The sequence below is a fragment of the Ruditapes philippinarum genome, unplaced genomic scaffold (genome assembly GCF_026571515.1).
Source record: "Ruditapes philippinarum isolate M1 unplaced genomic scaffold, ASM2657151v2 ctg683_1_1_1_1, whole genome shotgun sequence".
Classification (NCBI taxonomy): Eukaryota; Metazoa; Mollusca; class Bivalvia; order Venerida; family Veneridae; genus Ruditapes; species Ruditapes philippinarum.
In genome coordinates, this window is record NW_026861864.1 from 80,761 (window position 1) to 301,568 (window position 220,808).

The window sequence follows — 220,808 nt, forward strand, 5'->3', positions numbered from 1 at the left end:
AGTCATTACGCACATGTAAGTTATAACATGTAAATTATTACTTACAATTTTTTGAATTTTCTTTAAGTCTACATTGACCTCAAGTTTGACTTTCTTGAAATAGTTTTGCTAACCTTGAGGCATACAGCTTTAAGATTTATTGTCCAAACGGCATTTATTATGATATTGGTGACGTTTTCCATTTGAGATTGTATGGTATAAATTGAAAGACACAAGGATGGATGCCTAATTTACCTTTTAACAAAAGAACCGTCACAAGTTTGAAGACATTGTCTATATTTTTGACGAAAGAGAAAAGAAACATGTCCAAAATACAGGCTTCATATTTTTCAAAATAAGTTTGCCACTGTCTCGCCTCGACTATTTTAGTTAAGGACGTTGATTTCAAACCACTTGTCCATAATCGCTGTGGACCAGAAACTTTGGATTCTTTCACGTGAGGAAGGTTAACAGCAAGGACACGGAAAGTCGGTGGTTCTACTCAGATGCCCGCTCGTGCCTGAAATAAATGCACAGAGTGACACCTGGGGTCCTCCACCAGTAAAGCTTGAAAGTCGCCATATAAGACAGAACTGATTTTAAGTAATATCTTGAGTGTTTTAACCTAATATGGGTATGCTGAAGACGATGAGGTGGATACCAAGAAAATCAAATTGACCTTGACATTCAAAAGATCAATTCAAAATGGCCGCTTAAAAATACTAAAATAGGTCATTAAAACTATGATACAATATGATGCAATTAATTATTCTTGTCAATATCAAATGACTATTCAATATGATCAGATTTTAATGAGATTGGCCACCAAATATAGCGATTATAAGCATAATGGCTCAATAAACAGTATATACAGTACTGTTTTACTAGCAAAAACACTTTTAATGTTTTGTTTACTTGACTTATATTTAACAATAAACTTAGTTTTATAAATATTACCAAAGAATAAATATTTCGTAATAACAAATTACTGTTTCGTAATTACGAAATAATATTTCGTAATAACGAATTAATATTTCGTAATTACGAAATGATATTTCATAATAACAAATCAATATTTCTTAATTAAGAATTTATATTTCGTTACAAACGAAATAATATTTCTAATTGGGAATTATTATCTCGTAAAAACGAATTCAATTCAGGGAGAAAATGTGGAAAATGTCACTTCAGGTGTTCCGTAATTTTCAACATTATTTGTAGCTATGATTTTTTAAGTTGTTCATTTTGTTTTCATAAATTTTGCACTTATTATGGTAATTATGGTTTAAAATGAATAATTATTTTGAAATGTCAAAAAATGTCATTTCAATGCCATAAACACAACACAAACCGACCCCCCCCCCAAAAAAAAAACAAAACAAAAAAAAACAGGTCTTAAAAAAGCATCAGTAGGAATCGAACACATCAGTCAATCACTTAACCGGCTGTGCTACTGCGGAAGTAACGATGACGATATCATTTTTAGCAGATATGACTTAAAATATATAAATAAGAATTTTTTTTTTATTTCATGCTTTTCAGTGGATTAATGATTTATCCGTGAAAATTATATTTGATAATTTCACAGTGAAAATTATAATTTCAAACTTTTCAATGACAAAACTACTTTCTTAAGATTTTCCCCATGTGGTACCTCAATTTTATTTTTTTGCTGACAATTTTGACAATGTCAGACTGTTTAGAGAAAAGCAAAGCCGAAATTGATAAATAAATCAAATGTAAAAAGTAGTAAAAAGAAGAAAACTTACTTCTATTCATCCAAATTACCAATCAGCAAATATCGTCACTTAATTTTTTTGTTTCATTTTAACAGTCTGAAAAATACATTTCTTCCACATGCAAAACTGCTCTTGATGACATTTGGGCATATTTAAGTTTCCGACGAGCAATAACTGCCGTATGCTTTATGAAAACTTGAAAAGCAATGACAGCCATCAACCCGAAGAATAAGTAAACAACTCAGCGTTCGTAAGGCAGCCTTTCAACAATTCCAAGTTTCCAATTCCAGTTTCCTAGCCACTTTTTAAATGTTTACACATCTGTCAACACTTATTTATTGTCTGTCACACTCCTCAAATAAGTTTTCTTTCTATTAAAAAGGTGTATGACTAACAAATCCAAATGATATCCCTCTGCATCAAACACAATTATTTTCCTCCCGTGAAATACACAACTTTTAAAAATGGCGGCCGCTTACATTTACCAGAGCAAGGTCTAATAAAAATTCACAGTAAGTAACAGAAATATGGATGGATGGTTGGACTTTTTCTCCTACTAAAATTGTTGTTTTTATTATTAAAATAAGCGATCATTCATATTTTTTAATAAAATGAATAATATCATCGCCATTTAACGTTGATTGTCGAACTTATTTTTCAGCCCAAGACTTCTTGTATTTTATAATAAAATTGGACTAATACATGTACATAATAGAGGCTACAATGGGGAAAAGAGATTTTAATATTAAAGTTATTATCAAGGAAATTTTGTTTTAACTTATTTTTGAGCATAAAATAAAAAGAATTTGTTTGTGTCTTGTGTCAGATGTAATTTTATTTCATCTCGTGAACTTTAAAAACAGTATTCTCACTCGTGGCCACGCCACTCGTGGATATACTGTTTTTAAAGCCCACTCGATGAAATAAAATTTCATCTTACACACAAACAAACAAATGTCCTCTATATACTCCATATTAATTCTCGTAAACATTACCAACGAAATCAAATTCAATTAGTGCTGTAATGTATTCATAATTGACAAAATAAGCAATGAGACTGTGTATACAAACAAATGAATTATTGTTGTTCCACAACATGCAAAAGCGGGATTAAGTATGCGCAAAATCAACACAAAATCTTTTTTCAAGGCGATGGATAATCGATAATATTAAAAAGTCATCTTAAACTTTAAAGTGTATACTTATCACATTCTTAACAAAAATACAGAAAACAACCAATGTTTACCATCTTGTTTAAAAATAAGTGACTATTTAATTTGTAATTTAAAGTTAAAGTTAAAAACACCAACAACAACAATAACAACACCATATTTTCATTGAGTCATAAAATGTCTGAAACTGGGAGATTGCTACGTGTGCTTGCTATACCATGGCAGCTCTCGAAAATTTTGGAATCCAGTCTCGATTTTAAGAAAATCTACAAGAAGATTATCACATCATTCGATATACATTAAAATTCCGGGTACCCTCCAATAAATTTCCAGGATATCTTAAAGTAACAGCAAAGTTATCTATAAAAATATAACTTGTAAAAAATGGAGTACTATTTTCTTTGATCATATATAAAAGTCACGTGGGTTGGCTACATAGAAGAGGGGTTGAAATATAATTGTAATACACCCTTTGTTAGCCATTGAAATAGTATTTTATGTATAAAGCATTTTCAAAAACGGTTATTATTCAGAGCGGGCGCTATGGTGCAGTGGTAACACTGTCTGCCTACAAGTCAAGGGGTCGTGAGTTCGATCCCCCGCTACTCCACTGAACGAATAAATGACTACAAGACTGACAAAACCAGGACATTGACACAGAGTGACGGCAGCGATAGAAACAAGACGAAGACCTTAACCGAACAGGAAACAAGTACCGAAAGTACAAGACCGAAGACGACGACAGATTACAGAAGGAAGAACGGAGAAAAGAACTGACAACAAGCGAACATAGAAGTCGACCGATAACAGAAGAACGGATACAGGGACCGATGACAAAAGAACAGACAACAAGCGGACAATGACAGGAACCGATAACAGTAGCACTGACAACAAGCGAACAGAGATGAGAACCGATAACAGCATAACAGGACAGGGACCGCTAACAGAAGAACTGGCAACAAGACAACGGAGACGAGGATTGATAACAGAAAAATAGAGACGAGGACTGATAACAGAATAACATAGACGAGAACTGATGACAGAAGAATGGAGATGGGGATCGATAACAGAGACGAGAACCGATGACAGGAGAATTAACAACAAGAAAATGGAGGACCAGGACTGATTACAGAAGAAAAGACACGAGTACGATTACAGTAGAACGGAGAAGAACGAAGAGGATATCCGATAACATACAGGGACCGATAACAGAAGCAATGACAACAAGACAACGGAGACGAGGATTGATAATATAATAACATAGACGAGGACTGATGACAGAAAAATCAAGACGGGGATCGATAACAGAGACGGGACCTGATATTCAGAAGAATTGACAACAACAAAACGGACACCAGGACTGATTACAGAAGAATAGACACGAGAACGGATAACAGAAGAACGGAAAAGAACAGGACCGATAACAGAATAACAGAGACGAGAACCGATAACAGAACACCTAATAACAAAAGAACTGATACCAGGACCGATTACAGAAGAACGAAAATCACGACCAATAACAGAAGAACTGACGCAGAGAAATGCGACGAAAACCGATAACAGAAAAACGAACACCAAAACCCAAGAGTGCCTTTTTTGTATGCACGCGTTTTAACCCCCTCACAACGCACGCTGTGCAAATATAAGTACGCATCTGAGTGCCAGATAAAATACATGAAAGCTCTATATCATGCAGATAGGGCAGGAAAGAGTGTAATGTTCGCTGCGTAAATGCCTTAAAATTTTCAGTACTATCTTTAATATTACTTCTATATTACTATCATATTGGCCTATAGAAAAATGTCTGACATCATGGGTTTTTCAGCCATATTGGATTGTTTTTTGTTTTTTTTTTAATTCTGTTTTGGTGTCTAATTGTCTAATTTGTTTTTACCTAAACATGCTTTGTGACAAATTTCAGGCTTTTCCTTTCCTTAAAAGTTTTATTTGAAATATCATCCATTTATGATAAAGAAATTTGGCGGCCATTTTAGTGGTCATTTTAAATGGCCATTTCAATGGTCAAGATCAAGTTTTTTAATTTGGTATCCACCTTTATCGGATTCAGCATACCTTAAATAGGTAAAATACACCAAGATACCACTTGTACTACAAAATGCCTCTAGCATCTTATAGGGAGCCAAATTCTCAAAAAATTCAAGCGCCATCAATAGTTCTGACGAGTAGTATAACAAACTCAACACAAGATGTAATATTATTTCTTTTTATTCATAACATATATATAAATACTAAGGTAAACATGTAAATTACGCCTCAGAATATAGAAATTTACTTCTGTAGAAATATAGTAGTGTAATAACAAACTTAAATCGTAAACCATCGGGTCTTTCCGTAAACATCGTATATGAGACTATTGCGAGGAGATCAGATTGAAAGGTTCGAGCTATTCGCCTAAAGAAAACAGCGCTCAGTGTCAAATAATTTGTGATAAAGGAGACAAAAGGAACATTTAAGCATTTTGACTTCCATACAAATTACTTAATAACTAAAACTGTACTTATTGTAAAAACGAAAAAGCTGATTCAGCAGTATGACCAATGGATTTATTTTGAAACTGTAACAATGTACATAAATAATGTTTTGAAAAATAATGATAACGACATTTTAGATTTACAGTGTATAAAACTTTATGTCTGTTGCCAAAATTGTTAATTGAATTTTGAAAAGAAATAATTTCAAAATACCCATATGAAAAAAAGTTGTTTGTATCTTTCATTAAGAGGGGCGCATGCATTTTTACTGTCAAAAACTCTTTTCCAATAGATATATCTTTACACCCTTTAATAGGTCATATACATATTATACATGTTTAAATAACCGTATCCTTCTCTGTATTATTTGTGTACTGTTTTGTATAAAACGGACAATAAAATAGGATTGCTTAACTAAAACCTACACATTAACTAAAATATCTTATAATTTATAACTAACACAAAAATCATCATAACTTTGACTTGAACCTGGATGATTCCTGGCTAAGTATGGTTTTGACTATTTCGGTAGCTTCAATGGCAGTGCCCCAACTCAGTGCCACCCCGTTAGCACCGTGTCCGTAATTATGCACAACCTGCAAAACCATATAGTTTTGTGAAAAAATAGTTTCTTATCATGCTTTATTTCTCGCTTAATTATTATTTATTTATAGAGAATCACCACCTGAAATAATATTCAGGTGGCTTACTGCCTTTGAGAGGAAATAAATGTACACTTTCAATTTGGATTATGTGAAAAATGATAGTTAGGCTATCAAATGAAAGTATTGAAAGCAAAAACAAAAAACGGGTTATTATCGGTAAGTAAACCCACGGTGATAGCCTGAGGGACTGCAGTAAAGCTCATGAACACAACTCTCGGTGCTTATGGAATCCCTAACGCTATAGTATGTGCGTCTGGTACTTTTAGTTTAAAAAAAAACCTCCCCGAAAATTATCTAAGCCTTCATAACAGAACAGAGAACAACAAAAAAGAAAGAAAAAAGGAAGAACTGTAATTGTGTATGCAATCTATGTTAGACCCAACCTTTAACTGTTTTCCATTGCATGATAGATCTTCTACTTCCAACCTAATAAATGCCCTGTGTGGTCTCAGTCCAACCCATTTGTTTATAACCTCAGAATTCTGGAAATATATGTCATCATTGTTTGAAATTAACTAAATATTTCAGTCATAAATGGCATTTGAATTTTGAGAAACGAAATCTGAAATACATATATAATCCATCGCCCATGCATAAAAAATATATTACGGTATTTGATGATCAGCTAGACAAATCAGTGTTGACTTGTCAGTTCCTTACTAAGTAAAACCAAGCACGAATAAAATGTTTAATTATCCGTTCATTTAATACAGACGCCACAAAATGTGCAGACGAGATTGTAGTAGGCTTGTGTAAGAAAAAATAGCAACAGAAATATTAAATTAGAATACTTTGAGCCCGGGAAGAAGATTAACACATCTTGATTTTACGTCATCAAACCATTCCCAACCGCCAGATGTTTCATACTGGTCTTTTTGGCGCGTGCCCCCTAGTACAACATTGTCCTGTCTGCAAATATTGTTGCAAAGAAAAATATTATAAAAATTATGTATAAAAAAACAATAAAAAAAACAACAAATGGTGGTTTATATACCATCATGCTTGTTTGTTTACTAACAACTACAGTAATTAACTTTGAATGCAACGTATATTGTAAAAGAAACAATAGTTTCGTTCCTCTAATCAACAAAATGAAAACATTACATGACGTTTTCATGAACTCTATTTCTGCGTGCTTGTGTAGCATCATCTTTAACACGGAGCTCGAGATGGTAAGATTGTGTAGAATCATGTTTTAGATGTACCTCTAAATATACTTGATCAAACAGACTCACCCTGGGTAAATGTAACTGGAAGCATCATCCCAAACATAAAAATGCTTGACCCATGGTGCTGCAACCTGTATATACAATTTTTGAAATATAACTTAATAATTATGTTCTAGTAACAAATCATTCTCAAACACATAAATATATCCTCAGTCAGTATATAGTTATTGCTACGATTAAGAAATTTGAAATGCAAAAACTTGAAAATCACGAAAATACGACGACCAAAATGCGAAAACTCAAAAATACGATGGTGAAGATGCGAAATCATGATGACGAAAACTCGATAATTGTCGACTAGAAGTATTTATTTGTTTGTTTGTATTTTGTTTGTTGCTTTTTTATGTAAATGATTTGAAATTTTAAGAAACAAAACTTACCCTGATCAAATGTCCTCTTACAGGAAACACTTTTTTATCATTCAAGAGAGTCGACGAGCCAAAACCGGTACAGTTCACAAGCAGAGAACATTTTCCTGCAAACTATAAAAAGTTGATATTTACTTCAATTTTTGATAATGTTTACATCCACTGCACGATATACCGGTTCATTCTGATTGAATAGTTAATTAATTGGTGTATTGTTTAAAAGATAATAGAAGATATATGTGAGCAAACAACTCAAAAACATTGAATATGAGACTGTGTCAGCTTATGAGATCATTAAAAGAAAATTATGATCTTTTTTTCCCCGTCAAAATAAGGATCTTTTGATATACATTTTGTACTTACTTCAAGTATCTCGTTGACTTTCCTCTTTTCTATGCGACCACCTCTCGAAACAAACCTATAATATCGTTAAAAATGCTTTCTTTGTTGTCCTTAACGATCTAACATTATCTACAGGTGTACTTTCAACATGATAATACATAGTATTCTCTAACCTTACAAATATATGTTTTTACCTTCTTCTAACAACTAGTATACAAAACTGGGGTTTCTTAATCATATAATGAAATATCAAGAAGACCAGCATTGTTTACTCAACTGATAAATATAATAAATATATACTGAAAAGAACACAAACCTTTTTGTTAACCAAGGCAAGTATCTTCTGCATTCAATCATCAAACTTGTATATTTCCACCCAAAACTTTATAACAGAAATAAATTGTTTAAAAATATAACACAAAACATCAAGCCTGTAGTAATAAAATGATATTAACAATTTTATAACATGATTAATATATTGTTTAATACATTTAAGCAGTTACATTGAGAATCGTTCTTGGAACATCAACAAGAATGGCTTAATAAACTGATACATAATATGTTATTAATTTGGAGTGAAGCAGAAAAAAACGTACAGTCAAACCTGGGTTAATGACCATCTCTGAATAAAGAAAACCCTGCAAATAAAGACTACTTTTTTTATAAAATGAAGTAACCTCCAAATAAAGACAACTTGTCTATAAAGGCCAGTATCTGTCTCTTCCCTGGAAGACCTTTGTTCACAGGTTTGACTGTATCTGGGTAATTTACGGTTACTAGGAAATTAAATAAATATATAGATCTAATTGGATAATTATATTACCTAAAATTTCCAGGCAGATCGGCAAGCTCTTTTTCTGTCAATTCAGTGATACCGTAGTGAAATCTTGGGGGCTAAATAAACAATGTTGTCATATTGACTGTACCAAATTTTATTAATTTACAGATGATACCTTGGTCTTTATTGCACAAAACGCCATCAACTCTTTTAAAATTATTATGATTAATGATAACTATAAATTTTCTTACAACAAACATGCACCTGTTAGTATCGGTGCATCAATCGGAGCACCTTGTTTATTATTCAAAATAACCTCGCACTTTAAGTAGTTCCAGCACGTGGTTATAGATGTAGAGAAAAACACAAGGTGGAATCTTTGTTAAAACATAACGAATGTACAATATATATTTGACATCCAAGTTCGGTAAAATAATGATTAAACATATGTCTTACAAACATAATCAATTTAAAAATACTCGCTGATGTACAATTAAAACCAAATCCAAAATAATGTTATCAGGACTGGTACGTACACTTCCGGTTTCTGCAACCGTCGAAATCAGTATCCGGAGTTTGACGGAAAGGGTCGAAAAGATACGAAAGTCGGTTTGTATTCAATGATACGTGACTTACAATCATTATACAATTATTTTAGTTATATGAACTTTACTGATATTTTATTGTTATTGGAATGTAAAACGGACAATTAGATATCTATGATACTGTGCTATTAAAACTACACAATCGTAACTGAAAATGGTTGCCTGTATATTTTGTTAAAATTTTATTTTATTAATCAGAATAATTGAAATGTCGATCAACACTTGTATGTTCCTTGTAAAAATTCATGTACGTAATTAATACTAGAAAAAAACTTTACAAAAGGTTCTTGTCTGCAAGTTAATAAAACCATTGAAGCAAAGATGTTGCTAAACTCACATTTGAGCCTTTGTTTGCAAAATGGTAGCCTGATAGACGTATAACGCCTGTTTCACTGGGATCATCCTCTACATTCAATGTGTGATACCATTTAAATGAATCCTGACACCATGTCCTTAAAGAAGACAAGAAATAATTAATACCAATCAGAATGCCAGTAGACATTAAGTGTGGCTACATTGATGAAATACAATAACTAGTAAACTACTTGTGTTATTACATTGATAAAAGACTATAACCAGTTAACTACTTGTGTGGTTACATTGATAAAAGACTATAACCAGTTAACTACTTGTGTGGTTACATTGATAAAAGACTATAACCTGTAAACTACTTGTGTGGTTACATTGATAAAAGACTATAACCAGTAAACTACTTGTGTGGTTACATTGATAAAAGACTATAACCAGTTAACTACTTGTGTGGCTACATTGATAAAAGACTATAACCAGTAAACTACTTGTGTGGTTACATTGATAACATACATAAAACCAGTAATATTAATTTTGTGATTACACTGATGTTGCACAACATATGAAGTCAGTATTTTTAGTATGATAACAGGAAAATGGTAAGCTATTGATAGGTCTATACTTATCACATACAGAAAGTCAGTTAGGTGTGATTACATTGATAACAGACAGTAAGTCAGAAAACTGGGGCGTCAAGTCGCAGACATGAAGTCACTTAACTTGAAGCAACTTCACTGATAAAAATCAGGAAACCTATAAGTGCGACTATATTTCTAAAATTATTTGTGTTATTACACTGAAAACAGACATGAAACCAGTAAGCTATAGTTGTGATTACATTGATAACAGACTCGAAATCACTTACATGTAACTATTTGTGTGATAACACGTTGATAACATAGAGAAGTCAGTTAGCTAGCTGTTGCTACGACCACATTGATCACAGACAGACAGCCAGTAAACTACGGGTACTGCATGGATCACAGAAGGCAGTTTACTACAGGTGCAACTTCATTGATCACAGACAAAATGCCAGTAAACTGCATGTGCGACTATATTTATCACAGACAGAAAACCAGTTAACTAAGTTTGCGACTACTTTAATTGCAGGTGCAATTTCATTGATCACAGACAGAATGCCAGTCAACTACAGGTGCGACTATATTGATCACATATATAAAACCAGTGCGACTGCATTGATTACAGACATAAAGCAGGTTTACTACAGGTGCGACTGCATTGATCACAGGCAGAAAGCCAGTTAACTACGTATGCAAATACTTTAATTACAGACAGAAAGTCAGTTAACTACATGTGCAACTTTATTGATCACAGACAGAAAGCCAGTAAACTACAGGTGCGACTATAATAATCACAGACAGAAAACCAGTTTACTACGTGCGCGACTACATTGATCACAGACAAAAAGCCAGTTAGCTACATGCGCAACTTCACTGATCACAGACAGAATGCCAGTAAACTACAGGTAAGACTATATTTATCACAGACAGAAAGCCAGTTAACAACGTATGCAAATACTTTAATTACAGACAGAAAGCTAGTTTACTACATGTTCAACTTTATTGATCACAGACAGAAAGCCAGTAAACTACAGGTGCGACTACAAAATGCGACTACAATGATCACAGACAGAACACCAGTTTACTACGTGCGCGACTACATTGATCACAGACAAAAAGCCAGTTAGCTACAGGCGCAACTTCACTGATCACAGACAGAATGCCAGTAAACTACAGGTAAGACTGCAAAATGCGACTACAATGATCACAGACAGAACACCAGTTTACTACGTGCGCGACTATATTGATCACAGACAAAAAGCTAGTTAACTACAGGCGCAACTTCACTTCAAATAATCACAGCAAGAATGCCAGAAAACTACTGTTTCGGTTACATTGATCACAAACACGAAATTTGTACGACTATATTCATGATATTCAGAAAGCCAGTAAACTTCAGGTGCGACTACATTAATCACAGTCAGAAAGCCAATAAACTACAGGTGCAACATCATTGATCACAGACAGAAAGTCAGTAAACTACAAGTGCGACTTCATTGATCACAGCCAGTAAGCCAAAAAAACTTCAGTTTTGACTACATTGATCACCGACACGAAATTTGTACGACTACATTGATCAAAGTCAGAAAGCCAGCAAACTTCAGGTGCAACGTTATTGATCACATACAGAATAACAGTAAACAACAAGTGCGACTACATTGATCACAGACAGTAAGGTGCAACTTCATTAACCACAGCCAGAATGCCAGAAAACTACTGTTTCGACTACATTGATCACAAACACGAAATTTGTACAACTATATTCATGATAATCAGAAAGCCAGTAAACTTCAGGTGCGACTACATAAATCACAGTCAGAAAGCCAATAAACTACAGGTGCAACGTCATTGATCACAGACAGAAAGTCAGTAAACTACAAGTGCGACTACATTGATCACAACCAGTAAGCCAAAAAAACTTCTGTTTCGACTACATTGATCACCGACACGAAATTTGTACGACTACACTTATCACAGACGGAAAGCCAGTTAACTACATGTGCGACTATATTGATCACAGACAAAAAGCCAGTTAACTACAGGTGCAACTTCATTGATCACAGACAGAAAGCCAGAAAACCACTGTTTGGACTACATTGATCACAGACAGGAAATGTGTACGACTACATGTATATTTATCACAGTTAGAATGCCAGAAAAAATATTTGTGCGGCTATATTGATTACAGATAGAAAGTAAGTTACTAGTAAGTATTGGTGCGAATTATCACATGCAGAAAGTCAGTTATCTTAAATGCGCGACTGAACTGATTTAAACAGTCAATTGGTTATATCATATGTATACCAATGAACAGGTTTATTGTATGTTTATGCTGTATAAACGCTTGAAACTTGAAAACTTGGTCAACTATTGTAAATAATTATCACAAGTGGAAAACCGGTAGCGTAGAACATGACTATATTTATATGAAACAATGAATCCGTACACTAGCAAAACCAGGACATTAAATTAACTTCGCTACTTATTTTTCCCCAATTTGTTTGAACGACGTTAACTTCAAGTCCATTAAAGCAAATTGACATGTTTCCTGTGCGAGCACCGCATGACAATGAGATAACATACCATTAATGTGCAGCTATGAAGTCCGGTTTTTTTTGTTGGTTTCGCGATAACCGTCATGTAGCCGACACTTGTTGGCTTGTTTTCCGTCCTAGCGATACTTCAGAAGACACCAAGAAACTAACATTAATTTAGCAGCCACAACAGGACCATGTTGCACTAAGCAGTTTTATGAAATGAGCCGTGTCATGACAAACCCAACATAATGGGTTTGCGACCAGCATGGATCCAGACCAGCCTGCGCATCCGCGCAGTCTGATCAGGATCCATGCTGTTCGCTATCAGTTTCTCTACTTGTAATAGGGTTGGTAAGCGAAAGGCGTGGATCCTGATCAGACTGCGCGGATGCGCAGGCTGGTCTGGATCCATCCTGGTCGCAAAGTCATTATGTTGGTTTTGTCGTGACGCGGCTCAAATGTCTTCGTCGCTATTTCGAACAAAGTGCTCAACATAATACTAGTAATATAATAAATATTGTTTTAGATTTATTGGGGTTGATTATTTAAGATACACTTTGGGGTCAGACAGTGACCCCCTCTTGTTCAGCATTAGCTTATTCTCAGTTACTTTTAGCATATAATCCCAAGTGGGCTCAAAATTGGTTTCATTCAATTTCCACGCGAATTAAAAAATCATGTTTATAATCAATTCCCTGGGATTTTTACTTCAATATTAAGATATATGTTAAAATGATAAATGTTCTTTTTTATTGGCGAGGCCCAAGCGTATGTGCCCCTTACTGCATCTAACCCTTTAACCGGTATGTATTTGAGACATAATCGATTGATCAATATGAGAATCAGTGTTGTCAATAACAACAACAACATAAAATACAATACATGCCTTTCTTCTAAATAATAAATTTTAAATCTACGTGTGTCACTGAAATAAAATAAATGTTTAATTAAGCTACTTGTAACTTGCTTATATGCATTTTAAGATATAAAATAGAACGTGTACAGGCTGTGTAAACTATACTAAAGTACCTGTATTGTTGTAAACATTTCACCGGTGTTTTCTCCACAGACGGTCGGAATATTCCTGCCGCTCCGTCGCTCGTTGTATCTTTAGTGAACTTGTCGGCGATTAATGTCACTTTTCTATCAGGTAACACATCCTGAATTCTTACTGCCGTTGATAAACCGACCACTCCAGCACCAAGTACAACTATATCATACATTATATCACTGATCTGATCATCTCAACTTAACAATTATTTTAAGTATGTATATGAATACTACGTATGTTTAAGTATCATAATGAACTTATTATAATATATAGCTTATCAGTACATGGAGAAAAAGAAGTTCAAGGCTGGCGAGTTCACGCATATACAAGTATAGAATCCTAAATTACCGCGGTTGTTATTTTCGCGATTGATTTTCCTATAGCTAAAAGCATAAATAGTTGATAAAAACGTCAGCAAATGCTTATCTAAACAAGAGCTACCACCGGGCGCGGGTAACGCTCGACTTATAACAAATAAACGGTTTAAAATGATTTTAATAAATATCTCGTCGCATATCGACAATCCGCAACATATTTTGCAAAGATGACAGATCGTGCAGTTCTCACAGATGTTGCAGACAAAAACGATATTGTATTATCTGAATCAGTTGAGTTCAGATAGTAGGTAACAGCTATGTATAGATTTATGCAATTTATTTCATCCCTGGCTAAATCTTGAATCAACTGTCATCTTACATACCATCGCCAATGAACCAGTACCAGTTTCACGTAGAAAGAGCGTTTACAACAACTTTTGCGCGCAGCGTCAAAATATCTTACTTCTGACAGTGACACCGTATCTTTCTGTCGTACAAAATGGATGTCAAGCCTGCAGACGAGCAGAAAGATAAAGATAGTTTTCCCCAAAACAAGGTAAAATATGTCAGTTCATTTGAAGTTTATTTCTCTTTACTACATGCAAAATGTATGGTGGCTGATTTCTGCCAGTTCGTATCTTCGCCCCTCAAAAGTCACGATAATATGCTCACTTATCGTGTCTCCCCCTTCGACTTTTGAGGGCGCCGATACGAAGACACGATGTATTTTAGGCGAAATAACGATATTTTAATAGCCGAAGACACGAGATTTTTTTCTGCAAAATTATCGTGCTGGCGGGTAGAAATCTTTCCATTTCGCAATTTGAGAAGAGGACACGGCGACACGACAAATATAGGGCGCCGATACAAAGATTGTCTACGCCAGTGAGGATTTTATCGTGTCTTCGCCTTCGCCTTTTTAGGGGCGACGACACGAAAACACGAAATGGCAGAAATTAGCCACCATAAAAATGCTTCACTAAGTACAGTTGGGGCATAGTGAGAATAATATTGCTTTGATTACGAAATATAACGCCTTTCTAGTGCGTTCAGCTCACATGACTGATCAAAATACAATATAAATATGTATAGAATCAATATTGTAGTACCACTTTAATAATAACCTGTTTTTGTATATTTGGACACCGCATTATTCATCCTTGAAATAACCGCATTTTTCTGTTGTTTTCGTTTATTTCAGTAACGTCGGTCGAAGAAAGTTGGGTTTATGCGTTTAAAAAAATTGAAGAAAAAATTAAACGTACAGATCGACTTACTAATATATTGAGACCATTGCACCTATCTAACTGGTACTTAAGACATAGATTGACATAGCATCATCGCAAATAAACCAGTTCCGTCATCTTGCAAAATCGCAAAGGAGCCAGTTCTGTTAGTTATGCATTTGCGCACATTTTTAGGGTATGGTTTTAACTTTCATTTTTTAAATATTTTTTTGTGAATTCTTTTATTATAACTTTTGAAAGTAGGCGCCAGACCTCCCTCTTGAATCTAGGGCAATGGACCAACGGTAGAGGTCTGGCGCCTCGGCGAGAAAAGTTCGTCACGTGAGTTTCAATTATCTCTTTTATAAACCTGTAATTAATCTAATGTTTTTCACAATTGAAAGTTAAACTTATAACAGAAATGTATTTGATTTCTTTGCACTTATTGAACAGATTGAATAGTATTTCTAATTTTATTCTACATGTATTTGAAATTCTAAATTCCATTTGCCTTATGTTGAACACAATTTCGGCTCATTTAGTCAATTTTCACCCTAATTATCGACTTCACTTTAACTCAGTCTGTTGAAAGCGAATCTGTGTAAAACTTATGTTCAAAAATCCAGTTAGTTGAAAAACATCTAAAAACAATGAAATGAAAAATGCCTTTTCCTGAATTCGAACCAGGGTCTCCACACTCACAGAGCGATGAATAGTATGCTTTTAAAACACCCGTATTTGTCAAAAATATTGATGTAATAATAAAAGGAATAGCAAATTCAAGCTGTAATTGTACACATAAGCAAATTAAAAAACAAAACAAAAAACAAAAAAAAAACACAAAACAATTTAAAAAACCGCACACATATGTACGCAAAGTATCGACAGTACACCGCTGATTTCAATTAATTAAAATAAGTGGCAGCTCTTCCAATAATCGAAAAGAAGATTTTTTTATGAACGACAAAAAGTTATCGATATGTTTCAATTTAAAACGCCAGATTTATTCACTGCACATAAATAGATCGATATGTTAATTTAAAATGCACGTATTGACACTGATGATCGTATATGTGTTATGTGTTATGGCAATGAACTGTATGAGACATACATATATATGTTTATAAATAAACGTCTTCTACATAGTAAAAAGATAATGATTTTGCATACGCATGACTCGCATGTTTTACAGTAAAACTCAAGTATTGTAACTGTCTATTCTCCAGAAAAGAAAAGGAAGGTAATTATATATTATTAAAACGAGGTTAGTGGGTGAAAATTTAACACCGAACATGTTGATGTAAAATGACTTTCAGTTCAATTAGACGTGAAGATGTTAAAATAGAATGCATTTATTTTTAAATGTTCGGTCTCTGTTAATATATTCATAGACACTGTCCTAAAAAAGGCCAAGGCAACCAACAGTACACAATTAAAATCCAAATTGACGATGTATACAAGTATATGCATAATTATAAATTCTGAATCCAAAAAAAAAATATAATCAACACCCATGCACCGCCTGATACTCACGGTTGATAAACATGTAAGCAAATAAATATAAATGATTAATGTTAACGGTTCGATCGTGGGTTTCCGACCTTGCAGTTCAAGAAGCGGTTATACAGAATAATGTAGTTAATAAAGTGGTAATACCATTTACCAATGATATTGCTGTGTGAGAACAACAACAACAAAAACAACAAGAGCTGTCTGTAGGACAGCACGCTCGACTATTCTTAGTGCTTGATTGTAAAAGAGTCTAAATAATGTAAAAAATTTCTAAGTTAACAAAAGGGTCAACTTTTTCCATGTTACAGTTATAGGAGAGAGTCCTATTATAAAAGAAGTGTATAAAATTTCAACTTGTTTCAAAGTCAGGTGTCAATGGAATTTGAAAATATCTGAGTAGTTATGTGGCATGCAAACTTGAAAGTGAATTTTAAGTCGAATAAGGAAAAAAATCCGTTTGCTTGATAGAGTTACCTTCTCCTGTCTTCAGGTTTGGGGCATGATGGTGAACAAGTGTTTCAAAGTTTCAATGGACTTTGAATGTCAATGGACTTTGAAAATATTTGAGGTGGTACACAAACTTTAACATAAATTCTAAGTCGAAAAAGGGGCAAAATTCTGTCAAAATGCTTGATAGAGTTACCTTCTCCTGTCTACAGGTTGGGGGTATGATCTTGAACAAGTGTGCAAAGTTTCAAAGCCATATGTCAATGGACTTAGAAAATATTTGATGTGTTACAAAAACTTTAACATAAGTGGTTACACCGGAAAAAGACTTTCACTAACGTCATGTAAGTCACTGATTTACTTATCAAACAGAGCGTTTTCGTTAAAAATAGAAGACAAATACACAAAATGAGATATTAATGACATATTCCGTTCAACTTTAAAATTTATGACATCTCAGTATTACATCATCAACAGTGAATGTCCGACTTGGATACCAAACATTTTAAGATTAGTTTTGATGGGTCAGTGATATATTCTATAACACCCTCACGCCCTTGAAGTGTGGAGACGAAGAAACTTGCCATCACACCCTGAACAAATTGACGATATATGTCAAGTCTTGTGTTGTTTGTCGTCTTACAGAAGTGGGTCACGTGACAACCTTTAATAGATTATAATCAAGAAATAATATATTTCAAAAGTTATTTTATCGCTAAGTTAAGTCACTGTTTGGAGTTCGAATGTCAGGAATTATTTTACAAGTACTATCTGTCCCTGTATCTTCAATAGGGAAAATGCACATAAGCGTCCTGGTGCCAATTTAAAATGTTCTATAAAATTGATAACTCCTACTTAGGACTTTGTAACTCCTACGTAGGAGATAAAAAGCCTAATTAAGAGTTTATAACTCCTACGTAGGAGTTTTTAACTCCTACGTAGGACTTTTTAACTCCTACGTAGGACTTTTAAACTCCTACGTTATAAGTCCTACGTAGGAGATAAAATAGCCTAATTAGGAGTTTGTAACTCCTACGTAGGACTTTATAATTCCTTCGTAGAAGAGCGCTTAAAAAATCCTGCGTAGGAGTTACAAAGTCCTAATTAGACTTTTTTTTATCTCCTACGAAGGAGTTACAAACTCCTACGTAGTACAAACTCCTAATTAGGCTTTTATATCTCCTACGCAGGAGTTTATCATTTTTTTAGAACATGTTAATTTGGCACCAGAACGCTTTCGTAAAAATGCGAGTGGTGTTAGAATAAATATTAATTAGTCAATTATTTAATCAATCAATAACAAAATACACTGTTAACTAAGATAACAACACTTTTTAAAAGTACTGAGTAATGTGTCCATACATTTTCAAGCAACAAAGCTTATCAAATGTTTAAACACACCACCTTGTTCTCCAAAGAAACGTGTTTCACAAAAGTCGGAAATTCAGTAACGACATCTCCCTTAAAATATCTTATTTTCGAAGCTTTAAAGAAAACTAAAACTATACATGTAAAGTAAAAGATTTACAGAAAAAATATAGCATGAACAATAATTGACATAATACATGTATTACATAACAAATAACTGACAATTATCTGAAATTGGTGAAATTGAAAATCAGAATTCATTGACATTATAAGATATACCAAAGACAGTTACCTTCCCAGCCAAGCGGATCCAATATGTCACAATGACCAAAATCCTGGGAAAAAATTATCAAGAAAATAAGATATGTTTTAACTGCAAATTTAAATTTATTTTATAAAAGATAGAATGAGTTTTCATGTTACAAGTACTTTGCAAAGCATTATTAATTCATCCATTTACCTAAACATCTTCTTAGCCAAAGTTTAATATTATAGGCATTTTGCAAAGCCATCGCCTGAAATATGTCTTTGAGTGTAGAGAGAGAAGAAAATATAGAAATATTATATTCAGACATGCTGCGTAATGTTTCATGCGTAATACATTAATTACTATTAATGGCAACACCACTGTACATAACTATTCAGTAGAGAAGATAATATTCTAGGAAAAATAATCTATATTTTAACACTAACATACCGCTGCTTCTATGGCAATTCTGGGACATTTCCACTGTTCATAAAACTGTTCGAAATCATATCCTTTAATATTACAAGGTGGGAAACCCTCCTCGGCCAGTTGTGTACCATACATTAGACCGGGTATTGTATAGTTTACAGGTTGTCGGATTATCTGACTGTATGGCTCCAGGAATGCCGTGGACTGTGAAATAATACATTTCATTATTTACAATTTTATTTACATTGAATTTGTAAAACTGAGTAAGTCAGCAAGTTATCTTGGACAAAGGGAGCCGGCACAGTGTTTGGGAAGCATATAAAATACTTATTTGAACACCTGAACACACTAGAATAAAAGTTCTTACCATTACATATTGTATAGTCTATATGATATTTAATGATAAGATTTTTTTCTAGTGTTTTCAAGTGTTCAAATAAGTATTTTATATGCTAGCCAAATACTGTGCCGGCTCCCTATGACATTGGAGGACTACGAAAAATATTAATAGAAACGATTTGCACTCGAATTTAATCACAAACTATAATGTCAATTATTTTACATGATAATGAAGTACGTGAAAGTGATGACATCACAGAAATACTAGAAAATCATTGGATCATTTAGAATGTGTTTCCAGGACACATCTTAATCCTTGCTCTTTCAATACAGACTTAATTAGTGCGGACGCCACGATACACTACCAAGAAGAAAAATTAAATTCATTTGAAAACTTAAATTATACGAAATCTGTAAAATGACAAAATATTTACTAACTATAAACGGATATTTCTCCGTTTCGATCATACGAATGGAAACATCACATCCGGCTGAATGGCACATCAGACCAACGTAGTCCCATCGTGGTACAGACACAGTTTTATTGTCCATATATTTCATTAACTAAACATTGGTAAATAAACAAGAAAATATATAAATAAATAATAATAATAATAATAATAATAATAATAATATAATAATATATAAATAATAAGTTTACGACTTTACAATTTTCGAATCGATGGTGAAATAAGCCAAACGAGAATACATCTGATAAGCAAAAGTTTGTTTGTTCATTTTGTTGTTTATTTTTTCCTTTTTTGATTGGTTTTTACGTCGTACCAACACAGAACCACCGAACAGAACCCTCAAGAATTCAAGATAAAGAAATTCATTCCAGTAACTGTTGTTACGGTAGCTTTAGCTATTTTTTAATGGAGTCTCTCCGGCTGTATAAATTATATACATGTACTTTTATTGCAAAAATGTTTCATTTGTGAAATATTCTTTTACACTGATATAAAAATAATAATAATGATTAAAAGGTCTTACAAATTCAATTTCTTTGAAGTACTTGTCAATGTCTTGACCAACAGTCGGATTCAATCGTAATCCACGGTGCATCAGTGGGTAATCATAGTCCACGCCAAACACGAAGAAGCCATGTGACGCTAGTTTGGTGAGAAATATACTGTAGAACTCGGCGGGGACAAGTGTGTTTAGGCCACCGAGGAAATATATCACTGCGTAGTCGCCAACTTCCAGTGGGAAATATACTTAAAAACATAGTATATTGTCATTACAGCAAAGTCAACATCATACAAACACTTGGCTAAAAGAGTGTGTGAAAATATAACTTCGAACGTTTCCGATAATTAATTTCTTTCTTTTTTGTGAGGGGGAGTACGTGTAGTTGTCAAAAGTTTCAGCAGCAATTATCGGACTATAAAATAATGAAAAAACGTTAGACAATCTTTAAAAATCAACTGAAAACTGGACCAAAGAGGTGTGTCTTTCGGCCTACTGTTTATCAAACTTATTCTTGTAATATTTGTTTTGTTTTTCATATCAAATTCTACTGTTTTTTTTTTTGGTTTTTTTTTTAATTTTTTTGCATCACAACGTGAATCTTATTTTTATACAGATAAAAAGTCTTACCTTTCACATGTTTAGGGCTGGCATCCACTGTAATAGATACTGTCAACTCCCCAACTTTCAGTGGACCATCATTGTACGGAATACCTTGGTCAACATAGAGCGCTAAACCTGTCGCAATATTGAGAAAGAGATTTTTCAGCTTCGTTAATGATATTTCATATATTGAATTACTATTATACAAAAATATGTCAGTTTAAAGAGAACTTTAAACGTAAACATAAAGCTTTGAATATACATTTGAATGAAGGGTTCACTTCTAAAAATAACGGCCGTTCCTTTGTGAACCCTTCATTCAAATGTCCATATTGCACATGGCAATCAATAAGATTTAACTTAAATTTTAAGATTTTAAATTTCAAATAGACTTGCAACGTTAATTAAGCTATATATAGGTAGCTGTTAAACATTTTCTAAATTTAACGATGATGATTTTCATTAACAAAAATAGACAGACTTAATGTAGACTTACCGCAAGTCACCAGACTTAGAAAAAATAATATGTCCTTCATTTCTTTAATGTTTTTAAAATTGTATTTGTATTTCAAATCTTTGTATCAAAATCTGTTGTTATAAAATCGGTAAAGTTTGTTTATCGTCTGAAGATAAATTGAGTAGTTATATTTACTCTAGATATAATTCTCGTCGTCGTTCATTTATCAACAAATGAATATCATTTTGTTTAAGCAGTTGTAGCTTACAGACTGTTACAGTGCATATAGACGTAAGACAATTTCTATTAGGCCACTTAATCTCTTACCACGCTCAATATCTTATACGAACGTGTCCATTTTTCAATCTGGACACGACTATGCATCGTATATAGGGAAATTTTCATATGTAATGACTGAATGATGAACTGTGTCGACCATGGTCAGACAGCAATGTACCGGAATTATGACCAACTCCTCAGTCTTAATATTTTGACCCCCCGATCAACGTATTATGACCTCCCCACACGGAAAAAAAATGACCCTCGTGAAGAATAAAGACCCCTCTGGACCTCTGCTCTGGCATATTAAAAAGCTATTAGTTCTTTGCGAAAGTGGAGACTCTCGTACATGTAAAAATTTTGACAGCATGGGTGGCTAAACTGTTCTCCGGTGAATTTAAAGTGGCTTACAGCCATGATCCCGAGGTTAAACTACCACCACCACCTTGAAGTGGTTGTAAATATGTTACATGTACGGTTAATGATTAGGCTTGCAAATCTGTACAGTCTTACCCGTTTCAGCAGTGTCGGCTGCTTAAGTTTAACCTACTTTTTTCTTGCAGTCCATGACATTACCTTTTCTATTGCAAGTAGGATAAGTCATTTAAGAAATTAAATGCCGAATTTGGCAAAAAACGCCCCCAGGCAATATTTGCAAACAAAGTGTGAAAAATATCTTTCACATTTAATGCATATAAAACGTTTTTGAAACGTTCATGTTTTGCAGAAATTAAACAATTCCCATATTGACATAAAATGAAAAGTAGAAAAAAACTTTAAAGTCAAGATTTTCCTTGAAATTACATATGATCTTCTTGAAATTTCATAGCGAACTGAAAAGGACGAAAACTGATACCCGCTTAGTTTGCATAACTATTTTTGTATATATACCAATTCAAGACACAAACAGGAAAACGCATATTTTTAAAGTCAGACCTTTGATAAAAGGGCGGACAGCTATTTGTCCCTTTCTCGTATGAGAAGGGGAATCATGTGATGCGTGTATGTGGTCGCACGGTCACTTTCCTTCCAACATGTCCTCGATGCGTGTATGTGGTCGCACGGTCGAAAATCTCTAAAAACATGACGTTTTTCGTATTGTTTCGAACCGACTAAACTTACTCTTCAATATTTTCAATTTTTGTAGTTTGGGGGTTCAGGAATTCTTTCTTTTTTTCTACGGAAGCGTCCTTAATTTTCTACATAAAAACTCGTAATAAGGACTTCTTTACTTTTAATTAGGAGTAATAAACGCTTAATTAGTACTTTGTTACTTCTAAACAGAAGAAAAACCTTATTAGATCTTTATGACTCCCAGTTGCAACTTATTAGGCTTTTTAACTTTTAATTAGGAGAAATCAGCCTAATTACGACCTTGTAACTCTGATAATTAGTTAGTACTTTCATGCACTAATTAGGAGCTAAGAAATAAAATCATACTTAAATCTCTCCAACTGCTCAATAGGCTTTTAATTAGGATTTTGTTTCTACTGACTACTCATAAGTGTATAAATTCTCCTAATACGGCATTTTAAACTTCATTGACAGTTACAAATTAAATTTTTTTTAAAGAAAATAGCACATAATCAGAAGTTTGTAAATTCCTTAATAGGAAAAAGAAACTCGTTATCATGGGTTTGTAAGTCCTAAGTAGGATTTCTAACTCCTAAATTTTGAAAGGCTATTAAAAGTTAAGAAGCCTCCATAACATAGACAAGTTGTCATATGGTAGTAACACCGACACTGTAAAAGCCATATGGCGACTTTCCAGCTTTGCAGGTAGAGGAAGGTAACAGGTGCCCCTTGTAGCATTACTTAAGGCACAAACATGCACGTTAGTAGAACCACCAACATAGTTGGAAAGCTAGCTTTGATTGGGCCTTTTCATAGACAGTATGCCCTCTAGCACCGGCTTATACAGAATACAACATTTAAACATGGACATGGTGAAATTTGGAATTTTGAAACATCCGCAGATGTGTTTATAATGGTTATCGTGGAAACCTTCAATGTGACACATTAGTGCCCTTTCATGAGAAGTGACGTATCGTCAACAAGTATTAGAATACGTGAGAACTAAATAAAATGGAATTTTGAAAAGGGATCAGAGGCTTTAGATAAGCTGTCAAAAGAACAATTTAAAAATCAGACCACATATCCGTTTGGTGATTATACAGTTCTCAAGTAAGGAATACTGGAACCACTTTAGTTAAAAAAACTAAAAAGAAGGAACTCAAAGTGCCACACACGCACGCACGCACACACGCACTGAATGTCGTGTTAGATTATCTCCAATGATCTGAATATCTCTGATTGTAAAATACTTTTTTGGATTCCAGCACTTTTAAGTGTTGAAAATTGTGTACCGCTCAAGCCGGTGCTAGGGGGCATGAGGGATGTTGCACTTTTTTTCATTATCCTTTATGTACACACTCAATCAAACCGAGTCATGTAATTTTGTTGTGAATTATGCTTCCAAGGGACCACCCTCTTTCCAGATCTCCATGGCATAAGAAAGCGGTATTCACAAAGACACCAACGTTGTATTGTGTGCGGCAGAAAATCTTTAAAAAAATGTACTTGACGTTGACCCGCTAATGACGTTGTTCATAAAAACGTACAGACATTGTGCCATGTACGGATATCATGTAATGTGTTGGTTATTCGAGTAAAATTCACAGGACTTGTTTATTTGTTTTCGCTGTTCTCAAATATGTCTTTTGATAGTCCAGCACATTTGGTAAAAATTTCCTCTTCACCCGCACATATTTTATTGAACCATACGCATATATCTCCAGGCGAATATGTTGGTGTAACATCATTTCCTCCAAAATGTAAAATAATCCATCAGCTTCAGAATAAAGGTCTGCATCCATTTGATCTGTTCTTATGTGACCCTTACCAAGGACTTTAACATTTCTTGTTATACACATTATATTTGTATTTTTGCAGAACTTCATTAGCTTGTTCATGAAAGAGCAAAATAAAGTTACGCAGACAAGAAACAACGAATCAAATCTAAGGTCCTTTTCTTTTTTTTTTTTTTTTTTTTTTTTGCCGGAGCACATCTTACAATGCATGTGGCGTTAAGGATTTCTTTGCTTAATCGTTTGTTTTTGTTAGACATGAGCTTGTAAATACAAAACTTCATAGTACATGTATTCAATAAAGAGAATAATTCAATGTAGCTTGAAATACGTTTTTTTTAAAAATATTTGTGGAGCTGTTTCAAGAGAGTGAAAACAAAATTCGATCAATTCAACGATTTAAATCTTTATTACATATAATAAAAACTGTGATAAAAACTTACATTCATACATCATTCGGATATAAAAAAAAACATTTTGCACCCTTGCTGGACAAAATTATATCAAAATACAAAATGTATATATATGTACACGTTTACACATAACGACATCTAATAATACTGACTTAAGTGTAAATAAATGAACGTATTGCAAGGTTGCACGAGTTATCACAATTGTTATCACATAGTTATCACATAATAACATTTATATGTATTGATAGGATAATATAGAAACTTTTGTCACATCACTCATGTTATCTCCAGGTCATACATTCATCAATATCTTGTTTACATAAGGCAAATTCATCGCGTTCCGTTCCTGATTTATTTTGAGAAAACGTCTGCTTAACATGATTTGTGTTGCTCTGATTAGAGCACCTAACTTTATAAGATACACGGAAAGACTATTAAAAGACAGTTTCTAAGATAATTATGATGAATGTATGACCAGAATGGACAAAGCCAAACATCTTGACGTCACAGATATGAAATTGTAACGTCAAAACTTTATTTTGCTGGGACGTCAAAAAGAAGCCAATAACTTTTTAAAGCATTACTCGTTTTCGCGTGATCTTTAAAAAATATGGTTCTGAAGAAAAGATATATGAACGTTTTCAGTTATTGTGTCTGATTTTGTTGTTGTTGTTTTTTCTTGTTTCATCTTTATTGCTTTCTTCGATGCTCTGCAGAAGATATTTAAATCTTGTTGTTTCTTGAAAACAGTCTACAAAGAACGACGGCACTTGGCATTGTCCATTTCACACTTGCAACAACTAGTAACATATAAGCACAATAAATATAAAATTATAGATAATCTAAATAGAGTTTATATTAGGAAATAGCCTCTGATGGCCAGTTTAGCTGGCGCACGAGACCACCCTTTGGATTAGCATATCTTCCATATTTATCCAGCGCGTGCTCTCTGTGTGATGACCGCCAGCCGATATTTTGTGCAGTAGTTTTCGGATATGGTCTAGGAGACGGATCAACTTTGATATACTTTTCTATTGGTGTAACAGGATGGGCTTCCATCGGTTCCACATCTTTGTGTCGTTTTTCTTTTTTTGGCATATCGTCTTTTACTAACTGTAAGGCAAGAAATGTAAACTATACAAAACAGAAAACGCACAGCATATTACTTTTATAATTGTTTAGCAAACATATCTATATGTACATCTACTTCAATAAAATTCAATGATGAAAAATTGTACAATATGATATGTGCTTCACTGATGATTTCTTTTTCCTAGCAAACAGTGTTTCGCCAAAACATTAAAACTTTCAAGCAATTAATATTTATATTCAAAGAAATTTCAGCTTTTTACTTTGGGGGCGGGGGTAGGTTGCGCCAATTAAGAAGAGGTCGTATGGCGACTTTCCAAGACCTCGGGTGCCATTACATGCACGAGCGGGGCCTGAGTAGAACTACTGGCATTCCGTAAGCTAGCTGGATAGCTTTCTCACAAGAAAGAAGCCAAAGTCCCTAGCGGATTCAAACCTGCAGCGGTGAGGGCCAAGTGGTTTGAAGTCAACGACCCTAAATCAATCGGCCATGGGCATCCCGTATTCTAATGATAAATGCAATATTTATCTGGTTCTGTACATATTTGTTTGTTTCAATAAGTTTTATTAGTTTACACAAAGCATTGTAAATGAACAAATTATTGAAGGACCCTTAACCTGCGATTTTGCTGAAACAGAACTTTAGCCACATGTGTTTGGTTCTAAGTAGAGTCATTTTTTTTCTTCACATGATTGATTTTTGTCAATATTTATGATGTTTGGATGATTTAAGGGTTTGGGTTGTAGAGGGGGAACAAGGGTATAATGCAAGTCACGCCGAACACCTGTAATTTCAGTTTTAAGGAATTTAAACGATAAAAGGCTTATAACTTCTGGCAAGGGCTATAATAAATAAACTTTCGAACTTTCTAGACTTGATTTTCCCCTCAAGAGACAATTTTTTTGATAATTGGCAGCTTTAATTATTTATCATAGATAAATGTATTTAAGTTCTAGCATTTCAGTATGTGAACTTACGTCCTCGTATTTGGTGGTCAGGAAATTCCAGTTGTCTGGCCAGTACTTAGCTGCCGTTTCTTCCAGCTTAACATGGTCTTTCCTGGAATAGTGTAGATCGTATAATATACATTAGTTTTGTCATACAAACGCTTATATGATATATCATGAAAGAAAAAAAAGTTAATATAATCCGTTTTGAAAAAAAAATCATATTTCAACATCTATAATAATACACACATTTATTATAATAGATGTATAGGTTGTATTATTATAGATTTTGAAATATGATTTTTTTCTTCCAAAACGGCTTATATTTAAGGTTTTTGATATATATGATCAGTACATGTGCTTGCGGATTGACAAATATGTATTTTATTTGATTTTAAAGGCGTTTTGAGCTCCCAAAACCCCAGTGTCGTTGGGAATATATAAACTTAAACATATAGAAGGATATTTTATTATTGAAAACATTCTTTAAAACGGAAAGTGAATCCATCTGCTAGCTATTTATCGGCTTGGCTCATTTGTTTATTTCAACTGACCTGTTTAATTAACTAGATATCAAATGTTGTTGACCTTTCATTATTTTATGCATATTATATGTCTGAATTATGTTTTACATCTTTTTTAACATAATATATCAATTGATATAATCCTTAGAGTGATGAAGCGTTTCTTCTGATTATTTTTACAATAATAGAATCTCCGAACACACATTTCAAATGAAAACGCTTTTCTTAATACAAATACATAGGAATGTTTGAACTTTAAAAAGTCAGACAAGAAGTTGATTGTAATACATGTTTGTACATTAATTTCACTTCAAAATTATTCATGGAAAAATCTAAAAATTAGAATTTAGAATTGGAAATTAGAAAAAAAGTGATAATGCAAAACTGCTATAAATTAGGTAAACTGGTACTGTCTATTAGGTTTAAAACGATGTTTGAGAAAAGTTATTCACCAATATCGTATTTTACATTGGATTATTTTTTATTTGCAAGTATCAAGGTTATAAAAATAGCTACACATAAATTCTTTCATTTTTTTTTCATTTTTTTAAAGAATAGCATACACATGCATGAAATTATTGAAATATCTTTTGATAAACTTACGATAGAAATATGTAACCCTAAATATTGTGTTAGTGAGATTCCTGATACGAAAAGTAAATTACAAATACTGCTGCTATAAATGTTGGGGGTATGTTTACCTATACACATAGATAGTGGCCCAAATAAATATTAGACATCTATAAATCTCATAAATAATCCCCGTAAATTATCAGATTATAAATGGTTCTAATCCATATTGTAAATTGCGAACGAGTGGCTAGATAAACACACAGCCTTTTCAACGGAATTAATGTTTAAACTGACTGATACCCCCCCCCCCCTTCTTTATATAGCCGCAATAGCAGGATTATCCTAAACGAAAAACATTTCCCCAGTCGTCTGCTAATCTATTGACAACTATAATGTGTTAAGAACGAATCGTTTTAAATGCTTATCGAAATAATTCAAATGAAAGTTTTATGAACCGTTCATTGTACAATTGTTATGAATTAATGTCAGTATTTGACTATATGACCACTTGACCGTTGTGTTATGCAACGAGTGACGTTTGCAACGATGCCTTATTGCATTTTAAATTCAGGTTTTCAAATTTATCTTAAATTTGAATAATATATATGTTGTCTAAAGAGAGCTTCAGAGTAAATGATTAATGGTCTACATTTTCGGTCATTTTCTCTAAGTAATAATCATAAATGCACGAAACTTCTAACTGACTTTCTTCCCCTCTGAACAAATCTACTTTAGCGTACGCAACTTTGCGTTGTTTTATTAAGTTGGTTCATGTTGGGTACTTTTAGATTCCATGTTAATATACAGCATACATGTAAAAATGGCAAACTACAGGAATGGATGTCATTTGAACAGATTTTGGCATTACTAAGTCAATCGAAAATAATGCGACAAAATTATTAATTTGAGTTCTACCGCGTCCACACGCGTATGACGTGATTGTCCTCCCTAAACTTTATTTTTCCGAATAGTTATTAAAAATTCATGGTAGGGAAGAGAAATATAATGCTATGCATAGAAGTTAACTTGATTAACAATAGGTCTATATATAGCATGAATATAAAATTGGCATTATAAGAGAGGGACACATCAATAATGGTTTGTTTACCGGATTGATTTCGTATATCTGTCTTCCCAGTCTCGCACTAAACATTTCACTACGATCAATGTTTTAAACAAACATACAGTATGATTCTCGATGTATAGAGACATGTATATATAGTAGTTTCTAAGTTCATGGGCCAGTTGCTAAATAAATTAATGATATCTCTTGGTTCGATTATTTTTCCTGTTTCCAATGATTTGGTCACCCACTAATTTGCTTGATATAAAAAAACTAGTTTTTTTTTCATTAAAATATTTATCCTTCTGTTCATTTTAATTTCCTAATACATATAAAATAGTAGTTTCATTCATGTTTAAGGTAAACAATAAAACACCAGAAACTAAAACAACAACAGAATTAACGTTAGTTTTATACTTAAGGCCCAATATGCTCCAAAATAAGATAAACTTTTATTTCTCAAAACTTTTATGTATAATAATTGTTGTCTAAAAGTTATCACTGGCCATTTAGATTAGCCATTCTTTGCTTCTTTTACATTTTAGAATTTAGCATAGTTATGCTGATTAAGATTTTTTTTGGCAGCCAAAATACCACTTTGTTAACATTTTGCTACTTTTATGAGAAGTTATTTTACATTTGTTAATACTTTTTTCAAGTGATAAACATCTAACATGCTTAAAATGTATTACTTAAACAGTATAAAACACGTACATATTTGCCCTGTCTCAAAAAGAAACAAACATTCACATGTGAACCTTAATGTGCCTTTAATGCATTAAAGACATCGATTAAGAAATTAAGATACTAACCAAATTTGATCCTGTGCCACAAAGTTGCACTTCGAAGCTGCGTTAGAAGGAGCTGCGCCCCCTTTCCCAGCTGCCGCCATTTTGTTCCGAATTTAATCCAAAAGTTGTGTCAGAATATTCTTTAAACACATTCAATATTTAAAACCAATCCTTTGTTCAAAAACTGTTTTTCAATGTGTAAGATTTATGTTTACGTAACTTCCTCCAATAAAATAAAAGAAGAGTTTGTTGAACGCGACAAACGCCCCGTACCTAGCAACGCGTACTTCACAATAGCAAATACTTATACTTTACGACAACACACTTTCCATTTCCAATTAGGTATGTACGCATAAATTGGTATTGAAGTATTTTACTACCCGTGGTTAAGGTTAAGTCATACATTTAAAGTCCCAAGTTTTTGTTTGTAATGTATAGTTTGTATACATTAATCGATAACCGATATTAAAATCTTATTGTCCAAAAATCAAATGTTTTGCACACTTAAAGCAAAACTAAGCGTATTATTTTAAATGCTATCTATGTTTCTGTATAGATTACGGCCATTCATTTCAAACAATATACATTATAGTTAAATTAAAAAAGATTGTTTCTAAATCCTTGCCAATTTTGGTTGGTAATGAAGCAAAGGTTATTGTCAAGGAGTGTTGAAACAAACTTAATATTATGATATATTCCTGATAAGCATTTGTCATTAAATTTTGCCAACGATTGTCAATTGAATTTATTTTCCATTCTCCGCTGTTTAAAATCTTCTGTTTTATCAAGCTTAAGTTAAATGCAATAGTGGTTTCAAGCGCGCGCAGCTCCCCCTTTTTTACATTTGCACATAAATAATTATAATAGGTTTATTTCAAACAAGTATACACATTTACAATTTACAAATGAAATAAAACAACACATGAAATGGATGAAAATGATGATGAGGATGACGATGATGATGATGATGATGATAATGATAATGATAATAATAATAATAATAATGATATCTTTTTAAAAAGGTAACACATGGAAATATACCGTCATAAAAAGCGTCGTGGCCTTCTAAACATTTCAGTATTTTTCATAATACTTACTTTGTAGTTATTCTTTTCCCTCCCTTACATTATTGGGACTGTTTTACCTAGCACACAGAATAAATCATTTGATACAATTTGGCAACAGGTGACAACGTAGGAGAAAGGTAAAAGAGAATTTATTTCATGCATGGTACAAAGATGTGGCAACGTGCGGGATATATACTTATATGAGAAATTTTTTGTTACACTGGCGCGTAGGGATAAAGAAGGAGAAATTATTTGATACAATGTGGCAACGTGCAGGATATATACTAATATGAGAAATTATTGAAACACTGGCGACATGGGGATATAAAGGAGAAATTATTTGATACAATGTGGCAACATGGGGATACAGAAAGGAGCAAGTATCTGATACAATGTGGCAACATGGGGATACAAAAGGAGCAAGTATCTGATACAATGTGGCAAAATGGGGATACAAAAAGGAGCAAGTATCTAATACAATGTGGGAACATTGGGATACAAAAAGGAGCAAGTATCTGATACAATGTGGCAACATGGGGATACAAAAAGGAGCAAGTATCTCATACAATGTGGCAACATGGGGATACAAAAAGGAGCAAGTATCTGATACAATGTGGCAACATGGGGATACAAAAAGGAGCAAGTATCTCATACAATGTGGCAACATGGGGATACAAAAAGGAGCAAGTATCTGATACAATGTGGCAACATGGGGATACAAAAAGGAGCAAGTATCTGATACAATCTGGCAACATTGGGATAAGAAAAGGAGCAAGTATCTGATACAATGTGGCAACATTGGGATACAAAAAGGAACAAGTATCTGATACAATGTGGCAACATGGAGATACAAAAAGGAGCAAGTTTCTGATATAATATGGCAACAATGGGATACAAAAAGGAGCAAGTATCTCATGCAATATGACAACAACGGAATACAAAAAGGAGCAAGTATCTGATACAATGTGGCAATATATGGATGCAAAAAAGGAGCAAGTATCTGATACAATGTGACAACATCGGGATACAAAAGGAACAAATATCTGATACAATGTGGCAAAATGGGGATACAAAAAATGAGCAAGTATCTGATACAATGTGGCAACATTGGGATACAAAAAGGAGCAAGTATCTCATACAATCTGGTAACATTAGGATACAAAAAGGAGCAAGTATCTGATACAATGTGGCAACATGGGGATACAAAAAGGAGCAAGTATCTCATACAATCTGGCAACATTAGAATACAAAAAGGAGCAAGTATCTGATACAATGTGGCAACATGGGGATACTAATAGAAGACATTTTTTGATACAATGATGCCGATATATATATTCAGGAACCATTATTTTGCTGCAATGCAGAAATTATTTGATACAAACCTTATTAAGTTTAAGATATAGATCATAATGTATAACATATGTATATTTATCATATACTCAGCTGTAAAAATAGTATTGCATGGCCGTGACGTCATTTGCGAAATACAAACGTAAAGACACGCTAAATGTTAGCGTTACACTATAAGCGTGTCAATGAAAAAAGTACTAGTATGTGGTAAATAAAATATGATAATTCGTTATATAACTCATTCAATAAATTCAGTTTAAACTATATAACATTCATTCAATATCCTATATATATTTGACATTCAAAGGAATACAAAGTATATTTCAGTATCATTATGATGTATGTATGTCTGACTGACTGTCTGTGCGTGCGTGCGAGAGTACGGACCCCGGACACGTCACCAGTCATGCGAGTATACTCATGTGCTTAAAGGATTTATTTTGAAGCACAAAATGGTGATAATTTACCCCCATGCAATTTCCTCAGAGTACTAGCCAAAGATATGAATTTTGAGCCAAAAATAGATTATGTGTCGACGGTCAGTGAGAACCAAAATATACACTAATTAATCTGAGATAATAGCCCTTCAAAGGTTTGTTAAGCCAACTAGGTCCTATCTTTCAAGCTGTCACACTCTGTGATATGGGCTCACCGTAGCACACTTTCCTCGTCGTCTCTGCTTACTCTGTAGAGCCACTCCCCTCGACTTTAGTCAGGTCATCGGCAGCTGAGTCGTAGGTTGCGGTTGTTGCTTAACTCCTCAGCGACGAAGGAGTAGTTTGGTATCCGGGGCCTGCTCTCTATATAAAACAACAGCACTCGGATCTTACCTTGGTGATGAGTAGTCTGTGATGAATCAGACAAGCTCCAAATATTTTGCCGAAGAGAGAAGTACTTATATCTAATTACATTGTAGTTTGTTTTGTTTTTTTCGTTTTTTGTTGTTGTTTTTTTCATAAAAACAAACAAATTTATTGTAAATAATTGCACAAATAGTATAGTTATATACTTTTCCGCGAGTAATATTATACGCAAAATTGCGATAATTTCCTATTGTGCGCCACTTGCAATATTTCTTGCTGTGTAAATATATTAAGCGCAGAATTAAGAATTAAGCGCAGCTGTGCAACTTCTATATGCTTAATATTCTGTGCCTTAGCAAGAAACGTTAACATTTTGCTGTTACTAGAACGGGCACAGTGTACTCGTGGCAACAACGTCTAACTACAAAGTCAAAGGCTGCGAGTTCCATACCTATCAGATACCGGGAGATGGTTTGCACATCAATGGCACATTCATCCATGAAAGACAGATCAGGGCTACATCAAAATGACAAATGGTTCAACGAGACAAGCAAAGAACACTTATAGATCTAAATGTTATTATTCAAGACAAAAAAGGAAATTTGTCATCCATTAGTTTAATTTTTTTAAACTTTAAATTAGAATAGAATGTTATATATTATAATATATTATACAAGGTAGTATATTAGATTAGAATATTTTGATTGTGAATGTATGTTTATGAGCAAATGAATACAAAATCACAGCGATTCTTCAAAAGATTGTTCACAAATGTACATTTACTAATGTTGGCTTTTTTTTTTGTTTGTTAAACATATTGATAAATTAAAGGTTAGAATATATTATTCATCACATTTTGTTTTCAATAATATTTATAGATAATAGTCTATTTTGTTTACAAAAAAAACCCAAAAACTATATACATGTATAAAAGATTGGATCACTCGTAAACAAAATTACATGAAAACTGCAGACTCGGTTTGGATGAGTTCGTATATGAGGGATAATGAATCAGCAACAGCCCCCATGCCCCCTATAGCACCGGCTTGAGCGGTACTCAATTTTCAACGCTTATAAGTGCTGAAATTAATGAGTGAATCAAGAGACTGGAATCAACTTTTATTATTATAGGGGGGGGGGGGATAAAAAAATCAGAAAAAGCTTGGAACATATGGTGAAAATTGATATTCATGGATATTTTACATCTTAAAGATTATGTAGAAACAACGTCATACATGGGAAATTACTAAGCGAAGATGATATCCATTACAGACCTTACTTACTAAAGTTGTGGCCAACAGAATGGGCGATCGTATTTATATTCAATTATAGTTATAGATAATAGTTTCTAGAGTATATTTTGTTTACGAAAGAGTGATCCCTCCCTGGAAGCATTAATCACAACAAAATTATATGAAAATTGCAGATTGTGTTTGATTGAGTCTGTCTATTCGGGATAATGACGCCAATAGTGCAATAAGTCATTACCTGTCAATTGAAATCGAAACATTTTGCAAACTATTGCTTATTTATAAACTATATAGAATAGTCTTTAAATAGTATCAATACATTCAATTATTCTATTGGATATGTGTCAGGTATTAGTCCGGAAAGAGTTATTCTTACATAAATTCTAATGCCCAAGAAAAGATGTTAAGGGGCAACCTTACACTTCTGAAAAGGTATAGTAGATTGAAATATTGATCATACGCCATTAACCTGACTGTGTCCCTTTGACGTCTTTCATATCTCCATGTTTAATCCAGGTGTTCTCATGCCTGTGCCATTTGTCAGTGTCTCTAACAGATGGTATTGGTTTGTGTTGGTAGTTTTCACTCCGGATCACGGCAGTAAGCCGCATTGAATTTTCTAGAGTACAGTTCATCCACCGCGCATCGTTACTGCAGGCTGTCAAGCAGTTTACCAGTACCATTAAATTTTGCCTTCATTTTCGCAAGGAACTGAAACTTCTGTGTATATACATACCAAAGAAGAGGTAAAGTGCGAATGACCGTAGAAAAGATTTCATGTTCAATCACAACGAAAGTGACCTGCACCGTCCGGGGAATCGAAACCGTGTTGCCTCTCCTTAACAGACTATTGATCCCTACAGTTTTGGGAATCGCATCATCTCGGTCTTTTCCGTCAAAATAAAAGCCGCTGGCTCCCGGTTGGTGATCCGGCAAAAAGGGAATGCTTTGGCTGTTTGTATAAAATACGTTTAAGCGATTACAATGAAGATCCTCGTAGTATGTCATATCTTTAAAAAATTCCCATAAAACTCTAAAAAAGCTATTTTTATATTATCTGTAACGGAAAAAAAGCGTGACATTGCTATGAATATGAAAACAATAAAACGCTATTGAGAATGTCTCCAGAAGAATCGCAAAAAAAAATGGTCAAAAAGTTGTTGAAATGGCTGATCAAAACTGATAATGTCATCATGTACCTCTTTCCTTCTTTTATGGAACAAGATCATTGCCTTTAAACAGGCTACAATGACTTACAAATTAAAAATAAAGAGTGTATATATATAAAAAAGGAGACTATGTGATATAAATGGTTGTTATTAAATCTCTGTGCGAATTTAATTGGTGCAAGAGTAAAGAGTAAACTCCTATGTCCCATAATCCGTAGATTGTGGGCTCGAATACCGCTAGAAGTATGATTCTGGTGCGATCACTGGTAAAGACATTTGACGTGTAATAACTTATTGTGTTTGGCTCCCCAACAATGACGTGGCATTAAATAACATGGTAAGAAAAAAACTATAAATTGCAAAAGACAATAATGTTCATTTATCGGAAATTAAAATTCTTTGCTAAATTGGATCAAAGCAATCAAGAAATATAGGTTTAATATGAGTACTGTAATAATCACCTTTAGGATATGTTGAATGGCTTTTCAATCTGTCTTTTGACAGCTAGTCTATGATATGCAGCGTTCTCCTTTTACGATTTAGTGTCACCCATTGATTTCACGTTCATGACACGAGCATTCTATTACTTGGGGACCATACGCCGCTTTTCATGGAATGGCACGAAGGTGTCATGTTGAAGGTTCCATGATAACCGCAGTATTAATACATTTGCATATGTTTCTTCATTCAAAATTATACCATTTTCATATCTTTAGAAATATTGAATTCTTATAAAGCCGGTGCTAGGGGGCGTGGACGGTACATAGCTTGCACTTTTCAGAAATATCCATGAATATGTTTATTAACATTTTTCAATTTTGCTGTCTTAGTCGTTTTCTAGGAATTCTATTATTTCTATTTGATAAGTTATAAACAGGACTTGGTATTAAAAGACATTATTTTCATTCAAAATGATGAACAATCTGGACAAAACATGCACCAAAACATGACAACGTCAGAGCTTGTGGGATGTACGTAGAATGTCCATCGCTTCAGGTAAGATTATTTTAATTGCCTCATGAGAAAAATAAAGAAATGGCAAGGTTGTCTGACTTGTTCCCTATTTATAATTTATTTGATTTGAAGCTTCTTCCCGATTATTAATAGTGTCTTTTGATGAGCTTTTCAGACATAAAGTGTAACTATATTGTTCAGTAAAGAATTACCGTTATTCGTTTTCTTAGAAGATGAAAAGCGTTTCTATAATGTTAACTTTTGACGATATTCTTGTATAGTGCTCTTGCATACAGAGAACTTTAATTAAGTGTTTTCTGTAACCATACCATACCATGATTGCCGTTCTTTAATTACAATTATGAAATAGATCTATTTTCACCAAAACTAAGATTGTTTTTAACTAAAGGGAAGTAATTCAAATAAGCACATACTCAATTTTCAAACAGAGTTTTTCATCTTGATTGTGTATGATATCGCTCGCAAAAAAGCAATTAATTTATGTGGGAACTACGTTTAATAATTTTGCTGACAATATAAGCAGACGCACACTATCATAATATGATGATGGATGATAAAGTAAATAAAGTAAAAACTGCTTGATATAAAATTAAAAAACTATAAATCATAGGCAGATCCATTCTCAATGCTAGATAGTAGTGCACTTTGGTGTGCTAAAAAAGAGAAATATATTGTAGAAATTAAAAAAGAGGATAAAATCCAAACAAAATCTGCACTTTAGTGTCCTAATTAGTTGTATCACGGATTTATATGTAATTAATTAAGATCCGTGGTTATATATACGTATTACAACTGACACCTTTGATAGTTTAATTAAGTTTAAAACAATCAATTTTTTTTAATTCAATAAAGTAGATCTATACTGATTTTTCTGTGATATTTCAATTTAATTCATGTATCTGTGGTTAACGACTTCCATTTTCTTAATTTGGGAAATGAATCCTTTTACTTGTATATACATGTAGCCTTATGCCAAGAGACAGCCCTAGATGATATAATTATAAATGTTCATGGAGGACTAGATACGTATTATTAAACATAAAAATATCATAATAGATCTAAATATATTTCGATTTATTTTCTTAGAAATTATTAAATATGTATCTATATTAGAGTTTACTAGGGAATTAACGCTGAATATATATAAGAAATGGAGATTCTATTAACGTCATCAACATAGATAGATTTACTAAAATTTATCAATTGATCTATTTAATAGATTTTAGAGATCTTTTCATTTTTTTTTAAACAAAAATAATTAATTTATGCGCATATGATTTGAGCAAAAGGGCTGGCAGCGTAATTTTCATTGATGGTTCTTAGAGTGTCTGATTGGTCCCTGGCGTACGCCTTCCCTGCCCTGAAGACCTAGTGACATGTTGGCCTACTTCCAATTTTCCCAACTTTTTCCAGGTGCCAACACAGGACACGATATTCATCAATAAATAGAAGAAAAGATGATATTGTCAATATTAACTTATAAATCAAAACCGCCATCAAATTAAAACAAAAATGCAGTCAGGACGTTTATCAACTAACTTAAAATTAAAACGCACGAACTGTTTTGAGATTGCGCAAAACGCAGTTCTTCACTCGCAGACACACGTGCGCAGTGAGACGTCTGCGCATATGCACAGTGATGAGGATAATGCACTTAGAGTGAGCTACTGTCAATGTCAATGAATTTCATGACAGAAAACAAGCAATTTGAGGCTCCATGCGATACCAAATTGGACGTGGAGTGGCTCATTTTGCGTCGACATGCTTGTTTGTTTTGGACTATTTGGTAATTTTGATAAAACTTTTAAATTGATGTTCAGTTCGTTCAATTTTTACCACTTCCGGTTTACAAAAATAACTTCCTGTTTGAGTTGCAGATATTTTTTTTGCGAGTTTTTACAAGAATTTATCTATATTTGCAGGATTATTGCTGTACAACACAGTGGTAGCCAACGGTAAGTTATATTTTTGGTTGTTTCCATGTACTGTCATGTTACAGAAGTGCGAATAACAAGAGCCGGTCTGTTAAATAGGTCAAGAGGTCAGTAGCTACAGACACTGACAGTCGTTTAATGTAAAGTATGCGGACTTGCTCTTGGTTAAACATTATTATTGTTGATTATCATAAGTTGGATTTACTCTGAAAATGCATTTATTTTGGATACTGCAAATCAGGTTTGTGTTTCAGTTTCATACAATACAAACGTGACAATGTCAGAATTTTGGAATTCCATGGTCTGTTGATTAGATCATTACAACTGTTCAATGTAATGTTAATATGTGCATATTATGCTAGGAAAATCTTCATGAAACACGGTGACATCAATAAGTATTATTTGCTCTTCAATGCATGAGAATGCTAAAGCAAATTGAAACTTAAAAGATTTGATATCAAATAAAGGAAAAGATATGCAAATATGCATTTCTCCATCTGTTGTGTGTAAATGTATGAGTTGCTGCATATACTCTTCATCTTATTGCAGGTCAAGCATATTTGCAAGAAAGTGACTCTGAATAAATTTTTAAAAGATTAAGTCTTTTGATGTTAAATCCAAGTACATCTATTCATTTAGCCATTTGTAGCACTACAAAGTAGTAGTTAACATTCTGATGTGCATGTTAATCATTATTGTACATGTATTATTGTCTTGTACTGGTACATGATATAGTACTATTTGTTATTACTACTTCTGCAGTGCTGTAGATAAGCATCATTTTATTGTTTTTAATGAATTGATTTTACAATAAATATTTGAAATGTGTCAAACAATGTCAAATTCATAATACTGAAAATGAATTACATAATATGATCAAGTTTTCACCGGTATTTGTAGTTGCAATATTCAACAAGGCAAAAAATACACTGTTGAAATGTTTCTGCAGCAATAACAAAAGGATGTTGAATGAAAACACACATTGCACTAATTAATGAAAACATTTTCTCTTGCATTTAGTCCCCCTTTTTCACCTATAGATGGCGTTTGCACAAAATTTGTAGGATCTTATTGCAACAGCAAGTGATCTTGTTCTTTACCAAGAAACAGTTCCAAAATAAGTTTTCATTTTACTTCAAGGATCAAGTAATTTATCTTAAATGTTTTATGTAAATGTTATTGTTAACCTTTATTAGTGTTGATATGATTTTTTTTAAGTGTTGTTCAATTGACATCAGTGTATATTTTTTGAAACACATACTTTTAACATGTTCAGAAGAAATTACTTAAATCATTTCAGGAATGTTAAATCATGATATTTCTTTCTGGTGTAGTGTCGGAGCAAATAGCTTTTTAAAACTGCAATCACGAGTTTACAACATATGTTCCACAAGACACTTTTTTCACTTTCTGACATTTTAAATTGAATTGCATTTGATTCTTTGTCAAGTTGATTTAATGTAAGAGAAGGTTGCTGACAGACTATATTATCATATTGCATTGTAACAATAACCTACAAAGAACACATGTAATTTTCTAAGATAAATTATTTATGTTTTAAAATTTTAGTATCATACCCAGACTAAAACATTGACAAAATAGTTGCATAAAAAAAAATTAATGCTACTGCCTTTGTCTATAGAAATTTATTGCCTGATACTGTGTAAATGTCACTTAACTTGAATTGAGATTTTATTGAAAGTACATGTAAGAGCTCAGTTGAATTGGAGGTTGTTTATTTCAATTTATCTTTGCTGGAAAATCTTAATCAAGATAAGTGTTACATTTAAATGTATACATGTAACATTTATTTGATAAAAAGCAGCTTTTACTGGACTTAGAGGGGAGGAGGTAGGCCAAGCTTAAGACAGAGGTCACCTGGGTGGTCACCTGGGTTAAACCTTAACATAGATTGAACAGGGCCTCCATCAAGTTCCAAAATTTGGAAGTCATAGACTGAAAATGTCTGACATTGGAAGTCACATTATATAGATAAAGAAGAAAAAGCATTATATTTTGCAAGTCACAAGCCAAAATTAGAAGTTAATGACTCGGTAACTTCCACTTATGGAAGCCCCTGTAGAGGGATTCCAACTGAGAGAGGTTGGAGTCATTGCGTAACAATACTTTATCAAATATATTTAGACTGGAGATACTTATTTATAACCGGGGTTTTGATAAAGAGAGCATACAACTAGCTGATTAATCCTTATTTATGCAATTGAAGTATTTGCAAGATTTAAGTAACGTCTTTGTTGTTGTTTTTTCTACCCCTATAAATTCAAGATTTTATTACCTGCTGTGAAGTTGGTGATAACATTCATTTTAACATTTTATCTTGCTTGAACAAACTATCAACAGATTTTGTGTGACTAGACAGTTACGTAAATAGTTGCTATCTTTCCTCACTGTGTAAATGCTACCTTGTAAATTATTTGTATATATCAGTTTAAAATGTTTGTACGCGGGTAGCTGTACACTTATGATTAAAATCTGTTACTTGATATATCTTTTTCACCATTATGCATTTTATGCAAAATATGATTTTTTTTTTCTCTCTCTCCAAAAATGGAAATAATTTTACTCTGTCAAAGTGTTAATACTGCTGGGCTCTTAAGCTGAGCGTATATCGCATTTTAGTCTCGGATATTCCTTAAAATGTAAACCTCTGATTTATTGTAATTATTTCTCGGAGAACGTCTAGACACTGGGATTGTGAATGTGCTTTTTTGCTGAAGAGCAATATATCTAACTATTATCCATACATTAAAGCTTAATATTTTATTTGTGGAAAGCGATAGAACATCAATTTTATCACTTGCAGAGGTGAGACAATACATACGGATTAGTCTGGTGATTTCAGGGAAGATTTCTCCAGGCTTAAAAAAAAAATTAAATTTTTTCTTTCTCCCCTTTAAAGGTGCTTTTTTTTCTTTTCTATATAATTTGCTAATGGAAGGAATTGGAAATCCTTTATGATAAGAAATTCTTTGAAACTCATTGTTGGTTAACTGTTATGGACCAAAATTTTCTAATTGTAACATATTAAAATGCTTCATAGAATATAAAAAAAACATGTATGCTTAGTATACATTGACTTATATAAAATATTTTGACTACCAACAGATTATGTGACTGCTTTTTGATAAAACAAGTATGATCTGACTCTAATGTACAACAAATAGCTAATGAATGCTAGCTAGGGGTATGTATATAGGGTTTTAACCCTGTCGGGCAAATCTTTGTTTCCTTCAGCAAGAAACATTACACTCATTGCTCAGTACTGATTGGTTGCAGGTACGGATTCCAAAGTGTGTCTATAAGCTTATAGCTCCCTATATATTTGGAATAAAAAGCAGAGGTTTGTCATGTTTATAACTAAGAACTAGCTGAGTGTGTATTTGAGCAGAGCTAGATGGATAGGGTTCCAATATTAAATGATGGGTATGATAAGACTGACCAGTAATAACCGCTGCTTTAAATTTTGTTTAAATCTGCATTGAAAAGCCCAGTAAAAGGGATTGAATTAGATTTTGCTAGTTGAATGTTTATTTTTTTTTCATTTTGATTTATCAGAAAACAAAAGTTTGACAGTCAAAGAAAAAAAGAGACTGACCAAATCTGCTTTACATAATTTTTCCATATAAATAGATTAACATTCTGTTGCGAGAAATGGGTATCATGAGAATAATTCACAATCAGTTTGTACAAATACAGAATTCGAATTTATCTTTAGATCGTTGGTTAGGTAAACAGTGGCCTGTGTGCTGACAATATGTTATGTTAACGAGTGTTTTTATTTTTTTTTTCATGTTTATGTAACTTTGCAGCACGATGCAGATATTTATTTTATATGTTGTTAAAGTGCAGGAAATTTTGCCGTCTGGTGTGTGGATCGATGAGTGAGTGGCATATTTGTGGTTATATAAGCTGTACACCTTGCCAGACACATTAACAGCGAGTACACGCAAGGCAACATTCCAAAAAAAAAAAAATGATGTTCTTTTTTATCCGAAATTGGGTTCTGTCCCAAAAAAGATCGATATATAAATATATATAAATCAAATTGCTATGAGATACATAAATAGATCTGTATATATAAATAGATCAGGTTGTTTGAAATGGGACTTTCAGTGGTAAAAGACAGTGAATGTTTTGTTGTGCTTTTTGTATGAAACTGTGTTTGATTTATATGATAAATATATATTAAGGCCAATATGCATGGAAAATCTAAACTTTTTAAAATGGATCTGACATTTTTATTGCATCTTGCAGTGATTTTAGGTTCGAAACAATTTTTGTGCTCCCACTATGAGGGGTGTCATTTAGATTTGCCTATATAGGTCCGTGTGTCCATTTGTCTGTCTGTCTGTCCATTCTCGTATTGTGTCGCATCTAAAAGTGTGTGAGCTAGAGTCGACAAAATTTAAAGAAATATTGATCAGCATCAGTTGTGCACTTGGGATTTTGCTTGGGATAAATTCTGTTCTATCAGAGTTATTGCCCTTGACTTAATAAAGTTGGCAATTTTCAATTTGTGTCGAATGTATCCCAAAAAAGTTTGACCTGGAGTCAGGTAGATTGACAAAACATGGGAGTGGGGGGGGGGGGGGGGGGGGGGGGGGGGGGGGGGGGGCGGGCAACCGTGTGCTATGGACACATTTTTAGCTCACCTGTCACAGGGTGAGCTTTTGTGATCGCTTTTCGTCCGGCGTCCGGCCGTCGTCCGTAAACTTTTACTTTAAATGACATCTCCTCATAAACCACTAAGCCAATCTTATCCAAATTGGCCCTGCCCCGGGGGTCATTGATTTTCCTTATATGTATATAGCAACAACTAAAAAAATCTTCCTTGAAAAAACTCAAATAGCTAGAGTTTAGATATTAAGCATGAAGCATCTTCTAGTGAGTGTCTACAAAGTTTGTTCAAATAAAAGCCCTGGGGTCAAAATTGGCCCCGCTCGGGGACATTGATTTTCCTTATATGTGTATAGCAAAAACTTCAAAATCTTCTTTGAAAAAACCCGAATAGCTAGAGTTTAGATATTAAGCATGAAACATTTTCTAGTAAGTGTCTACAAAGATTGTTCAAATAAAAGCCCTGGGGTCAAAACTGGCCCTGCCCCAGGGGTGTCAGTGTTTTTAACTATATGTGTAAAGAAAAAACTTTAAAAATCTTTTAAAAAACCCAACGAGCTAGACCTTAGATGTTTAGCATGAAACATCGTCTAATGGGTGTCTACCAAGTTTGTTCAAATAAAAGCCCTGGGGTCAAATTTGGCACCGCCCCGGGGGTCATTGATTTTCCTTATATGTGTATAGCAAAAACTTAAAAAATCTTGGGATGGCACCTCGGGTCTTACTCCTCAAAAAAACTGAAATACTCTGGTGCCCGTTGGTGCCTGAAATAATGCACAGAATGGCACCTGGGGTCTTACTCCTCAATAAAGCTGAAATACTCTGGTGCCCGTTGGTGCCTGAAATAATGCACGGAATGGCACCTGGGGTCTTACTCCACCAATAAAGCTGAAATACTCTGGTGCCCGTTGGTGCCTGAAATAATGCATGGGATGGCACCTCCGGTCTTACTCCTCAATAAAGCTGAAATACTCTGGTGCCCGTTGGTGCCTGTAATAATGCACGGAATGGCACCTGGGGTCTTACTCCACCAATAAAGCTGAAATACTCTGGTGCCGTTGGTGCCTGAAATAATGCATGGGATGGCACCTCGGGTCTTACTCCTCAATAAAACTGAAATACTCTGGTGCCCGTTGGTGCCTGAAATAATGTACGGAATGGCACCTGGGGTCTTACTCCTCAATAAAGCTGGAATACTCTGGTGCCCGTTGGTGCCTGAAATAATGCACGGAATGGCACCTGGGGTCTTACTCCACCAATAAAGCTGAAATACTCTGGTGCCCGTTGGTGCCTGAAATAATGCATGGAATGGCACCTGGGGTCTTACTCCTCAATAAAGCTGGAATACTCTGGTGCCCGTTGGTGCCTGAAATAATGTACGGAATAGCACCTGAGCTCTTCCTCCACTAGGAAAGTCTATTGATCTCCCATTGAGACCGCAGCATATTATTAAAGATTGCACTTGTCTTGTGTTATTATTTGCTGATTAGGGAATGTTGACTGTTTAATGAATAAGAATTAAGTTGTCTGATATAAGACAAGAGGCTTATGAGGTGAATATTCTATTGGATATTATATTAATAATAATATAGTATTAAGATTTATCATAAAAGTAGAGCAAACAGCAGTCCTTGTTCAAATAGCTGGGAGGTCTATAAAAGTCTGGTAATTAGGTGCATTTTATTGTCCTACCAATTAAATCATCTTTAATTATATCACCTTTTGAAATCAAAATATAAACTTGTCGAGACCAGTTCTAGGTCTAGATGGAGTAGAACAACTCCTAATTGCTTAAATTTAGAGTTACAACCCTTATACAAATGTATGTGTTAAACTTAAACATTAAATAATATCCTTAAAATGTTATGTGTTCAATTTTATTGTGAAATAATATTTTAACATATTTCTGCCCATTTTAGCTTGACTTTTCCAAAGTAAAATTTCTAGTTTCTGCAACAGTCATCTTTCCAATCCCCAGTGCCATTGCCATCCAGAAAATTCATATTTTGTATTTCTTAATGGATTGTAGATATATAATTATAAACAATGGAAAAAAATGCCAGAACAAGTTCGAAAAGTAAATTGAAAAGCAACAACAAAAAACTGAGATTAACTAAGTTTTAATATATTGCTGACCACTCTCTATCATCATCAGAACAACATAAAAATTGATATAATTATATACATTGTATGTATTTGAATATAAGATAGGTTACTGTAGGCTTTGGTGAGGGAAAACAGTCCTATGTTTTGACTGATTTAACCATTTTTATGAGGTCTTATCTTAGTTACATTTTGCATTGTACTCGTGCATTTGTTGTTTACAGTTTTAATGTTGGATTAAAATGCATTATCTGCATGTATGGTTAGGTTTCTGGTAAGTTTTTTTGCTAAATATAAAGCTTTGTCTAGACAGTATATAACCACTTCAAAGTAAACTGCCGTAGACATGCAAGCATGCATTTACTAATGAAAAGTTAGTTTTATGTATATAAAACTAGCAATAAATTATACACATTTAGTCTCTTTATCAGTGTGATCACTCTACTGTGGACAGAATTTTGTAATAAGACAAGTTCAGGGAATATAACTAAATAATGAATGACAGTGTTTCAGTAAGGTTTTATATTATGTAACAGTTTTGATTGTAAACAGTACTGTTGTTCAGTTTTCCAATTAGAAGGTTGTATACAGTCAAACCTATGTTACAGACCACCTCTGAATAAAGATCACCCTGTAAGTAAAGACTTCTCTGAGCAGATAATAGTAACCCCCAAATAAAGACCTCTTGTCTATAAAGGCCATCAGTTTCAGGCTATATATTGGGCTGTCTTCAATGTACAGAATAATTCATGTATGTGATAAGAAACACACCAAAGTTTTTAATCTTAAAATTGAAAGAAATCATGATATTTGGAACTTTCCCTGATTGTGAATGAGTGGCACATGGACAGAATCATTGGTAATAAACACCAGATGAAACAACAGGAATAGGGAGGGCTATTGTGCTCATTCAGGCATCAGTATCCCAATTTTGGTAAGCATAATAGGTTCTTATTTAAGAGCATATTAAGAGGTCACTGTCAAAGGCCCATAGATTTTGACAGAATTATGGCCCTTTTTGAACTAAAAAATTCTACATTATCAAGACATTATCACTGAGAATAGTCGAGCACACTGTCCTACTGAAAGCTCTTGTTTGAATTGCAGTTAAGATGCTCTTTAATATGACTGTATAAGTTAGCATTTTTTTTTACAGAAATATGTTCTTCCAAACGTGTCAAAGAACACAGGCATTCAGCATATATTTTATGCTGGATAGTAATTTTGATCAAAGGGTGATTATTTTATGATAATTTGACCATAATTGGCATGGCAAATGTGCCTAATGCCTGTGTTTAAGAATAGTAGTAATGTTCCATTGTGTAGTAATGATCTCTTTGTATGCTTGGCTCTCCAAACTGTGACATATTATGTACCTGTATTTCAACAGTACTGTTTTAAAAATCCATAAGAGACTATCACTTACCCAATATGGATTTACTAGCCAGGAATCAGAGCGTGATAATGGAATGGCAGACAGCACGGGTGAAAAATCTATGGCATTAATGAGTGAAACCTTTATGACATGGTTATGAAATTCAATAAAGTCTGGCGAACCAACCTACATATTATTTACTTGATATGGAATACATCATAAAATGTAACGAGATGGCATGTTTTGATATTTCTTACTTGTTTTACTGGGACAAACTTGGTCAAATTTTTTTTATGTTAGAAACTGTTATAGGCCATTTATCCATTCTTAACTTTTTCTCTATATATCCTATCTAAATCTTGTTTTAATATAACAAACAGAGGTACAAGCCTTTAAAGTGCATCTTTTAATGCTATGAAATGTGTGTGGGAAGGTCTGAAATCAGGAGCATTTCATGTCCGCTCTGTAACTTTTAAACAGATGAAAAGTTTTTGAAATAATGTTGCACAAATGACTACCACTATGAGATGATGTGCAGAGCACAACAAACAGGTCGCTACCCCAAAGGTCAAGGTTACCCGTAAAGGTCAAATGTAAAAAAATTCAGCATTTATTTTGTGTCCGGTACATACTTTTAAAGGTACTTATGATTGCCCTAATGGGATAATGCTCATAGCTAAAAAGAAAAAGTTTATTCCTTCTTCCAAGTCAAGGTCAAGTTCATTCTTAAAGGTTGGTCAAAGGTTAAGAATTGAACTGCAATAGCTGTTCTTTAGACTGCCTTGTTTGTTTAAAATTGTGTACATGTAATTACTTAACAACCCCTTTACCAAACATGTGTTATAAGATGGACTTTTAGATTGTTATTGTTTTAGATAGAACAAAAACATTTGCAAGTTGAATGTTGACTGGGCTTTGTCTTCCATTTAAAGTTGTATCTTGGACAGAGGAGCATAATGAAATATTGAAGTTCAATGGTATAGGTCAATACAAGGCTTGTTCATTTCCATAAATCTATGAAATAGGTTTAATATACTTATATATAATTATGTCTGACAGTCAAAGTCCTGAAGTTCATCAACATTTACTGGTACAGCTCAGGATTGGCTGAAGGGAGATGCAAGTAAAGCCAAGCGTATTATATGCTCTCTCAGCTTTAGAACTTTATTTGAAAATAATACTCAATGAACAAAGATCTTAGGACCAAAGGATCTGTATTTAGATATATATATGAGCTGCGTCACGACAAAACCAACATAGTGTGTTTGCGACCAGCATACTGTAACCCAATTTATATTCGCGAATACAAATTTTCGCGTTTTGCCGAGGTCGGACATATTCGCGAATATTAATTTCCGCGTTTTATTGATTTCCGAAAAAAAAAATTCGCGGATTGGAAAGTCCGATGGGGCCGTAAAATCCATTAGCCGACTATTAATCTTCAATAATTGAGGTCATTATTGCTGTCATAAATGGGATTAACAATACGCTAGTCTTATATTGTATTGGTAAGTGAATTGTGATCACAATTCAGCAAAACATTTTATCTATATATGTACATGTACATTCTTCATTTCTAAACATGTCGTTAAAAGGGTGGTTGATAAAAAATAAACCCTCAGAATGCAGTGGTAACTGGACTATGGAATACAGTTTATCTAGAAAAGTCTTTAAGAAATTCAATTTAAGCGTTTCATAAAAAAATACCTTCTCCAATCAGGGATCGAACCAACAACGAGAAAATTATGTTATATGAGTCCGCAATCAACTGAGCTATACGGGCTGTTAAGTTTATCGGGTAAAAATCGATACTAGTATGAAACCATTTTGTATTTCACTGTTTGTAATTATGTACACCCTATCCGTTTTGTGATGCTCAATAGGTTTATACCACCTTTGTCTTAACAATTCACTCAAACAATTATTTTATAGGATCCAGAAAACAATAGCCTTTTGTGATGCTCGATAGTTTTCCCACTTTTGTCATACGATTTATTCAAACATTTATTTTATAGGGTCCAAACAGGTCGAGATCACTGGACTTGAGGACAAAATTCGAATATATCCGGTCAAGTAGCTTTGCATGAACAATGTCTAACATAAAAATTTCTCTCCAATTTATTCGCGAAATCGTGCGGACTTATTCGCGCAAACAAATATTCGCGCTTCGTGGCCATCCGCAAATAAAGCGAATATTAATTGGTCGCGAATATTTGTTGGGTTACAGTAGATCCAGACCAGCCTGCGCATCCGCGCAGTCTGACCAGGATCCATGCTGTTCGCTTACCAACTCTATTACAAGTAGAGAAACTGATAGCGAACAGCATGGATCCTGATCAGACTGCGTGGTTGTGGCTCATATTTTTTTTTATCTTTGATCAAGCTGTAATTTAATCTTTGCCACTTAGTATAGAGCCAGGCCAGTCTGTAAATTGGTGCAGTCTGACCAGACAATTATTAGATATTATTGATGGTGACCTTATTTCTGTATTTTGTTAAAACCCCTTATTATTCAAATGGACTTTTCCATATTCAAAGTGGGGCAAGTCCATTTTACAAAATTGGCATGTTTACAGTTGTAAGATGTTCATAAAGGGAAAAGCAAACTTAATAAAAGCCTGTCAAAGGTTAAAGCTGACTCATTCACCAGGAGACTCCAGCACAAATTATGTAATCGTGTAAAAATTGCAGTTATACAATTATATAGATCTCTATGATGAACAACAGTGAAATGCCAGTCTCTTTGAAAAAAATGGATGATGATTTTCAATTTCATGTTCAAAGTAAAGGATGGATCATTTGAGGCATGTCTGGCTTTCTAATTGTCTGTTTGATACCAGTAAAATCAAGAGAAGATTCGATGTTTGATAGCTACGAAAATGGAAACAAAAGCATGTTTAGGCTGCCTGTCTGCAAGTACAGTCTGCAAGAACAGAGGAAAATATTGATAGGGAGATATAAACTGTGTGTGTACTGCACTGAGGTCTCGCTTGATTGTAGCACTAAGGGGATATCCAGTTGATTAATCAGCTATTTGATGAATATTATGAATTATGAATCTGGTCATGTCAAATAGAATTGCCTAGCAATGATTGTTCCAGATGAGTTCAAAATGATTCTAAGAATAGCCCCCTTTTATATATATTCTTTTACCCCATGTATATTTAAAGCGAAAATTTTATTATCATTATGATTCATATATTTGATGTCAATTTTTATTTGGTTACAAATTATATCCCTTTTAAAGTAGCAAAACAACATTTCCTTCAATTATATATTTACTTTGAAGTATTCTTCACAATTTAAGAAATTTAATTATCTTCAGCTTGAAGTATAATATAGTTTACAAAAAGAGGCTCATACACAATGTAGGGTTTTGCTTGAAGTTAAAAGAAGAAAAGATTTTTGTTTTATTATACCCCCGCACAACAAAGTTGTAAGGGGGTTATTTTATTATACCCCCGCACAACAAAGTTGTAAGGGGGTTATACTGGAATCAGCTTGTCCGTCTGGCTGTCCGGCCGTCCGTCGGTTTTTTCTTGTCCGACCAATAACTTAAGATTCCTTTGATCCACAGTCTTCATATTATGCATGGAGATTAGTCATGATTAATAGATGACCCCTATTGATTTTGAGGTCACCAGGTCAAAGGTCAAGGTCACAGGGGCCTTGACTTCAAAAAGCTTGTCCGCCCAATAACTAAAGATGCCTTTGACCTACAGTCTTCATATTTGGCATGGAGGTTAGTCATGATTAGTAGATGACCCCTATTGATTTTGAGGTCACCAGGTCAAAGGTCAAGGTCACAGGGGCCTTGACTTCAAAAAGCTTGTCCGCCCAATAACTTAAGATTGCTTTGACCCATAGTCTTCATATTTGACATTGAGGTTAGTCATGATTAGTAGATGACCCCTATTGACTTTGAGGTCAAAGGTCAAGGTCACAGGGGCTTTGACTTTAAAAAGCTTGTCCACCCAATAACTTAAGATTCCTTTGACCCACAGTCTTCATATTTGGTATGGAGGTTAGTCATGATTAGTAGATGACCCCTATTGACTTTGAGGTCACCAGGTCAAAGGTCAAGGTCACAGGGGCCTTGACTTCAAAAAGCTTGTCCGCCCAATAACTTAAGATGCCTTTGACCTACAGTCTTCATATTTGGCATGGAGGTTAGTCATGATTAGTAGATGACCCCTATTGATTTTGAGGTCACCAGGTCAAAGGTCAAGGTCACAGGGGCCTTGACTTCAAAAAGCTTGTCCGCCCAATAAATTTAGATTCCTTTGACCCACAGTCTTCATATTTGGCATGGAGGTTAGTCATGATTAGTAGATGACCCCTATTGATTTTGAGGTCACCAGGTCAAAGGTCACAGGGGCCTTGACTATAAAAAGCATGTCTGCCCATTAACTTAAGATTCCTTTGACCCACAGTCTTCATATTTGGCATGGAGGTTAGTCATGATTAGTAGATGACCCCTTTTGATTTTGAGGTCACTGGATCAAAGGTCAAGGTCACAGGGACTTTGATTTCAAAAAGTTTGTCTGCCCAATCAATTAAGATTCCTTTGACCCACAGTCTTCATATTTGACATGGAGGTTAGTCATGATTAATAGGTGACCCCTATTGAATTTTAGGTCACTGGGTCAAAGGTCAAGGTCACAGGAGCCTTGACTAAAAAAGTTTGTCCACCCATTAACTTAAAAAACCTTTGACCCACAGTCACCGCCTCCGTGGTCGAGGGGTTAGAGTCGATGACTTCTAATCCAGTTACCTCTCTGGCGTGGGTTCGATCCCCGGGAGATGCTTTGGTAGTTTAGCGCGGAGGAAGGTATTCTAGTACTGGTGTAACTCTCCAGGAACGATGGTTAGGAAACTACCCGCCTATATGACTGAAATACTGTTGGGAAAAGGCGTAAAATGAAACAAACAAACAAACAAACAGTCATTGTATTTGGCATAGATGTTGATCATGACCATAAGGTGACCCCTATTGATTTTGAGGTCACTGGGTCAAAGGTCAAGGTCACAGGGACCTTGACAAAAAAAGCTTTTCCCCTCAATTGCTTAAGAATGCTTGTCTGCAGTGTATTGTTTTTGACATTTTCACATTTGAAGCATGTAGAATACATAACTTAGCAATGCACTGGCTTAGTGTAGAATAACACGGTGTTCAATAACTGTAGGAACTATACTGTTCAATAACTGTAAGAACACAGTGTAGATTACGTGGGTGGCTGAGAGAGAACACGTTAATACGGGTGTTCACTTCAACTTATCACCAAATTACAAAGACACTACGACACAGTCGTAATGGGCAGCTTCACTAAGTTTGGGCAACAAAAAGATGCAATTCACGCGCTATATTTTCCACTTTTATTCCAGAAACAACACATAGTCTAAGGAGTATATAGTGTATCATAACGTATATAGCGTATATAGCGTATATAGCGTAGATAGCGGTTATCTGAAAGTTAAACAGTTATACTTTCATTAATAACAAACAAAACAACATACAAAGAATTCATACATACTTACAAATAAACAAGTCACATATATAATTCATCCTTAACAAATACTGTGGGAATCCTGCTGCTAGTAATGTTAACAAATTTATTAATTGATAGAATTACAGATTATTTACTTTTACATCAAAATTTTAACTAGGATACAGTTTTATCTATCTTAACATAAAATTGTTAATGTATTTACCTTAACAATAATAAATGTAATTATTTTAGAACAAAAATTATTTAAACAATAATTTTCCCGAACGAAGGCAAATAAAAAACAAAAATAAACTTACTGAACAATGGTATCTGTGCCCGAAACTTAATAAATAGAAATTCACAAGATTTGTACTTCACATTCCGAAATCTTATTTTCAACTGCGCCTTGGAAAGGCGGCAAATCTTGCATTTGCATATAATTATTATTTCTAGGGACAGTTTTGACCAACCAAAATGCAGGAAGCGCCCTCTAAGAAAATAAAAGTAAAATTTGATTTTCTAAATATGGGGATCATTAATTACTAGGGAACGCTTAGTCTTGGCAGGGACCAGAGCGCACTAAAATAACACTGCGCTGGACAGTTGGCATGATTTATTGAAATCAAAACAATTATCTAAACATTTTAAACCGGTCTCTGATAATTAAAACCAGCACCAACATTCGGAGTCTGGAACACTTAGTAACCTCAGATTTGACAGGGAGGTTGTCCTTGAGCTTTAAATGGCCACTGTTGATTCTGACAAAGTGGTATGCGGGGGTATTCACGCCATGATAGTGGCAGTTCTAGTTTTATACTAATTTATATTAGTTTGATTGCGTTGGAAGCTATAAGGTTATTGAAACATTCTCAGTTCCGTTCCTGGAACCAACAGTACTAAGCAATGAGAGTAAATTTCTTGCTTACAAAAACAAAGACTCGTCTTTGACGAGGTTTGAACCCAAGAGGCCAGCAATCCTATGATTGCTTGTCCGACGTGTTAACCACACAGTCACCCTGACAAACTTGTAAGTTGTAACTAAGTGACTTGTAACTCACAATAATTCAAAGAACTCAAGGGAGAGGTATTGTACTTGTGAAGTGTAGGTTTCAACATCACAGGTGTCACTTTCGCACCTCAGTTAAGTTTTTGTGTCTCTCCAAAACTATTGAAGGGCATTGGTTGAAACTTCTCAGTCTTGTTCTCTTGCGATTATCAAGGTCACAAGTCCCATAGCTGTGAGTTACCTATTTACAGAGTTATGCACCTTTTATCAAGCACTGAGATCTTAAAGCCAGCTATTGTTTTGTAATTTGAAAATAAAATCCCTTAAACTTTAAATGGACTGTTGCAAATTCAAATTAAGGACAAGTTAGCAGGTTAAGAGCTAAATAATGTATAAATTCTTCTCTGGCTATGTATTTGGAACTTACCATTCTTATACTTTTTCAGTTGCCATGTCACGAACTGCATGTTGATATATTAAACTCTTATGTTGCTTACATGTGACCAGAGTAAATAAAATGTTGTTCTGTTCTGATTAATAATTTTGAAAAGGATTTCAGTATCAGAACAAGGGTTAAGAGATTTGTTAGACTGCAGGGGCTGAACGTACAGGTTGAAAAATTAGACGGGTCATTACAGTCAGCTTGGGTATCTCTCGGCTTTCTTCGTTGGTGCGTTTAATAGAAGAGCTAGGGTATGTGATGATAATAGTACACCTGGGGCATTGCACTTATTCATATTCCCATCATGCAGTTAATTAGAATAATTGCTAATGTTGTCTGAGTGCAGTGTAAGCTGCCATAATTATATCTATACTTAATGACTCTTACGTTATAGTTGAACCTGTCATGGTTCATGGTCTATATCAGTTCTGTAGGGTTACCCAGCTCTTTTAAGGTTTTATACATTCTCAAATTTATATATATATTCATATATTTATTTATTAGAATTCAGTCATTTGTGTACATTGTACTTATTAGACTGAGTATCTGACTATAACAGCAAAACCTGTTTTAAAAGACACTTTTTCTAACTTATTATTTCATCTCATTAATATTACAAAATAAGAACACCTGCTAAGTTAGTAAAGACCTTTCCCTTGTCTTTTAAATTGGTTTAGGTTAACCTGCTTATTTTAACTCGGGGAATTTTAGGCTTAAAAGTTACAAATTGCTTTTAATAAGGACAATGAGATTAATTTTCAAAGTAAATTTATGAAAGTTTGCACTGCAGTGAAATCAAAGTGAAAAGCACATGATGGACTAAATGCAGGACTTCATTAGGAAAGAATTAGTTAAAGATACATTGGACAGGCAAGAAGGAAATTATCTTGTCTGCAGGTTCTCAATGTCCTTAGTATTTCTCTTTTTTGTTAATTTCCTGGAATTGATTTTACAGGTTTTAATGGTGTCCTTTAATTGTTTTGTGAAGAACACTATTAGAATCTGCATTTTCAATTATTACCTGACATGTGAAATGCAGATGAATGAGGATTTTGATACAACTTGCAGACTGGCATGGGAGTGGCCCAAGCGATTATATTTCACATTTAAGAGGTGCATAATTCTGCAGAATTGTCAAATTGCAAAAATGTCTCTGAGGCATTGTTAATTAAATGTCTGGCTTAGTGGAAAAAGTGTTTAAGTTGCTTGTTAGTTAGGACTGTGAGTGAAAGGGAAAAGACAGACAGAAAGGGGTGAAAAAGAAGGCAGGCAGAAAAGGGTGTAAGAGAAGGATAACAAGAAGGGGTCTGAGATGGAAGGAAGACAGAAAGGGGTGAAAGAGAGAAGGAAGACAGAAAGGGGTGAAATACAAGAAAGACAAGAAGGGGTCTGAGAGGGAGGGAGACAGAAAGGTGTGAAAGACAAGGAAGACAGAAAGTGTGAAAGACAAGGAAGACAAGAAGGGATCTGAGAGGGAAGGAAGACAGAAAGGGGTGAAAGAGAGAAGGCAGACAGAAAAGGGTGAAAGACAAGGAAAACAGGAAGGGGTCTGAGAGGGAAGACAGAAGGGTGTGAGATAAGAGAGGAAAATAGAAAGGGGTGACAGAGAAGGAAGACAAATGGGATAGAGAAATGGAAGAGAGAAAGGTATGTGACAGAAAAGGAAGACAGAAAGTGTTAAGAGAAGAGAGACAGAAGGATGACAGAATGGGGCATGAGAGAAGGGAGACAAAAAGGGTAAGAGACAAAAAAGGGTGTGAGATGAGAGTTGGAAGATAAAAAGGGGTGACAGACAAAGAAAACAAGGCAGACAGGAAGGGATGAAATATAAGGAAGACAGGAAGGGGTCTGAGAGGGAAGACAGAAGGGTGTGAGATGAGAGTGGGAAGATAGAAAGGGGTGAGATGAAAAGGAAGGCAGAAAGGGGTGTGAGAGAAAATGAAGACAGATATGGGTAAGTGAGACAGACGGAATACAGAAAGGGGTAAAAGAGAGAGAGAGAGTTGGAGGGACAGAAAAGGGGGGGGGGGAGAAGAAAACTTAACTGGAAGAGGTGATAGTATAAAGGAACATTATGTACTGACCACCTAAATTGTAATTGTGATAGACATACTAATAAAATGATATATGTGTTTGCTGCAAGAATATTAATAATATGAAAACTGGCTGAGTGGTAAAAGTAGTTATGAATAGCTGGCCGCTCTGGTAATAAAGATGATGATGTCGCAATAAACAAGTTAAAAATAACTGAATAAAGATGATGATGTCGCAATAAACAAGTTAAAAATAACTGAAATATATAACGCCAAATAGCACAAAATAATTGCAATGGCTGCTGTAAATAAAAATTTGATATACATTGTATATAATTATGCTTGCATATAACAACATATAATCATGATTACTGCACCAGAAACTCTCTTTTTTAAAAACAACAACAAATATCTGGTTTGTATCAAGAAAATAGAACAAGTGTCAAAAGAAATTTATTTTGAAAAAATTATTCAACTAAATGATAAATAGTAGTATTTAGTGTCTTTAAAAAATATCTTGTTGCCTTGACAACAAAGTGTTAGAAAGTCTGGCTGATTTGGCAACAGCTTATAAAGTTTATATCAAAAAGATTAGATTCAAAATTTGAGAAAATTTAAAACCATATAAATTTTATTTAATGAAACATAGATATGTAACTGTTGACATACACTGGTTAGAGGAAATAATATATCACAATTGTAGAGTAAAATCTTGTCATTTTATTCACAGGGCCTGAAAACAAATAGTAATTGATATACAAATTTGTAAAAATTTGGTATGTTGAAATTTTGAGAAACCACTTTTATGATTGAATTATTTCTTTTTAGACTTATTAATTACATCTTGTTTGATTGAATTAAGGGTGAACTTCCATTTTTCTGTTATCTAAGCTCCACTTTCCATAGAAAAATAGTAGACAAATTAATTTTCATGACCCTTTCACTGGCATTGGGGTTTAGTAACCTTTTCATTAAGATCCATTTTCTCAGAAACTATCTCAAACTTGGTATACATGTTCAATTTGAAAATGTGATACCATTTCTATAAAGGGCAGATCATCCTTAAATTAATATAAGAAAAGTTATATTGGTTGTTTTGTTGAGATAGAATCAGACATTCATTGATATAATAAAAATGTATTTGTAAGGGGGTAATTAAACCTGAATGTTATTTTGCTTAATAAATTCCCTTTATTGGCCTAGGATGTTTCTCTTTTCTCAAAAACTATGGACAATAATCGGTCAGCGCTTGAAATACCTAGTCACTATCAAGGGCAAGTAAGTCTGCCAAGCACTTTTGCAGAATAATGACCCCTTTCTACCCTGGAATTATTTTACTATCCAGCGGTGAATAAAGTGGAGTGTGCAGTCTTGTTTTTAGCTTAAATTGTAATTGCATAGAATGGTTACATATGAAAATTGACACAATGTTACATTTAGACCAAAATTGATAAAATGTTCCATTTTGGCCAAAATTGATAAAAGTATTGGTCAATCAACATTGATCCCTAGCCTCTAGAGATTGTGTTCTTTGGCAGTGAAATAAGAATTGTAAATAGACATTTTTCCCTTGTTTCAAGATGTTTGAGTTATGTGACCACAAACAAATGTTTATTTGTGACTGGTCTTAAACAAATGTTGTTGTTTTTTTGTGTTTTTTTATTTCATTAGGGTGATGTTTTTTTTAACTGTTAAATATGTCCTCAATCATAATAAAAAGTTCATGTAAACTCAAATTTCTGGCAACCTTGTTAAGTAATTGCTGATAGTATAATAATCTAATAATAAAATGAAAAATATATAATTATGTATTTGTAAAATATTGAATACAATAATAAATAATTCCTTGTAAAATAAAAAAGTTATATAGCTGTAAACTGTAAGTGTTGAAATTACGATTTCATAATAGTCAGTTTTAGCGCGTCTGTTTTGAAGAAAAAGTCGAGCGATTATGATTGCTGTGGCATCAGCGTTGTTGTTGTGCAAAACTTTAAAGTAGCCCATTATTCAAACATTTCAAAAGCTTGGAATACTTGCTAACCATGACAAGTTGTCAAACAAAGGAGCATAATTCTTAAAGAAATATTTTTGAAGTTATGCCCCTTTCTAACTTAGTATTTTTAACAGACTCGTTAACACTGCATCTGGTGCTCTTGGTTTTCTTTGCATATGGCATTATTGTGAATTTATGGACAAAGTTTGATGTACAACATTCTTATAGAAAATCTCTATTTTTTACAACATAATGTGCTTGAATTGATTCTTATAATGTTTCTAGAGTGGCAAAGAGTGTGAAGCCAGATTGGCTATGCAGGGACCTCTGAACTTATCCCTGAGCTGTTCTGTCAAGCATCAGGCTGATAATTAGGGCCTAATCAATTAATAAATGAGACAATGAAATATTCTTTGAGCTATACTAAAATTTTTTATTGAATTGTCTACATGGAGATTCCACTAGTCCTGCATTCTGAAAATATTTTACAATGCCTGCATGCATTACTAGATTACATAACATCAGATCAGTACTGTCATAATCATTTTAATATACAAAGCTTACTGAAGCACCTGTGAGAGATGTTTGCAAGAATGTAACCTCCTGATTGATTATTTTTTTACTATCTTAATGTTTTTACTTTGTAATCTTTTATAAATTTATATATTTAATATTGTTTTCACAATTTTCAAGTCTTATTAGAGCTATATGTAGCAAATTCTGTATAATTATATACACTGATATTTTCCACATCAAAAGTTTCATTCTGCAACTCAGGTGGATTGTTATGGAATTGCAATTAAATTAATTGAATTGTTTCCTTTTCCATTTTTTCACAAATTGCATAATATTTCATAGATCAAAATAATGAAAATCTTGAAGTATTCTACAAAGTGCATTATTTTAATAATATTGTATTGTAAGTGATGATTTAAACGATAGAATGTTTTGTTTTTTTTGTTGTTGAAAATTTGAAGCAGGAATAAGCTGTTAGTACAGAGAAAGTGTATACCAGGTATTGCGAGAGTCTATCTCTGCAGGTAAGGTCTGGCCTGGAAATTTCAAGATTCCAGGCATTCCAATACTTTACACACACCACATTTATATATTATGTAGTCACATTCACTGCTTACTATAATGAAAATATTAAGAAATATATGCATCAGTTTTTGTTGTTTTTTTTTTTTTGTACTCTTGAAATAATGACAAAACCGGATTCATGTCTCTGCTCTATTGTGTAAGACATCCTTTGACTGTTATTATGGATTATCTTTCTTTTTAATCGAAATGAAATCGCTGTTTATGTTAGATAAAAATTATGCCCAATCATTATCAAGCGTGTTTTATAATTTTTCAAGATTTTCCTGAGCTTTAATTATGTAATTAGAAGGTATGACTCAGTTGATAGGTGTCTAAGTGTGTGGGCCTCGCTAAAATGTTTCTTTTTTGTATCGACCGAGTAAGCGGAGAGAATAGAACATTTTTGTATGTCTTCTGTTGATACTTAGAAATGTTTGAACCGAAGTTTGATTAACAGAATGACCAATACATTTTGTATATGTCTTCTGTTGATATTAGAAATGTTGACCCAAGTTTGATTAACAGAATGACCAATACATTTTGTATATGTCTTCTGTTGATATTAGAAATGTTGACCCAAGTTTGATTAACAGAATGACCAATACATTTTGTATATGTCTTTTCTGTTGATTATTTATGAAATGTGACGCGCAAGTTTTGATTAAGCAGCAATGGACCAATACATTTGTGTATAAATGTCTTCTGTTGATATTAGAAATGTTGACCCAAGTTTGATTAACAGAATGACCAATACATTTTGTATATGTCTTCTGTTGATATTAGAAATGTTGATAAGAGTCATGATAAAAATTTTATGCTCTGGGATCAGCCGATGAATTAATTGTTATTGCACTTGATCAGTAGCTGTATGATCCTCAGATGGTCCCTATCCAATTAATGTGGTTGTTCCATGTCTGAAGCCACTGGACTCTGCAGCAAGGAAAGAAATACCTGTAAATAACAGTCTTAACCTGGGCTCACCAAACTTTGTTGGTAGCCAGTTTCTTTCAAATTACTCAATTGAGTTCTTGCAAATAAATATGGTCAACATGCGACCTGAGAGGTCTAGACTGGCCATGAGTTTAGGTTTGAGTCGCGCCATGGCAAAACGCAACAGAGGCTAGCTTTGCAGAACCCGATGCGTGGATCTCAAGGAACCAGTATGGACTGCAGGTTGCCATTGCAGTCTGATCAGGGAGTCTCACATTGCTTTTGTTCGTTATCAGTATTCTCTACTTGTGTTATAGGTTTGGTAAGCCAACAGCATGAATCCTGATCAGCTTCGCGGGAGCGCAGGCTGGTCTGGATCCATGCTGGTCGCAAACGCACTATCTTGGTTTTGTCATGGCGCGGCTTAATTTTAGACTTAAAGTTTGTGAACTACCTAACCATTTTTGGGTTTATGTTAAAACAATAGGTTTAAAGAAATCCTGACAATAAACAATGTCTTTTGACTCAAATTCTATTGTACACTAATCAATTTCACACATAGTCATGGGATGCAAGTTACTAAGGCAACTCAAAGTCTATGGTGCACTTTGTAAATATAACAGTATGCAGATACATTGTTTTGGACATAATTGAGGAAATCAAAATGACAGTATGCAGTTTCTTTAGGACATACATGTGACAATTAGCTGGTGTTGTAATGATATATTGGGTAGACAGATACAGAAAATGCATCACATTTTGGAGCAAGTACTTTTTTACTAGTGACTATGTGTGAGTATCACCTCATGAGGTTGATTTATAGTGTGTTGAAGTGTGCTGTATGATTGTACACAAACCTAAATGATGCTTCTATACAAACCATATTATTGAATAGATGAAGAAATAGCTATCTAAGTGAACACTGTTTTTCATAAAGTAATATTTCTCATAGTAAACTGAAAAAAGAAAAAAAAACACACATAGCCACACCAAAAAAAAAACAAACACAAAGTTTAAGCATACTGAATGGTACAAAATATTTAAATTAGGTTAATCATGGCTCAAAACTGACAAATTTTGTAACATATTAAACCACTTTAATTGAATTTTTTATATCTCCAATATTTATAATTATATTAGTTTACATAGATTTCATTGTAGATGAACATTGATTGGGATTTAATCGGTTAAAATTTTACACACAGGATTAATTCAATAAACCTTTCGGCCTTTGTTCTTTTTTTTCTTGTTAATGGGAAATATATATATATATATCTATATCTACCATTGGAATACATTTTTTAGTTAATTATATTATGACTGGTGATATGTTTACAAAATACGTTGAATCCTTTTTGTATAGCTGATATGTTATACAGTCTAGACTGAAAAGCTTTCATTGATCAAATATTGTCCCAAGATGCATCATCAAGATTTTCACTCATTATATTGCATGGAGAAACCATGTTCTGGTTAATCTCATGAAATCACTAAACCACTGTCTAGACTGTAGAGTATCTGGCTGAAGGTTCAGAAATATATTTTGGTTATTGATCTGGCAGGAAATGTGATGAGCCCCATGCTGTATTCAGCCATGCATTAAAAGTTATAGTGTTTTCCCAAGAATGTGTGACCCCATGTGCTTGCTACATGTGTATTGCTTAAAAAAAATACCGTAGTTTTCCTTTTCTAATGTATAATGTTAAGAAATAATATATGAAAATCTTTGCTTAATGAGTCAATGCAAATAAATATTTAAAAAAGAATATTTTGCATCATATTGTGGGATTCTGAAGTTTGTGATAGCATGTCTTATGTGTTGTCAGAAATTCCATGAATCATGCCACTGGGGTGGGCCTAGGGGTCATAGAGAGGATTTCAGTCAGGAGCCATGACCAACAGGTACTTAACCCAAAGGGAGGTCTGCAGTCAGGAGCCATGTCAGACTAACATGTACTTAACCCAAATAGAGGTCTTTAGTCAGGAGCCATGTCAAATCAACATGTACTTAACCCAAATGGAGGTCTTTAGTCAGGAGCCATGTCAAATCAACATGTACTTAACCCAAAGGGAGGTCTTTAGTCAGGAGCCATGTCAAATCAACATGTACTTAACCCAAAGGGAGGTCTTTAGTCAGGAGCCATGTCAGACCAACATGTACTTAACCCAAAAGGAGGTCATGTCAGACCAACTCATACTTAACCCCAAGATAGGTCTTCAACTTACCAAAGGGAGGTCTTATAGTCAGGATCAATGTCATACCAACACAGACCACCATGTACTCAACCCTAAAGGAGGTCTGCAGTCAGGAGCCTTGTCAGACCAACATGTACTTAACCCAAAGGGAGGTCTTTCAGTCAGGAGACCTTGACCAAACATCCACTTTACCTAATTTAGGGAGCAATGGTCAAAAATCTGCTTATCCAAAAGTAGGTCTTCATTCTGAAGTCATTACCAAATTGTTCTTAACTCTAAATAGAGGTATATAGGTTAGCAAGCAGTGGCCATTTTTGTCCCTTACCCAAAGAGAGGTCTTTAGTCTGGTGCCAAGACCAACATCTACTTAACCCAATGGGAGATCTTTAGTCAGGAACCATGACCATTATGTACCTGTACTTAACCCAAAGAAAAGTGTTCAGTCAGAAGCCATGGCCATTATGTATAACACAAAGAGAGGTATTTAGTCTGGAGCCATGACCAACATCTGCTTAACCCAACAAGAGATCTTCATTATGTACTTAACCCAAATAAAGGACTTCAGTCAGGAGCCATGACCATTATGTACTTAACCAAAGAAAGGTCTTTCAGTCAGGAGCCATGGACAATTATATATAACACAAAGAGAGGCTTATTGAGTCTGGAGCCAATGACCAACATCTGCTTAACCCAACAAGAGATCTTCATTAACCTTATTAAACCAGAAAGGTCTTCAGTGAGGAGCAATGGCCATTATCAAGTGAATTCAAAGGAAGGCCTTCAATCAGGCAACCATTACAAAACTAAATTAACTGAAAGAGATTTCTTTAGTTAGGAGCCCATGACCAACATGTAGCTTAAAAGGAAGGTCTTCAGTTCTAGAGCCATGACAAACATAGTAGGGAGCAATAACCAAAGTCTAGCCCAAATATGCTTATAAATGGCCTTAGGCCCAGGGGTCATAAACAAGATTCAGTCAGAAGCAATGACCAAAGTATTCTTAAGCCAAAGGAAGGTCACCAGTTTGGAGCCATGACCAACATTTACTTAACACAAAGTCGGGAGGTCTTCAGTCTGGAGTCATGACGCAACATGTACTTAAGCCAAAAGGTGGGAGCAATGGCCAATCTCTTTCTTAACAAAAGGGAGGTCTTCAGGCAGGAGCCATGATATACATCTACAAAACCCATAGGGACGTTTTGCAGTCAGAAGCGACCAAAACCTTCATGTTCCAAAGGGAGATCTTCAGTCAGGATCAATGACCAACATCTACTTAACACAAAGGGTGTGTCTGGAGTCATGACCAACATCTACTTAACCCAAAGAGAGATTTTCAGTCAGGAGCAAACTTGACCTTCACTCTTAATGACCTTGACCTTCAGGTACAATTTTTTAATTTTGCTTGAAATTTGCTAAAAGTGGCTATTACTTTATGATTGGATTGTCTTCATACTTGGACATGACAATCCTTTGGACAAGACCTTCCAAGTAGACCAAAGTCATGGTCAAATGTTGAATTTTGTTTGAATTTTGTTAAAAGTGGCTATAACTTTGTTATTTATGAATGGATTGCCTTCATACTTGGATACAACAATCTTTTGGAATCGACCTTTAAGTACACTAAATTGATAATGTCCTTCGCTCATCAATGACCTTGACTTTGAAAGGTCAAATTATTGAATTTTGCTATAATTGATCAGATCTTTGTTATTTATAAATGGATTGTCTTCATATAACTTGAGCACAATATATCTTAAGGTCAAATTGATATTAAAGAAGACCATACTTAATTTGACCTTGACTCATAAAATGACATTGAACCTTGAAGATCAGAGTTTTTGCTATAATTGGCTATAACTTTGTAAGTTATGAATGCATTGTCTTCATACTTTAGCATAACAATCCTTGATTTATAGCAAGACAGTCTAAGGCTCAGTATAGCAGACTTATTGATGCATTATGGGGACTGTTTTAAAACTGAGAACGTGTAATAATCTTTTCTATCATAAATTTATGTTTAAGGCATCATTTTGGAGTTGCCTTTGCAAATAAATTATATGTATTAAACTCATGCATCATTTATTAATTTTTACTTTATAACTTGTTATCATTTAAGTTGATTTGGTTTTAAAATAGCCTTGAAGATGACAAACAGTTTATTTCTTTATCATCTGAACTAAAAGAGTTATTTGTGCACACTATTTCTTTTTCAGTCATCCCCCCATTCTCTCCCCCTCCCCCCACCCGACTGAACTAAATGTCAGAAAAAAACCCAACTAAACAGCATTAACTTCATAATCCACCTGAATATTTTAGGCATTCAAAATACTTGAATCAAAATCAATAAACAAGTGTATATATTAAACAACAGCACAGTTTCCAGGCATTTCTACATGGTAGTCAGAAGTTTTAAAGTAGTGTCTGACATTCAGAATACTTCCAAACATTATAATGTATCAAATATGTAAAAACTTCTGTCAACAATGTTCCAGACATGGCAGCGTCTGTTGAAAAAAAGAGTTTATTTTGTTGAAGTTGGTAAAATTTGGTCCTATGTAATCACATTTACTGTTTTATGATATAAATGTCTAGCTCAGGAATTTGGGTAAATTTGACTAGATAATTATGTTATTTTTGTTTACATTGATATTTTTATTGAATTTTCCTCATCTGAATCTATATCAAGAGGGACTTATGAAATCAGTTTTAGTAAGTCTTAACATCATAATGTATATATATATATATATGTTAATTAAGAGATGGAAAGTTATATGGACCATGTTGCGCGACTACATTGTTGAATTTGTATAGTTAATCTTGTAAAGTATTACGCTATGAAATTTTAAAAAACACATATAAAAGATCAGGAGTAAAATCTCTTTGGGCTCAAGAAAGGACAGCAAGAACGTACCTGATATGGTGGAGACAATCTAAGAGGCTTCTTAATTTTCATCTATTCGTGTGGATAATCTTGTGGTTTCAGTGATAACTGGTTGTGTGCTTGTCTGTACTATTCCAGGGGTACCCGAAATTTCAGCCTTAACTGATTGGCCTTGCTACTAAGAGAGTAAATTTTGACGTTGTCTAGTGGGCACATAAAAGGTGGGTTAGTTCTTGAGTTTTCAGGTTCATTTTACGCAGCCTGGCTTCCTTTGCAACAAAATACGAAAGCTATTTCGCCAGTAAGTGAGACCCATATAGCCAGTCATGCCAGCTGGGATTAAAGAATATCTCATTAATTATTATTGGATATACAGACTAATATATAGGATAAATTACCATTTTCAAATCTAAAAGATTGAGTAAAGACTTCAGTATAAGCTTTTTAAAGATTTTAAGGGGGACTATTATGGGTGGATATCAAAATACAAGTGCTCAGGGTTAAGTGCAGGCTTCATGAAAGTTTGAAATAATAAAAAGATAAATGAATTTATCCAAATTTTTTTATATCCAAGTAGGTTTAGAGTGTAAGTCTATAATGGTAAGGTGAGACAGAGTTCACACATGCCACATTTTGTAATGTACACAAGTCCTAGTAAATATTTATATTGTCCCAATAGCTATATCTGATTCAAATAATTGACCTGGCCATTACCGTCTTATGTCTAGTCAACTGTCTGTCTGACCAGTCATTTATCAATGAACACCGTTGTCATTGAAAGATATTCGAATGATTAACCGGAAAATAGTGTTAATTCAAAATAAAATGTCAATTATCTATGTTATTTACTTGTGTGACCTTGAGCCAACTTTATCATCCGTTGATAGTGTCTTAGTAAACTCCCCTTGATTAGTTGCCTCAAAGGTGAAGTAAATGAGTATTCATTCAAGTCTTAATAAATCGTCATTCATTTTTCGCAGTGTTTAAAGCCTATATGTTTTTAAAAAACTTTGAGAGGCTTTTGATAGAAAATAAACATCCAGAAGTTTTTGTTGGTGTTGGCTTTTTGTGGAGTGGGGATGTTGAGGAATTTTTTTTCTAAAAACAGAATATGGTCTAATGATTAATATAACAAGAATATGACGGTTGTCTGTATGTAATGTTTTGTCATGATTCATAATTGGGATGAGCTTATCAAATCATTGCTTTAATTTTAACAAAGATAACAAAATGTTACCAAGAACAGTGTGAAAAGAATGCACTGATAACCAAATGACAAAGACAATTAACAATGGTTGCTTTGACCTGGTTTTTGGATAAAATTTCACAAAAAATTCATTGTGTTTTTCATTTTTATTATCAAAGTTTTATGATAGTAAAGTGTAGTACGCAGTCCTTTTGTTAAGCAAAGGAGCTATAACAATCTTGATTGAATGGTCCTGTTTCTCGCGAAATGCAGGAAATCTCCTTTGTGCATGTGGGCTCTTAGCTATATGATATTAGATTAGCAAAACAGGTAGTGGGGTGAATATTTATGAAAATGCAAGAAATACTTAAATGATGGGCCATTTGTGCCAATAAATTGCAATGATACATTCTTCATTGAATGGACTCTAACGCTGGACTGAGCTTTGGGCTTGCCACATTGGTACGCCAATAACGCCTTGTCTCGATGTAATAACTCAAAGTACGTTGACTAATATGCTATTGGTTGTGTCGCTATAATAACATTGCGCTCTTGGTTTTAATCAGATTCAGTTTTTGTTATATAATGGTTCTTTTATATAATTAATATCAATTACAATACCCTAAATGTTAGACGGTAATAGTAAAGTCAATGTCTTAAAAACTGATTCGTAATTCGGTCAAAATTATTGAAAATCCGTAAAATTTATGTTACCCTCGTGTTAAGACAGAGAAAATAGATAAGAATTAAACCGCTATTAAATAATTGACCCGCAATAACTGATACATATTATTTAGGACTATACTATTGAATAGTATATTTGTATAATTCCCAAGATAGTTAATAAAGTTTCTAATAGCGCTTTTCTTCTGTAGCAATCCAGTCTGGTCTGATAGATTGGTCTTCAGTTACGGCTGGAACAATGCTTTTTTATTAAGTTTGTTCCATGTCTGTAAAGGAATTGGCTGCAGTTATAATTGGCAATGAGTCATTCCGAGGGAAAGAAGAAAAAAACCTATAGCAGGCCGCTTATGGTAAAGCCAGTGATCTATGTGTGTGTATAGTATGCATTCTGTCTTCACAAATGATGGGCATCTAAGATATAGAGAGGAGACAGTGTTTCTCTAGAAATTGAGAGAAAGATAAATTTGCAAAATATACAAACCGCCCTTTCTATTCTGCAAGATTCGAAAAATGCAAAAAAGGCTTTTTTTTTTTTATACAAAAAAAGTTCTTTTTTTAGAGGTGGTCCCTGGAAACAATCTGTTGTCCACAGAAGTTGTTGTTATAAGAAAAAAAGTAGACACAGTCCTTATTGCATTGTTGAATTGGTTTGTTATGTTTACAAAGTTTTCCCTCAATTTTTTTCTGGTGCCTGCTTCAGGATTAAGCTCAAAGTGTAAAGGGCAAAGGTTTGAGCTAGAAGATAATTGTCTGGATAAGACTAGAGTTAAATCATTTATATCTTTGAGACAACATGCTGACCCTAATTTTTAGGTGCCTAAGTTTTAAGTTGAAGGGTTACACAGTTTTGAATACCACCAAGTGTGTGTCAACTTTCTAACTTCTTCAATTATTGGTTCATAATGTTTCCATGTAAAAATTATTATAACTCGACAGGCAGTAACATTGCAGAACTCCAGTTCTAAGTCAAGGTCACATTTAAAAGTCGCAAAAGGTTTTGCGCCAGTAATCCATAAAGTATCAACACTTGACACAAGTTGACAGATATTCATTATATTGTAGTCAAATACTTTATTTGTTGAGATGATGTGCATAGTTAGGGTGTTTCAGACAGGCACCCAACAGGTCAAGGTCACAGTTTTCTAGTAAGCAATTTTGTTTAAACTCTATACGAGCTGAACTGCTTGGGAGATTTTGGTTTTGGTTTGTTAGTTGTTTTATGAAGCGTTTTTACTACGCTCGCAAGCAACTGGGCCGACAATGAGCCCGGGGCGGTACCTATTTAGGTCGGAGTCGCTTTTTGTCCTGGAAATGATGAAGACAGTATTTCAATTAAAAACAAATTTATTAAGTCCAAAGTATCGCATAAGAATGATGCATGCATTATAACAAATGTTGTAAACATATAATAATTTTAACACGAAAGTTTATAATGCATATCAATTAATACATAATGATAATGTCAAGTTACATGTATCTTATATCATGTTAACAGATTGGTACTTATTTAAAATAATACAAGGCAAAATGGGGAATTAAGCTTTGCATATGAGAGGTACCATTTATATGAAAAGTACTATAGATTAACATAAAAATAGATTTCTATAGTTACTTAAAAATTGATTGAAACATTTCTTTTAATATTTACTTGAACAATTTAGCAAAGTGAGTCTTTGTTTTAAATACTAAATAGCTTAGCCCTAAGCTTTCCTATTTTATTATTTTTAAAGAAACTCACATTATTACTTTTAAAACAAGTAAATATTTTATGAAACAAAATGACTTATAACATCTCTGTTATACAATTTTACAAAAATCAAGATAGAGTACAATTTCACAAAAATGTAAGAATAAGATATATTTCCTACATAAAAATGTCATTACTTGATCAAAAAATAAAGTTTTGATTATTGCTTCAAATAGTTTTACATTTATCATTTATAAGTACAAAGAAAATTACATTATAACAATAAAAAATATATTATGTTGTACATACCTGGAAATGACGAAGACAGTATTTCAATTAAAAACAAATTTATTAAGTCCAAAGTATCGCATAAGAATGATACTTTTGCTCAAAAATTTCCTTATTTTAAAACTTGTCTTCAATTCTGGTATAACATACGATTGGTTCTTTCGGAACCCGGTTTTTGATGATTGGTCCAGCAATAAAGATTGTCACAAAGTTGAAGAGTGGGAGGTGCCATTTGAACTGAGAAATCTCTCAGCTTTGGTGTTTTTCTAGTAATTTCATGTTAATGCTAAACAAGGTGATAACCTATCAGCTTATTAAAAGCCAACAAGTTAACACAATGACAAACATCCTTTACAGAACAAAAGGTGCTAATGGAAGCCATTTGCCAAAAATAACAATTGCAAATGTTTAAAATTCCAAAAATTTATAATTAAATACCACCAAATAACAGTTTTTGGAACAAAGTTCATAATAGAAAAATAAAACTGAAATATTTAAAATCTATGTTTAAAGACAAAAATTTTGATATTTATTTTAACTATTTAAGTTAAAATTTAACAAAATGTACTTTTAAAACATTTTACCTATTTACTTTATATGATTATAATTATGATGTATTACATAATTTTATATAAGAAAAAAGGCACATCATAATAATTCCTCCCAACTTCTTTAACTTTGGACCCCAAAGTTATTTTTATAAAAAGTCACATCATATTACAATAGTAAAAAATTATTTTTTTTTACAATTACAACAATTGAAAAAAAAACACAAGAAACATATTCAACATATATACAAAATTGTGCACAAAAGTATTTTAACTTTGCAAAGTGTCTTTTTTGTTTTCGATAGGGACAAATGTCAACCTTTGGTTATATAATTATAGAGAAAAATTTTTCTCTATTTTCTATTGTTGTTGATTTTATTATTTCAACATATAAATGCAATTAAGTCTGATTTTGGTGGTAGGAATCACCATGCTTCACACAACTTTAAGGGTCATAAATGCTGCATATACTGGAGACAGGTACCCACTATAATGTTTGTTATTAAAATAACTATACAGAAAACTAGTCAAAAGTTGTACAACTACACTGCTCAAAAATTGTTTTGTTCTTTTAGTTAAAGCATTAACCATATTTTGCAAGAACATAATATTGTCAATGTGCAGTTTTAAACAAGGTTTTGTTAAATTACCTATAGAATTTATAAGAACACTTCCACATTGACTAATGAACAAAATCTGGCAAGTGGTACAAGTTTAAGACTAGGTTTTAGGTAGTACTTAAGTGAGGTTCAAGCTCCAATTGCTGTTGTGAGAGCACATGTGATATTATGGTATGTTATTTTGGTGGCAAGATTCAAGTAGAGGAATATTGATATATTCTGTAATCATGTGTGACCTATAATTCTGTAATTATTTGAGAATAAATTCATATATAGTTTGAGGAGGGCGTTGGAGAAATGGGCACAACACAAAAGACAGGCAAAATGAATCAAGAACGCTTTCAACATGAATTTGTCTTAAAAACAAAAAAAAATGACTGATAGTGAGTTGCTATAAAGTAGAATATTTGGCCAAAATACTCTACAACAACATCACTGTCAGAAAAAGAATTTAGAATTTAGAGGATCCAGCCTAAAGTAACTTGGCGACAAATTCAAGCATTAGCATGCTGATAACAGATTGACTTATTCTTCTGGTTGTTTCTTTCTCCAAAACACAAGCGATTTGTCTTTTCGCTTGCGTCTGCGACCTGATTTCGTATAGGATTCCCAATATTCACAAAGGAAATCTGGGTCAATTTCGCATTCACGATACCACTTTGAATACTTGCACCCTTCTATATAACATCTAAACCACCTTTCACCTTTGTACCTACAGACTTTAAATATACGTTTTGGCCTAATGAATTTATTTACAGACTCAGAATTTGGAATCTTTGAATTCTCATTTATACTTTGAGGCTGTTTCTGTTGTTCATTAGGGAGGGGCTTTGCAGACTGAGGGCAATTGGACTCTACGGACTTTGGATAAATTGGCCGAGGACCATTAGCCTCTACAGACTGTGGGTTTACGTCAGGCTGAGTCTCTGTGTGCTGGGTTTGCTCGTTTGAGTGTGCCGGCAGCTCGTAATTAGACTCAGACTGCGGATCATTCATAGCAGTTTGTTCTTGGACATCTAAATCTGGTCCTATATTCTCTTGGTAATGCTTTAGTCTGCTTGCATTAACAAAAGGCTTATGAGTTTTATCTGTCTTACAATTTTTGATTTTGTAAGTGAAGTTGGGTCCAAGTTTAGTAATTACATAGGGGTCACTCCATTTTGGACATAGTTTGTGTGATAAACCTGGTTTGACAGCATTTTGTCTCAAGAATACCTTGTCGTTTACTTGAAAGTCAGGTGCTTTAGCATTTTTGTCAAACCTTATTTTTGTTTTTTCCTTCATAGTTTGCATGTTCTTTTTGGCAATGTCTCGAGAAATTTTAAGTTGGCTCAAAAGATCATCAAAGAATTCCTTTGTATGTTGAGGCAAAGATGGTTTGGGAAGTAAGTCAAGATCTACTGGTAAAAGCATTTCTTTGCCAAAGACCAACTGAAAGGGCGAGAAACCAGTAGACTCTGTGGCAGGGGTAGACCTAAATGCCATCATCACACTAGGAAGAAGTTTGGGCCAATTTGTTTGGTTTTCATCCACATATGCAGCCAAGGTTTTGGCAAGAGTGGAATTAGCACGTTCCACAGTAGCATTGGTCTGTGGATGATAGGAACTGGTGAAATATCTTTTGATATGAAAGAGTTCACAGAGTGCATTTACCAATTTGGACATAAAATTCTTTCCTCTATCGGACAATATGGAACGTGGGGCACCATACCGGCATATGAACTCATTGTATAGGACATTAGCAACTTCTTGTGCATTCTGACTTACAAGTGGGAAAGCTTCTGACCATTTAGAAAAACTATCAATTATGAGTAATATGTACTGAAAGCCATCTTTAGTCTTTGGAAGCGGACCCAGTATATCAATATGAATGCGGCTCATAGTGTCCTCAACAGGTAATGGGTTCAAAGGAGGTGGCTGTTGGCGCCTATTTGTTTTAGTGCGTTGGCATGAGTTACATGCATTTACATAACTTTTTATTTCCTGGTGCATTTTTGGGAACCAGTACTTTTGCCTAACCTTAAAGAATGTTCTTGTAACACCAAAATGGCCACCACCAGCTAAACTATCATGGTAGTGAAAGAGAACATCACTAATTTTACATTTTGGTAAGGCTAATTGAAAGAAATAATGACCTGTTGGGTCTATTTTACCCTTAAAATTTGGTTGGTAATAGTGATATAACAGACCATCTTTCATAACAAATTGTTGTTCTGCTTTAATGCACATTTTTTGTTTCTTTTCATCATCAGGCATTGTCCTATTTTCTAAATATTCAATGAGGAAATTGAGGTTTGGGCATTTTCTTTGAAGTTCAGCCATATCAGAATCTGTTGTTTGTTCGACATTGTCAACTAAACAAACAGAACCTTCATGGCCATATTCAAAGTTAACTTCAACTACACACTGACTGTCAAGATCAACATTAGGGTCTGAAGTTATTTCATTTGTATCCAAATTATCCAAATCTGTTTCACATTTATTTTCTAACAAGGGTGTTGGATTTTCTTTATTCAATTTAGAATCACGATGACTTTGACTTGGGATGAAAATACTATTTACGGTATCAGAGTCAGTATTTTGGTTCGAGTCATAAGGAATTCTGGATATGGCATCAGCATTTCCGTTTTGGGTTCCAGGCCTATGTATTATTTCAAAATTATAGCCTTCAAGAAACATAATCCATCGAGCTAACCTGCCCTTTGGATCTTTAATGCTGTTTAAATATGATAGTGCCTTGTGATCTGTGTAGACTACGAATTTTTTGTGTGACAAATAATGACGGTACGCTTTGATACCCTCAATAACTGCCAAACATTCTTGATCTGTCACAGACCACTTGCGCTCATCACGAGAAAGTGCTCGACCCCCATAGGCTATAACACATTCCTTTCCTGTTTCATCCTTTTGACCCAAAACATAACCAAGCGCACTACCACTTGCATCGCTTGAGAGAAAGAACTCCTTATTCATGTTGGGAAAACCTAATATTGGGGCAGAAGTGAGTGCATTTTTAAGTTTTTGAAAGGCTCTTTGGTGTTCATCGGTCCATTGCCCATGTTTGAATCTCCTCTTTTTCTCTCCCTTTAATAATTGGTTCAGAGGGGCAGTAATGTATGAGAAACCCTTAACAAATCTCCTATAATAATTGCATAAGCCTAGAAAACTTTTCAATTCAGTTTTAGACCTTGGCACAGGAAAATTTTGTACTTTTTCAGTTTTAGCTGGGTCGACAGTAACACCATCTTTAGACAGAATATGTCCCAGAAACAAAACCTTGTCTACTGCAAATTCACATTTTTCAGGCTTTAAAGTTAAATTTGCTTCTCGTAGTTTTGAAAAGACTTGATTTAAATGGTCCAAATGTTCCTCAAAGTTTCGACTCCATACTATTAGGTCATCTATATAACATAAGACAAATTTCCAATGTAGACCCCGTAAAACTTGAGACATTAACATTTGAAAAGACATTGGTGCATTTTTTAAACCGAACGGCATTCGATTAAATTCGAAAACGCCTTCGTGAGTTATGAATGCTGATTTATGTTTTGTTTCTGGATCAAGCTCCATCTGAAAGTATGCCGAATTAAGGTCTAAAGTTGAAAAGATAGTGGCCGAAGATTCCCCTATACTATCAAAAACATCTTCTAACCTAGGTAAGGGGTGTGACATTGATTTGGTGATCTTGTTTAGATTTCGGTAGTCAATGGCAAAGCGCCAAGTATTATCCTTTTTCTTGACAAGGACCACCGGACTGTTCCAAACAGAAGATGAGGGACTTGCAATACCATTATCAACAAAATCTTTAGTTTGACGAGATATTTCTTTCTTTTGTTCTGGGCCGGTTCTGTAGTAATTCATGTGTACAGGTTTAGCACTAGGTTCTGTTTCAATTTTGTGAGTAAAAATATTTGTTTTGCCTAAAGTTTGCATTGACCTTGAGAATGTATCTTTATTTTTATTTAAAAAATTCTTGAGTCTAGTGCATTGTTCAGATGTAAGATTTGAGTTAGAAATTTGAAACTCAATTCCTTCATCTGCTTTATTTACATTGCCTGACTCATCACAGATAACATTGACCTCTTCAGAATTGTTTGCATCCAAAGGCAAAACATTTTGGACATCAACTTTACTTACAGAAGCCAAAGTATAATTTATTGGTAAATAAATATCTTCATTTGTTGGATTCAGTAGCCTTATTTTAGCACTTTGATGTTTTGATTTTGAGTTCTTTGATGTTTTGGTTTTAACCAGACATCTTGCAGCCCTAAATTCCTTATCTGTTGGAACTGGTTCCAGTAGCACTATTTCATTTTTGAAAGCCCTAGTTATAGAGACAGGGATATCAATTTCTTCTCTAGCTGGGATACATACTGATTGGCTTGTTTTAGCACACCCAGAGCTTAAAGTTAAATTTGCTGAAACTAGATTTTCTTTCAAATATAAACGACCATTTCCTAAGTTAACAGTGCATTCATTTTTTGAAAGAAAATCCATACCAATTATGAGTGAATGGTGAGCAGATCCTAGCACATGAAATTTAAATGGGAAACATAGACCACCTATAACAATTGGAAGTTCAATTTGGCCTAAAACATCTATCCTTGTACCACTTACACCAGTAACTTCTCTTAAATTAGAGGGTTCTAGAGCACTTAAGTTGAAATTGGCTTTGTTTAAGAAACTTTTAGAGACAATAGAAACACCAGCTCCTGTATCAACTAAAGCTTGAGTTTTAGCACTTAATACCCTGACTTGTACAGTGTTTTTATGCAAAGGAGCTGTTAAATTAATATGAGAAACTGTGTTTGCCTCTTCAGCTAAATTTGAAATTTTCTCAGTATTTGACAGTTTTGTTTCAGACAGAGTCTGCTTTGTGTGACATGGAACATTTAAAACAGTTTCAGGCTCATTTGAATTCTGTTTAATTTTCCCTTTGTGCCCATCCACAGACGTATGTCTATGAACAGGCGCGAGTCCCTATTGGGTAGATTTAGATTTTGAATTTACATAGATTTTTCTAATTTCTTCAGTATTGGGACAATTTTGTTCATAATGACCTGTCTCACAGCATATCCTACATTTATGATTAATTTGTTTACGTGAAGCATAAGGATTCCTACCTTTCTCAGTGAAATCTGTTGCTTCTTGTCTTCTCATCTGGCTTCTTGGAGGTGTCTGAGGCTGGTCCATAGTTTGATGTTGGCGTTCCAAACTCATTTGCATCTGATGAGTAATTAAATCAATGAGAGTGTCAAGTTTTCGATCAGTCTCAGATCCAGAAATAGCACTTACACTTACATTGTCCGACTCACTATTTTCAGCTCTCAGGGCAGCGCGTCGTGCCATGTCAAGTGACGATAACTCCTGTGGTTTCACTATGCGACGTAAAGTTGGAATTAGACCGTCGACATAGTTTGAAATCATCCATTTATCTGGCATATTGGAACCGATGTAACTTTCTTGGAAACGTGTGGTGTATTCATGCACACTTTCACTTGGTAGTTGACGAACCATTCCCAAGGAAAATCCTCCATCAGAACCATCAAATCTGGCCTTGAACTGGCTTATAAGTTCATCAGCATCATTAATCACATCATCAGCCAAGGACTTGTACCACGTTTTAGCCTGTCCTGTTAGATGAAAGGGGAACGTAGCTTTAACCTTTTCATCATTATAATTGTAAAATGACTTACAAATGTTTGAGTATGTTTTTAACCACTGGTCTCCTCTGCCTCCAGGTTTTCCACTAAATGTCTCTATTGTGATGTGTGGGTGACTCATTTCTGCAATTTCTATTTGTTCAGATATGGAAACCTCACTTACTTCTTCTTCAATAAAGGCTGTAGTTTCCAACAACGGATTCACAGGTGATGGTTCCTGGTCAGCAGCTTTAATATTTCTTCTTCCTTTTGACTTGGAGGTCTGTGGTGTAACTGCCTCAGTTACTACTCTGGTCTTCCTTCCTGGTTGACTCCTCAGGAAATGCCCAAAGTTACTATTTTGAGGTGTAGACATGGGATCTTACCTCCACCAGAATTTTATGAAGCGTTTTTACTACGCTCGCAAGCAACTGGGCCGACAATGAGCCCGGGGCGGTACCTATTTAGGTCGGAGTCGCTTTTTGTCCTGGAAATGATGAAGACAGTATTTCAATTAAAAACAAATTTATTAAGTCCAAAGTATCGCATAAGAATGATGCATGCATTATAACAAATGTTGTAAACATATAATAATTTTAACACGAAAGTTTATAATGCATATCAATTAATACATAATGATAATGTCAAGTTACATGTATCTTATATCATGTTAACAGATTGGTACTTATTTAAAATAATACAAGGCAAAATGGGGAATTAAGCTTTGCATATGAGAGGTACCATTCATATAAAAAGTACTATACATTAACACAAAAATAGATTTCTATAGTTACTTAAAAATTGATTGAAACATTTCTTTTCATATTTACTTTAACAATTTAGCAAAGTGAGTCTTTATTTTTAATACTAAATAGCTTAGCCCTAAGCTTTCCTATTTTATTATTTTTAAAGAAACTCACATTATTATTTTTAAAACAAGTAAATATTTTATGACACAAAATGACTTATAACATCTCTGTTATACAATTTTACAAAAATCAAGATAGAGTACAATTTCACAAAAATGTAAGAATAAGATATATTTCCTACAAGTCATTACTTAATTTATCAAAAATAAAGTTTCATTATTGCTTCAAATAGTTTTAACATGTACAGAGAAAATTACATTATAACAATAAGAAATGTATTATGTTGTACATACCTGGAAATGACGAAGACAGTATTTCAATTAAAAACAAATTTATTAAGTCCAAAGTATCGCATAAGAATGATACTTTGGCTCCAAAATTTCCTTATTTTAAAACTTGTCTTCAATTCTGGTATAACATACGATTGGTTCTTTTGGAACCCGGTTTTTGATGATTGGTCCAGCAATCAAGATTGTCACAAAGTTAAGAGTGGGAGGTGCCATTTGGACTGAGAAATCTCTCAGCTTTGGTGTTTTTCTAGTAATTTCATGTTAATGCTAAACAAGGTGATAACCTATCAGCTTATTAAAAGCCAACAAGTTAACACAATGACAAACATCCTTTACAGAACAAAAGGTGCTAATGGAAGCCATTTGCCAAAAATAACAATTGCAAATGTTTAAAATTCCAAAAATTTATAATTAAATACCACCAAATAACAGTTTTTGGAACAAAGTTCATAATAGAAAAATAAAACTGAAATATTTAAAATCTATGTTTAAAGACAAAAATTTTGATATTTATTTTAACTATTTAAGTTAAAATTTAACAAAATGTACTTTTAAAACATTTTACCTATTTACTTTATATGATTATAATTATGATGTATTACATAATTTTATATAAGAAAAAAGGCACATCATAATAGTTGGATTGTGTATTAAGTTATAAACTTTTAGACACACTTTAAAATCTGTTCCTGCAACCAACCAGTACTGAGCAATGAGTGTAAAGTTTCTTGCTCAAGGAAACAACGATTTGCCCCTGACGTAGTTTGAACCCATGCGGCTAGCATTCAATAGATAACTTGTATGATGTGTTTACCACATGGCCATGCAGCCATTTGAGATTGTTTTATTGTGTGCTCACCAACAAATACTAACAAACAAATATCCTCTAAAAATTAATAATTTTTGGTTCAAAATATGATTTCATGGAGAAAGTGTGAGAAACCTACATTTCCAGCACACTTACAAATTGCATTATTTTGGATAGCACATGAATTGCAAATAATTTATGAATGGACCTCTTCCCCATTTTTGAAGCGACATTTTTGTTTCCTCAACAGCCTTATATTGCCCGACTTATGCAGTGCTTGTATTAATCATAGAATAACTTTACTTAAGTACAATGTTATATGATAATTTATTTAAAGTAATGTCATTAATATACATGATATTGTGCAGCAATGCTAGCAAACATTTAGTATAATTATGATTCAGAGATTTACTTTTCTATTCACTGTTCTGAGTGCAAAACCTTCATAACAACGTAAGACTTACAAAACAAGATAAAACAGTAATGGCACAAACCTGTATTGTACTAAAAATGCTAAATGGATCTTGTTTTAGTTATTTCCCCTACGATAATGTGAAGAATATATATTATACATAATAGTACTCCGGGCAATGACCGAGTTTCATTGCACTTTCTACCTTTGCAAATATTTAAATATTCTTTCATTCTGAGAGCAGACTTCTCCTATTTTATCTAAACTAAATTAATTTTCCTTTTTCGATACAAAAGAAAAATAACTAGTGGTAACCTTACGAGTTAAGGTCATTATACATTAAAAACGCTACTATACATTAGTAAAACACATTAACTTTATCATGTGTGTCTAGGCCTCAATGTTACCGCCTTTCGTTACGCCAGAGGTCAAGCAAAGTTCAGCAGAACTTGTAACCTTGAATAACCTAAGTATAGGATGAAGCTTAAAAAAGCAAGTATTTACTATCATGCAATACTGTCTAGTCTGAGGATCAATAAGTGAGTTTGCTCCAGCTAGAGTGCCATTGTCCCACTTCAGTAACCGTAGTTTCAACTTTTACCTTTGACCTCACAGTTATGGTAAGTGTTTTAGTGTTTTTTATTGTTTGGAGCCTTCTTTTTTCGTCTGTTTCTTATAAAAAAAAGGTTTTTGTGCTGAAAAAAAAAAATCATATTGTCCTTCTCTGGAGTTGTTTAAGAGGAAAGGATTGTAACAGGCATACTGTTGATGGATGTAGCAAGTAAAGAAAAAGCATACATTGACCAGGTATTGTTCCTTTATTCTCCTCTATTATTAATTCATATTCTATGATTTTGTATTGTTGTAGGATATTTTTGAGTATTAATTTGTTGAATTTTCCAACAAGAGGCAGAATATAGAATTATGAGTAAGAGATTGAGAATGGGTAGTTTATGGTAGAGGATTGAAATTTATTTCATAAGCAGTTTGACTACAAAGTCATTGTCAGAAGAAAATTAAGAGGAAAACAGTTTTAACTGCCTGGAATTGTCCTTGGGTTGGCATTCCATGGATGAGCATTCCAGGAGTATAAATTAGACTATCTGTACATATAATAATTCAAAGAAAGGGTTTGCATCCTAGGCGCCAGGGCATTTTATTATGTAGACGATAAAGACCAACATCTATGTAAATACCAGTTTGTAAAATTGGTCGGTCTTGCAGTCCGATTATTGGGACATGTTTGCGTCTGTCATGCCTTTGGTTTATTATTTTTGAAATGACATTGTATGGTAATAATTGCTATTTCTGGTTGAATATATATCATGTAAAAGGTTTGTTTAAAGTTCAGTTGTGTCTACATACTCCCTCACTAATGGTGGGCAGATGTTTTTGTTCAACAGATTTTGGCATTAAATGCATTGTTTATATTCGAAACATCTATTTGCACTTTAAAATGAAATTTTTTCATATACATGTATGTCATACGATTTTCTGTGATTTTTTAAGAGTTTTAAATATGCAAATGTTACCATTTTAAAATGGTTCATAATTGAGTTTACAGTTCGTTCAATATATGGTCACATAACATGAATCATTAGATGAACTGAACACCTAATTTTGACATACTTAGAAAAATGATTGAAAAAAACAACAAAAAAAACAAAACAACGCAAACCATTCCCAAATGTATTCATGGAATATCTTCCTTATATAGTATTAATTTAATTTAACCTTCCTTCAAAAAGTTGTTTCTTGCTATTTCTAGATTAATGCTTACTTTGTGCATTGAGATCTTTTTGCTTTGCCACAATTACAGTCCCAATATGATTTATACCTTAATTAAAAACATCATTATTTCAGATATTTTGGTCTTGGAGTTAAATTTTACCTACATGCAAAGTTCCATAATGATTCTTTTTATCTTGAAAACCAATATATGAAAAAAGTAAAATTTTGGTTTTGACTTCCATCATTATGTAATGTTAGATATATAAAAGAATTGAAGGACAAATGTTCAGTAACTGTTATGTTTTGAAGATAGGGTCATCTGTAGTTCACTGGAGCTTGTTTTTGCAGTCAATGAATCTTAAGTTCCAGAAAATTACTTGAGGTATAACTATGAAAAGGATGGTTTAAGAGTATTTATTTATATTTCAACCCTTTACTTTTTAACTCACACAACCTGAGTTAAATGACATAGAATAGTAGGGTGTTCCTTGTTTCTACTCCTCCATGCTCTGACTTCTTTATTTAAGAGTAAAAACTAGCTAAGATTTTGCATCTTACTATATTAAGTACTATTCTGTTCAGTATTAAACATTTTTGGCATAAATGACGCCAACAATGGCAAAAACTGTTCTAAAACAACAACAACAACAGCAACAACAAATAGCAACAACAACAATAACAAACAAAGGAGAAAAAAGAGCAGTTAAACATTTTATATCTTAGTTGGAACTTTACAAAAGTTAACTTAGGCTGCCCTTAATTTTATTTTGTGGAAAGGATATAGATATATGTTTTCTTCTTCTTCTTAGATACAGAGCTTGTTTATTCAATCCTGGTTGCATTTTGAAATACCATACACTAATGTGAAAATCAATGCTGGTGTCTGGCATAGCTTGGATATCCTCTCAAAATACATTAATTGTGGTCAGGGCTGAGACAGACAACAAATTTATGCTATAATTAGTTCTTTTTGCGAGTATTTTTCTTCTTTTCCTGATGATGGAAAGCAACGTTTGAGCCGCGTCACGACAAAACCAACATAATGCGTTTGCGACCAGCATGGATCCAGACCACTAGTGCGCATCTGCAAAGGCTGATCAGGATCCATGCTGTTCGCTTACAAAGTCTATAACCAGTTGAAGTAGAGAAACTGATAGCGAACAGCATGGATCCTGATCAGACTGCGCGGATGCGCAGGCTGATCTGGATCCATGCTGGTCGCAAACCCATTACGTTAGTTTTGTCGTGACGCGGCTCATATATATATGCAATGATGAATAGTGATGCTAGTGGCCAATGTCTGCAGAATACTGTTTACAACTGATCAGTTTTTGCCAGATTGTCTATTATTAAGGTGCAGTGAATTCTGATTTATTTTACATTACATTGACTATATATCATCTTAATACCAGTAAGTTAGGCAGTAGAAAATATCTTTATAAGATTTTTGTCTCATGTAATCTTATCTGGAAATTGTTACAGTAAGATAAACAAGATGCAGTGATTATTGGCCGAAAATGTTCTAGCCAGATACTAATACACTTAACGGTAATATATTTTGACTATTAACAGAATTACACTGAGGCTTATTTTATTATGTACAGGGATTCTCATATATTTCCATAAAAGGTGAGGATCAAGTTTCTGTTGTCAGTCATTTTGTAGTCAATTTATCAATTTAATTTCCTTAGTCTGAATTCTTTTGAGTAATTTACACATATATTTTGTATATATGTGTTTGAAATTATTTGTTGTCCAATAGGATTACAGCATTTCAAATGAATCGTGACACATTTACTTAAGGCTAACTTATTAATCATTCTATTCATTTCAAACACTAAATTGGTAAGTGGTCATTAGTAAGCATTTACGAAATTAAATTGATTGCTCTATTCTTGACCAATTTAATTTTGTAAATGCTTTATTACTAAGTGCCGGTTAAAGTTTATGAGTACATATTTACAAAATTAAAATGGTCAGGCAGGGCGAAGCCGCGTAACCAATTTAATTTTGTAAATACGTACTAATAAATTTTAACCGGCTTAGTGTTTTAAATTATTTTTATAAACAGTTGATTTACTAGACTGATTAACAGTTTGCCGATTTACCAAAGTAAATGTGTTACGATTCATTTGAAATACTGCAATCCTATTGGACAAAAAATAATTTCAAACACTAGTATTCATTAAGCTATACTTAATGAATTTGCCCTATTTGAATTTGGAACAGTCCTTTTGAAGTTAAAGGGAATTTATCATCAAAATACAAACATTCAGTAACCAACAGTAGGTCAGACTGCATGCCTGGCTCTATATATTGATTCCATGGACATGTTTATAAAATGTATACAATCTGAGATTAAATACAGTAACAGTGTTCATATCTTTTATACCATCTTTATTGCTTTGGTCTGTTTGTTTACCTTTGCTCAATGAAAAAGCGGACTATTTTCATGACCGACTAGTTAGGGTCGGTTTACTTTTATGATCAAGTTTTCATTAACAGCCATTGACTTCAACTCTAAAACCATGGGTATATACCTAAACCCAGCAACATATATCCAAAACTTGGATTATATACCCAAAATTAAGCAATACAACTCTAGATAACAATATATCTATACCTGAAATATCAGCAATATAAAGACAAAACCATATATCCAAAACACCAGTATTTCGGTCAACTGTATACACCTAAACTGAGATATAATATATACCCAAACAAGGGATATTGAATTTTAAAAATGTTACTAAATACAGCAATATACAATGTACACCCCAAAACTAGGGATATATACTAACCTGAATCTGATTGCCCGAAACGAATGAATGAAAATTATACTAAAACTAAGGGCATTAGTTGAAATTAGTTTAAAGATAAAGTATGTTTAACTTTTATGTCATTTCAGCATCTTTTAATTTTATAATCAACAGGAAAAAGATTTTTTTTTTTTAAAAAAAGAAAAGGTTTGAAATTTATTGTTTTCAAGTTCTTCAGGATATTGCATCTTAAAAATGTCCAAATTTGAATTTGTTGCAATTAACAATCAAGCCTGAATTTCCCGTCTCACATAGCTTGCAGCAAGCCAGTTGGACAAAAGCTGACGGAAGGGCCTGACACACAATAAACTTAACTCGCCTACTTGTAATGTCTATAGCTATAATTAAAATCTTTAATCCTGTTAACTAAACTGTAATTAAAGATTTTCAGTTAACATTGTTTGAAGAAAGGGCATATTATTACAATTTTGTTTGTTCTTTGAGGGATTATTGATGAATAATAAGATATCTAAAAGTTTTTATCGCCTGACAACTCTGCTGCTATGTTTCAAATTTTGCAAGGGATGGCATAGTAGCTTGGATCCAGCTATTTCAAATTTCATGAGGGATGACACGGGAGCTGGGATCCAGCTATTTCAAATTTCACAAGGGATGACACGGGAGCTGGGATCCAGCTGTTTCAAAATTCACAAGGGATGACATGGGAGCTTGGATCCAGCTATTTCAAATTTCACAAGGGATGACACGGGAGCTTGGATCCAGCTATTTCAAATTTCACAAGGGATGACCTGGGATCCAGCTATAGGGATGACAGCTATTTCAAATTTCACAAGGGATGACACGGGAGCTGGGATCCAGCTATTTCAAATTTCACAAGGGATGACACGGGAGCTGGGATCCAGCTATTTCAAATTTCACAAGGGATGACACAGGAGCTGGGATCCAGCTATTTCAAATTTCACAAGGGATGACACGGGAGCTGGGATCCAGCTAGCTATTTGTATCTGCATTAGTTGTGGAGTATCTCGCTCATTTCTGAAATAATTTGTGGCTAGGTATCTGCATGGTATCTACCATCATCAGTCATCAGTTAAAGCTTGAATGTTGCTATGTTTCCCAAATAGAATGTTTACATGCATTGAGTATCTGACTCCCCCAGACCCACACAGACACACAAAGAAAAAAGAAAACGACATTGCAATACTTCAGGGAGGAGAGGACTTTGCCACATCTTGTACTGAACATATTAAATAAACATTCCATGATTTGAATGATGTATTAATAAAGATTGTAGACTTGGTAGTTTTTAGCTCGACTATTCGATAAGAATAAGTAGAGCTATTGCAGTCACCTGAGCGTCGGCGTCGGCGTAACCACTTATGTTAAAGTTTTTGTAATAGTTCAAATATTTTCAAAGTCCATTGACATATGGCTTTGAAACTTTGCACACTTGTTCACCATCATGACCCCAACCTGTAGACAGGAGGAGGTAACTCTATCAAGCATTTTGACAGAATTATGCCCCTTTTTTCGACTTAGAATTTACGTTAAAGTTTTTGTAATAGTTCAAATATTTTCAAAGTCCATTGACATATGGCTTTGAAACTTTGCACACTTGTTCACCATCATGACCCCAACCTGTAGACAGGAGGAGGTAACTCTATCAAGCATTTTGACAGAATTATGCCCCTTTTTCGACTTAGAATTTACGTTAAAGTTTTTGTAATAGTTCAAATATTTTCAAAGTCCATTGACATATGGCTTTGAAACTTTGCACACTTGTTCACCATCATGACCCCAACCTGTAGACAGGAGGAGGTAACTCTATCAAGCATTTTGACAGAATTATGCCCCTTTTTTCGACTTAGAATTTACGTTAAAGTTTTTGTAATAGTTCAAATATTTTCAAAGTCCATTGACATATGGCTTTGAAACTTTGCACACTTGTTCACCATCATGACCCCAACCTGTAGACAGGAGGAGGTAACTCTATCAAGCATTTTGACAGAATTATGCCCCTTTTTCGACTTAGAATTTACGTTAAAGTTTTTGTAATAGTTCAAATATTTTCAAAGTCCATTGACATATGGTTTTGAAACTTTGCACACTTGTTCAACATCATGACCCCAACCTGTAGACAGTAGGAGGTAACTCTATCAAGCATTTTGACAGAATTAAGCCCCTTTTTCGACTTAGAATTTACGTTAAAGTTTTTGTAATAGTTCAAATATTTTCAAAGTCCATTGACATATGGCTTTGAAACTTTGCACACTTGTTCACCATCATGACCCCAACCAGTAAACAGGAGGAGGTAACTGTATCAAGCATTTTTTTTACTATCAAGCACTAAGAATAGTCGAGCGTTGCTGTCCTACCGACAGCTCTTGTTGTTCAGAAAGTTTGTATTTTCTAAGATTATTTTTGAAAAATGAGAATGTTTCGAGAGCAAGACCATGTTTCTTTTCAGTCTGGGGAATACATGTTGATGTCCTGGTTTCCTGTAGATATAAGTACTCTTTATGATTTAGTCAACAGCATTGTGTTTATGGTAATCTAGGGAGGTCTTTCTTTACAGTAACTGTTTTTAATATGAATTTAGTATCACAATGATGTCCCCTTACCATGTATATAAATTTATTTATAGATTTTTTATACTGTCACAGATGAATAAATTGCACTGAAATCCTATAAAGGATGTCATCATAAAAGATTAAGTTTGAAATATGACAGTTTTTTGGGGGAAAATGTTCAATACTGAAGATCTCAGACCAAATTTAAGTTATTAAGGTCAAGGTCATTGAGACTAAATATTAATTTTTCGCTCACCTGAGCACAACTGAGACTAAATATTAATTTTTCGCTCACCTGAGCACAACTTTTTACTTAAGTTGAGCGCTTTTGGGATCACAACTTCTTGTACAACATAATTTCTCATAAACTGCTAAAATTATGTGCTTGTAACTTCACACTTTTAATCAAAGGTCTATAATCCTAGCAAGGACTTCGACAGAGTTAACAGAGTTATGGCCCTTTTTGAACTTAGATAATTCTTGGTACAACATCAATTTTCAAAACTATATTTAGTATTACCTTGAAACTTAAAACATGTCTTGTGGATCTAAATTTGAGGTCATTATCTCCCTTTGGGAACATACAAAGTTCTTTTGTCAATATCCAGGACTCAATTATATAATATAGACATTTTCAAACGGCTATTGTTTTAGTATCAAGCACTGAGAATAGTCAAGCCTCTTGTCCTACTTACATCTGTTGTTTATGCCCCGACACTATAGGGTGGGGAATATAGATTTGACCTTCACATTTGAACTTATGCTCCTGGGCATTTGATGCGAATTGTTGGAATTTACAAATTTTTTAATTACTTTGTGGAACAATAGCAGTAATTATAAGAATAGCAAGCTTGTATTAAGCCCCCTTGTAGAATTGTTACATTTAAGTATCGAAATCTGTGACATCATCAGTGGACGGCAATGGAAGTCCATTTTACAAATTGAGAATAAGTATTTAAGATGACAACTGCAGTTTGAGAATTTGATAGAGAAAAAAAAACCCAAAAAACAATGCAGCATGGAATGCATTTTGCATGCATATGTTAATACAGAAAGAGGGAGAGAAAGAGAGAGAGCTGAGTTTTCTACGTTCTAAGTGTTTACTTGTAATAACGTCTAGACATTTATAACTACAGGGATTTCATTTGATGCAAATCCTGTCTAATAGTGTCTTGATAACAGTGTAAGGAATCAATATAGTGAGTAATTTATGTGGGAGCAGGCTGTTCTCAAGTCACAGTTCTTAATACCAGCAAGCTGTCTGTGTATGTAACTTTTAAAATATCACATATAACAACAACAATAGGACTCTCAAAATATATGGTTTTTTTGTGTGTTTTGTTTAGTCTGCTAGCTGTGTGGATGATAAATGTTAGGTCGTTTTTCATAAGTATACATACTGTAAGTTGTATCTATCTGAAAGGGCACAGGTGCCGAAATTTTATGGCACCATGCATACTGTGATAGTGATAATAAGGGACATGTACAATGAATTGAAAAAAGAAAATGTCCTCATGAGACTAATCTATGACTTTAGCCCTTTAGCTCAATAGGTAGAGCATTGGACTGTGAATCAGACAACCCGGGTTCAATTCTGGGACAACGCTGATCATGAAATCCTAAGTACAGTCACTTGCACTGTACCTCTGCCCTGGAATTTACAGAAGTTATCAGTTCCTTGTGAAAGTGAAGCACTATAGTTTATCTGTGACTGAGTGGTTAAGTTCGTTGACTTCAAACCACTTGGCCCTCACTGCTGTGGGTACAAATCCTGAAAGGGACTTCAGTTTTTTCATGTGAGGAAACTATCTAGTTAGCATTACGGAACATCGGTGGTTCTACTTATGTACCCTTTTGTGCCTTAAGTTATGCACAAAAAGGGATGTGAGGTTTGCCTCCACCAGTAAAGCTGATACGCCATATGCCTTTATGACCTTAACTGTGGGAAAAAAGTGCTTTGCCTTGTGCCCTGTCATTTGTTTGCTGTCCTGCTGGGCTCCTTGCCGGTGGTCCTGTGTTGCTGGCTTCATTTAGGGCCGCCCTTCCTTGTTGATCTTGTTTTAAATTAGTTACCCATATCACTGAAATTCTTTGCAAGGTGCTAAACTGCAGTCAATGCTTTGTGCCACGTGCAGTCTCATTCTGGAAAGCAAAGAATGTAATCTCAAAACTTGAAAAGAACAGCCACTGAGTTGTATCGCTAATTAATGTTTATTATTTGCCTTTAATTAAAGATTTTGACAAATTTGGACAAAAAGAATGTAGAAAATTCTTTGTTTCATAACCAGGTTTTGTTTTATCAAAACCAAAATGATGGTAATTGAATGATATCTATTTCACAAAACAGCATAATGTTCGATGTTTTGAAGGCAAAGACGAAATAATTTATGTTATTACTGAACTGAAAATACCCTCAAATGTTTCTTTTTATCTTTTTGATAATAATATTTCATTGAAATTTTTTTAAAACTTCTATGTTTGTTAACATTACAGCAGCACGCCTCCAGATTTATCTTATTTTGAAAATATTGTGAAGTGGACAAAGAAAGTTATTAACACGTTGCAAAGGGGCACCTAATAACCAAAACGAAGTCAAAATATGCAAAAATAGCCCTTACTACATTAGTCACGCAGTAGAAATATGGTGATAATACTGCAAATAAACAGTCATTAATCGCACATAACATGTAAAATATTAATTTTATCTTGTATCTTTTAACTTTTCTTAAAAAAATGCGTACATTTTTCTTAAGTTTGATTTTCTTGAAATATTTTGGCTCGTCTGGAGGCGTGCAGCTTTAAAAAGGGTTTGGCTGTAATTATTAGATGCTTTCAAACTATCACAATGCCTTCCTCATGATTAACAACTAATGATCATCATAAATGATGGACACACCAGTTCTTAATTGGAGATGCTTGGTTATATCAATAATGCTGTCATCCATAAACCCACTTATTCCAAAGGATACTGTTAAATATCACAAATATCCCTCACACTCATTGACTATATAATGCACAGGTCAGTATAAATATTCTAAATAAAGGTCAAACAAAGTGATAATTTGGCATCATCTACACAACTAACAATAAAGTTTGGTTGAGTGTGTTTGGCATTATTTATCATCAATTTGGAGATACTTTTCATTCTGCAGAAAGTAGTTTATCTAAGGAAAACTCCATTAAATCAAAACTTTTGTCAATAGGACCAAAATGAGTTTCCCTTGTTGTAAAATGTTACCTTTCAGCCACGAAGGAGTATTAATATCTACTATCTAAAATTTTGTTTGGGCCAATTAGTAGTCCAATGATGAATGAGTGTCCAAAGGCTTACACCAAACACATTATAAATATTATGGATGTATTGGAATATCCCGGAAATTTAGTGAATATCACAGAATTGTCCCGCTGTAGATTTTTGTCCCGGAAATCCCGAAAACAAAAATCTGAATTAGGCTCATTTCCAGCAGTTAACTATAAAGCCATACTTCTTGTGTTTGCATACAGTTATGGGTTTGTATACATTTGATGTCAATTGCGGGTTTTTCAGTTGTGGGTTTTTAAACATTTGATGTCAATTGTGGGTTTGTATACATTTGATGTCAATTGTGGGTTTTTAAACATTTGATGTCAGTTGTGGGTTTGTATACATTTAATGTCAATTGCGGGTTTGAATCTCAGCAATGACATTGATGAACCATTATAGAAGTGATAAGGGGTTCAATCACCTTTATTTAAACCAAATGACCTGAGATTTAACAAACCGCCAGTGAGGACTGAATGCACACATTTTTAATTCATTTAGAATGTAACATGTGTTTGGGTTATGTCTGTAAAGCAAATTAAGTTAAGGCCTTTAAGTACTTTAATGTGCATGAAAGTATTCACATTTTCTTTGTTTTGAATAAACCCTTTTATAAAGTCTGCAAACATAGAAATCCTAACCTGAGAACAACCTTTTTTTGTGATTTTTGTCCTGGTGTATAAAATTTGTCATTGTGTGATAATAATCCTGTCTGGTACAGATAATTGTATGCATTGTTTAGCAGAGAAACCCAATAAGGGACTAGCAATCTTTTAGATCATTTTTATCTATACTGGATCACGCAATCTCGTCATTATGACAGCCAGTGTTTTAGCTTTTCTTGTTCAAATTCTGTGAAAAGGATACTTTAGAAATGAATAAAACTAAACTGGTGTGCAGTTTTCTTGATATTTTATGAGGTTCTAATTTCATACTGGTTTTTAGTTAAAGATCATTTTTAAATAGCAATTAAAGTTTGCAAAACTGTTCTAGTTGTATGAATGTACTTAACTTTAAGGCTCAATGTTGAGACAACTTTAAACCTTAAGACTGGCACATGTCAATATGATCTTTTTAACAGCATTGTAAGGTTTATGTTAACTGTTGAAATCCTCTACTGTATTTGCAGTTGTGGTTTGTTTGGAGTTTTGAACTGTCTTTCGTTGATTAGGGGAATTTTTGTAACAAAACACTAAAATTAAACGGCAGACAAAATAAGAATTTGGTCAGATTGCACTTGTGTGCAGGTTTGTCCCAGCGTGCAGCATGTTGGTAAAAGCAAATATCACTTATGCTGCAAATGTTCAGAGAACTTAATTGCACAATAACATTTAATTTATGAAGCAAATCTTATTTCCCTCCATATAGATTTTCATTTGTTGAGTTTGAAATATAATGTTTATTGATTTCAAATAATTTTGAAAAGTCAGCAACTGTTATTACATCAATTAAGTTTAAAACAAATGCTTACTTCAGCATATTCACCACTTTATTTGAGCTCACCTAAACATCAAGTAAGTTTAAAGCAAATGCTTACTTCAGCATATTCACCACTTTATTTTAGCTCACCTAAACATCAATTAAGTTTAGCATATTCACCACTTTATTTTAGCTCAACTAAACGCAAAATCCTTGCGATTGTTTGATGTCCATTGTGGTCCATTGTTTGCCACATTTGCCTAATGGCTGGCACATGGTATATGTAAATGTCTCAGTATGCAGATTTGCATATTGTCAATAGGTATACCTGGAGCGGTGGAGGTTAGCCTGGGATTCAGGCATTGATATTTTTTTTGCTTATTCATAACTTACGCGCTATATCATACTCGATCGTCATAGATAACACAACATCTCTGGTTTTGATAGTATCAACGCCTGGGGAAACCTGCGGGATTTCCCATGTAATTATTGACTAATGATAATCCTATTAATAGACCGATTAGCACGTGACCAACAAATTACATGACTAAATCGAAATTGAGGCGGAGATAATAAATGTTGAAAATTTGACGCCATTTACCATTATAAATTGAGTCCAGCAAAATTATCTGATGCTCACACACTTTATCTACTTTAACAAATCACACCTATTAATCAAATTCACTCATTATGCAATAGCCTTTGTCAACGAGTGTTAGTTTTTAATCGGAAATGGTGTTTTGAAAGCGAGGCTCCGTAACTGTTCGTTGAGCTTCGGATCACTTCGTGGAAATTCCGTTTCTATTTTTAGAAACTAGTTTGTTTATCGTTCTTTTATAACACCCGTAATTTTCGGGGTGTATACTAGGTGGCGCTTCGATCGAAAATTGTATTTCCCCAGGCTGTAGATTTGCCGAACAGAAGCACATAAAAAAATCGACAGACTGGAACCCAGGCTACGTGGAGGTGTGCAATTCCTACAATACCATTATAGCAAGGATTAGTCTGTCACATACATTATTGTATGTTATTGTATTTTTTGCCAATATATGGTCATCTTAGCATGACACATCCTTTTATATGTTATTAATGTTGACATCTTACACTAGGTAATCAGAAAATAAATAATTTTATTGAAGAGCAAGTGCAATCTTTATATTATCTAGAGTGTACACAAAATTTTGGTATTGCAAACCATATAGCACATAGGAAACAAAATAACCATCAATACAAAAAGGTCTCAAAGGCACATTTGCACTATATATATATATACATGTTAAAATCCAAGATACAGCAAATACTCCATTTTAGGGAGGTCTGCATGCAGAAAAACATTGGAAATTTATGCAGGACATGTCAATGAGAATTCTTCCCAGATGACCCTTTGCCTGCCCTCTCTCAAAGTTCAGTATAGAAATCGACTCTTGTTAATGATGTCAAACATAATAACATATGAAGGACACATCAAGTTATATTTGCATGATGTACAATAACATATACATGTGTATGTAAGTTCATGCCCCTTACATGGTCAAGTTATGACTAACGAACATCAGGAGTAACTTTAAATTGAAAATAAGAATGATTTATAAAGATATGTAGCCGCTACTGCAGGAATAGTGCAAGACTAGTTTGACCACAAATTTGGTGTTTTCTAATGTGTCTGTTAGCAGCATGGGTTTGAAAAAGCTACATTTCATATTGCAATTCTGAGATGTTGGTCATCAGAGTAGTAGGCAGTCACATCATAGATTAGTGGTAAAGCCATGGTCGTCAATAGAACAGATGATAGCTGAAGCCATTGTTGTCAATTGGAAGCCATTGCTGTCAATTGGAAGCCATTTTTGTCAATTGGAAGCCATTATTGTCAATTGGAAGCCATTGTTGTCAATTGGAAGCCATTGTTGTCAATTGCACAAATAGATGATAGATTGAGCCATGTTGGTTATCAATAGAACAGATGATAGGTTAGTCTATAAGATGATAGGTTAATCCATGGTTGTCAATAGAACAGATTATAAGGTAGGCCATGGTTGTTGATAGAACATATAAAAGATTAAGCTATGGTCATCAATGGAACAGTATAACATATGTATAGCAATGGTTGTCAGTAGAAAAGATGATCAAGAATGAGAATGCAAGGCAGGCTGCAAGGTTACAGCAACTCTTCATGTAGGAGCCAAATTAGCCATGACTCTCGGTGACAGAAAAATATAGAGTATTACTTGTAGATCAATTCTGATACCTGTTTGAATTACTCCTACCACTCAGTTAACCTCTGCTCTTTAATCTCCAGCATTCAGTTATTGCATGCCTTCCTGATGGCTGTCTTAAGAAATCTTTTGGTGTGCTTCATCGCACAGTGCCTCATTTCACTGCATGGATGCCCATACCTCATTTCACCTCATTCTGGCTCATTTCACTGCATGGTGGCTTATTTCACTGCTTGGTGGCATGTTTTATAGGATGGTGGCTCCTTCCATGGCACAGAGGTTGTTGCACTGTTCAGTGGCTTGTTTCACTGCATATTTGCTCATTCCACTGCATGGTTGCTCGTTTCATTTCACGGTAGACTGACAGCATGAGCTATATTTATTTAATTGAATGATGCTATTCAATTGTAGTTTTAAACATGCCCTTCAGGATATATTGCCGAAAGGTTCTAGAAAAGTCCTTGGAAATTTAAAGATGTCAAAGAGTGGGAGCTCAGTGTCTTTTTCCCATTGTGTTTTTCATGCTCCCAGTCAACTGGTTTAAACAAGATAGTTGATGGTAGACACCAGTTATTTGCAAGCTTGCTGCCCCACTCCCAGGGAAAAGTGGAGGCTTTACTTCGGACTTATCAAATATACATGTTGATATCCTGCCATGTGTGGACAGTCACTTGATTAATAACCTACAAGGTGCTGACTGTCCACTGGAGGTTGTATATACCTGGCTATTAAAATAAAACCATGAAACTGACCATACATCAAGGGAACAGGTAGGAGGTGTGGTGGTAATGGTGTAGGTAGTTTACCCTGTGGATTACAGCAGTATGCCACATTGAATTCACCAGAGCTTCAGCCTCCACATTATTCCTGGGTAGGCTGTCAGCAATTTACCAGTACTAGTTGTTTAAACTGATTACTTCTGTACATGTCAGAGCAATATTTTCAATACAGTTTTCAAACGGAAACTCCTTATAAATATATATTTATTAATGAATTTTGCATCATTTCATATCACCGTATTTATAATTCATAGTCGAAGTAATGGATGGAATATCGGTTAATCTGTTATGCTTGGAGAATACAGACATGCCATCAATGCTTTGCATCTGCTTAAAGGGTTTTAACTAGCTGATACTTATTATCATATGAAAAGGGCCTACATGAAATTTTCGCATGTTTTGCACATAAACCTTATGCATTTGACGAGACACTAGACATACCTGTAAGGTGTAGATTATAAGCATGTTGTGGTATCTTCAGTACAAGGTGGTCAGTTAAATTGAGCTTAATTAATACGAACATTAAGTTTAGTGGATTAAAGTTTATAAATTTAACCGACGGTTTATGAACAGTCTACGTCTATACGTTGTTTAATACTGGGTGATATATTAGTGGTATATTGGTGGTGGTTATATACGGTTTGGCATGTAAGTTGCAATTGTGCACACTAGGGTAGTGTATTGTCTGCTAACTGTGTGGTGTGTATTTTACCAATACACACATACACACACACACACTATGCGTTGTAGTAATACTGACACTGTTGTGTGAGTGTGTGTTTTAACTTATTCATACATCGCTTTATATGATGTTTTGTGCAAATAGTACTTTCTGTATAATTTCACCGTTGCTTTTCTTTTTGTCTGGATTACAAACGTTTAATTTTCTCGTGTGAATGAACAAGGTAAGCGTTATAACTGTGGTTTAAGAACATGTTTAAATACCTCAAAGTTTTCGAATAGATGAAAGGTGCATGTTTATTAATCAGGTGTAATGTGTATGGGATAAGTAGCATATAGTAGAGGTTACGAATCATTATGTCACCGTGTCTGGGTCATTTTATTAAATCCGGATTAAATTGTCTGCGTTCTGACAGTCGCAATTATAATAAGCAAAAGATTACCGATAATAAACACAGGCCTCGTAATTTTTGCAGTCTGTATATATAAATAATTTCGAAGATTTTTCAAGGTTATTTGAATATGAAATTTTGAACGTTAAATTAGACAGACACCAAGGGACATAATAAATGCATTATTTTGCTATTTTCCAACATTCTAAAAATAACTGTATGCACTGCTTGTGCACTTGAAATTTGATCCGCGATCTCCATTTGATAATTGCCATCCCACATTTATCAAACTGTAAACAGTTATTTAAGTAAACTTAGGAAAGATAAGTTGATTTTCTATGACGTAACTGTCTTTTTTTATTGAAATGTCTGCTGCATAGTTTCTATTTACACAGCTGAGATAATAAAATGCAAGTCATTTCGTCATCACCTTGGAATTTTCTTATTTCAAGTATCCATTTTCTAGGCCAGTCCTTTGAATCTTTGAAGTTTTAAAGCCCCCTTAAAAATTTATTAGAGCTTAATAAGTAATTCTGTACAATTTGTTTAAAAGAGTTGATTTGTTAGTATTCTATTTCATAGACAAAGCTTGTTCAGGTAAACATGAGGACACTTTGACATAAGCTATCATATTAGAATACGGAATCTTCGACCCAGGTGGGTTTATATGTCATATTGCATTTAATTAGACATGCTTGCATGTGAATTTTCAGATTCTCAAGTTAAATTGTACATTGTAATTTTAATTTACTTTGAAAGTTTTAATGGAATAAAGTTTGGTATATGATAGGTGCGGTTTCAATCTATTAAAGGTATTATTCTTATAGAGACTAACTGTACTAAAATCTGTTTTTTGTGTTGCCTGTTACAGAAAGTGGCTACATACAGGGATCACTTGTTCCTCATTCATCTGTCTGTCTGTCTGTCACAAAACTTGTCCAGACTACTCCTCAAAAACTACTGGTGCAATTTCTTTCAAACTTCAATTTTGACTTCTCTGTAAATTTAGCCTTGAAATCCTGTGAGAAAATAACAATGAACAAAGTTCTAAGCTAGTGCATAAAACAACATGCCAGAAAGTAAAAAAGAGTTGTTTAAGCTGTTTTTATATTGTGATTCTTTAACCAACATTTTTAAGCTAGGAAAATGTTAAAATTTGGCTGGATAATGTATGAGTTAATGGTGTTACATATGAATTGTGCCTTACCTTTATGTAGCCAGTGATTTAGAAAGAGTGTAATGTACATCAAAGAATGCGGGCATGCATTTTCTGGTGACCTTTTGCTCTCAAAGTAGAGATAATTTATGTATTCTACAGTCTTATGTTTAAGTGACAGTTGTTGAACTCAGTGACTTTACTGGCTAGCAATGTGTGTGTATACCTCAAGGCCAGAAATGTTGAGACTTCACATGAAACTATTTATAGTTGGTTGGATATTATTAATGAGACATTGTAAACATTATTTATTTATAAAGAACAATGTAATCATTTTGAGGTTTACTAGAGATGAAGAGCTATGATAGTGCTTTCCTACTCAACATTGGTGTGTGCATTACATGAAATAGTGAACAAAGTCCGAGTCATGTAAGATTGTGTGGATGTGCAGACTGGCATTATATGGCAGCATATGTTTGCAAGTAGGTAATGGTCATGAGTTTCTCAATAAGAAAACCATTCATGACTTAAAACCTTGGCATTTTTTGAGATTCTGATTTTATCAGGCACTGCACATTTTACTTGCAAAGGTTTCATTTTTGACACCTTCTCATCAATAAAGATGTGGCTTCATTTCAATCTGAGTTTACCTTCCTTCATTTATGAGCTCGTTCTTGAACTACCTTGTTTTTTTGTCAGATATTTTTTGTATTATTGCATTGTGATTTATGGATTGTCAGTCAATGACTAAATACAGCCTGGAACCACAATATCTTATACATAACAACCCAGACAAGCATGTTTACTTGCTAAGGAGAGCTTATTTGGCGTCCACTTGAATTACTTAAAGCTAACATTTTACCATAAAATGTCTTTGAATTTTTTAAAAGCTAACATTCTACTATTAAAAGTCTAGACACTTTGAAGAGTAATATCACCAATATCCAAGTCTCTGTCAAGACAGAATTGATGCTTTGCGGCATCTTGAGACAGACAGCAACTTAGTGGAGAAGATAGCCGGCAGCGTCTGTAAGTGGCTATCATACCTGAAGCAGCATAATACTAGCCACCGCAATACATCAATATATCTTGACAAAGTATCATTATGACATCATTGTCCTTTATTTCAAGAACCAACTCATAATTTTACCACATAATTATACCTTGAAATAATGAGTAATAGATCAGAAAAATGAGCTTTGTCCCGATAAGTCAAAATATTAGAACAATACAATAAGCTATGTTCCGATAAGCCATAGATCAGAAAAGTAAGCTTTGTCCCGATAAACCATAGATCAGAAAAGTAAGCTTTGTCCCGATAAACCATAGATCAGAAAAGTAAGCTTTGTCCCGATCAACCATAGATCAGAAAAGTAAGCTTTCGTCCCAATAAACCATAGATCAGAAAAGTAAGCTTTGTCCCGATAAACCATAGATCAGAAAAGTAAGCTTTGTCCCGATAAGCCATAGAACAGAAAAGTAAGCTTTGTCCCGATAAACCATAGATCAGAAAAGTAAGCTTTGTCCCGATAAACCATAGATCAGAATAGTAAGCTATGTCCCGATAAACCATAGATCAGAATAGTAAGCTTTGTCCCGATAAACCATAGATCAGAATAGTAAGCTATGTCCCGATAAACCATAGATCAGAATAGTAAGCTTTGTCCCGATAAACCATACATCAGTAATGTAAGCTTTGTCCCGATAAACCATAGATCAGAAAAGTAAGCTTTGACTCAATAAGTCATAGATCAATAAAGTAAGCATTATCCCCGTAAGCCATACATCGGTGAAAAAATAAGCTTCGTCCCAGTAAACCATGGATCAGAAAAGTAAGCTTTGTCCTGTTAAGCCATAGATCAGAAAAGCCATGTTTACACTTTTCCTGTTAGTGGCCCTTGTTTGCAATGTTGACCTGTATAATTGTCTATCAAAGCCAACTGTAAAAGTGGCCCCAGTAAAGCCAAGAAATCACTAAGCTTCGAAAGATAAAACTGTTGTGACATGTACATTGTAACCTGGTATTTTACTGGAAATGCAAAAACAAACATACTAACTGGGTCAGATTAGCCCAATCAGTATACATTATGTTGATTAATTAGAAAAACTGAAAATAAATGTTAAGTATAATTATATAGATGTTATCCGGAACCTGGCAAATGTGGGTTTTTCCCATCTAAGCTTGATTATTCACTTTGGGAAAAACCCACTTTTGAAGAGTTCTTGAGTTTCTCTTAGGTTCATCTGATGTAGGTTTTGACTTCATTATCAGCCAAGTTCTTTACTGAAATCATTGGAACTGATGGTAAGGAGGGTGTGGGGATTTTGGGTGATGTTGGAGGGAAAATAAGGGTGGGAATAATAACAGAAGATGGATAGATGGATATGGGATGTTTAGGTTGTGGTAAAGACAAGTCCATGGGGTGGATTAATAAGATAGCCACAGATAACCCATGGATTAAAAAGATAACCCATGGATCAGACAGATAACCCATGGATCAGAATATTAAAATATTGGTTTTTGTAGCCCATGGGTTTTGTTACTAAAATAGTTATTGGCTATAACTTCAGGTCATAGCATGTATCTGCTGAAGGTCTTGATTAGATTTTGTAAAATTGTTATGATATCTGAAATTTTGTAGTTTAACTGTTAAAGTCTGCTGGCATTGAATGAATCTACCCATGTACCTAATGCAGACCATGTACTGCCTGCACATCCATGCCATCAGATCATGTTCTGCATGCACTGTGCTATTCAGTCAGGAAATCTCTGAAATATTAGGCCATCCTTAAAAAAATGTTTGTTTGCAGTTACCCCACCTAGAATTTTCAAGATGGGTAGGTAGGTCGATTTTTTTTTTTTTTTTTTATTGAACTGTACTTCCAAATAAACATGGAATTTCAAAATGCTGGACAATATATGCTTTTTTTATCTGGTAACAATTAATAAATTGATAACTGAATTCTATTCTAATTTAATAAGACCTACATTTTATTTCTTCTATTAACCTTTAAAAGAACAAAAACAAAGCACAAGGCATAATTTTCTGATTCAAAAAAAAATAATTTTTTTATCCTGACCATGAAAAAAAAATTTGAGTAGGGGCAAATTTTGTGAGTCGGTCGCGTTACTGCAAACGAACATTTTTTTAAGGATGGCCTTACTTATAAAATGATGATGATTCATCCAGAGTCCTGTCCGACCAGACCTTAAGGGTACAGTATAAAGGGTTTTAACCTATAAAGAATACCGTAAAATTCCTATTAAACGCCCCCGGGGGCTTAACATTTTCCAAAAGGGGGGCTATTATTACAACACAGTTTTTCCTAAATCAAAAAATCATTGTAAATACATTTAGTGTTAGCAAGTGTTGGTAATAACATTAAAAAGTGTTAAGATTTTAAAGTTCATACTATAAATAAAATGGATTCTGAATGATTTGAATAATTTATGCATTTACTCATGAGTTCAGCACTGATGAGTAGATTGTTTTTCTTATCAAAAGGCCTAGGGGGGGCCTTTATTAGGGGAGGGGCGTTTATTAGGAATTTTACGGTACATTTGTTTTCCAAATGTATTCAGAATGTTGATTTTTTGCTCATTATATTTGTCTGATTTATATGCAGAGTTAAATTGAGAGATTTAAGTTACCTCCAAGTACATGTGTACCCACATCGTATATGTGTTGTTAAGCTGTCAATTTCTCAAGGTGTTGCTAAACCTATTTGTCACACATTTTAATCATTCAGTCCTACAAAATATCGAATTGATTTGAATTAAGTTTGAAGTAATTAATGATTTTGACTGTAAAGTTTGTGATTTGTAAAAAGGTATTTTTAAGTTACTATTTACTGGATGGATAGGAAATGCATGCAGAAAATAAAGAATGTGCTCCGTGTTCTTTAAGCTAAAGTTTGTGTTCATAGATCATTTATAGCTTGTAAACACAGAAAACAAGAAAACAAACATGCCTGGATTGAATCTATTGCCTATTGATTAAAGATCAATGGGATATTTTTGGTGATCTTCATGTTTCAATAATTGAACAAAACAAAAAAAACAAGAAAAAAGGTTGTTTTTTTCAGACAGTTGATTTAGTTTTGCAAGTAACGGTTACTCCACATGAATGATTGAGCAATATCCCCGATGTTTGCTCAACCAGTGTTTACATTGGTTGCGGTTAGACAAATATTCAGACATGAAGCAGTGGGTCGTCTGCCTGTTGAGATATGGGAGATTTTTGTTTACCGTTCTTTATATGTAACATTGGGATAAAAAAAACCCACAACACTTGTCTACTTGTGTACTTACAGATTTGTTAAATCTGCCCCTTTGTCTGACCAGGAAGGAAGGTTGTTTTTCTTATTGTCTCGAATAACTTGTTTAGGGATGGAGTAAAATTTCAGCAGCAACGATTTGACCTTGACCTTGTGGTTTTCATAATATCACACTTTTAAAATTCAATGGTTGAAATTTTCTCGTATATTTTACAATGTATTTAAGTAAAATATGATCAGTTTTTGTGATTTCATGCATTATATTAATTCATTTGCATGAAGACTTATTTGCAAAGTTTATGATGTGTAACTTGTAGACATTCATAAATAATAGCCTTAATATTTTCCCATTCATTTACATAGCTTTGTCTGCTTTTACCATCTTCAGTTTATACTATAATCACACTTATACTTGAGCTAACCAAACCTAAAGTGTTTGGTTTTTCCCAGTCATGACAATTGAACCTCCATTGTTTTGGTGATTAAGAGAATAGAAATACTTAAAATTTTGCCAGACGACTGTTTCCTGTAACCAGAGGTTGTGGCAGAGTCTATTAATAGAAGCTGAAAAAAAACATAATTATAACCTGTGGTGGGATTTCAACCATACCTTAACAGTATCAGTGTTCCTTTACCTTTAAACCTAACTGTTTTTCACCAGTTTACCCTTAAGGATTGAGGGTTTAATTAAATTTTTTTAAAAATTTTAAAAGCTTTTCTTCTCTCCTTCCCCGGGTTTTTGTTTTTATTCCAAAAAAATTTTTTGCTAAATTTTTTATTTATTTTGATTATGTTTGGGTATTTTGTATAGTTAAAAATTTGGGAAAGACCAAAAAATTTTTATGAGGTTTGGTTTTTGATTTTCCCCAATGCAGTGTCCCCAAAAAAGTCTATTGGGTTTTAAAAGGTAACCCGTAATTTCCCCTTTTTGTAAAGCCCAAATTTATAAGTGCCCCTTTTCTGTAACTATAAAAATTTTATACCCCAACCCCAAACCCCATTAATTTAAATCGACCCCAGGGCTGATAAGCCTTTTTTAAAAATCAAAATGTTTTACAAAAAAGGTTTCATGAAATCTAAAATTTACCCGTACCCCTCTAAATTTTATAAGCCTTTCCCTTTTTTAAAATAAAAAGTCAAATCAAAAGAATTAAAGGTTATTATATTGATTAAGGGTTAAAATGAAAATTTGTCGTCCCAATAAAAAAGGAAAAACCCTCCATAACTTAATAAATTTCTGGTCTATGGTAAATTAGTAAAGCGGACACTTTGTTTCCCAATGGTTTCTAATTTTTAGAAAACGAACGTCACTGGATCTATAAAAACTCTCAGGGTGCTGTTTTGGGAAGAAAAGCTTAACTAACAGTTATATATGGACTTTTCCATTCAAAGTTTTGAAACAGACTGAATTGGTTTTCCCAACCAAAAAAATAAAAGCTGAAGAAACCATTTTAAGGAAGGAATCGAGGGCGCCTCGTCCAGTCGAGACATATGACAAACACACACACATACACATATTTATTTTAGAAATCAATAGAAGAAATTGATTGTCTATAAGCTAAATGAATTTGCTGGTATCCGTCTGGCAATAGGATTATCAAAGAAGTCGTATATATTGATCCCCCCAAATTTCCCCAATAATATTTAACAAATATTCCATCTCCACTTTTTTCTTCTGTCTCACTATTTCACATATAATAATCTATATGTATTGGTTTTCAAACGCAATGTGTGCGCCTTTAAATTCTTGGTAAAAGTCAGGCAAACCTTATGTGAACATAATTAAAGAAAAATTCAGCTGATATTTATTAATTAGAACTTTATGACTAAAATATTAAACGCTTTTTGAAAACAAATTCGGAAAAAAAGAAAAATTTAACCGAAAGAAAACCCCCAGTTTTTCTTAGATGTCTTTTATACCTCTTGACGTTTTATTTTCTGTTTTCTGGTGTAGACGGACACCATGCCTCCAAATTAAGTATGGGAATTTCTTATGCTTTGTATGCAGATCTTTAGTTGAGTTGTCTGGTAGCATTTGGACGAGGAGCCTTGTTATAATTGTGACTCAGAGTAGTCGCCTTAAAACCTTTCTTAGACATATAACCCTTTGATCAGGGAAACAAGCAACTAAAATAAATAAACCACTCTGTGGTAAATATGAACAGATTGATGTTGCATGAAAACCAATTACAATTGAAATACTTTTTTTTAAATAAAAACAACAACCAAAAACATATTTACAAACTAGAACCCAATGGGTCTAACACTAACTCTATCAAATACATTGTTACAGCATTATCTAATGGGAAAAGTAACATGATGTACAATGTATTAGTATAAATGCTATATGTTAAGTGTTTAAATTGGCAAAAGTTAAATTTTATGTTTAAAATCCTTTGATTAAAGATTTCAGGGCCCTTATAATTTAAAATTTAAAACATAAACATGCATAATAAAATTTGGGATATAAAATTTTTTTTTAGTTTTATTGTGTTTCAAGCTATTTAACTTTTTGAAAAAACTCTCCCAAAACCGTTCCCGGAACCAAAACCCGTCTAAAACAATGAATGAAAATTTCTTGCTCAGGGAAAAAACGGGGTTTTTCCCTGACAGGGGTTTTAACCCAACGTCAGAATCCCTTTGATTTTATCGACCCCGTTTTAAACACCGGCCCCACCGCCACTTAAATTTTTAATGAATTAATAATAAAAAAAAATTATGGGGCAAATAGGTCAAAAGTTTTTCCCAATACTTTTTCATGCCCTTTAATTTTAAAAATGCTAAAAAATGAATAATGAAAAAAAAAAGGGGTCCCAGTTATTATTTTGGGTACTTCAGATAAAGTGGGGCCCTATGTAACAAGAAAGGGGTTTGACTGGGACCCGGTAAATTGAGACGCTTAGACAAATTCTGGCTCCTAAAATTTTTAAATTTTTTAATTTTTTAAAACCCTAATACCCAACATTTTAATTTAAAAATTTAAATTTATATTTTGGAAAAAATTTGTTAACTGGCTTTTTTTTTTCATTCAGGTAGAATTTGTTTAAAGGGACTCACTCCATTGAGGTTTTTTTACATAGCTGGACTGAAAATAATTTTTCTAAATTAATGTTACTTTTGATGTAGGGTTAGACCAATAACTTGTGATCATTCGCTCACTCTGTTTTCCCTGAATAATGATTTTAATAGTGAAAAATGCATATTTTTCTGTTTTAAATGTCCAAGCTAATGTGAAATTCAAATTTTTTGTCTTTTAAGGCCTTTGGACCCCAGTGGAGTTCCTTTAAAGTTTTGGGTAAAAAAATAAACTGCATCTTATATTGCAAAAGCGGAAAAAAATTGATGTAGATGGGGAAATTGTGTGATCTTGGAAGTGGGAAATTGGGTGGGGTCAGGGGGTGGGGTGTTGGAAGACAAAGACACATATAAACAGCCCCTGCTGATAGAAGGAAAAAATCACTTGTAAGGGTTAATCACATTGATAAATAAATGATTGTGCTATTTTTAGATTTGACCAATTATCTATGATGGTATAGACTGGTTTTTATGCCTCAGGTAATATATTGACCAGACAGTTGACTGACCAATTAACAAAGGTCAATAGGTGCAATGAGATTAAATCTGTCTGGTATAGTGATTAGAGATCATTTTCTATATATGATACTGTAACTGCATGTACTGTACAAGGAATATTTGCTGTATATATATCATTAAATATGGAAAAAAATGTTAAGGAATAGAAAACAGTATTTCAAGGTGTGTAGAAATGTTGTTTTTTCTTTGGTTATACATAGTTTATTTTGTAAATCATTTTAAATGTGGAATTTATTTATAAAACAGGTCATGCAGGGAAGTTTCAGAAGTGATTATTTAAAGGCATTTGATTATAATAATTGTTTGTTAACAGACTTTCATTTTAACTTTTTGAAGTTGTATTATTTCTATTTCACTATGCACAATGATGATATTACTTAGTGATGTGTAATTGATTTGTGTTTCTTGAAGAAAATTATATTTCTCTATTTGAGCAGTCATCACAGAATTATTCACACTATACAAAAATTCATTTTGCAAGCTCCTAACAATGTCTCTTTACATAATATTATATGGCAATTTTAAAGAGGTTGAGTTTGAGACAGTAATATATTAATTTGTAAATCAATTACTAAATGAATGACAGATTGTAAAAGCAGCATGCCTCCAGATTCATGCTTATTTTCATGAAATTTTTTAAGATGTATTAGAAAGTAAAGTATTGTTAAGTAAACAAAGAAAATAATTTTCACATTGCAAACAGCATTTACAACCCATGTAATTTACCCGAAAGAGGTAAAAATATGCAAAAATAGAGTATGGTAAAAATTTACTGCAAAATCAGTCATAAATCGCACTTAAAATGGAAATTATTACTTTTACCTTAAATCTTTTTACTTTAATTAAAATCTCAGTACTTTTTTTTATCAAGTTGATTTTCTTGAAATATTTTGGTTCATCTGGAGGCATACAGCTTTAAGTCATTATTGATACGCCACTCAACATAATCATAATTATTAGAATGACCAATCACATGCATTAATATCTTCACTTTGTCCGGTAATTTGAACACCTATAACTTCGTTACTGCCCACTTAAAATCTCACAGCACTAGGTAACTATGACAACACTGCTGAAAACCTGTTGACATCAAAGCTATTTTTTCTCCAGTTTCTAGAATCATCCAATCATGTTAAGTCATGTCTAGACATTTAATTAAATGCAATCAATAGAGTTAAAATGGGAAATATGTATAGCAGTCTCCGACTTTTACAATACATACATTCTCACAGGTCTAAAAATTGTACAATACAGGATAGTAGGCTCAAAATGACAATCGGAAATTTCAGCCACATTTACATATTCAGTCTTCTAGTTTGAGCATCTGCATTTTAAAAATGACATCTACAATGTCATATAAATGCTCTGTTTGAATATTTTCTTGGTGCTAAGTTTGATATACCGTATTTCGATACTTTCATGTGAGAAAGCTATCCAGATAGCAAAAGCTTATGCAATGTCGGTGGTTCTACTCAGGTGCCCCTTTGTGCCTGAAATAACGCACAGAGTGGCACTTGAGGTCTTCCACCAGTTAAAAGCTGGAAAGTGGCCATAATGACCAATACTTTATTGGTGCGGCTAAAAACCCAATCAAATTTAAAAAAAAAATGACATTATTATCTAACAATTCAAGCTTCTATCCTAAATATTTGCAGACATTTACTTTGTTTTCTTTCTTAATGTTGGCATTTGGACATAAGCAGACATGGTGTTGACTCTAAGACATGCACCCAAAGATATTTCATACACTTAATACTCATCAGCTATTGATTATTTCATTGTTTTGATCTTTGTAGAATTTGAGAAATACCCACTGCCTAATGATACCATTTTGTTTTTGGCAGAGCCAATCCTACTTCTGAGTCATGACTGCGCAAGCAAATGACACTATTACTCTGATTTTGCAATACTTAATATTAACATTGCACATCCTAATAGTAAAATACCTTCACACTAGTCCATTTTACAGGGTCATTAATGAAATTAATAGTTCAGTTCAATATTAATTGGAAAAGCAAAACCCGTCTTTAATATAAGATGTTTGATCTTGATATATATGGATCAATGTATCAACTCTATAAAGTGCAAAGATGACTTTTCTGTGACATCTAGGTGGACTGCTGGCTGTTAAAATTTCATGTTTGTTCTGAAAATCTTTTTGACTAACCATGATGAGCACCCTTAATTTGACTATCAGAATTTAAGTTCAGTAGTCGGTACAAGAAGTCACCTGGGTCAGGGGTTTAAGACTTTGCTAATAATGGTACATACAGAGTAATATTTTGACTACATTGCATATGGTTGTAGCATATAAGGTCCAGACAGCAAATATTTGTGCTTTTCACCATTTTTTTTCTGTAAGATTTGCACAGTAGTTTAGACATTTTGCATTAATGATGCTATATGAATCATGGGATTCCTTATAAAATATTAGAATTTTTGGACTAACCAGTTTGAAAGATAGATATCGAAATGTTCTGGTCCTGCCGAATTATCCATAATAGTAGCGTAATAAAGTCATCTAAAATATAAAACCACAAATTTTTAATGAAGCTTAGCTTTCAACATGAATACATTAAATGCAATAGGATACATTGCTGTTTATGGAAAATTTACAAAGTTATTATAGTGTTAATTTTCATAATAATTTAATCGGGTGAATGTGCATAAAGAAAAACACGTTGACTGATAATATATGAAAAAAAAAGAAGAAAGAAAACTTTACACAAATTTCTGTGGAAATTTGAAGATGGAAATGAATGCAAAACCTTCTTTGCAATTTCGTGTCCAAGACGGCATTTTAGATTTAACACCAATATTTGTGCAGACAGGCAAAATAAAAAGTTTAAGAATAGCATAACTGAATCATTGTTTATTGGCTGGTGCAGTCGTACAAAGAAACGTAACATGCACTTATCTTTCTACGTTTGGTCTCCGCAAATCAGACATGCAATTTTATAATGTTTTTTTTTTGCGTTTTTTTGGAGAAGAGGGGAAGAAAATGTTGTGTCATGAAGTAATTAAGTTTGATTATCTTTTGTCTGGATTTATGATCAGATTTATTGTATTATTAATGGCGTCTTATAAAAAACAAATACAGTCTAAATTGTTTATTTTACAAATTATTATTGGTTGTGTCATGTGTTTTGTAAGGTGTAATAATTTGCTGAAATTTAAATGACATCTTCACAATTAGATAATAATAATAATGACCAGATATTATGCAGACATTATTTGTTTGTTTTCAGTGATGTTTTCTCGCACAGCGGAAATAGTAATTATCTTGCAAACCAAAAAAACAAAAAAATGATGCATGCATGCGCACAAGTTTGCGCAATGAAATCATAGTTCTATACAATATCAAGTTGCTAAAACATTTTTTTCTTTTTCTACTTCCAGCAGTTTGTAGTTTCACATACTCTCACAAGGACGAGATTCGAGCCCTTTCTCTACAGTATCAACAAAAAGGATATAGACAGTGTGAATTTCATATTAGAGCGCCACGGAATAATTTTATCGAGCTGAATTTTACCCGTTTTTTTGGCTTCCGGTCACAGTCTTCCATGACAACCGGTAACTTACGGACAGAGCATACTGCAGATCACAGTTCCGATGAGTGTTTACCTCCAGAGGTTGTGTTAAAAGAGAAAAGTGACAGTGACGAGAACTTAGGACAAATTTGTACAAATACATATAATTTAGGAAGCCCAAAAGTCTTTCATTCGAAGCTTAATGTTGTAAAGATTACTTATATATGGTTGCAAAACCATTCCAGTGGATTTACTGTGCACTTTGACTTTCACCACTATAACTGTAAGTAAAGTTCTTTTTTATTAAGTTACTACAGTAAGTTGTGTTTTGAAATTGAAGCGTCATTGAAAATGTTTCATATAAACATGACTTCACTTATTGTATAATATAGTCAATGAAAGTGTTCCTTTAATGTGCGGATCCAAGAATATTTTATCGGAGAAGGTTCCAGAGTGGCGTTGACATTTTGCTAGTTTTCCAAAGTGTTTTCTGGAGAGGTGGGGGTAAAAATTTTGCAGATTTTCACTAGTTAGCTCTTTATTTAGAGACTTTTATTATTTATTTAGACTTTATTTTTTTTGAAAAGTTTTTGCTTGATTTTGGTAAAAAAAAACTTAAGTTCATATCCATATCTCAAGATGTCATGACCCCCTAACCCCCCCCCCCTTCTTGATCTGTGCATGTTTTATCAGCAACTGTAAGTATTATTAGAACAATTGTATTTTGTGTGACTTATTAATGTCAACGGCAACAACTCCATTTTAATTAGAATTAATTATACGGAGTGCAGTATAGGAATCAATTTTCGCATGAGATCACAACATGTTAAAAAGGTTTTAGTTTAATGTGGTGAAATTAAGTATTATTTAATAATTAAATTTTTTAAAAAAATTTTGCATATCAAATAAAACAAAACAGCTTTGTGAAAAGGGGAAAATAATGAAAATTTATAAGTTTATTTTCCACTCTTTTCTCCCTTCGGTGAAAACCCAACCCATGCAGGGCTTTTTTTCACAATTTATCACCAAAGGGTCAAAAAGAAAAGGCTCATTACCAATCCAAAATAGCCCCTTTTTTCCCAATTTTCTAAACAAAAATCTGTGTCAATGTTTGACAAAAGTTTTGATTTGTTTCTTAAAAAAGTTATAGATTGTATGATCATACATGATATGTTAAAATATTTAGAAGTAGTCAGGTATAACATAGATTTAAACTTAAAGTTTCTCAAATGTTCCAAAATGTTGAATATTTTTTCCCAATTTATGCAAGGGGCCTTTCCCCAAAATTGCTGGATAACCGGCGCCTACTAGTAAGGACTTCTCAGTTGGCAAAAAGTTGAATGAACATCCTTCTTTTCCAGATTCCATTAGAAAAATCATCTCTGAAAATTTGATTAAGTTTTCAATCAAACTGAAGCATAAAAATTAACTTCAGTCGGAATAATATAATAATGAAGATGTGATAAGGGATTTTTTTTGAATTGTTAGGAAAAATTAAAACAAAATCAGGTTGAAACAGGGTTAGAGAAAAATGTTTAAATCTCTTTGAGCAATACTGTGAATAAAGTCATCTTGTTAGGTCTCAAAAATATTTGTTGCAGAAAGGTTTTTAACTTAAAGGGTTTGAGATTGGAAATTTTTTTGAGTTTCTTGGCATAGCATTTTCCAATGAGAAGTTGGGATTATAGAACTGTACACCATTTGCCACTGGTTTTTGTTAGTCCATGTTGAGAAGTTTTGTTAGTGAAGATAAAGTGGAGTGTAATTATACCTAAAGTCATCCAAAGGAATTTTTGCTTTCATGGGTGTTAAGACCACAGGGATAGATTAAAGTTACACCTTGGTTTGTTAGCCAGTTAGTCAGTTCAGGCCAGGCCCGCCAGTCAGTCGAACCAGCCCAGTCAGTCAGTCATCAAGCCAGCTTAACAAACATGTTGTTTCTGCCATAATGTTTGATTTTTGGGTTAACCTTTTATACTTGCATTAATAAATTGCTTAATATTTGTATTAAAGTTTTCTACGCGATATATATAAAATAATGGTTTAGACATTTTCTTTTTATTCTCCTTTTGGACTGACAATTTCAGGTGTTGTATATACTTAAAGAAGTGATGCCCTAAGTATGGCTCAAACCCATGCACGCACTATCTCAAACTAGAGAAGCTTAATTATCCTTTAACGACTAATGTCCCGCTAACGATTGTACACACATGTGTATGTTCCTAAAGTAAGATAGATATGGTAAATTTGTAGTAGTTGGGTAGAAGATACAGTTTAACAAAGGTTGGTCAGTATCTTGAGTTTATGATATGATATGGTAAACTAGACAGGTAATTTATCACCGTCTTGATGAATAGCTGTCTGGGTCAGCTAAAAATGGAATGCAGTAGACGATTTGATAATAATAGTTTATCAAAAATGATGAAACTAGTAGGGTTAAAGATACCAGGGTAGAAAGGTTTATTTAGCTTCCTTAAAATTTATGCTTGCACTCCTTAAAAAAATTATGGGCTCATGATTTAACATCAATATTCTTTTTTTTCCTGGTCAGATTTTTTCTGTTGAACTAAAATTATTCATTATTGTACTTTTGCTCCCTAAAAGAAACTAAATGGACTCCTATCAATGATTCTGAGGTCAAGGTCACTGTAACGTTGTCAACAAAAAAACTTGTCCAGTCATTACTGCCCTGCAGTCCCTGGATCACATGGGGGTCAATGGAGAAGTTGGCTATAACCTGTAGATGACTTATCTTTATTTTAAGGTCAGTAGGTGAAAGGTCAAGGGTCAAGGTGTTCACAGTGACTGTTACCAAAATTGGTTAGAGATAATGCTTTGGGTATAGTTATTTTATGTGGATGGTAGAGTGATGACTCCATGCTGATGTCAAAGGTTTTGGTGGTTTTCATTACTATTGATTGCAAACAGTAGTCAGATTTTGATAAGGTGCGAAGTAAGGTTGGTTACCATAATTGGGATGCATACATATTGCACAGTCATCTTTTGTTCAAAAGCTTTATTTCAGCCTTACCATGCTAAATATTTCAAAGGATTTAAACCCTTTTTTTTAAGGAAAAATTTTCAAGATCCAAAATTTTTGTGAAAGGGAAAACAAAAAATCAAAAAAGGGCCCAAAAAAATTGGGGGGCCTGATTTTGGGTTGCAGCACGGGTTGTATAGGTATATTCAGTCTTCACAATCAGGCTAAAACACATTGTGCCTCAGAAACGAATAATTCTTTACTTCTTTAGAAAAGGCAAACGTAAATTTTATATCTAAACATTTAAAGAGCATATTAGATGCTAGTTACCTATAGAAATTTGTGGTAAATAATAAATAGCGAAATGTAAACGAATTAGTGTTTTGACTTCAATACAAAATTCTAAATAACTGAACTAATTACCCAAAGGCCGCGAACAAAAGAAAAAGATGATTTAGGTAATTGGCCAATAAGTCACTTTTTGAAACTATTATAGACACCAAAAATAATTTTAAAGGCTTTCAAGAAAAAAAAAGCATTTATGGGGCATAATGGGTCCAAGTACACATAATATTACTGTTGTTAATTAAAAGGTGAAATAACTATTACTCAAACAATAGAAGCTACAGGTAAAAAAAGTTGTCAACTGGTTTAACATGAAAATATGAAGGAGTTGCATTCTGCTTTTAGAAAATTAAGATGTTTTGCAGACTTGTTTACAGCAGTATTAAGTTCACTAACTTGTATTTCTTTAAAAAAATAAGAGGACCCAGACTGTGCACTTATAATAAGGTACAAAAATTGCTAGACAAAATTGAACATTAGCTTACTTTAATGCAAGCTCTGGTTTCATATTCATTGCAATCTGTAATAAGTTCTCGAGCTGCTGTTGGTTTTCCCCCTCTTCAATTTTTACTTGCATTGATGGAAAGCGGTTTTTATATTATTTTGCGTTTTAATTTTGTTTTATCGCGATGAAATTTTTAATCCCTCGTACGTTCTAAAAAATATAGCGGCCAGACTTTGTATTTATGTTAACCGTCCTTATATTAATAATTTGATAATTGTGACATTATTGAATAATTTACGAAGCCCCCATTTTTTTTTTATGGACTTGTAATTAATGTTAATGGTGCATTCTTAACTATTTTTTTAAAAACAAAAGTAGTGGCATTGCCCAAGTTCTCATACCATTGATACAAATCAAGGTCGGTGCCCTGAAAATGTTTTTTTTTTCCTGTCTGTAGGATTTTGTTTCGTTTATAGGAACTCCAATGGATTCCAAAAACCTTTAAAATTTGAAATTCTTACACAGCTCAACTGGGGCACTTAAAACACAAATGAAACATTGCATAAGATATTACAAAAATATACTCAAAGTTCAATCAAGAAAAGATAAATAGTGTGTTTTGACACTGATTTGAGTTTCAAATTTTGCATTGAAGTGATTTATCCAGGCCTTTATCAAATGTTACATTAATCTTAAAAAAAATTCAGTCCTGTCATGTGAAAATCATGTCTGTTGTTAAAAAGCTTATGAACTACAAGATAATGTCAATATAAAAACTATAGTAGTGCACAAAAACATAAATACTGAGGTCAAGGTCACTTACTATTTAAGTACATAAATTATGTTTCTTTAACAGGGACTTTGTTCCAAGGAATAATAAGTTAAAATTGTCTTATACAATTATATGAAATTGTATATATTTAATGCAGCTTAACATAATGTAAAATAACAATGCATTTTAAGTTTTTGAGGTCAAGGTCATATATAAATAAAATGACCTTAGGCACTGGATGGAACAACTGTGTCACCAGATCTTAGTTGCTATTTATTATAAAGCTATTTAAAGTGTTTGAGTATGGAGATAGGAAGCTTCCTGCAGGCAATTGTTAAAGAAAAAGAGACTGGATAGAAAAAAACGTAAAATTCCCATGAAATCTATTTTTAACTAATCATTAGAGATGATTAAGTCTGTTAAGCCTTAAAGGTGTGGCAAAAATCAAAGGAAATTGCATCAATTTAGGTACAGATAAATTGAAACATATGTTTAATTACAGGTGAGCATAATGAAAATAATAAGAATTTGGCAAGTTAATCCTCAGATCTGACATACATGTTTTGTCTAGCTGGCTGGATTATAGATTGTTGTTAGAATGTCAAACATAATGTATACATCCGCACCCAGTACAATTTTATATACTGGCTGGAATAATTGCTCTTGAATAAATATGGCAACACTTAAAAAGAGACAATAGTCTAAAATGCATGTTATCTCCCAGTAAACGTTTCATGCAGAATAAAAACAGTAAAAATGAACAGATTATTACAAAGTGCAAAATGTATAATAAAAATCACTGTATATACAGTGTTGGTTGTACAGTCAAATTATGTAGAACATGCTTCTATTATTTATGTTTTTATGCTGATTTATAATGAAACAATGAAATTTGCCATGTTAACCTCCGTAACTTTTGCAAAACTTCAGACTTGACACCAAAAGCTACAGTGGTTACACAACTTAGCTTCTTATGATACGTTACTTATAACCTTAGTTGAGTAGGTGCAATGCAAACTTCAATATGTTGGTGTCATACAATGTTACAAGAGTAGGTGCAATACAAACTTCAATATGGTCGTGTCATGCAATCTTACATGAGTAGGTTCAATAGTACAAACTTCACGTGAGTTTGGACATATCTGAATGCACTGCTTTGGATTGATTATCCAATTTGAATTTTCGATTTTTTGCGATTTTGGTACATCAAAGTACTGTCAAACTTTATGTTTCTTCAATGTGATGATATTCAACTTTGTATGTAAAGATGTAAACTGTCAGGATCATTCTCTGTGTGTAAGTGCCATAAAATTTTTGTATTGATATCTGGATACCATATAACTCTCCCTGCATAGTACTGTTGCAATCCTCAGCATATTTAATTGGTACTATACAATGTTCCTTCGTGATGATGCCTTTCTCTTTGCTTTATGCCTTACAATGTTTGAGCATGTAAAAGTTTCATGTGATTTTCAATGTGGTGATATCATGATATGGGTAATATAGGTAGTATCATGGATATAGATAAACTGATGTTATTGTTGATTAATTTTGTTGGTACACTTCATGCATATTGATATCATATAATGTCACAGATGCCAAATTATGGCTGTCATTTACCCATGACTGATGCTATATAATCTAATCTATGCTGCAGTTTTTTATCTCTACTTTTTTTTTGAAAAATAGCGAGTTATTGTGCTCAACCATTGGTTGGTGTCACACTTTAGTTAAGGTTTTGGGAGCAAGTTGATATCTCCTAAACTACTGAAAGGAATGGATTGAAACTTCACACATTTATTAATTCAAAGCATAAAAGGAGGTGACTGTTCAAGGTCCATAACTCTAACATGGATTTTGACCGAATTATTACCCTTTTTGAACTTCATTATCCAGACGCTTGCCTTTACTATGAAGCACTGAGAATAGTCAAACATGTTGACCTACTGACAGTTCTAGTTAAAATGGGTAAGAGGGCGTCTGTGGCCGAGTGGTTAAGGTCGTTGACTTCAAACCACTTGCCCCTCATGCTTTGGGTTTTAAATCCCCACAGGGATTTGGGTTCTTTTAAAGCGGGAAAACTATTTCCCGCTGCTTATGGGAAAATTTTTGGGGGTTCCCACTCAAAAGGGGCCCTTTCCCTGCCCTGAAATAAAAGCACCCCGGAAAGCACCTAGGTCTTCCCTTTACCCCCGTAAAAACTGGAAAAGCCCCCCAAAAAAAAGACCCCATACTGTTCGATTGAAAATAAAACCAAATCAAAACAAACAAAACAATGGGTAAGAATATTTAATTTTGCCATATATCATTAACATAGTGCACCATTACAAAAAATGAAGAAATACTGTGGCTATGTGATAAAGAATATTGTTCAGGTGTGTCAGTTGCGGTACAGCATATGTGTACATCAGTGGAGATCATCAGGCACGGTATAAGTGGTAAAAAATATTTTGTTGCTGTGCATTGGTCTGCATTATTGAAGTGTTTTTCCTAATCTTGCATTGCTTTTCCTGTCAACCTGTTGGAGAGTATTCCAGTTATGTTTTGATAGATTTGCCTGATTGTACAGAGATAAAAGACGAGATGTACTTAGCCCAAGTAGGAAATGGATTGTTCACAGAGTGTGTGCACATTGATTTTGAATCCTACTTCAGCATGCAGATCTTCCATACATTGAGTAGTTTGATGATAGGAGTCTCCAAGGATTACAACAAGATCTCTGCAAATAGACTGGTTACATTGTCTCGCCTCCCCGCTTTGTCTCGCAAATCTCCAATTACCTTCAGTTTAGTCCTGCTTCTTTTGTTGGTGCCGTGACATTCATATTTTGACTATATTTAGGTTTCGTGGCTTCATTACCGTTGGTCATTTATTTAGTGTGAATAGGTTAAGACACAGGTGCCTAAGTGGTGTTTTGAAGTAAAGGATTTCCTGTTTAAGGTCAAGGCTAAGTTTAGAATACTTAAAATACCTTGATAATTGTTTATATCATGGATGCCTCATTTAGCAGTGTAATTAATTATAAACCCCTACATCCACCCACACAGCACTTGAAAATGAAAGATAACATTTGATGCAAGCATGCTTTGTATTGGAGATGATAGATAGATCATGAGAACAGTGTACATAGAACAGTCTGTGCAGTCTGTGTGGCTACTATAACTGTTCTATGTGCACTTCTTAACCATTGCCCGCCTTTACACCCAGTAAAAACCCAGGCCAGCCTGCACATCCATTACAATCTGACCATGCAGGCTGAGGCTATCCCTTTACCTGACAGATTTGATAATGGACATTACAAAAGATTGAATCTGTGTCTGACTTGTATCTGTACCAATCTGTTTCTGACCTCATACCTGTACCAATCTGTTTCTGACCTCATACCTGTACCAATCTGTTTCTGACCTCATACATGTACCAATCTGTTTCTGACCTCATACCTGTACCAATCTGTTTCTGACCTCATACCTGTACCAATCTGTTTCTGACCTCATACCTGTACCAATCTGTTTCTGATCTCATACCAGTACCAATCTGTTTCTGATCTCATACCTATACCAGTCTGTTTCTGATCTCATACCAGTACCAATCTGTTTCTGATCTCATACCAGTACCAATCTATTTCTGACCTCATACCAGTACCAATCTATTTCAGACCTCATACCAGTACCAATCTGTTTCTGACCACATACCTGTACCAATCTGTTTCTGACCACATACCTGTACCAATCTGTTTCTGATCTCATACCAGTACCAATCTGTTTCTGATCTCATACCAGTACCAATCTGTTTTCTGATCTCATACCTATACCAGTCTGTTTCTGATCTCATACCAGTACCAATCTGTTTCTGATCTCATACCAGTACCAATCTATTTCTGACCTCATACCAGTACCAATCTATTTCTGACCTCATACCAGTACCAATCTGTTTCTGACCACATACCTGTACCCAATCTGTTTCTGACCACATACCTGTACCAATCTGTTTCTGATCTCATACCTGTACCAATCTGTTTCTGATCTCATACCAGTACCAATCTGTTTCTGACCACATACCTGTACCAATCTGTTTCTGATCTCATACCTGTACCAATCTGTTTCTGATCTCATACCAGTACCAATCTGTTTCTGATCTCATACCAGTACCAATCTGTTTCTGATCTCATACCAGTACCAATCTGTTTCTGACCTCATACCTGTACCAATCTGTTTCTGACCACATACCTGTACCAATCTGTTTCTGACCACATACCTGTACCAATCTGTTTCTGATCTCATACCAGTACCAATCTTTTCTGACCTCATACCTGTACCAATCTGTTTCTGATCTCATACCAGTACCAATCTATTTCTGACCTCATACCTGTACCAATCTATTTCTGACCTCATACCTCCTCATACCTGTACCAATCTGTTTCTGATCTCATACAGTACCAATCTGTTTCTGATCTCATACCAGTACCAATCTAACCTCATACCTGTACCAATCTGTTTCTGATCTCATACCTGTACCAATCTGTTTCTGATCTCATACCTGTACCAATCTGTTTCTGATCTCATACCTGTACCAATCTGTTTCTGATCTCATACCTGTACAAATTATGCCATCTAATTCAATTCAAAATTGTTGAGGACTAGAATTTGAGAGATATTGATAATCCACAGAATTGTCATGTTATAAGAGTTGCTTTTTTTGTCTACAACACCTTCAAATTTGGCTTGCAAAATTATTTCAGCAGATTTACAGTGTTGCACAATGCATAGAACCAAGATGTTTTTCTGGCAGTGTGCAAATTTTTAGTACAAATGATCATTATATTGTACAATATAATATTAAATGTTGTCTGGTAAAGCTGCCAAGTGAAGTGCAGTCAAATCATGATGTTAAACTGGTAAATTTAGAAACCTTTTATATAATGAATATTAATATTGGAATGGCGCACTTGATGGCATTTGTACATCTAAGCAAGAATGCTGTGAATTTAAGAAATTAATATACGTTGTAATTATTAAAATGCAAATGGGGGTAATTTCTTTATAATAAGGAGGTGTGCCTGGTGCGATTTAATTGCCTCAGTCTTTGTGTACAAATAGTTTTTGCCAGCTACAAAATTAACAATATGATTATGGTCTTTTGTTGTTGTTGTTTAAAAAAACAAAACAAAAACATTCTTGTTGTTTGTATTATGTTTAAGTACATCTCACATTGCATATTTTGTTCTGCTCAACTAGTGCATTTTTGCAGGATTTTTTGCTCACCTGATGAGCAAGTTGTAATTATAGTCAAGATTTAGTGGGTTCTTTGTTGACCATTATCCACAGGGGTGTAAACATTTGACACTCAAGAAGTTACAATGTTAGTTGCATCTTCATCAAACTTTGCTGGTATCTCTGAATGATATTTTGTACAAGGGTGGACATGGGTCATATTAGGTTCAAAACTAGATCAAATAGGAAAACCTTGCTAACACTATCTCAATTTTAATCAAGTTTGAATGAAAATTGCTCAGAATGTCAGTTAAAATTAAATTTAGGTCAAGATTGAATATATAGGTCATTTTGGTTCAAAAACTATAGGAGAGAGGCCTGGTCAAATTTGTATGTACTTGGCTAAGGCTAAAAGTGCATTTGCTGACATTTTTGAGGAATTAAGGAGGGGTATCCTGTAAAGAATGAAACCTTTGGCATGCAATGCCTAGTTAATAAATTTCTCAAAAGTAATGGCCTTTTATTGTTATAATAGCTTGTAACAATGTCCTTGAAGAGTCTGGTCATTTCATTAAAATAGTGGTCACTAATGTTTCATTGTTCAAAATCTTTACCATTTCAGATGGTCAGCTCTAGCAACTTTTTGGAGCCCTAATTCTATTATATCATTAACTGCACACATATTATAAAGACTTCATTAATAATTTCTTTTCCACCTAAATATTTTTGCAAAGTTTTTCAATTCTCTGCAGGTGAAGCGTCTTGTTACAATGCAGTTTCAATGGAAAAATTGAAACACAATTATTTCTTTACAATTATTATGAAGTGCATGCCAAAAATTATCATAAGAGACACAGCCCACAGGTCTTTTAAAGATAACCAAATGTACTTGACAAGCATTGACAATATTTTAAGGCCATGCTTAATGATAGTTAGGAGTAAGTTGTATGTGAACAAATCATTCAAGTTTGCTGTATGTTTTCATATACAGCCTAATGGTTATAGTAACCTGTGTTTTCAGACCACCTCTAAATAACAGACCACCTCTGAATAAAGATAACCCTGCAAATAAAGGCCACTTTTGATAGCCTTACATTGATATAATAGAATACAGTGATCTCCAAATAAAGACCACTTGTTGTTAAAGACCATGATTTATTTCACCCTAAGGTGTCCTTTGTTCCCAGGTTTGACTGTACAGTGATTGTGCGTATATCGTGTCAAAATCTTGTAATATTTTTCATGTAAACTTCTCTGAAATGTGACGGGTATAATTTCCAGTTAGGACAAGATGTTTCATTTAGCAAAACATTTGCCTTTATTATTAGAATTTAGAATTTAAATTTAAAAAAAAAAAAAACTAAAAAAGAAAGAAAAACAACAGATAAAACAGGTTGGCCTTAAGAAGGTTTCTGAAAATCTTGAGTTGTCTAGATTAAAGATTTAATGTACCATAAATTCACAATAGCCTGTACAAGAAATATGCAGATAATTATCTGCTAAATCTTGTTATTTTGCATTTGAACTCAACTATTCTAAAATTGTATATAGCTGAGTCATTGGGCTTCTTATAAATGTACTTTTGAAAACTGTAAAATAACGTTGATTGGAAGGCTGTGAGACATGTAACATCTTGAATTATTAAAGGAAAATATTATTTGCGAGCAGCCTCATTGGCCCCCATGTGAATCTTGGAAAGTATGATGTACATCTATTTAAGAAGATTTATACATCCAATGCAGGATTGAATACTTTTGTCAATATCCCTACGTTTTAGTTCACAGAGTGTTTGTTATAAATTTGAATGCCTTCTATTATGCTATAGACTTTAATTCATTTGCCAGAGGTTCTCACCACTTTGGGTTTGAATCCCATCAGGGTTCAGTTCAAGCCTATTTAAGTATATTGTTATTGATTATTTCAGAAAAAAATGGCATTTTGTACTTCTTATCAAAAAAGGTGTAAATTTTTTTATTTCAAATCAGTGTTGAAAAAACTGTTCATTTTCTAAAACTCTAACAATTTTTTTCCTGGGATTGATCACCTGTTTGACATCCTGGTCATTATAAATAAATTTAAGGTAACTTTGTGTGATATTTAGTGATATCTATTCCCTCAACACATAATAAAGGCTATACAGGCATTGGTCTATCTGGCCTCAAGAAGATGGTGTGCAGAATGCTCCCATTCAAGGTCAAGGTTACACTTCTTTGAAGGTCAAGGTCACACTTAAAGGTCTGATGTCAGACAATTTTGTGTCCATGATATAGATTCTTTATTTCTTGAAAGACTTATATTACTCACCATAAGATATGGTTCTATATATCTGTGTCTTAGAGATGATTGGGGTATTATTGGTCACTCCTGTGACAGCTCTAGTTATGTTGGGGTCATTTTTGGAGTTCAAAGGTCACAAGTAAATAGACAGTAGCTTTTTTGTATTTTAAATGTCATAAATCAGATGACTGTATCTTACATTAAGGATTACCCAAAAGAAACCAAAAACCTTTTGGGAGAATATTTATTTAGATATACACATTCAGGACAAAAGAATCCGCTGGAATTTAGGCTCCAAAAGTTGAAATGAGAGCCTTCTTATTCCTAGAAATTGATATGCATTGTTTGTTTTTATACCCAACATATGCAGTTAAACATGATTATTACTAAGGTACTGCTGCAGTATTTATAAGGTAAATTTTATTATATACTTTAAATCCATTTAGAGTTAAGATAACATCAAACGTAAATGGTATAGATTCACTGCTTGATGCAAGGTAAAAAACAGTGAAACCATTTCCATGATTTATTTCTTTAAACTTACACTATAAATTGCTTTTGCATAAAAATTGCGCCATTGCACTTAGGTTTCAAATGTTTATGCACAATACCTGTCCTTGAATAATCTGTTTGTTCAAAGTAAACATCTGTTTACATGCAATTAAACATTTAGCATGTTAAACATGGTTATATCATTCACGTATCTTGAATATCTGTAGAGTTTCTTAAAATGTTAAGAGCTTTAAATTCTAATTTTCCAAGTGAGATCGTTACTTTATGTCATTTCTGTATGTATATGTTTTGTGAGTACTGGTGAAAAGTTGTTCCAAATTCAGATTACTGCAGTCATTGAATTTAAGATTTTGAATTTACTGGCCCGAATTCCAGTTTTGAATTTATTCTACTTTATATTGAACTAAATTTTCTTTAAATTTACACTGACCCGAATTAATTTTCACTGGCCATGGGCCACCGGGCCAGTGAAATTCGATGACTGTTATGGCTGCAGATTAGCTATTTAAATAATGGTCCTCCTTGTGTATTTCATTGAAACTATCAAAATCCTTTGCCGAGAAATAGATTTTGATGTTAAAGTGGTTATCGGTCATTGTCCTCGTATCCTCCTCTTTCAAAAATGTTTTTTTATTTGATGTATTAATAGTGGTTATCATAGTTCATAATGAGGCTCATTGTCCTCTGATTCTTCTACGACACTTATCAAAGTTCTTTGTTTGTTGAGTGATTGTTTTTGATATCAAAGTGGTTATCATAGTCTCAATATGGATAATAAGGAAAAAGGAAAACCTTTGTTGGCACATTATCTTAGATCTTAGACACTTTGAGTCTGACACTTGGCCAGAATGTTTCTTATTGTCATGACATACCTTAAAGCATAGGTTGTAATAATTTTCTACGACAAGACAATATATGTTTTTATATACCAGAATTTTTTTAAGGTGTATAATGTTATGCATTTGGCACTCTGATTGTCCATCTGTCTGTCTGTTAACATTTTTGTGATCACTCTTTTTGAAGGAAATTGAAACTACTCTGCAGAAATAGTAACCGTAATGAGATGATGTGCGGAGCGCAGATTCAAAAGTTCAAAATTTCATGTCTGTTCTATCTTTTGAACAAACTGATGGCAATCAAAATTGTTTGACAATTAAATAATATGCGGAATGCAGGTTTTGGCTTCCTAAGATTAATTGACCTAGTGCCTTATTTTTTTTTACCCCACGTGACCCTTAAAGGCAAAGGTCACCTTGAAGTCATCACATTGTGATTATCTGATAGAAATTTAATTGATTTGATTGTATTTAAGGCATTGATTTGACCTTAATCAAAATGGATCCCAATTATATATGCAAGCTTGAAGTCAGTAAAGGTGGAAAGTTACTATATGACCTTAACACTGTTGGTGTGATGATGTACAACCCAACAGTTAAACCTGTCTTAAAGACCACCTCTGAATAAGATCATCCTGTAAATTTGGCCACTCTTCAACAAACCTTTGTTAATTACATAGAAAAGAGACACCTCAAAATAATGACCACTTGTCTGTTTGGCCTCATGTTTGGGTGGCCTTTACTCATAGGTTTGTCTGTATAATAAACATTTATTGTTTTCTCTGAAAATGATTATTATATGAGCTGCGTCACGACAAAACCAACATAGTGCATTTGCGACCAGCATCCGCGCAGTCTGATCAGGATCCATGCTGTTCGCTTACCAACCTTATTACAAGTAGAGAAACAAATAGCGAACAGCATGGATCCTGATCAGACTGCACGGATGCGCAGGCTGGTCTGGATCCATGCTGGTCGCAAACGCACTATGTTTGTTTTGTCATGACGCGGCTCCTATAGTTTCATGCTTCTCTGAAGTTTTGGAGCTGAAAACATTTGATGAGAAAGCAAAAACAAGAAAAAGACTTTTAAGAAAAAAGAACAGTTGAAAAGTGGTTTTGGTTGCGAGTCAGCAAAAAATTTGGAACAGTCAGATATTTTATGTTGAAATATTCATTTATAAATAAGAAATTTGAATAAAAAATACAAAAATTTGAATTTTATACTTTTAAAAGTTTTTGAAAATAATATAGACTTTATGTTTTTCTTCAAGCCATAATTGAGGATGAGTCAGATGATTTATTGATACATTTTGAAAATACATCATGTGGTTCCATTGATTTGATCAAATAAATATTATTGAATGACAGCCGTATATGGTTAATTATGATATATAGAGAGATGGGGTCATTTTCTCTTCTTACCATATCTCAACTATAGTTTTATTATATAACATTGTTTACTGGCTATAATTACATATTATCTAGCTATTCTGTCTATTTTACATCAGCCTTGAAATAACCCCCCCCCCCCCCCCGACAGTCAGTCTTGTAAATATATCATTTTCTGGTTAAATACCTTTGTGTGTAAAACTCGGTTAACAATTTAAATAACAAGGATAGATGCACTGAGTTATATATAGCTATTTTGAGCTGTGTTTTATTTAAGATGCACGCTTTTAGGTGCATGATAATTACCAGTTGAACACCAATTCAGCCATTGAAAGTATATATAATTATATGCTTTAAGATTAAAGTGATTTGTTTGTCGTACCAATATATTATTATGTCATCAACGGTTTTATGTATAAAATGTGAATATTGCTTATATGGAATGTATTTTGAGGTGATTAGGTCATTAGGCCAGTGCTGCTTTAAATATACATTAACCCTTCTACCACCCTTTATATGTTAGTTATAATGCACTAGAGCTTAAGCAAGCAGGGGCATCCGTGGCTGTCTGGTTAAGGTGATTTACCTCAAACTATTTACCCGTCACCACTGTGGGTTCAAATTCTGCTAGGAACTTCGAACTTTTTCATGTAAGGGAGCTATCCAGTTAGCTGTCTGAGCATCTGTAGTAATGTACTCAGGAGGCGAAATAATGCAATGAGGGGCATATGAGGCCTGTCTCCATTTGCCATGTGACCTTGCAGTCTGGACATGACCTTTAATAAAAAATTAATAGTAGTATTCACTGATGGAATTAAGCAAACAATGCAGACCATGATCAGATGACATGTTGACAGACCAGAACATTAGATAGGTGTAAATGGCTCTGCTCTGTTGAAACAATTTAAATAAATAGGGATGACAGTTAGGTTGTGATATTTTGCAAAGGCCCCTCAGTAATGGGGTCAAGGTCATAGTCCTTGGATGAAGAATTATATGGATGCGTCTTCTTTCATTATTTCTTTATTCCAGTATTCTGTTTTGTTTTTTTCTTACACCTTTCATTAATCCTAAGTAACTGTTATTATATACCAAACAGAAGTTGTTTTTTCCCTCTTATTCAAGTTAGAAGGAGCTTAAGAAGGTCATTCGAAAGAGGTGAAGGTCATTTACAGAATTTTCTTCAATAATTTTACATAATTTATTACCATTGATGAAAAAAGAACTATAATATTTTATGATTTATTACCATTGAAAAAAAATAAAAAAATATTATATTATTTATCACCATTGGCAAAAAAGCATTATAATTTTTATGGAATAATAGGGCCAAAATATTAACCCTGGCATGAAGGAAGATACACAGTCTGGCAGGCTGATAGGCCAATACAATTCTTTTAATATAACGTGGTTTGTTAGTATTCTGATATTTGGCAGTGTATATTTCAGTTGTATAAAAAAAATGTTGGAATTCAAGGAAAGCAGAGGCAGTTGTTGATACACTTCGACTTGAATGTATTAGATTTGTGCAAGTGGTGTTTAGAAGTGAGATAATTCATTGAGCCTCAGTATCATGATTTATTCCCGAGCCAAGGTAATCAGCCAGATATACCATCGGCAGCCAAAACATGTTTAACTAACTTGAGGTGCTGCCAACATACAAAACATGCTGCTTGCTGTATCACACTGCTTTTATATATATATAGTGTGTATATAGTACATATATAGTATATATATATATAAAGGGACAGTTAATAATTAATGCTACGCTAACTTTTTCGTAAAAAGTTTGTACTGCTTACTGTAATGTTAATTGCAATTGCAATATTTAGGTTCAACTTTCAGTGTTTAAAAACTGGCAAAATTATTACCTTTTTAATTTTCATTTAATACATATACTGTGAATTCACTTAATTTCGAGGGCATGAAATTTCATGTTTTTGTCACATAGAACATTTTTTGTTGTGTTTAAATTTGTGGACTGTCAATTTTTTCCAAAAGGTTTTGTTTGTTTGTTTGATTTGGTTTTATGTCACACCAACATAGTACAGGTCATATGGCAACATTCCATGCTGCTTTACTGGTGGAGGAAGACCTCAGGTGCCCATCCATGCATTATTTCAGGCACAAATGGGTACCTGAGTAGAACCACAGACGTTCCGTAAGCTAACGGATAGCTTCCTCACATGAAAGAATCCAAAGTCTCTGTAGGGATTTGAACCTACAGCGGTGAGGGGCAAGTGGTTTGAAGTCAACGACCTTAATCACTTGGCCAGGATCTTTTCAAAAGGTAAAATGTAAATAATGGGATACAAAATAATCTAAATACAGCAGACAAAAAATGAAATTTTGTTGGATCTTAAATTTGTGGATTGACCTATCCACGAAATCTACGAAATAAGTTCCCAAAGAATAATACTGATTTTGCTGTACATGTCCCTATAAAACATCCCGCAGAAGCCACAAAAAAAACCCTCTCAAAACCATGTCTACTTTGATCCTCGGTCTACTTACTGCTATTTAAATGAGTATTAGGTTCGGAAAATGTTTGAAATTTGCTGAATGATTAACTAATAATAATCTTTTCATCTAGTGACACATACCAGTCTGATATTTGTAGGTGATAATCTTGTCATTAATGATTTCAATCAAGTATGACCATTTGAATTAATCATTTTGCATAACTCTAACCTCCCTGCACTGGTATAGATTTCAGAAAAAGTTGCAGATTCAGTTTTCCCAGGGAGTATTGTGAAATTCACTTGTTAAATCAATTCGAAGATTGTATCACCATTGTAAAACCACACTATTGAGACTGGTACTCAGAAATTCAGTGAAACCAATCAATTTATTCCTTTTTTTTGTTAACTCATCATGGGAGGTAATGAAATATTTCATTGGAACCAGTCAATAGAACTTTTTGACCAACCCTCAAGGGAGGTTTTTTTCCTTGTATCTCTCTATCATTTCTCATGACACTTCATATTGCTGGGGTTAATAACTGTCTGACCCTCCAGACCTCGTTTTATCATAGGCAGGTTTAATCTGCCAATGGGCGGGTATAGTGCATGTACTGAAGAGCTCAGTTGTTTTAAGTGATGAGCTGCTTTCAGTAGAAGAGTACATGATTTTCTGCGGTTGTCATTTTCAGTGCAAGTTTATTAAGTGATACTTGTTGTTACCACAAATTATTATATTATTCTAATACATGTTATTATCACAAATTATCAAATTATTTTGATATTTTATTGAAGTATTTATTACAAACTTGATATTTAAGCCTTTTGAAAGGGAAAACATTTCCATGCAGATGAAATATAAAGGAAAAAAACGCTGTCATTTTTTATAGAATTAATAACTAATAATGTTCCCAATGAGGGATGTCAATGCTTTTGTGTTTATAGAAAGCTTTGCATCCGAATAACGGAAGGTCAATGTTTACAATCAAGCTGTTCTGTTAATTGAACTTGAAAGAGAATACTTAAGCCTTCTCTTTAGTAACTATGTCACATAGTATGTGATCTCAATTTATAGATCAGTCTGGAAACCATTATGATGTGTTCATCTTTCAATCTGGACAAGATTTGAACAATTCATCATTTTAAATATGTACAGACTAATTTAATAGTGCAGACCATGATCAGATGTGGTCGGTGCCAGCCGAATGTGGTCCTAACATGTCTCTTAGGTATAGAATCAGTTAGGTGCCAACTGAACTTGGTCATAACTGGTCTCCTAGATAGAATCAGATGTGGTCGGTGCCAGTTGAACTTGGTCTTAATTGGTCTTATAGGTAGAATAATAAGATGTGGTTAATACCATTCTGAACTTGGTCATACCTTGTCACTTAGGTAGAATCAGATGTGGTGAACCAGCTGAACTTGGGTCTTAACTGGTCACCTAGGTAGAATCAGATGTGGTAGGTGCCAGCTGAACTTGGTCATAACTGGTCTCCTAGGCAGAATCAGATATGGTTGATGCCAGCTGAATTTGATCATAATTTGTCATTTAGGTAGAATCAGATAATTATGGTCAGCCAGCTGAACTTAGTCTTAACTGGTCTCCTAGGTAGAAGCAGATGTGGTCCGTGCCAGTTGAACTTGGTCTTAACTGGTCTCCTAGGTAGAATCAGATGTGGTCGGGGTCTGTGCCAGCTGAACTTGGTCTTACTTGGTTACCTAGGTAGAATCAGATGTGGTTGGTGCCAGCTGAACTTGGTCCAAATGGTCACCTAGGTAGAATCAGATGTGGTCGGTGCCAGCTGAACTTTGTCTTAATTGGTAACCTAGGTAGAATCAGATGTGGTTTGTGCCAGCTGAGCTTGGTCTTAACTGGTCACATAGGTAAATCAGATGTGGTTGGTGGAAGCTGAATTTGGTCTTACTTGGTTACCTAGGTAGAATCAGATGTCAGTATGCTATTCTTATACAATATATTGCAATATGATGAAAGTGTAGCTAGAATTATCAAAAATAAAACATTTATTTTGCAAAGGTATTGAACATAAAAACCAAGCGATTTGTTTTTGTGAGATCAAATAGACCAATAAATATGATTCATAATATTAAATGAAATGATAATCTAGCCTTTTTAATTTTAGTTAAGATAAAGTGACTTTGTCATTATATATGCCTCTATTACAACATACAAGGCCTAGCAATTATCTCCGGCTTAAAGTCTGCCACAGGTCTGTCAAGAAAATGCATGTTTATTAATTTACATTATCAGCTAGACATTGGTTTCGCAATCACATGAAATATTCATTATCAATGACTCACACATTAGCTTTTTTTTGCTGTCTTGCCTTAAATCTGTCTGTCTGTCTGTGATAGAAGTACAGCTGCTCTTGCCAAAAGGCACGTTCGTGGAGAAATTATTGTGAAGAAAAAAAAATTTTGTTGATCTTGATACTGCTTGTGTCAATGTTATACTTTCATTTATTATAGTATTCTTCTTGGGTTTGTTTTGTACGGGTTATGATAGCTTTGTGATTACTCTTGCCCTCAGCATCTTTTAGTTTGAAACTTCCTTTGCTCTCAGGTACACCCAGTTGTAATTACCCAATATCAACATGTAATTGACCTCCCCTAGCTTTCTATTAAACATTATTTAAAAACAGCTTGTTCTGATATACACACAATAAAGAGTATAATCATGACTTCAAATGTCTTGTATTTGGGTTGTATTTAGTAAAAATTAACATGTATCATCTTACATGAGGTACCCCAATTTGTCTAACATTGCACATGTTTTGGCAAGGGCATTTTATTTTCATCAGAAGGTAGGGACAATCAGACATAAGCCTTTCATTTTGCAAAGACTGACATATCTACAACAAATAAAAAGAATATTTTAAAAATCTGTATTTATTTTAATTTCAAATCATTACAAAATCTACTTCTTATCTAGAGTCTATGCATGTCTTAGGTCCAGCAGGTGAGGTAATTTTGACTTTAAGTTTGTAACACTTTAGGTGAGCCAAAATCATCTTTCCTGCTTTGGCATCATATGACCTAAATTGTGTTACTGCGTTGTAAAACCAAACAAAACCAAAAATCTGCCTCAAATGTAGGTGTCAATCCTCATTACAGCATGGTGGTCAGTGAAGTTCTCAAGAATGTACAAAAAACATTTATGAGACTAAAGACTTATAAACAACTACAGTGCTCTGTAAAGATCAATAGTGCCATGCCAAAATTATGATCTATTTCATTCTTTTTCTTCCCAAAAATCAAAGAAACTATCCTGGTTTTCCTAAATATTTCTTTTTCATCTATTTCTCAACAGCGTTTACTGTCTTACAGGGCATTTTCATCTATTACCGGCATTGCTGATGGATACAGCGTAAAATTATGTATTGCGCTTGTGTGAAATGTACAACTTATTTGGAATATATTCTTGTAATTTGACTGCACCAATGACAACAATCCTGCATCAGGCTTGCCAGTTGCTAACACTCTCATACTCCTGATCAGGGCTTGCTGGTTGCCATTGCTCTTTCAGGGCTTGCTTGTAGCTAGGTCTCTAAGTCTCTTGATCAAAGCTGACTGGTAGCTAAGCTCTTTTGGTCTCTTGATTAGGACTTGCTTTAAGCAAGATCTCTGTGTCTTGACCTTGGGCTAACTAGTGGCTAGCTCTCTTAGTCTCTTGATATTTGGATTAACTTTAAGCTACATCTCTCTCTCTCTTTTGATCAAGGCTGACTGGTAGCTAAGCTCATTTAGTCTCTTGATTAGGACTTGATTTTAGCTAGATCTTTGTGTCTTGATCTTTGGCTAACTGGTGGCTAGCTAGCTCTCTTAGACTCTTGATTAGGGCTTGCCTTTAGCTAGATCTCTGTGTCTTGATCTTTGGCTAACTGGTGGCTAGCTAGCTCTCTTAGACTCTTGATTAGGACTTGCTTTAAGCTAGATCTCTGAGTATTGATCTTTAGCTAACTGGTGGCTAGCTCTCTTAGACTCTTGATTAGGGCTTGCTTTAAGCTAGATCTCCATGTCTTGATCATTGGCTAACTGGTAGCTAGCTTTCTTAGACTCTTGACTAGGACTTGCTTTAAGCATCTCCATGCCTTGATCTTTCTTGGGCTAACTATTGGCTAGCTCTATTAGATTCTTGATTAGGACTTGCTTAAATAAGCTAGATCTCTGTGTCTTGTTCTTTGGCTAACTGGTGGCTAGCTCTCTTAGACTCTTGGTAAGGACTTGCTTTAAGCTAGATCTCCATGTCTTGATCTTTCTTGGGCTAACTGGTGGCTAGCTCTATTAGATTCTTGATTAGGACTTGCTTTAAGCTAGATCTCTGTGTCTTGTTCTTTGGCTAACTGGTGGCTAGCTCTCTTAGACTCTTGGTAAGGACTTGCTTTAAGCTAGATCTCCATGTCTTGATCTTTGGCTGACTAGTGGCTAGCTCTCTTAGACTCTTGATTAGGATTTGCTTGAAGCTATATTTCTGTCTGTTGATCTTCGGGCTTACTAGTGGCTAGCTCTCTTAGTCTCTTGATATTTTGACTTGCTTGAAGCTATATCTCTGTCTTTTAATCTTGGACTAACTGGTGGCTTGCTTCTTTAGACTCTTGATTAGGACATGGTTTAAGCTAGATCTCTTTCTCTTGATCTTTTGCTAACTGGTGAGTAGCTCTCTGAGACTCTTGATTAGGACTTGCTTTAAGCTAGATTTCTGTCTTTTAATCTTGGACTAACTGGTGGCTAGCTTTACTAGATTCTTGATTAGGACTTGCTTTAAGCTAGATCTCTGTGTCTTATCTTTTGGCTAACTAGTGGCTAGCTCTCTTAGTTTCTGATATTTTGACTTGCTTTAAGCTACATCTCTTGTCTTTTGATCTTGGACTAACTGGCGGCTCTTGATTAGTGCTTCCTTTAAGCTACATCTTCTTGCTGCATCAGGACTTTTAATTAGGACTTGCTGGTATTGTATATCAAAGCTTGCTTGTTGCCAGCTCTCAGGGCTTGAATTTGCTGGTTGTCAGCAGTCTAAAACTTTTGATCTTGGCTTGCTCTTACAAGAATTAATGCCATTAATTTTGTCTGACTTCAAAAAGAACATCAAAGTTGTTTGAAATATTTGTCAATATTTGTATATTTGAAAATTATAACAAAATTAAACTTCAAAAGCGAATTCCGTAGACTATGGTCTGTAAAAGTTATGAGAATGTATTGATATTGTCACATTAGAACTAGACTGTTTTTAGACCTTTGATGTAAAGTTACAATTTAAACATGTAGGATTTTATATTAATGGTACTGGGAAGTCCACTGTAGAGGATTAATTTTGGTCTGCAGAATCAGTACTCCTCAAAAAGTTTGAATGATGTGTTCATTTTAAAAAAAGGTTTTCTGATCACGGTACCACTTGGTTGAATATGTTTTGTTTGTATTGTTTGAGTATGCTGAAGTAGTCTAAAAAGCCATGAGAAGTGCTTTTACAGTTTTTAGCTTGTCTGTTTTGAAGAAAAAGTTGAGCTAAAATGATCACTGTGGCCTCATCGTTGTTGTTGTGCAAAAATGTAGCCTAATTTTCAAACATTTCAAAAATATCAACATGAAACTCGGAATACTTGCGTTATCATGACAAGGGACATTGGGCATAATTCTGAAAGCAATATTTTTTAGAGTTATGCCCCCTATTAACTTTTAACAGATGAGCGTTAACACCATATGCAGTGCTCTTGTCTTTAAGCGATTTGCCTTTCTTTATGTAATATATAGCTGTTTTGAAAATGAAGAAACACATGTTACAGCGGTTAAGCAATCAATGAAAAGATCTTTTCTTAAACTTTATAATTTGATGCGACAGAACCCCATGATATGATGCAACATGTTGTAATATGTCTAACGTAATATCGTATTATATTATCATGTGTTGTTTTGTATTTTTCAGCTTCATGTGTTCATATCTGTGATGACCGTCTATGCCTGTCCGATGTGCAGTTGTGTAACGGTAAATTTGAGTGTGCTGACCAGTCAGATGAACAGAGTTGTCCCCCCTTATTTCAGAGCACCGGTGCTTCTCAGTGTAAGTATACAGATATTTTTTAAACTCCTCTTGGAATAAAAAAAACGCTAGTTGATGCCACCCGTTTAAGCATAAAATACAAAAATATGATGAAAACATAAAACACAATATTGACTTTAAAGTGCTTTACAACTTTAAATAGCATGTTAACAGTCATCATGTCATTGATGTTTTTAACTGATTTTCAATTTTGAAAATCCTGGTTATTTAAATTGGTAAATTGAGGGCGGGCAGGCAGACAGGTCTTCATTTGTTCATGTGGGTTACTGTCACACAAATCAGGTTTCTGGTCAGAAACTTTTTGAATGACCTTGACCCAGTAAAGCTTATAAAGCAGCGTGGCCTCCCACTTGTGATGGCTCTGGTTTCATGGGATTGCCATGTTTCCTGTCCTTTTATTGATGTACATAAGATTCATATTCAAATTACTTTTTGACATTTTCATTTGGCTAACTATTAGACATACACTCAAAGATTATATTCTGACATTTACAAGTCTTTAGCGTAAACACGCTATAACAGTGTTTTATTACATAAAAAATAAATGTTTTCTGTATTGTCTATCTAAGATTTTGGCTCCTGATTAGTGGGCTTTCAAACCTGCAATATTAAAGGAACTCCACTGAGTTACAGACAAAAAAAAATTGAAGTTTAAACATAACAAATTGAACCTGCATGTTCAGGGTTAATTATGGCCTTGGAACAGTTGACTGTATTTAAGCAGGACAGGTCCAATTAGCCAAGTAAGGCTTCTAATGGACCATCATCTTATGCATACCTCTGATCATTTGAATAATTAGTAAGCATCTAAGAGTACATTATGGAAAAAAAAATAATGAGGGAAAAAAAAAACAGAGAAGAAAATGTGAATTTTAAAATTTTACCTGAATGCACAATTTGAGAAAATGCAAATGAGCCGCGTCATGACAAAACCAACATAGTGCGTTTGCGACCAGCATGGATCCAGACCAGCCTGCGCATCCGCACAGTCTGATCAGGATCCATGCTGTTAGCTATCAGTTTCTCTACTTGTTATAGGGTTTATAAGCGAACAGCATGGATCCTGATCAGACTGCGCGGATGGGCAGGCTGGTCTGGATACATGTTGGTCGCAAACCCATTATGTTGGTTTTGTCATGACGCGGCTCAAATGATTTTTTGCTGGAGGATTTATTGGTCTTTTGACAAGATGCTCCAGACATTTCTGCTATCTATTATTGTCAGTATTCAGCATAAATAATCTAATATTGCATAAACTCAGCTACTGCAGACACTATTCATCTTTTGTGAGCTGGGATATTTTCACAAGAATAAACATGTTATGGGTAGGGAAGGATTTTATTAAGTAAACAATATAAAAACGGCTGCCTGGAAATGATATGCAAGGATAATGTCACGCTGGAGACGAGTCATCAAGGACAAATGGATTTAAATAAACAATGATATTGCATAAATTAAAGTCTAGTTTCTAAATACAGGTGATTTACCTGGGAAATATTCTTGTTTAAATCGTTAAAATATGATATTGATACTGTAAATAACTAAATATTAGCTGGCATGAATTTTCAAATTTTATGTTTTACGGATATAAATTATTTATGAAAAAGGCCCCAGTGACTGATTTGTTGAATTTAATTACATAATGTACTTTGAATTATATAACATTTGTTGCCATAGGACGTTATGAGGCCATCTCGTTAACTAACTGTAGGTTGGTTGTACTAGCTGTGCCCAGAATGACCTATTAGTTAAAGCTGGTGGGGATACCAGAGGAAATGAGCTTAGTTTTATCAAAAGAGGTGACTGAATTACTAGAGTCTATTATGCATTTCTCAGCTCCAACAGTTGAGTTGATTGTGACCCCTGGTTTTGCTTTTAGTTAGTAACACCTAAGGTTAGCCGAAATCATCTTTCCTATTTGGGCGACCTAAATTGTGTTGGTGCGCCATTTAACCCAATCAAATCAAAGAAAACCTTCAATCTGTTCCAGCACTGCTGAAGAAATCTATAGTTTTGTTTCAAGGTGAAAATGGCCAGGGATACTAGGTTTATAGCTGGGACTTTACTGGCCTACTCTGCCCACAGTGCATGGTCTTTACAAGGGGTTTTGAAAATCGAAAAAAGTCAAAAAGTCCCCACTATTCCAGTCAGTGCAAAAATATCCTGGTGCATAAATCTTGATACAAGGTTGCTAGAGCACTTAACTTTACAATAAATGATCATTTATTAACCTAGACTTGTCTTTTAGCAGTCTTATACCAAACAGTTACATGTCATTCCTGAACATTTCCTTGTTGATGTAGACTGAAGAAAACTTTTAAATTGAAGCTTTAACACAATATTTTACTAACATTTGAATGTTGAAACTTTTTTTAAGATTGAATACAAATACATTTCTCACGTCTTTTGATTAATATGCACAAAATTTCAATGAAAGGGAAGAAATATTTCTTCGCCGACATTCTCTACAGAAATTGCATCACATACATGAACATTCATCAAAATGCAGCTGTTTATGAGAAGACAGTAAGAAAATTTAAACTGCAAAGTATTGTGATAAAAAAGAAGGGTCATTAAAATTTCTCAGCTGTCAATTTGAATGCATGGCAGAAGATATGGATAAAGTAATATTTCAATTTTCACACAAAATTCATGCATATATGAGCCACGTCATGACAAAACCAACATAATGGGTTTGCGACCAGCATGGATCCACACCAGCCTGCGCATCCGCGCAGTCTGATCAGGATCCATGCTGTTTGCTATCAGTTTCTCTACTTGTAATAGGGTTTGTAAGCGAACAGCATGATGCGCAGGCTGGTCTGGATCCATGCTGGTCGCAAACCCACTATGTTGGTTTTGTCATGATGCGGCTCATATATAGATACACCAAGCAGCTGTGTGATCAAATGCATTTCTGTAAGTGTTTCTGAATTATTGAACACATCATTTTAGTTGCGTAATTGTCTAGCCACGTGCATTTATTTTCTCTTGTTGTTTTTTGTGTACATATGTGTTTGCGCAGGATGCATGATTGACTGGTCTCCTTGTTTATAAAATATTGATATACAGTATACAACATATAATTTTACTGATGCATAAGATTTTTACATGCCCAGTTAATCTGTTTGTCTGCTTATATTGGCAAAAAAAAAAGAAGAAAAAAAAAGTGAAAATATGAATAATTAAGTCATACACCGCTGCATAAAAAAAGCAAAAAAAAAAAAAGAGGAAAAAAAACAACAAAAAACAAAAAAAATTCTAAAGAAATGACAAATATGGGAGGATTTTGAATGCAGGGAATGGGTTGAAACTTCGGTATCTTCAAAACTACGTGAGGGAATGGGTTTAAACTTTATATACTTACATGACAGCTCTATAGCAGGTCACTGTCCAAGGCCCTTAACTTACATGTGTTTTGACATAATTTCTTGCCCTTTTTGTACTTAGAAAATTCTACATTATTCAGGCTGTAGTTTAGCAGGTGCTCTTAATATTGTTACTTATCTATACCTATAATAGAATCCCATAGCTCATATATGGTACAAAGGAATACTATTCCTATTTCAAAGAAAACAAAAACAGAATGTAAGATATCTTAATGCAGTTGCATTTAACAAAATATTTGACATATGTTGCTGCAGTAGCTGCAGCTGACTCAGAGAGATCATATTTATTTCCATCAAAACAATATTTGTTACTGTATAGACAGAAAATGCACTTACTGTACTCTGGTAAACTTCACAGGAAAATAGATTTTCTTCTTTCTGATTGTACCCACAGACATTTTTTTAACTTGGATAATATGTACCAACTAACATTTGCTTACAATGGAATGTACACCTAAACGTATGCATTTGCTATGGAAAAAATGTACCAAATAATTGTCATTGTTTACCAAGGGAAATGTACCCACAGTCATTGTTTACCCAGGGAAATGTACTCAAAGTAATTGTTAATCAAGGGAAATGTACCCACTGCCATTGTTCACCAAGGACTATTTACCCACAGTCATTGTTCATCAAGGGAAATATACCCACAGTCATTGTTTACCCAGGGAAATGTACCCACAGTCATTGTTAACCAAGGGAAATGTACCCACAGTCATTGTTCACCAAGGGAAATGAACCAATAGTCATTGTTCACTAAGAGACCCACAGTCAATGTTTCAAGAGAAATAAATGTACTCTGCCCATGTACCTAAAGATATACCCAGAAACATTTATTTGCAGTCATTGTTTACTATGGGAACTGTACCCACAGTCATTTATTTACCATGGAACATTTTTCTTACCATGGAAAATGTTCCAAAAGATATTCCCATAGTCATTAATGTACCTGCATTCATTTTTATACCATGTGAAATGTACTTACTGACTTTTGTTTACATTTGTTTTACTTGTTGAGAAGTTGGTAGTGAACTTGTTGGTCCTTGAGTATAAGGCAGGAATAATAATTGAGGTTATCATTTTGCAATTAAGTACAAGTCATAATGTGATATATACGATCTATATACATATATACACATATTTAGGATATATACACATATATAGGATATATATACATATATATAGGATATATACACATATGTAGGATATATATATACACATATATAGAATATATACACATATATAGGATATATACACATATGTAGGATATATATTCATATATATAGGATATATACACATATGTAGGATATATATATATATATATATATACACATATATAGAATATATACACATATATAGGATATATTTTCATATATATAGGATATATACACATATGTAGGATATATATATACACATATATAGAATATATACACATATATAGGATATACACATATGTAGGATATACACACAGGATATATATACATATGTTGGATATATACATGTATATATAGGATATATACACATATATAGGATATATACAAATACGTAGGATATATACACATATGTAGGATATATACACATATATAGGATATATACATATATAGGATATATACACATATGTAGGATATATATACACATATATAGGATATATACACATATGTAAGATATATACACATATGTAAGATATATACACATATATAGGATATATACACATATGTAGGATATACACACATATATATAGTATATGTACACATATATAGGATATATGCACATATATAGGATATATACACACATATATATAGGATATATACACATATATAGGATGTATACACATATGTAGGATATAAACACATATGTAGGATTTATACTAGGCAATGCAACCATAGTTGGAAACAAGGTCACACTTAAATAATTTAATAGGAGTTGACCCATTACTGCAAACTAAAGGGTAGACTAAATATATTGACATGCCAAAGCTAGATTCTGAGATATTTTCGTTCTGGGTCAGAATCTTGCTTTTACCCAGTCACAAAATAGCACAATATCTTGTTGTGCAGTACAATTAGTTGGACTAACTAAAGGGGTGACAATATGCTTGTTGATGCAGCCTTTAAACACTTGAGTTTATTCCTGTTTTCAGAGGTCCAAGTTAATTACAATAGCCAAGTTTGACAGGTTCTTCAGTTACATTTACCAGACTTGTTTTCTCACTTTGTTAACACAAATTATAATGTAAATGTTGTGAATATTATCTAATTTACAGCAGTGAGACTGCCAGTCTAGATTGTAATTTTCTGCCCTGTCCATATGTTCATGCATGTAGTGCATTATTGTATTATTTGGCATACTGTGCACAGGCTGACAGACTGTTTGATTTTAGGATAGACAAGTATAATTTGATACAAGATAATGATAAATGAAAGGTTAGGGGTCACACTGGCTGTTTATCTTTGCACCTAATGATAAGGCACCGCAGATGCCTGTGTTTATCCCAAGATTTGAAAGATAAATGCATGTTGAATTTTCATGCACATAAATGCACAACGTGAGAGATAGCATTTGGTGTTCTTGTCTGACAGTCAGAATATGTTAAAGCATTTCTACAGACCTGTGTTCTCCAAGTGCTATAATTAATGAAAAAATGGACATAGGGCTTGGCAATAGAATTAATGGGAGTAGTAATAGAACTATTGTTTTAAGTGAAAAACAAGTTTTGTTTTTCAGACTTATTTCACACAAATCAATATAGTCTGGTAATGTAATGAAGTAAACAGCAAATTTTTTATCACAAGGTCTTGTTTCAGCATCATGGTCACTTTTTATACACATTTTAGCTCCCCCTTTTTAAAGATGTTACCTTGGGGATGGTGTCATGAACCATGCAACAGTGTCTGCATTTGGTTTATAAAATGCCTGCTCGAGCACTATAATATAATAGATATTACAATATATTTGTTCATACAAATAATTCAGTTGTTCTTTTTTATGCCCCCACTTGAATACCCGTTGGAGAAAATGTGTGGAGAGCGATGCCAAAAAAATTTGCCTTGTGTGTCAATTGCTTTGTTGTCCAAAGGCTGACAAAACAGTGAAATGCGGGGGCATCTTTGTCCAGTGGATACTTTCTTGTTTTACTAAGTATTTCCTATGTGTATCAATTTCTCAAAGTCAAAGACATTTTTTTTCTCAAGGTCAAAGACAGTTATGATGTTATTTTCATTCACAACAACATTAAGTGGTGGAAGGGTGGAGTAGGCAAGCATATGGACTTGATATCAAAGGTGATGTAGATTGATTAAGCATATACTAAGTACATAGTTATTATGTAAGGAACAAGTCTATGTACAAGCAGAGAAAAACTTGAGTTGTTGACCTTCTTAAGATGTTTTAGGGCAAGTGCATTTCAAAACAGATAGGTACATACTCGAGTTTGGAGGGGCAACTGAATCAAACAATGAAATTGAAGATATTTGAACAGGCCATAGTCTGAATGTTGTGAAACATGATGAAGATTTTAGATCATTTATTGTATAAGAACCTTGTTATATCATCAAAACCGTATTAAGTAGATAGGGATTGTTACTATTATGTCTAAAAAATAGAGCAACATCGTAATGTCAGGTTCTTTCATCCATGTTTTGCAAAAGCAAATACTCAAACATTATTATGATGGATTATGGTGGTATGCATTGTGGGATAGATTTGCTAAGCATTATGGGATAGCTATGCCATTACGTGATTGATGGTTGTATTATAATAACAAGAATCATATTGATGCAAACATTGTGTTTGTACTGTGGCAGCAGCTTGCATATCTATTGTGGTAGCTAGTGGTTGGGGACAGTTTGACATTCTTCTGAAGATTAATTGATTGTGAGCAGCAGAACTGCAATGATATCTAACAGATCTACTGCAGTTTAACGCAACTTATTTTAAGGCTCCTTTTTTTCTCCGCGTTTCATTTGTACAACAGAATGTTGTCACTGCTGTCTCAACATAATATTTATTGCCAGTCTGTCCAACAAAGCATCTGTTGCACTCAGGCCTAAACTGAAGTTTAGATATTTACAATAGAAAACTTCTTTAATTAACAAGTGACAGCATGACACAAATTAAGTGTGGCACAGTCACCTGGGTTTGCTTGTAGTTCACATGTATTTTTCCCAATTATATACCTAAATCAATGAAAATTTTATATAACCCTTTATGACTTGCAGAAATGATTGTTATTTCGACACCTATGAAAGCAAGCAACAATTGTATACATTCAATACTTGTTGTTTTGAAGTTGATACTGACGTTCTTGAAAAACAAGTTTGCCCTATAGATTTGACTTGGCTTTATTTATCTATGTCTGGAAGCAAAAAAAAAAAATGCCATTTTACCAATATTGATATAGTCTTAAGCTTCTTTAAGAAAATTCTTAAAAAACAGGACTTCAAACAGAACCAACGTCATTTCAAAAAACTGCTTTTGTTTACTCAATTCAGGAGGCTTTTGAAAGGAATTTTGTCTGCTGAAAACGTCTTTCTGCGTTTTTTTGTTGAAAAATTCAAGTTCAGTGAATGTGACAAAGAGAAATAAAGAAGCTCTGTGGGTAAAGAAAGTCATGATGTTGACAACTAAACAGCTTGATGAAAATTGAATAACGTTGCCCCTGTCTAGACATGGATAATTGGGAGGAATTGACTGAATAACCTTGTAAAATATAGCATTTGTTATGAGTTTTGCCTAGGGCTTATATGTTAAGTAAATTGTCTGTAATGTTTCCTTACAGGCACAAAACGTTACCAACCCGTTACAGTACATGATCAATAAAATCCATAGCTTTTTGAGATTTTAGAAATTACAGTGAGAAACATTGTTGTAGATATTTTGGTTGTTTAAATTTTGAAAAAATCTGTCTTTACTAGTTTTTTCTTCACCATAATGTTTATAATGTTTGCATAAATACAATTTCATAAATTATCTACAAATTATATTACAAAATGAAAAATTGAAAGCCTGTTTATGTGGCCTGGAAGTCAGTGCATGTTGTAAAGATAGTACTATTATGTGCGTAACAGGTCCAGACATGTAGTTCAGAGCCTTTCTCGTATATATATACAAATTTGCTAGGTTTGTATTTTATGTAATTATTATTTGGCAATTATCTACAGCACAGTTGGGCGTTTGTAGTTCTAAATAGCAGAATGTATTAGAATAAGTAATGATATTAAGAATATTTTTGGGTTTTCCCAGCTAATTTGGGGCTATAAAGTTACAGTTCGAAAATAAAGCGCAACAGTTTAACTATTCTATTGTGATCGGTAGTGTACGTGAAGCTATAACAGTAAAAGTTTGTTTATACCGGGGGATTAGCTTGGAAAAACCCAGATTTTCCGAGTTCCGGATAACATCTATTTGCAGACTGTTGCAGGATTATACTTAATAAAGCAGTGCTGCAGGCAAGGAGATCATGTTGGGTTTTCAACTGTTGCAAAGCATTGTCATTGAAAGCAAGCAGCTAGATGCCTTTTTGATATTTACATGATTTATATAGCGATGTTTCCTTTACAAGTACAAAGTGTATATGCACTTTAAAGTAAATGACATTGTCATCATGCATGCATCTACTTTTTACTAGGTTTTTTTATGCTGCCTCCTTATATGGCAATGTTTCCAATTATTGTGCTTTGGATATTGTTCCCCTCATTAAATACTAATGGTATAGGCATGTTGTTTCTGGAATCAATTAAACTTTCATAGACAGTCTCTTTAATAAGAATCTCTGGTTAATTTGCAAAACCTTGTTTAGAAATAGATGCTAACTGACAAACTGTGCTGTGAATCATCATTTTTATTCAATTTCCTTGTCTGGCTTTGGGGAAAATCAATCTAGTATTTTCGTCTTGTGTAGCCAAAACCTAACATGGTTTGAAGCTGATAACTTCCCATGCTGAAAGCATTCCGAGACAATTCTATAAAGCAGATTGATGCATGCATATTTATTTTGCTCTTTTCTTGAAGTTTGTGTCAGACTGGTTATGTCAAGATTTTTGTAAGGTAGCTACTGAAATAAGACCTGGTTATTGTCGCTAAAGTAGATTTTTTTTTTCCAAGTTACAATATGAAACTTTTTTGGATATCTTTTTTGCTAATAATGAATGTTTTTGATTTATTTGTCTGATTATTTATTTACAGTTCTTGTCTGGAAATATAATTGTCTCCCTTTAATTATTCTGCTGTGTCATCGTTGTCTTCTATATGTGTGTACAATTATTGTATGGGAATTGATTGTCTCCCTTTAATTATTCTGCTGTGTCATCGTTGTCTTCTATATGTGTGTACAATTCTTGTATGGGAATTGATTGTCTCCCTTTAATTATTCTACTGTGTCATCGTTTTTTTCTATATGTGTGTACAATTCTTGTATGGGAATTGATTGTCTCCCTTTAATTATTCTGCTGTGTCATCGTTATCTTCTATATGTATTTACAAGTCTTGTCTGGAAATATGATTGTCCCCCCTTAACTATTCTGCTGTGTCATCATTGTCTTCTATATGTATTTACAAGTCTTGCCTGGAAATATAATTGTCTCCCTTTAATTATTCTGCTGTGTCATCGTTATCTTCTATATGTGTGAACAATTATTGTCTGGGAATAGAATTGTCTCCCTTTAATTATTCTACTGTGTCATCGTTGTCTTCTATATGTGTGTACAATTATTGTATGGGAATAGAATTGTCTCCCTTTAATTATTCTGCTGTGTCATCGTTATCTTCTATATGTATTTACAAGTCTTGCCTGGAAATATAATTGTCTCCCTTTAATTATTCTACTGTGTCATCGTTGTCTTCTATATGTGTGTACAAGTCTTGCCTGGAAATATAATTGTCTCCCTTTAATTATTCTGCTGTGTCATCGTTATCTTCTACATGTATTTACAAGTCTTGCCTGGAAATATAATTGTCTCCCTTTAATTATTCTACTGTGTCATCGTTGTCTTCTATATGTGTGTACAAGTCTTGTCTGGAAATATGATTGTCTCCCCTTAACTATTCTGCTGTGTCATCGTTGTCTTCTATATGTGTGTACAATTCTTGTGTGTACAATTCTTGTCTGGGAATAGAATTGTCTCCCTTTAATTATTCTACTGTGTCATCGTTGTCTTCTATATGTGTGTACAATTCTTGTCTGGGAATAGAATTGTCTCCCTTTAATTATTCTGCTGTGTCATCGTTATCTTCTATATGTATTTACAAGTCTTGTCTGGAAATATGATTGTCTCCCCTTAACTATTCTGCTGTGTCATCATTGTCTTCTATATGTGTGTACAATTCTTGTCTGGAAATATAATTGTCTCCCTTTAATTATTCTGCTGTGTCATCGTTTTCTTCTATATGTGTGTACAATTATTGTATGGGAATTGATTGTCTCCCTTTAATTATTCTGCTGTGTCATCGTTTTCTTCTATAATTATGTAATTACAAATCTTGTCTGGAAATGTAATTATCTCCCTTTGATTATTCTGTTGTGACATCCTCTGAGTTCATTTGCAAGTCATATCTGGAAATATGATTCTCTCCCTTTAATAGAAAATACAGCAATGTTCACAGCTCAGGATTTTCATGCTACTGTATTCTTCTTCAGGAACTAAGCTCTAAGCAAATAATAATTTTATTTCAGCTCACCTGACAGGCTCCTTTCAATGTCTGTCTGATGTCTGTCTGTCAGTCAGTAGATCTCTTAAAATATACCGCAATTTTGCATGACAGAGTTATGGCCCATTTATGTTTGCCACATAATTATGCTGTGATTATAAATTATCATGAAAAGTTTTTTTACAGGGTAATTTTATTTTTTATTTCTCACAATTCACCTATTTTTAGGCTGGCAGTCAGAAAAAAGTTTAAATATATGATGATGTGTAAGGAGATTTAAAAGTTCTTTCAGTCTATTTAGCACGCAAGTTGTAGGAATGTCAGGCCTGAATCTATTATTAATTACATCAGTCAAACAAAGATAATCTGTTATTCTTAACACTTTCACAATCTGTAAAAATAATTATTTTGAGGCTTGGAGCGATTTTCTTGACAAAAACTTGTAATGAACAAAACTAAATGTGTGGAAAGTGGTAGGTTGTATTAGAAAGTAGTATCGTACTAACCGGACTGGGCATGACTGGGAACCTTTCCCAACACCAACTATCTTAATAATGTACTTCTTAACTAAATTAGGTATCACACTGTCAAGAATAGACGGTTTCTTATAAATATTTGAGGAATGTTAGAGGCATGTAGTGCTAAGTGGAACTGTCTACTGCATGATTGACTTCACTTAAGTGCTAAAAAAGTTAGCATCTGTCCATCAATATTTAAATATTCTCTCATTTGGGAATATCCTGTAAAGGGTGACTGTTTACTCAAGGGGACTATGACATTTATGCGGGTTAATTTTGTGTATGGTAGACGTTTATCGAGACTATTCTGTCTGCTTCTATTACCATGCCCTGTCCTTCATCCTGACTTCACACTGACATAACTTTCTTGCCGTAACCTAAACTGGTGTTTTTGTCAGAAAATGCATAGTTGTACCAGAAATCCTAGCAGCTTTTATCTTGGCAAAGTTGCTAAAATCGACTGACAATTACTCCTAAAGGTGTTTATAGGTCATTTCTAGGGTTGTCTGATAGCATTTATATGTGACTGTATGGGTTTGGATTCTTCTGTGTGTTCATTGTGCTTGTGGACCATGACTAGACGGCATCTATGGCATTTTTGCAGGGTTCATGCTGCAGTTGCAAAGCATCAGGTATATTATGATCAAAGTGACAATACTGATTTCTTCTGGTGTTGCCAAGCAAAGATCCTTGTCCACAGTGTTGGCCAAAAAAGTTTCAAACTACCTTTTACTGCTAACTTAAAATCAATATCTTGCTACAAATGCAGTAAATAATGAAATAGTTGTAGAGTAGTGAAACATGTATAAGGGATGCTGTAAACATAAACTGGATATAAGAAATACCTGGATATACTACAAAAGCCGTAGAGTGTCACCATAGAGTTGTCAATTTTATGACAAATGATTCTTGTGCATATACATCAACTACAGTTATGCATCATTTAGAGTACATTGGGGTATTTTGGTGCACATGGTGATCCCACAGTGTTTCAGGTCACCCAGGGGGCGCTGTAAGCAGGCAAGTCTGATGTGATGCTAGTGTTGGTTTTCAGACTTTGGTAGTAGGCAAGCTTAAATACTACTAGTTCACACTTAAAGTTTCTTGTGACAGTATTGTTAACGACAAAGTATTGTCTGTCTGATTGTATTTATACTTCAGATGACATATTCTGTCAGAAACGTGTTGTATTTATGCCACTTTTCAACAGTATAAATAGTATATTTATATGTCTTGTATGTATATTTAGATATACATTTTGAACTTTTTAAGGTATGCAGTCTGACACTGAGTTGTCGTAAGAGGTAGAGTTTGTTGAGAATGAATAGGAAATATAATTATAAAGGAAGACTTAAGTTTGAAAATCTTCTAAATCATGCAAATAAGATGTAGCTTGTCATGAAACGTGTATGATTTACATAATAAGCCATTTAAAAATTATAAGTGAATGTTGGCAAAGTGCCATGTTTGTATACACTGAATGCCAGTGCAGGCTACAATAAACCAGTATAGAGCCAGGCTGGACTGTACTTCCAGGCTCCTTAATGTTAACATTTTTATATAAAATTTACTAAAATATTGCAGTAGATACTTGCAGATTAACTCGTGATAATATGCTTAATATCTTATATTTTCATTCTGGACAAAACCTTTCATCATTTTAAGGACAATTTCATTATAAGTATACTGACTGAATAGCAAACACTGCTGACAATAATCAGACAGTACATTGGATTTCGGCCTGCACGTGTCACACGTGTTTCAGAATCAGTTGCCACTAGAGGGCTTGAAATGGTTATTTAAAAAAGAGGGCAAATCCATTATATGAATATAGCGTGGTAAAGCTTAAGCTTGTTATGTCTAGAGAAACCAGACTAGATAGTAAACCCAATGAATTAAAACACTGTGCAAATAATTGAATGTCAGCCAAGTATATAAACATGTACGCTCTATAAATTCATAATTCAGCTGTAGTTTTTGTCCTCCTGATGTGGTAACAGTCGGTGATTCACTGAAAAATGCAAAGACTTGTGGCTCATTTTTTTATTTTTGCTTAAATGAAATTTGTATATGAAAAGACAGCATTTCTGGTTCGTACATAATGTAAATTGTTGATTTTGTAGAGGTAGGGACATGGAGAAAAAAGTCTCGGAACTGTAATTGTCTATAGCAAAAATGAAGATATTTTGAATGGCAGTGTCCCAATGAAAAATATTTCGTTGAAATTAAGATATGAAATTTTTTTATTTTTTTTTGATAATACTGGTTAATTGATTATTTGTTACTAAGCATAGATGTTTTCGCATTTCACTTGAAACACTTAAGGGTGGTAACTTGTCTACAGTAGTGATAATTGTATTATTTATAAGAATTTCAATTCTGCTTAAACTGTTCAGCTAGAGCAATTTTTGATGCAGTTAAATAAATTGAGCCGCGTCATGACAAAACCAACATAGAGGGTTTGCGACCAGCATGGATCCAGACCAGCCTGCGCATCGGTGCAGTCTGATCAGGATCCATGCTGTTCGCTTACAGACCCTATAACAAGTAGAGAAACTGATAGCAAACAGCGCAGGCTGGTCTGGATCCATGCTGGTCGCAAACCCATTATGTTGGTTTTGTCGTGAAGCAGCTCAATTAATGATGTGCTACTTTCTACATGATACACTGACACGCTTGATTGACTGATGAAAAATAAGTAAGTCAGACATAATAAGTATACCTGTGTGTCTGGCATATTTTAATTTTTGTTTAAATCTAGTTGTTATTTTAAAATTGTCGTAAATTATGACCAAATTGTTTGGTAAGTGCATCTGTTTTTGAACATTGGTAATTATTAATGTGTGTGCCATGTCCCTGACTGTGATTATAGACAGTTCCGCCTTATTACCGCCTTATTATCTATGCAGTCTGACACTATAATGCTCTCTGCACTATTAATTTATTCAGAGTGTACATATAAGTAGTTCGTTTCGTCACACCCTATGATAGAAAAGTCCTTTTTTTAACATTAAAAATTTAGTTCTCATAATTTTCAATGATGATAAATGTCTGATAATGCTTCTACAGGGAAAAATAAAATTATACCTAGCCTTGATGAAATTAAAAGGTTTGAATTTGCTGTCATTATCAGATGGAAATTATTTTTCTTTCTTTTTGAAGGATGGTAATAATGGGTAAAAAAAACTTTATGGGCTACTTTAGACACTTTAGAAATAAATGTTTAAGCTTTATGTTAACTACGAGGGTGAAGTGTACTTTGTAAGAAAAATTCCATTGTGTCTTAAGTAAAATAGTGCCAAAAAGTAATGGTCCACTGTGCTTGGAATGCCGAGCAGGAATTCTGGAGGAATTTCGATATTTGCCAGTGGTAGAATGCTTTAGCTATTATTTCAATTAGGCAGTGGAAAGCCCTGAAGACAGAGAAAGAATTGTGAATTCTCTGACACTAATAATGCAGTCAGCCTGTCAGAATCTGTTATAATTATTATGATTCCTGGCATTTGAAAGGTCATGTTATAGTACCCAGATTTTTGTCTTATTAACTGGTATTTTAAAGCATACAATAGCTGTTACAAGAGTTTTTACTTGAGTATCTGTATAGAAGAATTTTTATACCCCTTCCACCCTGATTGGCATAACAATTTTTGTCTCTGTCTGTCTCTATATATTCTATGTGTCAAAAAAATATTTGTCTGTTGACCTGGCATTCCTGGTTCAAGCATTCACTCAGCTAATTACCTATAATAAAAAGAACTTGTATGGGAAGGGGCAATTTTCTCTTGCATCAAAAATAGTTGTATATGTATGTTTATTCCTTGATATTCTAGTTCTTCCTACATGTACTACCTTCTAAAGGTATTATTAGTCCCCTACCGGTTTACCGGAGGGGACTTTAGGTTTACCCTCCGTCCGTCTGTCCGTCCGTCTGTCCGTCTGTCCGTCCGTCTGTCTGTCAGTCCGTCAGTCCGTCCGTCCACAAAACTGGATCCCGCGATAACTTGAAAAGTCCTGAAAATATTTTTATGAAACTTGATATATGGATAGATGGCAGTATGGAGATTATGCACGTCTTTTTCTTTTCTTCCTATGTTGAAAATTCTGGTTGCTATGGCAACAAATAGGCTGAAAATATGGCAAATTTTACACATAAACTGGATCCAGTGATAACGCAAAAAGTACTGGAAATATTTTTATGAAACTTGATATATGGATAGATGGCAGTATGGAGATTATGCACGTCTTTTTCCTTTCTTCCTATGTTCAAAATTCTGGTTGCTATGGCAACAAATAGGCTGAAAATATGGCAAATTTTACACATAAACTGGATCCAGTGATAACGCTAAAAGTACTGGAAATATTTTTATGAAACTTGATATATGGATAGATGGCAGTATGGAGATTATGCACGTCTTTTTCTTTTCGTCCTTTGTTGAAAATTCTGGTTGCTATGGCAACAAATAGACTGAAAATATGGCAATTTTTACACATAAACTGGATCCAGTGTTTACGCAAAAAGTAATAGAAATATTTTTATGAAATTTGTAATATGTGTAGATGGCAGTCTGGAGATTATACACGTCTTTTTCTTTTCTTCCTATGTTGAAAATTCTGGTTGCTATGGCAACACATAGACTGAAAATATGGCAAATTTTACACATAAACTGAATCCAGTGGTAACTCAAAAAGTACTGGAAATATTTTTATGAAACTTGACAAATGGGTAGATGGCAATCTTGAGATTATGCAGGTCTTATCAGTTCCCCCTATTTTGAAAAAATATTGGTTGCCTTGGCAACAAATAGGCTTAAAACATGGCAAATATAACAATATTTGTGACTAGTCAAAAAGAGCTGAAACTTTTTATGAAATTGCATCTTTAATTCCAGAGTTATCTCCTCTTTAAGAATTTTGCTTTTTAAAATGTTATATTTTGGTAACAGGGATGTTTCAAATATTAACTTTAGAGTGTCCTTCAGTTCGTCTGTCTGTCTGTTCATAAAAACTTTTTCCTGTGATCACTTTTAAAGAACATTTCCAACAAATTTACTTAAAATAGAGAAAAATTTACACATTAGTGAATGGCCAATGGCCCTTCAGAATGCTGATGGGGTTCTATCCGGTAGGGGACTTATGGATTGCTTGCAATACTATGATAATTGCTTGTTTTTCTAAATACATGACTGGAATTGATTGCCAGTAATCATATTTTAAATGCTCGATAAAACATGCCCCATACTCTTATCTAAAGTTTGAATCCTGCCAAGAAAGTTAAAGTCTTTCATTTGAGAAAGATACCTAGTTAGGCAATTGTAGGCATATTTTTCAACTAAGGAATGAGCCGAAAATTATACACAGCAGGTTTATTTCTCCGTGAAGTTGTCATACAACCATTAGAGGTGTAAGTGTGAAAAAGACAAAAATAACTAACAAAAGACTAAAGAGTAAACATGTTTTGTTTTCTATTTTCAGCCTCCACAACAAATGTTGACCTGATTAAAGCTTTTGCTGTTATTATAAGCATAGTTTTAATGCCCGGACTTTTCATCATCATTTGTGTGGTAAGCCCGTGTCCTCTACGATCTCGAATGTGGCGGCGTCGTAGACGGAGTAGAGAGAGATTAGAACATAGTCAGCTACGACCAGAGTCACAAGTCTCCGAGGTGAGAAATTACAACTGTACGATCATTATATGAGCCGTATCATGACAAAACCAACATAGTGGGTTTGCGACCAGCATGGATCCAGACCAGCTTGGGCATCCGCGCAGTCTGATCAAGATACATGCTGTTCGCTTACAAATCCTATAACAAGTAGAGAAACGGATAGCGAACAGCATGGATCCTGATCAGACTGCGCGGATGCGCAGGCTGGTCTGGATCCATGCTGGTTGCAAACCCATTATGTTGGTTTTGTCATGGCGCGGCTCATATAATAATGCCTTGTTTTCCTTAGCCTGACCGAAGAGTAGTTTATCTTGCAATGAGTTCATAACCCAATTTGTCAAATGTCTACATATTTTTACTTTCATACAGCCTGTGTCATCGATTCTGTAAAACTTAGTGCCAGTAGTGATAAAGGGAGACTAGTTGATCTTTGTAGTCTGAAAGCTTCTACATTTATTACTTTGTTAATTTTTAGAGCAAACCCTAGTTGATCTGTCTGTCCATTTTTTGTCTGGTCCATAACTTTGTTACACATGGATGGATTTGGAAATAATTTTGCATAAATGTGTGATACATGCAGATGCAACATGCATTTGTAGGTCAATGTCAGTCTGACAATAACTTTGCATAATTTTGCTTGTCATGACAAGATACTGTTTCCACAATGAGGTCTCTTGCTCAAAAGTCAAGGTCACACATTAACATTAAAAGTCATGACATCACGTTTTCACAAAAGTGCTTTGATAGTCATTTCTGGTCAACAATTCTGTCATTCCTGAATGGATTTAAAAATAACTGTGTTGAACATGATGATGATGTGTTTACATAAAAATCATGTCTGAAGGTCAAATGTCAAGGTCATTCTCATGTTATTGAAGGTCATGATTTGACTTTCATAAAAGTGCATTTATAGCGATTTCCAGTCAATAATTTTGTCACCCCTAGATGGATTTTAAAGTTCCTTGGCATAAATGTGTTGGACATGATGAGGATTTCAAGCTTGGGAATCAGTGTCAAAGGTTATAAAACTTATTTTTCTTATATCTGTCTCAAATCTTGTTATTTTCATTGGTCAGTGCACATTATGTGACAGTTTCTGACCAATCAGATACCTGAAATCTGAGTTTGAGCTTATAACCTTGACCTCAGGTCTCCAGCTGAAGGTAAAGGTCACACTTGTACCTACAATGTCATAATATGTTTGTGAAATGATGGTTCTGTCCAGTCCAAGACTTTGTAGCTTATTTAGAAAACCTGTTGTGTGCAAATGCCAGAACCTCAGGTGATGACAATATAATAGTATGTGGATATTTGTGTCTGGTCATACATATCCTTGTCATTCATTCAGTGAAATAATGGGGGTATGCTAAGAATATAAGTGTTTTAAGGGTCAGGCATTTGTCTGTTTCTTGCTTTGATTATTTATGTCAAGTTTGAATAATACTGATCTTGAAATAAGGTCACTGGGTATTGTATAAGGATAATTTATAATCTTACTGACACTTGCAACTAAGTGTGTTGCATTGTTGTTTGAATTGGTGATTTCCAGGTCAAAGTCTAAAAGAGGTCATCTAGTTTCAAAAACAAAGTCACTGGCATAGAACAAAGGAAAATCTTGTTAATACAGTTTCGTTTGGATCATTTATTTATGTGTCAAGTTTAGTGTGATTAAGTCATGTTGATCATTATGCCCTGCATAATTTATTTTGAAGTTGCTCATTCAGATATTTTGAGGTCACATTCCATTGATCAGATACTTGAGGTCACACAGATCATGTTAGTGCCTCAGAGGTCATATTTTCATGTCATAGTCTTAATATTTTGTTGATTTAATGTGACATTAGTTATGAGTAACCTGGAGACAAAACTTTATTCTCTAGTCTTAACTTTCTGAAAAGCCTTCTAGTAATAGTACATAGACGTACATAGAGGTAACCAAGCTATATTTTTGATCAGTCTCTATTTAAAATCAGACTATTTACCTTTCATATAAGAAAGCAAATTTACACTTATGCACATGCGACAAAACATCCTCTTATGCTGACCCCTTAGCCCCCCTGGAACCAGGAGTAATAAGCCTGTATGAAGCATCTTGTCTGGCCCTTTTGCTAAGGTCAAGGTCACATGTAGAAGGACAAGATATAGAGAACAAAATCAATATTGAAGTATATGTTTATATAACAAATCAAGTAGTAAATGTATATTCATATAACAAAGCAAGCAGAAACTATATATTCATGTAACAAAGCAAGTATAATGGTTTATTCATACAGCAAAACAATAAACAAAAAATGCACATAACAAAGCAAGCAATAACAGTATATTCATAATTGTAACAAAGCAAGCAGTTAAGTAATATTCATGTAACAAAGCAAGCCATTACAATATATTCATGTAAAAAAGCAATGAGTAACAGATTATTCATATAACAAAGCAAGCAATAACATTTTGTTCATATAATAAGCAAACAATAGCAGAATATTCATATAAAAAAGCAAACAATAACACTAAATTCATTTAACAAAGCAAGCAGTAGCATTTTATTCATATAGCAAGCAAACAATAACACAATATTCATATAACAAAGCAAGCATGGACATTATATTCATATAACAAAGCAAGCAGTATCAATTTATTCATATAACAAGCAAACAATTACATTATATTCTTATAACAAAGCAAACAATTATAACATTATGTTAATATAGCAGACAATAAAGGCTCTATCTTCAGAGAATACAATTTTGTAAATTATTTACAGAAATATTTAATAGGACCATGGGAATTATAAATTAAGTACTGGCACATGAACAGAATTTATAAAGTACAGGTAAAATGAATGTTTACAACATTTTACCTATTTTGACAGGTGTTTGCATTAATTATATACAAAGTAAACTTGTCCTTGTGGGATATAATTATATAAATTATATAAATTTGGTCATAACGCATTTAAATGGTTGTCTCATATGCAAAAAGTGATTTCCAAATATGATTGTGAAATAATAGCATGTTTTGTGTAGTGTGTGTTACATTAATAAGTTAGCTACATTTATAAACATTATAAATAAGTTATACACTGTTAATTATATACTGTTCTTAAAAGCGGCAATTTCATCAGACTTAGTTTTTAAAAAGTTATGAACTGTTTTCTTATAAGTATTAGTATTGTATCATTGTCAGTTTTACAAAGCAAGTGATTGAACTTAACATAAGACACTCACTATCTATAAAATCATTCTGTAACGAGTGAAAATATGCACAATTTCTCTGATTATAACAGTAATATGGTCATATTTTTCATAATATAGTCACATTATTACGTTATATTATGAATATGGGGCATCCGTGGCTGAGTGGTTAAGGTCATTGACTTCAAACAACTTGCCACTCACTGCTATGGGTTTGAATCCCTGCTCAGACTTTGGGTTCTTTCATGTTATGGAAAGCAACTTTCAAGCTATCATCTTGCGGAAAGTCTGGTTCTACACGGGTACCCGTTCATGTCTGAAATAATGCCCCAGAAGGGCACCTGAGGTCTTCCTCCGCATGTAAAATTGGAAAATTGAATATTTATTCATACATGTGTATTTCTTGAACAAAAAACCTTTTTAAACAAGGGTTTTCTTTTACAAATGTATTTTACTCATCTTGCCGCATGCTGCTTCAATGTGTTGACTATCCAGACAATCATACTGCTCCTAGAACAGCTCTTGTTATTTTTGGATCTTGATATAAGCCCTCTCTAATGAAATAAAGATGCACGGATCTGATGCTGAATAATACCAGAAAATTGACGTAGTCCATAAAGACTGTATATTAAAATTGATTATGAAATATGATTTGACATAGTTATATGATTAAGGAAGTTTTACGGCTTTACAGTTCATTTGGAAGTCTAAGCAGACCTTTGAGAGAAGCTATCTACATAACTTTGTCGTGAAGTTTTATAAAACTTAGACATAGTACAATTGTTTTTGTCTATATAAACTGTAATATACGCTGTTCGTATCCCATGGAGGATTGTTTGGGAATAAACTGAAAAATCAGAATGAATGCAAATGATCACCTTGGCTTCTTAAGTCGTAAAATAATGTCTCCTAGAGTCATCTGAGACAGTTACATGCTAGAAATTTCAAATAAACAAATTTATCAATCCACCAAGTAACTGTCTGAGTCATTTCATAAATCAACAAGAAGTTTTCAATGGATGAGCAATAAGCTTTTGTAGAAGAAGTTATTTCTACAAATATTTTTGTCTAATGCTTCATTTTGTCAGCTTGTTCCCTCTCATGTTCATTGTGCAGGCATATTTCTTGTTTTTCATAAAGTCTCTGTCTGGTATATGGTATAAGAACAGAGTTATCGGGTTATATCATAGTTTTAGACTGGTAAATGTTGTACAGCTACGGACCAATCTCCACGCAGTGATCTCCCCTTAATTCTTCGGCTTAGATCTCTGCCACCAAGGTCCCAATATATCAGAATTTCTGATATACTACATTTTTTCAAAAATTGTTTTATCTACTGCTTTTATCTATCAGATATGTTTTCTCTCATTTATTTAACAATGTTTATGAATAAATAAATAAATAATATGAATATTTAGAAATAATTTTAAAAATTATGAGATTATTTTCTACCGAGACGATATTTTGATATTTTATATTTTTTAGCTTTTGAATTTATTTTTCGTTATTTTGTATACTTTCGATAATTTTTTGATAAACTATATCGAACGTAGGCACTAAAAGTTAAAAATAAAACAGAAAGAGAAAAATAACGTTAGATTTTCTTTGTAACGGTCGATATTTACATTTGAATTTCGACGTTACGTCATGTGACTTTCATCATCATGTGACGTCTTTGAAGGCAGTGATTACAATTCTGCCAAGGGAGGTAATCACTGTGAGGAGTTTGGCTACGGACTTGTTAATGTTTTACAGCTTCAGACTGGTTTATGTTTTTCAGCTTCAGACTGGTTTATGTTTTTCAGCTTCAGACTGGTTTATGTTCTGAAACTTCAGACTGGTTTATGTTTTACAGCTCAGACTGGATTATGTTCTGCAACTTCAGACTGGTTTATATTTTACAGCTTCAGACTGGTAAATGTTATGTGGTTACAGGCTGGTTAATGCAATGCAACTTCTGACTGAATGATGCTTGACTGGCTAATGTTATACATCTTCAGACTGGTTTATGTTTTACAGCTTCAGACTGGTTTATGTTCTGCAACTTCAGACTGGTTTATGTTTTACAGCTTCAGACTGGTAAATGTTCTGCAACTTCAGACTGGTTTATGTTTTACAACTTCAGACTGGTAAATGTTCTGCAACTTCAGACTGGTTTATGTTTTACAGCTTCAGACTGGTAAATGTTATGTGGCTACAGACTGGTTAATGTTACACAACTACGGACTGGTTTAGGTTTTACAGCTTCAGACTGGTTTATATTCTGCAACTTCAGACTGGTTTATATTCTGCAACTTCAGACTGGTTTATGTTTTATAACGTCAGACTGGTAAATGTTATGTGGCTTCAGACTTTTTAATGCAATACAGCTTTAGGCATAATAATGCTTATACAGTTTCAGACCTGTAAATGTAATGTGGTAATGCAATACAGCTTCAGACTGAATAATGCTATACAGTTTCGGACTGGTTAATGTTATGTGGCTACAGACTGGTTAATGCAATACAGCTGTAGACTTATTAACTATTTACAGCTTCAGACTGGTTAATGATATACAGCTTTATGCTGATTTAAGTTGTACAGCTGCAGTTTTGTTTATGTTGAACAACTTTAGACTGGTTTGTTACACAGGTTTAGACTAATTTGTTATACAGCTGGTTTGTTTTAAGAGCTTCAGACTGGTTTGTTATACAGTTAGACTGGTTTGTTATTCAGCTTAAGACTGGTTGTTATTGTACAGCTTAAGACTGGTTTATTATACAGCTTCAGACTGGTTAGTTAAACATTCTTACACAGCTTCATACTGGTTTGTCATACAATTTTATTCAATCTCAGATTCACCAGGTAGACTTGTTGGCTGGTTAATTTGCAAAAGGTGAATAATTTGCTACATTGTAAAAATATTTTTTTACGTTTATTTGTTTCAACATGAATGACTAGGATGCATATTTTAAATTGGTTTTCAACTTGAGACGTATAACTCACAACATCAGAGAATAAGCTAATAGTTTTCATTAATTAGCTTAAAAGCATTGTAAATTTAATTTTTAAGATAATAACACAAATGGAATTTAATACTTAAGATGAAAGGGTTGCATCATAACTGATACATGCCAGACTTTGTTGCGAGTTTAATTGACCAATGTTGAAACTTTATGAAAACACAAGTTTTCAAATATCATGGGTAATTATTATTTTATGAGGAGAGAACAAAACCTTTGATGTATATACATATATAACCTGATTGTCTGTAGAAATAAATCAGACATACTAATGATGGCCTAACATATTTTAAGTAGGTGGCATCTCAATGAAGATGTTGATTATTGTACTCAATTTTATACCTCATTTACTTGAAATCTAGCAAAGGGGAAAGACAATACATTTTATGTAAATTTATTTACATCTTGATTTATTTTTCTTTTGTCTGACTAAGTTAAAAGTTCAGTGCAGTTTTATTTAGAGAAAAGATAGAACTTTGTTATTCAGATTTAAGACAATAAGTTTTTGTAGTGCAAAGATCACTTGGGCTGTCTAGACTTGAAAACTAAAAATAAAAATGAGGTCATTAAATGAGCCGCGTCACGACAAAACTAACGTAGTGGGTTTGCGACCTGCAATGATCCAGACCAGCCTGCACATCCGCGCAGTCTGATCAGGATCCATGCTGTTCGCAATCAGTTTCTCTACTTGTAATAGGGTTGGTAAGCGAACAGCATGGATCCTGATCAGACTGCGCGTATGCGCAGGCTGGTCTGGAACCATGCTGGTCGCAAACCCATTATGTTGGTTTTGTCATGACGTGGCTCAAATATAGTAAAACAACAGTCTTGTCTGAAACAATGTTAATAGATTTAAAACAAAACAAAATTTATCATACATACATCTTTTTGTACGAAATTGATAATGCATACCTGTTGTGCTCTTGTGTATTATTATTTTTAAAGATTTTTGGACAGTTTATATGGCTGTATGTAAACAGTTGTTTGTATGGCGAGGGTTATATTTCAAACAACCATTTATATATGGCCATATAACTTGTCAAAAATTTTTTTTATAATGAATTAATAGTACAGCAAAATCACTTTATTTGAGGGGGAAAAAAACTCTTTAAATTGACAGCAGCTGTGTATGTAGAGCATATGAACGTCAGGATTATCCAATGAATAGAGAATTGCTATAAATATGCAATAATTATATTATAAATTATTATATGAGAAGTAAAATTGTAAGCTTAAAATATGTATATATTAAATCAAATGTTTAATACATGTATATAGATGCAACATAATTTTACAATTGGTAGTTTTTACAATTCAAATGCAAATTTGGAATTCACTAGCAGACGTAGAGCTGCATGATAGAGCGGAAAAAAACACCACCAGGCCTACTGGTTAGTTTACTGCGCAGAAATATAATTCAACTTACTGTGCAGAAATATAATTCAACGCTACTTAGAATAAGATCTCCTTATTAAACAATACAAGGGCAAGTGGTGGTCTCGTGATTAAAGTTTCTGCTTCCTGGCCAAGAAATCTTGGGTTTCAGACCTCTTATTTGAGTTCTACTACCATGTTTCCTTATATGATACCTGGGTAAGCACTGTTTACAGTCTTCACAATTTAAGTATCTGCAGCAGACGAATTAGTTACACCCTGCGGCTTTAAACATATTAAAATATAAGTAAAAAAGCGCGGCCTCGGTAGATGATTGTAATATAAGAGGACAAAATATGCATGACTGTATATTATTTTATGATGTAATGAACTAACCAAGAACTAAAGTTTAAGTGTGTCAGTATTAAATGCTATATTACAAATGATAAGTGAACTGTAAGTCATCAGTTTTCTTTCGTATCTGCAAGCAGACCACGAGGATTTCGAGAGGACAAATTTATCTTTGGTTATAATTCGGTTAACATGTAAATAATGTGATTTATTTTCCTGAATTATAAGTTAATATTAGAATTTCTGTAATCTTGTAATTATGGCTCATACGGCAGTAGTTTTTGTTTGTTTTGAAGTTGCGTCAGTTTGTAGGCGTGCTAAATTCTGTGGTTCTTTAAGTTACATTGCCATGATGACAGAGGTGGGGGTTCTGCATGTAGGTCAAAGATATAGGTGACAGATACCTTGATAATAAATTAAACTGACAGCAAATTGTTTTGATTTGCTTGAAAATTCAAAGAATTATTCATTGATAGGAAGAGCTTAATTATACTCACTTAGGCGTCCAAGTCACACTTCTGTTAAGTTTTTGCGTGCAAGATGGTGTTTGCAAAACTACTGTAAGGGAATATGTTGTTCATTGATAGGAAGAGCTTAATTATACTCACTTAGGCGTCTGAGTCACACTTAAGTTAAGTTTTTGCGTGCAAGATGGTTTTTGCAAAACTACTGTAAGAGAATATGTTGTTCATTGATAGGGAGAGCTATTATACTCACTTAGGCGTCCGAGTCACACTTAAGTTAAGTTTTTGTGTGCAAGATGGTTTTTGCAAAACTACTGTAAGGGAATATGTTGTTCATTGATAGGGAGAGCTATTATACTCACTTAGGCGTCCGAGTCACACTTAGGTTAAGTTTTTGCGTGCAAGATGGTTTTTGCAAAACTACTGTAAGGGAATATGTTGTTCATTGATAGGAAGAGCTTAATTATACTCACTTAGGCGTCCGAGTCACACTTAGGTTAAGTTTTTGCGTGCAAGATGGTTTTTGCAAAACTACTGTAAGGGAATATGTTGTTCATTGATAGGAAGAGCTTAATTATACTCACTTAGGCGTCTGAGTCACACTTAGGTTAAGTTTTTGTGTGCAAGATGGTTTTTGCAAAACTACTGTAAGGGAATATGTTGTAACTTCACACACCTATTTGAGAGCATAATCAAAGGTGCCCGTCGCGTGACCTGGACCCCCACCCCCCAACCCCACACTACAACCCCCCATATTTTCAAAAATAAAAAATGATCATCTGAAACCTGTAAAACACTATCCAATATGCATATTACAATCAAATAATAGTTTCCAACAAAAATATAAAATTCTATTGTTAATTTATTACTAAATTATAATATGCATATTGGATAGTGTTTTACAGGTTTCAGATGATCATTTTTTATTTTTGAAAATATGGGGGGTTGTAGTGTGGGGTTGGGGGGTGGGGGTCCAGGTCACGCGACGGGCACCTTTGAGCATAATGAGGTAATACTACCCGAGGCCCATAACTCTAACATGGATTTTGAGAGAATTATTGGCATTTTTGAACATTTTCCAGACTATTGTTTTACTATCAAGCACTAAGAATGTCCATGCAGGCTGTCGAGCCGAGAGCTCTTATTAAATAATTTTATGGCTTTTGTGTGAAGTCAAGGTTGCTTGTTCAATCCTCTGAATTTTATTATTATTTTATGTATGAAGATTGGGAGGAACAAATAAGCTGTAAATAATCGGTCTTGCTGACAGATTGAGAATGTTTTTGGAACAGTTTTATATAATTCTGTACAATTACTAGAAAGGTTTCATTCAATATTTTGATAATGAAAATGTCTGGTGTACTTAGATTAAATATTTCTATATTATTAAACTTTCATTTAAATGACAGTGCAGACATGTTCAACAGCACAAATATTTTAATAAACACTTGGATTTTTTATTTATAATACAGAACAATTTTGTTCTTTCATAATGAAAAGAAAAAAAAAAAAGAGAGAGAAAGAAATGAAATCTTTTGAATCCAGACTTGGGCTGAATAACAAGTTTTGTGATACTGTTTTGTATTAGCTGGATAGGTTGAACTGTATTCTATTATAGAAAAGTCAACTTGTTTAAAAGCGAGGTGTTTTTGTAATTGCCGAGCTGTTTTTGTAATCACGGCAATCTGAATGCTTTCTGCAGTGTGCAAACAATAAACACAGTGGATAATATTGATAACTATCTCAAAATGAGTTCCTTGTCACGGAAAATAATCATCAAATGGTTTTATGTAAATCGCCACATTTTTTTTTTGTTTTCCATATTGCGCATGTCATTTAGGTGTGTACCGTCTAGACATTATTTGAAACCGGAAAACACCATTATAATTTGATAGAAAAAATCCTCTAGATAGTCAGCTAACAGGAAATTTTTTTCAAGTGCATAAATATTGAAAAGGAAAATAAGTTCGTTTTGTAAAGCTTCGGCCATTGGCTGGTTAAAATCATCCGGCTCTGTCTCCTAGATTAGGTTTAATTCATGGAAAAAATGTTTGTATTTTAATGCTATTCAACCATTGGTTTCCATAGGTTAGCTCCTTAAGTAGCAGGGTATAAATTTATCATACCAATATGTATGGTACAGTTATGTTTACCAAATATTTTTTTTTAATGGCATGTTTGTGGGGTTTACAGTGGTCAGTGGAGCTAATGGTTTGTCAGCGGGCTATGATTTCTTAGTCATTAAAAGTGAAGTATTTCTCGATTTTATGACTAAGTTCTAAATTCAACTACAACAGAAGCCGTTGAAATATCAAAATTTGTAAAATGGGGCGTTTATTATAGCAAATATTTTACGCAGTTGTTTACGGTACATAGACGAGTTCTATCCTATACATTGTGTGTAGACAGTAATTAGTACATTTGATATTCCACTAGACAAATTATTTACAATGTGGAGAGTAGATTTACAGAGTCAGACATTCTTTCCATGGGGGAAAAACAAATAACCAATAATACTATATAAGACATAGGTGCGTTATATACTTACAGATATTGGTCAGAAATCTATCGTGCATGTTTAATTCAAACAGATATTTAATTTACGTTTTATTTATACATTTTATGTAAGATATACTTTATTACAATGATATCGTGGATATTAGTTGTTCAGGAATTTTTTTCGTTTGAATACATTGAAAATCTCAGACAGTATGGACGGTGAATCGAGTGCTATTGATAGTTAAATTGCACAGATAGTGTATCTGTACAACTGAGTACATAAGCAAGGTGTGTGTTAACATATCATAGTGCTTTGTATAATTGTATTACAGGGAAGTTAGTAATCTATTTATAAGTGGACTTGCGTAACATATTCATACTATGTATGAAAATACGGATTCAGACAAAAACTGTAGCCACATGACGATCAAGGACACTTAAGTAAAGGATGAAAATTTCGTTTAGTGACTTGTTGATTATTTGTTTACATTTATACTGTTTGTGATTTATGGTGTTTTTGTTAAATTTGGAATATTTCCAACATTTATAGTGCTGGGATTCAGTAGTGAATTTTGTAAATTGACATTTGATTTAAATACACTTGAGTTTAAAATTAAACTAATATGTTGTATTATTTGTGTAACAGACCAAAAATACTTAAATAAATGATGGGTTTACACTGGCAAGCTAAGGTTTGTACAATTTTTTTTTTCCGACTGTAAAACGTAAAAAAAGATTTTTTTTTTAAATTTAGGCAACGTTTTTTAATCTCTCTGGATAATAAATTACACACACGTGTATAGTTATAATTTTGATTTTATTGATTTCTCTGTAAAATTATTACTCTCACCAATTTTGTTTCAAACTGTTTTGGAAATATACGGCTTTTGTCAGTGTAAAAGGTTCAGGAAAATCGAGCAGGTTTTACATGTATACAAGTGGTTAATCACATTATCATGCTATGATGTCATACGTAGAGTGTTGATAAATGACATTGATATATGACACACTGTGTAACACTCAGACAACCTTACACTGTCTGACAAGACAATACTTCACTGATGAATTTATCATATCTGTACAAACATTAAACAAGCATACTTTTCTTAGGTCATGGTATTACATTTATGTAGGCTATATAATGTTGGTTAAATACAGTTTAGAATCTAAATTCTTTGTTTAAGTCTAATCTATACATGTAGACATTTAAAACATGGATAAAAACATATAACAAACAATTCAAATTGTAACTTATATCTGTACAGAGAATCACAACTATTACATAATAGACGATCAATATTAAACTCTTGCCAAGCTAAATATCTTAAATGGACTTGTCCATCCTTCAATCTGGACAAAACCATTCATTATTTTTAGGGGAAATTTGAACTTAGTACTAACTGAATAGTGAAAAAGTGCAGACCATGATCAGACAGCGGGCTTAAGGCTAAAGCAATCAGTTTTTTTCCCCCATATTTCAAAGCTTAATTATTTATATAAAATTATTCCTGACAATAAGATTTTGAAATATTTAACACAGGCATTACAGAGTACAATTGCATTACAGAGTACACAGACTGACAACAAGTCATGTGACCTTCACCTTGGCTGATCTTTTTCTCTGTTTAAGTAACTTCATCTGCAACCTGCAAAATAATTTAACCTATTAGACAAAGAGTTTTACAGCCTTTTCTGTTAATAAAAGTGCTATTTACACTTTTAACTTGAATTTTCTGCATGTCAAATCAGATATTTTTTGTTTTGTTTTGTTTTTTGCTTATAAAGGGAGGTAACTTTTGCAGAACATTTTTATAATAATATCTAGGTGACTGCTCTTTGTATATTGTTTACCCCATGAATATTTATTTTTGATTTGGGCAGACTTCTTTGTCTTGCGGGTGGGGAAGAATTTTGTATAAGTTGTTATTTGGTTGTGTTGTTATTTTTGTGTGACAATTCTATATATAGAACAATACATTTTGATTGATTATATTGCCAAGAATCTGCTGTATGTGAAAAAAAACTACTTTTGGTTACAAGCTAAAACTTGACTGACATCACTTGTAAATGATTATGAAAATTGACTGATTATATTCCCAACTTAAACAGTACCTGGATAGTGACTTAAAATTTCCTGGTATAATTGGTCGTATCTTTAATATCCTTGGTGATACCTGTAACCAAAAGAACAATATTATGTGGTTACAGCTAGTCACTGTCAGACCAATGTTCTGTGGTTATACAGGTCAGTGTCAGTGACCTTAAGTCTAGGAAAGTAGTGACCGTTAGTGACCTTTAGTCTACGGAAGTAAATAATCATGTTGTTGATGCAAGTTTCCTTGGAAGTCTTTGAAAAGTGCAGATTCATTGGTCAGAGCCAATGTCCTCAAGTTTTTAATATAAAAGTGCAATGCCATATTCATACGGTCAGTGACAATGACCGTAAGTTTATGGTATTTTTGCCAGTGATGTAAGTCTAAAACAAAGTAAGAATTTATCCAGTCAGAGTGTAGAAGAACAAGTCCCTGTTGTATTACCTATATTATGTTCTGAAGTATAGAAATATGGAATCAGTATGTCATATGAACCTTAACATTTTTCTTTTACTTCAGTCATACATTATTTGTGTGCGGAATTTATAAATTTTCTCAGACTCCTGGGGGATTGGATCTTCCAGACTAATCTAATCTTTTATTCTATTTGAAAAATTTAAGTGCGTCTAGCTCTTCTGTATTCCATATTTGTCAGACTGAAAGTCATTTTAAAGTGTTATTGGTATCTAAAAGTTCTGAGAAGATGTTGCCTCAGTGTGTGAGACCAGTTTATCTGTTTCTTTAATTTTATAAAATTCCAATGGTCTAGTACTCCTATGGCAATATCAAAGCAATCAAAACTGAAGGTCGTTTGTAAGTTTAAATCTTGACAAAATAATGGATTTTCTCTCCTTTTTGTTTTGTTTATTCATTTTAAAGCTATAAATATTTTCGTATTTGTAACAGAACACTTGACAATCAGACAATTTATAATGGATTTAATATTTGCAATTTTCCATTGCTTATTGTAGACACTGTTATCTGTTTAGACTGTATGACAATGATGAAGCATAAGTCTACGTTAGGTATTAGTTGGTCTGATATTTTATAAAAATTAAAATTTGTACCATTTTATGATTTCAGGTAGTATATGTTCCAGTAACTACGCCTTCTACAAGTCAAGAGAAACTTCTCGAGCATCAGATCTCACAAGTTCAAGAGCATCAAGTGCGAGTACGTTCCGTACAAACTGACACTATGTTAGACCTACCGCCACAAATCCCTATCTCCAAAGATGGAGAAGAGGGTTATATTGAAAGTCAAAAACATATAATACGTAGTCGATATATTGATCAGCTATTTCGGCCTCCTCCTAATAAGACAGTACATGATAGAGAAAGCCCACCCCCTTATTACTCTAACTCTGCCAGTTTAGAAAATTTAGGAAAGCCCCCTACCAGAATAGTGAGAGACTCAAACGGTTGTCCGAGGATGTTGAGATGTTATAGCATGTCTTCAAATGTTTCTAATTCTTCATCATCCGCGAATGGGCACAAAGATGTGCAAAAAAAGACTGTGACAAAATCACACAATAGGACTTTGTCTACAAATTCAGCCGGCAGAAAACCTAGAACTGTCAGTGATAGTGTTTCACCAAATGAACAGACAGACGAACCACCTGATTACACAGGTGTGTGTTCTAGTGATTATAATAAAGTTAGTCCGCAAATGGACAGTAATGTATGATAGTGTGCTGACATCGTGGATGTGTAAAATGTGAAAACGTCACTATGAGTGCTGTTAGATGATAGAGTGATGGATGAACTTTCGCCTCAGAGGCTGTGTGAATTTTACAAGATTGGAGTAAATTATAAGATATATCATGGATGACTAGTGATTTATTTAATTTGAGGACCTTAAAAGGTTGCTTGGTTATTATCAAGACACTTCTAACAGTTCAAATGTGATTCCCCCCTTTTACATTTTTTTTTTTTTTGCGCATACTGGACGGCGACTTTAAAATTTCACATCATAAATGTATATATACAGAAGGAAAGTAATCATCCACATTAACTTGGTGTGTAATAGATTTTCAGTGAAATGTGATCAAAATATTGACCTGAAAACATTAGGGCAAACTTTTGTGTGATACAATTCGTATTTTCGTTTGTAAAATGGGTGCCAATATAGCTTTGAATTTGTTGTTGATGCTGAGGGGCTGTGAACTTGGGGATATTTTGACTGTGATAAATACTCATATTATTTATAATAAAAATAAAACATCCGAATCTTGTTTAAAATTTTGGTCTATATCATAGCATTATATACCGGCAACTTTAAAAAAAAAGTGAATATACCTGGTATCATCAAACATGGTAATTTTAAGCTCTGTATGCTTTGACAAAGAAACAGATTATTTGTCAGGCACTGAAAACTAAATATAAACATGATAATTACAATAAGGTTATTAACTTTTTGTGAATGAATTATGTCACATACAGAAAAACAAAATGTTTATGTAGTTTACTTGAGTTGTTTAGTATTATTCCTCTTATAGCTGTTTCTATACAACTAACAGTATCTATAAACCAAGTTTTTTGTAGCAATCAAAATATCTATTTATAGACACAGTATGTCACAGTCACATTCATGCTCAAATTCACAGTCTGGTTCAATATATTCAATGTGATATGAATGCTTACAGAACTTTTGATTGGTTAAAAAGCTGATCATGTGATATAAATAATGAAATGTCATTGGTCATGTGATAGCTGTTGAACTATTGAATAGGCCTTTTTTTCCCTTTACCTTTTTTGTCAGCTTTATAAGAGGCTAAAAACTTGTCATTGGTTGTAAGAAAATGTAGGCAAAATCTACATGTAATTGTTTGGCTTGGTTTTTGTTATCGTAAGGCCATGCCAATTTATTTCTTGATTTTATTTATTTTGAAATGAAAGGAAAGAAATAAAACAGAGTTGTAGATATTAATTAGCCTTGACTATGCTGAATTTGTTTAATCGACTTTTCTTGCTTTAATATTAGAACAGTTCATTGTTAGCGTAACTTTAAGGTATGACAGTACTCAATATCAAAATAAAGCAGTCGAATATGAAGATCGGACTGCCTTGAAGTATAGACTGGTACAGCTTGTATACTGATGTTATAACCAGGTTATAATAGTTGTATAGACTAGTCTGATGTTATAGCCAGGTTATAATAGTTGTATAGACTGGTCCAGCGTTTATACTGATGTTATAGTCGGGTTATAACATATTGAGGTTTAGGAAGTTAAATATTTTCTCCAGCTTTTCAATGTGAGTCCGGGGGAACTGAGAGGAGCTGTAAATACCTTGCTCTCATGTAGCATGCTGCTAATTTCTATATTCCAAAAAATGACAAATTGTTACTGCAATTTCACAAACTCCTTGCATTTATCTACACTGCTTTATTCAGTAGCCTACGAATATTACAAAACAAATTACAAATAATGTTTACTACCTTGCATTATCATCTCAGAAAATTGTCTATTCTGATATGTTTTATAGACTCTTTTATACTGATTTCTTAGTGCACTTGGTTCAGACATTTGTTTTTTCCAGGGTCACCATTATATAGGTTTCATAACACTAGAGACAACATTAAAAAACTGTAAAAGGACATATGGTAATGAATATTTATATGATTACAACAAAGATCTGTTAATGATTTTGTTATTATACATTTAGTTGTTGTAATTATGAACAGAATGGTTTTGGGCAGTAGAGTTATCTTGAGATCATTGGGTTTAATGTCAAGGTCATAGTTACACTGTAAGAGCTTTGTCGGCTGCTTAATAACTTGAGAAGACAAAAGGTTAGGTTTGTGAAACTAAGTAGGGACAATTCTGATTGCAAGTGGATGGCCCTCATTGATTTTGAGACTAAAAGGTCAAAAGTCAAGGTCACAGTGACATTTAGTGTAAAATCCTTGTCCTTTCAATAACTTGAGAAATAATAAAACCTAACTTTGTGAAACTATGTGAGGAAATTGCTTATGACAGGTAGATTATCTCTATTGATTTGGGACTTTTAGGTCAATGGTCAAGGTCATAGTGATCAACCATGTCTGATCAATAAAGTAAGTAGGAATAAGGCAAGGTTTTTGAAACTTGGTTTTAACACTGCCAATGACCTGTAGATAACCCTTCATTGATTTGAGGTCATTTTAGATCCAAGGTCAAGGTCACAGTGATACTTTTTTGTAAAATCTTTGTCTGATCAATAACTTCAGAAGGAATAAATGTAGTTTTGTGAAATTTCCAAGTGGCATTGACTTTAGCTGGATAGTGACCTATATTGATGTTAGGTCATGAGGTGAATGTCAAGGTCACAGAGACATTAAGCTTTCTACCTTAGTCTGATCAGTAACTGGAGAAACAATATGCCTAGGTATGCCAAACTTAGTGGGGACATTGCGCAACCAATAGATGACCCATGTAATTTTAGAGGTAGATAGACGAAAGGGCAAGGTCATGTTGGCTTAGTGTAAAATTCTTGTCTTATCAATAATTTGAGCAGGAATAAGCATATGTTGCAAACACACTGCTAAATATGTGCAATGAAATTGTCCTGCTTTCAATGTTGAACTGCCCATTGTTGGTTTCACAAATTTCAAGATCTGAATTGCTACAGAATATTGTCTTGTCCAACATAGCAGCTATATTAGCTATTATTCACACATTTAACAGTTACTGTAAGAGGTCTAAAGGTAAATGATACAGACGTATTTTGCAAGCAGATCTTTATCAAATTTGGTCATTATACAGTCAAACCTGTGGACAAGGGCCATCCCAAGAAGAAAATCCAAATACAAACTTTCTAGTAAAATAAACTTTATTTGAAGGTTACTCTGTTCTGTTTAATTAGTGAAGGGGTGTCAAGGAGTGGAATTGGTTTGGAGGTGGTCTTTAACACATAGTTAACTGTATACAACAAAGGCATTTGTCATGAATAAGTCAATGATACATTTTTTTCCCTAGGCTATTGATGATTATGGAGTCAATTTAAAGTAAATACATACTTTATTTATTATCAGTTACTGTTTCTTTTATTGGTGTTAAATCCACCAGTAAGCATAGCAATTTATACTTCATCATTATATATAATTTTTTAATTCATGAAACAATTTGTGGGATATTTCTTCTTTATTTGTAATACTGTATATAAAAATCACATCAGGAATTCATTACAATAGGTATGATGCTTTAAAACAAGATGTAATTTGTAGCTTTAATTGTACTATTAAAGATTACCAGTAAAAATTACTTTTGCTTTAATGGTGAAAATCATAAAAAAAAAGCCTCAGTTACAAGAGTTAAGATTAAAAGTTGCAAAACATTACTTTTATTTATATATACCGTATTTCATTTTCATAACAATAAGTACATGTAGCTACAATAACAATAAGTTAATTTAGCTAAAATAACAATAATAAAGCTTAAACTGATTTTTCTCACTTAAATCGGAAGAGCTATAACATATTAGTAATTTGAAAAATAATACTAAAATTAACTAATTTAGCTAAAAAAAACAAGTAAGTTAGAATTATTAGGATAAAAATACTGATTTAATAAAATTTCAATTGGGAAGAGGCCCTTTATTGGAGTCTGTTATACAAGCAGGAAAATCACCAAGATAGCTAAAATAACAGTAAGATAGAATAATAATAAAATAACAAGCTAAAATAATAACATAGTTAAATTAACAATAAGATAGCTAAAAAAACAATAAGATAGAATAGAATAATAATTAGATAACTTAAAATTACGTTATCTTAAAAGTTAGAATAAACAATTCTATTATTATAGGTGTGGATAAACATTTTGTTTGTTACTGAAATTGTTCCATTTTTTCAGAAATTCTTGTTGAAATACAATATTTAAATTATGTGATGAATTCACATAGCTTGGGCATTATAGTTGTTAAACATGTTTTTCTTATTACAAGTTGATTGGTTAATTAAAAGTCTGTTTTAATGTTACCTATTTAGAATATAATACATAGATGGTACATTTAAATATTAAAATGAGCCGCGTCACGACAAAATCAACATAGTGCGTTTGCGACCAGCATGGATCCAGACCAGCCTGCGCATCCGCGCAGTCTGATCAGGATCCATGCTGTTCGCTGTCGGATTCTCCACTTGTAATAGAGTTGGTAAGCGAACAGCATTGATCCTGATCAGACTGTGCGGATGAGCAGGCTGGTCTGGATCCATGCTGGTCGCAAACCCACTATGTTGGTTTTGTCATGAGGCAGCTCAAATGCTTAACCTTGTAGGTAAGTTCAAGGTGGTGAGTAACCAGTGCATACAAAATGCTTTTGTATTCAATGTCTAGCTTCAACAATGGTTCTCTTTAAGAGGCAATGCCAGAAAAAAGTAGAATATTGGAAAACATAAAATAAACCAAAGGATGGATCAGTCTTTAATCACATAATAAAGCAAGGGTTGGATCCTCCCGTATTAAAACATAAATTACTTTTTTCAACAACTTTTCTGTATATACTAAAACTGAATTTTGTTTAGTTTAGACTAAGAAAATCTTCAAAACAGGTGAAGCAGTATTTTAAAATTGGTATATTATAAGTCAATTCACAGAAATATTAGAATAATTTCTTATAAAATATCTCTAATTATGATGTAAAATTCTAGGAAATTACTATTACATTTATTTTACTCAAAATAGCTTTCTATCATCAAAATAAGACTGGGGAAAAAAATAGGAACAGTAAGCAATTTTGTTACTGAAACACTGATTATTTTTTACCATGAAGCAATCACCATAGCAACCGTTATGCCACATAGTTCATGTAGTAGTAAATTGTTAAATTTCTTTGCAAAATTGCATTAGAAATGGGCAGGTTTTCTTGATTAATATTATATACGCAATTATTTATTTTTGTTTTCTTTCTTATTTTTGATGTCTATACGATGTTAACCATGATGGTGATCATGTTATGTTTTTTTTTCTTGTTATTTGATGAGCATTTATGTTGATTTCTTGAAGTTTCAGTGATCACAGACTTGTAACTGTAGACCTATATTTATTATAATCCATTTCTTAAAAGTGTCAATAACATAATAGTCCGACGATATTTCTCTTATTTTGCGAATCATTTTATTGATAAAATTAAGTGTAAATTTTAAGAAGTGTGATTTTTAAAAAAAAAAAAAATTTGTGATTTTCAGTCAAAATTATGCTTTATAGCATGAATTGCCTACACTGAAAAAAAAAACAACAAAAAAACTTCTAGTAAATTAAGTGAATCATTCTTTCTTACTTACTATTGTATAATAGCAACCATTTATCAACATGTCACTGGACTCGAATGTTTTCAAGTTTCCAAATGACCAAATTACTCACTTAATTTAACAAAAAATAAAAACCCTAGCGGACTTGTTTAACAGACTTGTTTAACGCTATGTCGTCTATGAGTAATAAACCTTTTTGTACACTTCTAGAAATTTAATAGCCTGGAAAAAAACAGTAGATGAATGGAGAAAACAAACGTTGACTTTATGTATGCCAGTGACACAAGCTATTTCGCATTGTTACGCTATGTGCAACGTTATACTTTCAGAGCAGTGTAATGATTTTGTATGATAACTCGTACTAAGGCGCTTCCATGCTTTAACTCTTTATATTAAAAAAAATTGTATGTTTGCTAACTCTAATACTTTACCCACCAAAAATTGCAGCATGTAAATCTGAACGTTTTTTTTTTTCATAAGTGTGAAAAAAAAGTTCCATTATTTTCTCTCTCTTTTTTTTTTGTCAGACATATTGCAGTCCATATGTGATATTCACACTATACATGTTACATCATTATTTTTGCTCCTATTTGCTGACTTTGTTTCCATGAGAACTGATAGTCATGTATTTTTTCGCTTACACATTTTTTTTTATGTCATTTAGTAGTATATGCTTATTGGTTTGAAACCAAAATAAATGCAGACATAGTTTGCAGAATAAGTCATTAGTTGATAATTCCATGTTTATTTGTCATTTTGGAGTATAAATAAAACACAGCTTGTCATATTTTGGAGTGCTTGAGTATTGTGTTACTGAAGACAAATGTAAGAATATGTTCCAAAGATGCTTTGATTTTTTGAAATACAGGTTGGTCTATATTAAGTACTTGCTCAAAGAATTATTCGATTATCAAAATCCAACTGAAGTTTTTTGTTTATTTATATTATTTAAGACGGACATTAAGACATACTTTTGCCAGATATATAAATATTACAAGGGTAAAAGATCAGAAGATAAGTCAAAGAGATACATGAAAGGAATCAGAAATGAAATATAGTGTTTTTTAAGTTGAGCTTTTTAAATTTGTGTCAATTTATGTTGACTAATATAACACTGACCTCTGAATGTTGACCCTCATTCTATAGTCATTTTATTTGCAGGTTGCCGTTCTGTACAAAAAAGTAAAAATTTCAACTGTTCAATCCTCAATGAAAAATCAATTTCAATTTATCAACTATATTTCTAAAAAAAAAAATTCCCAAAAAATATTCGTTTCATTAATGTATGTTCAAATTTCTTTGAAAATCTTTGTATGATAACTGACATACAAAATGTAAACCAATAAAACAAAACAGAATGTAATTTCTTTTATTAATAAAAGCAGTATGTTTATTGAACGTTTAACCTTCTGGGTGGAAACTGCTTAGCCTTCGCCACCAGTATAGAGCCAAGCTAGCCTACACATCTGTGCAGTCTGACCAGGCTCTATACTGTTGGCTAAACAAGTTCAAACTTTAAACCCCCAAAAATAATAACTGACAAATCCAAAAATGCTAAATGGACAGGTCCTGACTCCTTTTTCAGAAATACAGAAAGTGAAGGGTTTATATACATTTTGAATCAGAACTGGAACATACATTTATTGTGACTATAGCATTATTGTTTCAAACATTCAGAGGTTGGTTTTGAAATTTTGCTTCGTTTTATGCTAAGAGATATGGATAACATGATTCTTTTTTTGTGGTATGAAGAATAAGAAAAAAGTTATTATTTGTAAATAAGAATTATGGTTAGTGACTGTTACATATGACAATGTTTTTTTTTTATTCTACAACAAAAAAATGTACAAAGATTATATTAAGGCTTTTTAATCTCTCCACCCAAGTTTTAGCAATGTTATATTTCTAAAATGGACATCTGCAATGAATGTTTATATATTGAATGTTTTTGATATTTTATTTAATGTTTTAACAGGCGTGGTTACTGGTATTATTTGATAAACTAATGAACTTGTTGACAAAGACGTCACTTTACATTTTATTGTTTTATTTGATACTTGGCACTGTTCAAATGAATGGAATGTTGAAAACAATGGTTTTATTGTCAAAAAATATCTTAACTTTAATATTTTCTTTCTTTCTTTGAACTTGTATATTCCAATATTTATAAAATATTAATCTTAAAAAAACCAGTCAGTTATACATACAAAATGCTGTTATGTTTTATGAATAAGATGTAAAATTGAATAAGATGTAAAATTTGATAAGATGTAAAATGAAAAGGCCATTTTATGTGCTTTCTTCAATATTGTTTTTTTTTTTGTAAGGGAAAAAATGATGTCAAGGTCAAGAAACATAAATTTTATAATGTCTAGACGGGCTCTTAAAGAATGCTGTCTTAATGTCAATTAGTCACTAGCAATTAGTGTTTTTTTAAAAGAGACACTGTACTTATATATAAAGTAAGGGGACAGTTTTACAGTAAGATCTTGGCAAGATTTTCATGTATAAAAAATATATTACTATCCTGTTGGTCTTCTTTCTGAAAATATTCAATAATTTAATTTTTTTTTCAGTCTTAAAGTATTTTTTGCCTTCAAGTATTGAGATAAATTTAAACATAACACTACCTTTGTTGGATAGATTTTTAAAAATTAAAATTTGCATACACCAGTTGTCCATTTTAGAATTATGCAGATGCTTAATAATTAAACAATGATAATATAAAGAAAAAAAATGATTTAGAAAAAATTAATGTTGCATGCAAAGTTTACGGTCTAAACTTGCCTGTGAAATGAAATAAGGTCTCACATTGCATGTGAGGGTGATAGTTATAAACTTGCATGCAAGGAGAAATAGTTTTAGTTTACTTGTAAGGAGAAGATAAAGTTACAGTCTAAACTTTGCATGTGAGGGGTAATAGTCTTCTTTTTTTTTTTTAAAGAAAAACCTGCTGTTTGAACAAATTGTTGATATATAGTTGTATGTTATTACTGGGTAAATGATGGCCACATGATTGGGTAATGATCCCCCAATCATTAAAAACAAACAATACATGTTTTCATGTATTTTTCACTGTAATGCTTATAAAGTTAAAACATCGCCAAATGTGTTGCTTATTTTTATAATCCCCTCCAAATGTTGTCTATATTCATGTTGTACATCTTCAAAACTATTTTCTTACGTTCATGTCATATTGACTAAAAACTGTTCTCCTATATTCATGTCATAGACTCAAGACTGTTGTCCTGCATCCATTTGATTCAGCCTCAAAAACTTGTCCAATATTCATGTTATACAACCTCAAAACTGTTGATAATATAGCCTTATGTCGAACAGAACAAAAACTGTTGTCCTGCATTCATTTAGCCTCAAAACTGTTGTCCTTAATTCACAGAATATGTTACACAACATTAAAACTGTTGTCCTTCAGCTAAAAAATCATTATAAGTCATAACATATGTTAAAATTTAAACTGCTGTCGATACCTTTGTGACTGAGGGGTTGCCTTTGAGGGTTGAGGCTTCAGAATTGCTGCCACCATTTATCCCTGTGTAAGAGGCAACTAAATGGGTTCGAAATTCTGGAGTGTAGGCATCTCTTAGCTTTCAGCAGGTGAGGTGATTTTAACCACTGGTGTTGCTTTTAATTGTAATACCTGAAGTTAATAACTAAAATAATCTTTCCTGCTTTTGCGGCATATGACAGAAATAATGTTGGTGCCAAACAAACTGCTGTCAAGGAAACTTGTATGTTGTGTCATAGAAACTGTCACAAGTGTTTTCTTAAGGGATAAAATACATGCCTTTATACCACATATCTGTTCTGGAGAGACTCCGGTTCTTGATGCAGTGAAAGACAATTTGCCCATATGACAATTATGCAGATATGACAAAATTTATTATTAAACCCTTGAAAAACTGTCTGCTGTGCTGCTCATGTACATGTATTTCTATGAACAGAAAACAATGTCGAAGTTGGAAATTAAAGACGAAGATGCCAGTTCAGTAAGATGGTGAACAATATCGTGTTATTTGGACAAATTTTAACAGCAGGTGGCGATGTTACTAATTGAATTTATAAGATCCGTTAATGGTTGGAATATATTTAATTTGTCTAGCCAAGAAATGACATTTGTGCGTAAATTACAGGGTTCAAACAGATGCCATGAACTTAATTCAAGCACTTTTCAAGAGCTTTTAAGACAATTGTTGACTACTGTGATTTTTATAAGAATCAACCGTCTTCAATGTTTTTTTAAAATCAAGTCTTTTATTAGCACTTTTTTCAAAGACATCCTCAATTGCAGCAATTTTCAAGGCACAGGTTGTTTTCAAGTGCTTTAAAAGACCTGCACAAACGCTGATATTATTACCATAGATTAGACATGTAATTTTTACTTGTGTTATATTTACCTTGCCCGTACAATTACCTTGCCCACACTTTTTGGACATTGTACCTTGTATCATATATATGCTTGGGTTTTAAGTGACCCAGCTAATGTATGTTATGTCATAAGGCAACTTTCTAGCTTGATTGGTGGAAGAAGACATCAAGGGCCCCATATGTGCATTATTTTAGGCACAAGCAAGGATGGGAGTAAGACCACTTTATCTTTCGTAAAAAAATTTTGCAGTTGGACAGCTTCCTCACAAGATAGTCCCTGCAGCAGTCAGTTGAAAATGATATCAAGTCAACAACTTTAACCTTTGCTAGAACAAAGAGACTAACATACAGTCAAGTAAAACAAACAAAAGCACCGCTAGGCGGAGCATTATATGCCCAAAAGTGTTTTTTTTTAGTAAGGATGAAGCATTTGTAAGACAAGAGAATATTTCATATGAATAATTTTGGAAAACAAAGTAGAGATAAAAGATTCCATTCAGAATGCTCCTTCAAAAAGCAATATACAGTTGCTGTTTCCAAAGCACCACCATCAAGTTGTTGTCTTGTAAGTAAAAATGCTACGACAGATGGACGGAAAGATGCCCGGGGTATAACATAATATAAGCAAATTTTTAAGGGCATATATAATTAATGTACTCAATATAAGTGATCATCCTATGAAGTTTGACAGTTGTAAAACTGTTAACAACATTTAGGTCATTTGATGTTGACCTTTGACCTTGTGACCCCAATATAGATATGGATCTTTTATTCAAAATAGGCAATCATTCTATGAAGTTTGAACACTGTAAGCCCAATGGAACTTGTGTTATGCTCCAGAAATCACGATTTTCAGTGTTAAGGTCATTGTGACGCTGAGCTTTGACCTTATGACCCTAAAATCAATAGGGGTCATGTATTGGACAGGGCTGTTCATCCTATAGAATTTTACAGCTGTAGGTTGATTAATACTTAAGTTATTGAGCGAAAACTGTTTTCAGTTTTAAGGTTATAGTGACCTTGACTTTTGACCCTGTGACCCAAAAATTAAAGGGGTCTTCAACTCAATATTGACAATCATCCTTGCTCCGGAAACCAAATTGCTAACGGACGGCCGAAATGGAACAAGAGGCCATTTCTTTTGTTATTTTCTATTGTTTAATAGAGGGCCAATGGCCCCTTACTCTCTTGTTACGGAATGAACTCTATTGTTCTGTTTACAGTAAGATGGCCTCATATCCCTATTTGGTAGAAGAAATTCTTTCAGGCATATAAAAATATGTAAACCTTTCAGGCATATAAAAATAGGTAAACCCAAAAAAAAAATCTGAAAAAATCAGCTATCTTGTTTTTTCCACAGTTTATAAAAGAAACTGGAGATCTCTGTCATCATGTTGAACGATTGTTTATCAGGGAATAAAGTTTAATCATCAACTTTGGTTAAAAATTCAGACAGATTGAGAAAGTATTGACAACCTGTAAACAACAGACACAATAACTTGCATACAGAAGTTACATAATTATACTGTTTTAGTCATTATGTTAGTCATATTTAGTCATATGCCAGATTAATAATATCTGTCATATGTTGGTAAGAAAAAATAGTTGACATATGTTTGCGGTTCAATCAAAATAACTGTCCAGAGGGGGCAGTAACGAGGCTTGCCGAGAGACAGATATTCCAATCTGAACCGCAAACAAATATCAACTATTTTTTTGCATATTCTACCATATTCCATCATATTTTAAACTCTACCTTGATAAAACAATTTTCCATGGAAATTTATGTTATTACACCCGTAACTATTTTCTTAAACAACTTCATTCATAATGGTAAAATTACATCATTCTCAACATTCCATTGTACAGCACGCGACACATCCGGCACCCCCATGCCAGATGAAAATTCCGGCATGGGTAAAACTAACGAAAACGCCAGTCTGATACGGAAGAAAAGTATCCCATAAATAACTGATGTTATGCCTCCAGATCTTCACAGATTAATTAAAGCAGCATGCCCCCAGATTCATGGTAATTTTCACGAAAATTTCTTAAAATGTTTTAAAAGTAAAATATTGTCAAGTGAACAAAGAAAGTAATTTACACATTTCAATTAGCACTTAAAATCTATGAAAATTACCAAAAATAAGTCAGAGTATCTAACTGCATTAGTCACCCAGTAGAAATATGGTGATAAATACTGCAAAATCAGTCATTAATTGCATATTATATGCAAATTATTACTTGACTTATGAATATATTTACTTTTCTCAAAATCTTAGTACATTTTTCTCAAGGTTGATTTAAAAAAAAAAAATCCACACATCCGGAGGCGTGCACCTTTAATCATTAATGACTCAACCAAAAATATTTCTGTACCGTTATCATGTAGAGACATGTGATATTTCTGAAGTAAACATTTTCCATCTGAGAATAAATAATTACAGTGACCATTATTTGTCTACTCACTGTATCCAAGCTGGATAATGGATCTATATTATGTCTGCATTTATCTGAGATTTCTATGCTTGTTATGAAGAAAACAACTGGCAATAAAAGTACTGTCTACATGTTTACTTGAAATAACATGTTATATATCAGAAGGAAACAAAATGTGATGAAATACTTGTGTCATAAGTACTCTTACAATTTCTATATAAACATATGGTTTAAATGTTATAGGGTGGCACCCCAATAATTTTGATAGTTTAGAAATATTCAAAGACAAGTCCATTTAAAACTGATAACGTTTTATGTTTGTACAGTTTGTACAGACTTACAGTACACATTACGTATATACTAAATTTAATACCAGTATATGGTTAATAGCCTGGGTTACCAAGGATAGATTTGTTTATGCATGTAATAAAATGCCCGACAAACTAGTACCTTGCCCAAGTATCATATCTGGCAAGAAAAAACAGAGGGGCTCGTCAACGGACGAAACGTCACCGTAAGCCAGGCATGTCAACACTATGATCATTTCAAATTTACCTGTTGAAGTGCTAGGCATGGCATATGTTTGTCAATATATGTGTAACATTTTTCTTCCACTGTCATTTCAACGTGAAGAAGGAAGAAGCGGACTATCTGAACAGAATCTGGACTAAATGGCTGAATTAACTGGCACTCAGATCATTGTGTGCATGTTTATATAAAGATACTCCTTGTACACGTGGCAGAGATTTCCTCTATAGGTGTGTACTGCATACCCAATGAACTTAAAACATTTTATCAAATTAAATTCTAATGGTTAACTGCATATTGTAAGAAATTATTTATAAACAGAGCAAAACAAGGTAATAATAACCTTGACAACTTTTAAGTAAAATATCTCTTTCAAGGCCATATTGACTAATTAATCTTGATAAAATCAGCTTCCTATTTTTTGCCAAAAGTGGAAACATTTCTCATCATAAATAATTTGTTTTTAATTAAATTCACTTAAACTGAAATTGATATTATTCATTTGGGTCTATAAAGGAGTGTGTATAAATACTTGATATTTAATTTCATGCAAATGAGAGTGAAACTGCGTGTAAAAAAGCAGTTATTAATGCAGAAATGGTGAAAATATTTACAAAACAAATTAATGCACGTCGGGCTGTTACATCATATATTATACCTAGAATTCAACATCCGCAATACACAGAATTGTTTCAATTTCTTGCTAAAACTCTTTTTTGTAGCTAGATTTACCTCAACTTATGATGAAAAGTTTTATGCACTATTTCTGATGACTTCAGTTAACCAGCGCAAAAACATCTGCTGACAGTACAATATACAGTCGAACTTGTGAATACAGACCATCCGAATGAGAGATCCAATATGTACTTTTAAGTCAAGTGGTCTTTATTTTAAGGTTGCTCTGTTATGCTTAATCAAAAAGATGGGGTGTCAAGGAGTGGCCTCTATTTAAAGACTGATCTTTATTTGGAGGTGGTCAGTAACACCTGTTTAACACTGTATTATTTCAGTGTACAGATTCATAGATTAACAGAAATATAATTTTTTATTACATGTTTTTCTGTGGTTTATAGAAATATATCAGTGAAATTATCAATTTGATAATTTCACTGTTTTGAATATTTGAGCCCGTTAGGTTGTTTCAGTGAAATACAAGTGTTCACAGTACTGGAAACCAACTTAATGACGTGACGTCATAAATGACGTCACGTTGTATTATTATTTGGCGCCCTTTTCATTTAGTACTAGGTTAAAATGTCTTTTTAAATGTTTCTTTGCATATAATAAAAAGAAAATTTGTTTAGCTTAATGTAAGATCAAAATATATTTTTATCCTGAAATATACCTTTTGGTGCTCACTCGGTGTAATATATTCCGATCTTACACTGAACTAAACAAATATCCTCTATATAACCAAGCAGTAACAGAAGGTAATAAATAGGGCTATAAACAATTGGTTAAGTAAGTATTCTAGATTTAAATCCAGTAGGCACAACAGTGTAGCCCTATAACCAATCTGTACTTTATAACCAAACAGTATTAGAGCTGAGGTTTATAACCAAACAGTATTAGAGCTGAGGTTTATAACCAAACAGTATTAGAGCTGAGGTTTATAACCAAACAGTATTAGAGCTGAGGTTTATAACCAAACAGTATTAGAGCTGAGGTTTATAACCAAACAGTATTAGAGCTGAGGTTTATAACCAAACAGTATTAGAGCTGAGGTTTGTAACTCAAACAGTATTAGAGCTGACGTTTATAACCAAACAGTATGAGCTTAGGTTTATAACTAAAACAGTATATGAACCTAGGTTTGTGGTTTGTAACTCAAACAGTATTATAGCTTAGGTTTAAAACCAAACAGTATATGAGCCTAGGTTTATAACTTAAACAGTATTAGAGCTAAGGCTTATAACCAAACAGTAAATGAGCCTAGGTTTATAAAAAACAGTATCAGAGCTTAGGTTTATAACCAAACAGTATACAAGTTTAGGTTTATAACAAAACAGTATCAGAGCTTCGGTTTATAACCAAACAGTATATAAGCCTAGGTTTATAACAAAACAGTATTAGAGCTAAGGCTTATAACCATACAGTAAATGAGCCTAGGTTTATAAAAAACAGTATCAGAGCTTAGGTTTATAACCAAACAGTATATAAGCCTAGGTTTATAACAAAACAGTATTAGAGCTTACGTTTATAACCATACAGTATATGAACCTAGGTATGTTGTAACTAAAACAGTATTAGTGCTTAGGTTTATAACCAAACAGTATATGAACCTATGTATGTAACTTTAACAGTATTAGAGCTTAGGCTTATAACCAAAAAGTAAATGAGCCTAGATTTATAAAAAACAGCATCAGAGCTTAGGTTTATAACCAAACATAAATGAGCCTATGTATGTAACTTTAACAGAATTAGAGCTTAGGCTTATAACCAAACAGTATACAAGTCTAGGTTTATATATTACTAATATATATATAATAACCAGCTGAAGTTAAGGGACCTTCAGTACATACGAGTCTAGAAGGATATTTACCAATAAGTTTATTGGTACAAATATTTATAACCGAACAAAACAAACATCTTAACACTAAAGGAGATGCAGGAAACCAAACTATGCAATACAATGACAGATATAACTGTAGGCATCAAGTTTCAAAAGAATATTTAATAATGTGGATTGAATTAAAAATTATTCATCAGAAACACTGCTCAGGAGAAATACATTGTACTACTTTCATCATGGTACGGTTGCAATGACTGTGACCTGCTAAATTCAAATGGCACCATCTGCTTGACATGGAATAAACATAAATGTGTCAAATGCCTCATTATTTGTATCTTATAAAAACATTTTAAACATTATCAATGCTGGGCTACTTATATAAAAACAACTTATCTAATGTTTCATAGAATATTTAATAAAAGAGATTGAAAATTTATGGTTAATTGTTTTGTTTTTTCTTGGTTGTCACACCAACACAGTATTTGTCATATGGCCACAATCAGGCTTTACTGCTGGAGGAAGACCTAAGGTGTCTTTCAGAGCATTATTTCAAGCACAAATGGGAATCTGAGTAGAACTACTGACAAAAATAAACTCGCCCAACTTCAATATTTGGGAATTTGGGACTGTCCATTATTAATGTTAGGACATCAAGATTAAAGTTTTTAGTTAGTTCACAACATTTAATCTGCTGGAACCGCAAATGATTTGCATCTGACCGACTTACTTCAAATTTTTATCATGATGTCCCCTAAAATAATAATGTTAAGTTCCAAAAATGGCTGGAGGACTAGTCAATTTTAGAAATTTTGGAGGTTTTGTGACAGGATGCTGTTATTGGTAAGTGATTCACAACTGAAACATGTCACTGACTGAAGTCTTTGATCATAAGTTAAAACCCTGAGTAAACTGTTCTATTTGTTAATTCTATTTTATTTTACACCTCAAGATACCATGTACTTTCTGTTTAATTTCTTTATAGATATGGACATGGAACATAATTAAAAAAAGAAAAACTTAGTTAAAAATCTTATTTATATTTGTTTATTTTGAAACAATTTACATACAATGGCAGGCAGTCTAGCACACTTTTTTGTGTAGAAGTCAAAAATAAGTTATTCCCCCTTAACAAACTTATTTGTCTCCCTTGGCCAACTTCACTAATAAAACAAACAACTAAATAAAAGAGAGATAATCAAGTTCCAAATTTCTTTCTTTTCAAGGCTTCAGGTAGTGAACTGTACAAATCTAACTGTGGTCTCTCTACCGCCACAAGCCAGTTGTCGGGTAAAACTTCCAGGTGAAACAAAAACTGAAATATAGGAAAAACAACATACATGTAATTATATTTTGGATTCATACACATGGACTACATCACTAAGCAAATAAAATAAATAATCTTTTTATTATTGAAAGTGCATGCTTATAATCTACTGAAATTAATTCTATCTGAAAATGTTAGGCACAACTTTAACTGAAGTCTTTTCCTACCTTAAAGCAGCATGCCTCCAGATTAATGCTAATTTTCATGAAAATGTTTTCATCAAAACATGCAAAAAATAGCCCTTACTCCATTAGTCATGCAGTAGATTTATGGTGATAAATACTGCAAAATCAGCCATTAATCACACAGAACATGTAAATTATAACCTGAACCTTGAATCTTTTTACTTTTCTCAAAATCTTAGTACATTTGTCTAAAATTTCATTCTCTTAAATTTCTCTGGAGGCATGCATCTTTAACTGGTGAAAGACCACAAATTCAAATTATCACATTTCACTACAAAATCTATAGTCACAAGGATAAAATCCTCAGTTGGCAGCACAGTCACATGGAAGAATCCATCATACTTAGATTCAAACACTTATTTCATTTGGCCAAAGGGGACTAATGTATGACTTATCACAGGTTTGATCTTACTTTCACTATCCATGAGTAACTGGCAGAAGAAGACTTACATGTAGTACTTCATTCAAGATTTAGTAGAACCAAAATCATTTTGTTATCTTACTCCTATGTCAGAAGAAATAATCCTCCATGACAGTATTTTAACTTACACTAGCAAGTGGCAAGTGTAAACAAGTAGCCATCCTAAATCACCCCGTCATGCCAAGCCTCATTATGAAGTTGAACATTTACGAAGATGAAATACTAGAAACTTACTGTTTGAGAATCTTCCCAAAAACATGAAAAGACACACTGATAAACCAAAATGTCTGAATATGATAAAAGCATACATTCTCACCTTATATTTCATACAAGTATGTTTAAAGCATACATTTTCACCTTACATTTCATACAAATATGATTTAAGCGTACATTCTCACCTTATATTTCATACAAATATGATCAAAGGGTACCTTCTCACCTTATATTTCATACAAATATTATTAAAACATACATTCTCACCTTATATTTCATACAAATATGATTAAAGCATACTTTCTCACCTTATATTTCATACAGGTATGTTTAAAGCATACTTTCTCACCTTATATTTCATACAATATGATTAAAGCATACATTCTCACCTTATATTTCATACAAATATGATTAAAGCATACTTTCTCACCTTATATTTCATACAAGTTTGTTTAAAGCATACTTTCTCACCTTATATTTTATACAAATATGAATAAAGCGAACATTATCACCTTATATTTCATACAAATATGATTAAAGCATACATTCTCACCTTTTATTTTGTACAAATATAATTTAAGCATACATTCTCACCTTATATTCCACACAAAAATGATAAAAGTATACATTCTCACCTTATATTTCATACAAATATGAAAGGCTGTGGTCTTCTCCAGTTTCAACTCTTCAAAGCTTCTTTTGATGTGTGGAAAGTTCTGCAAGAATTTTTAATTATTTTTTTATCTTATTTTACATATTACTGACAGGAAAAGTCGCACATGTGATTTCAAATTTTTAAATGGCACTTATTGTGCAAATATATTTTGTAAGTCTATGTAAAAGTTCAATGTGACAATATACAATAACAGTTTTATTATCATATATTTGTAAAATAATGAAGTTGTCAGGTTTTTTTTAATCTAAATAAAAAAACTCCCAATAAATGAACAGAATGCTGTGGCTTTGAATGAAGCTGTGGAAAAGCACACAAATTTACACCCTTTTTTTTAGCATTTCTATCCCTTCTTACCACTTTCTTTTGACTGTCATGTGACTGTGTCTCTACCAAACGCAACAAGACAAAATTTGTTTCCTAGAAATCATTTTGTTTCCGTGCTTTATACTTACCATTTGTTTGCTCTAAGCCTGGAAACAACTGGTAAACACTAAGCATGGAAACAACTGGTAAACACTATGCATGGAAACAACTGTTAAACCCTAAGCATGGAAACAAAAGGTAAACACTAAGCATGGAAACAACTGGTAAGCACTAAGCATGGAAACAACTGGTAAACACTTAGCATGGAAACAACTGGTAAACACTCAGCATGGAAACAACTGGTAAACACTAAGCATGGAAACAACTGGTAAACACTAAGCATGGAAACAACAGGTAAACACTAAGCATGGAAACAACTGGTAAACACTAAGCATGGAAACAACTAGTAAACACTAAGCATGGAAACAACTGGTAAGCACTAAGCATGGAAACAACTGGTAAGCACTAAGCATGGAAACTACTAGTAAACACTCAGCATGAGAACAACTGGTAAACACTCAGCATGGAAAGAACTGGTAAACACTAAGCATGCAAACAACTGGTAAACCCTAAGCATGGAAACAAATGGTAAACACTAAACATGGAAACAACTGGTAAACAGTCAGCATGGAAACAACAAGTTAGCATAAAGCATGGAAACAATTGGTAAGCCCATGCTTTAAACTGATCAGTTATTTCAATACTTAATGCTTACCAGTTATAATGGTCCTTTGAGCAATGCAGTAACAGAAGTGGTCTATTCTAGTATATCAACAAGATCTAGTTACTCAATAAATTTAATTGAAAATACTCTAAGGACATTACATTAACCTACAGTAGTTGTTTTCATAAACCAGTTCAAGGACATGCCTAATATGCATACTCGAAATAGTAAAGCTAAATTATGTATGAAAGAACTATATATGGCATATGTCTAACAATATTTTATATGCATATGCATTAATTAATATTTGCAATAACCTTTCAACCTAGATTAAATTTTTAGTACAAGTGAACTAGAATTAGAATGTGGAGATATATATATAGGACATTATCCCAGCTGACACTGCTAAGCCTTCTTGATGAACATTAAGCACCCTATATGTACAGATTAAAGGAATTAACATGGATTTTAAAAAAAAGAAGTAAAATTTACCTGAGTTTTATCTAGTATACAAAACAGCTGTTCATCATGTAAAAACAGCTGATTGTGATTGTTTGGGTTGTAAGAGATCTTTGTGATCTTTGATTTTCTTTTTAACCATGCATTCATGAAACTTTGACTGTGTTTCTTCGTCCAATCAGAAAACTCCATTTGGTTTACATCGAATTCAAATATCTGTAAAAGTAATAACAGTTTTGATGTTCATCAGATACATCATATATGTACAGGTAATACATGTACAGGTAATTTAATTAAAAAAAAATATCAAAAACTTAGTGAGAGGAAAATTGGATTTCATATACAAATTTTCACAAATAAAATAAGTTGCCTGTAGACTTAAATAAAAAGACAACAAGAGACACATGTGGTGTTAACTCTGGTCTGTTAAGGGCAACAACTATCAATAACCATCTTTGTTTAAACAAGAGGGCCATGATGGCCCTGAAATCGCTCACCTGTATAATGAAACTCTCAATAACAAGGAACAAGTAATATTGTAAACTATAGACAAAAGCAGATATAAAATTTAAATCTTAAACTGATATCACAAAGTTCATATTTGTATCTGAAATAGTGTATGTTTAAAAACATTAGTTCTTAATATATACATATAAAGAAAATCAATGCCCCCACCAAAGCTCTTGCTCTTTGGGTTTTTTAAAAGACGATTTTTTAATATTTTCCTATACTGGCATGCGAGCAGTTCCCGTACAGAAGCAGTACCCGTATTTTTCATTTAAACGCTTGATTTTTACATGCATTCTTCAAAAATTCATTTCAAATCAAGCAGATACATAAACGAAACAAAATCTAAGTGTCAGTTCGGCAGTACGTATAAAAAGTCTCATTTTAAATCACTTTCACAGGTGCGTTGTCAAAACGTGACCCTGTTTTATCTGGGGGAATTCCGTCTTTGCGCGCATGCGCAAACATACTTACACGTGAGGCATGTTAAAGAGTTTTCTACTAATACCACCTGTTTACAGATAAGAAGGCAATGCGATGAAAACTTGTTTAATTATCAGAATTTTGACCAATATTACTATATAAAATAATTTTATGGCTTTGATGCGTAAAATATCATGCATACAAGCATGCCATCGCATGTGAATGCGTTGGGGGTAACGGTACCGGGTAATACATACACGCGTTTAGTCTACTTTCTATTTTCTGAATTACATCTATTTATCTCTTAGAAAATGGTCTGTTCAACAATTATAAATGAAAAAATAGGTCCGATATAATAAAATTGTATAATTATAATGGGTTAAATTTTATGTACGGGAACTACTTCTCTTCATACAAAATAATGGATAATTTCGGTACCCCATATGAGGCCTCATAACTAAGGGTTATTCTATGTTTAGAACATGATGGAATTTCCATGATTTGTGTGACGAGCCGAATATTGATGTGTAACATTCAAATTTTGGTGAGTGAGCGTAATAAAAAATAATGATTAAGTAACTACGATTTTTGTACGGAAACTGCTCGCATGCCAGTACACATATATGGAAAAACAATGACCCCCTGGGGCAGAGCCAATTTTGACCCAAGGGCTTTTATTTGGACATACTTGGGAGACACCCACTAGAAGATGTTTCATGCAAAATATCTAAGCTCTAGCTGTTTGGGCTTTTAAAAGAAGATTTTTTTAATGTTTTCTTTTGGTTGCCATGGCAATCAGAGTTCTGCATGGAATTAAATTCTTTGAACAATTTTGAAAGGTGACCACGAAGGGAACATTCCTGTGAAGTTTGGATGAAATTGGCTCAGTGGTTTATGAGGAGATGTTGTTTGAAGTAAAAGTTTACGAACAACGGACGAAAAGCGATCACAAAAGCTCACCATGTCTCTTTGTGACAGGTGAGCTTAAAACAAAATGGTGTCTAAGCTTTTAAGGAATATAACTCTGAAAAATATTGCTTTCAGGATAATGCCCCTTGTCTTTCAACTGTACATTATTAAGTATTCCAAATTTCCTGTTAATATCTTTCACAATTTTTGAATCATTCTACTTGATGAGCAATTTTGGCAAAAAAAGTTTAACTTGAACAGGGGCATAACTCTAAAATATAGCTTTCAGAATAATGCCCTTTGTCAAACAACTGTGCCTCTTGTCATGATAAACAAGTATTTAAAGTTTCATGTTTATACCTTTCATAGTTTTCAAATCATTCTGTATAAAAGGCAGTATTTGGTAAAAAGGGGCAAAAAACTCGAAAATGTAGCTTTCAAAATATGCCCCTTGTCTTATAACTGCATTTTGTAATGATAAGCAAGTACAGTCTACTCCACTGATAACAAGATCGGTTTTAACGAGATACCGCTTGTAATGTATTTTCTTATGTGTCCAGGCCTTTTTCCTTCTATGTTCCTTTCATTTTATATCGTTTATAATGACACAATGTAATCAATTTACGATTTAAAGCACCCTAATAATCAATGCTGTATCAAATATACTATATACCTTTTGATTGGTGTATGCCATTACTACCATCTTACTGTCGGGACTGAAACTGAGTGCCGACACCTGATGACCTTGTCTAGGTACACTACATACATGCTGAAATATAAATACATTCACTTATAAATCAACCTCTCCACATGTCCAGCAAAACAATAACAAAGAAATTTTAAATCTTTTTTTTATATATGTTATGTTCTCTACACTGTTGACCAAAACATATGACAAATTTATCAAATGAATTGTATTTGTTTGGTTTATTGTTAGGTTTATTCTGGATATTGTTGTTGGCTACATCCATGTGTCTAACTAGCCTGTCTAATTAGTCCTTGTATAGATTAGGACTTTATGTGACTTCATTGTAAAGGCAAGACTTTATATGAATTCATTGTAAAGGCTAGGACTTTATGTGACTTCATTTTAAAGGCAAGGACTTTATGTGACTTCATTGTAAAGGCAAGGACTTTATGTGACTTCATTTTAAAGGCAAGGACTTTATGTGACTTCATTGTAAAGGCTAGGACTTTATGTGACTTCATTTTAAAGGCAAGGACTTTATGTGACTTCATTGTAAAGGCAAGGACTTTATGTGACTTCATTGTAAAGGCAAGACTTTATATGAATTCATTGTAAAGGCTAGGACTTTATGTGACTTCATTTTAAAGGCAAGGACTTTATGTGACTTCCTTTATGTGACTTTATTGTGTAGGCCAGGATTTCATTGTATAGACTAGGACTTTATGTGACTTCATTGTATAGACTAGGACTTTATGTGACTTCATTGTATAGGCTAAGACTTTATATTACTTCATTGTATTCTTTTTTTTTAATGTAGAAGTATAATTACAAATACATTGTTATTTATATTTCAAGCTTACTGGTCGTCTGGATTATATTTTTGCGCATATGAACTCAAACTGTGCATAATTTTTCCACAATTAACTAAAAATTGAATGAACATTCTTTACCACAGATAGCACAATCATGCAGTCTGGCCAGACTCTTATGTTCCAACTTTAAATTCTCGTTTAAGTTTTGCCAAAAAATCATTGATAACAGTTACAAAACTGGAAGCTGGAAGTTCATGTCAGACATTAAGGTGGGTCAATGAACTGAATACCGTTTCAAACACACTTTTCCTGTTTATTTTTTCCTGAACACTCCTAACTTCCTCTTGGATGGGCATTATGTAACTTTAATAAAGTGAAAACTTGTTTTGTTTAAGAGGACAATGGCAGAACACTCCTAACTTCCTCTTGGATAGGCATTATGTTGCTTTAACAAAGTGAAAACTTGTTTTGTTTCTTGTTTCAGAGGACAATGGCCTGAAATCCCAATATAAACTTTAACAGTAGATATATGGTCCCATCTGCTTACTTGTATGTGATCAGATACACGATGTAAAAGATAGGGTGATTTATAATCAGATCTCATACAATACCTGTATAGAATTGAGATTGTAAACATGCACGTTGCAATCATGATCGGCAACAGCTGCAAACTGGTCATCCTTACTCACATCTAACAAATGTAGACTTTCTACAATACAAAACAATTCTCAAAATAATTAATTCTTATCTATTCCATAGAATTTCAAGTTTCACAGACGAGAAACAAAACAAAACAATGGCAAAGAAATCGGTCAAACATGACAAATGCTGTCAATGACACTGACAAAGCTAAAATGTAGGAAAATCTATTTTTAACCTTAACGACCTTGACCTAATAAACAGGTGATCTTGTCCAATGTTTGAGCATTAATCATAGTCAATATCGCATAATTATTACAGATGTATAACAGATAAATTTTGGACATAGATGTAGTTATGATTCCTGACTTTTTATTACTTGCCACTTTAGTCATTGATGATGTATATGGCTAATTGAATATCTGTATTTTTAAAAACTTGTTTGTAAAAGCAATTGAAAATTATTCTCATGCACCTTTCGCGACAAAGAATGCTATTTCTGTATTATGTATATCACTCCATTACTTTAAATTACATGTAACACTAACAAATTGATAAGTTTACCAGACAGCTGTGGAAATGTATGCTCCACGGATATTGAGGCTGGCTGAATGGAGCAGATCTGTACGCATGATGAGGACGTTACGGTGACAAGACGTGTCTTATCCGAGGTGAAGCACATACAATGAGCGCCATCTGGTGGACTGTCTGTAGCGGGAGTGATTTTCTTCATACTTACACCAGGCTGTATATCCGTCAAGTTCTCCTGAAAGTGTATTTATCAATATAGTAAGCAAAACAATACAAGAAATTTAGCTGAAGGGATGGATGCTCCCTGAACTGGCACATTTGTCAGTGATTATACACCAGTCATATATAAAAGAGAAAATGTCAACAACATTCAGCTTGAGTACTTAACCCCATGTCCCCTACATATAGACATCAATCAAGAATAATAAAGTTTAAAAATCATCATAGTTGGAAACTACATTGCAGTGACATTTTCTCCACCAAAGTTTAAGACCACTAAAGAGACATATCTAGGAGACTGAGGTTTTCGTACACAACACAATGTCTATTGTAGTTCATTACTGCTTTAGGAAAACCTTGGGACTCTTCTGTGCAATCATCAGAGTAGAAAACCGATTCTGTAGCTACTGGATACTCCACAGAAAGATCCAAAATCCCTCAGATTAGTACGACAAAGGGTTTAATCATTATCATGGGGACGTATAACTAAAATTTTTCAAGTATTCATAAATACTGACCAAGGTGATACTGTAAAATCTCAGTGTGTCACAATCAGAGTATGACATAAATGATGCATCCTGGGTAATACTGCTGCAGAAGATAGGCACACCACCTTTTGTCTTCAATTGAATGAGTTTGATAGGGTTTGATCTCAATGGAAGAATATCACCATTATTACCTGAAACAAGACAAGTTCAATGGTCAACATTTATAATGTAAAGTAAAAGTATCAGAAATATAATTGGCCATCATATTGTCAAGGAAAAGAAGTGATGTGCACTCACAAATTCATAACTTTAGATCTATCATTCTTCCTCCTATAAGGTAATCATTGAGAATATGAATAGACTGTAAACTAACTTTCCTCAGACTGTGTTAATCATTTAGAAACTGAACAGACTGTAAACTAGCTTTATCCCTTTGAATACATCAGTGAGAAACTGAACAGTCTGTAAACTATTATTCCCCTTTGCTGAGTTAGTCCCTGTGACCCTGGCCTTTGATCCAATGAACCCAAACTAGTAAGGGTCATCTACGAACCATAATTATCGTCCTTACCTAATTTCATAAACCAAAGGCTTATTCATTATCTCAAAATCAACAGGGGTAATCAACTGGCTATGGTAAATGCCCCTACCAAGTATCATAAAGCACAACTTATTTCTTCTCTAGTTATTGATAGGACAAGAGTAACAGGATATACGTATGTATATAAGTATGTACCTAATGTATGTATGTACGTTATGTATGTTTGTATGTATGTACGTTACGTATGTATGTACTTAGTGTGTGTGTATGTGTGCGTGTGCGCGCGCGTGAGTGCGTATGCATGTATGTACAGTATGTATGTACGAATGTATGTATGTATGTACGAATGTATGTATGTATGTATATACGTATGTAAGTATGTATGTATGTACGTATGTAGGTATGTACATATGTATGTTAGTATGAATGTATGTATGTATTATGTATGTATGTACATACATATGTATGTACGTATGTACATATATATGTGTGTGTGTATATATGTATGTACGTATATTTGTATGTATTGAAATATGGCCCCCATTCTTTTAAGTTGTGGCAAACAAGGAAGAAACAGGGAAAAAAAACCCCAAGACCCATAGATTAACAGTACATGTATTTTGTCCTTACAAAGTACACTGAAAAACTTTTTATCATCCTTTACAGAACTGAGCACTGATCTATCCACATAATGATATGTACTTTAAGGTGAAAAGTCAACAGTTCATTGTACATCTTATTAAACCATAAAATTAAATAATATTATATATTATATACCTTTGCTAATATGTTATTCTATTTCAAACATATGTACTAGACATGCTAATGCTGTTATTGGAATACTTGCGTAACAAAATACGTGGAAATATTCATTTTCAATTCATTAATACATTGACAGTTTATTGACAGTTGACAATGACCGGTGTCATTCACATTCACATATGATTCTATAGGAAACCAATGCAATGAATACATAACTGAAATACTGGTCATAACTGATAATGACATGAAACAAAAATGTACAATAAAAAATATCAATTTCTGTGACTTATATATGGCAAAATTTGAAACATTAAAAAAATGAAATGACTTGCAGAACCTTATTATTTATGTATTTATTAAAGGGACTCAACTGAGGGTTACCGAAACAGAAAATTTGTTTTTCAATTTTATTCTGGGCATAATTCTATTTAATCATTTGGAGATTTTTTCCATTCTCAGTTTATATACGAGCTTCAAATTTTAATTTCATGTTTTTAAGCTGTCATTACTAATGGGAGTGTGAGGTCCTGCAAACGGTAGTTGTAAAGAAATACAGATGCCTTGAATGTATTATAGAACTTCATTTCCAACAAACAGCGAAGATTAGAACTTACGGTGATTGGCATGAAGAAGACGTTCCCTATATGGCTTCAATTAGCAGACCCGAAAAAATGCTGAAAGTCTCGGAAATATGGTAAATCCTGCGCCAAGTGTACATAAAACAAAAACAACAACAAAATAAGGACCATCCCTATGAAGTTTGTTCAAACTCCATCCTGTTGTTTAGGAAGATCTTGTTTAAATAAATTGTGGATAACGACGGATGACAGACGACCAACACTTCCGCCTTCACAAAAGCTAACCTCTGAGCACTGTGTGCTTAGGTGAGTTTAAAACAACTTACCAGTATTTTGTGTAAATCCTAATCTCCAAACCTCTATATGGTAAGTGTACTGTAAAAGTATTACATTCACATCTCCCGCAACTTTAACTAGTGATTTCTACAAATAAAAATTGATAATTATAATATCTAACAATAATTAAGCAAAGAATAAAACAAAAATAACTCCCTGTAGAGCCAAAGATGCATAGTTCTTAAGCCGTTTGGTATGGTACTGTTAATTTAACAAAATCCATAAATTAATTGCACATAATGCAAGGCCGTTTGAAACTTTATTTAAACCAGGTCCGGGCTTATTTTACTTCAGGGGTATAATTTACCTAAAAGCATTGCTACTTGTAATTAGTATGCCTTGTATTTCTTGTAAAGAAGTGTTATTTTCCTACATGAGTCTATGTAAACAATAACCTATGAACAGGGCATTTTTGATCCTTAATACATTGTTTAAGTAAGCATAGCCAAGCATTTCCACATATCACATAGGCAAGCTTTAGATTTGTTTGTTTGTTTATAAGGTTTTACAGCACACAAACACAGGATAGGTCATATGGCACATAAACAGGAAAGACGGTTTTGGTTAACCTTTGGTATAACGAACTTCAAAACAATACTAGGGATCAAAACCATCTCACCTCACTGGCTAGAGCTAAGAGATGCATAGACTCATTAGTCTATGATAGAATCCAGTTATTCGATTCTATTTAGTCGCCTCTTACAATCATACAGAGATAAACGGTGACTGCAATTCTGATGCCTAAACGCTTTAAAGGCAACCCCTCAGCCACAAGTGGGTTTAATTAGCATTTAGATTTATCACTTACTGTAATCTACTTGCTACTAAGATGTATTGTTATTTTATTTAGCTTCAGGTTACATAGACACTGTTTATGTTACATGTAGATATGTCATCATTATTAGTGCAGGAACCAACAAGTTTAAGGCACACTTAGACATCTATTTGGCAATTAAACGTTAGTTTAACAATTCCAAGATATTCGTCTGCTTATGCAATAAGTGATGCAGGCTCTATCATATATACCTTCTTGTATCACATTAATTGCATTCCATGCATTAAATGTCATTTGTCATGTAGGAAGAAAAGTTACAAATTTGATATTATGACCCCTTATAATAAGCCTAAGAGGCTTCCATACCGTTATATTAGTTTATATGGAAACTAAACAGATCAAAAAGCTTCAGATTTAACTCACTACAGTGTTGGAGCAGTACCCCTTGATACTTGACAGACAACATGGTCTCAAGAAGAAAAATGTAGCTTTTTTCAGTGAATTTCACTTTTTTCATTTATAATCATATATAAATTGGTGAGTTGGATTAGCCATTTTAAAATGCATTTTTGGTGGTCAAAAAGGCGCCTTATTGGTATTATACCAGAATACAGTACATGTATTTAGTGTGGTGCTCCAAACACTGTTTTTAGCCTCACTCACTGGCTTCTTTCCAGCAGCGCTATCTCCATAATGGTGGCCAAAGATCTGTAACAGGTAATTTGGAGACAACAACTGAAATATATGAGCCGCATCAGGACAAAACCAACATAATGCGTTTGCGACCAGCATGGATTCAGACCAGCCTGCACATCCGCGCAGTCTGATCAGGATCCATGCTGTTCGCTATCAGTTTCTCTTCTTGTAATAGGGTTGGTAAGCGAACAGCATGGATCCTGATCAGACTGCGCGGATGCGCAGGCTGGTCTGGATCCATGCTGGTCGCAAACGCATTGTGTTGCTTTTGTCGTGACGCGGCTCAATTATAATGATGTTTACCTGTGGGACAGGAGTTATACGCTTCCATTTGTTTTCTGATGAATGTCTTTTATGTCCTACATCACTACCAATACTTGACAAATTAAACTGTATCAAATTTGTATCTACACCTGTCAAATAAAGTGTTAAGTACAAATACAAATAGTATATTTGTGAATTTCAACAAACTTGGTTTGTAATTAAACTTTTTTTTTCTTTGTTTGGTTTTACATGACATCAACACAGTGTAGGTCATATGGCGAATTTCCAGCTTTACTGGTGAAGGAAGACCTCAGGTGCCCTTCCGTGCATTATTTCAGGCCTAAAAGGCACCTGAGTAGAACCACCAAATATAAACTAGCTGCATAGCTTCCTCACATGAAAGAAACCATAGTCCCTAGGTGCTACCCAAGGTTGCCTTGACAAAGCTACAGATGTTAAAAGAGGTCCATAATGCCTTATAAATGCTATTAATTTTATATTTCAAAAGCTTTTTAATTTTGGTGCACATTTTATAGTATCCAAAAAGTTACTTATTGGTCAATTACCTGAACGATCTTTTTCTTCTGTTGCCTTTTGGCAATAAGTACAATTAGAGTGAATTAGTATTTTGTATGGCAGTCAAAATACTACTTTGTTTACATTAGGAAAATCTTTTTTCACTGCAGTCTAGAAGCCATGAGCCATTCTGGCTGTACCTTATGGCAATATTTACTAGCCCCAAATGGTTTTAAAAAAAATCAAATAAAAAAATCAAAGTATTAAACTGGAAACTATTTATTACTGAACTGAAAATTCAACTAAGGAAAGCAAAAGAGCCAGTTTATCTTCTATTTTTGATATATAACTATCACATAAATGTGACTGAAACATATAAATGAATGTATATTAAAGTCAATTCTATATTTATAATGATAGTAAAATGAGACAATAAGCATCCGTTAGATGCGAAAGTTGGAATTTTAATTATATATCTAGGAAAACCAAATAATACTAAATGGGTTTATTTAAATATCTTTTTTTGTTTTACATGTCCTTTTAAAGAACTTCACGCATGTTCTTGTTGACCTTTATAAAATCATATAACTTTGAATTTACATCTAAAATCTGAATAAAAGTATCACAATTATTTTACTACTTGATGCACTAATACATTGAATTTTGCCTTGTTAATGACCAAGCTATACCTTTATAAAAACTACTCAAGTAATGATTAAATTCAATTTCTGCACGGTTCTGCAGATATTTGAAAGCTTCAATGTTTGTTGGATTTTTTTTTTTATCTTTTGAGAGAATGACGTCTTGGTCTAGTCTATTTAATGGATAATAAAGTAACAATGTATACAAGATTACAGAAGAAACTTCTCGGATTTCAAGGCTGTCTTCTATAAATCACATTATTTCATATCTCCATAGAGGACACTTATTTGACTTTGTCGTCTGCTAGTGGCAAAGTCTGCGTCTGCTATTCTGTCAATATGTTCATATTTTAAAGTTACAAGCGGATAAATCAATACAATGTAAAAGCTCTAATTGATAGCGATAAAATGACTGTCTCACAGACTATTCTAACATTAATGTTAAATGTCTTTCAATTTTGCTAGAGGTCATGTAAGTTTGTTTCAATGACTTACAGAATTTTACGTGCATCTACATGTATTAGTACACCCTGACCTATATATAAAATGATCTTCACCTTGTAAATTGTGCATCAAAGTGACTGAGAACTACATTTGTGTACAAAACGTGATGCTAAGTGTACATGTCATTTCCTTCTTTCAATATGCCACAACAATGCATTATTTTCTATAGTGAAAGGAATTCTTTCAAAATAATGAATATTCAAATAGAAAATAAATGATGAATGAGTAAAACCGACAAAATAAAATCAACTGTATTATACGAGGATTTTAACATTGAAGTATTATAGATAAACTGCTAATAGGTTGCTTCTATTTTTCACTTTATTGAATGTGCAATAGAAATAAATGATGACCTAAGAGAGGCTGTATTGAATAAAACTGGTTGAGTAAAACCAACTTTATTATATGGGGATTTTAATTTATCAAGGTATTATAGATAAATGGGGTAGTAATAATAATATGTCTATCAAATCTATGATACCTGGAAATAAAATTGAGATTTTGAAATTTTTCAGGCAATCATTCACATCTTAATGCAATAAATACAGGATGGACATTGATAAAACGATTTTAAAGATCTTCAAGAAAGATGACCCGTATCTCTATTTTATCCTTCTTATAGAAATTTTGTCTTTTAAATCAGCAAAATAATTGAAATGAAACACTAATCATAACAGAATTGCATCACAATGTAAGGTAAATTATCATAAATCTGGAAATTTTAGAGATTTGTTTTTCTTTTGTTTTATAAAACCCATAAACTAACAGATCTTTCAGTGATAAACCAGGATGGAAAAGCTCAGGGTACTTTATACTTCCACGTCTCGAAATAATTCAAAGAATTAAAACCAATATGAGCCACGTCACGACAAAACCAACATAGTGGGTTTGCAACCAGCATGGATTCAGACCAGTCTGCGCATCCGCACAGTCTGATCAGGATCCATGCTGTTCGCTTACCAACTCTATTTCAAGTAGAGAAACTGATAGCGAACAGCATGGATCTTGATCAGACTGTGCGATTGCGCAGGCTGGTCTGGATCCATGCTGGTCACAAACCCATTATGTTGGTTTTGTTGTGACGCGGCTCATATGTATAGTGCAACAACCTTTTATGAAAAAAAAATTAAACTAGAACTATCACTAAATGTGATTAATACCCCCACAAGTCTGCTTCGGAAATGAGGATGTTACTAGTAACAGAATACCTTTTAAAAGAATTTAAACATAGAGTTATGGTTGTGGGCAATTAAAGATAATTGTTGTTCATATATGTTGCATTTCCTTTGAATGTGGTTGGCCATTGATGAAGTTTAATTGAATTACTCTGTAATAAGTCCAGAAAGACAAAGAAAAAGAACAAAGGGCAATAACTCTATAAATACTGAAGATAGAGTTATAGTTCTTGTGCAATGCACTTCCTCTTATTGTGCTTGACCATTGTATGAAGTTGTTTTGAATTCCAACCAGTACGTTTTAAGTTATGCTCTGGACAAGGAAAAGTATCAAAGGGCAGTAACTCTGTATTTTGTCAAAATGGAGTTATGGCTCTTGTGCACTGCACTTCCTTTTAATGTCCTTGACAACTGTATGAAGTTGTACTGAATTCCAAACAGTAGTTTTCAAGTTATGCTCTGGACAAGGAAAAGTAACAAAGGGCAATATAAAAGTTCATATGCACAGCACTTCCTCTCAATGTGCTTGACCATTGTATGAAGTTATAATGAATTCCAACAATAAGTCTTCAAGTTATGGTCCGGACAAAAGAAAGCAATGGAAAAGAAACAAAGGGCAATAACTCTGTAATTAGTCAAGATGGAGTTATGGTTCTTGTGCACTGCACTTCCCCTTATTGTGCTTGACCATTGTATGAAGTTGTTTTGAATTCCAACCAGTAGTTTTAAAGTTATGCTCTGGACAAGGAAAAGAAACAAAGGGCAGTAACTCTGTAATAAATCAAGATGGAGTTATGGTTCTTGTGCACTGCACTTTCTCTCAATGTGCTGGACCATTGTATGAAGTTATAATGAATTCCAACAATTAGTCTTCATATAAGTTAAGGTCTGGACAAAAGAAAGCAATGGAAAAGTAATAAAGGGCAATAACTCTGTAATTACTTTAGATAGAGTTATGGTTCTTATGCACTGCACTTCCTCTCAATGTGCTTGACCATTGTATGTAGTTATATTGAATTCCAACCATTAGTCTTCAAGTTATGGTCCGGACAAAAAAAAAGGCAATGGAAAAGCATCAAAGGGCAATGACTCTGTAATTACTTTGGATAGAGTTATGGTTCTTGTGCACTGCACTTCCCCTTATTGTGTTTGACAATTGTATGAAGTTGTTTTGAATTCCAACAAGTAGTTTTCAAGTTATGCCACGGACAAGGAAAAGTAACAAAGGGCAATAACTCTATAATTAGTCAAGATAGAGTTATATTTCTTACGCACTGCACTTCCTCTCAATGTGCTTGACCATTGTATGTAGTTATATTGAATTCCAAAAATTAGTCTTCAAGTTATGCTCCGGACAAGGAAAATGCAACGGACAAAAAAAAAAGCAATGGAAAAGCAACAAAGGGCAATAACTCTGTAATAACTTTAGATAGAGTTATGGTTCTTGTGCACTGCACTTCCCCTTATTGTGTTTGACAATTGTATGAAGTTGTTTTGAATTCCAACCAGTAGTTTTCAAGTTATGCCACGGACAAGGAAAAGTAACAAAGGGCAATAACTCTATAATTAGTCAAGATAGAGTTATGTTTCTTACGCACTGCACTTCCTCTCAATGTGCTTGACCATTGTATGTAGTTATATTGAATTCCAAAAATTAGTCTTCAAGTTATGCTCCGGACAAGGAAAATGCAACGGACAAAAAAAAAGCAATGGAAAAGCAACAAAGGGCAATAACTCTGTAATAACTTTAGATAGAGTTATGGTTCTTGTGCACTACACTTCCCCTTATTGTGTTTGACAATTGTATGAAGTTGTTTTGAATTCCAACCAGTAGTTTTCAAGTTATGCCCCGGACAAGGAAAAGTAACAAAGGGCAATAACTCTGTAATTAGTCAAGATAGAGTTATGGTTCTTGTGCACTGCACTTCCCCTCAATGTGCTTGACCATTGAATGTAGTTATATTGAATTCCAACTATTAGTTTTCAAGTTATGCCCCGGACAAGGAAAAGTAACAAAGGGCGATAACTCTGTAATTAGTCAAGATAGAGTTATGGTTCTTGTGCACTGCACTTCCTCTCAATGTGCTTGACCATTGTATGTATTTATATTGAATTCCAACTATTAGTTTTCAAGTTATGCTCCGGACAAGGAAAATGCAACGGACGTCTGGACCGACCGACCGACCGCCCGACCTACCAACCGACCGACCGACCACCGAGTGACTCCTATATACCCCCCCAAACTTCGTTTTTGGGGGTATAACAAAAAAATAAAAAAAAGCATTTTATTCAAATCACTATATTTGAAATGTGGTACAGACAAATCAATTGAGATTGCAGGTTGAACATAAAAAAACCCACATTTTTAGTATGACAATTTTCTCCCATTTCTTTAATTTATATAGGAGGAAAAATATTTAAAGTGCTTCTGAACTCCTTATTAAACAGCATATTTGTTAGCAAAGCTCTATGAATGACAAAAAATATGTAAAATACATGACTTTTGACATTTCCTCAATGAAGAGTTGACTGGCATAAATAAAATAAAAAAGTACTCCTAATGCGTCTCAAGTCTTTTGAATATTAATAAAAAAGATTCACATGTTTCCTTACAAAGTTAATAATGCACATTTCAAATATAAGTTGACATTAAAATAATTTGTTTCTAAAACATAACCTTTCAAAATGAGCTGATAGGAAACATGTGTTCTTCTAAATTAAATATCAGGCTTTTTATTCATATGTATCAATAACAAAAGTCAACTTTAATACTTTCCGCATTCTGAGACTAAACTTAGCGAATTTCAAATTAACGAGTTTATAGAAGAGAAGACGAACAAAAACTCCAAAAGATACGGAGTTTGTAGAAGAGAAGACAGACAAAAACTCCAAAAGATACGGAGTTTGTAGAAGAGAAGACGGACAAAAACTCCAAAAGATACGTGTCACTCACCTCCTGTCACTACATATTTGTTTATAATTTGTATAGCTCGAACATCATGTGTATGTTGATTGTGAACTAATGTTCCCACCCAATCCCGCCAGTCACTGTTTTCACGTGCAGCTATATAGTTGAACTGCACGACACTTGAGTCTATACCTGAAGACACCACAATATTCTCAGTCGAATCCACCGCCAGGCAATATACATCTGCTTTGTGACTCTGTATACTCTATAATTATAGTATGTATATACACATGTTAGGATGTTTTATTATTTACTGAAATCATACACATTGATAATATAGAAAACTGACTTACGCATCCAAACAGGCCTCTGTGGCAGAGCGATGTCAAAAGTCACTCGTTACTTACAGATGGAAGTTTATGACTATTTAGGTGTTGGCTTATCAGTAATACATATGGGCACACAGTAGGCGGCCTGGCCTCTCCTTAGCAGGAAAGCTGTCAAGCTGCCATACCACTCGGTTCAGTTTTACGTCGCACCAACACAGTATATGTAATATGGTGACTTTCTATGTCATATGGTGACTTTCCAGCATAACTTTTGTAGAAAGACCTTAGGTTCCCTTCCTTGCATTATTTCAGACACAACAGGGCACTTGAGTAAAACCACATGACGTTTCGTAAGCTAGCTGGGTAGGTTCCTCACATAAACGAATCTAAAGTCCGTTTTGAGATTCACACGCACATGGGATAAGTGAATTGAAGTCATCAACCTTAACCACTAGGCCACAGACACCCTGTCATACCAACTTTGTGACTAACAATAGCATCATATATGGTGTTAATGCTCATCTGATGTTGCGCTCTGCAGGTTGTGTCATGGTTGGGGTCATTTGTACCAAGTAATTTAAAAATCTTTGAATTGTCAATAAGCTATTGAGCGAACATGAGAAATAGATGTTTTAACATTAGACCATTTTTTTTAGTGTGACCCTGACATTGAGGGTAGTGATATGACTGTTGTGCTCTGCACATGGTGTCATATGGTGATCATTCCTGCCAAGATATCTAAAAAACATTGCAATGCAGCTGTTTAAATACATGTATTATGGAGCGGACACAAAATGTAAACTTTTTAACACTTGACCTTAAACTGTGACCTTGACCTTGGGGGTAGTAACCCAATTATTGTGCTCAGCACATCCATAATAGTGATCACTTGTACCAAGTTATTTACAAAGAATTTCAGCGGTTTAAAATTTATAGAGCAGACACAAAATGTAGACATTTTTACGCTTGACCTTTAAGTGTGACCTTGACCTTGGGGGTAGCAACCCAATTTTTGTGCTCTGCACATCCATAATGGTGATCACCTGTGCCAAGTTATTTCAAATTTTATTTAGCGGCTTTAAGTAATGAAGCAGACATGAAAGTGTAAGGAACGACAGAGGGGCAGACAGATGGACAGACAGGTGGAGGCCATTCCTATAATCCCCTCCCAGCTTTGCGGAAGGGATTAAAAATAGGTATTATCCAAATATATAGCTTCAGAATAATGCCCCTTTGACAACAGCACCTTGTCATGATAAGTGTTCCTTAAGAGTATAGCAATTTATATAAAATGAACAAAATGTCTGCATTTAATTCTTATACCTGTAATTCAATGACATTTCCTTTACAATAAAGATAATGTTCAGCAGTTATGTTCAATTATTATTCAGAAAAAAAAAATGTTGTGTCGAAATATTCGCACAGTTAGTAAAATCTTAGCTCAATTTACTGAAAAAATTTAATATTAAGGATGAAGAAATAAAATTGCATTGCACTTGTAAAATTGACATTTACATATCGTACCTAAATAATGACTTAAATTCAATATATTTATTACTGAATGCTAATAAAGAAATGATAGTAAAGAACTAAGTGACACTATGACACACTAGGGAACGTGCTACAATAAAACCCATTGTGGTTACGTTACAGAGTTTTTTAAGACAGATAAGATTCCCAGCCTAAGAGGCCCTGATTTTCTATATGGCACATACAATAAAGCAGTTTGATTTCTGAAAAATATTTTTTGTGCCTCGCTTGTAAGGAAGTTAACCTAGCATCAAGTTAGTTTTATCTCTTTACCGGCACATATAGGTTTGAAAATTTTGCTTCTTGTTACTACATGTAGTAGTACAAGTTAAAAATATCTGAAAACCCTGAATTTAGCATTTTTTCAGTTGGTTTCATATAGAACAAGAATTTGTAACAGAGTTACCAACGTCCCCCGCCTCGGGAAGTTTTATATGAAGCATAAAATTGTGCTATTTCAAAAGATTGAGGTACGGATCTCAGGACATTCAGTCCAAAATTATGATCAATGCTAGATCTGCAAATGCAACAATAAATTTGTTAAAAAAATAAAATGAAACACAGAATTTAAAAATCTATCATGTTAAGCTTTGACCTCTAAGTGTGACCTTGACCTTGGAGGTAGGGGAGCAGGTGTTGTGCATGACATAACGTCTTATTATTGAGACTATTTGTGCCAAGTATTTTCAAAGTCCCTTAAACTATGAAGAAGTTAAGGATTGGACACAAAATATACCCTATAACAGACTATGTAAATCTTTGACCTCTAAGTGTGACCTTGACCTTGGAGGTAGGGACACAGATGTTATGCATGACATATCATCTAATCATTGTGACTATTTGTGCCAAGTATTTTCAAAATCCCTTAATCTATGAAGAAGTAATGGATGGGACACAAAATATACCAAATAACAGACTCTGTTAACCTTTGACCTCTAAGTGTGACCTTGACCTTGGAGGTAGGGGTGCAGGTGTTGTACTTGACATAACGTCTTATTATTGTGACTATTTGTGCCATTATTTTCAAAAATCCCTTGAAATATGAAGAAGTTCTAGATCCGACACAAAATATACCCTATAAACAGACTATGTTAATTTTTGACCTCTAAGTGTGACCTTGACCTTGTTTTAGGTAGGGATACAGGTGTTGGGCGCTTGGGCACAATCCTCTTATTATAGTGACTATTTGTGCTAAGTATTTTCAAAATCCTATGATCTATGAAAAAGTCATGGACCGGACACAAAATATACCCTGTAACAGACTATGTTAATATTTGACCTCCAAGTGTGACCTTGACCTTGAAGGTAGGTGACTGGTTTTTGCGCATGACATTGTCTAATTATTGTGAACAATTATGGCAAGTATTTACAAAATCCCTTCATAGATAAAAAAGACAATGTTGGCAACCTTGAATGAGCAAGTGCGACCTTGACCCTGGAGGTAGGGGTCTGGTTGTTGCACATGACACATCGTCTTATTATAACAAACATTTGTGCCAAAGTATTTCAAATTCCTTTCATAAATGACAAAGTTAAGGACCGGACACGAAAGTGTGACGGACGGACTTTCCAACATTTTGGGTTTAGGGGCTATTTTTTTTGTTATTTTCTTTGTTTTCTTAAGGGCTACTAGCCCATAAACCCTTTGATCACGGAATGAACCTATTGTTCTCTTTTGTTCTCTTTACTGTTACATAGCCCCTAAACCCAAAATGTTTGCTTGGACAGACGGACAGACAGCTGTCCGCCGGATGGACAGAGCCTATTTTTATATCCCCCTTTTTTCTTCGAAAAGGCAGGGGACAAAAACAGTACTTTCAGGATTCGAAAAAACCTGAACTTCAGGCATATGCCTGAAAACTTGTACCCATGGTAGTATGTGCCGAAATAAAAATCATCCACCTCTCTGGACACAAATCTTCCATCATTTTGAAAATTTTTATGCACTAATTGCAAAGAGCAATATCATAGCTCTTTCTATACATAATTGTTGTACAAGTAAATTTGCATCTGATATACAGCTAGGCTGGGCAACCTAGAAATTTTTCCATTAATAATGAGCTAGAACAACCCAAACTTTTGTCACTAGTCAAGTCAGGCAACCAGGAATTTTGACATTATGGTAGAGCTGGGTAATGCAATCAGGAATTTGGCCATTACTATGGAGCTAAGTCAGCCAGCAAGATTTTGACAATTACTATAGAATTAGGTCAGTTAACCTGGAATTTGGACATTACAGTAGAGCTAGTTCAGACAACCAGAAATTTGGCCATTACTATCTAGGCTAGCCACTAGTTAAGAGCTAGATCAGACAACCAGACTTTGGCAATTACTATAGAACTAGGTCAGACAACCAGGAATTTGGCAATTACTATAGAACTAGGTCATGCAACCAGGAATTTGGCCATTACTATAGAACTAGGTCAGGCAACCAGGAATTCGACATTACTATAGAACTAGGTCATGCAACCAGGAATTCGACATTACTATAGAACTAGGTCATGCAACCAGGAATTTGGCCATTACTATAGAACTAGGTCAGGCAACCAGGAATTTGGCCATTACTATAGAACTAGGTCATGCAACCAGGAATTTGGCCATTAATATAGAACTAGGTCATGCAACCAGGTATTTGGCCATTACTATAGAACTAGGTCAGGCAACCAGGAATTCGACATTACTATAGAACTAGGTCATGCAACCAGGTATTTGGCCATTACTATAGAACTAGGTCATGCAACCAGGAATTTTGTCAGTTCTATAGAACTAGCTCAGACAGTCAGGAATTTGGAAATTACTGTAGAGCTAGGTCAGACAAACAGAAATTTTGTCACTACTACAGAACAAGGTCAGGCAACCAGAGGTTTTGGCAATTACTATAGAACTATTTCAGGCAACCAGGAATTTGGCCATTACTAAAGAACAAAGGTCAGGCAACCAGGAATTTGGCCACTACTCAGGCAACCAGGAATTTGGCCACTACTAAAGAACAAAGGTCAGGCAACCAGGAATTTGGCCACTACTAAAGAACAAGGTCCTACAACCAGAAATTTGGCCACTACTAAAGAACAAAGGTCAGGCAACCAGGAATTTGGCCATTACTATAGACCTAGGTCAGGCAACCAGGAATTTGGCCATTACTATAGAACTAGGTCATGCAACCAGGTATTTGGCCATTACTATAGACCTAGGTCAGGCAACCAGGAATTTGGCCATTTACTATAGAACTAGGTCATGCAACCAGGAATTTGGCCATTACTATAAAACTAGGGTCAGGCAACCAGGAATTTGGCCATTACTTATAGACCTAGGTCATGCAACCAGGTATTTGGCCATTACTAATAAAACTAGTCCAGGCAGCCAGGAATTTTGCCACTTCTATAGAACTAGGTCAGGCAACCACGAGTTTTGTCAGTTCTATAGAACTAGCTCAGACAGTTCAGGAATTTGGAAATTACTGTAGAGCTAGGTCAGACAAACAGAAATTTTGTCACTACTACAAAAACAAGGTCAGGCAACCAGAGGTTTTGGCAATTACTATAGAACTAATTTCAGGCAACCAGGAATTTGGCCATTACTAAAGAAACAAAGGTCAAGGCAACCAGGAATTTTGGCCACTACTCAGGCAACCAGGAATTTGGCCACTACTTAAAACAAAAGGTCAGGCAAACCAGGAATTTGGCCACTACTTTAAAGAACAAGGTCCTGACAACCAGAAATTTGGCCACTACTAAAGAACAAAGGTCAGGCAACCAGGAATTTGGCCACTACTAAAGAACAAAGGTCAGGCAACCAGGAATTTGGCCACTACTAAAGAACAAGGTCCTACAACCAGAAATTTTGCCACAATAGTAATCATTTTGGAATGTGGGTTACAAGAATGTTTGCCCCAGTTATAAACAGAGGCTCGACTATAAAGCAATTGACCATCTATATATATTTTCAAACCAGAGAGCCCAAAATTGTATTGGAGCAGACTAGAATATGAGAAATTATAATTCCAGTATGGAGGTACTTAAGACAGAAAGGGATTTCGCAACTTTTAAAAGTCTAGCACAGACAAATGAGAATTTTCCATTAATATTACAGAGCTAAACAAGCCTACAAGTCTACTCTTTTTTATGATCTATATTTGAGCCGCGTAACGACAAAACCAACATAATGAGGTTTGCTACCAGCATGGATCCAGACCAGTCTGATCAGGATCCATGCTGTTGGCTATTATTTTCTCTACTTGTAAAAGGGTTGGTAAGCGAACAGCATGCTGGTCGCAAACACACTATGATGGTTTTGTCATGACGCAGCTCATTTGTATATTAAAATTATTTTTTTTGTTACATGTATATACAGTTCCAAAGCAGGACAGACTTATTACATGAATCTAGTCTAGATAAAATAATAAATATACAATTAAATTATATTGCTAAATGAATGTAGAATGATACAAGTTTCATTTTTTTCCTAAAATTCACATCTAAAGTATGTCTGTTTATTACTAATATTTCCCGACTAAACCACAATAATAACGTCTGTAATTCTATAACATAGACATGCACAAAATTTAACAGTTGGCTAGATTTTAAGCTTCAGTAAACAAATACAATAAAACTATCATTACTGTACTTTTGTTTCTCTAAGAAGTGAAAGAACAACATGTCATCAACAACAACTAATATGAACTTCATTGAACTCCCTGTCTAGAACATTGACAGAGAATTCTGTCTGGAAAATTAAATTCCTTTCACCCGACCCAAAATAAAAAAGGAGCATTAAAAATGTAAACTTACATCCAAATCCAACAAAGGGCCCGTAAAGGGTTCCGACTAGGGTGGTTTTTTTCACAACCAGATAACAGCTGACTGGGGTGTTTTTTTTTTATTCTATGAATTTGATATCAAATGTCAGATACTTTTTTTTATATTTCATTCAAGAGTTTTTTTTGTGTTGTTTTTTTGTTGAGTTTAACGTTTTTCCAAAAACCCACTTTTTAAAAAGTCGAAAAGGCGGCTTTCCAGCATTTAAAAGGGGCAAATAACCTTTAGATGTCCCACGGATTATTTCAGGCCCTTTAAGAGGGACCCCCAATGCTTTATAAACTTCCTCACATGAAAAATTTTCCAAAAAACCCTGGGCAGGATTTTGAATCAAAAAAGTAGTGACGGATTTAAAAACAACCTTTTAAAAAAAAATCGGCCTTTCTGGCATTGAAAATTTTTATTTTTTAAAATCTTTGGCCCTTTGGGCAATCTATCCCTTTCAAACCCCGTTTCTGGCCATGAATGGCAAAAGATTAAAGGTCTGCTTGTTTTGCAGGGTAGGCCAAATACATTTTTTTGAAAAATTTTTTTAAAAAATGATTTAATGGTTTTGGGCCAGATGGAAGACAACAAAATCCATTTAAAAATATTTTGAGTGATTTCGGCATAAAGAGACCTTGATTACAAACATTTCCCGGAGCATAAAAAATTAAAGAATGGCTGTTTTCATAAAAAGGGAAAATTGCAAACCCTATTTAACTAAATTTGGAAAAAAAAAAAGGTCACCGTTGGGAAACCCAAAATGAATTTCACACTTTTAAAATTTTAAAAGGGCTTAAAAAAGGTTTTTTAAAAGCCTTAGAAATAAAGGTGCATAAAAAAAAAGATTTAAAAAAAGATGTCAAATTTTGGGGTTCTAACTCATCCAGGAATTACCTAGACAATTATCCTGACCAAGTTTGATGCCAATTGAGTCAAAAATGTGAGCACTACTCTAGAGTAATAACAAAGTTTGTCCATATTTGGGAGGTGCAACCTATTTTTTGACCCCAGGAGACCCATATTCAAACTTGACCTATAAATTTCAGACCAATTTCCTGAATATTTGGATCAAAACAGTAGCATCTTGAGTGTTAACAAGATTTGTCTATTTTTAGGCACCTGTGACCTAGTTTTTCATCCGAGATTACCCATGTTTAAACTCATTCGAGCAATTACCTAGACAAGCATCCTGACAAAGTTTGATGATGATTGAGGCAAAAATGTGACCACTAGAGTGTTAACAAACAAATGTGGACAGACAACAGAGCCCGGACATTCAATGATCCTAAAAGCTTACCCTGAGCTAGCTCAGGTGAGCTTAAAAAGGAGAAAATATAAAAACAATGTTTATCACAAAAATATAGCACAATAGCTACATTATTCACTATATTACCTTTATCAATGTGCCCTGTCGTCCATTCCAAAAACTTGTTTTTCCTCGTGAATCTCCACTCACAATTGTCATATCACTGAAAATTATCTTCAAATAATAACATTTCCCGCAAAAACAAAAAAGTTTTAAAAAATTTTTCTTTAAAAGGGGCGCACTGAAGGGCTGGAAATTTTTTTTCTCAAGATTTTGTAAAAATTTAATGTAGGGCTTTTAAATTAAAATTAAAAAAAGTGTAAAAAATTTTCCCAAACTCCCCTCCATTTTTCCCGGATAATCACTAATTTTGTAAAATGACCCAAAATTCAACAGCATTTAAATGCTTTTAACTCAAATTGGGCTGAAAATTACAGAAGAAAAGAGAACGTAATTTAATTCTAAGTATATAGTTTAATAATCTTTTGCGTACTTAGTGCCCTTGTTCATCTAGAATTTCAAATTTTTCATTTTTAGGCATTTGGACCTCAGTGGAGATCCTTTAAATCATGTGTTCCATTGTTGAAGGTATAGTGATAACTAAGAAAATGAAGAGAAGAGAAAACTTGCATGTACTAGTAGGATGATTTGATAAATAATTCTGCAAATTAAAAGATTACATAATAAAAGCAGTCAGTCAGACAGTACACTCAACTAATCTCAGTGCTTGATAATAGAAGAAAGCATATACAGGAATTTTTTTAATTCACAAAGGGGAATAATTCAGTAAGAACCTGTGATACAGTTACGTGTCTTGATAAATAACATAAATTATGATCATTAAGACGTGTAAAGATTCAAAATACCTTGTCCGAGAAATATGAAGAAATAATTCGGTGCAAATCAAAGTCTTAGATAATTATGTACAATTATAATTTAGAATACTTGTATGAAGTTTCAACCACATTCTGTCAGTAAATAAAGAGATTTTTTATCAAGTTACATGCAAAACCTTAACCAAAAGTGTTGTGTCCCACTTTTTTTTTCAAACAGTCAAAGTATTATGAGGAAATAAGATGAAACTTTTGGGATGACATTTAAGGGTAGCTTGAAAAATTCCTATATTCAATTAAAGTCTATAATTTTACAAAGTCAGTATTAAATCTTATATCAAGACAGTTTAATTATATATCAGACCTTTAATTTTTGTTAGAAATATAATTGCAAATCACAAATATATAGAAACATCTCAACTTGGTATTGTGACATCATTATACAATACCAACATGAATTTTATATTTTCTCATTATTTATTTGAGAATAGAAAAAAATATATGATAAGGTTAAGATTACACTATGACAGTTTTATATCAAAATTGAAATTATCCTATAAAGATCATGATTATAATATTTTTAAATGTTTTTATATTTTTTACATTAAGGGGGACAAAACCGAAACACAAATTTTCAAAAAAATACTTCCCTTTGGTTTAAGATTTACTTTAAAATTTAAAAGAGCGAAAATTTTATGAGCAAAAAAAAGTTTGATTTTAAAAAAATTTTTGGCGGTCCCCTAAAATTTCCCTAAATACATTCAGGGAATTTTGTTTTAAAATTTGACAGCTTAAAATAAATAAAATTGAAATTATAAATTTAGGTTTATTGGACCCGTTAGAGAAAAACATAATTTAAACTTCCAATTTCCAAAATTTTTGTTTAGAGTTTGGGAAATATTTCATCCCGGGAAAATTTAAATAATGATAGAAAATCAATGATCCCAAACCTTGTATTCCCTTTCCCCGGGAAATAAAAAAAACATACCTGTTGTGGGGAAAATGGGAGTCATCTACTTTCAGTGCTTGACAGAAAAAAAGGCATAACTCTGTAAAAAGTTTACTTAGAGTCCATCATGTTAGATAATCACAGAGGTTTCAACCCATTCCTTTCAGCAGTTTTGGAAATTTCAAACTTGAATGCAGAAACCAAAGTGTGTTGGCCTACTTGGGTCACGACCATGTTTCTTCATATGACACCAGTACTGGTTGGTTCCAGGAAGGGGACTCGAAAGTGATTAATATAAGTTGCAAGAACTTGTTTCACAATCAAGCTTAAATAAATATGTTTAAACCAAAGTGCGTTGGTAAAGCTGACACAAAGGTGAATACAACAGCTTTCCCTATGGGAAATATATTGGTTGAGCGTAAAAACTGACAAACAAAACTCAACCAGACTGAACATTCCACATTACCTTAAACAGATCACAGACCAGATGACTGTTTCTTTATTCTTGTCAGTTCTTGCCACCGTGAGGCGCTGCATGGCTTTACCTGACGATACACTCCATATTCTGATGTTATCAATTCCACCTGTCACGATTAGATCTTCTCCAGAATGCCAAGATATACATAATATACGACCTAAATATACATACAATGTTAATTCAAAACACTAAATAATACTATAAACAATATTCTGTTATATTTATAGAAAATAAAATACTGCCCTGCCTTTCTTCAATTAAAATTCTTATAACTATGGTCAAAGTTTAATGCCCATATTTCTAAATATCATAAATCCCGTAGAAAAAAGAAGCAACAACACAAAAAATATCAGTAATATCAATGCTTGCTTCCCAGTGGTGATTGAGCAAAAAGCATGGCCTTCCATGTGAAAACTAGAAAATTCTTTTTTTGACTTCTATGACCTTGCCTCAATCAACCCAGAATCCTACAAAAGGGTAGAAATCTAAGATATCAGTAAATAGCTGTATGCAGGAGAGTGTGCTTGACTCATCTCAGTGCTTGATAGTAAAACACGAGACTGGATTATGTAGAATTTGTATAAAAAGTTTAAATAAGGCCATAATTCTGTGAAAATCCATGTAAAAGTTATGTGTCTTAGGTAGTGAAATGCTATTATGCTCTCAAGTAAGTGTGTGAAGTTTCAATCCATTCCTTTCAGAAGTTTTGGAGATAGCAACTAGCATGCAAAAACTTACCCAATGTGTGACACCAATGACTGGCCTGGGTGAGTGCAATTATAGCTCTCTGTATTTTTTAATTTTTTCAAAATAAGGGTGCTATGAGACACAGTAAGAGTTCTGGAAATGGGGGGTGGGGTAAACATTTTGGGAGCATTAAAACAGTATGTATAGGATTTTAGTTTAAATCTTATTTTAGACCTTTGACATCTCAAAGCACAAGCTATTAGCAAGAATTTTGTGTGGATGTACTTACTGTCCTGAGAGTCAAACCTGGTCAGGTATTCTAGAACATTATATTCTGTATCCAACAACACAACACATCCATCTTCTGTACCAGCCTACAATAAAATAGTATCAACATCATGATATTTACATTCTAACTGTTGAAACATTTAAAAATTACATTTACTGAATGGGAAGGCCAATTATCAATGATGGCTTTGATTTTACATGTATATACCATTCAACTAAAAAAAAACTTGGACAAGACCTCTTATTCATTCTTGTCTAAATAACCAATTTTCATAAACATTTTCAGTTAAAAAGGGAAATAACTCAGGATAATGTCCCTTGCCTTACAACTTTGCATTGTCATAATATTCATGAAATAAAAGTATTAAAAATTTCATGTTGATACCTTTCATAGTTTTAAAATCATTCTACTTATTAAGCAATTTTGACAAAAATCAAAGCTAAAGGGGTAATATTACCCTGAAAAATTAGCTTTCAGAATTATGCGCCTTGTCTTACAACAGCACCTTGTATTGATATAAAATGTTTGAATAAAGGGCTACATTAAAGTGTTTGCATGACAATGACAATGCCAATAACAATCATAATAGCTCAACCTTTTCTTCGAAACAGATCACCTAAAAACATACTTTTCTTTGTGGAATGTTTGATCACTGTTATAAGATTACAAATGCCTGTCCCCCTTTCAATTTGTTAATGAGATAACAATTACTGTGTCCATCAATTTCAATTTATTTTTTTTATTCACTCAGATCATACAAACATGACAACATGAGGTAAAAATACAATTACATAATAAATAAATGAGGCTTCAGAATCAGACAGTATCAAAATAACATGATATATAAATTGTTAACATAAATATTGCGGGAGAGTCAGTATTAAAACAAATACTTCAATAGGGTTCTCCACAGCATACAATTTATACAATTTTTGGCTCATTTGAATCTTAATATAATTTCTTTAATAAATAAACAAAGTTTTTTGTAATCTGGAATGTTAACATCAGTGTTCATAAAAAGATCAATAGAATGTATATTATGTTTCTGTAAATAGTTATGTTTCAAAAAACGTTTCCTGCTGTTATCAAAACAAGGACACTCAAAAATATAATGAAATTCATCACCAATTGATCTATCACACAGTGTACAGACACGCCTGTTAAGTTCGATGTTGTTCCAGCTTCCGGTTTCTACTGGCAATTTGTTATTTCTTGTTCTAAATTTTATCATGTATTGTAAAAAGTTTGATGGAGTTTTTACAAGATATGTTTCAAAACAAAAATTATGTTTGAATAATCTATAATTTATACATTTACTAGAATTCTCAATATCAGAATACCACTCATTTAAAAATAAATCTGATAATTTTTGTTTGACTGACATCGTTAACCATTTATGGTTATGAAATTCATGGTTATGCCAAATGTTATACAGACCACATTCATACAAAATATTCTGAACAAATTTTATCCACTGAAATCTTAATCTAGATACAGTCTGGGAGTTATTAAAATTATTTAACAAAATACGATATATCAAACACGGTAACTTGTTCTGTTGTGGTATGACTAAGTCTGACCAATATGATATAATTCTACATTTAATTTCAATAGATAGTGGTTTAACACCAGTTTCACCATACATCATACAATTTGGTGTACTTGACTTTAAACCTAGGATATATTTTAAAAATTTAAGCTGTACTCTTTCAATACAATCAATATTACCAAAACCCCATATCTCACATCCGTACAGTAGGACAGGTTTTACAATTTTGTTAAATAAATCTATTTGCATGTCAATTGGCAATTCTAACATTTTACATTTTTTTATAAGACTATACATAGCTTTGGACCCCTGTTTCACGATAGATAATTTTGCTTTGAAAAAGGAACCACTTCTATTGAAAAGAATACCAAGATACTTATACTCGTCTACAACTTCTAAAAGTTCATTTCCGTAAGTAAAATTATATGACATGCGTCGTCCACTTGTAAAAACCAAAATTTTAGTTTTTGTTGTATTGAGCGTAAGTTTCCAGGTATCACAATAGTTTTTATAAATATTTAAACCATGTTGTAAGTCATCTTTTGTTTCAGCAAAAATTACAGTGTCATCTGCGTACAACAAAAAGAACAGTTTTACATAGTTAAAAGCACTATCCTCTAAATCGCGACTGTTACATGTTACACCGGAAACATTATTGTTACTAAAATATTCATATAAATCATTTAAATACAATGAAAACATAATCGGTGAAAGATTTTCACCTTGACGTACTCCAATATTACATATGAAATAATCAGACATATTACCATTAACACGTACACATGACTTTGCATTTTCATATATGTTTTTAATTGTGTTTATAAATTTTCCATTGATATTATATGACAATAATTTTGACCATAAACCTGGTCTCCAAACTTTGTCGAAGGCACATTTTAAATCGATGAAAGCACAAAACAATTTCTTTTTACTATTTCTGAGCAAATCGACAAGAGTATTTAATACAAACATGTTATCAATAGTTGAATAACCTTTTCTAAAACCAGCCTGATATTCATTTATAATATCATGATTAGATGTAAATTTTTGCAGTCGGATATTTAAAACAGCAGTATACAATTTCCCTAAGCAGCTAAGAAGTGTAATTGGTCTATAATTCGATGGATCAGTCGCATCCCCTTTATTTTTGTAAATAGGATTTATAACACCAATTGTCCAACATTTTGGAATACAACTTTTGCTAAAAATAATATTAAAAAGTTTAACATATATGGTCTTGAAGATATGGAATGACTCTTTTATATGTTCGTTTACTATACGATCAACACCGCAAGCTTTATTATTCTTAAGTGATTTAATAGCGTTTTCTATTTCATCTATAGTAAAATCCCTATTCAGTTCTTCACATATGTCATTCGGATGAATATCATTTGGATTTTCATTTTCATATACATTACTATCAAAATTTATATCTTTAAAATATTCGTATACTTCGTTAAGGTCCGCGCTACAATTGGAAACTTTTTTACCATTCAATATTTTCCAGTATTCTTTGGGATTAGATTTACCCAATTTCCTTAATTTTTCAATGTTATGTATTTTATATTCTTTATAACTTTGTTTTAATGCATTTTTGTACTCATGACTTTTAAATTTCAAATTTGTTTTGTTTTCATTTGTTTTCCTCAGTTTATACAAATATTTAGCTCTGTGAAAATCACGTCTGGTAGTTTTACATTTATTATTAAACCAATGTTTAGAAGCAGAATTGTTACTTTCTTTATTATGTTTTGTTTTAAATGTACCAAAAGATTTACAGGCGCTTTCATGAAAAATATCACCTATTTTTGACACTGCATCATTTAAGTCATCTGGAGAAAAAGAATCATTATTCTCAATATTGTTTAAAGCGTTCATTATATCATTTACTCTGGTCGTATCGATGTTCTTAACAAAATCTTTTGCCTTTCCGGCGTTCCATAATCTAACATTCTCATTTGATACGGTTTTATTTTGTATATGATCCTCAGAATTAAAAAACTTAAAAGAAAGCGATATAGGATTATGAACGTCTGATAATAATGGACAGTATTCAAGAACATTCATGTCAACAATAGATCTAAATACATTTGACGAACACACAAAATAATCTACGGTGCTCACATTTTTACAGGTCACTGACCCCAGAAAATCTCCCTTAGTTCTACCATTTAAAATATACATATTATTATACTGTAAAAAATCAATAAACTTGTACCCAAAATTGTTAACATGTACATCTTGATTATTTCGTCTGAGACAAACATTTGTATCATGGAAACAGTTCATATCTGACTGAATATCATAAAAAATATCATCCAGTCCATTTTCATGAAAAATATCGAAATCTAAATCTGTGTAGTCATGCAATAATTTAGTTCTACTATTCCAATCACCAAACATACAAACGTGTGTATATCTATTTGAAAAATAATTAATATCGTCTTGTATTTCAGAAAAAGGATCATCGATCGATACTCTGAATTTTCGGGTGGCACATATACTACACCCTATTTTAGTAATTTTATTTGACAAGCAGAACCAGAGTACATGTTTACTTTTACCCTCGAGTACATGAACAAATGGTTTTAAATTAGATTTTACAGCTAAGCCAATGCCGCCTGACTTCCTTTTTGATATTTCTTTTCTATGTTTAATGTAAACATTATAATTTTCAAAACATACTGTATCTAAACTATCTGTTTTTGTTTCTTGGAAACCAATTATGTCAAAGTTATTCAAAGTATCGTAAAATTCTGGGTATATCTGTTTTGATGATAAACCACATACATTTAAAGATAAAATACTTATTTTTCTGAACATTTCATTATTTCTGTCATTTTCAAATTCTAAATTAGTGTCACCACTCTGTTGATTCACGTGATTATAACTGTTACTATTTTCTGTAGAGATATTACATGTAAAAGTCTCTCCCTGACTGTCCTATCGTGCGTTGTTCGACTGCATGGCTGACTGAGCGACAGTATTGTTATATGAAGATTGATCATCTAACTGTATATGCACGGAGTTTCCGTGACTCCGTGACCCCTCTGATTGAAGACGTGCTGATACAGAATTGTCACGTGATCTCTTGTTTAACGCTTCTTCCAATGGGGAATTTGCTTTATGCTTATTCCTCACAGGTGACTGTTCACGTGAATCGCAATTCATTAACGAAGCGAATCTATTTGGGGTTGCAAAGTTGATATTTCCCCATGGGTTGTTGTTACTAGCTGTGCGAAAACTAGGAGAACGTTGTCGTGGTCTGCTTGTTCTCTCGGGGACATGTTGGCTATTACCGTTAAAATTGGAGCGAGCAGGACATAGTGTATCTGTAACTGGGTCATAAAGTCTATTGTTGACATACAATTTATCTCTCACAATAAAACACTTGTTATTTTTGTTTTGTTTGTAACGACGTAATACTGGAAATAGCTCCCTTCTGCGTGTCTCGATTTCTGGGGGGTATTGTTCGTTAATATATGTACCTTTCTTTTTCATGTTCAATTTGACTCCGGCTGATTTAATAGTATCTCTGTCATTTGTGTTCACAAATTTTGCAACGATTGGGCGGGGTTTGTTTAAATTTCTGTTGGCGCCCCCTATTCTGTTTACATATTTGAACTGAACATTGTCAATGTTTATATTTTTGTCTGGGTTAACGGTATACTCATTAATGATGTGTTCAGTCAAGAAATTTCGCAGGCTTTCCTCACAATTTTCATCGTTTGTTTCTTTTATACCTATAAAAAGGAGGTTATCACGCATACCGTTACATCTTAAATTTGAAACTTGTTCATTTAGTTGTGTACTTATTGTGTTCAATTGCTGCACTTCAGTTTTTAAATCTTTGTTTTCTCTTTGTAGGGCACTTATAGAGGAGCTACATGTATACTTGTGTTCATTGAAATTATCTGACAGGTCACTTATGGTCTGACAAAAAGTTTCCATGTCGTTCATTTGTGTTTTCATTTCATGATTTTCACTTTTTAAGCTGGATACTTCGTTTCGAAGGTGCGATATATCATTTTGGATTGTATTTAATTTAGATACACTCTTCTCTATGGATTGTAAACGTGAGTCCATTTTGTTGACAAGTTCTATTAGTTTGGTTTGCATGTCAGTGTTAGTTGCAGTTGACGGGGGTGAAGCTGGTTGTAGATGCTGATATGTCTGCGATCCTGGATACGGGGGTGCGGGAAAGGGTGGAATTAAGAACGGATACCTGTATTGTCCATTTGGAAATTGTTCGGATGGTTGGTTGTTCAAAGGCTGATAGCATGGCGGTAAATATAAATCTTGATTTAACACTTGCTCATTTGAACTTCTGTTATCTTTGTTACCTTTTCCGAGTACCCCACCCGTCGTTTCACTGGTCTCCTTGTTTGGTGTTTGATTGCTACAGTTTGTTGCTTTACCTCTTTTATTGCTACCTGTACTTGACATTGTTAATGATTACACATCTGTTTACTAATATCACTTTATAAATAACACTTTATAATCCTTTATTTTTGATATTTTGAAAAAATTTCTGTGCACAAATTCAAAAGACCGCCATATTTCCGAGCCTCGTTTTCGATAACCTCCCATCTGACTGACAATTAAGCAAGCATTCTGCGTTATATTTAATCAAAGTCATTGAAAACAAAAATCAGGAAAATGTTTAAAAACATTACTTTATACTTACCGCAAGCCTGGTTCCAGCAGAATTGGAAGCCAAACACCAAACTGGTCCAGCATTTGAATGACAAGATTTCTGCAATATGAAAATCATACATTATAACTTTCAGATATCTTTAAATGATAACAAAATGTGGGGAAGGTTCCTGATGGTATTCAAACTCACAGCGATAAGGTATAAGTGTTTTGAGTGACCCTTTTTTATCATAATATTGTAAAAATGATGTATTCTGATGTGTTAAACAAATGTTCTATAGTATTGATTAAAACTGTACTGATGCAGTTACCTACCTTTGTATTTAGTTTGACAAGATCTATTTCTCTGATATGACCATCAAGGCCAGCTGTGAACAATCTGGTTCCCTGCCACACCAGATCTTCTATAGACTGATCCTCTATGCCAGGAATAATCTGCAGTAAAAATATATACATGATATATAAAATTATTCATAAAGGGCCTACTCATAAACCTTTATTTTAGAATTCTCTTAGGATGGGAACATTAGTATGTATCAATGCTGTAGGACTAATCCTATCAAAACCAAAAATGCTAGTTTGACAGCTAAACAGTCATCAAATTTAACACTGGCCTGGTGGCCCATGGCCAGTGTAAGTTCGTTGGGGTCAGTGTAAATTTTAAGAAAAGTTTAGTTAAATATGTAGTAGAATAAATTCAAAACTGGAATTCTGGCCAGTAAATTCAAAATCTTAAATTCATTGACTGGCTAAACCAATGAAAATTGTTTGTTTTTTTGCTGTGACGGTAAACCGAGGTTCTGTTCTGTCTCTGACATCATTTATTTATATAATAAAATAAAATTTCATTTCAATTTAAAATGATAGCCTTGGATGCTAGATACAAGACTGAATCCTGAGACCAATTAATGATTGAACAAGTTCCTAAAATGAACTGAAAGATCAAGGCCCAGATGCTTAATTTGCTCACCTTATTTTGTTTTTAAATTTATTTTCATATGTCCATATTAAATTAAAGAATTTTAATATCATATAAAGTGCTATACAGGCATAACAAAGGTAATGAAATAATAAATTAGAAACTGAATCAAATACTTCAAACAAGCAATCATTTATCATTTGAATAGTAAAAGATCAACAGTTACACTGCTTACAATGTTCTAAACTAAGACTGTAAATATTTCTTTTTAACACTATTTCAGCTCAAGTCCTGTTTCTATATCTCTCTATTAACCCATTATGTGATATACACGCCTTTTAACGCCTTTTTTCACACCCCCTTTTTGTAGTCTCAAATGGTGAAAAAATGCCTTATTTAGGCCCCCAACACTTGTTGTTAAAAAAGTGACCACTTTTTCTGCGCCCCCCCCCCCCCACCAAAAGATACATCAGGGGGTTGCCAGAAGGGGGATGTGCCCCCTTCTGTTTGGGGGGTTTGAAGGGGGGGCTCAATCCCCCTCATCGCCAAGAAAATTTTGGACGAGGCTATAAATGACCCCAGATTGATCATAAGGTAACGTTTAACCAACACTGAAAAGCATTTGACTCTATCTCAATCCATTGAGAAGTTGCAGAACTTTGAAATCAATTTTGATGGAAAAAATCAACGCAAAATAGTGATTTTTGGCAATTTTGAGATGTCCCCTCATTGCCATGGTAACAGAAAATTTAAGACTGAGCATGTTGTTGCAAGGGCAATGGTCCAGTCAACATTTGTGCCAAGTTTGATTAGTGTTGAAGCAGTTTTTATAGTATTATAGAAATTTGAACTTGTAACAGGAGACTTTTCAATGAAAACAGCCATTTGACACAAAATGCTCATGAACTAATGGGTTAAAGAAATAAGCCACGACAGGAAGTAAAATAATAGTTACCTCCTCCTGGTACCAGCCGTCCTTTATACTCCATAGTTCAAGACTTCCATCACATCTGTACAATAATAAACATTAAATCATTACAATAACTTATTAAGTCTCTATTTTACATTCTTATCATCTTATGTACACTGTATGTCAAATGATCATAATCTTGTATATCTTTTTTTCTTTCTTTTGAAAGTTACAGGGCAATAATTACAGATCTTATAGCTTAGTCAGTTTTATTTTAGCTTTAATTTCTAAAACATTTTAAAACCATACCTTGATAAAGCCAATCTTTGCTTTGATGAATTGTATGACATACATTGTATTGATTTCGGTGTCCACTCAAAGAATCTAACATGATGAACTCGGAATTCACCCATTTTTGCAGTGTTCTCACCTGGAAAAGATCTACAATATCAACCAAATAACATACTTGAAATCAAAAGTCTTACTTGATAGAAGTGACTATGACTGATTTTTCTAAGGTAACATATATCTATTAATTCTAAATACAAGAAAATAAATTTCAGCTACCAATGAGTATGTCACAGTTAGGAACTGTTCACCATTTAAGGGAGCAGATGTATTAAATTAACCCAACTGGATAGCTCAGTAGGTCGAGTTGCGGATTGATGTCTTGAGGGTCCAGGGTTTGAATTGCGATCAGACTGCACATTTTTCTAACCATGTGACAATAACTTGTTACATAGCCTAAGTGGGTACTGTCTAGTACACATGTACACAGTCACTAAAAGATTTCCGCAAGACGACAATAACCCCAACAGCATAAGATAACAAGTTATACCGAAAATAGATAAAACCATGAATGATGTTTCCCAATAGCTAGTCTTCTTCGCAGATTAAGCTTTTAATGATTTTATGTTGCTATGAGCATGCCTTTCCCCATTTTCAAATTAAAAAAAAAAAAAACCCACAAAAGCAGCCAAAATAACAAAACTGTTTCAACTTCTGAAATTTTGCCCATGAAACTGTAAATTTAAAAGTGACATTTGATTTTTCTTAAAAATAATTTTCGACACAGTATCTTTTGTTAACATGTTAACGTACATTCAGCTACCATAAATACGTGTAGAGGCATTACTAAATCATGAATGTGATTCTTAATCGGCTATACTAACTCAGTAAATTGATCTACAATATAGATTTTCCACGTCGAGTCAATATTTATGAAATAAAAAAAAATGTTTTATTACTCTTTACAAAGTTTTTGTGTTGGAAATGTATCAAAGATTTCAAGAGCCTTTTTAAAACTGAAAACTTTGAGAAATTACGAAAACATCATGTTTTCCATGGGCGCAGACATATTGTTGTACCACACTGAATCTAGTAACCGGCTATGATTGGTTAAAAATTGTCCACGTGTTTATGCCAAACCAGGAAGTGCTTTCCCGCCAAATGTCAAACACGGACAGGTAAATTAACTAAAAAAAGTGTTTTCTGGAATAAATCATTTGCTTTATGATCCTATTTCATGTTATTAATGAGATTTTCACATTGAATGTAATATTAAAGTTGAAGGCAATATAGATATTAATTTACTAGACAGATCAAAAGTGCTGGTTTCACAGGTGTGCAAAAAAAGCAAAGTTAATAATACAGACTAATCATCAATTAAACTTAGCAGGAATACAAGGATTACAAGCAGAGCTGCATTACTGGTACTGGTACTGCAGTACGTACTGCAGCGATTTTGCAAGTACTGGTACTGATACTGAATTACTTTTACAAAATTTTGCTACTACTGGTACTGCATTACTGTCTTAAAAAGTGGTACTGTTACTGCATTACTAGGCAGTACTTTTGGTTTTGGTAAAAAAAAAGCATCATTTTTTCTCATAAAATAAAGCTGTAAATTACATTAACTATATTTTATTTTTGTGAAAAAGTAAGTTATCAAATCTATAGATAATTTGCTGCAATATTCATAGAATTCATCATTAAAAAGCCCCAAAGACTTTGAAAAAAAAATAAATTGAGACAATCGGCCTCAATAACTCTTTACCCTAAAATATCCTTATTAAAATCTTTTATTACTTTGTATTTACTAGTAAAAGAGCAAAATAAACGCTAATTGATTTCTTCTATTCTAAATAATCCCATTTCAAGTGAAAAAAGTGATACTGTTAGCACCATAAAAGGTTGTTATTTACTTTGGTATAAATTGAATAGAGGTGTGAAAGGCAACAAAAGACTCTTGTGTTTTAAATGAAAGATGTTTGCATTGTATTACAGTTGACTGGTTACTAAACAATTAGATATGACATGAATATATGTTGTAAATATTGTGTAAAAAGTATGTTAAAACTATAAAGTTGCAAAAATGTTATGTTAACTTTAAAGTAAATTATGATTTTATTTCTTTGCTGAATAATATTTGCAATTATTGTTTGACACTGTTCAATCGAACTTTGATGAATATATAAAAGTAATGGTACTAGTACTTAATTACTTCAACAAAAAAAGTACTGGTACTGCAGTATCGCGCTAAAATCTAGTACTGGTACTGGTAATGGTACTGCATAATTTGCCAAGTACTGGTACTGGTACTTAAGTACTACACCCTAAGTACTGATGCAGCTCTGATTACAAGATACAGAGTTTGATTAATAATACAGAATCCAGACCCTTAGATAAATTCAAATATGTAAATGAAAGTTAAATATCATTTACACAACATCACTAAAGTATCTTCATCACTAATGTCATGGTAATGTACAGGTAATATACATTTTGCGTTTTTCCATGTAGCAGGTCATAACATTGGTCAAAGTTGACCTATACACCTTATAAACAAAATCCTCTTCCAATACACATCAGATTTACAAGTGTGTGTCAACATTTTACTGATTTTAGCAAAGATCTCGAAGGGAGTCACTGGTTGAGTTAGATTAAGGTCGCTCACTTTGACCACTCGGCCCTTACTGCTTTGGGTTCAAATTCCGACAGAAATTTGGATTCTTTCATGTGAGGAAGCTATCCAGTTAGCTTATATTGGTGGTTCTAATTAAAATTGGACGCCCTTTCATGCCTGAAATAATGTACAGAGAGGCACCTGAGGTCTTCCTCCACTAGTAACACTGGAAAGTCCCCATATGACTTATACTGTGTTGGGGCAACATAAAACCCAAGCAAAAAAAAGATCTCAAATTCTACTAGAATAGTGTGTGCCTGAAACAGTTATCAGTTTCATATTGTTCTTGTTAGTAGAAATGTTAAAAAGGTTAATTTAGTTTGATTATTTTTACTGGTGCTTGAAACATTTATTAGTTTACAACCTAAACTTTAAAAACTGAGATGTAACACTTTATATTAGGATGGAGTTATGTTTCATAATGGCTCACACATGGTCTATGTCTGATTTGATTTAATATGTTGTTGCTACTTTTTTCATCATTTCTCAGTTGTTAGATTTTACTAAGTTACTAACTTACTTTCTCAGTGTTTTTTACAAGCATTTTTGGAATGGGTCCAGGACTGTTTGAATTGTGAAAATTAGCGCCATAATGCCGCCATTAGTTGTATATTTAGTCCTATTTCATACAAATTTAGCTGTTCAGTAGGGGAAAAGTCTAATTCATGTGATGGAAAATACTTGGTTCATGATTTACACATTAATTAAAAAATTCTCATAGTTAAATGTTTCTCATGATTTTTAAGTCATTGGCAATTTTTTTTTCAATTTCTACAGTTTGACAGCTGTGAATTTTTATCAAACTCTTGTGAAAAGAGATACCTTTTAGCTTTGTGCATGGGGCCCTATTTCTGCACAGGAAAAAAACAACAAAAAAACCAAACAGACAAACAAACACTGTTACTTGTTGCTTGACATCATTTCATTCTTCAGCTTTTTCTGTATAGGTGGATATATTACAGAGTGAACTGGTCAACATATTAATGTTTCCATGGAGTGAAATGCTCTTTGTAGTGTATAAATGTTGCCATTGTACTGATTATGAAAATAAGTTAACAATCTTTATATTATGATTCTGACGAAGGTTTGATAGAACAGAAACTCGTAGAGCATAAATAACTTCATCCAGCGCTCACCATGCGTTAACGTGTTACATATTTCTTCTGTGTCTTCTTATTTTTAACTTAAATTTTAGCTTTTTTCAACAATTGAGAAAATGATCAAATTTGAAGTGATTTCTTTGGTGACTACTTTGTCACATTAAGATTTAATATATGGTCAGTTTAGAAAATTTATCTAAATTTTTGATAATACAGATTTTTTTTTTTTATAATTAATTCTTCAAAGTAAGGTTATTGCCCAAATTTTCAAATATAATACATTTTGAAGAAGTGAAAAAATTTCTGATCTTTTTATAAAAAAAGTACAAAATTCTTCAAACACTATTTTCCAATTCCTGTTATTAAATTTAAAGTATTGAAATCATAATAAAAAGTTTTTATTTAAAAATACTTCAAAGGTCATTAAAAATTTAAGACAAAACAATACAGAAGTTAAGATTAAAGAAAGATATTATAATTTGACAGAAGTCTTGGAAATAGTTTCAGAATTTCGGTGTTAAATCAAAAATTGCGAAACAATGCAAACAGCTCTGACAGAGGTGATCAACTGATTAATTTTTCTGAAAGTTTTATATAAAACAGGTATATCCATGGAATTATGTCTTGGCACTGTTCTCCAAGATGCCAGACTGTAATAAACCAATTAAGCACACTGTTCAGTAGCCGATGGCAGTGTTTCTTTGAATTTTTATTTCAAATTTTTTGTATTTTTAACAATTAGTATCAAAAAATTAATATACTAAATTGTACTGTGTGCTTGGAATATTAGTTGTCAATTTGTTTGAAAATATATGTGAATTATTCTTACCATGTTCAGTTGATAATTGATAAACTAGAAATAGTTAAGGAAAAAATGTCAAATTTTAAACTGAATATTTTTTTCAGATCTGTCAAAGTTTTGTCACTATAAAGAAAGAACTAAGACTTTGTAAAAGGAAAAAAAACAAACAATCTCTAGTATTTAAGGAAAACATAAAAAAAACACATTGAAGTTTTTAAAGAAAACAAAACTTTTTACATGTTTAAGTGATTCCAGTTGTCTATACTACCAGTGTCTGTAGAATAATGCGATCTGACCCGGCTCTGTACACTTTTGATGCTTAAGTTTTGATTTTACTATTAGAATTCATAAAACTTGCTCTGAACAAAGCAAGTTATTTTATAAATTGATAAAAAAATGCTTTAGATTTACTATTATATTTCA

At 33.4% G+C, this 220,808-nt stretch overlaps 5 protein-coding genes across 9 annotated transcripts; 1 reads left to right on the top strand and 4 right to left on the bottom strand.

The window, feature by feature from the left end:
• Positions 1–5,100: 5,100 nt before the first annotated feature.
• Positions 5,101–14,236, bottom strand: LOC132717161 (D-aspartate oxidase-like). The gene is made up of 10 exons (XM_060700570.1): positions 13,826–14,236; positions 9,707–9,821; positions 8,810–8,880; positions 8,303–8,368; positions 8,008–8,062; positions 7,657–7,758; positions 7,283–7,347; positions 6,839–6,956; positions 6,431–6,529; positions 5,101–5,978 (listed from the first exon to the last, which is right to left on the bottom strand). Exons 1-10 carry the CDS (start codon positions 14,017–14,019, stop codon positions 5,853–5,855), a joined length of 1,011 nt encoding a protein of 336 aa, XP_060556553.1. The 5' UTR covers positions 14,020–14,236; the 3' UTR covers positions 5,101–5,852.
• A 3,522-nt stretch (positions 14,237–17,758) lies between these two features.
• LOC132717156 (uncharacterized) lies at positions 17,759–21,949 on the bottom strand. The gene is made up of 7 exons (XM_060700562.1): positions 21,801–21,949; positions 21,332–21,439; positions 20,726–20,949; positions 20,171–20,296; positions 19,415–19,597; positions 19,010–19,052; positions 17,759–18,013 (listed from the first exon to the last, which is right to left on the bottom strand). Exons 1-7 carry the CDS (start codon positions 21,838–21,840, stop codon positions 17,820–17,822), a joined length of 918 nt encoding a protein of 305 aa, XP_060556545.1. The 5' UTR covers positions 21,841–21,949; the 3' UTR covers positions 17,759–17,819.
• A 3,348-nt stretch (positions 21,950–25,297) lies between these two features.
• Positions 25,298–30,848, bottom strand: LOC132717162 (ciliary microtubule inner protein 1-like). The gene is made up of 3 exons (XM_060700571.1): positions 30,330–30,848; positions 27,388–27,469; positions 25,298–26,433 (listed from the first exon to the last, which is right to left on the bottom strand). The coding sequence occupies exons 1-3, from the start codon at positions 30,407–30,409 to the stop codon at positions 26,179–26,181; spliced, it is 417 nt and encodes a 138-aa protein (XP_060556554.1). The 5' UTR covers positions 30,410–30,848; the 3' UTR covers positions 25,298–26,178.
• A 7,680-nt stretch (positions 30,849–38,528) lies between these two features.
• Positions 38,529–162,965, top strand: LOC132717164 (uncharacterized). Of its 4 annotated transcripts, none has more exons than XM_060700573.1 (6): positions 38,529–38,708; positions 38,845–38,877; positions 106,353–106,763; positions 129,647–129,781; positions 146,805–146,995; positions 161,056–162,965. In XM_060700573.1, the coding sequence occupies exons 1-6, from the start codon at positions 38,684–38,686 to the stop codon at positions 161,656–161,658; spliced, it is 1,398 nt and encodes a 465-aa protein (XP_060556556.1). In that variant the 5' UTR covers positions 38,529–38,683; the 3' UTR covers positions 161,659–162,965. The 4 variants fall into 4 exon arrangements, with proteins under 4 accessions (XP_060556556.1, XP_060556555.1, XP_060556557.1 ...); XM_060700572.1 differs by having other exon boundaries at positions 38,530–38,708; positions 106,350–106,763; XM_060700574.1 differs by lacking the exons at positions 38,529–38,708; positions 38,845–38,877 and adding an exon at positions 93,532–93,754 and having other exon boundaries at positions 106,350–106,763.
• A 15,130-nt stretch (positions 162,966–178,095) lies between these two features.
• Positions 178,096–216,917, bottom strand: LOC132717168 (U3 small nucleolar RNA-associated protein 4 homolog). Of its 2 annotated transcripts, none has more exons than XM_060700592.1 (18): positions 216,766–216,917; positions 215,828–215,948; positions 215,564–215,618; positions 214,005–214,124; positions 213,721–213,789; positions 207,485–207,569; positions 206,497–206,665; positions 204,336–204,411; positions 196,330–196,549; positions 190,580–190,689; positions 188,796–188,892; positions 186,619–186,779; positions 185,915–186,116; positions 185,323–185,420; positions 183,885–183,980; positions 181,406–181,588; positions 179,846–179,926; positions 178,096–178,379 (listed from the first exon to the last, which is right to left on the bottom strand). In XM_060700592.1, the coding sequence occupies exons 2-18, from the start codon at positions 215,929–215,931 to the stop codon at positions 178,263–178,265; spliced, it is 2,043 nt and encodes a 680-aa protein (XP_060556575.1). In that variant the 5' UTR covers positions 215,932–215,948; positions 216,766–216,917; the 3' UTR covers positions 178,096–178,262. The 2 variants fall into 2 exon arrangements, with proteins under 2 accessions (XP_060556575.1, XP_060556573.1); XM_060700590.1 differs by lacking the exon at positions 216,766–216,917 and adding an exon at positions 216,620–216,665.
• Between the last annotated feature and the right edge of the window lie 3,891 nt (positions 216,918–220,808).

Bases quoted from the DNA above. Each gene is read 5' to 3' on its own strand.
- LOC132717161 (XM_060700570.1), bottom strand. From the start codon at position 14,019: ATGTATGATATAGTTGTACTTGGTGCTGGAGTGGTCGGTTTATCAACG. The intron at 7,759-8,007 runs GTAAGTACAAAA...AACTTTTTATAG, and splicing joins AAGTCAACGAGATACTTGAA to TTTGCAGGAAAATGTTCTCT. The intron at 5,979-6,430 runs GTTGGGTCTAAC...ATGGTTTTGCAG, and splicing joins GCAATGGAAAACAGTTAAAG to GTTGTGCATAATTACGGACA.
- LOC132717156 (XM_060700562.1), bottom strand. From the start codon at position 21,840: ATGAAGGACATATTATTTTTTCTAAGTCTGGTGACTTGCG. The intron at 19,598-20,170 runs GTTAGTAAATAT...ATTATTTCACAG, and splicing joins CGGAGAAATATCCGTTTATA to TCCACGGCATTCCTGGAGCC. The intron at 18,014-19,009 runs GTAACTGTCTTT...AATCTATTAAAG, and splicing joins GGATCCGCTTGGCTGGGAAG to GTTGTCACGTGACCCACTTC.
- LOC132717162 (XM_060700571.1), bottom strand. From the start codon at position 30,409: ATGGCGGCAGCTGGGAAAGGGGGCGCAGCTCCTTCTAACGCAGCTTCG. The intron at 27,470-30,329 runs GTTAGTATCTTA...ACACTATTCCAG, and splicing joins GTGGCACAGGATCAAATTTG to GAAAGACCATGTTAAGCTGG. The intron at 26,434-27,387 runs GTAAGTTCACAT...CTTGCCTTACAG, and splicing joins TGACCACCAAATACGAGGAC to TTAGTAAAAGACGATATGCC.
- LOC132717164 (XM_060700572.1), top strand. From the start codon at position 38,684: ATGCTTGTTTGTTTTGGACTATTTG. The intron at 38,878-106,349 runs GTAAGTTATATT...TTCTACTTCCAG, and splicing joins CAACACAGTGGTAGCCAACG to CAGTTTGTAGTTTCACATAC. The intron at 106,764-129,646 runs GTAAGTAAAGTT...TGTATTTTTCAG, and splicing joins TGACTTTCACCACTATAACT to CTTCATGTGTTCATATCTGT.
- LOC132717168 (XM_060700590.1), bottom strand. From the start codon at position 216,650: ATGCCTCTACACGTATTTATGGTAGCTGAAT. The intron at 204,412-206,496 runs GTAATGTGGAAT...GATAATTTTCAG, and splicing joins TGGTCTGTGATCTGTTTAAG to TGATATGACAATTGTGAGTG. The intron at 185,421-185,914 runs GTAAACTTATCA...TTTGTATTGTAG, and splicing joins TACATTTCCACAGCTGTCTG to AAAGTCTACATTTGTTAGAT.